The sequence below is a fragment of the Sylvia atricapilla genome, chromosome 4 (assembly GCF_009819655.1).
Source record: "Sylvia atricapilla isolate bSylAtr1 chromosome 4, bSylAtr1.pri, whole genome shotgun sequence".
Taxonomy (NCBI): Eukaryota; Metazoa; Chordata; class Aves; order Passeriformes; family Sylviidae; genus Sylvia; species Sylvia atricapilla.
The window spans coordinates 50,081,237-50,351,915 of NC_089143.1; the positions used below are offsets into that span (position 1 = coordinate 50,081,237).

The window sequence follows — 270,679 nt, forward strand, 5'->3', positions numbered from 1 at the left end:
GCTCTCTTCACAAGTAAATCAGCACTGTAGCTTCTTGGGATCCAGCCTGACTGGTCTAGAAATACCTGTCTCTTGAGCTCTGCCTTTTTTTGATTGGACAATGTGCTTGGCAGTCATCATTTCCATTTACAATAGCTCCCTGGGGACCAAGCACCATTAACATCCCTCTGTGGTTAGATTCCCAGAGCTCCTGTCTGTCAGTTTGGTTCCAGACACTTTGCAGTCACTTTTGCAGTTTTGTCAGGTGTGGCTCCCGAAGTCTCTCCACGTCTCCGCCCCTTTGCCTTTCCAGTCTCCAGCTACTAAGGAGTCTGGACTTCCGAATTAACTTTGCCATGCCCCATTAAACACAGTTATTTTATCAGTCTTGTAATGTTTCTACTGAAAGTCTGTTCACAGCTGATGCATAAGGATCTTTTCAGACACTTGCTGATTGTGTCCCAGTAGCTTTTGCCGATTTGTTTAAGTCTTAATAGTAAAGCCTGAATCTTGGGCCATGCAGATAGTGCAGGGCAGCTCAGGATTGCATCGGGACTGTGGGGCTGCAGAGCCTGTGCCCAAGCTGGGCTAGGGACCACAGCTTTCTCATGGAGCTGTCCCCTGCCACAGGAACTCTGGCAGGTGTGCCCCTGGCTATCTCTGTGTAAGGCATAAAGAGCATATGCTGTTCCTAATAGAGCGAGGAGCTTTTTGTACGCTAAGGAAAACGCAGATTTTGCAACCTCAGGGACTTGTCCAAAGTGTAAGGAAGAGACATAATTTGCACATTCATCCACATAATTGTGCAAAAATTTTCTACCTTCATGTACAATAATAGATACAGTAAAATTAAAGCTATTTAATGGCTTCTTTTGTAAGGTGCCATCTGCTTCAGTGCAGTATTTAACATTCAGGACTCTATTTATAAACAGGAAGAGGTGTAGACTTCAAAGCTGGATTTGCACATCCCAGCACTATGGCCACCTCACAAGCTATATATATATTTAACATGATACAGATCTACAGACCAAGCCTTGTATGTTTAGCTGAAGGAACAGAATGTGAAAGTGAAGGCTTATACACCCTCCTCCCCAAGCTTAAACTAGAAGCAATCAGTGGGCGATAATTCTTCTTATCATTCTATTTTCATTAAATAGTCACCAGCATGTGAAAGTATATTGAAGAAATAGGAATTGCGTAACTGCTTTGCTGTGATATGGATGTATTTATAAATAGACACTGCAAAAGAATCCCTATTATATTGATCTGGCAGTTTAGCTTTAGTCTTGCCACTAAAAATTGTTCTTTACTGGTCAAAATATAAAATCAGTTGTCCAGGACATGTTTGCACTATGGTCTTTGGATTTTATCCAGTTTCTGCCTAAACCAAGTAGCTGAAAGAGTGAAGGAACAGTCCAGAGAGATTTGTGGCTATCTGTCTGAGCTAAGCCATGAGGCAAAGCAAGCCAAGGTTTGCCTGTTTTCTACAGGAAGGCAAGAGAGGAGGCTAATACTCACCAGCTGAGTAGATTTGGGGTTATGTTATGTCTTTGTATTCTAATGATAAATTTTTCTGTGAAGAAAGGACCTTTAAAGAACACAGTCATGGTGTTTGCATTCCTACTTTGTGAAACAGCCTGCCAGGTGCATCAACATATTCACTGAAATAATTAGCAATTTCTGCAATTTTTTTGTAAACATGATGTCTCCTTTTTTTTTTTTTTTTTTTTTTTTTCCTAGAATAGCTTTGAAATGGGAAACACAGCTATGAATTTTTGTTTCAGCTATCACCCAGGGAAAAAATGAGTAACTTGTACAGGTATACCAAAAAAAGTTGAATTCTTTATAAATATGTTCTCATGGTTGCCAGGATTCTCATCTGCTAGCAGTTTTGCGTTCAACCTCTTTAGTCAGACAGAACTCCTGGATCACTGAAAGAGTGGTAAGCATTGGAACAGGCTCCTCGAGGAAGTTGTAGATTCACCATCCCTGGAAGTGTTAAAAAAATGAGTAAATGTGGCAGTTGGCAATATGGTTTAGTGGTCATGGTGGTATTCAGTCAAAGGTTGGATTTGATAATCTTGAAGATCTTTTCCAACCTTAATGATTCTGTGCTCCATTTTTAAAATTTAAGCTGTCTTTTATTACAAATTCAAATGGGTTGCAGATGTGAAAAAACCTCACCTTTTTGATACACCCACAAACAAACTGAAGATGAAATCTAAGTGCAAACAAACACAATACTTTCTGTGATAAAGAATATGAAAGAAAAATCGCCTGAACTGTAAATGGATTTATTTTCAGAACTTATGTTTGACATTCTTGGCTGAAAATGAAAAGTAAATTTGACATTCGCATTGAAAAGGTACATTTGCTTCCTGCCATGGCTGGCTTACACTGCCATCAACGTGAACTGCATTTTCCCTCGGGAGGCAATGGACAGTGCAGACCTTCTGCTACAAACCTGCCTTTAGTAGACCTATGAATCTGGGCCTTTATGTAGATTTGGGACAGGAAATGATGCAGAACTCCTTTGCCAAAATACTATATTTTAATGTGTCTTTCATCAAAAAACATTACAGAGACATTTAATCAAAAAGTTTGAAGGGGAAGGAGGAGTGGCTATAAACTTGCTCATGTATGTGTTTACTTTGAATGTCATTGGATTGCAAAACAGAGAAGAACAAATCTGTGTTCCCAGGAGTTCAAATGCTAAGTAATGATGAATTTAATTGTTAAGATGATGTAATCACTTTACATTGTGTGTATTCTGTCTGTCCTAACTGAATCATGATATTTGACCAGAAAGACCTTAAGCTGTAAAAGTGATTTTCTTGTAAATAAAGTATTTATCTTCAAGACAATTATGACATAATTAAAGAGTATAAAATTGTTGCTAAATGGAAAGAAAATTGCTGCCAAGCTAGGAAAATAGAAATACCTGAAACACTTCAGACTTACTTCCCATACATTTGACAGCACAGGTTATTTATTAATTTATCTTCTATTTTATATGCCTGAATTGTACATGTGCATATGTTTATAGATATGTAATAACCTGTATATGAAGAATGAAAGTTATTTATTGCCACTAAGATGAACATAAAGATGAGATCCCTGCTCAGTGACTCATAGGTCTTGTGCTGCAAGGTTTTGAATGCACAGAAGAGGTGGGGAATGTCTCCAAGTTCCTCCCATTGAATCAGTGGGAGGTAGAACCTTTTTTACTGCCTTGGAATCTGCTCAGGTTGTTGCAGATCCTAAAAGGAAAGACATTAGCATACCTTCAATTCCGCACGTGTACTAAGTCTGTAGACACACACTGGCTGAGGAACAAACCTTTCCACAGGTTTGGGGGTTTTTGTATGTCTGGTGATACACATCAGTGAGCCAAGGTAGGTGATTGATTGGATTACTACAGGTAATTTCTGAAGGAGATTTGAATCTGCTGAGTTAGAACTGGGCACAGAAGCTTTTCTGGAAAACATTCTCTGTACTAGACATAAACTGTGGGGAGGGTTAGAAATTCCCTTTTATTGAAAAATTTAAAAATCCTCAAAGAAATGTTAATTGCATTCAGATAAGAAATTTGGCCAAGAAGTGAGAAAGATTCATTGCAACTGAACAACTGTAAATGCAGAACTGATGGAAAGATTGCTCTTTCCATGCAAATATTTAGAAGATTGGTTTCAACAGTGGAAGTTACATTCAGGGTTAGTGTCTTTATCTGGGTACAAAAGAGAACATTTCAAAATACTTCAAAACCAAATCTATTCAGAATTATAATATTAAAAGCACAGGAAGTACATAATCAACTCAAGTTTCAGAGAATGATTAAATTTCAAATTACTACATTTTGGGAGGAATTTTTTTTTAGAGACATATCTCTGAAATTGACCATTGTGTAATGTTTTTTTGCCTGTATTAATAGCAAAATTCTAGATTATGTGAACAACAGTAAACAGGCTTGATTATTCAAATGGCCCAAAACTTTGGAGAAGATGGCATGCCTTAATTTTTTAAGTACTTGAGAGTCTAAGATTCTAGTGAAATTTTCTGAACTGCTGGAACATCCAATTAATAAAAAAATGGTCAAAAATTAAAGGGATTTTTTCTGCAACCTTACACTTGTGGGATACCTAAAACAAAATTGAAAACTGACATAAAGTACAAAAATACTAGAAATTGTCCACAATTCCTGCTAAGGCTTATGAATTACTATTGTTTAGTCATGATCCTGTTGTACTTAGATCTAAGCCTAAGATATCCACATGCATACATGTACCATGAATCATTTTGCTTGATTCAGCTCTTTTCAAATGCTGCATGAAATCATTTCTCCTCTCAGGAAAAACCTCTGACATCAGTAGAAAAGGAATTCACCCGCTCTCAGCTGCAAGAGGCATATACATGCAGGAATAAGTATCACACAGAGGTACATGACATACATGAGAAAGGTTTTGCCCAATGTTTGAATACTCAGTCTTTTCAAATCTTGGTACTTGATCATGAGGCAAATATTACAAAAGTTGTATAGTTGTAAATAATAATCAACTCAGTTCCACAGTGATGACACTTCAAGCATCTATATACAGAGAGCATGTATAATTTCTCTCCATCCTCACCTTCCTTGTATCCATAGGTATCCTTTTTTCAATTTTTGGCACTTGGATAGCTGGTAGTAATTTAAAATGAAAGACTAAGAGACTCTCATGTACAAAGAGACAATGAGTAAATATTTAAATGTGAACAATGAATATTTAAAAGTGGAACAATGATAATTCTGGCCATCTAAAATTTCTTGTGAAAAATGAAATCACTTGCTAATTCAGTCTGACATAACAGGCCAAATTTTACCTTTCTTATTTATCCTATATAGGTGGAATGTGAAGTTTGAGTAGCAAAAAATGGAGAAAGGATAAATCCTACATGAGATACGGTGCAGTCTTTACCCGAAAGAGATGGTTATGGGTCTTCTATGGAATAACATGGATTTATGAATGTTCAGTAGTTGTATTTCTAAACTAAATCATATGTTTAGAGACCATATAGTTAAATATTCAATTAGAATTTCTAAGAACCATATTAATTGATAAAAAAGTGTCCTTGGGACAGTATTATTTGCTTTACCATGTAATACATCCAGGTCTTGCTCATGGTTTGTTTCATCACTTGACAGTCACTATCCTGGGAGTGGACTGTAGCAGGTTCACATTTGCTCCCCACAACTCCCTGACAGGAGGCTGTAGCCAGGTGGGGGTCAGCATCTTCTCCCAGGCAACAGGTGACAGGATGAGAGGAAGTGGCCTCAAGCTGCACCAGGGGAGGTCCAGGTTGGACATCAGGAATATTTATTTCACTGAAAGGGTGGTCAGCATTGGAACATGTTGCCTGGGGAAGTGGTGGCGTCACCCTCCCTGGAAGTGTTGAAGATACACTTGGACAAGGAACTTAATTCTGTGGTTTAGCTGGGATGGTTCTATGATTTAGTTCAGTCAGAGGCTGGACTCCATGACTTTGGACGTATTTTCCAACCTTAATAAATGCTTAGTTTAGTTTTATAGCTGCACACTCTTTGATTTACAAGTGGTGAATCTCCACTGAAACCTCCGGATTGCTAAATTTATAATACCATCTGATCCTGACAGTTATTTTTTGCTAACACTGGCCCTCGGAGCCAGTCAGCCTCCCCTGTCCTATCCTTTCTGGCTGCCAAGTCCCCATTTTTTACTAAATGTTGACAAAACACTGGTGCTACTGAGTGTCTATTTAATTTTTGACTGATTTTCCTGCTGCATGAGATCACTGGCAACTGCTAGAACACATTCTTGCTTTCCCAAACTTTGTGTTTATTTCCCTGAAGATCTTGCCATCTGCTGTGCTCAGCTGCCCAAATAAGTAAAAATTTCCATGTCTTATATTTTTTTCCTGAAAATATTTTCTGTTCTCTCAATATTTCCAGTTTTCATCGGGTTCTTTATAATCAGTTCACCTCTAAATAACATGTACCATAACAGCCCATGTTACCAAAACCAGGAGTATTGATTTTGGCAGTAAGAAAGAGGTTACTGAAGCAACATTCAGTAAGTGGCATTCCAGATATTATCTAGAGGTCAGCCAACAGAACTGTGGACAAGAGATTCATATATGATGCTCTTCATGCAGTGTATATTTCTTTGGCCTTACTTAGCATTTACACCTCATTTGTTTTGACTTGCTTACTGCTGCCAACCCTGAGTGCTCAAAATCATGAAATTGGCTTGAAAATGATAATGCTTTAAGCAATAATACATTTAGAAGTTCTTAACCCAGAGTGCTTGTACTTTTAAGCATTCTGCTGTAGCTAGTGGGAAATGTGCTTTCTTGGGGGGAGGGCAGAAGTGACAGGAGATATTCACACAAAATATTGTGACCCCCTCTGAACTGAGAAAACAAAATATCCCACTTTTGAGAACTCCTTCATGCTGGCTGAGTGTCTGAGTTACTCTTGATTTATGCTACCATAAGTAAATCAGAATACTGCATAAATAAGTTATAAAATGTGTGCAACAAAAATACTGCATTTTTTTAGCTGTTAGAACTTACATGATCACAGCCCCTTCCTACTGGTTCCATATCATTTTTTTACTTTAAAAATCAAGTAAGGAAAAGCTTTTGGAGATGGAAAGTGCGATTACATAGAAAACTGAGGCAGTGGAGACATCTGTGCTGGTTAGTTCTCATGTTAATCTGTTTATGCCCATCATCTATTCCTTAATAACATCACAAGATTAGTCTGAGTATACCTCGGGTCAGCCTGAGCCACACTTAAAGTCTTTGCACTATCAAAATGGGAACTGAATGTGATTGAATGAAAATACTCTGTGCCTTTGCCTTGGCATGTGTTCAGAAATAGAAATGTGGCAAGGCAGGGGAAACAGACAAACAAACAGCCCAAATTCTGAATATCTTACAGTCAACTCTTTGAAAACTAGAACTGGGACACAAAGCAGGCATTTCTCGTGAATTTTAACTCTAAATCTATTTTGTCTATAGCTTCACCAAGCAAGACTTTCATGTTCTTATAGCCAGGTCCTGATGTATTTTTCTCTCTTTGGTGGTTTCTAGTGGGATACAAGTGGGAGGTTAAGGGAAAGAGCAGCAAGAAGAATGAATGAGTTTTGCTCCATGCAGATCCTGGGGACTCCCATAAAATCTAAAAAAAAAAAAACCAAAACCAGTGGAGGAGGATGTGGCTGGCTGCTGAAATGCTCTGTGGGCTACATCCTGTCTGTGGCTATGGCAGAACTTGCACACCATTTTGGTACAAACCAAAAGTGTGTGTGCTGGGTGCTGAGATGACCTGGCCACAGCAGCGTGTGCAGCTCATACAGAGGTTGTGCCTTGGCACTGCACCCTCCTGTCCACGTGCACACACTGAGCACACCTGGTTTGGAAATTGTCTGCTTTATACAAATGGAAAGCTCGTGTGAACCAGCATGATGTTGCAAGGATGAACTTCGCGAGGTGAAAGCTTTTCCTTTAAAACAATCTTGAATTTTCCTCTTACAGTGCAGCGTTTTTCTCCAGCTCTGTAAAACTTTTCTGAAATGTCTTTATATCATTTTGCGTAGTTCAGCAGAGTGCAAAATAACCTCTTGGTGTTTGCTTTAGTTCTGTCATATTCTGTTTACAAATTCAAAAGGACCTAACATAAATAGCTGTCAACACTTACATATTACTGTGATTCACTGACTTCACTACGAGAATTTTCCTATAGCAGCAGAAAGAGCATCAGTATAAAAATCTTATCTTGAAAGCCACTGCAGTTGTTCATCTCTCTTTCAGTGAGTGTGTGCACAGTGAATCTAATTATGCTACTTGAGATATAATTACACAGCTGCCAGAACAGGACATCAAAATGGTACCTCAGCAATAGTGTGTGGGCTTGAACAACTGAGAGTGAAGGGTTTGCTTTCTCCTGTATTGCTACAATACATATTGCTTTGATCATCTAGATTTAAAAACTCATATAAATGGGGGACAAGATGGAAAAAAAAAAAGAAATCAGTAAAATCAAAGGATGTATGCCTCTTCTTCTGTAATTTTCATTTATTGATAGGTCAATGTTTCCTAAAATTCTGCTGAATTTTTTGGTGGAGGTATCAGTCCTGACCAAATCCTACCCAGGACTTTTCAGGATGGAGGAGTTATGCTTTAAGGAAAGATCGTTTGGAGTCTGTTGTTTGTTATAGCTATTTAGTATCTAGCCAAAGACTAGGAAATCTTGCAGCACTGATAACTAGCTGCCTATCTGTGGTCCTGTGGCCTATGACATCTCAAATCTTTCATGTGGAAAGACATCAGCACACAGCAAACATCCCAGACTGGGATTTAAATCACGTCTGCTGTGCCATGGGAAAGGAGAAGCAGAGAGACTTGTTGAGCCGCTCTTACATAACCATGCGGTGGACAAATACGCATCTGGCATGTATTACATTTTGAAAAAGCACTGAGCTCCAGGCTCCTCAATTCTCAAAAGCAAAAATGTAGAAACACTGGAGCAGAGTTTGTATTGCAAAATGACGAACAATTATCTCAGTGCTACAGGAGGACTGTGCAGTGAGGACTGTCATGTCCCCGGCTAGTTCAGTTTTGTCTTACTGTCTGGAAATGCAGTGCTGGGGACCTCAGTTTGACATCTCACCTAAGAGGTCTGGTTTCTCAGAGATCACCATGGTACCTTCCTTCAGTGGCAGCCCAGGGTGCTCTGAATTGCACAAGGACTATCCCCAGCAGTAAAAATATACTGGGAGACATATTTAGCTCTTGTGGAAGATTGTGGAGCTTCACTGAAATAAATGGACTAATTGAGGAGTAAGGTAAAACCACTGACTTTAACGGCTTGAATGCTTCCTTTTTTTTTTTTTTTTTTTTTTTTTTTTTTTTTTTTTTTTTTTTTTTTTTCTGATAAAATTGTAAACAAGCTGCAATTTAGGGCAAAGTTCTGGCTAAAATATTCCATCTAGCTAGTCTGATCAGTGAAATGAAGGACATTTCACTGATGAAAGAAAATTCACAAATGAAGGACAAAATGAATAGCTGGATAAAGTTAAGCAAAGTCATGATGGACTATTACCAATAACTTGCACTAGAAAGATGTCCTAAGTGTCAGTGCCATGAAGCAGCCAAGAAAGAGACTTTGTCACTGAACTTCTAAGAAAAAGTGCTGTGCTTTCATGCATGGCATCTTTTACTTGCCTACAGATATTCAGTGCAGATATTTAGAAAAAATGTCTCACATAGTCACCAGGCTGAATTGATAAATTTACTGGCATAAAATGCCACAAAGAACTTCCTGAATTAATTGGAGGTGGCAGAGCATTCAGCATTCAAATACATGATTCCTAGGAATGAGAAGCTGCCATGGATTCTAGCTCTTTGGATAAAAGCCAAACTTTTATGCAAGCCAACAAGGCATGAGCTGTGCAAACTGCTTCACTGCATTCCTGCTGCCTGGTCTTGGTGACCAGTGCTCCGAGAGAAATCTCCATCAGTGGGGGCTGAAGCTTCTTTCTGGCAATGGCTGATGAGAGCAAAGTGGAGTTTTTCTCTTTATGCTCTGGGACAAGGATTTTGCTTCACAGAATACTAAGACTGATGGTACTGTAATTATACTCAGGTTTACTGTGGATTATACAAATTAAATAATGAAGACACCTAGGTGTCTCAGAAGAAACACAGACTGTGGTGCTTAGGAGTCTCAACAGCTTGGTGTTGGTCAATATAGGGTTAAGCAGTGCTTTCCTGAGCTGATACCCTTTCATTCTGTAGCTGTAGCTGGTTACTGTGTTATTTTTACTGGAATACAGTTCTTCATTTCCAGGCTATAAGAAAGAAGTGATTTTAAAAAATGGATACATAAACAAAAATTTGCAAATTCAGGGTTCACATTTAATTGGAATTTTTGTTTGGTTGCACTTGAAGCCACATTTTCTTCCTCTAGCATACATTCACAGTATGACTAGTGAAACCACAGAAAGCTAACTCTAATTTGAGTGCTTGACATTCTCAGCAAAAGTGAATTCATAAATTGTGTGCATTACTGGTATTTGTGCAAATTGGGTTTTACACTTGGATGTGTTCCTGAGTGTATTTCCTAATCACTAAAGCCCTCGGGACCATCTAGTCCAACCTACTTCATAGCAGGGCCAATTTCTACACTGAGTTTAGTATCTTGCAACTGAAGCAGGCAGCATCTTTTTATAGACGCCCTGATGTAATTTAAAAGCTCCAAGTGCCCCAGCATATTCCAGGGCAAGCAATCCTACAGGTTAATTACTCACTGTGTTAAAAATGTGTGTCTTGTTTCCAGTGTGAATTTTGCTGAGTTCAGCTTCCAAGATCTGCATGTTTGAATGTGAAATTTCTTGTTGTTTATTTCTTATAAAGCTTGCTGCACAAGGAAAGAAAATGATTCTATGCAATTGGTAAGTAGGATGGACAGAAGGGTATTAGTATTCTTTCTTCTTCATCCATTTGGAAAAGCTTAGGAGAAATTCAGTGTAATGTTTTTAGTGTTACTTCATACAAGCTTTCCTATATGCTCTTCATAGAATAGGATATATGAATGATATGAATGATACACAGAATATGAAGAACTTTGAGATGAAAGGCCAGTGTCTGCTCCTAATATGTCAGCAATTTCTTCTTCCTCAGTTTTGTGATAGTATTTATTTCATTGGCTTCCCTGATTAACTTCATCCATTGTTTCTGGATTATCTCTTCATCACCAATCTTCTGATTATTGCCAAGCCTTAGTAACTTCTGGAGTGACATTATACAGCTTGTCTGGGAAATCTCAATGCAGATGGAAGCTGGCTGCTATGTGTGTTACTGTTGGCAGTGACTATATATTTAGAGCACTATTAGCAATTTTTTTAAATATGAAACACTCAGATTTACTAAGCTCATCTCTATTTGTGAGTGACATTAGTCATTTACCCTAATTTATTTCAGTAGATAGTTCAAAGACAGTGGCCAGAGAAAACTTGAGGACATACAAAGTATACACTCTAAATGGGAGAAATTGGTTACCACTTAAAATAATGGAGTTTAAAATTAAGAATTGCCAGAATACTTTGGAAGGTGCTTCTGGACACTATGAGAGTATATACAGGGAGGCTGTGAAATGATTCCTTCCTGGAAAAGAATCACTGGAAAATGTCACATTCCTCCCTATCACTGCCCACCATGGGCTACTACAGAGCTAAGAAGATGAAGGGAAAAAGAGAGAGGGAGCAGGGGAGGGAAAGCAGGAACAGCAGCTTTAATGCAAAGGTTCTTCTAGAAGAATGTGTATGGTTATTGCAAGGCGCAATCTACATCCTTAAAGGGAAGCATGCTGTTATAAAACTTTTCTGAAATACTGTTCCAGCTACTTCCAAAATGAGGGAGGATGGGGAATAAAAATTCCAAAGTAAAAGAGAGAAAAGAAGGGAAAATAAAAGAGGAAAATTTTGAGGACATGGAAAAGGAAGGAGGTGAACCAATCGTTCCCCACTGCACATTCTCCATCTGAGCCCATGAATACGCAAGGAAATATCTGAACAAACATTATCACTGACACAGATTCCCTTCCACAGCATACTTGTGTTGCCATGCATATGAATAATTGCATTAGTGAGGCAGAAGGTCTGGTTCCCATATTTTACATGCATCTGTATTTTATCTGTGGCTATGCTTTGCACTCTAATTATATGGTGTTGGAAGCATCCATTTGTCTTTTTTCTTTCCAGTGAACAACACTTTTTTTCCCCAGCTGACCCAATGACTGAAAAAAATTGGAGCAAGAATAAAAAGTGACAGCTCAAGCTAAGTCTGGACAGGAAGGAGGCAAAAGAAAAGCATTTTAGTGTAGACAGAGTTCAGGTCATCTGCCATCTGCTAGACCTCATTTAATTGCATATCTGCAATTAAATCACTTTCCTCTGTCTCATCTCCCTTATCTTTCTCTTCCTGTAAGTTCCATGACTAAAGTAGGTAGATTCAGAGATGAAATGACATGACAGTCTTTCCCAGCTGGGGGGAACACGGCACAAGCACATGGTTCTAGTGCTCTCTGTGACTTTTGTGTTTGGCATGAGTCATGATGCCAGGGCTGCTCCCAGCCTTCAAGTATCCAGGGACCAATGTATTGTAACACCATCCAGATCTTTCCTGGTATAGTTGTCATCAGCCCTCTCCCAGCTGATATATTTAAGGGGAAAACTCCAGAGAATCTGGCAGAGTATGCATGTCCTGGGCTACTCAATTTTGCAAGCCTTAACAATGCTACTCTGAGGTCAGGACAAGCACTTGTCAAATTTTTAACCCAGAGCAAACCAATTTTTGCAGATATTAGATTAATTCATTACTGAGCAAAAGGCCAGCACTATAGTACTTAAATGTCATTTATGCCTTATCTGAAGATTTTAATGGGACTTATTTGGTATATGATCTTGGCCTGGCCTTGGCACAAGGGTTATTTTCACCCGAAATGAACTACTGAGGGGCTGACAACATCCTTTGGAAGACAACCAGCAAGAAGTCATTACTCTTGGGATAGCTGTGAACTCCAGAAGAGTTAGAGAAATATTTCCTTCTTAGGCAGAAAGCAGTGTCATATAAAGGAACGAACACAAGTACCGGGTTTATTGGCAAAGCTAAGACAGCAAGATTAACTGCAAAGTGTTTGTTTCCACTCAATAAGAAATGTTGTAATAGTTTTGAATAGTGTTAATATCTGCTCCTTGCCTTAAGTTTAAATTATTTTCACAAACTATTAAAGTCAAGATGATGAAATTGTCCCATCCTATAGAGCACATTTATTTACAGAATGGATGTGTTCTGTACCAATAAGAATCATAGAATCATTTAGGTTGTAAAAGACCTTTAAGGTCATCAAGTCCAACTGGTAACCCAGCACCACCAAGTCCATCACTAAACCACATCCCTAATGCCCCATTTAGAAGTCTTCTAAATTCCTCCAGGATTGGTGATTCCACTACTTCTGTGGGCAGCTTGTTCCAATATTTGACAACCCCAGCTCTTCACCTTGTTGACCCTCATACAGTTGGCCTCAGCCATTGATCCAACCTGTCCAGATCCCTCTGCAGAGGCTTCCTACCTCCAGCAGATCAACACTCCCACCATCATTAAGCTCTAGACAATCTAACCACTCTCTAACATACAGGGCTACCCCACCATCTCTCCTCTTGCCTATCCCTACACCCATATTGTAGTATCCTTTACAACATTCCAGCTGTGTGAATCAACCCACATTTCTGTCATGGTGGCAACTTACGTCATACTTTTCCTGCTGCACTTTGGTTTCCAGCTCCTCTTTTTGATTGCCTATGCCACGTACACTGGTGCAGATGCACTTTAGCTGAGCTATTGATCCTGCCACCTTTTAAGGGGTGAAGCCTTAATTCCTACATGATCATTCCCAGGCACTTCCGTTGTTTCTAACACATCAGTAACTCACATCTCTGCTGCTAAGGATACTTTAAAGGAAAATTTATTATCTGAGAAATTTCAAACTGTGTTCTCCAGTCCTGTGCATTTGATTGTCATCATCTAGAGCCAAAACAGCCTCTGGGTACCACTTTTTTAGCAATTCAGAAGATTTATGCATCTCTTGCTGTGCTGAATGCTATTCTTTGAGTAAGCACAGAGCACTGAAACTTTCTTTTAAGAAGCGAGGAAGGAGGAAAGATTAAAGGGGCTCATGTGCTTCTTACATAAAATTTGAGGAGCTGATGAAAAGCAATTTGATTAAAATATGATTGAAAGGATGTTCTCTGCCATGCCCGAGGCTGATGTTTTTCAATGATATAGGTGCATGGGGGAGAAAGGAAGAGATTGGTTATCAATATTTCTGGGTTTTTTTCCATGAGATTAATACCTAATCTTGCAAGCTGCCCTGCAGGAAAGCCTCACAGGACTAGTAGGGCACTGCTACAGTGACTGAGTCCCTTTGCTGCAGCTGGTTAAGACAGCAGCACTGAATTTGCATCCCTGGTTGTGAATGTTTGTAGTCAATTAGAAAGCCTGATTTCCCTTACTTTAGGGCTAGTCTACATCAACCTGGAAACATAAAATATATTTTAAGTGAGTTTAGTGTAACTTATAACCATTAAAAAGCAGCTTTGCATTGTACAGCAGTTTAAAGCCTTGGGGTAAGGGAGAATCTGTATTTCCAATGCATAAATTATGGTCAGTCTGAAAATTAATTGAAGTTGTTTTTTATATTTTGTTGTGCTACCACTAAGCCAACCTAAGTTATTTACAACTAATTCAATATTGCAGTTATATTAATTAAAGCTCCTTAAACTGCATGGTAATCTCTAGTTTTCAGTATTTTGTTTGGAAAATATCTGGGAATTTTACAAACATGCATTCAGAGATCAGATAATTCTATCCTTTTTTATCCATTCCAAAGTTCCTCAGAAAAGACATAGCACAGGAGGTCAGCTTGGAAAACACTTTCTAGTCCATTGTTCCTTTTCATATTCTCTATGCTTCTTTAAATAATACATCACAAGACACTTTATGTTCTGAGAGTTTTGGCAACTAAATCGAAGTTTTCAGTGTTTTGTGTTTTTTTTTTTTTTTTTTTTTTTTTTTTTTTTTTTTTTTTTTTTTTTTTTTTTTTTTGAGTATCAACTTATTGTGATTAATTATCTCACTCTCAGCACCAGTTATGGTCTGTTACCACTGAGCCCTCAGCTGGCACTGATGGCACTTGAATAAATCATTTACTCCAGGATGTGTTCCATGCACATTACCTTTAAAGTGGCAGGAATTTACTCTATACTGTTTTCAGGCCATAAGGGTAGTAAAACTAAATAATAAATTATGACATCTCTATGAAAACAAATAAGGCTTACTCTTGCAAAAGTAGTTACACACATTCCTCTTTGTTCTTGTGTCTCTGTCATCAGTATTACTCCTGAAAAAGGAGGCAGAAAAGCATCTTAGGTATTAAACACCCTGGGTATCATGTCTTATTCCAGGATCTGTTCAGCTGCTTCTGTCACTAGCAGTTTCCAATAACACACCAGAGGTAAATCAGCTATACATAGACACTTACAATACAAAATTAATATATATCTTGTTATTTTGTTGTTCCCATCTCCTTCAAATATTGTTTCTTTCTCTCAACAGGCATTGGTCTGTCATGATGTTTGCTATTGCAAGAACATCTTTAAAATGTAGTGAGATTTCCTCCTATTTCCATCTTAATTTATATTTTCTGGAAGATTTTAATATTCACTGGGATAACATCCTAAAGCTCCTTGAAAAATCTGTATTCTGTAGACTCCCATTAAAAGTGATGTCTAATTAACAACCAAAGCCTGCAGGATGAACTCCCTGGGAGCAAATGACTAATTCTTGATAGCAGGACTGTGTTTTTAAACTGTTGCCAACATCTTGAGAACAGTTCGATGCTGGAAGCTGCTCCCAAGGGTCCTTTCTTTCAGTTTCGCAACGTGTTGGCATTGGCAGAGGCTCGGGGACGGGCACACCAGTAGGGGGAGATGAGGGGATGTCTTTCCACTTCTGGGAACCTTGGCACTGTTGCCTGCCTTCAGATACAGCTTTTTGGTTTTTTCTACAGTAACATATTTTCACTGCACAAACTTGCAGCGCTTAATTAAAGCAATAATTTTAAACACATTTAGGCAAATCAGTGCAGTGTTCTACTGGACACATGAATTGAGTTAAACCTGCTGCTTGTACTAGTAAATTTATAGGGACAAGCTACTCCTGCAGATCAAGTTTTAAGTCAGTGAATGTTTAACCACACTGTTGGGCTTTGTCTGGGCTACTGGCCCTGCAGCTGGATGCAATAGGGCAACTGGGACTGTGGCCCAGCTGTGCAGGAGCTAAAGCTTGGCTAATTTCCTCTAATAGCAGATGTGTCAGGCAACTCCACCAGTTGTTCTTGGCAGTCTGCAGTGCCATTTGGCTGTAGTTTTGCTTCTGACTCCTTTGCCTTTCATTCTTGTTTGCTTAGTCTTGATTCCTGCTTCCTTTGTATTATGCTCCTATAGCTCACCTTGTCCCAGTCCTGACTTGACTTACAATAGGGACTCTGGTTTTCAAACACCTGGCTCTCTAACTTTCTGACTATGCTTTTCAATTTGAGATGGTTCTTTCCATCTCTGGTGTTTTGAGTTATTCTTATGCTGGCTTCACTCCTTTCCAAACTCAATTCTTATCTGGTCTTCACCTTTGGGCTTACTGGAGAAGTCCAATGAAAGAAAGTGCCTCTTAGGAAATCTGAAACAGTGGTGGAGGAAACTTGTGTTATGCTGCTTCTCAGCAGTATTGGAATGGGGACAGATATGGAAGTCCTTTGCATCATTTCTCTTGAGTCTACATGCTGTGGGGGATTACAGGCATCACTTTTGGATCAGTTTTGCACCAGAAGCATAAATCTCAATGCAAATATTAATTTTCAGCCTTAGATGACCACAGTTATGCTTCTTTTATATTGAAATCTGTTGTAAGCAGGCCAGTTTTGTTATGGGGTAAAACAATTTCCAGGGCTCAAGGTTATTTTCTCTCACTTGTGTTCTTGTCTTTTACTATTTGTTGACTTTTCAAATGTCAGTCAAGCTCTATATTACTGTTCATGGCACCAGTTGTTACTATTTTCCATGTTGATTCAGCATCTTGGAATTTGTACCTAACCTTTCTCTCTTCTGTATTCCAGATGCCATTGCCTGCATTTTATTGTAACACAATTCATTTTGGTATCATCTATTCCATGACTCTCTATAGAATTTTCTATTTAGCTTTGCTTTCTAAACCAGGCACAGTATCATTAATACACAGTGTGTATAAATTCTGCTAAAGGCTTCAGGACCAAATCCAGAACCTGCATAATTAGCCAAGCCAAAAGCCCAACAGATGTATGCTGGGAAAAACATGCAGTGCTTCAGAGAGGCTGACAATCAACAGGTTAAGTGCCCACAGTGGATACTTGAAGACCACATGTGAAGAAAGGATACATTTAGTGATGGGTTTTGACATCTGAATTTTGATGTGTCTGTGTTTTGCCATCTGAACTTTCCATCTCCTTGTAAACATAACCAAAAAGCATTTCAACGATACAAAGAATTTACTTGCTACAGGCCCTATCTTCCTTTTGTGTACTGAGGCAGAACAAGAGGGGAAAAACTATTGTCAAAAAAATCCTCAGACAGTGCCCCTTGATGGTCATCTAAATTGCTATGGGGTCCTTTGTCTAGGCTTGCTACAATGGGATGAATTTCCTCTCTTGGATATGATGGGAGCAAATGACATGTGGAGTACTGATAAATTATATTGATAAATCATATTATCTATCCAAAGGTAGTATATGACACTTGGTATCAAATTTATTTTAGTTAAATGTAGATGAATCTAGTGTTGATTTTTTTTAGCCTTCTGATGTTTGTATTTTTGTAGTGGAGTTTCTTACAGATTGTTATGTAAACAAAGTGATTGTTTTTCATACTTCTTTTGAGGAAGGACAACTGATAGACTTCTAGTTTGACCAGTGTGGTGGAAGAGGTGTCAACCTCATTGTCCAATCCCTGTTCATTGTCCAAAATCTATATAAATCTAAGTCGAAAAATAAACTTCTCTCTTTTTTGCCCTGGTGACCTGATGGTATGAGTGTAGTTCTTTTCATGTCCTCTAGCAACAATCTAGTTCTTTTGAAAGTTTTAGGTGCTTGCTGTCCCTGTTGTGAGTGTGAGCTGTAACTTTGAGTTCACTATGGAGCATCTCCTCAAGACACATTTCAACATAGACTAATATGTAGTGGTTTTAATCTTGTAGATGATGCTATAGAGGCTATGGTCTAGGATTCTCAACACAGATGTTGAGAATCCCCAGTAATTTTTATATTGCAAGGAAGTAAGCCAAAACAATGGCACGTCCCTCTTGAAAGAAAAAGCAGGAAAATTATTAGTTAAGGCAGTACCAATATCCAGACTAATCTTGTTGCATAAATTTTCCATGCAGCCGTCATAGTACTTAAGGGCCCTTGCTAATTCCCCTTTACTTTCAAGATACTGTCAAATTTAAATTTATTACATGTGAAGCCAGAACTTCCAGAGGCTAACAATAATGCAGGAAGGACAGACTCCCTGCAGCAAGAACAATCGTTTTCTAATAATAATGATTAAAATTTTAAACACTATGTCTTGCAACCAATATTTTAGAACAGCATCTTAATCGGTTGAGTCAGTGGGCAAAAGTATCACTACATGTATCACTACAAAAGTATCACTACCTTGCTGCTGAAATAGAGTCAAGACAACTTGGTTGCGAATTTTTCATGGGATCTATGATACAGTTTGAGATCCCTCAGTCTGTGTGTCTGGATTAAAATTACTGGCTTCTTATTGTATGGGCATTTATTCCTCCTTCCACGTCAGCTGGATGCTGCTACTTTCCAGAGCTGCTGTGTGCTTAAAAGAATTGTAATGTCTCAGCTAAAATGGAAAATAATTGTTCATCTGAGGCAAAGAGGTGGGTACTAACTTATTCCAGACTTGAAAAAATCTCTCCCCCAGCTCTCACAGAGCTTGTCCTCAAAATCAGTAATCAGGAGTGACTGCTCTTTGGAAGATCAGAGCTTCCAATGTATCATGCTGGGCTTCTATTCTACTAGGGGATGAAATGACTAACAATGCTACTAGGGATTACTGATGCAAGAGGTCAAGTGTGTTATAATTTTCCCAGAATCCACTGACTGTATTCTTTTCATTCAAAAATGTGATGTTCATATTCTCCTCCTGTTGTTAAATGAGAAAAAGGAATCTAATAGGACTCAGATCCTATGAAAAAGAAATCCTGTGACCAAGGAGTGTGAGAAAAACCTGAAGGGCCGCCTGTGTGGATGGATTTGAAGGACAGATTTAAGTCATAAGGAATGCCTATACAACCTTTACTACTATCACAAGTCTGAAACAGTATCTCTAGTTTGTTACCATTATCAGAGAACCAAGACCATGTTCAGTGATTTCTCGCTCTTCCTTTCCCTCCATCACAGCAAGGATATGGATTTTGCTACTGAAACAAGTTATGGAATTAAGATTTCACCAGACCACGACAGAGTAGTTATGAGGTCTTACACCTGTGATCTGAATCTTGGCAGTATTACACCTTGCAGAAGTGACACGATACATGCTATTTGGCTGTGGTACTGACCTTTGTCTTATGAAAGCTCATCTTAGTGCTCCTAAAGAAGAGATGATCTGAAATGGGGATTCTACCTTGTAAAGGAAGACTAAACACATTCAACAGATAAATAATCAAGACTCACCACAAGATAAAATGAAAGAACTTTGTGTAGCCTGGATGGCATATTATAATTGAAAACTAGAAGAAGAGGAAAATCATTAAAGAAAACTCCTATATAGCCTTCAGAATTAATACATTCATGCTGGAGTTGTGACACTGGATGCCCTTATATAAGCAGCAGCAACAATGATACTTTCTTGCTAAAAAATCAGAGCTGAAGTCTTGTCCTGTGATTAATGGGGGAGCAAAAGTAAACTTGAGAGACCCAGTGTTCCTGTTATTCCAGCCTATGAAGACAAATCCAGATGACTCATGCAAGCAGCCTGCAGTCACAGAAGAACGGATCCAAATTGGTCCTCCACACCTCATGAAGCTGAGGCCCACAACATGTAGGCAATACTGGCCATGCTGCATTCCTCATATGCTGCTTCTCCTTCCCTGTCCAAGCATCAAGTGCCGCTGGGCAGTGTTTCTCAGCAGTGGAGATGAAGATGTAAGGGTTTTTCTCTGTCCAGATTCTTCTGTGCACTTCATGCTTTGTGAAGTATCCATACCATATGGGGAGATGTCTGCTTACTTTTCATGGGCTTCAGGATTTTTCTGGGCATATATAAGACACCCCTGCTTGAGCCCTAGCTCTGTTTCACATTCTCTGGTTACCATTGCAATAGGGATCTCAGATGGCAACTTTATTACCCAGCTAGTCTGTGCTCCTGAGACAAGAGGATGGTCACAGCACATGGAGCTCACCACAGTTGTTGGAACAAGCTGAGAACTCATGCTGTTCTACTAAATGTCAGTCACATACAATGTCTTCCCATGCTCAGAGAAAATACCACAAGGACAGCCAAAAAAACGTCCCCTAAAAATGTCAGGCAAATCAAAGCAGAGAGTATGTGTCACAAGTGCCATTTTATATTCTTTGTAGCCTTCTAAAGCAATAGTATCTGCTAAGCAAGCAACTTGTACATCACCCCAGAGGGAAATGGGAAGCCAGGTTAGGTGTCTGTTGATTCTTGGCTGATCTACACAGAAGTTATTCAACAGCAATTCTGTAAACATCTCTCTTCCAGAACAGGTGTGCCCTATTTTCCTCTTTAATTAAAACTCACAGTGTTAAACTAAACCGGAACAGCTCACCCTTATTCTGGAAATTAGTCATGAAATTAGTCAGGAACAGCTCCTCCTGAACAACATGTATAAACAAGCCCGTAACAATATTTATGTTGTCTGGAATGGTGGAGGACACCTTCACAGATGTAAATTACTTTCCAATCCTCCTAGAAACATGAAGCAAGAGTTGCTGTCTTCCAGCTGGGGGCGGCGAACACTTCTCACCCATGTTTGGCCATTCCGTTCGTCCTTGCAGGCCCGTTTGAGGGGACGGTGGTGCCCCAGTATTGAGGCCGAGCCAGCCCATGCCCCAGGTTGGCGTGTGCCAGGTGCGCTGGGCAGGACGCACAGCTAGGGGCGATGGATGTATTTTTCCTTTTTCCGAGGGGATGGATCAGCAATCCCCCGGCTCCAGGATGCTATTTAGGAAGGTTCCCCGCTCGCCCAGGCCAGCCCCGGCTGCGCCGGTGCCGGTACCTGCGTGTCACCTCTGCGGGGCCGCCCCAGCTCGGAGCGGGCACCCCGCGGGCCAGGCGCTTGGAGCGGCCGGCGCTCCGCACCCGCGCGGGGTGGCCGGACACGCAGGCGCGGCCGCCGGGCGCGGTTCCCGGCGCGCAGCCGCCGCCCCTGTGAGCGGCAGGTAGCAGCCTCTCTCCCGCGGGCACAGGCGGGCCGTGCCGCGCTGGGCCGGGCCGGCTCGGATCCGGGCCGTGCGGCCGCCCGGCGGGGGCTGCGCGGCCCCGGCGCTCCGCGCGGGCGGGCGCACCTGGGCGGCGCGGCGCGGCGGGGCGGGGCGCTGGCAGTGAGTGGCAGCGCGGCGCGGGCCAATGGCGGCGCCCGGGAGCGGGAGCCGGGCGGGCGGGGCCGGGGGCGCGCGGGGGCTGCGCGGCGGAGCGTGTGCAGCGGCGCGCGGGGCCGCGGCCGGTGTCGGTGCGAGCCGGGAAGAGACCCTGCGGGGGGCGGCGGGGAAGACACGGATCCGGATCCCGATCCGGTGCGGCGGCGGCCGTGGTGGTGGCGGCGGCGGCGGCGGCGGCGGCGGGAGGAGCCGGAGCGGCGCGCCGTGGAGGAAGGAAGCGCGGGGCTGGCCGCTGCGTGTGCAACCTGGCTGTTCCTGCTGCCCGCGTCCACTCGCGGCTTTTCCTGCCGGCGCTGCCTGACAGCCGCCCGCCGCGGGTGTTGTCGCCGGGGTCTTTGGCGGGGGGGGGAAGAGCGAGCAGTCCTGCACAGCCCGGAGGCGTGATTGAAAGCGAGCAATAATTAACTGGAGGAGGACGGGGGTGGAGGAAGACGAAGGAGGAAGGCACCGCGCGGCAGAGCCCAGCCGAGCCAGCGAGCGGCGGCGGGACGCGGCAACTTCGGCCGCAGCGGAGGAGCCGGAGCCGTGACCGCAGCGGCCGCCTCAGCCCGCGCCTGCCCTGCCCGAGGGGGGAGAGCCTCGCCGCCTCCCCGGCCGCCGGACATGTCGGAGCATAAGGCCGTCGATCCCAAGTTATCGACGACGGACAGGGTGGTGAAAGGTGGGTGCTGCGCCCCCGCCGCCCTTTCGGCCGGGTCCTCCCGCCGGGCCCCCTGCTGGGGTCGCGTCCGTCCCCCGTTGCCCGCCCCGGGCAGGTAGCGCGGGGCTGCCGGCAGCGCGGCGGCTGGGAGGGGTGGGCTCGGCCCGGGGGCTCGCGCCGGGCCCCAGTGGAGGGTTTGCGGCTTCCCTCGCCTGCCTGCCCGGCGCTACATTGCAGCATTTCCCCCCCTTCCTCCCCCCGCCGCCTCCCCCCCTCCGCCTTGAAGGCGCTGCACAGGGCTGGCGTGAGAGAGAGGGGGAGCCCCAGCTTCCTCCCCCGCCTAGGTGCCTGGGGGAGAGGAGGGCAGGGCTCGGCCCCCTCCCCCAGCCCGCCTGCTCCTCTGGGCATCCCCCATTCCTCCTCCTCCTCCTGTGGACCGCGCTCCCCGGAGCACCCCCCCGCAGGCTGCGCCGCCGCTTGTCACTGCCGTTCTGCTCCCCGCATGCAGCAAGGATGCCTGGAAACCTCCCCGCGCCAGCAGCCGGGGCTCCGCTCCCGCACCGAGCGCCGCTGCCGGGGGACCGGTTGCGCCGCCCGGCTCCCCCGTGGCCGCTCCCGCAGGCCGCCCCCGCGGCACCGCGGCGGGGATGCCGGGCGAGGGGGAGCGCGCCGTGGGCGCGGGCCGCGGGCGTTGTGGGAGGCGGCGAAGGCTGCTTCCTTCTCCTTCTCCTCCTCCTCCTCCATCGCCGTCTCTTGCTGACGGCCCGGCCTGCTAGGATGTGAAGTTATCCAGCGGGCGTTCCGTGGCCGTGCTCCCGCGTGTGCGTGCAAATATGCGTGACGGTCCTCGGCACAAACACGTATGGGCTCCATGATTTTTTTCTCTGTTTCGGAGGCACGCGTGTGCTGCCAGCCTCGGCCGTATAAACAGATTAGTGTTTGGGTTAACAACACGTCGTGCCCCGCAGTACAGACCAAGGTTTTATTTACTGGGGTGATGCCTGATGTAAATTGCACATGTGCATTTCTCGGTGTGTAGGAAGTGCACGTGCATTTAGTGGTCTGGGGTTTTTTTTTGTTTGTTTGTTTTTTGTTTGTTTCTTTCCTTCCGCACTGGGCACACGGCCAAGTGTACCCAGCTCTGGTGTATTTCACCCAGTTACATTATAACCCGTATGCTACGGTGGACAGCACAGATCCTAGGTGCAGCATGCATGTGTCCGGATCCTGGGAAGCTAGAAATGGATATGGCCTTGAAATACGTACACTTCTGTATTTACATAAGTATATACCAGAATGAAACACTCAGTGTAAATATTATTTGGAAAGATGTGTTATTTATAGTTTTGTGTTTATATTTACATTTACCTTCTTATGCCTTTTTCCATTCTTACTTCGTTTTATGCCCCTCCAAAGGAAATTGTAATAGTCAGATAGTGTAAGAAACATAATTGCAAGAATTTTTAGAAAACCACTTGTAAATTCACCTTTACCTTGTAATATCTAGAATATTTACAATTTAAGTTTGTCTGTTACATCACACTTAAAGTAGGCTTTAAAGCCTGTGTTAAGCTGATACTTGTCTCCTGTAGAAACAGCAAATGGATATCCTATAAGGAGAACTTCATGATTTTCAGGTATCTCATTTTCTTTTTTAATTTCCTTAATCTGCTTGGTCCTAATACATTGTCAAATGGCCTGATCTTTGCTGTGGCCGAACTTCCTTTGGCTTAAGACAATGTTTGTCATGAATAGGAATTATTTCAGTGCTTTCAGCTCATCTAAATGTGATCTGTCAGGAATCACTCTTTGCATTTTTCATACGTGTGAATGTCTCAAGCATCTAAACCCACTATTTCTAAGGAAACTTAGCAGTATGTGTCATTAAATACTTTTATAATGCAACTCAGTGAGAAATCTACTTGGTTAAACTGAGCTCAGGTATTGAGCAAGAAGAACATAGATGCTGTTTGGGTGTCCATTGCCCCTGCTAACTGTTTGTCTCATAATGTCAGTGTTTTGGTGTAGACGTGAAGATCTGCTTAACTGGTTGAGGCCTCTATTAAATATTGAAATCCTTTTAAGGTCTTAAAATAGCATCTGAAGAGTGTAGTACACAGTAAACTGATTGTTAATAGGATTATTCTTTGCTGCATCATAGGCACTTCACACTGCCTTCGTATGGACATTAAGGAAATCAAGAAAACAACTGGTGGTAATAAAGGAAAGATCACTTTGTTGTTTCTGTTATATAGGATGTGATTTGTACCTTCTTGAGATGAACAACTGAAATGGGCTTTCAATGTTAAATTAATAAAGAATATTTAAATAAACAGGTACATTGTGAGCACCTGTATAGGTCGTTGAAGTCTTGTTATCTTAGAGAGAAAAAACAGATATTCTAACCCTGGTAAGGTGTAACTTGAGAAAGAAAGTTAAATTTTTTTTAAGTTAGAATATAATGTGAAACCTTGCTTGAAAAGGAAATGCCTTCAATGTGCATATCATCTCTGGATTAATTTTTTTTCCTTTGCTTGCCTGTGTGGGATTTTTTGATTTTATTATGTTTTGTTGATTTTTTTTTTTAACTCTCTCTATTGCTGGTGTGTGTGAAATGTTTCCTTCTAACAGTAACTCTGAGCTGGCTGGTGAAAAATCCTGGCTTGGCACTGTTACGTAACAGTGGGACGGGCTTGGGGGGATTACAGTTCCAGCAGCTTTGTGCAAATTGCTTGTGGCTGAGAGCTGCTTCTTCAGGGGGCTGCTGTGAGCTTGGTTTTGTTTTTTGCTTCTTGTGCTTGCAAAGCTCAAATAAACGGAGGAGTGGAGTGTTTCCATAGGCGAGGATTTCATCTCACACTCATTTTGCTTTGTTTTTTCAATTGTCTGAACTGTACTTAAACTGATTTGACTCAAAAATAAAACATGCTTTTGGGATGAGGGGAAAAGGCTTGGGAGCCCCTAATGTTTTTAATGTTCTGGTCTTCTGCCTTTGTTATGCAGATCATACACTGTCCTACAGTGAGCAGTGTAAAGATGAAATTCAAGCTTGTGTGTAATGTTAAGTTTCCAGAAGCAAATTAACTCCTGTTAAGATTGACAAAACCATCTGTTTTTGTTGAACTAAAGAAAAAAGTAAAATTAATCCAGAGAATGCAGTTATGGTTTATGGGATACTTTCAATTTACTCTGGTGCTCTCCTTGATCTGGTATGTATGTTGTGATGCAAATTACACAGTTCATCTTTATTCTCTGGATTTTGTCATGCTGTAGAAGAGCAACACTTTGGTCTGCCGACTGCAAATGTGATAAACTGTATGTTCAGGTGCATTTAGAAGTTTGTGGGATCAAGGCTCAGGACAACATCCTGTTGTTGCAGGAGGTGCTGACTTGATGTACTTATTAATTGAAATTCTTTGCCTTTTTGTTAGTGGTATGCTGCAGCTTTCCCTTGAACAGAGCTATCTTAAAAGTTCACGTCCTTCTTCAGAACTGAGGAAGCTCTTCCTTTTCCATGCTGCTTCTAACTCCTGAGACTTGCCAGCCAGGGTGTAGGCTTGGTTGTTCTTGTGAACGTAGGAATACTTGTCGAGGAAAAACTGGACTGAGGATAGTAGCTCATTCCACATGGCTCAGCTGCCTGATGTCAACAGCTTTTGCTCAGTAGTGACATTAGCAAGATTTGAACCCCACCCATCGGGAAGGAAAAGCCATGTATCATGTTACTTGACCTCCTCAACGTATTTAGTCTTGCATTAGTGCCTCTGAGGAATATAGCATTAAATCATAGTAATCCTAAATAAAATCTTTGAAAGTCAACTGGAGTAGTCATACAAAAAAGTGAAGTCAGAATTTCTTGGAAATCTTGCAGTTAGTTAGGTACAATCATCGTTTTGATTTTTTTTCTTGGCAGGTCACATGGTTGTATGCTTTTGTGGGGGTTTGGTGTGGGTGGTTTTTTTTTATAATTCTGTCTCAGCTGTTTAGAAAGGCTGTAGCATGGGTTGTGGTCCTTGGTGTTGGCAGTCTCCTTTCCTCTTGTGTGTTGTTGGGGAGGTTTACATGGTTATATCAGCGATTCACAACACACAATAAAATGAGACACCACTCTCTGCTGTCTCTGAATTTCAAACTGTGTCACTGTTAATGCTCTCCTAAAGTGCAGCTGACAGTTGTTGGTAATATAATATGAATGCCAGCTCACGATCGATATGCCGCCATCAGTGTTAATTTCAGATTTGTGAGAGGTAAAATTGCTGTCAATAATGCAAACTCTAAACTTCATTGCTAATTCCCATTAGTCCAGGGAGACTTCTGTGTATTCACTAAAGGCTTGTGCTCCAGGCTGGAATCCAGCATTGGTGAATTTCAGAAGCCTGCCTCTGTCTTCCTCTGAATTGAATTCAATTGTTCCAGTATAGATGTGTCCTGCAAGTGCTTCACCAGTTTTTGAGCAGTTGTGTTGACCTGAATATCTGTAATGTTGGTGGATTTAGTATATATTTTGGTGTAAATTTGAGCATTAATTATTTATGACACGGACAAGGGTTACTTAAATTGTTATAACAGTCTAATACAGTAGAGTAAAGGATGATATGCCTCTCTTTTGAGGTTGCTGAAAATGGTGTCTGCCTGATCCGTATGAGGAAAAGGAAGAAATTGCTTTGCAGCCATTCCTATTGGCATAGGAAAGCTGACTTCAGTTTACTTTTAATTAATTTATTGTTGTAGTACTTAGGAATCTACTGCTTGCTCTGAGGAAGACTGCATCTGGGTTCAAGGTGTATTATTAACTAGGGAATCCACCCATAGCTATGCCAGAAAGGTGGCACTGGTACAGCTGGGGATTGGTTACCTTCTCTTCCCTATCCACTTTTACCTTCATTTGAAGGAACAGCTGTACATCCGCCTCAGTTTTAGTAACTCCATAGTTGCAAATCTCCTGGTACCTTTATGAAACAAGCTGTGTGAAGGGCACCTAAGAGCCTCTCACCTAAGAAAACATTTGAATATACTTGGAGAGATATTATGGTTGTTTAGGAAAGAAAACTCGGTTGCTGTGTTGTGATTTTTATATGTGTAACTGATTTGTTCTTACTTCATGTTAAAACTAAGTTAACACTTGTAAAACCAATAGATTTTATCAACTGGATTACACTTAGGTGTTGCAGTCTTTGTATGTTTTACATTGTGTAAAGCTGTGTGTGTATGCTGTACTTGTGTAATGCTCATGAGGGATTATGAATGTGGTGCTGAGAAACTGAAACAAAACCAAAGTACAGTCTTTGATGACTATGTATAATAAAGCTGGTGATTTGTTTTGATTTATGAACTCACTGAGCCTCTTAGTCATTAAGATCATTTTGTAAATAAGCCCTTCAGTTAAACAAGTCCTTTGCTGTATAGGCATAGGGGGAAAATTGTGCACATGCTGAAGGGTGCCTTTCTTACAGAGTTACTGCTGCACTGCATGGGTGGGAGGCTTTTCTCATGCTCTGTATGATGAGAGTGGCTTGCTGAGTGTGCTGAGTTCTAGGAGTGATGGAAGCGAGGCACAAAATTGCCTTGTTTGTGTGTTAAGAACCTTTTGTATGTTTCTGAATTCCATGTCAGCTAAAGCTGCCTTCTGTTGCCTGCTCTTTTTGACTGAGCCTCGCTAGGGAGCTGCTGCTTTTAATACCACCATTGGTAATCTTGAAAGAGGAGTACATACTGGATGATATGAGCATTTAACTTAATTGGAAAATATGTGCCAGTTGAGGTCATTTTCTATAGGGAGATGTTGTGGAGAGCTGTTGTTTTCTCTCTGCTGTTCATAGCCAATTGAATGGTATTTACTTCCATCACATGTATCCCACTTGGAGATGATAGTTTTTGCATGGATATGCTTGCATTTCAATGCAGGTTGTGGCAGGAAGATCACATACAAAATATATTTATTTACCTTTGATTATATAACTTGATATGTGAAATTATCTTTTTGTAGTTCTAGGCTTCTCGAACTCAGCATAGTGTTTTCTGTCTGGTATTTCTAAAGGGATTTTCTATCAAAAGTAATTTTGGGTAATATCAGTAAATAAGAACCTGTAGCTTGGATATTCCTAACTCATGTTTCCTGTTTCTTTTTTGTTGTTGTTGTTGCTTCTGTTTTGCTGAGTGGCTCCTTCTCATAGTACAAAAGCGGGACTATAAGTTAAATTTGGTACACCATTAAGTGTGAATATTAATTTATCTTAGGCTTTTCAGTGATGTTGAAGCAGTATTATAGTGGGGATTAGTTTCTTTTTCATAGCTTCAAGGAATATGGAAAAAAGTACTTCCTTAAGAGTATTTTAAGATGGAGCGATACTGCTTAACACTTACTCTAAGCATGGCATAAAAGAAGCCACAAGTTTCTGAAGTAAAAGCCACTTCAAATCATCTTCATGAAAAGGTGCATTCTTATATTCTTTTGTATGTGGTTTCATGAATCAGATATAGGCTATGATTTCACAATAGTCCTTCAGCTGAACACTGAAATCATTTCCTCTTCCGATAATCATTTACCTTGACTTTCCCTCATAAAAGATCATTTTATGTCTAGTCAGTAATGGTGGAAAGTGTCATCAGTTTGGAAAACCATTATACTGCATGTGCAGCCTAAGTATGCGTGTGTGGCTCACTGAGTGGTCTGCCACTTGAGTTGTGGCTTGAGATGTGTAATTGCTGAAGGTGGTACTCCAGGTACATACTTACTGTTTTCCTATAGTTACTGAATAAAAGAAGAAACCAGAAATTGTATGTGGAAAACCAGGAAGACAATAAGTGCCATGATGGAAAATCATTCTTTTAAAGGTAAAAGTCTGAACTAATACCTACCCTATTTACTCTTCCCCCAGAAAGCTGCTGCTGTTGAAATAACACCTCCAGAGTAGTACATCCTTGACAGTCATCTACTTGTGTTTTAAACTGACTGATATCTCTGTTTTTAAGAGAGCTTAGGTATGATAATGTTGATACAGCAACATTGCTGTATGAGGAGAACATGACTGTCTTATTTAAGATTGATTTAGGATGTCAGCAGCATTTCCATCTAATTTCCAGGTGACACCATTTATGTTTGGAGCTGGAGGGGAAAAGAAGCAGAGTGGAAAGGCACCATGCATTAAAAATGGTGGTTTGAATTAGAAGTTAGTTCTTGTGTGTCTGGGGATGCATGTGTCTAAGGTGTAGATGGAGTCCTTTGACTTTAGGGTATTCAACCAGTTTTTGAAAACATTTCATTTGGAAATTGTCTATCACTCTGACTTTTTTCTACTTCTAATTAAAAGCTGTGCTCCACTTCTGTTGCACCTCTTTTTTCTTCTCAGCAAGTTGGGTTTTTAATGCTTTTTCCCTTTCATGCAAAATGCCCTTTCTTTTCCTGAATATTCCTGTCCTGAGTTTCTGCAAACTCTGTTTCCTTATTGCTCTTATGCTTATTTGCTTGTTGCTAAATATGATGAACAGTCTAAGTGCTGCCTGGTAGGTTTGGTGATTTGGGTGCATGTATTCAATGGAAGAGGTTCATAGAACTCTATGTCTTTCCTTTTGGTGCATCTGTAGGTGCCTGGGGGAGTATATTCTGCCTCTTCCCAGACTTGTGTTGTAACTCTGCAGCCAGTTGCTGACTGTAGCTTTCTTTTCAGTGAATAGCTCCACTGTCAGTGCGCTGCTCACGCTCTACCCAGCTTGTCACAGAAGGATGTCTCTATTCTGCAGCTCAGTTGCTGCTTGCAGGTTTCTTAGCAGTTTATGTTGAACACTCATAGTGTGACTGTTAGTTTCAACTTGTGTATTTTGCAAAAATAGCATGGACAGCGTGTTCTTGGGTAACTCGGAAGGGAGGTGGTATGGCCCCTCATGCTTTGGTGCTTTTATAATCAGATGTGGAAGTTAGTTAGCAATGAAAGATAAGACTTAAAGTTGGTAATACTGAGAAGAATCCTAAGGTTCACCAGAGATGAGTGAATTTTAAAATCCCCACCTTAAAATTTAGGTGTAGAAGGTGCAGAACCTAGTCTGTATGGAGACTGCACCAAACCTTTGTGGAAAAGAGGGAAAAACCATGCTAATAAAGTATTCTATAAAATCTTTGAAAAAAGGAGCAGCTATTTTTTCATCTTTCAGATAGGCATATCTGGGTTAATAAAATTAAGCTTTCAAAATTAAATAGTGCTGTAATGTGATTAAGCATGTACTGATGGAGACACGTATTGGTATAGCAGTATTCTATCCTATATTCTTTTTCTCCATCCAATCTTTTAGAGGCATTCAGCTTGGGCATTTTGTTGCATTGAATTGCTGTTGGCCAGAATCCTTTGAATTATCTTTGCTGTTGCACAATGTAACACTGATGGAAGGAGGAAAAAAACCCAAAATTGCTGTAGAGTGAATTCTGCTACAGTGTTTGTCTAATACTTCCTAATTGCGTAGACTTGATCTTTCTGCACAATGTTGCCATAAGAAAGGAAGTGCACTTTGAACTTCTGATTGGAATGGTGAAAATAACATGTATTAATAATGGCTTGTGCAGATGTGATGCTGCAGAGAGTCTTATAACAGTCACTCTGGGCATTGTTGAATAGGCTTAATTAATAGAATCGAAACTACAGAGTTTTGGCCCCATGTAGTGTGTGATTAGATTTTTATTTTTAATTTAGACTTTTGTGAGTGCCTTTGAAGGTAGGGTGTATGATTTTACTTTTTATTATTTTTTTAATTTGCTGATAGTGACAAATGAGTAACTGTGTGGCTGCATAAAGTTTTAGAGTTGTTAATGTTTTGAAGTAACCATCATTTGGAAAGAAATCCTTTGCAGGCTAGATAGATGTCCCAAAGTAAGGAAAAGAGGGTCAGCTTCTAACTTGTTATCTCTTGCTATGTTTGGTACACCTTTAGCAATTATTTCTTTCTTTGGATAAGGAAGCTTCATTGTCATAGGTTTTTTGTGGCAGCTGTGTTTCGTACTTGTTACAATGAGTCCCAGGCTGGTGACACAAAAATGGGTTGAAGCAGTCTATGTTTGGGTGGTCTTCTTTCTAAAGTATTTGGAATTTCTCTGGCATAGTTTTTGTGTCTTAAAATGGAGAAAGTGGTAAATTACTTCTAGTTTTTTCATGAGTTACTGATTTTCTTGATAACTATAGGGAAGATAAAAAGCAGTGCAGGATTGTAATTTCTTTCTGGTCTATAACTCTACATGGATGATTTTGGAGGGGAAGACACATGACTAGAGAGGAACCTGTACACTCTCATTTTCATGTGAAGTTACATGAAATCACTTGAAATAGTACTTTTCAGGTTCTGTGGAGATTTTTTTTGTGGGAATGCTTTCCCCTAGCTTTTTCTCCATGTATCAAGGAGTAATGCTCCATTAGAGAGAGTTGTATTTGAAAATTCTTTCTGCAATTCTCTCTTTCTATATATATATATGGGTTTTTCTATTTTTACCCTGTTCTTTGCATTTGTGTACTTGAGTCTCTACGAAAAAATCTGGTTTGGTTTATGTATAGTTCAGTCAACAAAACAATTAAAAGCTGCTAGATAGTGACACCTACCCTCTTCTTGGCCCGAGAGAAAAGATGTGTCATCATCGTCATCTTCGAGCTTGAGTCTTTTAGTCAGCACACCTCTTTTCAACAACAACAACAAAAAAATCCCAGGATTTATTCCTTGAATCATCTTTTTATTACTGGAAAAGACAATTTTGATAATTTAATACCTGTTATTTACCATGATTTTTCAAGTAGTTTAACATAATTGACAGTTTGAATAAAGAACCAATCATACAAATCCCTTCCTATCCCCCCAAAACACTCAACACCAGCCCATGAATAGAAATTAAAAAATAAAATCAAACAGGATTTAAATGATTTCTTAGTCTTTTTTCCATGATGCTTGCCAAGTTTCAGTTTGATGTAGATTACAATGGTCATACTGTGTTACAATCTTTAAAAAAGTGCAACTGGTCATTAGCTGCAATGACATGAACAGCTGTAGTATTTTATGACAACAGCTGGGAACAATCTAGTTCTCTTCAATAACTTTCTTTTGTTGTTTCTTTCATGCCATTTTAAAAATGAGAAAGCGAGATTATTGTATTTGTTCTCTATTTTACACCAGGGATTTCTTCATAGGCAGTGGTGGCAATTACGTATCAAAATACGACATTGCTGTTTGTGACTTGGAACATTTCCCTCTGCAGGACCTGTTTCATAACCCGCTGAAATCTGTGGGAGTTGGAGTCTTTCATTAACTTGAGTAAACTGTGAATCAAGTTGTCATCCTAGGATTTCTTATTTTGGCCTTCCTTTTTCAGTGCATGATTTCTCTTTGCTTTTACTACTTTGTTATATCAGATCTTTTACAGCATTAGCTCTTATTTTAAGAGCGAACTAAGCGTCTTTCTACTTTGCAGTGCTCATTTACCAAGTGAGGATTGTCTGCTTGTAGGTGGCTGGTTTGCCAAGAAAGTTTGCCTCGCTGTTGCTCTTTCTTCAGAATTGTAGTCTAAAATGTTTTGTGTGTCTGTATAAAGGTTGTTCTGTATTATTGGAAAAACAAGCAAAAGACTTTATGTAGACATTTTCTTTCTGTACCCCTTTACAAAGAAGTTTTCTTCAGTAATGAACACTTTAGGGTCACCTTAAAAAAAAATCTGTTAAACTTATTTTTTGGATGTAACAGAGTAACTCTTAAAATCAGGTGAGTAGTACTGAAGACATACATACCAGACAGGTGTGGGAGCATTATTGATTTCCCTGAGAAACCCGCTCTCCTGTGTCACCCAAATGGTGGTGGCTGTGATTACTAGAGGGGAGCCTAATGGCATAACACTGTGTATTGGGACAACAGATGGAGAGTTTGGCAACAAGAAATGAAGAGCTCAGTGAAATGTTACTAAGGGAATTTAAAACTAAGGTAGTTTAGAAATCTAAAGCAGAGAGCTGTTTTGTTACTGCTTTTCCTCAGAAGCCCTGTTGGCTCGGGTGAGTATCCTTGGAGGTGCTTGTGCAGCAGGGCAGGAAGCTGGATGGTAGCTTCTGGGGAACTTGACTCTCAATGAGCAGAGAACTGGCAAAGGCAGTTGGTGAAATTTTTAGTTAGTCATATACTCCGTGTGTATACACCTTAGTTTGGTTTAGATTATCAGAGAATTAACTTTCTGCATAGTTAAAAAAAAATGTTTGCTTAGATGAAGTGCTTATAGTTTCTGTTAAAATAACAACTTTTAATCTGTCCTTATGTTATCAGTAACAAGGAGGGGAAAATGATTTTAGGATGCTGTATTGGAGCATCCTGAGATAAGGTTACTTTTGGTAGCTGGAGGAAAGAAGTGAACTCAAAAAAAATCTCATACTTGTGCTACAAAAGGGGGTGAACCTGCACTCATTTCAGTTGAGAGATCAGTTTTAGTTTCTGGGCTGTTTACTACCTCATCAGATGTGGTTTGATTTGTTGCTTTGTTTTTTTCCTACCTCTATCATTTAATCTTCTGCTTTCCACTTCACTGGAGAAACATGATATCTGTAATTTTTATGAATGATGTGTTAAAGTACCTTTCTCAGTGAAAAAGCACAAGCTCTGACAGCTTCACAGAAGCCCAGAATAGTTAAGGCTGGGAGGGACCTCTGGAGATCATCTGTCCCAGCCCCAGCTCTCTCAGACTTTCATCACAGGAGAGATGCCTTGGTCCCCTAAGTTGTATTTGTGGCACTTTGTTGAGCTCTTAGTAATTGGTCTGTATCTCACAGTTTCTGTGTGACATGTGAAAGTATATGAAAGTTAGTTTATACATACAGAGTGCTTCTACATTAGGGAATAGCATACTTTTATCCTTTTAACGAGGATATTCCTTCCCTGGAGCTCTGAATCTCAGGTGACACTTTCCTCCCGTGTAAATACCATTTGTTTACCACAGAGAAGATGAGGGATATCACTGTAATTAACAGAAGCCTTAAATGCACGTGAATTTTTTGTACGCTATTAACCTCACATCTTGTATTCTATTGTAACAGACAATATTTTGCTGTAGGTTATTTGTATAACCTTGGCTAATCTCAGAAGTACTGGCCATCAGCAAGTAACTCTATCTGCAGATATCTTTTTGGTTATAATCCAGTTGCTATGGCTTTTGAAAGTGTGTTAGACTCTCTGCCTTCACCCCTTGATTTACAGAGATAGAGGTTTTTATGGGTTGTCTTAGAGAATTTGCCAAGAGCCTCCTGGACTGCATAAGGAGAATTGTTGCCAGTGGGTTGATAGAGGTGCATCCTCTCCTCAGCACTGGTGAGGCCCTACCTGAAGTGCTGAGTTCTGATCTCCCAGTATGAGAAAAAACATTGACATACTGGAACAAGTTCTGTGCTGGTGCACATACATGGCCCTGGGACTGCTGTAGCACCTTTCATTTGAGGAAATTTGAGAGAGCTGAGGCCACTGAGTGTGGTGAAGACAAGGCTCAGAGGAGCCTTATCTGGGTGTATAAAAGCTGGTTGTAGGAAATGGAGAAGGGGCAGCCAAGCTCTTGTCCGTAGTGCCCAGGTTCAGGGCAAGTGGTAACAGGCACTAATTGACAGCTCTCACAGTGAGTTTCTGCTTTTCAGACACTAGCACAGGTTGCCCAGAGATGTTGTGGAGTTCCATCCTTGGAGTCATTCAAAAGCCGTCTTGTTGACTCTTGATTGGCACTGTGAAGCTGGCTCTGGCTGGCCCTGCTCGAGCACAGGTGTTGGTTGGAGCAGCTGACCAGCAAAAATCCCCTTTCAACCTCAACCCTTCTGTGATCACCTTTTACTCAACTCTCTTAAATGGATAATTAAAACACTTGATCAATTTGGAGACCTTTTGACCAAGCATGAAATATAGAAATCTTCCTTAAAAATGCAAAGTTACGTTTGCTAATAAGGTGTTCTGCAGGAAGAATGCTTTGTGTGATTGAGAGTCCAACATATAAATAATTATCTTGGCATAGCAGCAAGATGTGTTGCATTGAGAAGATAAATATATATATATGTATATAAGAGTTAATGCATCCATGTGTAGCTAGTAGTGTTGCTGGCAAAATATTTGGATAGATCACTCTTGAGAAGTTTCAGAATCCCCTGAACACGTGCAGCTGGAGTTTGGTGTAGCCTGAAAGCAGGACAGATAGTATGACCACTGTACTTCATTTTGGGCAACTGTAAGAAAAAGGAAAGAAAGCTTTTATATAAATCTTCTGTAGCTACTGCCAGTGCTTCCAATATGACTATCAGAAAGGTCCATTTTCTAATTACTGGAAAGAAGTACTTATCTTTCCCTAGTCCTTAGTTCATCTGTTTTTTTCACAGTGGCATGACAATTGAAATTGAGGAATGGCAATTGTCTTTCAGTTTGACACTCTCTGGCCTATTTTTTCTTTGCTGCTTTCTCATGTTTGTTTCCTTATGAGGGTGAATGTTGCCCTTTAAACCTGACTAGGAAATACCTGAACCTTGCTTGTGTAAAACTAAAATCAAACCTGAGATAAGTGAATATTTTAGTGTGGGTAATAGAAAATGAAAATAAGCATCTGGAAAAGTTCGTAGTATGACAAAATTATGCTGACTGCTTCAGAAAAGTTAGTAGAGCAACCATACTAAAAGTTTTGAGCAAGTTCTGTAGGTGGCATTACCTTCATGGATAAGTAATCTGGATAATGGAGGTAATATTTTGTTTTGGAAGTGTAGTTTCCAGTGTTGCTCAGTTGACTAGGTACATTTGAGGAAAAAGATAGACAGATACTGTAATTTAAAGCATGAATTGTCTTGGTGTTGTATAAATCAAAACAGTAATTAAAATGCAGGGCAAACATCCCCATGAAAGAAGTCTAAATGCATTTACTGTCTTTGCAATACACTATAAGTGGGGAGAGGGCTTGCTAGTGTCTTTAACTTAATTTCATAATCTTCGATTTAATTATCTGTAGCAGTGTTAAAGATTTACCTCAAATACACTTAGGGAAAAAAAAAAAAAAAAAAAAAAAGAGAGAGAGAGTGAAGAAAAAAGTGTAATGATATCATGACCTGGAAAGATGCTCCTGGCAAATAAACTCAACAGAGGAGCTGAAGAGGTGCTTTAAATACATGTAAATGAAGAGCAGATGGGAAAGCCCAACAAGCTGCAGGTGCTGTTAATAGCATGTGTTCACTTACCTGATGCATGAATGGCTATTGCAGGGATATCTGTTTAGTTGTGCTGCAGGACATTTCTCTTGAAGTGGTTATGTCATCATCTCCTGCTCAGCTACAGCCACGCAAAGAGACAGCTTTTTTAGCACAGTGGGCATCTCTCATAGTTTTAAGTCACAAGAAGAAGCTGTTTCTATAGATCATATTAACGAGAAGCTCTTTGACTGTGTAGGAAAGGTTAATGTATAGCTATTAAAATGCCTTTATTTCTGATGGAAGATATGTGGTGCTGGAATTTGTTGTTGGGAATCTACTGTATCCTGATGCCTGTTAAGTTGAACAACATTAAAAGTGTGTGCCTTAACCTTATCCAAACAGATGATGCAAACTTCTTCTAATAAATAATCTTATCATCAAATACTAACAAATTGCTATTGCTAAGTTATAAGACTTCAGGCAAAAATGAAGTTTTAATATAACAGAACTGGCAAAACTAAACCCTAGTTCTATCGTGATTCTCAAAAAATAAAGTGCTGTGGGAGGGCAGTGGATTCTTACTGTGCCTTGGTGCAGGGCCAGAATTTCAACCCCCTTTGTCAAGGTTCAGCAGAAACATTTTGGCTTCAATAAATGCAGGTTTTATCTTTATTCAAAGATAACAACTGGTGGCAGTAATAATACTTTTTCTAATGAGCAGAGCAGTTGAATCAGTGGTGAGATTAGATTACCTGTCTAGCCAGAGAATGCTACAAAATCCTTTTCACAACTTTATTTTAACTACAAAGTGAATTATTTTTGTTTGATTTTATGTTAATCCACTACCATGGATTATTTGGTATAAACAGTTTTTTGAAAGTGTTTTTTTTTCCCTCCTGTGCATCAGTCTTCTAGAAAAACTAGCTTTTAAAAAATTACTAGAAGAGCATTTATAAACAATAATCTATAACCATGGGAATAATACATGGCGACTTTTTAACTGCTGAAGTTGTTGTTGAGAGCAGTGTGTTGGTGTTTTTTGTCCTTTTTGTTGATCCCCACCTATCACCTTTTGGACATGTAAAAGTCATATTTCTTGATGAGTACCTGCTGAGCTTTATCAGGTGTATTCTAGGTAAGATGAGTCTTCTGAAGATTTCGGTGTAGTAGGACGTAGGAAGGAGCAGGCTGGGTTAGCTCTGAAATATTCTGTGTTGTAGGAGGCTGGGAAAGCAACAGGCTGGATTTATTACCAGTTCAGTATACCACAACCATGAGAAAGGATGCTGCTTGAAGCTAGGGAAAACTCACAAGAGGACTTTGAATTAACTTTTGTTTTCTGTTTCAGCATCTATACATTTCAGTAATTCAAAGGAGAAATGAGTGTTAACCTTCAGCAGTGAGAACTGCTGAGTATGATAAATGGATAGTTAGTTACTTATTCATGATTGTGTATCTGCAGCACTGTATAGGTTTCTGTCACAGGTCTAGTTTCTCTTCAAAGAAACCAGCAGAACAAAAAAGGTCCATATAGGCAATGTGTTTGTACACAGTAGGACTGTAATATCCTACTATCCTATCCTAACATCTTCCTGAGATCAGCAGGTGCTCCCAAACTTTGCTGAGAACTGGAAATAGAAAAAGCCTGCATGTTTGCAATTGAGTGATAAGTACAAGGCATGCTGCTAGTTAGTTTCTGATAGAACAGCATCCCGTTTGTGTAAGTGTGACTGTTTCTGGTTCACTGACACTGCAGCAGGAGAGGAGTATGTGAACCTGAAGCACTCTGTTAGGGAAAGGTGAGTGTTAAAAGCTCTCTTCTTGAAACCTCACCAATTTCCTCTGAAGCGTTTAACTTCCCATTCAGGTAGGGAAATAGCTGTGGGTAGTTGTGTTGCCAGGCAGGTGTTGCAGAGGCAAAAGCATTAATACTTTGTGCTATGTACTGAAAATACTCTAAAGCTTTAGAAGACTTCTTGCCTGTTTTCAATCCTGTAAGAGCCTTAGGTCACAGGTTACTAACTCTTAATTCCTGAGTTAACCAAAATGAATGCCTTTTGATTATTAAAAAATTAGCCAAACCTAAGAAAAACAAACCCCTCTCCCCAAATCAACAAACACCTTAGAAAAAATCATCTGTATGTGACTTGTTTTTTTCCCTTCTTTCTCTTTATAGCCAAATTTTGAGTCTCCATTAAAAAAAGGATGTTTTCTTGCATTGGTGGGCTAACTGCTACCTGTATTTATATGGGCTGTTTAATGTCATGCCTTTCTCCGTACCAAGAAAATGGTGATGACTGGAATGCATGTCGTCAACTTCTGTAATCAGGGTACTTGAAATATTTACAATACCATGATTACAGTAAAGCTTCTTATGTACACACACACACACTGTAGCTGTCTTATATATTTTTGACTTTCAAGTTTAAGTCCTCATTTGTCTCCTAATCTCGTGTAGAGTTGATTTGTTTTTTATCTAAGGTGCTTGGCAAAAATGAATAAAATATGAACTACTTTATCTGCCATGTGAGATTTGCCATGTGGACACTTAGAAAATATCCTAGTGAAACAAAACAGGAGAAAAGAGCAAAGTTTAAAGCTTTTCACAGGCCAAAGCCAAACACTCCAATGTCTACTGAAGCTGCCAAATTCTGTTTGAGGGGGTTGTCTGTCAAGAGTCTGAAACCTTTTCATGGATCCAATGAATTGAATTGAGCAGCAGGCGAATAAATCCTGGAACAGATTTGCTGGCAGGGCCTCTGTTTGGAAGGACACCTCAAATGGCCAGGACCAACCTACAGAAAAATATCCATCCATTTTATTTTCTGTAGGTATGAGATGCAGAGGAGTTTCATGGGAAGAGCTGTTAGTCTGGTATGTTTTGTTTTTATTGTGTGCAAGAGCTGTGACCAGTTGGTGCCATGCTTGGCTAAAAAAGCTAGTTCTTTGTAGACACTACTCCTACTGCTTGTTTCAGATCCTCATAGTCTGTCCAATGGGAAAAAAAATAAGGTATCCCAGAATAATTACAGCTGTAGTATTTCCTGTCTGATGGGCACAGTTCACAGAAAACCTTCTAAAGCATGACTACAGACTCATTTAATTGAATCTCATATTGTAAACTGGACATACCTGGACTGAGTCCAGGGCATGAAACTGGAGAAGATTTGGTGGCACTAATAGATGATGTTCTCCTGTAACTGGATTGCCAGGCATCTGTTGCCTGTGCAGGAGGCTTGAGAGAATGTGCCCACCCAGTGGTAGTCAAAGAAACTTGGGTTACTCTTTGCTAGGGATCTAGTAGAATTTTTTATGCAGGTGCTTGAAGCTCCAAAATGAGGCTATTGAAAATGGTTTTGCTTTCCTGGCATGAGGGCAATAGCCACAGCAAGAGGTTATGGATTTTTTGCTTTAGTGCTAGTCTGAAACTGTGGAATAAAGTCCTTTTTCCTGCTAGGATGAAGGATGGTCCTAGATCTTATGCTCTGTGCACCTGTGTAAAACATTCATGTTTGACCTTGCCTTTTCCTTTTCTCATGCAGTCTATAGTCTGTTTAAACCTGGGTGGTTTCATCTAACTTGTACCAAAATTAAAGTGCATTTTTGTGGTGGTGGGTTTTTTGTTTGTTGGTAGGGTTTTTTTTTGTGTTTTGTTATTGTTATTGTGTTTTGTTTTGTTTTTGCCTGCCCCTCTTCCTAAGGAAAAGGAACGAGTTCAGGGCTCACACACACTGCAGATGCTGATTATTTTTTGTTTAATTCAATTCATATTCTTTGTGAAAAGAAGATCATGTAAGAACAAGAAGTGAAAAGAAATACTGTTAGAAAATCATGCTCTCATGTGTGGATGTATGGCCGTGTAGCTTTTGTCTTCCTTCAGAACTGAGGGTTTCTCTTTCATGCCTGGCTGACTGATGTGCCCTGCCCTGTTGGGCTGTGCAGTCTGTCTTCCCTAACAGGCTGTGACGAGTTTTTTTAATCTCTTTTTGAGAATTTCCGATTTTGCTGGCTTTTTTTTTTCTTTTTAGGTGTACAGTCCCCTCCCCTAAAGGTTGCCTTTTGTATGCTGATGTACATAAACTACCTCAAGGTTTTCTTAAAGAATAGTGGAAGCAAGCCCACTAGTCCTCCCAGGAGAAAAGTGCAGTGAGGTCAGTGGTATTCCTTTTACTTCCCTTTTGGTTTTGTTCACTCCTATGCCTTGTAAAACAGCCAGGAAGATTTGTCATGAATCATGTTTATTTCTTTTTGTGTGGAATATAATCCAATGTTGACTTTTATTTTCCTTACAATAAGTCTTCCAAAATCGCAGCAGCAGAGTCACAAATGGTATTTTATTCTTCTCATTTGGAGTCCCAATCTGTTACATCAATATTGCTCTCAAAATAGTGTCATTTGTGTTCACCTGTGTGGTGAAAGCATTGGATTTGACATGCATGTATGTGTGTTCTTCATGTACAGTTTTGTCTTTTTCTTAACTAAGAGTATATGTATTTCCTGCTACCTCCCCCAGGTGTAAGAAATATGATCTCCACAACTAGGATTCCGGAACAAGAGCAAGGTTTAATCTTTAAATAAGCATATGAATTGTTGCTGTGAAGCCTTGACTCCAAATATAGTCATTTGTTGTTGTATTTTCAGTAGCAAATCTTTCTCATCTTCTCTAGAGGAGTCACAGCTTCCCCTTTTTGTCTCTTTTTAAACTGGAATACTTGTTACCTTTTATTAATTTTACTTGAATTGTTATGGATGGAACGTAGTGGAGCTGCCTGCAGAATAATGCTCAGAAGTTTACAGTGAGAAAAGTTAAAGAGTCTGTTGCTTTTGTTTTTGATTTGTCTTCTCTCTGGTATAACTTCACTGAAATCCAGAGTCTCTCTGGCACTGGGAAGTGTGTGAAAGGCCAAAATGTCTCATTCAGACAATGACTCAGATGTGCAATCACTTAACTCTCCAAAGGCTTTGTTGTATCTTAAAACTGAGTGCACACCACTCTGGTATATCCTCAGACCTGAAGGATGTTCATGGGCACTGAGCCAAATAGAGATTATCCTGACCCTTAAAAACTGCTTGGATCCCAGTATAGTTTGCAGTAATTTGTTTTATATAGCAGTGATTAATTAAGACATACTCTCTGAAAAGCCTCTTAAAATTTTAGAAAGAAGAGGTTTTATTTTCTCTAATATAGAGAAACCTTCCTAAGTCAAAGTGATTATTCTTTAAGATCCGAATCTCCTGTGGTGTTTTTTTTCCTCCCAAGAAAATCTCTTTGGAATTGATAGAAGAGCTGTATATAGAAGATAAATTGCTTGCAACTTCTCAGAGAAAGTGCTGTAAAATATTGAAAGCATCATAAGTTTACAGCATTAGGGAGGGCAACTAAAGATAATTATTCATGTTTTTACCTTGATCAGAAAACAATTAAGAAAGTGGTTTTGCATTTCAAGTAGAAGTTGACATTGCTATTCACAAGGCTTATGACTTGTGCATTTAATGAAAAGAAGGACTGAGATTTGTCCTGTCTGTTACCAGAACAGTTCTGTGGGTTAGGGATGATGGCTTGCAGAAGGAGTGGTGGTGCTGTGTGGAGAGGAGACCCTGTCCCACTTTGTCTCTCCTTCCACTTTTATGGCATGCCTCTTGCCCTCCTCCCCCCATTTATTTTCTTTTTGCTGAACTGTGTCGATTTGTGACATAATCCCAAAGTCAGTGAAAACAAAGTGTATTGAAAAATTGGTGTTTGAGATCTGGTGACAGAAAGCTTTTGGAATAATACCCAATTTTAGCAAACACAGAATATAAGATCAAATATTATGTGAGAGACTACTTCCATTTTGGTCACTGCAAAAGAGGAGAAAATTATATTCTTATAACACTTTTCTAGCTGAGGTGGGCTGTCAGAAGAATCATCCTTATGGGGATATTTGCATACAGAAATAAAAAAGACGGGTTGTGTAGTTCTAAGTTGGGATTCCTTTAATATATATGTCACTTTTAAATTATTGTTGCTTTTTTACCAAAACAGACTTTCCATCTAAACTCAATTAGCTGGAAAGAAGCTGAAGGGGATATTTGTGGATGTTTATAGAACTTTTTCAGTATTTCATACTGAAACAGTATTCCTAAGTCTCTCCATACTGGACTGGACATGAGCATAAATGGATCACTCTCTTCAATCTTGTCTAATAAAGTACTTGCTTCAGCTGTACAGCGACTGTTTTGCTTTCAGTTTAACTAATGTAAGAGCCAGTGAAGGCTGTCAAGTGGTTGCATATCTGCAAGAAGCAGTGGTTTGGCTGCTGAGCATGCAGAGCAGTCACAAGGGCCTGTGGCTTAGCACAGCCCTTGTGGCTCACCTGGACTTGGTGCAAGAAAACCTCTCTGGGGAAGGGTGACAAACTAACGCTTGAGTTTATGCCTGAGCCAGCTAACTGAAGTGACAAGTGCAGCCATTTCTCTCCTCCTCCCCTCCTTTTTCTTTTATTTTTTTTTTTTTTTACTTGCTGATGCAGGTTTGCAGTATGGCTGAAAAACCAGTGACTCCACACATTGGCTGTGGTACTCTGTGCTAGCAGTCAGTCCTTTCTAAATGTATCAGATAAGCAAAACAGTTTATAGAGGGCTGAGTAAATTCACTCAAAGACTGGTAAATACTGTTTGCCTTATCTCTGTTAACCTAAACAGTTTCTGTAAATGGCTGCTGGTAAGTGATCTTCACTAAGTTCTATGAAAAGAAAGTATTTAGTTTTAGATTAGTTCAAGAGGCCAACAGGAGTTTACTTGTCTGTGATGGTAAGTTCCTAAATAAATCACAAAATCATATATGGGTGGTCTTGAGACAGGCTAATTAAATTTAGCAAGAATTTTAAATTCAAAGACCAGGTTTTCTCTTTTAGCTTTTCTGTTCTTAAAAGGTTAGGTTTTTTTTCCCTAGAATTATGTAATTTGGTATTTTACAAAAGTTATTACCAATACCTAAAAAATTTGTATGCACTCAGAATGATTAGAAGAACAATTTCAGTGTAGTGCTTTTGTAAACATGTACAAGAGGCTGGAGTTTGATACTTTGTTGTTTTGAAGAAGTGAAGTTATGCTAAAATGCTTTTTCCTGCTGATATCTCATTTTCTGTCCATAGTCAGTTGAAAGATAATTAAGAGGCATGGTATCCTGTCTGTGAGGGAGGTATAACCCTTGAAATTTTCTTGCAAAACCTAGGAGGTGACCTGTTTTCTCAGGGTCTTGCCTAAAGCCAAGTGCAAAATGCTGATTTAGTAACTTAATGATGTATTTTTGGTACTGGTTCCAGGTCTTATTCATCTTATGATGTTTTGCTGATTAATAAAGAAGTCGCAGTTCTTTTTAAACTTTGCCATCCTCTTGCTTTAACTTGGTGATATAAATTACTAGGAACTTCTCTGACATCCATTTTTTCATGATCTGTGAAATGCTTTTGGTTTTATAATTTATAAAAAAGTATGTTTTAAATGAATTCTGCTGCCATATTTCCTTCTGGGGGGGATGGAAGATGACTGCCCAGGGTTTCTGAACTACTGAATAGCAATAACCTCTGTTTGCCAAGGATGTCTTGGTTGTTGTTTCTCTCCGTGTGAGGGCAGGACTTGCTGCTCATGGCCTGGCTCCTTCTGTAGTCTTCCACCACCTAGACAGAGCAGCTTCAGCATTTCTGGTGCTGTTGCCATGATTCCCGTAACATAATACAGGTCAGGAGACTCACCTTATGTTAGGAAGGACTTGTGATCCTCTGCATGGTGTAGGATTCTTAAAAGCCTTTGTGCCAGTTTAAAATGTTCTTTTTGTAGAAGGAGGAAAGAGAGAAGCTGAGGGTCTTCTCCTTTTTGCTTCCCCATGTGAAGTTCATTAGCTGATTGCTAAAGCTTAGAATGATTTCATCTGAAATGCAAGGCACAAATCTAACTCTTTAACCAGCTAAACTAAATAACCTGCTAGAATAACTAAAGTCATAGTTAAATATCTATTCTAAAATGAAGAATCATAAGACCGTTTTGTAGAACATCTGATAGCACATCTGAAAATTGTAAAGTACAGCTATGGATGTGCTTGCCTCTTTTTGTTGACTTTTGCATATTTGAAAAACTGCAGTAACTTCTTTAAAAAGGCTTCATCAGGTTGAGCATCTCAGCTTTTTAAATGATGACGTGCACTATATGAACTATAATATTCTCCAAAGATGAAATGTAACAAAGAAGTCATGTGCATTTTTTAAAATCAACAAAGGAGGAAGTAGCTTTGCTATACTGCCTTTTAAATAGAATATTCTGTACATTTTGGATTCATAGAGAAATCTTTTTCTGGTACTGGAAACTCCTGAAGTGATGCAGAGCTGCCCTTGAGCTGGAACATATGTCCATGTTTAGGGACATTTCCTTGTGAATCTCATTACCAGTGTTGTTGTAGCAGAAATTTTCTCTAGCTCTAGATGTGTTCAGAGTGTAGGCTCTTGTGACTTTAAAATATAATCCTTACTGTTTATGAGTTCAACACTGAGGATGAGGCCTCTGTAAATAGATCCAGTTCCATATTTGTGGATGGGAACATGTGAGGTTTTATGGTGTTTATTTAATCCGATATCTTGAGACAAGTAGCTGCAGTGCCTCTAACATCACTCAAAGGGCTGCAAAATTGAATTAATCAGACACTTCTTTGACTGATATTTAGAAACTAATAGCAACCCTGTCACTGTCCATGGTCAGCTGAATTTCACCTAGCTGGAAATCTCAGTGCTATTCTCTGTTCATAGTAGAGAAAGCTGAACCACTGGCCAGACCTTTGCCCGTTGACTTTGTGCAATGATTTCCGCATTCCTTGGGGAAGGCTTTCCTGCTCACTGAGGGGTGAATTATTTGGGCCCTGTGTTTATAGGAGTCTTCTTAATCCTGGATATCCTGACTCAATGGTTAGAGCATGGAAGATTACAGATCTGGGCTTCCAGATTGATCTTTTTTGCATTCTCCTCTCTTCTTTGTGACCAAATAGTCCAGGCTGAACAGAAGTTACATTTGGCCTAAAGATTTGTGCCTCATTATGGTTGTCATTTTTTTTTCAATATAAAATCTTCATATCATTCGTATGTTGAAAATATAGCAAGGGAACTCCAAAGCAGAAGAATGAAACTCGCTAATCACAAAAGACCAACACTGTTTTCTGCTGGAATTATGATGCTGGGAAACCTCACAGTCTTTGTAGATAAGTTAGCAATGCTCTGCCAGCCAGGAGGGCCGCCCATATGCTGGGGTACGTCAGGTGCAACTTTGCTGGCCAGGCCAGGGAGGGGGTTGTCCTGCTCTGCTCTGCGATGGACTGGACTTACCTGGAGTCCTAGGGGCAGTTATGGGCACCGCAATATTAGAAAGACATTAAGGTATCAGAGAACATCCATAGGAGGGTAACGAGGCTGGTGAATGTCTGGAGGGGAAACCCTTTATGAGGAGCAACTGAGGTCACTTGGTTTTGTTCAGCCTAGAGGAGACCGAGGGGGGATCTCATTGCTGTCTTCAGCATTCTCACAAGGGAAAGCCAAGAGGCACGTACTAAGCTCTTCACTCTTGTGACTAGTGACAGGACCCAAGGGAATGTTAGGATATCAGGCAGAGGTTTTTCACCTTGCAGGTGGTTGGGCACTGGAACAGGCTGTCCAGGGAAGTGGTTGCTGCAGACAGCTTGTCTGAGTGCAAGGAGTGTTTGGACAATGCTCTTAAGCACATGATGTGATTATCTGGGTGTTCTGTGCCTAGCCAGGAGTTGGACTTGGTGATCCTGATGGGTCCCTTCCAACTTAGCATATTCTGTGATTTCAGTCACTGACTCTGTCCTTTAAAGTTCAGAAAAAATAATTACAGTACTTGAATGTCTACAGGTGAAGTAGGAATATGTTTCACATAATGTTCTAAAGTATGCCAGGTTTCCTGAGGGTAGCATATTAGCTGTTTTTTTCTGACATTATATGTATACATTTCTTGGAAAAAATGAATCTAATGGATAAAAGGTCTTACTCCTTATTTCTGTGTTGAATTGTTTAAAGGTCCATTGGAGTCTGCTAACTGCAAACCAGAAACAAATACATTTATCCCATGCTAATGTAGCATCAGTTATATGTACAACATACTGTAACCTTCCAAACTAGCATGAAAAGCACAAAACATTTCAAAGGCTGGAGGATGCATGGCAGGTATGGGATAGTGACCACCTTTCTCTGCATCCCTGTGCTTCCTGCCAGTCTGGCAGTGGGGTGTTAAGCTCCTCCAGGGTTGGTGCAATGGCTGTTGAGTACCATCCAGCTGCTCCCAGGCATCTCCCACCCTTCTCTGGACATCGTGCTCCGGTGCCTGGCCAGGTATTTGTGGTCATGAAGTCAGAAGACAGAAATATTTCCCACACCTGGGTTGCATAGGTGATGCCTCAGTAGATTTCCCAACTCGTTTTTCTTATAAGTGTAGAGGTATCTGCCTGGGTCACAGATTAGAAAGTACACTGTGTTTCTTGGTACATGGCTTCGTGTCTTCTCAAGATGTGGCTGTAATGATGGTAAAAGTTAGGGAGGGAGGGTTACTCCCATGCAGTGTAACGTAGCATATGGCTCACCAGCAGTGCCAGTAATGTCAGTGCCTTTTGCCTTGGGTATTTATGCCAGGAGGTGTCAAGCTGAAGGCTCTGTGCCCCAAGAGGGTGAGCAGCACAGTGACAGCAGTGTGTGGTTCTGCTGCAGCCCAGCAGAGCCTCTTGCTGGATATTTTCTTGAGGATATTTTCAGCTACTTGATCTGTTGAACATTTTGTCTGTCAGCCTTTCAGGTTAATGCAGGTGCTAACGTGCTCTCAGAGCAGTTTTGGATATTATTAGTTGCCTTTTCCTTGATAAATTTTTATTATTTGTGCTTCACAACTGGAGTGTAAAGCCCATGCTCTCCCTCAAGCCTGAGGGTGCCTTGGCATGAAGCGTGTAACATGAAAAACTTGACTTGATCCAAAAAAGTGGGGTTTCATTTCTTTTCCGATGGCTGTCTTGCTGCTCACTCTGTATAAGTGTTGTCTCTCACCTTAAAAGTAAAATAAATAAAATCTGAATAATTAATGCAATTAGTGGTTACAAAAAGAAAAACAGTGTTCTTGGAATTTTTGTGATTGCTGAGGTGGCTACTTATTAACAATTAAAATGAAGTTTCTAGAAACTGAGAATAGAAAATTTATTTAAACTTTAAGCATGCTTTTGTTAGACGTTTTTCTTTTTTTTGCAAGTCGACTTCCAAACCTTGTTAAACAGAACATAGTGATATGAAATAGAAACCATTGAAAAGGAAGACCAGTGTTCATGTGTTTCCTGTTTTATCATTATTTTGTGTTTAATTTGTCAGTGGCAAGATTCACATGACCTGAAACATCCTTTTGAAGCAAATTTGCCAACTTTTATGACTGTGTTTACTTGTTCTGCATTTTGAAGAACTCCTGAGTGCGTTCATGAAAATACTTTTATTGAGAAACGTGATATTGTGAATTATCGAATTGTGCTTTATTTTACCTCACTCACAGGAAATGAAGTATGGATGACCTTAATTTAGTTAGTTAGTAGTAGGTGATCCTTGTACTTTTTGGTATTTAACTTATAGAAAAACTATGTATGACTGAAGCATGAGAAATGTGCATTTCTCTTTTTGCATGAATAAATAAGGATTTAATTGCTCCCCTAAGGATCAGGATTTAGTTTATACATGTATGCCTCCTTTTAGAATGTAACAGATACATTACTGTTCTCTGTTGGTCAGTCTTGCGTGAAACAGGAAAAAGAAATGCAAAGCTTTTGCTTTTCTTCAAACTACAAAAACAGCACTGTATAAACGCTGTTAAAAACACTGATGTGACTTGTAGGTTAGATTTTCGATTTTGGGCAGTCTCCAAAACTACAGAGAAGGTTTAGTGGTGAGGTGGAAAAAGGAGGAGATGAATTGTGCCTGGATTAGTCCAAAGTAGTGGGATTGAGGCTTCCCAAGTCCACATACATATTTCAGTTACACCATGACCCTGTCTCGGGATGAGAAATGATGGCTAGTGTATTTTTCTCTATGCCAGGCTCTCTTCCGTTGTATTTTCTAGCAAGAGGAAGCTTGTGCGTGGTGTCTGGCAGGATGCCTGGGTGCTGTGCAGCCTTGGCCTGGCCAGAGCTGCAGGATCCTGGGTGGGCTGCAGAAGGCACCTGCAGCTGGGCTCCTCACAAGCTCTCCTGATTCAGGAAGAGGTGCTTGAGTGTGTACTATGTATAAAATTCAGGATGTGAGGGAATTCACAGATTTGGTTTTGAACTATGAGAAGGGATATTATTCATCATCTTCTTGTTTTAAACCCAGAAGCAAATCTAAGGGGTTGTAGAGTTAAGAAATGGTGCCAATAATGGGCATTTGAAGGAAGGACTGAACGTTTGTGTGCCAAACAGAGCAACAGGAAGATAAGCATAGCTCCTGAAAAGCCTGGCACTTCTCCTGCTGAAACGATCTGTATAATGTTTACAGTTGACTGCTGATGCTACAGAATTCTGATAGATTAAATTGCAGTTTGTTTATATGGATTTTTCTCCAAGGTTCTGTGATTTAAATTGAAGATGTAGGTCTTTAATTAAATAAAATTATTTTGGTCTCTGTTGACAAAGCTGAAGCTTGCATAGTTTTCTGGCTGAAGAATAGTTGCTCTTTTGGGACTTAAAACAGTAAGTGGTGTTTTTGTATACCTTTGCAAACATGAAATAGTTCCTCAGCCAAGTGAATCATCTTCTAATCTACATAGATGTGTTTCTGCTTTATTTGAAGTGCTTGGATCATTTAGTATACTTTTAATATCTGTGTCTTTTATGTGCTTGGGGAGGATGGGTGATTTTTGTTTTTTCCCCACTTAGGGGAGAGCACATGGTTTTGGAAGCGTTGTCTTATACATGAAAACTTGGCAAGGGTTCTCCAGCTCATGTAGCTAGATTTGTTCCTTAAAGAGTGGCTTCTTTTTTGATGTGTTTTTGGGTTCCTGCTTAATTACATACTTTTGGCAATGATAATGTTCTTTAGGACAGTAAATAGGTATATGATTGTAAAAATAGACCCTGTTCAAACTCTGACCACCAAACTAAATATTAGCGTTTAAACCTCCATCTACAAACTCTGAGAGGAGAGAAGCATTCACAGAAATGAGATGACATTAGCTTGGTTAAAGCAGATGCCAGAGAAATTATTTCTTTTGAATGCCTGGATGATGACAGGCAATGCTTCAGTCCACTGAGAAATCAGTCTGAAATGTTGAGCTAGGCACGGTTGTTTGCTCTCAGACTATTAAGTTAATTCCTGGAGGAGGGTGGCTTAAGTTGTTTACTAGTCGATATTCTCAGTATTCATCATCCATTTATCGCTGTCGAAGAGGATAATTTGAGTATTTTTGGAAGATGAAGCGGGAAGGGATTATGAACAGTTAGGAGGACAGATTTAGAATTTCATACGATGAATTGGAAAAATGGTTTGAAATCAGTGAGGTGAAATTTAATAAAGACAACTGTAAAGTGTTATGCTTAGGAGAAATCAAATGCACAGATATAAATGGGCTAGGCAGCGTACTGGCCAGGAAGGACCCAGGAATCATAGTGGCTTTGCAAACTGAACTTGTCAGGGGCGATGTGCATTACACTGAGATTTCATTAGGGCTGTATAAGTGATGAAACATGTCAGATAAATGGCAGAGGACATAATTATTCTTCTGTGCTTAGCAGTGTGCTTTTAGCCTCTGGTTTAGACTTAAAATTAAAGGAGGATGTAGTAGATAAAGGGGGCAGGGTCTCAATGGCACCAACAGGGTTTGGACACGAGGTTTGAAAAACTCAGGCTTTAGGGAATATGTGAAGGCTTTGAGGTTTTTTAGCCTAGAAAACAAAAAGGTTTGAGAATGTCTGAATCTTCAATGATACAAAAAGATGGTGTAAGAAGGGTACAGATCAATTATTCTGTATTCTTCATTTCTACCGAAGCTAAAATAAATTGTTAATTTGCTTTGGTGGAGATTTAGATTACGCAAGATTGAAATTTTCCAATTACAAATATGTTTCACAGTATGAAAAAAATACTCTAGAGACTTACAAGAGCTAGATGAAACATTGACATCATTGCAAAGATGCACAAATAAAAGCTGGCCTGAGTAGGGAACCCCCTTGGTCCCCTAGCCATGGTATGCAGCATGGAAATGAAGGTCATAGCTGGACTCTGAAAGCAACAGAGCAGCAAGTTAATGCTGCTGAGAGCCTGTCAGCTCAGCCTTAGAGCTGCACTGATGTAGCCAGGGATATCTGCTTCTGTTCATGTAGCTGCCTGCAATACTTCTGCAGAGAAATTACTCTGTGCGTGGTAGAGATGGTCTAAAGATGGCAGAGTGTGCAGAGGATGGTATTAGTCAGGGTTTCTCAGCTTTTTCTAGTCCATATCTAATTTTTACTATTGAAAATTCTTGGCTTATTATAGTGTGTGGTTCTTGGAGTGGGAAGGTTCTTCGTGCCTCACTTGTTCTCTGCAATGTTTCAAGGGTGAGTTACACCTCTCAAGTTGGGAAGAACAGGCTGGGATGATTGCCAGGGCTGTCACTATCCAGCTCAGAAGCAGGTAAAATAACAAAGCAGGCTGTAGTGTACACATCTGAGTCAACACAGGGTTAGCTGCTCAGCTGGGTACATTTGCCTACTGGAGGCTCTGTGCTACAGGAGCTGAATTGGTTCTTGTACCTGAGCTAATGCACTAAGTAGTGGCCTGGGAGTCTCTGCAGCAGTGACCTACCTGCGTGTCAGGCATGTTCCCTGAGCCCCGTGGTACAGGGAAGAGCAGTCTTTCCTCTGCCCTGTGTTTGGCAAGACTATTCATTTTGAGCCAGTCTGACCATGTTGACTACTGTGTTTGGAGAAGTATTAGGTTGTAGCTAAAGTCAGAATGCTTTTCTTTTCCTGTCCTGATGTATCCAACTGCACAGAGCACTGGACTTGGAGAAATGGTTTACTTGGCTTTTGATGTGACTTGTAGTAGCGGCCGATTGCACTGATGAGTGAGAGATCCTACAGATCCTTATGACTTTTTACTTTTTAAATATGGTATTTTGAAATCAGTGTCCTGACACTTGTACAAAAATGGAGGAATGAAGACCTTTTTTGGGGAAAAGAAGATTAATAGTTTTTATAGAAGGTATGGAGCTTCTAGTTAAAGGTATGCTTGAGATTGGCTTTTAAGCTCAGTGAAGTTGCTTTCAATTTAGGTGCTATTGTAAATGAGAAGAATGCTTATTTTGGTAAATTGAGAGGGGAAGTTTAATCTGAACCTTCTCTGAAATGAATTTATTCCTAGGAGGAGGGAAGTGCATAAAAGTTAAATTATGTTTATACTCAATCATTATACTCTGATTATGTAATTTGCAGGGGCTGAAATTTTAAAATTCTAATATTTGTGTAAGTTTGTCATTCTGTGAGTGATTGTCCCTGTGCTACAAACATGAATAACCCAAAACAAAACATTGACTTTCAATATTGAGACCATTTGCCATTTCATTCTCAGGGGAGTCAAGTTAAAGTGTTAGGTATGGAAGGGGACATGTTCTGGATAATTTACAGGAGATGACTATTTTATTTTAGGACAGTGTAATTTCTGTGCTGCTGCTGTTAATTCTTTACTCAGGTGCGTCTTGTGGAGAAGGGAGCATTTACTTTGGAAAACCTGTTCATTTGGCAGCTCGACCTGGTGGTATTCAGACTTCTGGCATGAAATTAGGACTAGTCTTAATCCCCACATTTTCTTTTTTTTAGGGCCTCTGTATCTCAGCTCCAGATATGAAATACAACACTTAATGTAGTTGCCTCTTCAGTGTGTTCCAGGAATTCACTGAAATTCCATTTCACTGCTCAGAGTGAAATTGATAATGTAAAGATTTACCTGGGTGGGCTTAGATCTTAGATCACTGTTTTGTGACAGTCATTGAGATGGAGATTAAATTATAAAATGCCAGTACTCTTCTAATGAGCTCTTTCAGTGCACTTTGTCAGCAGTGAGGCTGATTTCACTTGGACTGACGCCTTCATTTAGCAGCTTGTATTAGCCTAGTCCATTTTAATTTCATTTCCTTCCTTGCCAGAATACCTACAGAAGTTTCTCATTCAGTTTATCTCCAGTGGAAATAGCTTTGTTAATTAGCTCACATCACTGTGAGGGTTCCCTTTGCTTCTGGTCACTTTTTTTCTTCTTCACTGTGTGAAAGTATTAGCTTCACTGTTTGCCATAGTATAGTAATGTTTTTCCAAAAAAACTCAAATATTTAGACAGCTGTTTCCTTTAGTCAGTACAGCACTGAAGAGGATATTTTTACTACCCTGACACTGTGCTCTTAAGCTAACTCATTAATTCATTTGGCTTGTTTTGCCAATTCTTTGCTAAGACAATTGGTTTATGGTAGTCTGTTCTTATTTCTTTATGACGCTTTCTGCTCTCACAAGGTGCAGCAGGTATTTCATCAAGGTATTTGGCAGGTATAATATCAAGTGGTGTCAGAGATGAACTTGACTTCCCCAAAAACCTGAAGTAATAATTTAAGTGTTGTAAATTCAGACTTGAAAAATATTTTATTTGCATCTGATATAGGCCTGTTTCACTAAAATGAGACCACTTTCCTCTTGCCAGCCTAGGCAGATCTCTGCATGGGTTTCTGCACACCAACACTTGTGAAAATCCCACCAAACCACTCTGAACACTTCTCACCTTAGGTGAAAGGCATGTGTTACTTCGCATCTGATAGGCTTATATGTACCAGCAGTGCCTGCTACTTTCACAGGATGTAAATATACTACTTAAATGTCACATGCCTTGATACACTGACTTAAACTTCATGCTTGAGACACTGTGTTTTCAATGTATATCTGTGTATGTCTTACGAATCTGAAGCTTGCTGAAATTCTTTACGAGTGGTGTTTACTTTCAGTCCCTCTTTGAATATCAGATACTTAATGACAATCGGTAATCGTCAAAACAGTTGCATAGGAGCATGTAATTCTGTGTAGTTCTCTGCAGAATGTCTTTCAGGCTTTCTGAATTACTAAAACTTCATATATTTTGAGAGAAATTTTTCCATGTTTACAGTTTTATAGAGCTTTTGAAATACTCTTTAAGAGATGCAGAGCTAGTGGTTGATGTGTATGCCATGCTGGGAAAACAGTACAGCACTCACCTAAATAATACTTTTGAGTCTACAGCTTTGTGTTTCAAGGTTGTGAAGCATGGAGTGATGTTTCTCAGTATGCAATATCCCTGTTTGTTAGAGATTGTTCTGAGTAGCAGATTCGTATGACAGGAGTACATTTATGTGAATATAACTTTGCGTACGTTCGTATTGCTTCTATTTCTGGGACCATTTTAGGAGCAGTGGCAAATTTAGATGATGGATTTTGTAGAGTTATCACATGGCAAAGGTATTCTCCCAAAGGTTCTCTTCTTTTCATAAGAATTTTAAATATTGATGTTCTGAGGTGAAGAACAGTATCTTTTAAAATGTGGGGGGGTTGGGATTTTTTTTTTTTGGGTCTTCATCATTTCTTGTTTTCCTCCCAATTCCCTAGCTAACCTTGTTTTCACCAGATGGCTATTTATAGCCAGTATCTCTGTTACTGGGAGGACTGAGCTGGCAGGGCTTGAGGGGGATTCCAGGAGGTGACATCATCTCATCTGCACAGCAGTCTCTTGCTGGCATGGCAAGAAGGGAAAACCCCTTTACTATAGATGAGATGAGAGAGCTTGTAAAATGCCTTTTATAGAGAATATGTGCAAAGATGTAGTATCTTACCTGCTTCTCACTGCCTGAAGAAATAATGTCTTAAAACTCTTGTTGCAGGCTTGGTCTTGAATTTTTGAACTGTCCACCCACTCTTTTCTGTCCTGAAGACTTTTGTATTTCTTTCCAAGTGGAACTTAAAAGCTTTTTGAAGCGAACGGAAGAGAAAAGATATTCTAATTTCCCTGTTTTCCAAGTGGATGACACTTGAGAAGTTTCATTCTGACAATAAAAGTGCCTTCGTTGCAAGTATAGCAAAGGAGGGATATGTGTTTTATTGTGTCCTGGTCCTCTTGGATACTCAGCATCTCTCTTTTCGCATATCCAGTGATTAGACAGTATCATTACAGGAAGTGAGTGTATGTGAAGCCCATAGGTAGCTGTTTGCCACCTATTTTTTTTATATGAGGAAGACAAAGGCTTTCTATAGAGGGAAAAAGGAAATAAACATGTTTTCTTATTCATGGTTTGTAATAAAATATTTTTTTTGACAAGCGGTATGTATGGACGTCATTTTCAGGGAAAGTACTTGAGGAGGAAGGATAAGCCACCTTGTCCTGTTTTGCAGATAAGGATTTGGAGTGAACAAAACCATGGACATTTTGTTTTTTCAAAGAATGATTCTATCCCCCTAAATGGTGTGGGATACGGATTTCTGCATTTGATGTTTGCCTTCGTTGGAGCCCTGAGCCCAGGTAATGGAACTGACCACTCAGCAAAAGCAGCACTCAGGCACTCCTGAGTGATTTTTGATTTGCAGCGTGGCAGGACTGGAGCAGCAGTTGAGGAGTTACAGTTGGTCAAGTTCAGTATCCTCAATTCACTTGCCTGAGTGCCAGAACATTTGAATTCCAGTCTACCCTTCTGTTTGTTGTCCCACAATGGTCCAGCAATCTAAAGTTTAGGGTGGTGCTTGCTCTAGAGATATTGGTTATGGTAAATCAGGTTAGGGATAAAACTGTAGCTAAACCATGGAGACAACAAGATTTTTTTTAAAATAATGTACCCACGGTGACCTGTGCATTTCAGAAATGCAGGTGAGGAAAAAGTAGTTTGGGATAGGTGCTTTTTGAAAAACAAACTATTTGTTGTTCTGATTGATGTTATAATATTTATTGTTGCTGGCAGAATCAGAAGAGTATAGACATGTATAAAATAAGGAAGTATTTAGGCAGTTTACTTGAAATAGCAAGTATGACTTCCCTCCCCACTTCAGTTCTCTTTTGAGGCACAAAATAATCTAGAGGGAAAAAAAATTGTTATTAGGATGTGTTTTCAAATGTGAAAATACCAGGTATATTTTTGTTTGCTTTGAAATGATGTATTCTTGTATCTTGATTCTTGTGTAAAGCAGGTGGCTAAAGGTGGGTATGGGGAGAGATGGTCAACACTGCACCTGGAGCAGTCCTCCAGCTGCTGCCATTCCCTTACAAAATCAAAGGGGAAAGAGAGCAGATTTCTTGGCTGAAAAATACATGGGGGTTTTCTAAAGGCAATAAGATTTCAGTCTCAGCTGTCGAAAACTGATCCTGAGATAGGATTGATAATGTACTCTTGTGTGAGAAGCTTGAACCCCATCGCAGGTGACAGCTGACCTACTTAGTCCAGCCATGTGAAGAAGCAGTGGCCAGCCCTGGTGCCAAGAGGGACATACAGTCTTCCCATGGGGACCCTGCCCTGGCCATGTGCCCTACAAGAAATCATCTGTCTCCAGTGTAATTAGTGGCGGTGTTTAAACCAGCACGCTGGCAACAGCTCGGTGCTTTTAATAAAAGCCCGTACCCAAGGGAGGAGAGATAAATGGGACACAGTTCGCAAAACGCCTGTGTGGTTTAAGCTTGTGCAAAAGAAAGGTGTCTGCTGACTGAAAGTCGGTAGAATCTGCTGTGTAGATTATACCACTTAACACAGTAATTTGCATACCCTTTTTTAAAAAAAAAAAGGTATTTTTTAAATGTCAGAATAAAAAAGCCTCAGTTTTAAATTAATCACAATAAGATTTACTTGTGTAAGGTGAAGTCTATATTCAGACTCTTTTACTTCCAGTCATTATTAACACTTGTCTCTTAACTTGGTAGTTGCTTCAATGAATGTATTAATTCCCATAGATGTTAGCAGAGCTCTATCACTCTGAGATGCTAATTTATTTGTTTTCAGTATTGCAAGGGGAGGGAGGGAGAAGGACCAAGTCAACACAGCAGTGGGAGTTTCATTTATTGCTTCTTTTGTGCTGGACTTTAAAGTCAAGTGAAATTGTAAATGTATTGCATGCCTTGCACTCTCTTTGGCAGCCATCCTGAGGAGGGAAAACAATTAATTCCTCTTCATCTCACTGGGCCATGAGTGTGTGCTTGGAGCTGAGTGCTTTCTTCAGCCAGGGCCATTAGTCATACTGTGCAGCCCCGTCCTTTGCTCTTTGAGGAAACGGATATTTTTGTCAGCCTTAAAATAAAGGGAATAATGGGCCACGTACAGTGCAGCTTCTTAATTTTTTTTTTAGTTAGGCTTTTAGCCTATATCTTCAAGAAGACTTAAAGAGTGAAAGAGAGAAGAGACAAATGTAACTGCCCAAAGTACAGCTTTTATTGGTGTGAAGGCCAGCATTCCCCTGCTGGGACCTGAAAATGTGTGGAAACCAGGTAATTATGCTTTCTGACAAAACAAAGGTATCTCTTTATGCATCTGTCTATTTTAAAAATAGACCTTTAATGTATATATTCTATTAGATCTGAAATATTTATTTCTTTAAAGAACTGCTACTAGTGGCCCTTTAATCCTTGATAATTTTGTGGAGTCAAAATTTTGTGGGTTTGACCAACTTGAAAACAATGCAAGGCAGAAAACAAACATTGGTCTATTGGGAGATGGAAAACAAGAGGGCTAAATATTTTCAACATGCTTTAAAGGCAACTCTTCACTGTAGCTGCTTTGGTTAATGAAGGCGTTGTGTCATGGAAAGCAGCTCATATGGATGTTGAGATGCAAGCTGCTAGTCTGTACTCCTGAATTCATGGTATAACATACGAATTTATGACTATTCAAAATGCCAAGTAGTTTGGAGATAATACATAGGAGACCTAACGTTTCCACTTATTGAAGCAATGCTGTGGGGGATTTTGTGGTTTTCATTTGAGGTTTTTTGTATGTTTTGCTTTTTGGTTGTTTGGTTTCTTTGAGTGAAGTTACAAACCAGAATAAGACACATTTTACATCTACACCCTTTAGAATTAAGGGTGGATTTTCATTTCCATGTCAGTTTTGGTGTGAAAGTTCATCGTTTTCTTTTAACTTAAAACAAACCTCTATATGTTGTATCAAGGCATCAGGTTCTGATTTTGTGGAAGTCACCCAGAAGCTGTCATTTTTGTCCATGGAAGCTGAATACCATGTGTAATATCCAGTGTATGTATTTGTGGGAGCTATGGTGGGGAATCCTCAAATGACCAAGGCTGTCACACTCTCATCATTCACATCTCTAATACCCCAGTTCACTGTGACATTATGTAATGAGGGCTCTGCAGCTCTGAATTCAGTGTTTGCCTTCTCCAAATTCCTTGTACGTGGTGCAGCATTGAAAACCTGTAAGCGGTCAAATTACTATCTCCTGACATAATTTTTCAATCTCCTTCCCATCCTGTTTCTTGCAAAAGTAAGAGGTCTTTTCTCTGCAGAACTGTTTGTTTTGATTATGAAGTTGTATAATGTGGACACAGTAGTATGAAGTAAACTTTTAGCAATTGTTACTAACATGTCATCTGCAATCTGAAATACAGCAGTTAACTTCTGACCCTCAGGCATATTTGTACAGTTTAAATTTTTTTTGAGAGTCAAGCCTACTTTTAGCCAAATAGCTCTAGTTGAAGCCCTGTAGTCATTATCAAGGCACTTCTAGTTTTCCACATCCTGTAGTATTACATTAACCTTTCAGTTTGTGCTGAATGTTGAAAAACCCGCATAGAATTTCTTATAATTGATAGCCCACTCATTTTGGACCATCAGGAGTAGTCTTACCACCTTTCAGTAAGTATCTTACTGCAGTTCTGAGGATATTTCTGAAAATAAGCTCACTTGTAAATAACATTAATAAATAATTTTTAAAAGCATTTTAATTGCAACTAAGTTACCTCTATTAAGAATTATCACAGAATCATAAAATGGTTTAAGTTGGAAGGGACCTTAAAGATGATCTAGTTCCAACCCTTGTGCCATGGGCAGGGACACCCTCCACTAGACCACACTACTCAAATGCCCATCCAACACGGCCCTGAACACTGGCAGAAATGAGGCGTTCACAGCTTTTCTAGGCAACCTGTGACAGCATCCTAAAGAGTAGACCAATCAAAAATACTTGGTGAGTGTTTCCTCTGGTTGGGCAAAATTGAACTTTGAAGTGCAGACAAAATGAGACTGGGAGCATCTCTAACAGTACTAGTGCACGTAGCCCTTCAGACATCAGCTTTTGAGATTGTTGAGACACTTGACTTTATTGACAACACAATTATAGGGATTAAAATTGGAATTTCAGTACAACTATTTTGTATTGGAGGACTTGTAAATATAACACTCTTTACCTACATTAGTGAAGGTGGAAAAAAGCAAAACTGCTTTCTAGAATTTTTTCAAAGCAGGTTTCATTTCCTCAATGAGCAAGTGCTGTTTTTTCCCAAGTGTGTAATGGGAAAAGGGAGGTCGGAAAGCAGTGCTGCTGCTGCTGCCATTTGCAACAGCATCCTTGGAAAACCTGCACAGCTGCACTACCAGCTGCTAAAAATTGCCAAGGTGGGGAGAGAGGATATTCCTTACCTAGACAGGGACACAAACACTGTCTAACAGTGCCACCCAGTGATGTCTGCCATAACAGCACGGCAGAGCGAGGCGCTCCAAGTGCCCGTGGTGGGGCGGCCGGGGGTCCAAGCCCCACGGACACGAAGCACTCTGCCACACGCACCATCAGCTCTGCTCATGCTCAGGCAACCTTCTCGGCTCTGTGTTTGGAGTGGGGAACAACATGCATCTCCTTCCAGCTTGAGAGGGGCATCTTACTGAAGTGCAGATGTCTGGGATGAAGTGCTGAGCCTCAGGAGAGATGATTTGTGGGGTGTACCAAATGTATTGGGTTTAGCACACCTTGTTGGCCGTGTTAAACTCACAGTGCAGTTCTGTTGCTGTGAGTGTGGTAGGAGCTCACTGTGGCTCTTTGGCCTGTTTCTAGTCCATATGTACTAAGAACACTGTTGGAGAACAGCAAAATGCAAAAAGTTGCAAATCAACTTTTAAGTGCAGAGTCCAGAGCTGGAATTAGGCAGAACTGTAATTTTCAGCCTCTGGAAGGCACATGGAGAGGTGGAAAAGTGACTAAGCTCTGCACAAGGCAGACTTAATATTTTAAGACTGTAACAGCAGTGAACATTTTTTTAGGAAGGTAATAGATACAAATCAGACTTCGCACAATCGAGCCATTTGAATTCAAAACTGTAAGGGGAGATATTACATAAGTACCCAACACTCTGAACACCTCTCCCCTCCTCTTGTATATTTAAAAGACAAAACCCCACTTAATAGTGTGGTAGGAGTCTGAAACTAAAAAGAATGGCTTTTATTATTATTCAGCACTTCTTTAATATCAACCCAGATGGAGTTGATAAAAGCTACTTCAAGGCCACAGAAGATGAGCTACTGCGTTTTATGGCTTACACTTTTTAATTGTATCTGACCTCAAAACATTTTGGAACAAAATTGAAACATTCTGAGTTCTGATTATGATATTGGCTTACTATTCTGTATTCTTGAAAATATGAAATTAATGTGTTATTGCTTCAAAATGTAGAAGGCTTAAATGCATTTTGAAATCAAAAGTAGGCATTGAATGTTCATGCATTGTACTTCCCAGAAATAATTTGAAGAAAAGAGGGATGAAGTAGGTATTTACCTTTTTCCTGAAGTCAGTGCCACTTCATTTTTTTAATGTGAAATATGCAGAATATAAAAATACATGTAAAAATATTTCCCCAGTTCACAAAAATGATAGTCCTTTGTGCTGGAATGAAAAAGATACAAGTGATCTCCTTATAATCTGTTTTTTTTCAGAATAGTCTCTTACAGGATCAAATACTTAGAATTTACTTGATCTCATTGTCTGAGTACTGGTGCTTAGATTTCTTTTGGCATTTGTTCTAATATCTTGTATAACTAAAGTTAACCAAATTTTTCCCCCTTGGTTTCTTAATGTCACATTTGCAGTAACATGCTGTGCATGTACCAGGACATGAACGTGTGGGTGTTTTGATCTGTGTTCGTTCTTTACTCAGATAATTGTCAGCACTATTTAAGTATTTGCTTTCCTAGCTTAGATGTGCTTGTTCCTGTTGAGTTTGAAAAAAGTAGACTGATGCCATCTGTTAGTTTCAGACTTCTGTATAGTTTGACCTTTGTAATCCTTGTCATATGTAGCACAGAGCTGCCCTGCCTTGCTGGAAAGTATTTGACAAGGGAGACCTCTTCTCCTCCTTATCCCTTTAGAAACAAACCTTGATGATCTCATTATTTTGTGGGGTTTTGTTGTTATTGTATGTTTTGTGAAAACTTTTCCCACAGAAGAGACTTGATCAGTATATAGGCTTCAAAACTGTATCTGCTTACTGTTTGTGGCTGCATGCAGGCCATCATTTTGGTCTGCCATTTCTTTTAGTTCATAGAACTGTGCAAAATATGAGAACACAGAGGAAGCTTGTTCAGTTTGTTCTGCAGACATATGGTTTGTTTTCCTTTCTTAAACTGGTAAACCATTATCCTTTTAACCCTTAACCCAAAGCATGGAAAATCTTTTCTTATAAATTTGTGTGTAGTCTTTCTAGTGAAAGGGAAAGGAGAAAAAGGAACCAAAGGGAGACTAAGAGAATATGTGAATTGTAGACACAGAAATGCTCAATTCTGAATGATTTACATTTTCTCTCTTGCCATCTTATTAGGGGACTCACCTTAGTTTTATTGAAAGGTTCATCAACATTTCAGTGCAGAAAGTGAACTCTCAAATCACTGTGATGCAGTTTCAAATATATGCCACTATTAAAAATATAGTTAGAATTAATTCATGTATTTATGGTGATGATGTATTGCTAAGGAGAAGAAAACAAGAGGAAAGTCTAGCAAATGGAAAGTCTTAAGATGCCTGCATTTTCAAATAGGATGTATTAGGGAATTGGAAATGCTTAAACATGGGGAAAAGGAATGGCATGAATAGTCTTTAAATACTTAATACTAGTGTTACCTAAACCCAAGGTGTTCAGTGTGCTTCAAGATGTTGAATGAATCTTAGTGATAAAAAATTTAAGGTTGCTACAAAACAAAGCAAAACCCTCCTCCCTCCAACCCTAAATGAACTACTATCAGAGTAGTATGTTTTCTATCCAGTGCAAAGCTTTTTATCCTCCCAGGATAAATAGTAGAGCATTTGGTTTTGTTTATTAAGATTTTTAAGCTCACATCTGTTGAAATGTTCTCTATTTTCATAGTTAAGTGTGACAAAATGTATAATGGTGGAAGACGTTTGAAAATGTTAGACTTAAATACAAGTTGGAAGCAGTCAGTTTTATAAACAAATACCTGTATGAAAATGCTGGTCTTAAGATCATTAACTCTCCCTGCATCTGTGTTAAATTGTAGAAATAATTCATGTGATAAAATAAAAACAGGAATAATTGTCCTCTTATATTAGATGAGTTTTTTGAACTGGCAGTACCTAACACCTAGCAGGATTTCATAATGGAAACAATAGAAAGAGTATCTCTGAAGGTAATATATTATAAATAGAAAAAAAAAAATAAAGACAGTGGATAGAAAAAGTATTTTGGCTTTTTGAGCTAGAAGAGACTTGCTGGCTCAAAAAGCAAGTGTCTCACTCAACAAAATGGATTCCTTTATAGAAAGCACTCTAAGGAAAAGCTTACAGGACATAATATTATTTAAACCACATTGTAAAACTATCTATAATTTATTTGTACTTTTATACATAATATAAGAGTTCTTCTTTCAGTAAAACTGCATGTGAATAGTCTTCAGCCTTATATTTAGTGGAGAAGTTATTATACACTAGTACTTCCCTAAATATTTATTAAGTTTTGGATAAGAATGTTTTACATATGTATAAATACATCAAGTCATTGCTTGTGTATCCGCACTATGAAATTATTAAAATCACATATAGGAAATATTTACAAAATTAAATATAAAGGTAGTAACTATCAAGTAAAGCTGCTAGTGTCACAGCTGCCTAAGAGTGCCTGTGCTGGGCAGTATTGCTGCAGCCAGACTATGTGTATAAGTGTTGATTTCCGGCAAAGTTCCTTGCTCTAAAACTGAAGCCTCTGTCCTCTCCTTTCTCTTGTAGCAGTGCTGCCTTTAAATTTATTTTAAAAAAGTTTAAATGGGTTGGAAGGGACCTTGAAGATGATCTGGTTCCAAATCCCCTGTGTGCGCACTTTCAACTACAGCAAGTTGCTCAAAGCCCCATCCAGCCTGGCCTTGAACACCTCCGTGGATGGAACATCCACAACTTCCCTGAGTAACCTGTTCCAGTGCCTTACCAGCCTTATGGCTGTTAGGGCTCTTCCCTGTGTTTCTGCATATGTAAATCCTTGTTGATAATGAACAAGCAGGTGCTAGTCCTCTGGGAAGCTGTTTTTGTCAACTCTGGGGCTTGTTTGCAAAATCAGAGCACCGTATGCACAACACCAGTGATGAGATTAGCAGAGCAGTTAATGGCAGCTGATGGGGAGTCTGGAGGGATTCTTTTAAAATTGCAGAAAGGAGGAACTGCAGGACTGGGAAGAACATCTTCTGGAGCATTGAGTCCACTCATCTGTCGCTTCTAGCATTCTTGCAGACCTCTCCAGAAATGGTTCAGGTTCTGCTTTAACACTGTTGATTTCTGGATTCAAAGACTGTGCGAGACCTCTTTAGTGCTCATGTCTAGTAAACTTCTTACTGATGACTCGATTAATACCCACTTGTTCTCTGGTCAGTACTGTCCACTCACATTTCCTTTATTTCTCTCCAGCCCATATTTCTTCCCCTTTTCTTGGCTGGTGTAGGGACAACTGAGCCATCTTCTCCCTCTCTTCCTCCCCACCTTCATTTTTGCCTAGCCGAAGGAGGCAAACTCTTTTAGCTTCTCATAAAACAGACCCAGGGTTGCTGTTATCATCAGAGCCTTGCTCTGCTAACCCTGTAAGGTAGGAGTTTATTTCTTGATTGCAGGTCACCAGGGCTGTTTATGGTGTTCCCACCGATTGCTCACCACAGCCTTCCCAAATATAATATCTCAAATTTGCCTCATAAAGGTTGGAGTTGATTTTGGAGGTCTGTCCAACCTTAATAATTCTATTATGTTCCAGGGTTGTACACATTAGATAATTTGTGCTGTTTACTGCCTGTCTTTCCTCTCTCTTAAATGTATTTAGAAACTGAAAGGCTGAATGGATGTAGCTAACTTAATGAGGAATAACCTGATGCTGAGGGCCTGGAACCAAGGAATGTTTTGAAATTAGAAAGTTTAAGAAATAGAAATTATAGAACTTTGACTAATGAAATTAATAATTTTACTGAAGTCTGTCAAGAAGAAAGCAGAGGACCCTCAAACCTCTCCTAATAAATTGCTATCAGTGAGAAAAATAATTTTAAAAGTTACTGCCTGATATCTTTAAATTTGACTGTGCAAAACAGCTGAAATCATACCCTGTCAGGAGAGCGCTTTGAGTGATGCAATCAGCATTTTCTTTTTAAACTTCAATATTTCTCTAATATATCATTGATATTCACTTCAGGAAATCTTCTACTGAGACAGCATGAACTAAGTAGACTGCAGTGGAAACACAGCTTTAAAAATGGTCTTAGATGTGATACACCAAGTCTCTAAATGCAGTTACCAGATTGAGGGGAATAATCAACTGATTTTTACTGGGATAGAGTTAATTTTCTTTGGAGTAACTGGTATGAACCTGTTTTTGGGATTTGTGCTGGAAACAGTGTTGATAACACAGAGATGTTTTCATTATTGCTGAGCAGCACTGACAGAGAGTCTAAAGGCCTTTTCTGTGCCTCATCCCACCCCACCAGTGAGAAGACGAGGGGTGCACAAATAGGGAGACACAGCTGGGATGGGTGACCCCAACTGACCCAAGGGATATCCCACACCAAATTGCACATTGCTTAGCATATGCAATGGGGGCAAGAAGGAGGAAGGAGCAGATGATCGTAGTGATGGTGTTTGTGTTCCCAAACTGGCATTACTTGTAATAGAGCTGTGCTTTCCTGGGAAAGGCTGAATAGCTGCCTGGCTATGGGAAGTGGTGAATGAGTTCCTTGTTTTTCTTTTCTTGTGTTCATGACTTTTGACTTAGCAATTAAGCTATTCTTACAACAATCTGAGTTTTCTTACTTTACTCTTCCAATTCTCTTCCCTATCCTGACATGGGGGGAGTGAGTAAACCCCAGCTCTGTGGGGCTTAGCTGACAGCTAGGGTTAGACCATGGCAGTCTCCACCCAGGACTGAACTCAACACCTAATACCAACTGAGCCGACTTTTAAGTTGGCATTTGTGGCAGAAAGTGCAATTTTAGAAATACTAAAGCACTTCTGGGCTCATTTGACTTTAGCCTGTACTTTACTTCTTACAGAGAGATATTTTAAAAGTTGGGAAGAATTTAATGGTGGCATTTAAAAATTTAATATTTTGACATAAAACTTCCATTTATTAAACCTTTCATAGTTGAAACAAGGGAGTATTTATCCCAAATTAGGCTCCCTAAAGTCCTATTTGCCCTGTATCCTGTGTAACGGTCTCGCAGGGGGTAAGGTTCAGTGAAATGCTGGTGAACTGAAGTGCTGGCTTGATTGCTGCCATGATGCTTGCACAACCAGTTCTGAAGAATTTTACTGCTGCAAAAATGAGGAGGAGAAAGCAAGAAGACTGATGTTTGACATTTAATTAAAAAAAATTGTTTGCGATCTACAGAAGTAGTCTGTTTCTAGTATAATTACTCTTCAGTAATTATCTCTCAATCCATCACTAGCTTCTGGTCGTTGCGAAGAGGACAGAGTTTGCCATGTTTTCAGCTCATAGCCAGCTCTTGCTCTGTCCCCCAACATGCTCCAAGCTGGCTTCCCATCTTTGAGTCTCTTTTGTACCCCTGCATCCTGCACCCTGGCAGTTGTGATGTTTCCATGGATTGCTCTCCAGCTGGCTGAGGAGCGCTGAGCAGCAGGCAGGGGCAGCTGGCAGCCGGCATCCCGGGGAGCTCAGCTCCACCAGCACTACTCTCCCTGGCAGCCAGCCACAGTGAGCTGTTGTGCAGCAGCCTGGTGAGCTTTTGGACTTGGCACAGCTCAGCTGTGGGCTCAGGTAGCAGGGGAAACAGAGCAGAGCTTTCTGACCCCTTCTGAAACACCAAGCTCAGGTTACTGCTCGTAAGAGTTGAGCAAGAGCCTTTGCTGCATACACCTGAGTCAGCATCTTGGGAGGACTTGTTGCACCCTTTCCAGTTTTGTATCTTTTTGTTGTTCTTTCCCAGCTCTGTCAGAAGAGCGCAGTAAATGAGAGGCAGCTGAAGTAAGGCCATAGAGAAGAGGGTCTGGGAGCCCTGAGGAGGGAGGGTGGTGTTCTAATAGGAGCTGGTTCTTGCAGAAGCAGCATAGGAGATGTAGACTGGATGACAAGAGGGTAGTCTGCTATTAATGTAGTAACGCAAGGGACCCGTCAGGGTCATCTTATTCCTCATTTGCCCTTAATTAAATATTATTTGCTTAAATATGTAAGTAATAAAAGGTAAAAGATGTTACAAGCTGACTAAATTTTTTTCTCTGTCTAATGTTCTCTGTAGCCCTTTCTACAAGAGTCTTGCAGTTAAAATTTCTCTTTCTTACTGATAGATAGACTTTTTCTTGAATAGGACTTTGCGTAGCCTGCTGTGATTGTAGCATTCTAAAAAAGCTGGCATGCTTTTAGTATCTTTTTCATATTAAAATAGAAGATACATAGGTATTTCATGAGTGCAAATTGTGTTGCCCTTATGATGTTGCAAATTTATGATTGTGTTGGAGTGAGTGGGAACACGATTATTTGTTTACAGTCATACCAGGAAAGAAGTTAGGTCTTTGCTTCAACAGTATTGGTCCTTGTTTTTTAATCTTTAATTAATTCTGAATTTGACTAGATCTGCAAATAGCAGATGGTGAAGTACTGTCAAATTGCTGCTCATCATCTGAGTCTCACATACATGATTTGTAAGAATGGAAGTATAAAGAAAATGTATGAAACACCAGTACAGTGTTCCCCAGTAGCAGGAAGTTGCATTTATTTTTCTTTTGGCATTTAAGTTTAACAATGAGCAAGAGCTTAAATAAAGCATTTGCACAAAAGAAGACTTTAGTAATTGATTTTTGAGAAACAAGCAAAAAATAGGGCAGCTACTCCAAAACTTTGCATTGTACTAAGCCTAATTAATAAATTGTCTTTAGCTTTGTGATGTTCAAATGAAATGGAGAACTGCCTGCATATGAAGTATTTTGCTTGTTTCAGGTGCTGATAAATGATGCCTTCTGTTGCTTGCATGGCTGCTTCTGAACTCAGTCTGGGCTGTAGTAGTTGAACACAAAAAGGGGAAGAAGGGCTCATTAAGTGCACGAATTCTTATGGGAGGCTGGGGTGACTCTAATCTTAGCTAGTAGAAATACACACAATTTCTCCTGTCAGCTCTGAGGAAAGCTGGAAATGTAGACTGTTGTCTTGACAGCCTCTATAAAAACTCTGCCTGGTTGCCAAATATCTCTTACTACCTCTAAAAGAAAAATATATCAACACAGGTTTGAAAGTAAAGCTGAAATACTGAGAACTTGCTGCTTGTCTAGTCATGCATCTCCTGATTTAAAAATATTTCATATGCAAGGCTAGTTTTGTTTTGTTTTCAAGGCATTAGCCTATAAATTGTACAGTCCTCAACTTGGGCATTACACTTGCTGTAATTCAAATGTGAGGTTGCATCAGCAAGTCTTTTTAAAGCAGTTATTTGAAGGTTAAATGTAGGCTTGACTGTACTGCTCCTACAGTTCTTCACCATCCTCTTTCTGAGGACTTGTTTAGAGTCCCACAGCTGGGAGGTGTCTGTGTGAAAATCCATGAGGTGGGGTGGAAAGCTGCTTCTCTCTTAAAATTTATTTTGTTGTAGAAGCTTTTTATACCAAAAGAAATCAGCTCATATTTTTAACCTAGGAGCAAAGCCTTACAGCACTCAGCATTTAGTAAATGCACGATTGAGCAAAACATGTCTGTAAAAAAAAAAAAAAGCAGCAGACTTCAGAGACAGACTTAAGCAAGGGAGAAAGAAGAAAAAGAGTAGAGGTTTTTTTATCCATTATATGTACTTTTTGACAACATTTTATTCATGTTTTTTATGGCTTTTTAACTTTTCAATTTTATTCTAATTAAGTTTGCATTTAGAGTGTACCCATTACCTTGAAATTATATTTATCATACTGTCAGGGTTTTATAGTTACTTTTGCTGTCTAGTACAAGACATGGAAAACTACATCTTGAGTATATGGCTTGAAAATGAGGGCATTACTTTTACCTTCCTCACAGATCAGTCTGTCATGTCACTGGAAAAAATCTGTTCTCAGAAGAGCTAGTCACTCTGAGCAGTGTTCTAAAGCCTTGGGAGGGGAGAAGGGATTCCTGAAAGGGAAAAAGTAAAATATATTTTGCTGAGTATGGTTCAGGAGGTTGGTTAACTTGAATCGAATTAAACCTCAGAGCTCAGATGGTGTCAGCTGTGCTGGTGGGAGGCTGGTGGAAATCGACACTTTCTTCAGCTTGTAGGCATTATGCATGTGGGTAGTGTGGTTGCCATCTTCAAAAGAAATTCACAGAAAGATCCATAGATAGGAGGAAAAAAGGCTTCTCATTTCTCCTTACTGTCACGCAAGTGTTCAAATCAAATGGGTGGACAGTCCAGCTTTTGCATTTAGAGGTGTACCTGTACTCATGTCACATTGTCTGTAGCCAGAGGATAGACTGGGCCTAGTGGGGTTTTGTTTTTCTTTGACTTGCTCTGCTGACTCAAATCTTTTAACTGGCTTGACTGTGGAAAATATATGATGGTAGCTCCTTAGCAGAGAGGAGAGGTGATTTTATGAGGGATGTGTAAAGACTGGGGTCTGGATTCATTTTGCCTTTTGTCTCTACCTTAGTTAATTGCCTTCATCTCCTTTTCTAGGCTGTGGAGAGCAACATGCTGGTGCGGAAAACATTGAACTATTTAAGATTCATACTGTAGAAAGAGCTCAATTGTGCTGTCAAAATTCTGGTAGAGGGAGTCTAAAGATACTGGGTTAGTCATGCACATTGTTGGCAGTTGTGTGTTAGGAATGAGATTTGCCTGGATGGTCTTGCAGTCGAAGTCTCTGCTCTGGAACATGTTCCACTTTAGGACACTGTCTCAGCGTTTATTGCGTCAATGGAAAATTCAAAGAGACTTGAAAAGATATTTAATATAGTTCTGTCTGTCATGGTCACCCAGATGGTTTTGTGATCTGGATTATGGTTTTCTTGGATTCTCACACAAAATGCAGAGTAGGCAAAGAAAGAGTGTATGGCAAAGTGGTGAAATTTGCTTGCTCTCATAGAGCAGCTTCATCTCTGAGTCAGAAAAAATTTAGAGCATGTGACAGGCCTCTGACTGAACAAACTTCTAGATTGATCTAACAAAGCTTAAAGAAACAGGTTGGTCTGACTTTGATGTTCAGTATATTAGGTCATCTCTGAAAGTCTAAATATGACTTAACTATAATTTTGTATCTGGGTCAGGCAAAGCTAGAGGAGTTCTTCATCCTAGTTTTAGTATACTGAATGTAAAGAGATCTTCAGTAAAATAAGGAAGGTCCAACATTTTGAGAAAAAACCCTGAGTGCATCCCTCTACTCTTTTCTCAGTAAAAGAACTCAGACCAAACCCTTACTTCCTCTGCATTTTACTTGGAAATGAACATATCTGGTATGTTCATCTGAGTTTCAGCTGCTTTCTCCTGAGTGCTGTGAAAAGATGGTTATGCTGCTTATGCTAATCTATAGATTAGATGCATAATTTCCTGTATTTTGTCTCCAAACACAGAAAACAGACAGCTTTAGCTACTGTTAGACATAAACCCAAACTGGAAACCTGCATTTGCAAGAAAGTCATGGGGACAGCAACAAGCTAAACAGATTTGCAGTGACGAAAGCATGTTGAAACCAGTGTACAACTGTAGTTTTAAAACCCTGACATTTAATTTCTGTTTTGTAAATCCCTGTTCTCAGTGAGGGATAACAAGATATTTAAGAGATAGAAAGACATTTTGCTGTAGATTCAGGCATAGTTGGGGTTTGGGCTAAAACCTCATTTTCTGTTATCTTGCCTTTCATCCCAGTCCCAAAAAATCTGACAAGGAAAAAAAAAAGTCAAAAAAATATGACTGGAATGAACACTATGTTAGATAAAATATTTTTGTTTGTGCCTTTGTGATTTGTTGCACGATCTAAACCTAATTTTAAATGCTAATGTTTGGCAAGAGTTCCTGATGGAAGTGGGTTGTCCTAATCCCTTGTAAGTGGGAATGTGATAGAAGTACCTGGGAGTGGAGGAGAATGCCTGGCAAGATCAAACCCTCATGCCAGGGTACAGAAGGTAGCAAACAGCTCTGTCTGAACAGCAGAGTTGCATAAGGACCTGAAGGTTATCGACTTATTTTTCTCTTTATCCCTTGGTTTGAAACCAGTGACTCTTACTCCAATATAGTCTTACAGTGGCAGGAGAGGATGGGTAGTAGTAGGTTATTGCTTTTCCTGTTACCTTTTAAATTTGCCGTCCTGTGTTTGTAACCCTACTGGGTTGCACACAGTGGCTTTATCTTGGCAGCTGCTTTGTTTGCTGTAAAGCAGATAAAAAGCTGTGTAATCTATGCAATTGGCACTTGGAGGAGATTTTTAAAGTAGATTTGAAGTAGCTGCCAGAGGTCCCCCAGACAGCTTGTTCTCTCATTCCCTGGCTGCAGCGTTGAGAGGGGCAGGTGAACACACCATTCCTCAGTATGGATTTCTCGTGGTGGCCAAGTGAAGGGCATGTGCAGGGACTTATTTTTTTGATTGGTTATGAGGGACAGTAATGCCAGTGCTCAAAGGAATGAAGTTTGTCATGGCTTCTTGCAGCGTCTATTCCATTTAAAGAGAATTTTATGTATATGGGTAGGAATATTAAATATGATTGGTTATGATAGTTGCTGAAAAACAAAGATTTTGGAGGGACTGACTGTGTAAAGGCTAAGTATTCAAGTGATAAAGCTCTTCTGTCTTGTATGTGCATGTTTGTAACCCAGTTTTGTGATTACAAATCAACAGTGTCGAAGAGGGGTTTTGGAAGACCACATTTTACTCTCGTGATAATTCCTAGAAATTAGGGCAGTAGGGAATATAGCTCTTTGAAATGGTTCAATACATCTTTTCCTTCTCACTCTAACTGACTGCAAGGATACGTTGAAACAGAGTGAGAAATACTGACTGGCCACCGCCTTCTGGAGGCAGCAGTATCATACCTGAAACCTGTCATTACCTATTTTTAATTTCCAAGAACATGCTTGTTAGTTTTTTCTTTCAGAAATAATCATCCCCTCACTTCATTCTTCTGTAGGTATATTTAAGTTAAAGTGTCTCTCTCTTTGAATTGATTCCTTCCTCAGTCACGCTGAGTGTGCCCTGTGTAGTTTGGTTTTTGATACCAACCTAGGGGTTTTGGTCCCCTTGGTACAAGAGCATGGTAAGGAGAGTTTGTAGAGTCTCCATCCTTGGAGATGCTCAGCACTCAATTATCCACACAGTCCTCAGAACTTTTCCCACCTGTGAGACTCTAAAGATATAAATGATAAATAAGGCAAGATTAATGAAAATGTTAAGAGACTAAAGTTCAAAATCAGAGTAGTACAGGTTTCTGCTTTAGATTAAGTTGTTCAGTCACATTTATCAATTAATGCTCTTGTGCAGGTTTTTCTGCAGTCTCTTTATTTGGAGTGACAGTAGACTGGAGCACAGGCTACTGCCTTTTCTTGTTTTCTTTCCTCCTGTTTGACCTCCTTGTGTCCTCCACTGCAGTCCCCCTTAGCTGATTCTCCTCTCACTATTGGACTGAAGGGACAGGTGGGTGTTGCTAGGGCTGTTTCAATCCACGTGCAAGCAAACAGACATCACTGGGTCAGAAGCATTGTACTTTGAGTGAATGGAGAGAGAATTGTGCAGGCATTGCGCCTCTGATAAGCCAAGGTCTGGATACCCTGTGCTGCTCATGTCCTTCGTACTGCGTGCTTACAGTTCTCAGATGTCTTCTCCCTTCCTCCCAGTACTGAAGTGCTGAAAATATTCTGCCTATGAAGATGCATTGTCAGTGAAAGACTGTAAAAATGTGGTGTGAAGAGATTTTTAAGGATACCATGATAAGCACGTTTCAATGGGTTGAAAAGTCATTAAAATAAGTATTTTGGCAACCAAGTGTTTTATGCAGGCCTCGGAAATGCTCCTGAGTATGAGTCTGAAACACAATTAGTTGAACGAAAAAAGGGCACACAGAGGTGTAGGACCACTCCTGTCTTTTGTATTTAAGGAGGCAGGGGGGGAGAAGGAACAATAAGTTACCTGTGTGAAGAAGTTAGACCAAAACCAATGTACAGTTCAGAGTTAGAAGAGGAAAAGCAGTCTTCCTCAAAACCATTCTTTGAATTTCTAATTGAGGTCTTGCACTGTCTCTCTTGCATTCTAGTACAAGCAGTAGTGTCTGTTAAAATTTGAAAAGGCAGATGAAACTGAAAAACCACTAAGAAAATCACAGAAGTAAGAGATGTTTTTAGGAAATACTTCATTAACTACTTGTTACTTAGAGTGGCTGCTCATGTTTGCCTGTACCTTCTATCCCACATTACCATTATCTTCCTCTTTAAGTATTTCTGGAAATCTCTGCTAATGAATGATGCTAAATGGCTAAAATACAGGGAGATGGTAGTATGAGTAGAGGTTAATTTCATGTTTCAGTCTTCAAATCAGTTTCTAGCTGTGAGACATGGTAAGCCATAGTGAGTTGGACCCCAGCCCTCATATGCTGGCCTCTCATATTTTCTTCTGAAATGTTTGTGTATTGTGAAGAGACAGCAAGAACAGTTGGGATTCTTCACTGTACAGGACAAAAATCACTCCCTTGATTTCCCCCTCATGCAGATACTTGACAAGGTATTTACTTACGTGCTCAAAATTTGCCTTTTCTCAGTTCATCTGCGACCTGTTTTCCTCCTGGCTTGGCTGCTATAGCATGTAATATGCACCTTTTGCTGTTGTGCTTCAGGTAAGCCTTTTACTTCTCTGCAAATTGTCACTTCCCATATGGTTTTTATAATTAGAGCCTAAACTAATTTAGTTTCTACTTGCTCTTTATTATGTTAAAAATTATCAGTTGCTGAAGCCAATGGGCACAGAGGTAAATCCATTATTATTTTTAACTAGGGTATTGTATGAAACTAAGATAAACTGTCTGGAAGTTTTATTCCTGAATTCTGTGGCTGTCAATTTCATCTTCCATCTGTTAGGTCTTAGGCATTAATCTGAGCTTTGGCCATGTGCTTCAAGTTTATGAGAATTCCTCCTTTTTTAATCTTCAGTAACTGAATTGCAGGCTTCTCACTGTCTCCTTAGTAGGTATAAGCTGCTAAGTTAGATTTCTTTACAAGTGTAAGCATTCAACTGTTTCACTACTTTTCCTCTCTCCTCTTACCTACTACCTTGCTTAAATGTGTGAAGTCTTACCAAGTCTGCATTCTGTATTTTGTTAACCTTGTTGTTAGCTCTTCAGAATAAATCCCTGTGGTTCGGCAGCCATCAGGAGAGGGGGCATACCCGATTGTTAGTTTATCTTGCAGTGAAACTGCTGTAGCAGAATGGACTCGAAATTTTATAAAATAGGATGTTAGCAAAAGCCAAAATGGGTGTTGTAAATGTGGAAAAAGTTTTTTGTTTACTGAAATGGCATTTAAATGAGCTTACTCTAGTTTTCTAAGTAGCATGGTGCAGTACTTATCCTGAAGTTGGAGTTACTTATTTTACATTCCTTTTGAGCCAAGTCCCTGATGCTAGATCAAGCTGTCATTCTTAATGGACTCAAGCACAAATAAAATAAGGACAGTGCTATGTGTTGTAACAGTGTGAAACTGGAATCAGGTCTGGTACTGCAAGAGTCATCATAATGGCACATAGCTCATTCCTGCACAAGGCTGCATCATCTCAGGATAATGATCTCTGCAATGAGACTAAGTGTTTCTGAGAGAGACTGCCAAAAATGAAGAGTATGAGTAAGGCAGTGGGGTGTTTTTCCCCTGCAGAAAAGCACAGTGTTCTGTAGCCCTAAATGTCAAATTAAACAGTAACTTTCAAATACAAATAAATTTTGAAATAGGCAGTATCAACTGTGGAAAGCTGGAAACATTGTAATAACATACTGGAAAAAATGAGATTTCTACTCCCTGTTGTGTTGGCTGTATAAATGATTTGGAAGAGCAGGTGAACAGTGAGGTAATGAAGTACTAATTCATTCAGGGTAGTTAAAGGCCAGCTCTAAAGAACTGTGCAACACTCTTGCAGTCTTGCTTAACTAAGCCACAAAATTGTAAATGAGGTTTGATGTAGATAAATGTGAGTGCGCCCATGGGAATGGGAAGCGCAAGAAAATGACAATTCTGTCATGCTAGGTTCTGAACGGGTGTATCTCTTGTATTTCCAGGAGCATCTTCCCATGGGTCACCCTGATGCTCAGTAGGCCTAAGTAGTGCTCAGCAAACAGAATGGCAGGTGTCACTAGGGGAAAGACAAAGGACAAGTCCCAAAACATCGCTGTACAGTGTGCACCTATGTCTCACGTGTTTAGAGCAGCTCTGGATTACCAAACAGTGTAGTTAAACTATAAGACTGTTCTGAATACTGTGGTGAACTGTGAGGAAAGTTTGCTAGAGTTCAAAATGTGAAACTGGGAGAAATCGATAGCAAATACAAAAAAATGTACTTGGCGTAGAAAATTCCCCAACTCCAAATTTATCTGTTCTTCTGTTTTTAAAAGTAGGAATTAATCCTAATCCACCAAAAAGCTTGGCTGTATTATGATGATGATTCTTGTTTATATAAACGTAGTGAGATGTTAGATGTTTGTTTTGAAATGTTAGAACACGAAGAACCAACCCCCTCCAAAAAAAAAAAAGCAAACCTCAAACAAACCTCATCCAAAACCTAACTATTCTCCTGCCATGAGAACTATCAAGTCCTACAGGCTGACATGGAATATTACAAATATTAGTTCTTAAGAAGAGAAATATTCTAATTGACACTCCTTACATTAAAGGGGAAGAAATCATTGAGAATTTTCTTGGTGGGGCCTGTGAGGGTGAATGTTGCCTGGCTCTGTGGCAAACTTTGGAGGGCTGAGCTGATGCAATCTACCAGATGATGGGGTTTTTTTTCAATTCTGTAAATGAGTAAGCCGTTCCTTGGGCCCAAGCCTTCATAAAAGGAATTAAGGAAAGGAAAAAACCATCAGTAGTAAAAAGGCAAAGGCAGACAATACAGCCTCCTCTTTGAATGAAAGCTTTGTCTGTGCATCATGAATAAAGTTATTTTTATGGATTTCCTCAGTATTTGTTTGTTGTCTTTACTGCTTCAGGAGAAGTTATTTGTTGTTTCTCGTTGTGGTTTTAAATTTTTTTTTCTATTTTTAATTAATTATACCAGCCTGTTATTCAGAGTAACATCCCTGTTCTGTCCTTGCCTCGTAGATGCATTTATTATGTGCTTGTGATTTGCCATTAGGGTTTTTCAAATTTGTGCTTCTGAACACTGGGAGGCCAAGACTGTCTTTCAAATACTGTATTTGAAATGTCATTTCTCAAGTAACCAGGTAGAGTTAAACGATACAAATGGCAGACTTCATAGTGATGAAGAAAGAATATGGAATGCAGTGTGATTGGTGGTTCATTCTGAATTCTAGAGGAGAGGGTTTTAAGCTGTTTCTATTAACATATATGAGTATATATTTTGCTTTTTGACAATCATTGTTTTCCCTGTGGTAAGATTTTTGCAATAAATAAATCTTCAGTGTACTTCTGTCTTGTATTCTGCTGGAATATGTAAGAAGTTCAGCTAAGTGAGTTAAATATTTCATGCAATGCAGCTCTTCCACACCCATTGAAAAGTGATGCTTTATTCCTTGTTTAGAGATGTGGTTCCTTGCACAGAGAAGCAGCCCTTCTGTGCTAAAAACTCTGTGAGTTAAATCTAACTCATTTTGAAGTTGCTGTATTTGAGCATTGTTGGAGTTGTGATTTCACAATGTTGATCTCATTATTGAGTCTGAAATTCCTAAGAGAAGAGCAAATTTGGAAGCAGTCCAACCTGCATCCCAAAAGTTTCAGGGTGAAATTACCTCAGCTTTAGCTTGAAGGAAGAGGGACTGCTATGGAAACTAGATCAGTTCTTTTTTGCAGGATCTCTGCCAAGGCCCTTCATTTGTAGAGGAAGGCATAATATGTTTTATCTATGTTGTCTCAATATAAAAAAAAAAAAATCACAGTCCCTCATATGGAAAAGATGGATACACAGTATTTTCTTTCCATTCTCTTGTGAACCTCAGAGAACCCATTCATCATCCTCTGCCTTGCGTTTGCTGTGAAGAACAACATTTTTTTCTTGCTTGCTGGATTAGCCCAAACAATTCTTTTTTTTCCCTCTTGAAAGCTTCATACATAGCTTCTAGTCAGGAAACATTTTGGGATTCCATTTGGGAAGTTTTAAGCTTGGGGTGAATGGGGAATAGACAAACAAGTTAGCTCACTTGACATCTGCTTCTAAAGTTGATGTACATAAATGTGTCAAAATTATTTTGGCTGCCTGCAGAAGAGGGAAATACTAAGATCATAAATTCAGTAGTGTTTTGTTCATCCTGTTGGCCAGGGTAGCTGATTCAACTGATGGTTGGTGGTTAACAGTTTGTGAATTTGGATTAATGGATTTCCTGTGTATCTGCCCCTAACTATAAACAGGGTAGATTCTGACAGTGATACCAAGTATGAATGTAGGACTGGAGTAATTTAGAAATCACTTTTTTTGTAAGACTGAGATTCTAGTAAGTAGGTGGGGTTTTTCTCCTAAAGGAGTTAAATCAGAAGCAATTAAGTTTGATTGTAAACATTTAAATGTATTTATTTTATTTAAATGTATTTAATTTAAATGTATTTAAATTAAAGAATTTATCCTTCTGAGTTTGCTAATGCATACTCATTTTAATATTTAAATATCTTTAAATTATTAGAGCCTGAATATGGGGTTTAAGATCTTCAGATAATGAAAAAAGACTGGATATCCATGTACTGTGTTTCTTTAAAGTCTCCCACAAAACACAACTATTAAATAGGTTTGAGTTTGAACTCAGTGGCCTTAAAAGTCTGGTAACTGCCTATGTGCAGCCGAATCTCTTGTTTTTCAGATTTTCTCCACAGGCTTTCAGTAAGATTAGATCTGTACCAGATAACATCAGGGCAGGGGTCTTGAGATGATGCACATTTTGCATCTGATGCACGTCTGATGGTACCTAAAGTAGAAAATAGAAAGAATACAAGAGCCAAAAACTAATAATGCTAAAAATTAATGTGTTTATTTAACTTCTAAGGTTTAATTGGGACATGCTATACTGAACTAACATGGGGAAGGTTGAAAACTATAACATTATGTTCATGTAAGGGAGAAAGGGGATAGATTTTTTAGACCAAGATTTCTCCTTTATGGATGACATTACAATTAACTCAGCAATCTTTGAGGTTATTGTTGCTCTAATCTTTAAACCAGGAAAAACGTGGAAGTTGTTCTGTGACAACATGATTGACAGTGATGAAATTTGAGAAACTGGAGTCAGAACTTTCTGACTTACTTGCATCTGGACAAGGCATGGCTTCTTTGGCGCTTTGGGAAATTCCCAGCGGCAGTTTTGGACTTGGTTAATGCATGTTCAAGAAATTAGGCACAAAGGATTTTGTTTCTCTTGTGATAAATCCTACTTCGTAAACATTAGTATCTTTATGCTCTTAATGTTAAGATAATATTAATTTTAGAAAAGCCTTTGTGTCATACAAATATAATATATAATACATTTGTACTTGCTTTTCACTTACATGCAGGATTTGCTACTCTTTATCAAATTGCAAAGCAATTTGAGACTGCTTGATTCTGCAGAAAATGATTCAGTTGAAGTGCACTTAATTTAATCTCCTCTGTTTCACTGAGTATTTGATAAAAGATAATTGAAAAGTCTTCAACTTGTGCTCAGAAAGTTTAGTTAAATCAGGCTTTGGTTTGCTCTTTTTTTCCTGCACCCTCTTAAAGGTCAGCAAATCTTACTTGTAGTGTGAATTATGCTGGAAAGTAAGCCATTTATGGACTCAGTTCAGAACTGATGGCACACTCAGTTAAACATGCATCTAAAATGCATTTGCTGCATTAATCTCTGTCTAACAGTGGGAAAACAGTGAATTGGTAATACAAGGAAGGTATTGCTGGCTGCCAGGTGGTTAATAGCTGATTCATTTTCTGATGAATTCTAGATTTTTTTTTTAACAAATGTCTTTTAATTCATTTGTAAAAGTAACTCAGAGAGGTTGGAAGGAACATATGAAAGGTTGGGATTGGTTTTGCTGCAAATTCAATAAACAGTAATTTGCTTGAAGGCAAAACTGGTGCTGGTTCTGACTTAACAGTTATCATCCCAATCATTACCATCATCTTGGCGGTAGAAAGAGTGAAAAGGGTAGCTCTTGTCTTACTTGCACGTTCACAGTTGGGTTTTTTTTGTTTTGCTTTGTTTTTCCTCAGGGCTTCTTTTAGTGACTCTAATTCACTGTAGGATGTTCTATGTTTTTTTCCCTAGAAGACAATAGTAGAAATACTAATCTACCTTCAACAGAGCAAATTTCTTCCCTTTTGTTCACTGCTATTTTTACTGGGAAGTAACCTCACTCTTGTCTAACAAAATGATGATAATTTTACTAAAGACTAGACTATGCTTTAAAGCTATTCAGGAATGCAAAAGGTCTCTCTCAAAAAAAAGATTAGGTATGGTTTGAACGGAACAGTCAGAGATTAACAAAATTTGAAGAAGCTAGATAAGGGAAAGAAAAAAACATTTAAGCAAATAATGACTGTAATTAAATCTATAATTTTGTAGTTTAAATGAAATCTAATTTTTTGCCAGTTGAGGTGAAACATATTCTTCCCAGATAGGAAAAAAAAATTCCAAACCAACAACAACAGCAAAACCACCACACCAACAACTTTTTCTTTCACAGAGTCCAACAGATTAGGTGGCCACCAGTGGGTGGTAAGGGGATGCATGGAACTAGCTACACACAATCCTAGCTACTTTCTTTTATAGTAATTTTGATGTTTTAGTATATGGGGAAGGGAGGAAGCAGAGTAAGAGAGGTAGATTTTGCAGTCTTTTTAGATTATTATTACTAGAAAAGTGTAAAGTGAATGGCAAAAGATAGGCTTTGCTCTGTATTAGAACTGGAACTTGATTAATGGGCTGGGGACATTTTGATTTTGGTTTCAAATAGCCTGTTTTTTTGTTCTGACATTTACTGCATAGTCTTCAAGGAGCTGGTTTTAACAAGTATAGAAAAATGGTTTTGTGTATCTGGTCATAACAGGCTTTAGGGAAAAAACTGCCTTTTTTTCAGTGCAGAGGTGATTATTGATCCCTGTTGACTAATTATAAATTTATTTATCCTTAAACTATTTTCTTTTTATACTGGAATACTTTATCTTTTTTGTGATGTTCATACAATAGATTAAATATGCAACACTTCAGCTGCATTTACAAGGAAGTACTGTAGGCCATTCTGGAAAGCTGCAGTTAAGTCAGGAAAAACAGAGATTTCACTGCGCTTAGTATCTGTTTTATCACAAATATTAAAAAAGCTATAAAAAAGTGTGGAAGCAAGTTTAAATATTGTTCCAGCTCTCCAGTGGTATTCCTGAGGAGCAATTAGCAGAATGGGAGGGCTGGGAACTGCTACCATCTCACTAATTGGTTCTGTGCTGGAAAACTTATTAAAATAATACATTATTAAGTTGGAAGCAAAGACATTCTGTATGGTTTTTTTTATTGTGTTTTGAAGATCTTCATAACAGGGCAGATGTTTTATACCTGATAAACAGTTAGTCCTTAGGGTAGGGAGGAGACAACCATCTCTCCCTCAGTGGGCCCTTACCTGTAAAGTCTGCCTGGGTTTGTTTGTGGAACACGGAGGGATTTTATAGGACTCATCTCCCTCAAGTTGTCTAGTGATAAAAGATACCATTTCAGTACTTCAAGCTTGGAGCTGGCTGCTCCATAGAACACGAGAGACTCCTGTGTTCTCCTCTCAGAGCAATATTGCTTTGGGAGATAATGGCTTTGCTGAAGATAACTGTGAACTGAGGCAATGCTGCCGTAGTGATTTTGGGTCCAGGTGAATGTAGCCTGTACTGAGGAGATTCTTCTGGTATATGTAGAAGGGAATACAGCTGACCTCCCCCTAATAAGTAACAGCTGTGTTAATTACCCAATACAGCCTTGCCCTTGATGAGTAACAGCTATAGCCAATGAGGATGAGTGAGATAAAAGAGGGGCTGAGCTGGTGAGGGGAGGAGCATCGTGGAGGAGGAACCTTGAGGAGCATGAAGGAGAGAATCACTGCTGTGAGGTCAGTCTGGATCTGCAGTCAGAGCCTATTGTTGGAACCTACAGTCATAGTCTAGCCTGACTCTGCATTCAGAGTCTGCAAACCAGTACCTGCAGTCAGAGTTTAGTAGGAAATAACCAACAGTCAGAGGCTGCAAGGGAAACCTACAGCAGGAGCTTGCTGCAGCCAGAGTTAGTGAATACAAGGAGTTAAGATGACTAAGCCACGAAGAAGATTAAACCAGGACCCTTTTATGCTGTGTTTAACAAGAAGTTTGTGCCTCGGTTCATTTTTACCCTCTGATAAGAGGGATGCTGTAACAGAATACACTTCAGGTATATTACAATATATAGGAAGGTTCTGAGGATCCAAATTCTTGAGGAACTCACAGCCCTGAAATGCATTTCTTTTTAATTATTCTCTCAAAAATGTCTCACATGAAATAGGTGTGGTTGTGTGGTTTTGGGGGTTTGTGCTTGTATTTGTATTGATCAAGAGTTAGTATAGTTTAGAAGCCTTTGCAGCTACTCTTTGTGTTTGCTAAATGATTCTTGAGGCTTTTGGGAGCTTGTGGGTTAGTGTCCATTACCTTTCGAGTTCAAATGGAATTTTGTGTGAAGTGGTGAGACTTTTAAGACACATGCCCAAACTTCTACAAAACTAGTTTAATTTCTTAGAGCACCACTGTCAGAAGTGACCAGTTGTTCACATTAGTGTAGTGTAATGTTACCTGTCAGCAAACCCCGAGAAGCATTTTAACTTTTTCAGCTGTATTTTTTTTGTGTGTGAAAAGGAAATACAAGTCAGTATATCCTCTGATACTTTTTCTAGTTTTCTGTAGCTTTAATAGATAAAGTCTGTAATCTGTAGAGTTTTCTCTTGTGTGCACACAAATACAGGCTGGCGAGTATTTAAGTTCATTCCAGTTTCTGTAATCGTAATTCACTTCTTTATTATTAAACATGTAACAGTGTGTAACAAGGGTGTCAGCAGTCTGTCTTGATACCACCATGGTGTGTATTATTTCCTTGATAGATTATCTGTTAAATACAAAACATATCAGAGAGTTTTGTTTAGAATAATTATGTGTAGGTAAGTGTTACAAATGTTACAAATGCTTCATGTCTGTGTGCTGCCTCTGTACAAGTACTGATGCTTTTGCTGCATATAATTCAGGGTAGCAAGTTAGAAATCACTTCAGGAAGTGTAATCACTGTAATTTTTGCAATTATTTTTAATGGTGCAGAGCTGAATGTATTTGAAAAAACCCTCCACAAACCCACAAAACCTCTTGATATAGGAAGTTTGTAAGGCACATTGCTCAGTCTGGGATACTTCTGCAGATTGTAAAGGCTCTTCCTTTTGTTACTCCTGGTCCCCAGAGTAACTGTTGCCTTGGTCACAACATACGCAGAGCAGTGACATTGGCTGTGCAAATCCCCAAGTACCTTTCAGGTCACTAAGGCATGGATTTTGACTCAGCCTTTTACAAGTTGAGCTTACAACCCAGTGAGGCCCTGCCAGGGGTTTTGAATGTATGCTGCATTAGAAATTTGCCTTTAAAACAGAATGCAAGAGGAGACAGTTCTGAACTGCTAAATATTCCTAAATTTTGAATGCCTTGTGAATTATCCATTTTTTTACATTGGTATTGTTGCTTCATTTGATTTTGCAGGCCAGCAGTACACTAGAGGTCTTGGAGATGATTTTGTGTAGAAGTCTGTGAGAAGTAATTTTATTGATCATAATTTCCTTAGGAAACATTCAAACTGTTACATAAAACTACAGAAGAGTTCAGCAAACAGGAGAAAGTCTTGTGTGTGTGCTTACAGATCTGCTTCGGGTAATGTGCTCCCAAAATATTTTTTGGTTCTCTCTGCTTGTTTAGGGTATAAGGTGTTCTTTTCCCTGAGTGTCTCTGACCTTCCTGTAACCTCTCCTGCAATAATGGGATGTCTGCACGAAGCAAGTACCGGTGAATTCTCTGTCCTTGTACCCCATCATTTGGTTCATGGAATACACCTTTTATCTCCAGGTCTTTATTAGATACTTAGTGCAAGCCAAATGCTCAGCATGAGAAGTAACTGTGCTCTTAGAAAGATGCTGCTTTGATTTGCAAGTAGCAGGAACTGGACCTTTGAATCTATTTGAAGGAAACAACCCTGTGTTCCACTTAAGTCAGAACTGTTTTCCTTGGTCAGGATGATGGACTGAAATGAAGTAATGCATGGAACAGAACAGATCATTGCAGCACTGAGTAAGAAAAGTCAAGCAGCTTTGTGGATTGCACATCGTGTGTTGTAGATGCTGGATGGCTTTTTGATGCTAGGTTGTGATTATGGCATATTTCTCCAGGTTCTGCTTTCCTTCATTGTAGTAGTATATAATAATGTAGCAGGTTAGCTATATTAGTATTATCAGTAATGTTGATATAATGATATATCACACAGGTAAAGTCCTGTTTTTGCTAAGGTAATTTAATAAAAAAAAATCTGATCAATCTTACAAGTAGGCTCATCTCTTGATAATACAATGAGTTAATGGACTTGAGAGATTAAGAACCAGTAAAATGCGTAGGCTGTGTCTTGTCATTTGTAATCCATTGGTGAATGGACTTGTTTATATATTTCCATGATAAATACCATCTGAGGCTTCTCCTCTGGCTGATGGTCCTTAGCTTCACGTATAAACAGAAATCTGAGAACCTTGAGTTATTTTCTAGGGCATTTGAATACTGTTTTCTGCTTTTGCTTTTATGGTTCCTTATGTGAAAACTATCTGGGTTTCTTTGCCCAAACATTCATTATTAATATTAATCTCTATTGCCATCAATACTGCCATGTTGCAGCAAAAACATGCAGAGTTGTCCCTCTGTTGTTCTTCCTCCTTAATCTTGTAGCCATACCTTCATCTCAGGCTCGATAGAACTTGAGTTCACCGAGGAGTAAGAGTTCTTACCTCTGTAAAGGTGCAGTAATACTCCATTATTTCTTCCTGGAGGAAAAAGAGTGTCTTCAGCTTGTCTCAAGAAGTTAACTGCTTAATGTAATAGAAGAATTCAGACTCCTTAGTACTGGAGAAAATTTACTCGTGCAGTAGGGAAATGTTGCCATCAAAATTCTGACCGTGCAACATGGGGCCATTTTTACATCTAGGGAACCAGTGAATGTCAAATGTGGAAGTGGTCTTTGTAGCCAAAGGCATGAAATCAGTTTCCCTGATGCCTGCATCTGCCTAGGCTGCAGCATCACATTTCCTTTCTTGCTGTCTCATCCAGGGATTTTGAGTCATCCATGGAAAAATATTTTGGTCTTGGTCAAGGTAGGGGAAGATGGTATTTTGAGCCAAGGTCTCCCAGCCAGCACTTCACCGGATAAATGACTGATTAAAATCTGTTTTGATCTTGATTTGAAATAATAGTGACCTGTTCTGCACTAAAGGATTTAAGACCCAAGATGTGATTGAAAGTGCCTGATGCCACCTCACCGTTAGCAAATAAGAGAGTCCCATTTTCCTGGTGTCTCTCTGGTAACTGTGCTCCTTCCATGACTATTTTTGGGGGGGAGAGTGTACTGGGAGTCCTGTTGTGCTGTGCTGGTCTTCAGAGAGGCATCACACAGAGTCACCATGACCAACACACGATGGTGCGTGACAGAACTGAGTACCCCAGTGCTGAGCTGTTTCTATGTGTTCTGTATGTTTAGTTACTGGCAAAAAAATTAATTGCTTTTACACAACAGATCTGGGAATAAAGCACAGGTGTTTGATTCTCTTACTGCTTCATTAAGCTGTTTTTTTTAAACTCCAATGTTCTGCTTAAGAACAGGATGTTTCAGAGAGTATGAGCAAAATGGTAAATTTAGACAGATATATTTTTATCTAACATTTATTAAGCAGCAATTGAGATTTGAGGGAAGATATGGTTTACAAAAGATAAAAAAGCATCTATTATAAATAAAAGGAGGCTTTGGGTTAAATATCCTTTTAAATACAGGACTAGAAGCTTTTACTGAGAGCTTTGAAACTATTGCTGCCATGTGTACCCAGAAAAAAACCAAAACAAAACAGTTTAAAAAAAGAAGTGCCTATCAAACTACGTAATGTTCCAGTCAACAAAAACTTGCCTTTTAAAAATGTTAATTTTTTTTCTTACAAATTCTGGTTGTGTTACTTTTAGAATAAAAACAACTTTTTGCAGAAGTCCGGGTTAGTTGATGGAAATAAATGTGCTTTGATGATGAGTCCAAGGCAGAAGTTCCATGTGGACGTTCCATGATACAAGTGCTGGTAGAGGCAAGCCATGTAAACCAAACAAAAATACCAGGGCTGATTCACAGCCACGTTGCTTGAGATTAATGTCAGTGTCACTGGGTTTGGTGAGTTTTATTATAGACATTTAGACCCAGTTTCAAAGCTTAGTGTGATCTGTTAATGCTGGATTAGGAGGGACATTTGTTTATTGGCATTACAGCAAAGCACAGTGGTGAATGTGGTCCATAATCTTTAGTATTGATCTGTGTGAACTCTAATAACATCGTAGGAAAATTAGTCCTTTGAGCGTGTTGGAAGAAGAACAAGTTGTATATGAAACTATTCATAAGAGTCTCATGGAAGAGTTTGAATTCCTTTCATCAGGAGAGAAAGGCACCATTGCTAACAGGGCCTGTGGAGGGCTTACTTTGCCTTCTGCTCATGCCCCTTCTGTAAATAAATGCTTGAATTCCCCTATTAAATGTTCTAGTTTGAACTGGGGTATTAGTTTGGACTGGTAAGCAGTATCTCTGGTATCAGGCAAGAAGAAACAAATTGTACTAAGCATTTGCTGAGTTTCAGAAGAGAAACCAGCCATTTCAACTGTTTGAGTATAGCGAAGACTGAGGTAGATATTTTGTTTGTTAATTTACAGTATGACACTGTGTAACATGAAGTGTATGTCCCTAAATCCTAATGCAGACAAAGCCAAAGCTTGCTGTGAGGACTAGTTGGTATCTAGAGATTAAACTGCATAGGGTAAAAAAATGACTAGTACCTCTTTGTTGCTGTTTTTCCAGGTATATGACTGGACCCCTAAATAAGAAGGGGCTGTTATTGGATCAATAATACTTGTGGCCTAGTACAAATTAGCTTTATTATATAATCAAGTGCAGATTTTTTTATGCCTGTGTGTTTCCTGTCTACTGATTATGGCTGAACAAGCAGAAATCAGTTTTAGTGGAATTCTGAAATGGTGTTTTTCACACTGGTGTGTGCAGAGCGTGGCCACTTCCTTGTACACCATAAACCAGTGTGAGTCAGTATAGATTGACTCATCCAGAAGTATGCTGATTTAAAACTTCTGTCAAAGGCTAGAATGCTACTATAACAAGCAAAGCTCTTTGGGATTTAAAAAAAAAATCCCAAAATTCAAACAAAACCTGAAACAAACAAAACACCCACACATCAAATGCTGTTTCTAACTTCATAAGGTTAATTTGGCTCCAGCTACACTTGGTTCTTACACATGCTTATATTTGTAAGGCTTATTCCTTAGAACTGTCTGACTGATTTATGAAGTGCTGGTGTATATCTGCTACTTACTGCATGCCTCATGATCAGCAAAATAATAAACCAGGTTAATATTTGCAGGTGAACGTGTCTTTTTGATTTAGTTCAAAGGGCATAGTTCAGGCATTAATGCTTTAAATGTTTTTCACATCCTGGTATTTATTTACTTAGGTAAGGTGTTTGAGTTTTTTATTTGTTTGTTTTCCCAAAACTTTGCTTTTTAAAAAAAAAAATCAAATAGAATAAAACTTAACGTTGCTATTTGCAAGTCCTTTGGTCAGCATTCAACAGCTTGGAACCTGGAAGAGACAGGCAGTAAACTACCTTGGTCTGTTTGCATCCCTGCCCCCTTGTCTTTGTCCTTAGGCTGCACATTCTTTGGGAAAGTTATCAATTGCTAGGTGCCAAATAGCCCTAAATTTGAAATATGAGATGTCTTTTTCAAATGATTTCAGTGATGCTAGCAGGGATTTTCATTTTTTTCTGCCCAGTAAACTTTCTTGCAGCAGCAAGAGATGTACTGGTGTTTCTTGTTCCAGGAATCAACCTCTGCAGGCTGACATTTAAGCAGAGCAATTTCTGTAATGTGGCATTTAAGGAGTGTTAGGAAACAGAGTATCTCCAAATATAGGCTGCTGCTTTACTTGCACTTATTCACCTCCTGTTTTAGGAGTTGAAAGCCAGGCTGGATAGGGCTCTGAGCAACCTGGTCTAGTGGAAGGTGTCCGTGCCCATGGCAGAGGGGTTGGAACTTGATGCAGTTTAAGGTCCTTTCTGACCCAAACTATTCTATGGGTTTATGACTTGTTTTAACAAATATGTCTGGCAAGTGCCAGATTGTGGTCAATTTTTGGAAGCTATTTCTTCCTTGTATTTTAACCTGTGTTGCCCTGGTAGAACAGCTTTGGAAAGGAAATGGTGTTTGTTTCCCTGCCCTTTCGCATGTCACTAGAAACTTTGGGTTAGTCCTCAAAGTTAAGCTGATTTCTGGCCAAATTTGATAAAGGTGCCTAATTATGCTCCGAAGGTTGGAGAGGCTATTCAGTTTGTAGGTGAGGAATTATTTACAGTCCCTCTTTTAGCTACCTTTGCCATATAGGAGACTAAAATTTGGTAGTCTCAACTGACTAAATTTGAACCAAAAAATCAGAAGAAAGTGGTGCCATAAATTTGGATTGACACATGAAGGTTTTCCAGGTCCTAGAATTGATTGTTTGGGTTTTTTTTTTCTCTGTAGATTGAAATAAGTTCACGTGCAATCACTTCCTAATTGCCTCCAATTAAGAACAATAGTGAAGCTTTACTGTAGAAAAGAAATTATCCATCACTGAAGTATTTTGGGATATGGAGGACTGTGCCTGATTCCTTATCTAAGTCTTGGAAGACCTTTGGTATTTTCCATTGTTACAGGGTTCTTTTTCCCCTGACTGTTTTCTCCAAATGAATTGTTCCCCTAAAGGAATTTAAACTCTGGGTAATTATTGTTCTCTATTCCAAAGGCTAATAAAAACAAAGCTCAACAGTATTGAGTTCGAGGCCTATGGAAAAACTTGGGTGTAACAAAGTAGAAAAACAAACTTTTCTGATGAGGCCAGGAAGTTATGATCACATTTTCCAGTTTTTACTGTATGTGTTGGTCCTAACTGGGAATGTTTCCTGTTGAACTGAATTTTTCCTCTCTACTTTATGTTGTAGTTGATTTTTTTAATCCATGAACTGTGGACAGGAGTGGATCATAAATGTCAAAGGTACTTGCATATGATCTCAAGCACAAGGAAGGAATACTCTTTTGTAATGTTATAGGGATGTGTGTTTGTGCTCCTTAAGACTGATAGGATTTGTTTGTTTATCCCAGTAGTTGGCCAGAAGATACTTTGGGAATGCTGCCAGTGTATAACCACATACAGTACAATTTTATATTTCATACAGACCCATTTCTTTGAATTAGAAGGCTTTCCTTTCATGCAGTTTTTTAATTGTGTGCCGCCTTCCCTTTGCCTTTCCAGCCTGTACCTCCTCCTGGGGTCTCAGGGCTGCTATGCTTTCTGATGTGTCTGTTGCCTGAAAATGTTCTGGAAGAGTTGTGATGTCATTTTTTTCTCCGACTTTTTCTGAAAAACTGAAAACCATTTTTATTGCTAATTGCTTGATCATGATTGAAAATTAAAGTTAGATTTGGCTTGTTACAGACATGTACATTTTTCTGTGTTGCTGTTATCAATGCTGCAATTTATTACAAAAGTGTCCAGAGTGGTTGAGATGAGTACATGTCAATCAATTCACCAGTCAAGAGTCAAACCACCAATGGAATCTTGTGTGTTTATCCAGGCCTTGGTGGTTTTTATGACTATTCTTTGTTTGAGACCAGAGTAAGAATAATAGGCCACTGCTCTAACCTCTTGGAAGAACCTCTTTGTGTAAATTCTTTTTAGGGTTTTAAAGCTTCCTGTGCTGAATGTAAAGAAAATCAAACCCCAAAGTAGTAGATGTCATTTTTAATGGATTTTTTTAAAGTGACTTTTAGGTGATACAACTACTTATGGTGGTTCTTTCCAAGTATAATTTGACCTGAGTTTATGAGGAGATTGGTTATACTCTTTAAAAGGGTTGAAGAAAAGCGTTGTTATATACCTTCCTTATTGTTAGGTACTGTGTATTCTGGAGGAGGCCAGAAATGCCTTGAAAGAGCCATAGCAATTCCTAAGTGATGGGAAGTGGTAGCCTTTCATCCTGTAAGAACACCTGGCATCCAGGCAGGGGCAACCCATCATATTTCAGCTTGGTAATTAGACAGAAATGGCAGGATTTCATCCCCCTTCTGTGGTTCCAAGTTAATGGTATCTTTTATTGTCCTTCCTCTCTGCTGTGCCACTTGTGTGTTTGCTAAAAGATCCCTGTATGTTCATTAAAATGGCAGAGGCAGTTGAGAGGAAATCATCCTGTCATAAACTTACCCTTATGGTTGAGATGTAGTGATACAGCTCGTGGCACAAGTGCAGGTAAGTCCCAACTACACAGCTAGTCAGAGGCAGCCTGTGAAGTAACAAGGTGCACAGAGGTGAGACTTCATCCTTCCCTTTTATGTTTGAGGCTCAAATCCTGTAAGGGTATTTTGCTTCCTAAGGTATCATGGAATTATGCTGCATCAGGACTGGTTGTAGTGTGCTGGAAATGGGTTGTCTTAGAGTGGGACATTTCACTGGAGGAGTGAAGGCGGAGTGAAGCCTACTGATTAGAAGGCCACAGTCTTAGTGCCTGGCAACAATATGGCAATATGTTGGGATCACTACATGGTTGGCATAGCCCTTCCTTTTACAAACACTGTCCTATCACAGCTTTTGTCCAAAGTTAGGCATGCTTCTCTGAAGCCATTCTGTCTTTGCTGTTATGTTCCCCAGTTATGACTGACGTGTCAGAATATATTAAAAAGAGTCACCGGAGCTGGGGTATTTGACAAAGCGTCTTTTGTTAGTTTTTAAAATTCTTACAGTTTCAGCTTTTGTATATCAGAAATAATGCTAGCATGGCTCATCTCAGTCTTGTGAGAAGCAGTTTCCTTGCCAACCTGTAGTACCTTCTGTTTTTTCTAGGCCACAGGTGTTATTGCCTCATGTCAAGTGGCCTGTTTTCCATGTTGTTAGTTGAGATATCTGTGAAAGGAGCTTCTTTCTCTAAATTTGGTATATGTGGACTTTGTTGAGGTATGACTCTCTTGTCTGCTCCCAATTCAGTTCACATCCAGGTGCTGTTACTCAAAGGTGTCTTCATGCAACATTTTTTGATGGACTGTTTCTTTATGCAGCATTGACTGGCTTGCCCAGTGAAAACTTCAGCTTTCTGCGAAGCAAAGTGCCTTACTCATGAGTGATGTTAATTTAATTACCTCTTTTAGCAAATATGGTTGTGAGCACTTCTGATTACATTGCAAGGACTTGTTGGCAATGAAGAATAATTCATGCTAAATTTCTATAGGAATCCTCATAGCTGCTTCTTATTTTATACTGTAGATTTGTTTTCCAGATTCTAATTTCCAACACTTTCACCATCTGGTGAGCAGATTTAGTAAAAACAGTCCTCAAATACGTCATGTCTTAAAATAGCAGGTGAAAGCTTGATCTTTTAGAGAGAGATTGCCAATTCCAGTGCCTACTCTAATGACAGTAGCTAATGTAAAATGAAACCTGGTAGTTTTTGTTAGAAAACATCAGAACATGTGTTCCACTTTTAGCTCCACTGAGATGATTTCGGTTTGGCTCTTTTGCTGTCATATAAATAGTTGGATTTTATTTTTTTTATCAGGTGTAGACGTATCTTCTTGCCAAGTACACAGAAAGCTAATAAGAACTTGTACATGTTATGAATGCTGTAGTAGAAAATTTTATATGGAAAAGAAATTTTGTCTTCTGAAAAACTCACCCTTCTGTATGGTACTCCTAAAAAATACTTGCTATGGAATCAATGTGCAGATGAAAAAAGAGATTGCAGTGATTCAGTATGTTTGAATGGTTGAACCTCTCTCCAGAAAACTTGAGTATGGAGATGAAAGCATTATCCATGTGGTGCCTGAGGAAATCTGTCAAAGGGGGATGTTTGTCACATGAGAACTCCATGTCTTGCATGGCTGAGCATCTTTGGCAGTGCCCTTTCCTTTTTCCACTGCTTTGGTCAGCCCTGCACTGCCTGGGGGTTTCACTCTGTTCCCCTTTAGCAGCTGTAGATGGTGGTGAATCATCATCTTGTTTCAGTCTGTCACCTGAATTAAGCGGAGTTCTTGGAAAAAAAAAATAGAAATTCCTCATTCTTTCCCCTTAGGTTTATAGAAACCAAGTAAGTCAGAAGTTCATAGGCAACTGTACAGAAACTAGGTAATGTTAAACCAATGTCTTTAGGTTGAAGAGGTGATCTTTGGCTGCTTGTTTGTGTTGCCACATAGGTTTTGTCAGACCCAGTATGGTGCAGAAATGCAGAACTCTGATTAAATAGTAAAAACTCCAGTATGGGTGTTAGTGGTCAGCAGGAATGCTCAAGATTATGCTCTATGTTCAAACACATTTTAAAATGGGTGTAGATTTTCAAAGTTGGACTGCAGAACCTGTTAGTTAACTATTTAAAATGTTCCTGTCTTTAAAAAATACAGTTTTGTTGGGGTGTGAGATGGTTTTTATCATAGTTTTAGGAAACTTATGCATACTGAGTCTGAAGGTTATGAAGAAATAGATGTAAAAAACCCAAAGCTGCAGAGTGACCTTTTTAAATTTTTTTGCACCTGTGGCATAAGTGTCAATGTGTTTAATAACTTGCACTCCAGGCACTGCTGTAGTGCAAATGTTTCTCAAAATGGAGATGTGTGAATTGCAATCAGACAAATGCATTGCATTGGGTTGTTGCAAGAGCAGTTAGCAGTTATTGGTGTGATTTCCTTACAAGTAAAAAGACAAACGTTTATTTGTCATAAAAGTATGGCGTGCTATAAGCATGGTTATGTATAGGCATACAGCATAAGTTATATAAAATTCTAGGACAAGCATGGCAGGGGGAGTTAATTTGGGAACCTGAATATTGATGAAAGAGAGTTTTTCTTATGGACAGCCTCCTCTGAGAGTATTAATTTAGTGTACAGCTTAATTTTAAAATGAATAATATATAAACAAAATAATGGTTGCTTTGCCACATGCTGTATTTTATTTATGCGTGCACACATGGTCCACTCTAATTGAGCAGAGCTCTTTATGGTTTATTTATTTGTTCCAGAGCGGCTGCTTAATATTTGAGAGAAACAGTAATGATGTTTGACCTTTGCAGTGGCTGTGTTAGCGATGAGATGGGTTTTGCAGAAGCCTGCAAGAACAGTAAAAGAACAGGTTGATCTTTTCCTCCATTTGCTGGAACATGCTCAAGAGACCTGAAAGCACAAGTGGAAAAATCCCCACTAGTAAGTGGTTAAAGAGTATTTCCTTGTGTTTTCAGATCTCAGGAGAATGTTACTGACAGGCTGAGGTCAGGGTTTTAAAACTTTGTTTCTTTGTATTTTGTTGTGGTCCATATTTTTTGATCAAACCACCAGGGTAGTATTTCACTTGGTGAATTATTTGTTTGTTTTTTATGCCGATATAAAGAAAGTAATGGAAATAAGATGGACGCCAGTACAGATTTTAAGTTTTACGGAGTATGATTAGGCATGCACAAGCCCTGTGTGGTGATCTTGTAGTGAGATTTGTCATTAAACTTGTAAAATTATGTCTTAGATGTCAACGCATGTTTTATTGCCTTTTTATGGCCTTTACTTAATACAGATTCCTGCCTGTTTTTACAAAAACGTCACCTGGACCTGTGCCGTGGTGAGGAGCTCAATGCTGGCATTTCAGTCACTCACTCCTTCCTCTTCCTGCCTTTCCCTGGTGACCTCCTCTCCCAGTTCCAGTTTTTCCTTGTTGTGTATTCTGTGTGCACAGCTGGTGTCTGATGAGATTCCAGGGTTTATTTTTGATAAGAGTCAAGTTTATGGCATTTGTTGTTATTTACTTATACAGGCTAATACCATAGGTTTAAAAAAGCAGAAAAAGAAAAAAAGGAATGGAGAAACAGATGGATACCTGTGTATTCAGATGGTAACATTCCTCTCTATAAAGCAATGGAAGTTAAATGTTTGTTGTATTTATAAAAGGGTTTTGGTTGACACAGGCATTTGTGGTGTTATTAGTAAAAATTATGTTTAACTGACTTCTGCATGAACATGACCATTTCTTACGTTGTTCTTCTGTGGAAGCTCGGTGTATGTGTACATTGAAAGTTAATGTCCTCATAATAGAAGATGCAATTTGTGGTCTGTTCAGTCACTCATGTTTTTGCTAATTAGTCGTGAATCATCTCCTATTGGAACAGTATCTTTTTTCTTTAATTAGGTATGGGTATATCTTTGTTAGAGCTCTGCATGCAGAACTCTGACAGTGCTGTAGCATATATCCTTTTTTTTCTGTATCAGAAGGTTTTATGTCATAGCTTTTGTTTGCTGTTGTCCTTGCATCTGTGTTTGGCTCTGTCTTTATAAATGTAAAAATCTCAGCATACAAGCATATATGGCGGTTACCTCAAAGTGGTCGTGCACTGCATAGGTTTGTGCATGATCATGCCTTTAGGGGGGAACAGTGGCTGTTGTCTTGCTAAGGAGTGCAAGTTAATGGTATGTGCTTATTCTGGCCAAAGTGATTGCAGATATATACTAACTTTTCCCTTTCCTCCTTTTTCCGTGCTGGAAATGCAGGGTCATTAGGACTCTGTAGCCTTCCAGGATTTTTTTTTTTTTTTTTATTGTAAAGAGAGGATGGAGGCTTGGAGAACTTCTGAGCTGTCACTCACCTTCATTTTTTTAAAGAAAAGATTATTCTGTTTCTAGGTTGTGTAAAAAATTGCTTATTTCATAAATTTTCACCTTCTCTCCTTTTTGCCCCATGTTTTAGTCTGAGAGCAGTCAGGCTTCAGTGTATTTCAGACACCCACATTCATAAGGCCTCACCAGATTATTTCAGTGAATGGACTGCTAGAGCAGTAAAAAAGAGGAAGAAAAAAGATTGAGATGGGGAGGGGCATTTTCTGAAGCTGCTTGTGTTGGAAGATATCAGTGGAAGATAACTGCATAAAGTGAAAATTTTTATTTTCTGCACTGTTACTTCTGGTAGTATAAGAGAAGAGTGCTTGGTTTGAACTTTATATGATGAGCGTGAGTTATGGGTTTTTGAAGTCTGCTGATGGTGAAATTAGAAGAAAACCTAAGTTAACAGCTATATTGATTTGCTGTGTTAGGGTTTCAAGTCTTGTGATGGGGCAAAGCTGCCAGTAAGACATTCCAGAGGGGACAAGACCCTCTGGCAGGGACAGAGTTGCACTACAGATGTGACCAGCTGAAACAGGCCCTGCAGCCACCTCCTGTCTCTGCGTGGAGCTCTGTAACCACCTGACCCTCTTGTAGCATCCTTGTGGCAAGGATCAGGATAATTACCCTGTGGCTGGTGAGGCAGGCAGTGCCTAATGCCACTCCAACTGAACTGCAAGGGAAAGGGGGTTAAGCTGGGATAATGTTCCAGCCTCATCCTGGCAAGTGACAGCATCACCTCTGAGCCTTCTTGCTCTAGCTGGCTCCAGAAGAGCAGGAACATACAAGTTTATGCCTCTGACCTTATGTGAAGAGAGTTGCTGGTTGCTGCCATGTTGCCAGGACAACCTTCGTATTTATCCATTTATTTCCAACTTCAGTCTGATAACATCCTCTGCCCTGTCTGTGCTGGAATGGTCTATTCACCACTGGTACATTTCACATGTACCTGTGTAGCGATTACTTGTACAGGAAAAACATCCTAAATCTCTCTACCCAAAGTCATTAGAGAGAGCTCTGTCTTGGATTTAATATTTTAATTGGAATGTATCTATGCATGTCCACAGACAGATATTAAATATTGCACTTGTTTGTGCATTTTATGCTGTTAATGGAAGGGATGTCAATGTTCTCTAGCTCTATCAGAGCAGTTTGAACTCTATTGCCTCCTTTGCCTGATATTCTCATGTCTTTTGCAGGACTTGCTTGAATGTATCTACCTGTATTTATGGCCGAAATACTCCTCTCAATCCTTTTATAAGCACAAATTACTTCTTGCATATCTGAATAATATATCTTGCAGAATACATGCTCTTTAATGGTATCTTTGGGAATCTATGTACAATTTAAACCACAAATTGTAAGAGGCAGTAAAGAATCTTTGGTAACTTGTTTTGCAGTAGAGGTGTGTTTTGAAATGTGTCAGTAATAAAAGCTTTTCTGTAAAGAATGACCACTTTTTTTTTTTTTTTTTCCCCGTCTAGCTGTCCCATTTCCTCCAAGTCACCGTCTCACAGCTAAGGAAGTGTTTGATAATGATGGAAAACCTCGTGTGGATATCTTAAAGGCACACCTTATGAAAGAAGGGAGACTGGAAGAGAGTGTTGCTTTGAGAATAATAACAGAGGGAGCTTCGATTCTCCGCCAGGAAAAAAATTTGCTGGACATAGATGCACCTGTCACAGGTTAGTGTGGAGTTATGGTGATGGAGAGGAATGGTTGCTGGCTGGGACATGTTTGGTAATCCATTAATATATGGGGCTTCCTAAGGCACTGAAAGGCAGCTTGAAAATCACTTGTTCTCTCCAGTACTTGATTTGCTCTTTGTCTGCTGTTGCTGGATAATGGAGGCCAAGCAGCTTGTAACTTAAAAGACAGGATTATATCTTCTGAGCCCTTTTTGTTTCTAAGGCTGAGAACATTTTGGAGTTAGAACTACTTTCTGAAACTTGAAAAGTTAGCTGCCCTTTTGCACCAGATCTTAATTCCATAATTTTATAGATGTTATTTATCCTAGGACTGTTCAGACATACAGGCAGCATTGGGATCTGGATGTCATGAAGTTCAACAAGGCTAAGTGTAAGGACCTGTACACAGCTTGGGGCAATCCTAAGTACAAATAAAGGCTGGGCAAAAAATGGACTGAGAGCAGAGATGATGAGAAGGACTTGGGAATGTTGGTGAATGAGAAGCTCAACATATCTTGGCAATGTACACTTGCAGCCTAGAATGCCACCTGTCCCCAGGGCTGCATCAAAAGCAGCATGGGCAGCTGAGCAAGGGGAAGGGATTCTGCCCCTCAGCACTGGTGAGACCCCACCTGGACTGCTGCATCCAGCTCCGTGGCTCCTGACATAAGAAGCCCAGGAACCTGTTGGAGCAAGGCTGGAGGAGGTCCCATGAAGATGCTCGGGGTGCTGGAGTGCTTCTCCTCTGCTGACAGGCTGGGAGAGCTGGGGGCTGTTCAGCCTGGAGAAGAAAAGGCCTTGGCAAGACAATGCAGCACCTTCAGTACCTGAAGGGGGCCGACAGGAAAGTGAAAGAGGGAATTCTTACAAAAGCATGCAGTGACAAGGCAAGGGGGAATGTCCTCAAACTGATAGATGGTGAGTTTAGATGAGATACAAGGAAGAAATTCTTCACTCGAAGGGTGGTGAGGCACAGGTTGCCCAGAGAAGTTGTGGATGCTCCATCTCTGGAAGTGTTCAAAGCCAGGTTGGACGGTGCTTTGAGCAATCTGGTCCAGTGGGACTTGCCCTGCCCATGATAGAGGGGTTGGAGCTAGATGATATTTAAGGCCTCTTGCAACCCAAACCATTTTGTGATTCTATGAGGGAATGATGGTGTCAGATTTAGTGGGAATTTTAATTAGATGTTAAGGAAAATAAGAAGTGCAGAAAAAAATTAGCAATTTCTGTTGCCTGGGGGATTAATGAATTGTGCTGGTTGCAGAACCCATCCTGCCCTTGACTATCAAACACTACCACCCACTCATTAATCCTCAGGAAATGCCTTATTTTTGAATTTCCTTCTCTAATTGTCTCCTGCCTCTGCCTGCATTCTGAATGTATTAATGCATTTGCTTGCTCTAATATGTCCCCTCCCATATTTTGTTGTTGCTATTGAGTATGAATGCATTTTTGACAACTAATTGATCTTTGGCATAGAAAGTTAGCTGGGAGGAAAAAGATAGCTAATTCCAGCCAGTTTAAACTATGAAGCCAAAGTAAAAAACTTGGTTTAAGAAGTCAGATCCTTTTGTCACGTTTGCTTCTCTAGAGCCCTGATAAAAGTACAAGAAATAGTCATTAGCTGTAGAGGAAGGGTTACCAGTTTTTATTAGCCAGTACTGGTAGCAGTCACCAAAAACTACACAGAAATAATAAACCCTTCATTTTCAGGAAACCTTCTCTGAAACTGAGTGTAGTGTCTGGACTAAAATGATACACAATTTATTAAAGCTTGTAATTTTAAAAATGACATCTAACTAGAGGATTGTAGCTTGACCTGGAGAGGTAATGTGTATCATTTTTTATATAATAATTAGCTTGTCATGCTGCTGTACAGTTCTGATGGAAAAGATGTCAATCATGTTGCAGCTCATGAATGAATAAAGAAAACAGAATGAATAAAAGGACCCTTAGTTTATGAAGAATAAAGTTCTACAGATATTTTTTGACACTTCAGGATAAAAGGAAAAAGTTACAGAAGTACAGGAGCCTTGTCCATAACTGAGTGGCAGACACACAGAAAATGCTATCTTTTATGGAATTTTTTTTTTTTTTTTTTTTTTTTTTTAGTATGATTTTTACTTTTTCTTTATCCATTGAGAGATGTAGACTGTAAGAGGACAGCTCTGGTGCGTTGTGTCCCAGCTGATCTCCATAAGCCTGTGTTTAATGTTCTCTCTCTCTTTCTCTTTAATTTTTCTATTAAAATTTTATTTCTTAAATTCATTTGAAGGTGTTGGAATTGTTCTGATTTATATTTTGGGGATTAATCTCCTGAAGCTTATGCCATTCTATAACACTGGTATAATGTAAGTCTTTGATCCTATTTTCAGTTAAGCCTGCACCTTGCTTTGTTCCTGCTTTTGAAATTATTCTCACGCAGTGATTATGATACTGCCGCATTCTTCAGAGTGGCTGGTAGCTACTTTCTTTTAAGCCAGCGTAGGAAAGCTGGGCTCCTGATGTGAGTATGCAGGGTAGCTGAGAAGTGCTAATCTTCTGTATGAACAAACATGAAAGCTGTGGTTATGAAAGTGATCATCAAAAAGAAGGAAGAACTTAAATTGTCAGGGGGAGGTTGAGAAAGCTTGTGAGGCATGTTGTTGTGAGCCTGACAATTTTCTTTGTATGAGTAGTATGACAGCAGGTGACTGGATAAAGAGAATATCAATTGACTGATGATGTAGTGGAAGTGCCAGGTATACAGGCAGTCAGGAAATAACTATGCAGCAGAGGAAAGCTTTTTTTTTTTTTCCAAAAAAAAAATGCCCAAAACCCCAAAAAACCCCCAAACAAATTAGGAAGAACAAATGAAACCACTGATAGAGAAGATAAGAAAATAAATTTTAGGTTTCATACAAGAGAAAGCAGCCTTGTTGAAGAATGACAGTCATAAACCCCTCTAATACAGGATTCTGTGTGGGTGAGGCATTCATCTTTTAGAAACATATTCCTGTCATTGGTTTATAAGATGGTGATCATCAAAAAGAAGAAAAATGGAAGAGTTTAACTCTAGAAGTAATAGCATTGTGGATTATTAGAGTGATGTACTTGATAAATGTTAAATAGTACGAAAAATCCATTCTGAAAGCCTTGTGCAGCTATCCAATTATTTGAAATTTCACTTTTGTTTATTATAAGGGGTGATAAAATTGTCCTCAGAAGAAGTATTGGAGTTCTGAGTACAGTTATGTGCAATGAAATGGGTACATAGAAACCTGAATTTGAGCAAGAAAATTATAATTGGCTGCGAGTCATGCAAAGAACCTTAATGTGAAATGCACAATCAATTAATTTCCATTTATGTATAAAACTTTGTGTCTGTGGTTAGCTGGAACCATCAATGTGATTGTCATTTGAATTAATACATTTTATTTTCAAATTTGGCAAGGTTATAAGCCTTTTGAAGTATTCCTGATGAACCCATTTTTGAGGGTAGCTCAAATTCTCATCGTTTGCTCCACGTGCACACGTATGCACAGTTCACTGCAGGTCTGGCTTACAGACATGGTGAGCTGTTCCTGCACTTACACTGGGCTGTTGCTCACTGAGTAGGAATATGACCAGAGCCCAAAATAAGAGACTCCAAGTGCTCTGCTCTCGGTACTGTTCTTGCATCTGTGAAGTGTTGAGGCAATGTTGTCTTGACTGACTTAATCTGTAACCTCCTCGCTTGGAGAAATGTGAACTTCTTTTGAAGCTTGCATGTTCAGTGAGGTTGATCTACCACTAGACTACAGGTTTTCAGTGGAAGGATGTATTTATGGCAGCATTAGAATTTCTAGACCTGTGTTTTGTTCATAACAGTGTAATGACACATGGAGATATTGGCTCATTTTTAATGTTTGAGTGGGGTTTTTTTTTCTTAGAAGGCTAAGGAAGTATATCTCTAAATAACTCTGATGGCAATATTTACTGAAGTCACACTCCAAACTACACTTGAGAATGCCAGATCTATGATTGACTGGGTGGCCTTATTACAGAGGTTCATTACTATACAGAGTGATTTTGGGCAAGTGCTATACACTGCCCTTTCTTGGCAGGATGATGGACTGCATGGTTTTATGGGCTCTCGCTTCCAAATCTAAAATACACTGCTTGGGAACTGACCATTCTTAACTGCATGCCAAGCATGTGTCTCTTTGGCTTCAGTGCATGGTGACTTTTTCTTTATACTTTAATGTATACCTCCTTAAATGGCATGCACAACTACAGGAAAGACCTAGAACTACAGAGTGATGTATTTATCTAATAGCTATCATTGAACACCTTTTCTTGTAATTCTCAATTATTTTCCTTGAGGGTACTGTTAGATGTACAGATACCGAATTTAAATAGCGTGGTACCTCTTGCACATATGACTACACAAGTAAATAAACTTGTAAAATGTATAGTGGTGCTTTAAGATAAGACTTTTGTCCTTGTTGATATCTATTTTAAAAGTAATTAATGTGTGCTTTTTTTCTTGTCACATTTGACATATCTCATTTTTAGTACTCAGTCTGCAGTCCTTTTAGCTATTTCTGCCCATCAGTAGTAGCAAGAGTATCCTCCAGTAAACTAGGAACATGAAAACCAAACTCATGTACATCTTTATGAAACTCTGCTTTTCAGTATGTGTACTGAAATATAATGTGTGAGTATTACTGAGGCAGTTGTCTATGTACAGATATTCTCAACTCTGTTTGTGTGACTGCTCCTGCAGCAGTGTCCATGACAGTGGCTTCTGGCTTGGTGGCTTTAGCCAGGCTATGTGCAGACACAGGGCCCAGCATCTGTTACTCCTTCATTTAGAAAAAATGGAAAATAGGTAAAAAAATGACATGTATTTTTGTTCTAAACCTTCACATGCTTCGTTGAGCAAGTCCTGACTCTGTGCCAGCCTGTGTGCAAAGCTTTCTGAACTGCCAGGTGCATGTGGCTTGGTAGGTGAAGAGATGAGAGCATTGGGGAAGACAGAATAAAAGCTTATTTTTGTAGTGTAGGAAGTGTCTCAGTCTTTGCACAACTCCTTGGCTGTACTGTTTTCATACTAGTCCTGATTTTTGCAGCTCCCCTGTTTATGGCTGTGGTAGGTGCAAGGAAACCACTGTTGTTTGCAGAGCCTTCCTTGCTATTCTTTTTGCATCACATAATGGAAAGGTAGGGTGTTTGTATCCAGTGGGTTTGGAAGTACTAGCCTTATGCAGGCTAAGGGGAAATACACCCACTTGCACTATTACTGCCATGTATTTGGGTAAAAAATTCCATGGCTTGATTGATGCCGTTGGCATTGTGGAGATCCAGCTTAAATACTTGAATTGCTGGTAATCTTTCTGTCTTTGTGAACACACTGAGTTTTTGCAATTCAGACTCCAAATTAATGAGAGGGAAGCAGTTGCTTGCCTTTATGGACAAGCCTGTGTGGGAACAGCTAGGACAACTTGGGTGACCTTTGGAAACTTTTGTGTGGTACAGGTCCATAAAAACTAGAGGGAAAGCCCTTTCCTGCCAGCATGTGCCTTTATGATCTCTGAGGCTTCCAGATATTCTTTGGGTACATTATTCCATGGAATGTTAGTATCCTGAATTTAGGGCCTGAATGTTCCACATATTTTTTTTCCTTTGCCCAATTTCTCTCATTTGGTAGCATGAAATAACATTAGTACATTGCTAGTGCTGTGCAAGCTAAAACTTTGTAAAAAGCAAGAATTTCTAGCTAAAGTGGTCAATATTGAGTTAATAAAAGTATTTATGACGGCATCATGGTAAAAGAGAATATTATTTAAAATTACATTGAATTGTACTATGCATGTGAATGATCTGATTCAATTTGAGTGTCAAGGTAAACCAGTTCTTTCTCACTTTTACCTTTGAAGCTGTTTAAGATAAAATTTCAGTATTAAAAATAAGCAAGGTTACTTATTAGAGACCTACAAATATTGTTAGATTCTATCCATATTTGCACAGCAGAGTTTGTTTGAAATTAACAGTTCAGTAAAAGTAATTATAGTTAAAATTTCTTTATTTCACACTTAGGGTTAAACCCTATGTACTGTGATCACTGTTGAAGAAACTATTGCATTCCCAGGACATATATAACTAAAATATGTAAATATGTGCCATGATAAAAATCACATACGTGATCAAATTGTAAAGGGTTTATGAATGGCTGGTGTCTTCAGACACACAGGTCTTAAAGCTTAATTGTTGGTTTGAAGTCTAGATGCCTGCAACTTCTGAGGATAAGAATTACACTTTTCCCTTCTTTGCCATAAGACATTCAGTGTAGTTATCTTTTAAAAGCATCTTTAATTTTGTTTGTGGTACTAAGAGTGAGCATGTGATGGGATCTGCTCTCAGAATGGGATGCTGATTACAGTACAACACCTTTTTCTCTGTCTTGGAGATAGAAGAGAGTTGCAAATGTTCCTGGTATAACTATATCAGTTTGCGTTGGTGTGTCACCAGTGACACCTGAGACATGGACATATTTCTGCAAATTATCTCACTCTCAGATTTAGTGGCCTGAAGCTAATTCTCCATCATAGGGAAGTTAGCTTTGCCTGGTTTAAAGTAAAACTTTGACTTGTTTCTTTCTTAATATCCATTCACAATCTTGTTTGCATAGAGGAGATTTCAACAGAACAGGTTGGAACTGGGAAGTGGAGGAAAGGGAAAGTATTAATAGCACCACCTACTCTTGTATCCATCTTGAAAACAAATGGCAGTCCAGTTGTTTTTATATGTTTTTACTATATAAGGAAGATACGCTTTCTCAAATTAATTAGACTTTATGAAGAAATGTTTGCCATAATTTCCTGAAATGTTAGGTATCTCCTTTTCTCAATATACCATAAACACAGTTTGCTGTTGTAACAATTATTTTCCATTACGTTATCATTGTTGAATCTCATTAAACTATAGAAAACCTGCATTTAAACTTGTTATAAATAATTTACCATATAAACATACTGTTGAACAGCTAAAGTGAACTTGATTGGATCCTTTATTTGGGTTGCTGATTAAAACTGACACTACTCCAGCTATTTTGCATGCTTTATTGAGAACTCATAATACATCCAATCACTTGTGGCTTAAAATCTGGGACTTCTGTAAGAAGGCGAAGATGTAAGATTGTATATATTCAGATTTTTTAATCTGTTCCTTCCCTAAGTGCTTCTGTTGGTTCCAGGTATGGATTGAAATATGTCTGCCTGCATCCCTGGTAGAACAAAGCAATTGTGTCTTGTAGCTTAATTGAGCTCCTTCAGCCATTAACATCTGACATTTTGGCAGACCTGATGTTTTCTAGTAGCAGATGCTTAAATCTATCATTATTGCTGAGACAGTGAATACTACTGACAGCAGTCTTTACAACTACTTTGGGTGTTCATACAAATCTGTAAGATCTATCTGTGGTTCACTTTATCTGGTGCAAAAAACTACAGTCAGATAAGCCAAACTGAAATTGTGGAATCTGAGATTCCCTTCAGATATAGAGCTTAATTTGATGCTGTGAAATGGAAGATCAAATATATTTTGGGTTTCAAGTCAGCCCAGAAATTGCATTGATTAAAAAAATAACCACCAGCAAAAAATATGAAAACAACTGCTTGCAAATACCTAAGCCTTTAGGACTTTGTTCTTGCCATCTTTTATTTAGCGTGTGGGTGGTTCATCATGTAAATACTGACAGCACAGTATAGCACATTAACATTTCTTCCAGGACTATTCCAAGCAGACAGAGTACATTACAGCAGTGCTGTTTATTATAGATTCTCAAATATTTTTCTGAAACTTGTAAATCAGGGGTTTTACTTGCTTTGCAGCTTTGTAGTCAGTGGCACAGCTTGAGTTAGAGCTGGGTCTTTGACACTTGGGTTCTTTTTTGAAAATAACCATGATGTTTGTACTGTGTAATCCTCATTAAGAAGAAAGAACCTTTGTTCTTGCCTTTTGTGTTCTCTTAGCTTGCCCAGTTACTCCTCCTTTTGATTCTCACCTCGGGTAATTTAACTCCGTCTTAGGTCGTAGTCTATATTAGTAAGGGATGTGGGAATGCAGTGGGATCACTGCTGAAATCACAGCCACCCATGTTCCTCCTTCCATGCATTTTGGATGGAGGAGCTACTGAAATGAGTAAGAACTAGAAGGAGTTAGAGGGAAATTCCAACCTATGTTTGCCTTCTCCCATGGAAAATAAAAAAATACACCAGTCACAGGTGAACGAACCAGAGTTGCCCATTTTGTTTGAATGTGGAATAATTATAGAGTCATGATTTATATGTGTATGAGGCTGAAAGGGGAATTGATTTGGTCTTAATCACACTGTACCTGCAACAGCTGTAGAATGGATGCAGTGAAGAAATCAAGAGGAGTCGGAGGAGTGTGAGGGGGTGGACTAATAGCAAGTCAAACAGCATTCTGTGTCAGCTGATTGTTGCCATTGGAGGTAACACTGTGTTCATCTGACTTGGGAATTGCTGTGCAGAGATGTGCCTCTGTTCAGAGTCTGGTTGTGCATTTGGAGCTAACACCAGCTGTCTCTTTCTTTCATCTGTGCCCTATTTTTGTGTGTCTAACCTTTCACCAAAACCTGCTGAGAAGCACTGACAAGTGCAAAGGAGATAACTAATAGGTTCCTTCTTAAAGCAATACTATAAAAATACCTGTCATCACTTAGGGGATAAATCAGAGAACATTAGATGCTGGAAATTATACTTGTAGGACATTATTCTGGGGTGGGTGGTGGTTCTACTTCTTCCTACCTTTACATGCTTTTGCATTAGCATTTTAATTACTCTAAGAAATACTACAAGAGCTGAGGCATATGCTTTCTCTAGTTGGTTTTCTGCATTTATCTGGAGAAAGTATTTCTGGAATAATTTCCAGGTGTATATAATATCCTCTGTGAAGATACTGCTCTTTTAAATGAAAAAGAAAGCTGCTATAGTTCAAAACATTTTAATTAATATTTTAAAAATAATATTTTAAAATATTTTTACAGCCTAAAAAAGTCCACGATCTCCAAGTAAGTGTACCCATTAGGAAGATCAGTTTTGCTGAACAAGAATATCTTTTCAATCTGCAGTTGATTTCAGAAAGTCTTAGGAAGTATCACTGGGGATTCTGGCAGTAGTGTACATGATTTGTACTGGTAGTATGTCAAGCCATAACATTTTCTTTTGACGTGAGGGTCTTTATGTGCATCTTTCAGGGCATTAAAACATTGAATGGTGAGTTTCAAATTATTCCTTGGTGTTCTCTCTGCGTTGACTGTGTTTGCTGTTGCTTCTCTCTTTTCTTAGCTTTGGGCATCTAAATATAGTTGAATTTCATGTATTAATACCACTTGGGGTGCTAATTGCATTATGATAAAATGTTCTTGATAAGTGAGGAGGGTCTGTCTTCTCATCTGCTAAAGAAGATTCATCGCAAATTGAATGTTCAACAGGAGCCTATGTCCTATGACATTTTGTCTTTCCCATTCTTTATTGCATATTGAGCTTAGCAGTTGTGTTGAACCTTGTGGATTACTTGGCTTAAGTAGGTGTTGTTCCTTCCTGTGAGGTTTTCATAGATCCAGCTTATATCATCTTTAAAACAGGCAACCCAAGGGCGAATTGCAAAGAACTAAGCTCCATTTTCAGAGCCTTGTGTGAGTCAAAACCAGCCATGGTGCTCAGCACAAGGGAAGGCTCTGTGGAGAATCCTTCTTACTTGTTAGGTGTTACCAGCATTGCTGCTTTCAGATGGTATTTCTGAAAGTTGCCATGTTGAATTTTACCTTTACGAGTGGAAAACACCACAAAAGTATTGCTTCAATCAGAATAGGCTGAATTTAGACGTCAAAAGGAAGGGCTTATGAGAGTTCATTACAGGAGTTTATTCATCCATTCTTCTGAATAGTCAAGGAGATGATAAAATGCAGTGAACTGTGTCAGATTTATTCTTTATTAGCCTGTATTGAGTAAGAAAGAACACTTAAAAGTATAATTTAATAAAACCTGAAGAAAACAACACATAACACATTTCAGTTAATTTTTCATGCGTTTTCTCTGTTGTATTTGGTGCTCCCTGTACAGACAGGTCAAGAGCTTAGTGTGGCGACAGGGGTTGGGGACATTGCTGGTGGCCATAGAAATGAATCCTGTGGCTTCAGATGTTGACAAAGTGGCAGAACACTTTCATTTGCTTTCTGCTTGGCTTGGTTCCTGTCACAGGCAGTAGTGGGAGTTGTCTAGAGCAATAAATTATGAAAGCTAATGTAGCTTCTTTGTTCCACTTCATTTCCTTTGCTTCTCATCAGACTTTAAGAGGGAGGGGGAAAAAAACCTAGCCTCACTGCAGGGTACACAACTGCAAGTATAGAGGAAGACCTAAGAGCTGTTTGTGACATCATCCTGCGTACATAAAACTAGGTTATTTTTTTCCCCAATCTAGAAAACTTCAGTTGCAGGGGTAAAACTCCTTTGAAGAGAAAATCATGTTTAGATTTTAAAAAAATAAGAAAATATTTGTCTCTAAAAGGCAGTTAATTAGCAATGCTTATGGTAGGAGATAGCAAAAAATTGTACTTGAAAGGAGAAGAGCATGGTAAGAGTGTTGAGGTGATACTCAGTTGCTCTCTAAGTACAGTAAAGCAAGAATTGTTATAGATTTGGGTATGGTTTGTGTGCTGTATTTGTTACTATAATGATTGATAGCAGCAGATTAAGAATATGCCTGTAGTCTACTGTTTCTTGTAGAATTACTTGGAGTTCGGGGTGTTTTTTTGTTTGTTTTATTTTTCATTAAGATATCTGCTAAGGGAAATAGACTCTCATTATAGTAGCAAAACCTGAAATTTCCAAATAAATCTAGAAGTTAGTTATGGCCAAAACCACCTCTTAACACAGGACCGGTATCAAATGTAATTAAATCCTGTGCTAATCATTTGACCCTCTTTGAAAATCCAGTGCATTGCACCTAGTAAACTTCGAGAGACATCATTAGGGAGATGTGTGGGGAGAAGACATCAAGCATGGTACAGAATACTGCTATGGCTCCCAGAATCCTTGTTGAGGGAATAAATGTATCCTCAATAAAATGATGATTTTAGCAATGAAAAATTACTTTCAGATCATTGATGCCAATTTAGGTCTTCACTAGTGCTTCTGCTTTTTCTAGTCTAGAGGCTTCAGAATATCAAGGCTCTTCTCAAATGCAGGATCGCCTTGAAGGCATGATCTTAAAATGTAACTGGTTGAAGATGCCATCTGGGGGCATGTATTTGGTGTGTCTGGCTACTTCCTGATGCACCTGCCATCAAGGCCATATATTCTTCACTATGTGTGAGAGGAAGACTAACCACTGTGAAAAAGCCAGAAGATGAAGGTCTCCAGCTGTTGCTAGAGGAACAGGCTGGAAGATGACCACAACTGTGGGAGAGCAGATAAGTATAAGCAATTAGTGCAAGTCAGCCTTGTACTTTAAAGTCTTACTTTCTAAATAAGCTTTTGGGAAAAAAAAATCAGATTTTCTTAACTGGGGAGGAAGTGAAGAATAAACTGGGTTTCTCTTGGATTGAGGCAGCAATGAAATGATGAAGATCTGATGCCTTTGCTTGCTGCAAATTTTTGTGCTAGAAGGAAATGTGTTTCAACTGCGTAAACAAAGCTTGGGTGTGTGTGTTCAAAAATGTCACAGTCTGTATATTCTTTTATCTTTAAGAATAACCGGAAAATGAATATCACCTTTCCAACTTTTCAGTGAAGCATTTTTCTTTGAAGAGAGCTTTTCAGGTCTAACATTAATTGAATGGGGAAATGTTAAAACTTTATAGGAGTAGCTGTTTTTCACTGTGCTGTTGAAGTGAAGTTACTCACTTTAGCTGGTTTAAACAAAATCAAAGCATTAGCCTGCCAAAAGACATCTATCTTCTCATAACATTTGCAGGTTCTTTGGTGCTTAATTCATCACACTCTTTCCCTAGGCACCAGTGACCTACTCTGCAGACTGCAGCTTTTTTCCTCATAGGTTTCATTCAGTTATGAAAATAATGTTATTTTTGTTTTGTTCTTCCCACATTAAGCCCCCTTCTTAAAATAATTTAGGTTGATCAGTACCTTTGAAAATCACATTGTGCTGCCTCTTGTTCAAGGCAGGGCCCGGTTCAAAGGTAGATCAGAGTAAATTCTGCCACTTCTTTTCTTAATTAATCCATCTTCTTCTTTCCAACTTACACGCATTCGTCCTTCCCTCGTAACATGATGTTCCTGAACAGGCCTTCTACTATTCCAACTGTGTTCTGAGGGAGGTTAACTCCTCACAAAAGCTATCATATCCTTCAAGCATCACAACTATCCCTCATGATTATGTATCTTACTGTCTGTCCCTGTTTTATCAATTATCCATATTGTCTGTTTTGCTCCAAGAACCCGTGTGACTCATCTGAGCTCAGACTGTTTCATTCTAAGCCTCTGAAACATTTCTTTGACTCTTCATAGGACTGTATGCAGTTCCTTTTACCTTTTAGTATTTGGTTCAACTCCTGTTAGTATATTGAGATATGAGGGTATAAAAAAGGACTTCCCCAAAGTATCTTATTCACAGAAAAGCATGGAGAAAGGTATTTCAGCTGGAAGAGTGTATTTCTAGTTGCAGCAATTGAATTCATATTGACAAGAATTTTATGGAAAATACAGATGCGGATCGTTAAATTTTTTTATTTGGTGTCTGTTCTCCTGCATTTTTCATTTTTGCTTGTGATTTAAAGACCTTTTCCAGTAAACAAGTATTTCTATCTAGAGTGTGTATCGTTTGTGATCTCAAAGCACAGTTTTTACAGCTGATAAATGTGTTGTGTGGGGGCTATATCAGTTCTGAAGCTCTGGTGTATTCGCGTGCATGGGGGCAAAGTGTAGTTAACCGCATTAAACTGAATAACACACAGCCTCCCCATTGTTTCTCTTTATGGATGTAATTAGATGCTGAGAGAACTATAGCAGGAAGTAGGAACAGTTTCCTCCTGCCACCCCTCAAACAGGTTTTTAGTTCCAATTAAAATAAATTACATTTTCAGCCAGGAGAGATTACTCACATGATATCTATGTCGTTTATAAACAGGCATGGAAAGCCTGTTGTAGAAGTAAATATTAGAACGGAGAAAGAAAAGGAGAATAATTCAGAAAACTTAACCAATAAGAAATCAAAAGCTGATCAAATCAAAAGAGCAAAGTTTCATAGTTTTAAGTATTTTTTAAAATCCTTTTTTTTACGAGACTTCTTACAGAAGTAGTAACTTTCTGCCCAACTCCTTCAAATTTTGATCCATCAGATGTTCCCAGTGTGCATTCCTCACTGCTGACAATAGAACTTATAAAACAAACAAAAGAAAGCTCTTCATTATGATGCAGTTAAGTGGAAGGATAGGGTTTTTTAATCATTATTTTTGCTGAAATCCCATGTATGTTATGTCAAAATAAAGCAGTTGTTTGGTTTTAAAAGAACCAGTAAGAAATGAGAAAAAACACTGCATAGTGAAAATCGTGTGGAAAAGGAAAACCCTAGTGTTTTCAGCTATGAAAAGGTTTTAAAACTAAGACTATATTTTCATTCTTAATAAACTATGTAAGGGAATCTGGCAATTCTCTTACTAAATGTTGTCTAGTATATGAGCCTTTTATCCTCTTCCTGAGGATAAAAGGATGGGTGAGGTGGTCCAAGAAGATTGAGAGATGAGGGATTTTTAGTTCTCTATTATCGTCATACAGTTCCAGTGACTTGTGAAGCTTTTGATAGACATCATGATAAATGATGGCTGTCATTTTAGCTTAATCATGCAGAAAATGTTAATGCAATCATAGGAAAAAAAATCCTGTTTCCTGTCCTTTCTTTAATTATTTTGACTGTTTAGGAAGGTTTAAATATCGCTGTGAAAAAATAATTAGTATATTGATAACACTGGTTTCCACATGTGGAAATTCTTAATTTCCATGGCTCCTTGACCTGGGTCTCCATGGTACTTGCTGTGTACATTATTTCAATACATTAATCACACTGAGGGGGATGTGATGTGGGGAAAATTACTAGATCAAGCAGAAGGGAGCAAGTATATATTTTAAATACCATGCAGGTGTATATTTTTCAGTAGTTTTTTACTCTGCAGATGCAGTCAAGCTATGTGAGTGTGTCTAGAGGAGGATTTTGACAATGCTAATGCTTAATGGTCTTTTATTGTTATCCCTCCACGCTTTTTTCTCCATTGCGTAAATGCTCTTTTGAAGCACTTCATGCAACGCATTTTTGAGTCCAAATTCAGTAGCCTTTGATACTGTTTGCAGGATAGAGACTCCATCCTCCAAACCATAATGTGATCTATAGCCTGACAAGTACAGTAATTCAATGGTTATGGCTGGGAGACTGTGTCTTGATTTTAGATACAGAAAAGAAAAAAAAAAACCACAACACTGCAGTTTTTGGATAGAAAAAGCAGAGAGAGAAACTAGCTGATCAATACATGCAAGACATTGGGGTCTGGAGCAACCTCACCTTTCTGTGGGTTTTCAGTATAGCTTATTTTGTGATGTTTAATATAAAGATGATAATGAGTTTTGGACTGAAAATCTGAGCTGCATTTGGAAGATTTGATAGCAGTTCGTGGCTCTGCAAATGTGTGGTAAACTTTCAAAAAAAAGCATTGCAATGACAATTCAATTGGAAAATTAACAGCACAATGTGGAAAATAGCTCATTCTCCTCCCACTTCTTCCCCATCCTTTCATCTACCAGAGTAGTCTAATTCCTGGCAATCTTCTTATTTTCTCTGCAATTTTCCAGTGTCCTTGATGATATCGGAAAAAGTACAAGTCTTAATTGCTTCCTTTTTTGAGATGTATGAAGAGATTTCTCTTCATACTTTTGTGTTACATGCTGATGCTTTTTTGGGGTTTAAAGCTAAAATGCTGAGACAGTTTTGTAAAACTGGCTGTAGTAGTAAATTCAGCTCATTACATAAGGATTTTAGAGCATATTCTCGTACTGTCACTGCTGTTAGTTTGCCAGCCACATAACTGCAAATACCTTGTTTGGTCTGATGCAATCAGAGTTACTATACCATTATACATATTGTTGGTTGATAAGAGCAAACTAACACCTGCAGATGTTTCCTCATCTGAGTAGAGCTGGGCATGTAGCTCCTCCATTTTCCATTCACCTCCTGAAATGCCGAGCCAGTGTAAGTGACCTTTGAATCCAGTGTGGCTGTTGACCTCTTGAATAGCATTTGTGGCCACCTGGGCTGGGAGCTGTCCTGTGGCAGCAGCCTGAACTGCCCACTGGCTGTCCTGGTCCTCTGGGCTGGGGATCTCCCCTGGACCCACCTTGTGTTCAGCTCTTCTAGCTTGCTAAGACCACTGGAGTGTAAATTGGTAGAAGTCATGTAATTCAATGTAGTGCATGGCTTTTTGATGGTTTAGTATGCTTAAGCAGTTCATTTCACTCAAGGATGTCTTGAGACCAGGAGCTGGAGTAAGGGAGCAAGGGGACCTGCAATGGACAGGAGCATTATTGGCTGCTGCTGCCACAGACCCCAAGGCTGAAATGACATTTTCTTATTAGGGAAGTTGAAGGTACTCTGTCATTTCTTTGAAATTAAGTATTTATCTCAGTGCTTGAGAGAGAATACCTGGTAGTTTCAATACTTTGGCTGTGCGTAATTTAAAGGTAATGCTTTTTATAATAATACCTTTAAATAAAAGGTAATGCTTTTTAAGTTTTCCTATGTTATGATAGTGAAATTATAGTAGTGCAACATTTCTTGGAAAGAAATTAGCTATAATCCTTAAATTGCTACTAAATGGAAAATCTGCTGATGTTTTTTTGAATATTTGCAGAATAATACTAAACTCGATATTTGAGTCATCCTGTGTCAAATGAACTGTGATGCTTTTGTCATCAGGAAATTCAGTACAGCATGACACTTCTTCACTATGATTTCTTTCTGGTAAATATACCAAAATTGTACTTGTGAATTATGCTCAAAACATGAAAAGATTGAATATGCTTTCATGGAAATAATTCTCTGAAGAACCAGTATAAGGGAGGAGCTGTTCACTTCGAGGCTTAAAGAAAGTCAAATGGGGGCGGGGTGGTGGTGTATATGAATACAGACAATACAAAGTTTACACAGTTTGAGTTGGGTTTCATGCACTTGTCTGTACATGTGCACACATACTGCACTCTGTCTTGGTGAAGCATCAGACAATGTATATATTTGACATTTAAGAGTTGTTTGAAATGGATCTGTTAGAGTGGGTCCAGAGGAGGGCATGAAGGTGCTCAGAGTGCTGGAGCACTTTTGCAGACAGGCTGAGAGAGCTGAGGCTGTTCAGCCCAGGAGAAGAGAAGGCTCTGAGGAGACCTTACAGCACCCTCCAGTATCTGAAGGGGGCTTATAAAAAGGAGGGAGGAGTTTTCATATTGGCATGTTAGGATAAGGAGCAATGATTTTTTTTAACTGCAAGAGGGAAGGTTTAGATTAGTTATTAGGAAGAAATTCTTTACTCAGAGGATGGTGAGGCACTAGAACAGGCTGCCCAGAGAAGTTGTGGATGTCCCATCTAGTGGGGGCTCTCCCTCCCCATGGTTCGGGGACTGGAATCATGTGATTCTTCAAGTCCCTTCCAATCCTAGTCATTCTGTGAGTCCGTGACTCTATATTTGTGATGTTTATAGAAAATAAGTTAACACTTTTCTTCAAAAGAAACAACATTGCATGTGCCAGTTCTCAAAATTATGGTGTGGATTGCAATAGCGTTTGTTACTTGTATACTAAATACTAGCTGATTATATATTAGAGGCATCTCTTGATGAGGCATGCCCATATTTTGCTGCAGTTTTCCCAGCATTTTGAATAGCACCCTTGCATGTTTTATTTTGTAATATTCCGAGCAATATCAGTTTAAAAAGTAATTTTTGCTGTCTTAGGATCCCTTTGTTCGTTTTTCTCCTTCTCAAAGATTATGAAGACACTTTGTTTCTGGTGATAAAGGATATGCTTGCTCTAGGTTGTATTATCTTTATCATAGATTTAGAGAATTGTTTAGGTTGGAAGATACCTCTAAGATCATTGAGTTCAACCAGTAACCCAGCAATACTGTGTTCTAATGCTAAACCATGTCCTCAAGTGCCACATCCACACGTTTTTTGAACATTCCAAGAGATGGTGATCACAACCTGCATAGCCTGCTTTCACAAGGTCTCCTCTGAGCCTCCTTTTCTCCAGGTTAAACCATTCCAGCTCCCCCAGCTGCTTCTCATTAGATATACTTCCTAGACCCTTCACCAGCTTGGTTGCCCTTCTCTGGACACACTCCAGCACTTCAATGTCTTTCTTGTAGGGAGGGCTGCAAAACTGAACACAGGATTTGAGGGGTGGCCTCCCCAGTGCCAAGTACAGGGGGATGATCCCTTCCCTGGCCCTGCTGGCCACACTGTTGTTCATACAGGCCAATATACCCTTACCTTGCCACCTAACCTCATCTAAGGAATGCCAACAGGTATTTAACTTTGTATTTGTTTCTGGTGGGAAAGCCTTATGCTGTGTTTCTGATCTAGGATGTGGAGACTTGGAGTGGGTTTTTTTTGTTTTGTTTTGTTTTGTTTTGTTTTGTTTTGTTTTTTCTCCTTGATGTTATCTCCTCTCTCTGTCTTCTCCTTTTGCAGAATCATAGGCAGTTACTGAGGTGTTCCCAGTCTTCCTGGAATGGGCACTCAGCATAATGTCTGTTTCTATTTCATGTCTGAGTAAAGACTGTTTAAATACCTGGACTGAGAACTACTTAACTCTGTTTAAATTTGTGTATTACATCCCACTTTCTTTCACCAGAACCTTTTGCTGACAGTATGGTGAGATGAGGAAAGTTAAACTTCTCTTTCTGGGGAGAACTTGACACACATTCTTCCAGGTGTTCTCTTAGGTTAGAAAACAGTGTCTCTCAGACAGGAAAATCTAAATCACTCAGAAATATCTGTTTCTTTAAACATCATGCAACATGTTTTTGGAGCAATTTGTGTTGTATTAAGTCATCTCATATTGAAAGCAGAACAGCACTTTGCCTGGTCAAAAGCCCCATGCAAATTCTCATCCAGTTGTCGTCGTCTTCATCAAAGCTAAAAGCAACCAACCTTTTGTTCACATCATCTCTCCGCTTCCTCAATGTATCTGGACTTGGTTCTTCTCATGTTTCTCTTTGCTGTCTCTGGAGCTCTCTTCCTCTCTTGGTCACTTCCTTTCCTCAGAAACATGTGGAATCTGTGCAAGTTTTCACTTCATCTCAGCTGCCCTTTGAATGCTTTGTCTATGGACTGATAGACAACAATGCAGAACTTAGTCTGAAAGTTTTTTAGATTGGTGAAACTGAGTTGCAGATTTTTGATACCAGTGTGCCAGCATCAGCTGTTGTGGTCCATGTGTGAGGTTTAAAACATCGGAGCCCCCATAGAGAAGGTGGAGATCTTTCACCTGCAAAGCTCACAGGAGCAAGGCAGTAGGTCATACCCTGCCCCAGAAAGTCAGATCTACTCTTTAAAAGCTGGGGGAATGTTTTTGGGGGCAAGGTGCTCCAAAGACAGATGGCTAATACGCCCTTTCACTGGATGTAGGCAGGTGCCTTTTGAAGCCTCAAGGCACATGGCACCTCTCAACTGCTGGAGAAAAGTTCCTGCCTGTGGTGGCAGCTAGTTACATCTGCAGCAATGCAAAGTCAGTTTTGACTACTTTTTTTTTTTTTTTTTTTTTTTTTAATAGATTTTGCAAAGGTTCATTACAAATGAGTTGAAAGGACTTGAAAAGAAAAGAAACCTCTTTTTAATTCTGCCTTTAATCCAGGTCACTTCAGAGGCTCACAGTGAATCTCACAGAACTGCCTCAGTACCTGTTGAATTTTCATCTCCATGAAGGAAACACAAAGTTTCAGCTTAACAAGCTGTTTAAATTTACTCCCAGGTGTGAGGAAATATGAAGATGCATTACTTAATCTCGAGTATGTTTGTTAAAAATTTTTAGTAAATTCTGTAGAAAGATACAACATTTAAAAAAAAAAAAAAAAAAGGCTGGCAAAATCATAATGTAGAGTGCCTGCCTCTTCCCTCCAGGAAAATGGAGCCTGCTTTAGATGTCTCTGAATTAGGAATAATTAGAGGTCTTTGTGGGTTTGAGGGTCTTTTTTTTTAAGTTCAATTAAAATACTTCTGTTTACAAAGGACCTTAAATTTACTGCAGTTTTCATCTCAGACTTTTTTTATAACTTGTGCAGTTTTGGAATTAAATAGGTAAACTGCATTAGCTCCTGGCTGGATTTTTGAAACTTTTAGGCTTTTTTTTTTTTTTTTTTTACCTTGTGTTCCATAGTATGAAATACGGTTTTCTGCATTTGATAATGCTAATGGTAGTACTGCAGCAAGTGCTGAAATAATCCTGTGTAGTGATTTTAGACACTATTAGTTTATCCATGATAGACTTCAGTACCAGATGTGACACCACAAAGGCACCTAGTATAATATTTTATTTAAAGGGATGTTAAATGTATTTTCTCCTCTGGAATTAGATGTTAAAAGACTGTATTTCCCTCTTGGAAGCTGGGCTATTCTGTTCTTCTGTCTGAGGAAAAATGAACTTCTAATCCACTTACTGAGGTTGATTTTTCAAATAAGAATGAATGCTCTCGTTCTCCAAGGAAATGTAAAGCTTGGCCTCCTGCTTAATGGATGGCTGCTGTTAGTCCTGAGCAATGAGTGTTGCTGTAGTTAATATTTCATAACTAGGCAGAGTTTGCTGGAGAGTTTTAATGTAGTGCTCTGGTCTTGGGAACAGCTTAAGGGCTCTGTACCCATGTGAACTCTGACAGGGAGCACAAATTACTCTGTGTCACTGCTGATGTTTGCAGAGTTTTCACCTGTGCTTTTATTTGTTTATCAGCATTTTATTCCAAATATTTTTCTGTCAAACATCTTTTAGGTGTCTCCTAATTTTGTAATAGCATACACACAAATAAAGTCAAAGTAAGTGTTCTTTAAGTTGCTTCTGTCCCAAGGTACAGTAGCAGTACAACCTTCCTCCTTGGTGTTTCTAGAACTCAGAGAAAGTTATGCTGAGTACTGTTAATTCTTTTATTCCATGAGGTGGCTGTGGTATGTGGCAGAAAATATCATAGAGACATTGGTGTTAACACTGTTTTGGTTCCTATAATAGTAGCAACTTTTTCTTGAATGTAATGTGCCTTTCCAGTCCTTATTTTGTTTGTTAGCTCACTATATGCTGCCTGGCCAGACTGATAGCTCTTGGCAAATGTTTGCTGTTCTTAGCATAAGCAGCTCATAGGCAGCCAGTAATTCTTTTGCTTTACCACAGTATCCTCTGTAGAGATGACCACTTGTATTGGTCCCTAACACAATTTCAGGTGGCTGTATCACTGAGCATCTTTCCTGTAATGATATTTTTGTCACTGGATTGTCTGTCAAAGGAGAAGAAAACAGATATTTCTCTTAGGCTAAGTTGAGCCTGTGGTTTCTGTGAGTTCCAGTTGTAGGGGGAACAGAGGCTGAACACTGTTGTGGTTGTGTCACTGCATATTAATGCAGCTGTTTCTGAGGAAGGGCAGAATATAGGTGCATAGTAATCACTGGGAAAATTAATGTTTGGTTAATAAACTGAACTTCAAGTTCTCTAAGGCAAGCTAAAAAAAGCAAAACCTTATTTTCTTTGTGAGTTGACCCAAGAAGAATTTGTCAACCTGTTAATTCCTTAGTCTAAACATACCTGGTGATACTGCTCTTTGACATGTTGCTCTTCTCCTTTAACGCTGGGGTCAAGCACAGTCAGAGGTTGTAAATGCTGTTCAGAACAGATGAACCCTCAGGGGTATTTAACCTCTAGTTTTTATTAAGCTTCCTCTTGTATGTGTTCATCTCTCCCCCCTCCCACTAGTTCTGTTCATTTAGGCTGCTTTTTCTTGCCAGTAGAGATGAGTAAGAGCTAAAGACCGACCCAGTTCAAATACTGTGATGGAAATGAAAAGGAACGTGTACATCTGGGAACAGCAGGACGTGTTTCTCTTTAGCATGGCTAGATACATTGCTCCAGTCTTTGTGCTGAAGACTTAAAACTCCTCATATGTTAAAAAACCTGGAAAATTAGGTGGTAATTTGTATACTCTTGAAGCATGTGGAGCTTTGAGGCTTTATTCTTTGAAAACGTATGTTAATTTGGTGCTTGTTGAAAGGTTATGTGAGGAGCTGGGGCACATGTAGTACTCTGTGAAGGCAAAGGAATATGATGAAATATGTAGTTTACTTATTTACTGTTCAAAGGAACACAATGTCAAACAAAGAATACAAATTACAATGGTAGCATTCCAGAAAACAGAAGATTTTGGGGGTTAAAAAGGTAAATTGAAATGGATTATGAACTTGCAGGAAACATCCCAGCAAATGGTAGGATATGAAAACTGAGTTAATTTCCTTGTACTCTATTTTATTTATTCCACCCTGAGAATTTGTGTATAGTGATGTGTGCAGTGGATTGTCTGTAGCCAAAGGCTTTTAGAAAGTAGTCTACGAGGTCTGTCTCATCCTACTGAAATGGATAAGGATTTACAAGGGACAGAATCAGACAGATGTTAAAAGGTTTTGAAAAGCTCCCCATTCATACATGCTGACAAGATTAAAGAGGCACTTCACAGCTCAGAGCATAATTTTTATATGCAGTTTATGCTTCTCCACTGGAAAAAAAAGTTCCCTTTTTAATTCCTTCTCTTTAATACAAATATTTTGTTTGCTTGTTTAGACGCTATTGACTATACCTTAGGAATTCTAAATTAATTTAGAGTGTTCATGTGTATATTTTCTGTCTGCTCCAATGAGAAGTTAGTGGTGCTGATTTGAAAAGATCCATCAAATTTCTGCAGAAGTTTGAAGCGCTGTAGAAAAATAAATTAAATCAAAATAAAAAAACCCCAAGAACTCCTTCATTACTAAACACCGTAGTAACAAGAAAGTGTATATGTAATGTATTAAAAACACAGTGTGTATTTGTTCTACAGGTGCATCCTAAATGAATAGAAGTACTGTGCAGAAGTACTTTTTTTTTTTTTTGTCTTAAATTTTTAATGAAGTTGCTTCCACTCAGGTGGTCAGCATCTAAAACCTGTAGACCAGATGGTTCTCTCCAGGAGAGTGAAATGCAGAATTGCAGAGTGCAATCTAATGGTGCCAGATCATGCAGGACAATCTGCTGCCTGAGCTTGCCTTAAAAGCAGAAAAGGAATAACCCAGAATTAACAGATGAAAAATGGTCACAGGCCAAACTGGGGTAGAACATAATTTACTGGATTATTTCTTGGGGAATGCAAAGACACACTTGAATAGCAGCCGGTGAGAATGAATTTTAAATATATAATTGTGCTTGAGGCTAATTTGCTGCTTTTACCCATTGAGTTGCTAAACGGTACAGTGGGGAAGAACTGCTTTTAAAATCCATGCCCCCTATTCTGTGATAAACCCATAAATATGTGGCTTGCTGAGCATCAGCTAGTATATGTAGGAGTACCTCCTTTCCTGATCTTAGAGCAAACCCTGTGAATCTGTGTTTTTTGCTTTCTTCTCTTCCTTGAAGGGAGAATCCAGTCATTTTCTGAAGTCAGATGTTCATTTATGTGAGGGATTTCTTTCCTGTCATTTCTGTTGTGATCTAAACTGCTGAATTTCCTGCACATAATGTAACTGTGCCTTGTATTAAAATGGTGGTTGCTTCTTTCTCAGTGTGGGAGCATCTTTTCCTTAAGCCTTTGAGAAAATTTCCCTTCTCTTTAGCAGACATATGAGTATAACTTGAAAGCCTCTGCGTAAGAAATTCAGGCTTGCTTGCATAAGCTGCTGCTTTCATCTCCTTCAGCACATCTGCATCAGGCTTCCCCTCGGGGGCTTACAGTGTCCTGTCTGAGAGGAGGGATGGGTTTGCATCTCAGAGAATAGGCTACAAATGCAGGCAAGCGTTAATTTAATATTTCTGTAGCAAGTAGCTGAGTTTGGTGGAAGTCTGGCAGCAGATGGACACTCAACTAGGAGTGAAAGCAAGAAGGAATGTGGCTTACACCATCCCTGGCTAGAGAGAAATTTATTGATGAAAATTAAGATTAATGGTTATTCTGTCCTAAAATTTAAGATGAGTGGGGTGACTTTCGTTTTGAATTCATTCTCTTGGCAGCAATAAAATTCTGGTGTATAACTAAGTGCTTTGATCTATGCAGTTCTCCTTTTCAAGCAGCTGATGGTGAAAAAGACTATAATTAATCTAAAAGTATGTGTTGCCTTCTACTTGAGGCATTTTTTAATATTCTGCTTTTATGTGTCCTTTTGTTCATGTATATATAAGACTGTCAGAAAGAAATCTGAGTTTTTATTGTCTTGTTTAGAATAAGACTTTTTCATTTTCCTGTACTGAAACAGTTGAGAGAGCAGGTACCAGTATATATTTTCTTCCAGGATTGAACGTGGGGCCCTGTGTGCTATACACTGGTGGGATACATGGGATTGTTCTCAAAGCTTTGCTGATGGTGACCTGTTTATCTGGCTGTAGGTGACTCTGGCAAAAGACAAGTGGTTGTGTGGCTAAATGCAGCGTTGAAACACAAGCATCTCCCTTGGAGGCTTTTGGTGCATGCACTGGGGTGGGGTGATGGGTTTCTCCTTTTCAACAAACCTTCCTCTTTGGCACTGGGGCTCTGCAGTGCCCAGCCTCTGGCTGTGTGTGAAGGGCAGGGCTTGGGATGATGCGTGGGCTCATTTTATCTTTATATCCCACTGCAGAGGAAGGTTGTTGCTAGGTGTTTGTGTGTCACTGTGTCAGCAAGATAGCTGAAATGGGGGTGAGGCAGCAGGGGTTACTGACCCTGACGTGAGGAGTACACAGCACTGACATGGTGCAGTGAATTCAGAGGAGGAGACTCCTGATGGTCATAAAATGTATCACAGAATCTCTTCTAAGAATCAAATTTGGTCATGTATTTAGTACCACCTGAATTTACTATAATATTGAATTATTTTAATATCTGTCGACGGAGGGTTTGTTATTGTAAATTATTATTTAATAAAAGAAGTAGTGAGCCATACTAATCAGATTGCAGTAGGATTATGCCAAGCTCTCTGCAGTCATCTAGTAAAGGACAATTTCTGCTTCACAAATCAATCTCTTCCACTAAGTTCTGTTCCCTCTGTTGTTGTAGGCTGGGGCAGGGGGGTCCCTTTTACTTTTCCACTTTTTGGTGCTAAGTAATCAGAATAAGAATTTGAGCTAAACAGCATTTGGAGCAAAACACTTTCTGTACGACTTTACTTGTCAAATTTTGGTGCAGCTGCCAACATTCTCACACTAATACAGCAAAATGCCAGCTACTAAGAAGAAAATTAATACTATCCCAGCTAAAACCAGGACAAAGAGTTATGCAATTTTTTCAGGTTCGGCTGTGAGACTCTGTGATGTAATCTGTGATGCTGCCCATGTCACAGAAGAAGAAACTCTGCTTTAGGATCATTACATGAAAGAGAAGAATAAATCTGCAGTAGTATAAAGCCAGCAAAAAGACCTATCTAGCATATATGTAATGGCTTAATTTAATGTTTTCTAGAAAATCTGTTTTAAGCACCTTTGCCATGATTTTTGCAAATTTTTGATTTAGAAATATTTCTACTGTCTCAATCAGATTTTAGATCTAGAGTTTCAATACAGGCAGTATCATGAAAATGATGTCAAGATTATAGTATATGGACCTTATGACCATTTTGGCTCTACAGGTGTGTAAGGCAGCTTTGCAAGGTTGGCTGGTATAGCTGGTACAGCCACAGAAGGTTGAAGAACTGGATATGGAGATTACAGAGATCTTAAAAAAGGAATTAAAAGGAGAAATGAGTTCTAGCTCTTTATCTCCAGACACCTACCACAGTTGGAAGCTACTGGAATGACTGACAGTGCATAATTGAGTCTCACAGTTTTAATGTGCATCTACAAGCAAGCTGTTTTTTTTTTCATGAGGCCATTACTGAACTTGACTCCAGATACATTACATTTCTGTGGGGTCATTGAGCATCTGCAAACAAGGCTGAGAGGAATCAAGGAATTTTGAAGAAAGGGACTATTGTGGAAACTAACAATCATCTGTCTCAACAAAATGCATACATATGAAAGTGACCTGAGGGATTTCTGAATGTGTTGGAAAGAAATAAATTTGCTCTTCTTGGAATATTATTTTACATCACTCTTATCCTAATTGCTAGTGCATACTGTGTTATTACATTTGGATATGTACACCAAATATTTATGACTAGTCTCTTGAAACTGAAAACAATTAAACATGCTGTTCTTGGAAAAATATCTAAGAATCATACAAGCAGTTGATTGGTCATTGTTAGCACATTCTTTGAGGAGCACAACTTAGATCCTCGGTGTCTAGTTCAGGTTTCAGGGGGTGCCCCAGAATATCAGTAGCATGTTGCTAAGAGCAGGATGCCCATTATCTGGTACAGATAGAGGTGAGGGGGTTTTCATATAGGCATGATACCTACTGAAATCATGGAGAAATAAAATGGTTTGGGTCAGAAAGGACCTTAAAGATCATGAGCAGGGACACCTTCCACACTAGACAGTGTTACTCAAACACCAGCAGCAGAATCCCTTGTCTGTGACTTGACCTGTGTGGAAGGGCCAGTATGCCCTTCTGCACATTCCCCAGCTAGGTCTAGGCAAACATTGGGATTTAAAATAGCATTGTGGTAGCTATGGGAAGTGTTTGGATTTTTGACAAGAATATGGCAATGCCTTTGTACTAAACAGTATAGAGCTGGTGCCTCTTGTAAGTTTTTGTATTTAGTGCAAACTTCTTTCTAGAAGGGTTAAACTGCTTCTAAACTGTGAGCTCAGTGGTGTGGGTGGGTGGCCCATGCTGTTTATTGCTGCAGAGAGATTGTCTGTGCTGTGGGATGGTTTTCATGCAGAGTGAGGGTGAAGACAGAGTTTGAAATTCTGTGCCTGGGTGTCAATGTTCAGAAAAACAAAGCAGCCTGTAATTCCTCACTGGAGTCACTTATGGAGGTGCCTGATTCAGGATACGTAGCTGCTGCTTTTGTCAAATAGGCAACAGATCATTGCTGGTGAGCAGTATTCTCCCTTGCCAGGGGAGGTACTTGGATGCTGTGCCAAGTTTGCCCTGTTTCTGTGTGGTGGCTGTGTCCTGCCAGACAGCTGATGTGCTGCTGGTAGGGAATCACAGAATCATAGAATATGCTGAGTTGGAAGGGACCTTCAAGGATTATCAAGTGCAGCTTCTGGCCCTGCACAGGACCATCCTCAAGAGTTATACCATGTGCCTGAGAGCACTGTCTAAATGTTTATTGAACTCTATCAGGCTGGTGCTGTGCCCACTGCCCTGGGGAGCCTGTTCCACTGCCCAAATGCCTCTGGGTGAAAAACCTTTTTCTAATATCCAACCCAAACCTCCCCTGACACAATTTTAGGCCTGGCTGGAGATGCTGTGCCTGATGCAGCCCAGGATATGGTTGGCCTTCTTGGCTGCAAAGGCACTGCTCATTCATAGTCAGCTTTAAGCTAAGCAGGACCCTCAGGTCCCTTTCCACAGCACTGCTTTCCAGCATCTCATTCCTCAGTCTGTACATCCAGAGTTGCCCCATCCCAGTGCAGAGTCCAGCACTTTCCCTGGTTGAACCTCATATGAACTTGACCAACACCTTTGGCAGGAATGTAAGCAGCAATGTCTCTTGTCTGAAGTTGCACCAAACAGAAATAAGGTTAAAAGGGTCAACCTGCTGTTGAGAGTTGTAGTCATCCTGAGCCAAGCCTCTCCCATGTGATACATGCTGATTGAGAGGAGCAGAGTATGTGTCAAACCTGGGATGATCTAGTGCACATGGGTTACAAACATTTGGGATGGCAAGGTACTTTTCTCTGCAGATATTAAGAGAGACCAGGGGACTGCAGCAGTGTGCAATACCACCTTGAAGGGTATTTGGAAGAAGGATGTGGCTTTTGCCATCCATTTGGACTTTTGCCAGCTGAACTTTGGTCACCCTAATGAACCATGGGCTGATGAACCATATGCAACCAACCAGTTGCAGGCCTTTGTATAGGAGCTTTGCCCTACTGTTTGAGAGGGTGCTGTCAGTACATCTTTGAAACCTTGCTGGTCTTCAAGGTCCAATTAATTTTTGTGTGCTTGAGGTAAAGCAAGCTTGTTAGTCTTTTCTGAGAGCAGGCATCTGGCAGGCAGATAAGAAAAAATAGGAGCTTCTTTACACTGCTTCATTGTAGGTGCTGTGGTTCACTGGAATTAATATGTGCTGCTAAAGTTTTCCTGGGACTTGCTTTGATTTTTATTACTTTTACCTGTATTTATGGTAGTCAGTCTGTAGTACCACAGCTAGTAAAGCTTTTTATTGGGCCAAAGCTGTGTTGGCAGTACTGTGCTGTTTCCGAAACAAAGGGAGTGATGGTCAGTAGTTAGAAGGCTTGTGACTGCCAGTTGTTATGCATCTGAGATGTCACAGCTGTACTATGATTGTAGACCAAATGGGCAAAATTTTAGGCATTTCTAAGAGCATCCCACTCTCATGTTGCCACAGAATGTCTGATGTTGGAAAGGACCTCTGAAGATTACCTGGGCCAGCCCCCCTAGTGATTTAGGCTTGCTGGTGTAGATGTTTTTTAATGATAACATTAGGAGATTAACCATGTGTGTATCTCTTGAATAGCTGTGTGAACTACAGGTTTCTTACCCACAGTTTCAGAACTGATACGATGCTATGTCTTTACAGACCTTTCCTTATGTTATGTTCTTGTTTCAGCATTGAGGGGAGGGTAACGCAGCAATTTTGCACTGACAGTTGTATTGTCTGCTTTCAGTGAATGTTGTTGTGTGATCTCAGTTTTCTGTTGTTTGGCCATAGGTGGCATCTTAATTAAGGACAAGATGCTGAGGACAATGTTGATCACAGATTTCAGAGTTACGGATAAAAGGTGTGGAAGTATGAGTTTGGCCATCAGGGTGGTCTGTTACAAAGCTGGCTGCAACATTCTTGCTAAGTATGGAATGATTGCCCTTGCAGCAGGTACTGGGGGCTAACAGAGAGGTTCATCAGAAAGGAGAGGGAAGTCAGGCAGGAAAAGTGAGCAGGCATAGTGGCTGATAGATTACATTTTGCAGAGTTATCTGCTTTGTTCTCTCCATATGCAAGTGCAGCTGCTGGTCTGGGTGCAGGTGTTGGAGATGGGAGACAGCTCTGAGGAAGCACAACAGCAACAGAAAAAACTACTCGGTACATCCTTCTGAGCTGGAGCTTAGTACTAGGCATAACAATTCCTTCCAGGAGAGTATCATAGGATACCATAATTTAGGGTGATGATACTCCCTTTGTAATATTGCAGTCAATTTTTTCTAGGCCTACATGAGAGCTTTGGTGTAGACTGAGCATCTAGGAAGTTGAGTCATCACTGAGGTCACTGGCCTTGTGGCTCTCACCAAAATTCTGCCAACCTTGAAATGGTAAAATGAGGTGCCCTGAGCCCTGTTGAAGGAAATGCCACTTTCCAGAAGGCTTAGAGCTTCGTCAGGAGGCAAATTGTATATAATATTTTCATTATTATCTTGGCATAAGAGAGTAGGCATGTGCTAATAAATTCTGCTGAGGACACTCTGTGGGAGGCACTGTAAAATAGAGGACTGGAAATAAAGGAAGAACTGGAATACATTAAAGGTTGCGGTAGTAAAAATGGGATAAAGTCCTTTTGTTCATGAAGGTGAGTGTTTCTGTTGTTAGCATCGTGCTCATTAGCTTGTCTGTGAACGAGAAAGGCCTGATTTTCACAGTTAATGGCAGAATGGTTGTAAGTGTGAAAAAGATAAATTTTGTCTTGTCTGAGAAGACATTTCTAATAAACACAGACAAGTGTTGCGCTGATTTTCATCCATGTGTGGTTAGAAGCCCTGGTTAAACTTTTTCTGGAATAGTGAACTTAATTCTGATCGTATTCAAGTTGAAATTGATCAAAAAACAAGTACAGATGAAGTGCTCCAAGGATGAAGGCTGCAGAGGCAGTAGAATAGTGCATACTGAAGAGAAAAATCCAGAGGAACAGTGATTTATTTTCTTTAAAAGCCAGTGGTGGTACAAAAATAGGTGGTCACCTATTAATAATGATAAAAGGTCAGCTTAGAATTGGAAATAAAGTTCCCTGTCTATGATGAGAGGCACAGTTGACTGAATTGTTCTCAGCTGCATGCATGATATCTTCCCATAGTGTAATATCACTGGAAAGTCTTTAGATAGCCCTGAAGGCTTCAGAAAGTAACATTAGGGCAGAAATAGCCACATGATTTTTTTTTTTAATTGACACATGAGCCAAAATTCTTGCTGGTTTCTGATGGAACTGTATGCAGATTCTGAAAAAGTAATTCAAAAGCCTCTTCAAAGCATCTCTGAAACAGCTCTAGAGTATGGTGAGAAAAGGGCCTGTTGGAGAACAACAAATCTTGAAAGTAAATTCGCTCCAGTATATTGAAAAATTAGGAGCACAAGTCTGTTTTTGTAAAGTTTTCCAGTTGTAGGTGCTGGTGGGAGTTGGTGCTTCTACCTGATTTACAAGGTTTCACTGGAGATGGAGCAGAATTAAGAAAACAGAAGAGTCCAAGAGCTATTGATTTAATTCAGTAGGATTTCCATTTCAAAACTCGTGGCAAACTTTGGGGGTTGAACTTTTACTGTGTGGAAAGCTGTAGTTGAAGCTGTTGGAGGTATACTAAAAGACTAGGTCAGTTGCATTATTTTTATTTACTCTTGTCTCTTGGCAATACATATCCAGTGAAGGAACAGTAGTGCTTTGTCAGCGGAAAATGAGAGGAGCCTGAACATCGTGTAAGTCACTGATATTTGGCTCTTGCAACATGACTGAGTGGGCCAGGTAACTGAAGTGGGCACTCTGCAAATTGGGCACATGGGTAGTAGTGCTGGCAGCCAAACCTCTATTCCATCACTTAAGAGTATTGGGCATGCTGGGAAGAGGAGGCTGGGCTTGGGGGCAAATAGGAGACCCTGTGGGGAATGTCCATCTGTTCTTCATGCTGATGAGGTTACATGCCTGTGATTTCTTGGCTGGAGAAACTTGACTTAATAAATAAATCTTAAAAAAGCTTCTGTGACTAATAACAACAATTTGTGCCAGAAGAGGATGCTATTAATTTGGTAGTTAAAAAAAAAAAAAAAAAAAGTCTTCGCTGTGGATCATTCAGTATCAAAGTGAATTTTTTTTTCCCCATTAAGATATTTTAACACTTTGGTATCTTATTCAAACTAGTAATCGCATGTTTTGAGTATGCTAGTGCATGTGTTCTTACAGCTGCTGTTCCCATGTGGGAAAAGTAGTGCCATTAACCCAGTCTCCCACTGGGGTTACAAACCTTGCTATTATGTGTTGGGAGAATGAATTGCAAGGAGCTTATTTGAAGGAGATAGAGATTCATTTCTGCAAGTGAATTGTGCTCTTGTTTTACTGTATCACTATGAGTCAGAAAGATGCAGCCTTGTCAAAGGTGGAAAGGCAGTCAGCTTTCCCATGAAGTAAATGGGAAATTTACCCCTGAAGTAAATTACAGTTCTGATATATAATTTAAGTCAGTTCAGTAAGGGAAAAACAGAGGACAAATTCCAGTATAAGATTGCTTACTATGAAGTAACAGTGATTATGAGTAATTAAGAGTAGTAAGAAGATGGGTACTGATATTTTTGAAGCATTTTTATTAGTTTTTGAGGTTTTCAAAGTCATTGCATTTTTCTAGGCTCTGTCTTGAATGTTATTTTCTCCTCTTCTGGCTGTTAGTATCATAAAGTCATGGGCGCTTTCTTTACACTAACAGTATGGAAGAAGAAATGTTTTCTTTGGTGCTTAGATTGGTTTTTTTGGTCCTTTACAGTAGCCTGCCTAGTCCTCTGTTAGGAGTCATTAGGCAACATGTTGTCTTTTGTGACTTTCTTTGAATCTTATAGCTTTTGTTTTGGAAAGCCAGCCAAGTCCTCTTATGAGTCAAAGCAGAAGTTAATGCATAAAGGTGTAAGTTAAGTCTGAAGTGAAAAAGATATTTCTGAAATTCCTTTACACTTCTAGGCATATATAGTTAGGAAATATCATCAGGTGAGGAGTAGGTCTTTTTATTTATAACTCTTGTTTTTTGTTTTTTTAATGTTGGACTTTAGATTAGTATATAATAATTTGGTTTATGTTGTGTTTTGGCTTGATCCTGATAATGGAGAAATGTCAGTATTTGTTGCATCTGGTGAGTTAATAATTTTCTTTCCTGAGGAAGTACATGAGGAGTACTCTTGAAGAATAAACTCTACTGCAGCATACCATACAGTTTTTGTACTTCTATGTAAGTGCAATGAAATGAACGCCTCCAGTAACATGTGGAGGCATTTAATTATCAGAACAATTTGTTATTATTATTTGATTTGCTGTTAAGGAAAGTAGCAAGGAAAAAAAGCCAAAACCCTCCTGGGAACCCAAAAGCTTTTTAGATGTGTTTTGTGGTTGTTTCATGCTTGTTAAGTCCAGGATTTGGTTTCAAAACCCTTTTAATAGAAATGCTAATGGGATTCTTCTCCATTTTAGAGTGTGCAATAAGAGATTTTTTTTTTTGTAGGAGAGCAACGTGAGCTGCACAGAGCAACATACCATTCAGTAACACTGTCCAGATTTCCACAGAGCTGGTGTTACCAGGGTAGTATTTCATAAGACTAGGGGGAATGATTCCTCTCCAGTCATTGCTTATATGCTTATTGGAGGCTTGTCAGTTTGCTGGCAGTCTGCTCTGGACTGTTTGCTTAAACTTGTGTGTGTTCTTTAATACCAAGCGTAGGGACAGGCGAAACCAAAACATCCCCACCACCACACACTTGAGATAGGTGCCTCCCTCAGTGTACACTTCCCACCTGGAAACCTTTTTCTTCTTACCTGAGGTTGCAGTGATCTGCTGCAGGAACCCAGGAGTCATTGGCCAAATAGGTTAGTACAGACACCTGCACTGGTTTGCAGAGTTTGGAGCTTCAGGTGGGCATATTTACCTTGCTTTGGGGGGAGATCCCCTATTCCTGCTAGCCAACTGCTGTAATCTTTAATATGCCTTTGATCCATTCATGGATTAGAGCATCTGAGAGGCACTGACAGGACAAAGGAGATGGGAGCAGGAGGTGCATGTTACCTCCTGTGAACTCCCTATTCAGTTGTACAGTCTCTTGGTCTGTCTTCAGTTTGTGACAGCACATCTTGGTTAGTACTTAATCCTGTGTGGGTTATGCCACTGATGATGTTTAATCTTTACTTTATGGAAGTAAAATTTTGCCATATGGGTCTTTCATTTCCTTTATTTCAAATCTATAAAATGATGTTTCTTCTAGTATCACAGGTCCTTCTGGGGGTTTTAGTCATAGCCACTGTAATTGTTACTAGTCTAAGTTAAATATAATGCTGTTCTAAAGTTATTGTGCTATGCAGTAAATTGTATTTTGAGCTTCAGCTTTCTGAGAAAAAGTTGCCTTTAGCTTGGAGTAAGTGGATTTTTTTTCTCCTCCTTTTGTTGTCACCCTGCCAGAGGTAAACCCTTGAGATGAACAGCTGAGGTGCAGGAAAATCATCTAATGACCCTTCTTGGTAATTAGTTGTAAAAATAGATAGTACTCAGGATGTTTTCCTTAATTCTTGTTCATGCCAAGGCATCTTGCAAACAGGTTTTGTTTAGATTTAGTAATTTCTGGTTTACATTGTTTATTTTCAACTGGGAATGCTGTAAATCCTTTTCTGATAATGAGTCTATCCGATGCATTCCCATGCTGTATTAACATCAGGCATGCCCTCTCTAAACCTAATACAGCAGGAACTTCTTCCCCTGGAGGTGCAGAGAATCAGAATTAGGTTTGAATGGAAAAATCAAATAAAGCTGATTTGAGAGGAAAAAGAATTTGCATGAGTTTCTGAAGTGAGGGCTGAGTGTATTGTGCTGTAGGCTGTACAGCTGCTCCATTTGGTGTAAATGGGGCTCCTCAGTGTAGCACGATACCTGCCTCTGCATTATACGGATGCTGCCCTTCACAATCCTTAAAAATGAATTTGATGTGCTCCCAGCAGATACTGCCTTACTTCACTGCAGAATACTCACCTGATGTTTGGCAGCCATTTTGCATTGTGGGTATTATGCATTGATTAACAGCGCAAAGTCTTTCTGAAGAAGTATTTTTATTTTTTTAAACAAGAAAAAACAAGATGTAGATAGACATGGAAAGGAATGGATGCTGTGACCATCAGATGTTTTTCAGCAGTTCCTGAGTCTACTGGCCATTCATTCTGGTGCTTGCTCAGCACAAGGCAGGATGACCTGGCTGCACACCAGTCATTGCAGTGCCACCATGAATGTGTCACCTGCGATGCTGCGGTGTAAGTCCAGTGCAAGGGATGCTTCCTTCATGATGAGGAGACCTTGATGCTGACTCTTAAACAGATGCTTGATTCATACCAAACCAGAGTCAGAGCTGATGCAGCTTTTCATGATAGATAAAATACAAAAATTACAGGACTTAGCAGAGTTTAAAGGCTTGGAGAGAGTATTAAGTTTCAATGCTCTTTTGCAGCCTCATATGCATTTTTTCTGTGTTGGAAACCTGCTGGTTTTCACCCTTTTTTCCTGATGGTTTGCACTGAAAACAGCATACTTCTCTTTTTGTTTTGTTTTCTGTTGAAATAAGTATCTGTCTAATAATACAGCAGCAATGAGGGAGAATTTTTGTCTGGGATGCAAAATTTGTATATGACTCACGTACATGGGCAGCTTTAGACTGATGATTACAGAGAACCCATTTTCTGTAAAAAATGCCTTAAACTAAGCATGAAACTTGATTCTGACTTTGAATATACACTGCTTTTGTTTACTCATTCCTTTCAGCATGGCAGATTTTTTGCTGGCTTACATAATTGAAAAAATAAAATACAGTGGTAGATTATTAGATGACAGCTGTTGTCTCAAAATTCTATTCACGATTTTTTTTTTCTTTTCACATCTGTACTTCATTTATTCTTGGCTCTTCAATTGAGTGTGAACTTGTTCTGCCATTGAGACTGGGAATCAATTTTGTGTGTCACAGATTTTGATGCAGTCCCAGTTGTCAGGACAAGCAAGAGCCTAGAAAACTCTGCTCCCTTCCTTCTCTGCTGCTATAGCTCTGCTGTCTTTGTCCTGACATATTGCAAAAAAGGGTGAAATGAAGCACAAAGGGAAGATCAAAGCTAAAGTAGGAAATCACAGTTGTAAGGGATAAATTCGAAACAATTTTAACACTGTGTCTATACTTCATTTCAAAAATTTATAGATATATTTGCATGATCATATTTTTTCCCTTAGTGCTGCTCTTTATGTAATTTCTTGCAAAGTCTTCGTTTGTCACACTGAACCACTCACTGTCTCCCTTCCTAAACAGTCAGGCCAACAAAAGACAGCTAAACCAGGATTAAATCAATATATTTTCCCCCTGTTTGTATTTATGCACCCTTTTTATCCTGTAATGATTACCTAATCCAGGTAGCAGAAACAAATGTTTTTACTTGTGTTATTTAATATATGTTTTGCTGAGGATACACATGGTCTTTGAAGAAAAATACAGCCTTTTTTGTTTCCTCCTGAATACAGAAAATTACCATTATTTTTTGTGGAGTGATCACTTTATGAAGGGAGTTTGAAGAACAGGTAAAGTGACCACTTGCAGCTTAGAAATTTTTCCTCCTACACCTTGTGCTTTCCTCTTCTCTTGACATTCCTTTTCTCTAGTTTGAGGAACGTATTCATCAGCAATTGCAAAATGTGAATTTTCAGTTTCTAGAAGTTTAGTGAACCAATGTATTTTAAAACCAACATATGCTTTTAATATTAAGTAGCTTTCTGTTTTTAGAAATGCTAACAAAATGAGTTAGGGATGGCTAGCAGCTCAAAAACTGCACCATCCAATAATGAGCATTAGAGTACTGTAGGTAAGAATTATAAAACCAAAGTGAAAGTATAAGGAATAGAAATGGCCTTTTAATTTACCAAATAAACTTTAACTGTTGCCATTCACAACAGAGAAATGTCTCCTCATTGTCCAGCACTAAAGTAGCAAAAGAGACAGGTGCTGATTCTTCTAATAATTTTTTGATTTGACAGAAAAGCCAGGTTTTGCAGCTTACCACTTACTTGCATTGTTGCTAATTGAGTTTTAAATGTTGCACTCTGTTTCCTGCTGTAATGATGATTTATATCTTTCGAGTTAATGAGCTTAGATAATTAGAGTGTCCATGTTCAAGGGCTGCCTTGAAAATGACAGCAGTGCTGCAGTCCGCTGAAAAATGATCTTCAGTGATGGTTCTTTACCCTTTTACTTAAAAAGGAACTTCACAGAATACTGTTCTTGTAGTTGGGAAATAAAAACCTCTGTTAAAGACAGAACCTCAGTATAGAAAAGCATTTTGGCTAGTCAGGTGTGAAATAATCCCACCAATCGTTATTATGAGTGATCTACAGAAAGATGACAGGATTAGTCCAGTTCTCAATGATGCTATCTTGTAATGCCTTTCCAAGGGTATGAGATTTTTGGCATATTTCACAATATCATGTTCTGTGCCCAAAAGAACAGTATAATTAAAGCAAAACAAGAAAGGCAATTATATTTACTAACTTTGAGTACCAAACCCACACAAAAAAACAAGCTCTAAGTGTTTATTTAGGTATTTTTGTTCTATTTTGCAAGCATTTCTGGAGGTGTTTTTTTCTGAGACACTAGTTTGTAAGTAAGGTCTATGTGACGGAATATTAAGAATCATTGCTCCAATGAAATCACATCTGATCCTTATTGCTATCCATGCTGCTACTGATGGCTTGCTAAGAATGTGCAGTTTAAATAGCATTAAATAAGTTTTTATGTGATTTTGTTGTTGGGTTTTGTTTTTTTTTTTAGGATGTTTTAGCAGAGGTACGAATACATGTAGTAGAATTTTGTTGTAACAATTTTAAAAGGAAAAAAAAGGAGAAAACTGCTTTCTGGATCTGCAAGATTTGTTCCTGGTGCAGAAGCCTTGATAGGTTATAGAATTCTGATGTGGCTTTGTTCTTTCAATTCCCTTATTGCTGTTGTTTGTTTCTGAGAGTAAGTCAATGAGAGGGGCTCAAAGAAAGTCCGAAGTCCTTTCCTGCTGAAGCTTAGGACTGGAAATTGTTCCTTGCACAGCTTGCAAGGGACAGCTCACATACTTCCAGAATTGGAGGAGGATCTTCTAGACCCTGCCCAGATCCTGGAATCACTTGTAGCTGTGTACCGGTCAGTCCTCAATGGAAGAGATGACTGTTGTCCACTGTTGATGGAAATAATGCTGTCCATGGCAAGTTTCTAATCCTTGATCTTCTAAGAGAAATCGTCAAAACATTTCCAGTGTTTTAGGTCTTTTCTATGTGGTCCAGTTTCAGTGAGCCTTTAATCAAAGCTGGAAAAGTATTTGAAATTAGCAAAGATGACTTTTTTTTTCATGTATTTAATTCTTAAAATAGTATTTTAGGCTTTTACAATTCTTAAACAAAGGACTAACATATATATGTGTGTTCTTTGGTGGAAAACCTCATGTATTTCCTAGATGTATGTGCATTCTTTTGTGGTTAGAGAATTAGTTTTGGGGGGTGGTTAATTTATTTTTTATTTTAGAATTGTTGTCCAAGACACCCTGAAAAAGGAAGAAAAATGGGTTGAAAGCCTGTTCTTTTCTACTTACATTATTTCATAGCACATTCATCAGCTCTAATTCCTGTGATGCATAGATATCCCTGTTTTGCTTGGTCACCAAAAAAATGCACACACAATAGTCATCTTCTGTGGGTGATGATCTTCTAAAACCTGATTGCCTTACTTGTGTGTTTTCTGAAGATAAGGTCCTGTCCGCACTGACTCATAGTTTTTTTTTGTCACAATGATGTGTCTTCTTTTTATTTATAAAAAGCTTCTGTTGATTTGCTGCTTTTTTTTCTTTTGGTCTCATGCTTTTCAGCTTTCTAGCAGTCTACTTATAGTAGACAGACTTTTGAAGGTCTTTATTGGAATTTCTTTACCAAGTTCAGTAGTAAATATTTACCAAGTTCAGTAGTATATATTTCAACTTGAAATATAGATACACAAGAATATTATATGAAATTTTCAATTAATATATGGGTTATAAAACTTCTGGACTACATGAAAACTTTTGGATGCAATAAATACAGGTTTATGATCCAATAGGGTTGAGGGTTTTTTGTAACTTAGCCAGATACAAGACTCTAAAAAAGCGGCTGCCAAGCAATTTCTAGTTTCAGTGAAGCACAGGCAAGCTCTAACAAACATACGAATACATTAGAATTTTATTATTTCTGTGTGCCTGAGAGGTTTCTGCCTTTAGGTCACTTCAAATAAACAGGTTATTGCAGTCCAAAAGAGACAGAAGCAGCCTGGAAAGTCCATGAAGTGCAAAGAACTTTTTATTTTTGTTAGTACATGTTTTTCATTTGACAGTATCAAATCCATGAACGAATGGATTGTTTCCCTAAAATTGCTGGACTGTTGAGAGCCAAATTTGACCAATCAGCTGTGCAAACTATTACAAGGGAGACATAGCAGCAGCAATCTGTGCTTCATAAAGGAATGCATAAAGAGGTAAAGGATTTGGTTTCATTAAGTCAAGGCAGTATGTTCTTGGGAATAAAGCTTCTTGCCTGTTTGTAAGCAAGGAATAGAATAGCTAGAAATATGCATAAAAATAATATAAATGCCATCAATGTAGAAGATACCAGGTTCACTCTTCTTCTGTAAAATAGACAGTTAATCTACTCATTAGAGAAAGCAAAGGGAATTAGACATTAATAAAGAAATGAATGAATAGGAAATCAGAGTGGACTCATTAGTGTAGTGAATTGGAGTTACAATTTCTTTCAAAGTGCTGGAGTCCAAACTTCATCTGACAATTTGTGGATGGCAGTAAGCAACAGTGTAAAATTTAGGCATCTGTAAGTATCAATGGGCCCATACAGCCTTATAAATCCAGGGTAGATGCAGACATGATTGCTTGAAAACACAATGGTATCTTGTGTGCTCGCTGTTTTCCTCACCAATTACAGGAGTTTTGCTCCAAGAGAATTAGTAACACTGCTGGGTTTACTGCATTTGCCTTGACTGTGTGGGGAAGTTGACTCTCTTCATCTGGCATTTGGGTTTTGAGGGTTTTTTATTTTTTTGTAATAGCAGCTTTTGTTTTAGTGAATATTCGGCTTCCCATGATGTTTTACCATTTTGGTTGATGATTTAATTGTTCTAGTGAAGTACTCTGGTCAGAGAGACTCCTGGAGTTGCCTTGATAGGGGTCTGTGGTTTTGAGCAGTTCCTTGGGTTTGACTCTGCTTTGTTAAACAGAAGGACATACTGCAGAGATCAGCTTGTCACCAGCCCTCATGGGATGGAACCTCACAGCCTGTAAGAGGTGGTGAAAAGTGACATTTGTCTCTGAAGTTTAGTGGTTATGGGGAGTCACAAACACCACATGGATTAATAATTAACACACTAGGTGAAGAATTATAAGTAAAAAAGATACTCTTACTGTGAGCATTTCCAACTGATGGCTTTTGTCAAATCATTTTTCTCCGGGAATGTTTTCATGGCCCTTGTTTCTTACACTTGCAAGCTGAATTTAAAGCTGCAGGAACTGCATGCTAAAGAAAGATGGGGAAGATAAATGCAATTTTTTAATATCACGTAAAGGATTTTTTCTTTTTTTCAGGAGAAAAGTAAACTAATATATGGCTGGTTTGGGGATTAGTATTGTAGTTTATTATTGTTGGAAAGAACATTTTCTGTAATGATTTAAACTGATTATGTATTTGATCTTAGCCAAAAGCAGACAATGTTCTTTCTGAAAAATGAGTCATTCTAGAGAGCAAGAGAGTTAAAGAAGAAAGTTGTTCTGAAATAAGGGCTTAACTTCTTCAATCCCTGCATGAGCAGTGTGTTGTGTTAAACAAAAAAGAAATGACTGTTACCCAGCTTGCATGGAATGGGAACAGAGAAATGCTCATTTCTTACTGCCCCATTCAAGCATTATTTTGCTGTGTGCTCTGATGGGATTGTGTTACATGTAATTTGTATTATCTGTTTGACTAGAGCTAATTCAAGCAGCAGAGACCTTTATCCTGTAAATGCAAAGTATAAGGTGTGGAGATCCTTGGCTGGAGATACCAAATTCATATACGCTTCATTCACCAATCAAATACCAATGAAATCTTGTTTGACTGATAAGTATTTAATATGTTGCCTATCTCCCCTTGAAATGTCTGGTCTGTAATCATTAAAAATGTATTTACCAACTCTGTATTAGAAGCCTGAAAGGATGTCATGTCTGAGATTACTACAGGTAGACTACAGAAGAGTGCCATAAATGCCAATTCAGTGTAACAGAATTTTTCGTCTGTTCTTTTCACATTTTCTTCCGTTTTTTTCATACTTTCTTTGCAAGTTGGTGGCCTTTTATTCTTACCTCTGTTTTGGAATAGCAGTACTCTCTTACCTCCCAGAATAACTTACTGCATGTGATGTGATTGGTGGCTGTCTGCTAAAATAATTCTTCTTTCCTCTCACTCCTTAAAACTCCAAAGTTTTAAAACAACTTTCTGGGTTTTTTTCCTTCTTCGGCCAGACATTAGGAAAACAATTCTTAATATAGCCCCTCTCTACGAGGGCCTGGTTAGCTTGCTTACAGAGCATAGAGCAAGAGCTGGCCCAAATCTGCCTGGCTGCTACCCCTAGTGCTGTCTTGAGTCCTTTCTAGCTTGCTTACACTCATTATGTGCCTAATAACAAGGTTATACAAAGAAACATAATTAAAGCTATTCAGTTCATCAACATGACTTCTGTGTGTTTATTTTAATAATCATCATTAAGTGATAACAATCTGTTTATGGAGCTAGGTATTCTTAAAGATGCCTTTTAATCCCATCCATTCTAAGATTCATGTTGATTTAGAATCAGCATATGGATTTAACCATCTACCTAGGTTTATGTTTTCACCGTGGGGAAATCAATGTGGTCAACCTCTCCTTGCACTGGCTCTCCAAATTATCCTGTGAGCTTTTACCAGGACAAAAAATTACTTTGGAGAGCTTTCTCTTGAAAGCACTTATCTCAGAGGTTAAGCATTTTTCACCAGAATTAGATTTGCATAAGACTTTGGTTATGTAATTTAGATTTTATAATTTCAAAAAGTAATTTTCTGTGTCTTAAACTAAAACTGGAGAAACTTGCACATTGCTTGCTTTCCTTTAAGTCATACCCATATGCTATCACATGAACACTCGTGGTACAGAAGGCTGGATTACAGTATTGGCTCAAGCCCCCTAAGATGGGTAGAAAAACTGGGATTAAAAGCTCAGTTAAGTCTTTGCTGCTTGTTCTTTTCACTCATTTAGCCCAAATGCTGCACTTCACTGAATTTCTTTAAGCTAGTTGTGCTGGCTCTTCCAACTCAGGATGCATACAAGCATCTATGTGGATACTGATGGCTGCTAATTAAGAGCACAGGAATTTGAGAAATATTATTTTCATTTTCCCTTCTGTTTCTGGGCAGTATGGAGTGCTACAGATACAAAGGTAACAAATAAATGCAATTTTTTGTGGTGAGCAAATGTTTGTTTTCCACTGATAAGACAAATTGTTGCACTGAAGGAAGGAGAATGTAATACTGTGGCTTCTGATTTTTAATAAAACCCTTAGTAGGAGTGGGATGAAGCATAAAGTAGGGCTATGATGGCACAGGATGGGGAAACTGTGACAGCAAATGTTATCTCCAGGTAAAAATGGAAAAACCTGTATTACCAGCCAACGTGAAGGTTTTCTGGTTGGGTTTTTAGGTACTAGACATTCATATACCAAAGCTTGACATGCTGCTCCCTGTAAAATCTTGTACGTTGTTGGGTACTTGGAAGGTGATTGGATTGCAGTCTGTGAATGTTAATACTGCTCTAAAATGCTGTAGTAAGAGGAGCAGACAAGGATACTATCCATCAAGCCCCTGTAAATAACTGAGGCGTTTTTGGGGCTTTATGTAACTATCACTGTATCCACGTGAAACTAGTGCCTGTGTTTGAACTTTACAGGAGTTGGGATTAGTGCTGCTGGGAGGAATACTGGTTGTAGAGAAACCTGTTCCTAAGAGTTGAACTAAATCATCAGCAAAAAAAACCTATCCTGTCATTTGAGCTTTTCCTCTTCAGAAGTCCTTTTCTCATTTTGCCTTGTTTCACCTTCCCTAAACTCATTTGGAGCATTGTGTTTAAAGTCAGGCTGTGTCTGCTTCTTCTGCATGATCTTCCTTCCTCCTTGGAAGGGCAGTCTGCTTCTGGTGTGTTGAATTGGATGCAGCAATATAAGGCTATCCCAGCCTTCCTGCTGACAGAACCTGTGACCTTAAAAACTGTTAAAATTCCTTGGGCATTTGTTTTTCACATCTGTAAAACTGAGGATAAGAGAATTTTCCCATTGCTATAAATAACCTTGATCTCAGGATATGAGCTGGAAATCCTGACCTAAACACCAATGAAGCACTTTCCTCACAAGTAATCCTTCTGATGGGGGTTTTTTGTGGAATATTCATTGCTCCCTGATCCTAAGGGTGCATTAGCAGGAGATAATGACAGTATACTTGCTTTTATATTTGCTGAGGAGGATGCTCAGGGGCAGTGCTAACCTTGGGAGGGTGGCAGGGAAAGAGCCAGTTGTTATTCTGATGCATATGGGAATGAATGCTGATTTAGTCCTGTCACGTTTTTTCTCCCTCTGTGACTTAATTCAGCACCTTCTGGTATGTGTGATGAAAGCACCTACCTCTGCTGATCTTGGAAAAGAAGATCTGTAAGATATTCACTAGATCACCATTCCCCTTCTACTACCACTCCATTATGTGGCTTTGATCTGGAATTGAAAATTTTCATTTGGCACCTCACTGCTGTGATACCAACTTACTCTTCTGAAAATTTCAGCTGGGGCAGGGGCATGGAGAGAAAGGATTTTTCTCTGCCAGTGTAGGTTTTACAGCATTTGGTAAAGCCTGTTTCCTGAGACTTGTTTCTGGTATTTCCTGTATACACAGAGGCACTCCTCTGCTCCCTAAGGCTATGTACCTGGTTTTTATTTTGTTTTGAGACACTGCAGATAATACTGTCACGAAAATAGTATTATAGAGCTATTTTAAAAATCTTTGTGCTGAAGATATTTTTCTAGGCTTAACGTTTTGAAGGGCTTCTGCCCTTCTGCATGAGTTAGAGTTTGGGGGTTTTTTTCTTCCTCCTTCACCAGAGAATATTAATGACTTGTCCTGAAGGTCTTTTCTGATGTGGTGTTTTCCCTTCTTTCCTCTTTTCCATTCTGCCTCTTCAAATCAAGTGTCATTAATTTGTTCTAGCCTTTAGGGGATGGTGGGAGAAAACTAACTCCTATTAGAAGGAGCGAGCGTGGGTGATCTTTACAGACACTAGAGCTGCAAGTGTTGGCAGAGCAGAACACAGTAGAGTGTCCTCATGTGTTGCACAGAAAACAGATTTTCCCAAGATGCTCTTTGCCTTTTTTTCTCTATGCAAAGAAGGAAAGTTGTCAGTGAAATAACACTGGCAAATGTGGCCTTGATGCTTCATTTGTGTACCTGTACCAACAATGGTTTCTGGATTTATCTTTGGTTAACCAGGTCTCTTTATGAAAATACGCAATTGCAGATTTTTGTTAATGCCAGTTCACTCTGGTAGTATAAACTCTTCAATTTGCATACAGTGATTGAAGGGAAAAGATAGATGAAAGCCTATTATAATCATGTTAGATAACCAGATATGAATATGAATGAGATCATGCTTCTTTTGGAAATAGAGCTGTGTTGTTCAATAGACTTAGTATAACAAACATTTATATTAAAGCCCATTATGTTGACTCTCGTACTTGTTTTCTTAGGACAAGTTACTTAGCTGTCTATATGATTCTGACCTTAATTTCAGTAAGTAATGAAGTCTGCAAGCTCTTTAAACAGCTCACCAACAGGAACAGAACTGCATGGCAATGAAACAATGTATGTAACTTAACCACGAACTTTGTGTCTCCAGCTGCCCTTTAGTGAGCAGATGTAAATAAAAATTTCTGGAGTTTCTTCTTTTATTTTATACTTCTTCCCGATTGTTCTCCAGGAAGTATGGAAGAAAATTGCTCTTTCTTTAGTGATTAAAAAAAGTATGCAATAAAACGGGCATTCTGAACATTTCATATTGCTGTGGTAATATATAACGTTCCTCAAATACACGCTTGCACACAAACCTCATTCAAGCTGTAAGATTGTGTAATCGAAGACGTGTGACCCTTATATGTAACGTTGTTAATAAATTTTGGGGAAAGTCAGAGCCTTCTGGTTAATAGTCGAACCCTTCAAATACAATGCAGTAGTTGTTCTTGAAGCACATGAGAATTTCATGCATATAGCTCTTGTAGTTGTTTTCCCTCATATTCATGAGTTTTCTGAGGAAGCCCAGTCTTTGATGACTCAGCTACAGAAGTTGGTATAGTTGATTTTGCTTTGCCTTTGTGTTTTCACTGTAAGTACTCTTTTCCACTTGGCTTCTTCACTTAGCCTTCTGTAACTTTTTATTCTTTCAAGCTATTTGCCCTGAGAAACTTTTAGGACATATTTCTCATTGGACATGCAGCCTCTTTACCATTTTATTATGTAGATCTGTACAAATGACCAGCCACGAGTCTGCTCAGACACGTGTGGGTTTACATGGTGCAGTGTTTCTTTGTCAGTAAGGCTTTGTAAGTACCAGGTGCCTTTGAAAAGCAGTAAGCTCTTGGAAGCTTGTGCTCGCTAATGGAATGGTAAGCAGCTAAATGCTTCCAAAACATTGTACAAAGCAGCCTCCTTTGGGATTTGCAGTCTGCATTCTGCAGTGTAATTCAATAGGGTGTTTTCCTCCCTTAGGTTTTTTTAGTATTGTGTGCTGCTTTGCTCAAGCACAGTCTCCTGGAACTCGGTGCAAAAACATCCCTAGCTCAGTGAATGTAAAGAACAAGTTGTCAAGTGGTGGATATTTTTCCCTATTATGCCAGTGGTTTAAAAGATACCTTTGCTTGATTCTTGCTAATTGTCATACATGTATGAGTTTGCAAATGTTGCTTCTGGAGCTGGTGATACAGTGTTAAGTATCTGCTCCTAATACATGATGGGATTTGAAGACAGGAATATAATTTTGTAGTACATGGAATGAAAATTCACTTGAAAAAGTAATTGTGTTTTACTATCAGCCTATAATGTTACACTAATTAAGTATGTACCGAATAAATGAGAAAATAAGTGCAGCATATCCAAACTGTTGCAAATAGAAAAATTTTGAATTGACAGTGTTTAATGTGGTGTGAATATAAATTTTGTTCTTAATGTCCATTTGGAGTGGAAAACCATACAGAATAATCTTTGGACTGAGTTTGTACATAGTGAAGAGCATTTCGCTATCTGAAGGAAGGTGTGTGAAGAGCATTCACAGGCTTTTTACATGTGCCAGTAGACATTGCACTCTAAATCACTGTTATACCACTTTGTCACCTATAAATAAACTGGCAAATGCACTGCTCAGCTTTGAATTTCCTTCATTGCTAGTATCACTTGAAATCAGTGGTTCCTGTTTCAGTATTGCTTGTTCCTTTGACATAAAGGAAAATCCTTGCAGTGAAGCTATCAGAAACATAATTTAATTTGTATTAGGTTGACAAAAACATTTGTCCTGTCTCTCCCCATGTCCAATTTCTATTTTTAAAATAAAATGGTATTTTATTGACAGTTAAATTGGAAAAAATCTGCTGCTATAGGTTGAAGTTGTGCAGTGGATCAAAGTACCTATCATAACAAGTAGAAAAAGCTGCTCTTCTAGAAAAATGATTTCTCAGGAATTGCCAGGGCAGTCCTGTGAACTTGAATCTTGTGAAGGGACCAGTGTCTTCCTTGAAAACTTTTTCAATAGAGATAAATTTCTAAGGAGTCTACAAACAACTAGCGTTTCTCAAACTTTCTGATTGTACCAACAATTAATTTGTTGGAGATCAGGATATTAGTTTCAAATAACTTAAAAATTTCTTTACATTTTCTAGTGTGTTACGCAGTTCTGGAGCTTGCTGCCCAGAGAGATTAGGTAGGATGTTGACAGGCAGTGACAAATTCTTAAGCAGCAAATTTGATGCCTGAAGTGATCCCTGGAAATAGTGAGTAGAAAAAGTTTTGTTGTTGTCCAACTGGCAGTTCTAGAATACAAAGGAAGCTAAAAAAAAAAACCACAGGGTAAATTAAGCAATGCTGTCTTCTTAGGGGAGAAAAAATTGCTGTTAGATTACTTTGTTATTATAAATTATTAAATGTACAAAGGCCATGACTTGATGGCACTTTCGGGAAATCAGTGATTCTGGAAAGTATGTGAATTCCTCCTCTGGATTTTTTGTTTTAATGTGAACACAGCTGCTTTTAATGTTAATCCTGCATGCATAAAAACCATGTTTTACGTTCCCTGTATTCATAGTTTAAATCCATAAATATGTTGATCCTGGAGATCTTCATTAAAAATTGAATTTCCTGCTTTACTGTGCTGGGGATTTTTTTTGTTGTTATTTGATGAAAAAATGTTCATACCTCTTTGCATGTGTTGTTTAATAGTAAGAGCTTCAGTTCCAAAAGAGAGCCTGCACTGGTGTAATGAAACAGAATGTGTCTGGCAAAATTAACAGGAACAACAGATTCAGTGCTGATGCTTGTAAGATAGTAAACCTGAATATGTAATAACTAGTGTGCTTTTAATTTTTTTTTCCTGTAGCAAGAAGGACGAAGGTAGTGGACTTAGCAGTGTAAAGTGGGTGTGGAACTTCTCTTGTGTGCCCTTGGTGTGACGGTGCCGCAAGTTCGTTCTTAGTTCTGCACCATGACATGAAGACTATGGCAGGGTTGTTGGCTAGTGGATGTTTCTGCCTTTATGAATAGAAATATGATGCTGGATCTCTTTTGCCCCCACCTAATGAAAGATAAAGCATTGATCCGGCTGCCTGGGAAATCTTGCAGATCTGAGATTCGTAGGAATTTAGAGTTGGAAAAGAAAGGTGCAGAACTATAGCTTTAGAAGCAGTGGCAATTCTTTTTAAATGCTAAATGGAGCATAGTACTGTATGCATGCAAAATTCCCCCTTTAATTCATTTGTAAATCAGGCTATTCATCTGAATATGAATATATGGGTTTTACATTGTTAGGACATTTCAAGCCTATACTTGCAAACCTGGAAAGTGTAAAGTCTGTAAGCCATTCCATCCTATTCCAGGCAAAATACTAATTGGATTTCACTGTATGTAACATTGTAGTTTTCCAGTAGAAACTCTGGGATTTGACGATAATAAATTAAATATCAATGCCTACTCTTTGAGCATCTTCCTCCCTCTGCTTTTACCTGCTGATTTTAAACTTTTCTTTTGGAGCTACTTCAATTGACAAGGTTAATTCTGAGTGCTGGACATTTCAGCTTTCCGTCTTCGGGGGGGTGGTTTTGTTTTTCCTGGATACATTTCAGCATCTATTGCTCTGTATTAAAGAAGTAGGCAGTTCTGTGCACAGAGCCTAGAATATCCATCAAGTACCCATTTTTGAGACTTTTGCAACTTGTGGGATTGCAGAGCTTTGCACTTTTTATTTCTGTCCTGTTCACTAATTTGCGCACTGCTTTTCTGACTTGTGACAAGTTCAGCAACATGCAGCTCCTTGCAGAAAGCTTTCTAACCTTTCTGGTTTCTCTGTAATCGGCCCATTGTATTTTACCTGTTCACACATCCACATGCCAAAAGAAAAAAAAAAATCTAGTTTCTTTGTGTTTTAAGTCAAAGTAAAAAAGTTAAATTCATTTTAAAATCTTTCAGTCTTGTTCAACTTCAGGTTTTTGCAGTTGGAGCAAATGGGGGCGGGCGATAATTGGTAGAGCTGTACAGTTATGTAACTAAAAGCTTTTCTGCTGCAAGTTAGGAGAGCAGATTGCCTGGCCATCAAATTGCGACACGTGTTTTGAATCTTCCCACAGTGTCCATGCAGAGGAGTACAGTCAAGAAGTGTGTATTGATTGGTAGATTAATGTGTTCAAATAAAGATGTTGCCAAAAAATATCCTTTGGGGTACAAATATTTTATTTTTTTAGAGAAACAGTGGTGGTGTTATACCACTTGGGGATTTAAATACTATTTATTTTGCATAATTGATAGCAGATATTCTTAGGTTGCAGTTGTAGCTGTTGATGGCTTTTAGCATGAAAGTTGCCATCTAAAACTCACAGTGGGGAATCAACTTGTAAAAAGATTATACAGTGTATATCACAGTGGTGATAAGATAAAGATGCTATTTTATGGGGTAAATATCATGTTGCTATCACAGAAGAATGGCCAGCTAGCCAGGAATCATGAATTGTGTCACCAATTTCACATAAATATTCATGAAAGCAGTGACTGAGGTATCAGTGGGTTTTTTCTGTACCCAGAGGGTGGGTGGGTGGTTTGGTTTGATTGGGCTTTTGTATTTAGTTTTTTTTGATGGAATGACACTTTATGGATCTTAGTGTATACATTCAGGGAAAAGTGACACAAGTATAAAACTAAAATGTGAACTGGACCGAGATGAAAGACATTAACATATGAACACTTTGCACTGTGAGTTTGTTGGATTTGATATTGCAGCTGTTGTATATAGTCCTTTTGTATCTATGTGGATAGAGTTGGTTGGTTGGTTTTGACAGACCAGTTTAAACTGACCTGAGTACCAGTCAGGGCTTTTAACATCATCTTGGTTAAGGATCATTGCTATAAAAACCTCAGGTTTGACCTTAAATGGGATGGGGGGGGAGGAGAAGTTTCCTTTTGAGTAGGAGAAACAAAGCAGGTTTTGAGACTGCACTCTTAGGCATCCATGGGGTTCTCCAGAAGCGTTGCCTGCCTTCCTGCAGATGCTTGAAATCACCCACCAGGGAGTTTGCAGTTTCACAGGAGAGCAAACTCTTGCCCCCAAGGCACGGACAGAGGCATCCCAGCCTAGCCCAGGCTGCATGTCACTTGTGCTTGGTCTGTCACGTTTATTTTGGCTGCTCTTTCTAGGGAAACAGCCTCTTAGATTGACTTGCAATGAACCTGAACAAATCATAGTTGTGGGAGGTTAAATAAAGGGGTAGAGGTTGAAGTGTGAAACACCAGTGTCCTCTTGTGTAAGGTGTGGTTTGGGAAAGGTGGCAGGATGTTTTTCCCTTTGGAAAGCAGAAGTCAGAAATGTGTCAGTATAAGCAGTCAGGTGTGCTTTGCATTTTATGGAAAGCCTATTGCTGTTTGGGTTTAAGACTAGGAAGAATAGAGGAGTAATTTTAAAAGAAAGAGTAACCTTTCTTGAACATATTTCTTTTTTCAGGGCAACTTTGGTTTGTCTTACTGTGTTGCCAGTATTGTGTGCTCTGGTGGCAGTTCCAGGAATGGACAGATATCTATAAAAATAATTATGGATCAGATTTACCTGATGACTGTTCTTTAGTTACTTGGTAGCCTTTTGCACACACATATATGGATGTATATCATAGAAAACAGCTTCTGCTGAGCAACTGCTGTTTAACTAGTGAATGATCCAGAAAATTGTCATAACACGCCTCATGAAACAGTGACTTTGGACTTTGCGTACCTAAGATGATTTTTGTGTAGTGAATCTAAATATTGCTCTTCTTCTGTTCTAGTTTGTGGAGACATCCATGGTCAGTTCTTTGACTTGATGAAACTGTTTGAAGTGGGAGGTTCTCCTGCCAACACGCGGTACCTCTTCCTGGGGGACTACGTGGACAGAGGGTACTTCAGCATTGAAGTAAGTTTCTAATTTCTGGGTTTGGGTGAAAGACTGTTACAGCATATTATGTATATTTACCATCGTATCTTCTTCAGGAATACTGAGGCTCTTCATAAATAGCATGTACATGTTGCTGGTGGTGTTTTTATAAAGGTTCCTTGAAATCCAGCCAAATCCCACTGTTTCTGTGCTGGAGAGCTGACACAGAATGCTGCCAGCTCATGGCCACCTAAATATGACACAGAAGGCGGCATGCTCTGCAGCTTGCAAAAGCTGCATAACCTGAGTAGACGTGAGCTATTCAAAAAGAGACATAACAGAAAAACTTAACCCACGACCCATAGTTTAGTTTGACTTTTAGGTTTGTTTGATCTGAGTTTCCTGGATGTGAAATTTTAGGAGAATGGAAGGGCTAGATGAGAGGTAAACGGGACAAAAAGCCAGCACACAGCATGCTGTGCTGGAGAGAATGAATAAGTTCTGTTTAGATGTATCATGCAGGAGTGCATGATCTCCAGCTTTTGATGCAGCACATGAATCCACAGAGAAGTGGTGCATGAGTGCTCTGTTAGTAGTGCTGAGACCTGGTGTAGTCTCTCCAGGTCAGGCCATAGAGCGTGGAGGTCAAATGACACCTTTAGCTGGTTTGTGAAAGAAAGACCTTCTATCCAACCTGCCAGCTTTTACTAGAAGTGAGTCAAATACCAAGTCCAAATCCTCTTTTCCAGTGCTTATAAAACAAACTCAGTATTTTCTTCTATCCTGTGTTATTGCTTGATTTTACAAACTGACAAGATGAAGTGCACAACTATTGAATAAAACCTAATGTGGATTTGTTTGTCCGGGTTATATCTGGTCTAGTCATTGAACAGTCCGTCAGAAACCCTTGCTGAACTCTTGATCTACAGCTTGACTGTTTCTGTGAAAAGTTCAGATTTTAACTCCCTCTGAGTCAGGGCAAAATGCCCGTTACTTGTTGGAAGCAATAAAAGTCCTATGATACACATCTGTGTGTCTGTGACTACTACTAGATTAGAGGGCATCCCGTGAGAACACATCCACTGCTGTTTCATTCTACATCCCACAAAGCACACTGTTGCCATATACTTATATACAAGTATATAAGGCCAAGCAGCTGAGTTATTTATGTGTTTGCAAAACAGATCAGTGTATTATCTTGCCAGTGTTATGTTTAAAGTAACAAGTTTCTGAAAAATTAGATTCAATAAAACTGCTTTTGCTTTATTAGTTCATTTTAAAACTTCATTTCAAGTGTTAACAGAATCTTTTGGCACATTTTATGAATAGAAATATGCTATTCCAAGTACAGATGCTCTAAAAACTTAAATATTGCAAGGTTCTTTCACCCACATGCTAAAAATCAATATAGTCAGGATTTAGTCTCATACTGAAGTCAGCACTTTGATCAAGCACTTTTTTGAGCTTGAGTTCATGATTTTCTTGAAACTGATCCACAGTGAGCTATGAGCTAAATCACTGCTGTGGATTACCATGCTAGATTGCTTGGGGAAGATTGGGAAGGAGGAGCAGGAAGAGCTTCACACACTTAAACCACTGTGCAGCTCTGTTTTGAACTACCATTTTTGAGTTGTAATAATCTCATTCATATCTCCTATAGTCTTATGATTGAGACAAGATGTATCTGGAAGAGGAAAGTTTTGTCTTCACTTCTATATACATAAATTTTTAATAGAAGAAACAGAACAAGTGGATTTGCTACAGCTTTCAAGTGCTTCTCTGACAGTTTACCTAAATCTGGTCCAGGGCTCTTACCAATTAAAGAAATAGCAAGCCATATAAAACAAAGGAAATAGCCTATGTGTAGGCAATAATCCCCTTAAAATCTCTCATTTACCAACCTGTGCATACATACTTAGCAAATTGTATTCTGAATTCAGTTATTCCGTTCAGGAACAGTGCTTTTTCACTGGAAGCAGTATTGGCTTCCGCCAGCACCAAGGAAGTATCTCAGCTGTCACTTATATTGTTTCTTCTGTACATTAGGTTCTCAAATCACTACCTTTTTTTTTGGTCACATAACTGATTTTCCTCACCTGTCACCTTGATTAAAGAATGTCTTTGAAAGGAAAGGCAAGTTTCTGTTTCATAAGTGTATTTGGATGTAGAGCTGTGCATTCAGGCACAAACTCAGCACAATAAGTAGTGACAAGAAAGGAAAATTGTGAAGAATGCAACTTGGCATTTAGAGGGGGAGGATGTTTTTGGTGGAGAAGGGGACCTAAGTACATAGATCAGGCACCAGCTCTTGTCAGTTCTTTGTGCTGGGGAAGTCATGCTGGTAAACAACCCTAGACTCAGTTCATGTTTGTACCATGCCAATCACGTACTGATCTTTCTTCCGTATATCTGCTGGCTCCTCTTTCTGCTATGGAGACAGGAGACTATTGCAGTTCTGGGGTCTTTCCAGAAGAATTAAGTAGCTGGTCCAAGGTACTAATCATGAGTAATACAGGCTTTAAAAAAATTCCCCTTGATTGCTGTGTGATCTCTAGTGTAAAAGTGACACCATTGAGCTTAGACCGAGCTGAGTTCTGATAGTGGGCGAGATAATCCTTCTCTGTGGGCTGCAAAGCATTTGGGATTCTTCTGGATGAAAGGTACTACATAATGCAAGCTATTATCATTAAGAACAGAGAAAAAATTGCATAAGGTAGGTGGAAGGCATTTGATAATTCAGAGGGAAAAAGAGAAAAGTATTTGTATAAGGCACTCAGCAGAAATGTTAGTCCTTGCCCTATGGAGCTTTTCATCCAAGGGCTCAATTCTGCATGTGCATGCTCCATTTTTACCAGAGCTAGCTTCACTGCTTGAAGGGGGTTGCATGTTTTGTGTCTTTTATGTTAGTTCTCAGCAATGAGTCAAAGGATGAGAGACTGATAGAAAAGTTACAACAGGTAAAATTAAAAAATGTCAAGTTGTAGATAGAATAAGATGAGGTTTCTTGAAACAGAAGGAATCTTTATTCCATATCTACATTCTCTTTTCCATTTGACCTTTTGGCAGAGCCAGGGCATTTCTTCACTTAAAATAACAAATATCTGCAATTTAATACAATGTATTTGTTTCCTTGGCTATATAACTGATAACATTTCCCTCTTGTGCTTGTGCACTGTTCCAGGGGTTTGACTCCAGAGTAGAAGAAACCCCTTGGTTTTCACATTCAAGTAAGTTTTATGGTCATGGAGAGTAGAAACCCAAGTGATCAAAACAGAGGGCTATTTTTAAATCTAAAGAATAGTTAGAGCCTAAGTGGTTCTGCAGGAATAGGTTGTAAGGGAGAATGACTAATCTCTCTACCTGAGTCTGAAAACCCTTTTGAAAAGCAGACAAATGCTGTGCAGTGTAGGGAGGAGTGTACTTACAGACTGTTTTTCATCAGTCTTAGGAAAATTACAGAGTAAAAACCAAGTATAATGCATTAATAATAACGATACGTAAACCAACTGTTGGAATTATTTTCTTGCTCAATTCCACGTAACAGCATACTGTCTTATATATCACTTGACCATTATAGTAGTGACGTACATAGTGATAATTTTTGGTCAAGGAAAGAGTTAAAATACAGAGAATCGAACCAATGTTCCAAACTAACAAAACCGGAGTTATGTTTTAAGGTTCAGAACTTGCATACATTTCCCCTCCTGAATGCACAGACTGAAATTTCAGGAGGTGAAACTGGTTTTATTTCCAGCAAGAACAAAATGAGATGTTTGGAGTGAAGCTGGAATTTGACCGCTAGACCTTGTGCCAATTAAAAAAAGCATCTGGCGCTTGAGATGCTTCGAAATGGAGTGAACTGTAGGAAATTAAATGGTCTCTCCCAAGAAAATAATTACACATAAATAAATTCACGTTAGTAAACTGTGGGTGTAGTTAATGCTGGTGAAGTTGTGTGTTTATTATCTATCAAGTCTCTGAAATTTTGAGTACTTCATTGGAAGAATGAACACCTTTCAGCATCCTCTATTACTGTAGTGTGTCAATGTTTTCCAGTAAACAGCTTGATTTAAAATAATTTGGCTGGTCAGAAATACTTCACCAGTGAAGTTAATAGTTTTTTCAGTCCTCTTAGAGCAAAGAAAATTGTAGGACTTCAGTTGTCCGGAATTTTCTTGCCCTTTCCTTCTGTAGACTGGTAGCAAATCATCTTTCTTCATAGCAACCATTTGCATCTTGTGATATCTCATTTTTGTATGGCAGTGCTCCTCAGAGCTGTGACTATTCAGTAACTCAGCAAATTCAGATTATTTTTATATATATTGGATTCCCAGACTGGAACATCTGTCTGTGTCAGGGCCGTCCTTGCAGCTTGACTGGTCCTGTGCCAGCTGTTCCCAGTGTGAGGCCCCAGCATGCCAAGAACCCCTTTTGGCTGCAGGGGAAGAACATGTGATGGCACCATTTCTCCTGCATTGATGCCATCTCTCGGTGGGACCCATCTTCTTAGAGAAAGCTGTGGACTTGACACAAGGTCCCAAAAAGGAGAGTTAGAAGCTACCACTTGAATACCTGTTTAGAAAGTACCAGCTATAAGAATTAGAGGAACATTTACAAAAAATAATTTCCTAGTCACTTTTTGGTTGAAAAAGATGTACTTTTTTTTGGATATTTTTTATATTTTCAGATATTCTTTTTAAAGGCTGAAATGGGAGTAATGTGGTCTAAACATTAACAAACAGTATATTGCAATTTTGCTGAAATCCTACTTGTAGTGAAGACAATATGACTTTTCCTTTATTTGCGGTAGTGTTCAGAATTTTCTTTGTGCTCAAGGGATAGTAGTTCAGAAATGGCATTAAGTTGTGTCTCCTGGGTATTCTGGTTACAGCTGCAATGTATCTTTATTTGTCTCAGAAATCATGCCATAATAAGTAGTCATCCCAGTAGCGTGAATGCAGATATGTGTCTAAAAAGGTACATAGTTTCTATTGGGATAGTTACTCCATTTTAGGAAGCTATATCTGTACTAGATATTGTCAGTGCACCTTAAGTAACACAATTTTGGTATTTAGGTGAGGTGTGTGATAGAGAGTGCAGGAGCTATGCCAGTTCCACAGGTCACAGAGCATCCAGTAGAGACTTTAGCAATGTGTGGCTCAAATTATCCTTTCGAGTATGAGTTACCTCACACTTATTCACGCTTTATTTCATCTGCTGGAGAAGTGCCCAGTGCTGGCAGTCATATGGAGGGGAGTTCATCTTTTGCAGCCAATGCAAAGCCACACAACTGGCAGTGAGCACTGGGGTGCTGTGGTTGTACTCAAGTGGGCCATGGTGATGATTTTTCAAGGCTCCTTCTTTTAATCACGTAACTTGCGATGCATAGAAGAGGTGTGGGGCCTTTGGTTTTCCTTTCCGGGATGGGCTGAGATGTGGAATTGTGCGAATGCTCAAATTCAGCATGCAATAGTCGAGTTAAATCCCAAGGCTGTTTTGAAAATGTGGGCCACAGTGTTTAGTTGCACAGACCATTTTTTTCTGAGGCTGCCAGAACCTCAGCAGGAAAACAGCTTGACTATGGGAGCTGGGAGGTGGACAGATTACCTCTTTGCTACAAACTTAACATATCTCCTATTTCAGCAGCTGAAAGACACTAAACAAGTGAGAGTGGTTTGAGTTAAGATCCATAACTTCTTTTATATATCTAGATAGATAGATCTTGATCTCTCTCTATTTTTTTTGATAGGTTGAAATGAAACATGGAAAAATACCTTACGGATGTCTAGATCACAAGATCCCTGCTGTAGATTTTGCATAGAGTCACAGCAGAGCTTATGTTTAGAATGTTCTTAATGAAAAAGTTAAAGGAAGAAATGTATTTTAGAATTTTATGACAGGGAAACAATACGAAATACTTGAAACCTTTAGGCTCAGCCTTTCAACTAGGGCAGTTTATCATGATCTTTTGACTTCAGTAAGAATTATGATATGTGAAGCACAAGTAGGAAAAAATCAAAACGAGAATGTTTGCTCATGATTTGTTGTTTGAACGTGAGAGGTTTTTGTATGTAAATTACTGTAAGTTGAAAAGCCTTGAAAATCGTTGCCTTCATATTTGTTCTTTAATTTGCATGGAAAAAAAAATCTAATTAGTTCTTATTTACTATTGCAAGATTACTTCACTGAACTGCAGAAAGGAAAAGGGAGAAACTTAGAGGAATCATCTAAACAATGTTGCCGGAGCTTTAGGAGAATGAAGAACTTAGTTATGAGTGCAATGTAAACCACTTTTTTGGGTTTTTTTAGTACGCCATTTCATCTAATCACAAATTGTGCTTTTCTAAAGGTGTTTTGGCAGGATGAGAAGCTCTAAGGTAACTTGGATATGACTCTAAAGGCTGGAGCTTTTCTTGTGTGGATGGGGGTGTCACTTTAAACTTCTAGTCTCACAACATTTACACCAATTTTTTGCATGTCACTAAGTTTTAAGTGGAAGGTTCTGGAAATTCAAAATTCTTGGATGAGTGAAGGAGTCATCATCAAAGAGAGAATTGTTCTGGTGATGTGGACAAGTTCAGGTTTCTTGCCTCATTGGAGAGAAACCCTCAAACCCAAGTCAGCTGGAGAGTTGAGAGAGGCAGAAGACTTTCTCCAGGCACACCCTTTGTGGTTGTTTTGGGCCACAACAGATTCTTGGGACCTAACACCATAATTCCATGCTGGATTATGTTAGCGTGATTTCCCTGGCATTCTGACATCTCTTCTCTCTTCCTGCAGTGGCAGTAGTGCCAAGGAGGCGGAAGAGTTGGCATGAGCTGGAGGCTTTCCTTGTGTTTCCAAAGGAGAGAATTAGTTTTATAGTTCCTTGAGTATACTGCCTGTATTTTTGCTGTTTTCCTCTGTCTGTAGACCCTCTAAGTAGAAGAATAGAAATTACAGATAACAGACAGAGCCTTCAGATGTTTACATGTAATAAATTCAGGGCAACAAGTAGTAGTATAAAACTGCTGCTGCTGTGTGGTTATCTTTGAATAGTGTGAGCACAAATATTAAACTGTTGAATCCCTTCTGCTTTTCCTTTTTTTCTTATAAATTTACTGTGTAGCAAACAAGGAAGCTGAAATCTGCATGTTGCGATGATTAAAGTTATTATCCAGCTCTTTTTCAAGACACTCTGGGTTGTAGAATGGAATTCACACTGTAATGTAAAAGTATTTCATTGACAGCAATGCTGATACTGGTCTAATCTGAAACCATAGAGTACATTCTAAATTTCCAATGTATTGATTATTAAGTTTAATGAATTTTTTCCCCAGTGGAAGAAAAAGAGTGTTAGGAAGTAGTTGGAAATGAAAATAGGGTTTCTTTGACACCTTTTGTTTCTTGTGCAGCATTTCTGCAGTTCAGGGTTATCTAAGCAAGGAAAGGTTGGAGTAAAAAACCATTCAGACAGTTTTTCTAGCTTTCTAGTTTTTCAGAGGACATTGTGGTCTATACAGTGTCCTTGCAGGCAGTGGGCTCATCTCATGGGATTAGTGAGTCCTACTTCCATCAGCTTTCTTGGAGCTGTGAGTTTGTTTTCAAAACAAATATTTTTAATTGAGTGGTTTAGAGAGGTCTGAGCAGAGCTTAGCCTCTCCAGGTCTTTTATTTTACCTTTAAAAATCATGTCTAGAAGAAATGTCATCTCAAATAGAAATCTTTAGTAAAGAGAAAAGGCATTATAGAAGCTTTGTAGTAACTTCATTTAATGCAAGAGCTTTGCAGATGGATCTTTTTACCCCAGTTCTGTGTAGAGAGCAATGTTAAGTGAAAAATGAACAAACTTTCATGTAGAAACTGTGTCATTCTGAAAGCTGAGGTATTTCCTGAAGTGTGAGTTAAATTGTTCTGAGGCAAATTTTCCTTAAGCCAGGAAATGCATGTCTTCCGGTGAAATTGTTTCCATGGAAGGTTTCTGCCTAACCTTGCAGGTGGAGAGCGAGCACTTCATTCTGGGGATACACAGCAGTTGTGTGGGAGCTGGGGCTGCTGAAGGTAGCACACAGCTGACCAGGGAGGTGCCACACAGCAAAAAGTGTAAAACTCTATCAGAATATACCATGTATCAGGACGAGGTTCAGCCAGTCAGGCTGAAGTGCAGAGAAGTATTTGAATGTAGTATATGAAGAATTAAGTTAATCAGTTCAAAATAATAGCTTTGCTCAGGTTACTTTTACTTTTTCTGCCTTTTTTTTTTTTGTTTTGTTTTGGTTTGGGGTTGTTTTTTTTGTTTTTTTGTTTTTTTCTGGGGAGGGGAATGTACATTTTTCTGTCATTAATTATGAATTCTGTTTTTCTTTCTTGTTCTGATTTGCAGTGTGTGCTGTACTTGTGGGCCTTGAAAATCCTTTACCCCAAAACACTGTTTTTACTTCGTGGGAATCATGAATGTAGACATTTAACAGAGTATTTCACATTTAAGCAAGAATGTAAGTTTATCTTACCTTTCTCCTCTTAACTCCATTTTCAGCAGCTAGTTTGTTATTTTGCAAATATTTGATACTGGTTTACTATTAGTACATTTTCGTGTACTTTTCATGTTAACTGCCATTGATTTTTAAATTGTAGTCCCTGTTCCCTGAGAGGGCAGTCATCTCTCAGTGGTGTGGAATGGAAGGGCTTAGACCTCCCAACATTTGAGCTTGCCAGCCTGGTGTGGGAGCATCCTGGGGCGGCTGTGCATCCATCTGGGCCTGGATGCTCTTGGTAAATGTGTACTGCTGCTGATGCTTTTTGCAGCAGCTGAGGGCTTGCTGCCCCACACAGCAGCCTGGCAGGCAAAACCTGCTGCCACACCAGCCCTGGCACCTGTGACAGGCTCCTGACTGCTAGTTAAGGAGGGCCTCATTTCATAGAGCAGGAAAGAAATACAGGGATTTTTTATTTTGGTTTTCTTTCTCCTTTAGGTATAGCATTTTTATATTTATCCTGTGTGTAGGCTTAAACTTTTCAATATGCTTTTTTAATATGAATTCCTTTCTGTGTTGCAAGAAAGGATGCAGTGACACATAAAAGCTCATTAGATGTAGACCTTTACCTGCACAATGAAGCTTTTTTTTCCATGTGACACTGTAAGATGAAACTATTGCCATAAGTGTGTGTTTCCATTTTACACTGGGGAAAAAGGAAATGTTAATTGGCTCAAAGGCTTCATGGTTTACTGAGTTTAATATGCATATTGGTAAATTAACATTTCAGCTTCATTGTACCACCTCGTTCATTTCATAATGGCATTTCTGTAGTTAATTAATTATAAGGGACTGGGCTAAAGTTCTATTTTCATGGAGAGTATATTGAGTGATAATGATGATAACCATTCAGCAGATGTTTTATGGCTTGCTCTACAGATTTCATACCAAGTAGAAATGGTAGACTGCAATGCTATATTCAATTTATTTATTTACAGTTTTTTAGAAAAAAGATGGTAAAATTTTATTAATTTCCCCTCAGAACAGGAAGATTTTTTTCCCAGCAGTGGATTCCTGAAGATATTTTTGTATGAAGCAAAATTTTGGGTACGGTCCTCAATACCAGATAGAATAGTGAGAGAAAAAGTTTGAGATATTAAGCATTTTCCTTTTTTCCTCTTAAATATTGATGCCACTTTCTGTTACCATCTTAATTTTTAAAAGGTAAAATCAAATATTCAGAACGTGTATATGATGCCTGCATGGATGCCTTTGACTGCCTTCCCTTGGCTGCTCTGATGAACCAACAATTCCTGTGTGTACATGGTGGCTTGTCTCCAGAGATCAACACCTTGGATGACATCAGAAAAGTAAGTCTTTGAGATATTACCTATTAGCACAATGCAAACACCAGCTGACAACTCTTTGTGCCTTGTTAAGTGGTCTATTCTTCCGTGGAGAAGATACAAAAGAGCTCTAGAGGAACCTCACAATACAGAAAGACGTAATGAAAAAGGTTCATATGATTGCAGTGAATATAGTTGGTAGTTTCTTTTAAATAGTCAAGAGCTTCATTCTCAATAAGTCCTGCTGTATTTTTAATGGCTCTGCATTTGAGTGCCCAGCAGGTTGTCTAATCGAGGCTTAATAAGTTCATGCTTGTCGTACTCTTATGTTCTGAAAAATTTCTCAGAAATCTCATGGAAGTTCAGAGAACAATGTCCAACAGCTTCTTCACATAATCCAGTGTTACTGCATGTTATCAAGGATGAATTTTTTTATTCACGTTTTGTAGAAGAGAGCTCAGTTAATATTTCTAAGAAGAGTTGTTTAAACCATTCATTCTTAGTGTTCCCAGAAAAAGAAAATAATTTCATTTTGCTGTTTGACTTGCAAACATGGATATATATTTCTGATCTTTCAAGTTAGTAAAAGGTAATTTATATTCTGAGGTTAATTTGTAGTCTACTAAGAAATTAATATAGTTAAAAATCCCAAATTGAGCCAGTAATTACATGTTTTGGTTTAAAAGCAATTAGCTTAAGATATTAACTCCACTTAAAAAATTACTGAATGCAAAGTTTTGTTTTTGAGGGAAAGGTTCACTATCTCAGTAAACAGAAATACTTTGCATAAAAATTAGCTGGCTCTGCAGCAGCATAATGGCAGAGTAAAGTTGTTAAGCTCTCAGATTCTAGATTAGGTTCATTAACACCTTCCCTTCCCCCTGCCCAACCCAGCAGACTTATTTATCTTTGGCAATCAGCAGAAATTGGTTTTGCATATTTATGAATTTTTGTTTAATTTAAACGAATTGTAATTACATAAACATTAATTGGAGAGGGCTGAAATAAGAAGTGTAGATATGCTGTGAATATGTCAAGAGCACAAAGGTAAAATTGAAGAGGTCCCTTATTAAAACTTTATGAGTGTTGAAAACTTACAAAACCAATTTGTTCTTTTTTTTTTGTTCTTTTTTTTTTTTTTTTTTTTTTGAGGGGAGAAGATATCTACTAGCTACTGAATCATTGTTTGATCTTTCTGGTCAAAATAGAGAATATTTCAGACTGCAAGTCTTATTCACACACTGTCTTAACAGGGCTGTTCTTATATGAAAGAATTCTTGAGATAACACATGGTATTTTTATATTAAAGAATTCTTGAAGGAGAACACTGATTTTTATTATTCTGTTATTTTACTATATTTGATCTTGCTTGTGGCATGATTCTATGTCATTTGAAATTTTAAATACCCATAATAAGACCAGAAAGAGAAGTTTTTAGTTTCTTAATTAGGGTTGAGGTTATGGGAGCAGCAGGAATGTCAGGCCAAGATGCTGTAATGCAGAGATATTGCCTTGATATTTAGAGACAGTTTTTTTGTGAAAATGTAGAAAAATCTAAATGGGAACTTGCTTTGAAATAATTACTGTATTTTCTTGAGGTGCCCCACTTACATAAATGGAATGCTCTAAGGTTTCAAAAATCATGAAATACAGAAATACTATATTCTCCCTTGTCCACTGGAATGCTTGAAAAAAAGAGTAAAAAAGGCAAAAAAAAGCAAACAAAAAATTCATAGATTCAGAATTGGAATCCACTGTATGTCTTAATTTTCAGTTATATCTGTTCCTTTTATCCCCTGTCAATGTTTGCAAGGAGCATTTTGCTGCTACTCAAACTCCATTGCTTTAAAGCTGAAGAGCCCATTGCTATGAGTCTCTTGTTCACCTGCTCATGGGTTGAAATACTGTAATTTTGCTTCAATGTTTCTGTGATACATAGTTGAAAGAAGTTAGTATTTCTTTGTCTCCTATTTTTCTTAGTTAGATCGATTCAAGGAACCACCTGCATATGGACCTATGTGTGACATCCTGTGGTCAGACCCTTTGGAGGACTTTGGAAACGAGAAGACTCAGGAACACTTTACTCACAACACAGTCAGGGGGTGCTCGTACTTCTACAGGTGATTATTAGTACTTTGAATAGATTTCTGTTGGTGAACTGGTTCTGGTTTTGCAGTATAAATGTTTGCTTGAACTTTGTGTCACTGCTTAGGTAATTAGGCTTTTTTTTTTTTTTTCTGCAGGCTAGCCTTGTTTTCAGAAAAAATCATGCTTGCTTTATTTGAATCTCTTCTCTTATTCCACACTGGGAAAACTAAATCACTTAATTTCATTCACAAAAGCCTGTGTATTTTGCTTATTTCTGTTCTTGTAAGTTAGAGAATGAATGTGTGACTTTTAAAAAAGGGGTACATAACTGCATTTCTAGTTAGAAAATTAAAACTTAATTTCTGATGAAAGATGCCAGCATTGGAAAACTGATTACCTATTGTTCTGCAGGGTAAATAAAAAGTGTGATTTCCCCAAAAAAGGTACTTTTTTTTCTGTCAGTTTGATTAAAAAAAATTAATAATTCTTAAGAAGTTCAGTATTTGAAGAGCATTTGTTTAGTGGGACTTAGCAATATCTGAAATGCAGACAAGTGCCTGTAATATTCTTCCAGAAACATGTATCTGCCTTCTTCTGACAGTGTGGGGATTTCCAGGAATTTGGGCGCTTTTTTTTTAATTATGGTATTTATGAACAATATACAAGGACACCAGAGTAGCAAAACTAACAAGGGAGGAGGTTAAATTGCAAAATGAGCAATGTATTCAGTGAAATATTAATTTAAAAATTCCATTTTTGTTCAGGAGAAATGTGAAGATGCTGTTGAAATGTTAAGAGGTTGTTGAACTTTTTGAAGTGAAGCAGTTCTGCTTCAGCCCATGCTAGTTACACACAAATATAGGTTTTCTCAGCAAACTCAGAAGAAGGGAGGAATCCAGCTCTTTCACTTTTCTTAGAAAATCTTGCCTTGAACACTGTCTGTAGGTGTTTAGTAACATATCAAAAGTAAATCTATGGCTTCCACCAGCAACCAGGTGACAGAGCCGCTGGATTCAACCTCCTTGTCCAGTGACATTATCAGGAAGGTAGCAGAAGTTTGCTGTTCAGAAGTGAGATTTCCTGCTCCCTTCTTGGAGCTGTGGTTGCTGCAGGGTGGGGCCAGCTGAGAGCAGAGCAGTTTGCTCTGCAGCCTGGGCTGCTGGCACCTGCCTCCGGTGGGGACGGCCGATGGCTGCGCTGGGGTCTGTGACATCTGGGAGGTGCTCACTAGATGTGTTTGGGCACATCATGAAAGGGATGGCAGACTGCTGCAAGCAACTGATCAGTGCAGAAATAAGCTGGTGGGTAAAATTGTTGCTCATCCTCTGAGCAGCAGCAAATGCTGGAGTGTACCTGAGACTCCCAGGCACTGCACACATGGGGAGTAATAGTGTTTTCTCCTCATGAGTAGCCTGGCAGACATGGCTTGTCCTTAAAAACTGAGCTCCTTATATACTGGAAAAACTTCTAGATTTTAGGTTGGGTTGGTTTTTTTTCAGAGGTCTGCTCCATACAGTTGCCATAAGATTTCTTTAATATATATATCAGTTTCTTCCAAGAAATGTTTCAGACCTAGTCTGTGTCCTGATGCATATTCAGAAAAGTGCATGTTTTAGGAGAAGAGGAAATACTCAGAAGACAGCTAATTATCAGGTCATGTGTGAGGGACATGTTAATGATTCAGTTAGAAGGCTCGCTTGGAGTCACGTTATCTGAGATTATATAAAGGCAAGCCTTCCTTTTAAAAAGAAGTACCTGGTTGCCCTGGAAGATGACTAATTGCTTGCCTAATGATAATACCTGGTGTAAAATGTATCCATCAGTGTGGAATGTCTAATTTTCCTTGCCTTTTCTAGTTATTTTCTGAGTAAAGGAACAAATTACCCCAAACAGGCAGCTCAGCTTGTAAAGTAAGGACTGCATTATTCAGTCCTCCTTCAAAAATGCCTCTTAATAGAATGATTGTGTTTATTCTGCACTGAATAAGATTTCTTAAGTTTCTTCAGTCATTTCCAGGAAGGGAAGTGAAAAGATAGCGATGAAGGTCAGGAAGATTTCAGTGAAAGGATTTCTAGATTAAGATCAATTGCAGGAAATATTTGTAATAAATAACTTTTATTTATCAGAGATATTCATTATAATGATGAGTTGCAAGTTACTTTGCTCTGACTTTGTTATTTCCTACTACAAAAATGCTGTGAGGAAAATAACAGTAGTGTGGCTTTCTGACTGTGCATGCACCATATTAACTGGACCTTCCATCTCAGAAGTGCATGAAATCCTCTGTATTCAGCCAAAAGCCATTTGTGAAATGTTGGGCTGTTTCTGTGAGAAAGTTTGAAGACTGTAGCTTACAGTAGTCTGGCAAGCTTCTCACTGCGTCTCTTACATGATCACTCTCATACAGCCTATTGAATTTCAAACTGATCCAGCATTTCTTCAAGAAACGTCCTTTTATGTAAGAATTCTTGAAACTGCTGTGGCTAGTTGTAAAATGTCAGATCTTGAAACCATAGGCATAACCTGTCATTTGGAGATGTAAAGAATAGTCAGCCTGATTTTTAGAAGTGCTCTGAGTCAACAGTTAATGCACACCTTTAGCATCCAGCAGTGTTTTGTCCTGTGGATTCTCAAAACAGCACAATGCCAAAGTGAAATGTTAACTGTGGAATATCAGGAATTAATAAAAATATATTAAAATTAATGAAAATATATTAAAGTTTCTCTTAAAGAGAACAAAAGGTGATAGATTTCCCTAATCTGAAGTTTGAAATTGTATGTCCTTTGTAGTTGTGGTCATGTTTGATGCAATTTTGTCAAAAAGTAGAAATAATGGAGTGCTGTTTCTTTAAATTGTTCTTTTATTATGAGTTAAGCTTTTCTTTCTTCCATACCCAAAATAATGTTATGTTCAGAGTATATTATAAACAAGAGGGAAGTAATTTGTCCCAGAGTGATATTAGACCCACAGGCACACAGTTTTTCAGCTGATCCAGCCAGTAAAGATGTTTTCCTGTTTACCAGATTATCTAGTTCTTGCCTTGAATTTTTCTAGCAAATATTTATTTGTATTTAGCAATTTGTATGGATCTTGCCAATGACCCTTTGCACTTCTTTCATAAACTGGTGGTACAGTAACTCAGGCATTTTTATAAGAAACAAGTTGGACACTGGGGAAGAACTTATTCACTGAAGGGGTGGTCAGGCATTGGAATGACTGCCCAGAGGGGTGGTGGAATCACTCCCTGGAGGTGTTCAAGAGACATTTGCCAGTCTTGAATAGCAGTGAAATGATTCAACCTTACAGATAGTCTGGGGTGGAGTAATAATTTTGACCCTAAACTCATGATTTCAGTGGTGCGCTTGACATGCAAGATAAATTCATCAATATGCAAAGATTAAAGAAATGTCTGCTGAAAGCATTTGAAGACTTTAGTGTGTTTCAGCTCAGGGTGGGAGGCATAGCTGTATGGGGTTTTTTCTAATTTTTTTTTTTTTTAGTAATAGCATTTTAAACAGATTTTTGCCCACTTTTCTACTCCTCTTTCTCCCAGGCCAGAAGCTTTTTGCTGCCCTCATATGGTCTGCCCAGATGTACTGGTAAAATTGCTTGTGTGCTCCATCAGGCCTGGGAAAGCATCCAGTTTTAAAAGAATGACTCTGCAAAAAAAGATGTGTTTGTTTGTTCTAATCCCATGCAGTTCCCTGTTCCACTTCCAGTGCAGCTCTGCAGACAGCACAGCTAACAGCAAGCAAAAGCTGGTGGAGAGGGATGTTCTGAGAGTTGCTTAGGACAGCACAGCAGCAAAAGCATTTACCTTTGGAGACTCAAGTGCAAGGCCAATGGATTTTGCAGGAAACTATTTTATATGTGCATGTAATGTTACAGAAGCTTTTGGACTAAATTTGAATATTCTCTTTTGAAAGAAATGCTTGTGCCTCTCTTTTAATGGCATGATGGGGGACATGAAAAAAATTATGTTAATTCCATCTATTTTTTTTTTTCCGGTTATTGATGGAAAACCAGTTTGAAAACATTTGCCGTTTTGGTTCATGTTAGCAAAGAATTGCATGTCTTTTAAAACTGCCCAGAAGTAATCAGCGGTCATGCAAAAGAGACCTCAGAAGTAGTAAACTATGCATGAGGCACGTTAATGAAAGAAGATGCCCAAGTAGGGAATATCACAGTCAAGTACTCCATAGGGAATAACATCTCTCTAGCTTAGCAGAGGGCTGTTTTGTTTTCTCTGTGAGTCACCGCTCCTCCGTGATTCAGCATGATACATGAAGGCAGGAGGCTGGGTCACTCTGGAAAAGCCTGTTGCGTGGGGGATTTCTGTTTGTTTGTTTTCCCTCTTGGCCAACTGCTTTATTTCTGGCTCATCTGAATTACAGTCTGGACTCTGCAAAGCAGGGTAAGGAGGAGAGTGTTTCTGGAGGGGTAGCGCTCCAAAAAACTAGTAGGGAATTTGTTTGCAAGTGCATCGTTTTAATAATAAAGATTAGTAAAAAGATTTCCAAGCAGAAGTAATTTCTGTAAAAGTTTGTTTTGGTAACTTTTGGCATAATGTCTGTTTTGTTGGCTCTTTGTAGGGCTTCTTATTTTTACCTGCTTTTTAGGACATGTATTTTTTTGTTAAGGAATACTGTTTAATCTAAAGCAAACAGATACTAAAGAAATGCTGGATACCATATGTAATAGCTGCAAATGATGGAAAGTGTGCTTCTCCCCCAGCCTCTACTTCAACAAGAAGCTCAAGAAAAATGCCTGCAAGTTGCTTTGCCATTTTCAAAATAAATACCCACATAGGCCACTTGTGGGTTGTGGTGGTCTGGGTAATAGGGCAGCTGGCACATTGAAGGTCCTATGCTATTCACTTGTGAGAAGAGAAGGCAGGCAGGTTCTTTTTTTGTAAATTTGCATGGAGCACTGCATGGCATGTCTGCCTTTGTAGGTGTGGCCCCTGTAGAATCAGCCAAATTTTGCTAGCAGAGGTCTTATTTTCCACAGATTTATGAAGAACAAGATAATTAAGCAATAAAAAAACCGCCACCACTTTTGTACTTGAAATGGAAAGAAGAACCCATCATATCTATTTAGGAGCATTTTTTACCTCTTCATTGTATCTTCTTTAAAAGCAGTACTTAACACTGGATGAAAAGAATACTATGGAGGGAAAAAATGTAATAGCCTAGACATTTTGAACAGCTGCACTGATAATGAACATAATCAACTGTCTCTCAGATTTTCCTGATAGATCTCAGTTTTCAGAAGTTAATGTAAAAATTTCTAAACAAAATGTACCATAAGTCTACATTTAGTCACAATTAATTGTGAAAAGAAATGTATGCAAATCATTTCTCATTTGCCGGTGGTTTGAATGGCAGCCTGTCAGCATTTGAGATCACTGCAGTTGCCAAAACGATACCCCACGTAATTTGGGAATTTAAATTGTTTTATAATGGCAATCTTTTTAGGCAATGCCAAATACCAGACCTGCATCTGAGAATTCATGTGCTAGGTGGCTCAAGTCCAGAAACAGCAATATAGCATTCCACTGGGTTTGTAGCTTCTAGCTACAAATGACATTTCACCCTCAAAATACCCAGGAAGGTTTGGAAGCAAGTAGTATAATTTCTCTTGGATAAACTAAAGGAAGATAATGCATTAGACTGGGGGAAGGGGTGTGTAAGTTTTCATCTTTTTCATGTATGAAATTAGAAACTGATGGAGCTGTTAACTAATTGCAAGTGGGCTCTTAAGGTGGTCCATTAAATCATGCCTGGGACAGCAGTTTTTTGTATAAAGTATAGTTGAGATTTTTTTTTTTTTTTAATCTTGCTCAGTATGTTTAGCACAGATATATTCAGTGAGCACATTTTTGGAGTTTCAGAAGTCACAGGATTTTAAGGGGAAAGATAATTTGTTCATCAAGGAGATAAAGTTCAGGAAGGTAAACATACTCAGTTTGAAGATTGATTTGCCTTTCTTCTTTCTGTCTTTCCCTCTCTTTCCGCTTAACCACCCTATTTTCTGGTGTCCACAAGCAGCCAGTGCATACGGTAGTCAGTGAGTGAAGTTTTCTGTTATGTGCAATGGTTGTATTACCTTTTGCTCTTTTGGAATACATTAAATCTTAGAATAATAAAAGAAAGTACCTTTTTTTTCTCACAAGCCATAAGCTAATTGTTGTTATGTAATGAATTGCAGTTTCTAGCATTCCTTACCAAGCAGTTATGGGATGGGATTAAAAAAGACTGCTGGTGATGTTGTTCTCTACTGAAATCTGCCTGCAGAGCAGATGCTGATTTCATGAACGATGCATGTTTTATGACACATTTTTTGAAAGCTAGAGCTCTGTGTGCTGCTTCTGATAATGGCATAACAGGTGCTATTACTTTTTTTCCAACAGTTACCCTGCTGTATGTGAATTCCTACAGCACAATAACTTGTTATCCATACTTCGAGCTCATGAAGCCCAGGACGCTGGGTAAGTATGTGTGGGGAGGGGGCAATAATAATGCTTATGTATAATGGCCTGCCATTCCCAAATAGAGCACAGAAAGATGAATGAAGAGCAGATGAATGACAGTGAACTGGAAAATATAAGTTGCATCAGTTCTCACTTTTTACTAATGCTACAAAAATACACACTGGCATTATAATGTCTTTTACATGATTATTAGTGAGTTACAAGGTTTAATGAATCATTATATATGCCATTTACTTAGCCTTAGTGATTTAAGTGATACAAAATGACCGAATTTTTTTGATTCCAGACAGTGCCAGACATGGAAAGAAAAACAAATTCATTTCAGAAAAAGGTTTGCAAATACACCAGAGTCTTTTGACGCACTGGTTGCTATGATGCCAGAGAAGTGGTTTAGCTCATAAAGGCCAGAACTGCCATCTTTTAGGACTTTGTCAGATACCTCAAACTTTTGGGACTACTGGTTTTATACTTCATTAAAAAAAAATTGTAGAACTCATTAGGCACATAAATTTTTCTGCAGGAGTACTGTTAATGAATTCAGGAAGTCTAGGCCACTGTATGCAAAACCATTCCAGGTGGTGCTGATGGTTCCCCATGAAACTATTGTCATTATAAAGGTAGAATTTCTTGTGCTGCTTTAAAAAATTACTTTAAAAAATCTTCTCATTTAAAATGTACCATGCTTATGAGATATTAATGAAGCATTGGGATCTGAATAAATAGCTTTGCATATCATGCATAATTTATTATTATTGTGTTTGTTTGGAGGTAGAAACTTTACCCAACTTGAATAGCAATAAAAGATAAATTAGCGGCATTGCCGAAATAAGGTCAATATTCACTATGCATATAAAAAGCTATTTTGAATGTTTGAATTGTCATGACTTCAAAATGGTAATGCAATTAAAAGCGAACTACTACTATGCTAGAAATACCTAGCATGAGATACACAAGGGTAATGAAATTTCATTTCTCTTGTTTTGCTTTCCAATAAAGGGTGAAAAAAAATTTGTGGAAGAGATTGCATTGAAACTATACAGCAGTTTCAGTGCAAAATTCTTAGGTTTCTTATAGACGAGACTAAAGAGCAGTGTTTGGTGTACTTGTGTCCCAGTACTGTTTGGTTGCTTTCTTTCCAACAACTTGCAGGTTTAATGCTTGACTGATTATTTGTTAGTCCAATAAGCCTTTTAATTTTCATGAGGCAGTAAAGTTAGGTAGCAAAAACATGCAGACACTGACAGACTGGTGAATAGAGTGGATAAGATTAGACATAGCACTGAAGGGATCAGATGCCCTGTTTCCCCTTCCCTTCTCCCACCTTCCATGTTCCCTGGCCTTGCCATTGCTTCCATGCCTGAGAGGGCAGGCAGCAAGAGGGTCGTGGAGGACACACACTTCCCTTCTGAAGGCAGGACCCTGCCAAGGCATCTGCTGATGGTTGCTTCATTTCACCCGCAGTCCCGCAGAGGGAAAGTCTGGGAATGTCCTGGGCACAACAAAACCCACCTCTGGCTCACTGAATTTCAGAGACACAACTTTCAAGCATGGAGCCCTGGTCATGTCAAATGGTTCAAATGAGAAAGTCTGCAGGAAATACTTCTTTCCTGTGGCTTTTAAATAGCTCGTAGGCGTGTTTTTCGGTCTTGGCATTTGTTAACAGTGAGAGCACTAATGTACTAGGTGTTTTTTGCACTGTATGTAGTCAGTGACAAATATACATTCAACACTGGGTAGTAATTGGTATCTTCTCTTTCTTCTTAGGTATCGTATGTACAGGAAAAGCCAAACAACAGGCTTCCCTTCACTAATTACAATTTTTTCAGCACCAAACTATCTAGATGTATACAATAACAAAGGTAAGAATTCAATTCCTGTTAATGTACGGTAGACCATACTTCTGTTTACTCAAATATATTAATGCCTTTTCATTCCTTTATTTATCAGTTTGTGCCCATTCCACTTATTATATAATACAAACCTAATTAAAATCGTTACAGGCAGATGTATGCTTTGAACATAACTGTGTATTTTAATACGCCTTAGGATATTTCTGTATTTTGACTGCAAGTTATTAAGTAAATGTTACATGGGAAGCAAAACTTAAAACAGCTCTATTAACTAAGAGAAGTGTACTAAGAAATGCTCTGGGTGAGATGTTTAGAGCCCAGTGTTCCTTATAATTAATTAGCTGTTCCTTGCTTCTTTCCAATAAAATTATTGGAGTTGGTATGTGGAAACTGTTTAGCCAGTTAAACCTCGACAGATCATGAGTGGATAAAGCGTAAGATGGATGCCTGAGTTCCTCTCCATTTTGTATTTTTTAATCCTTGGCCACTGAAGTGTAGAAAATGAAATATAAATAGTCAAAAAAAAAAAAGCTTACTACAGAAGTAAGAGTCACTAGTCACTGTATAAAGGCTCCACTGAATACAAGTCTTTGCAGCTTCTCTGAATTTATTCATTTAATGCATTTCTAGAAATCCATAAAGAACTGGAAAAAAGAATCATGTTTCTAAAAATAAAGTTTTCTAATAAACCTGTCCTCCTATATCTTGAAATGAGCAGTATTGTTTATTTTCTCCTAGTCCTCATATGATAAAATTATTTTGTTCTTCTGTGAACAAAGTAAAATAATTTTCAATTATATTCTTGAAAGTTGCTCCCTTGCAAAGAGATCAGCTTCTCTTGAGAAGGGATATTTTTAATCTGGATGCTTGTTTGCAGAGGAAGCAAGCAATTCTTAATTTTAAACTTGGAAAAGAAAGCTTCTTGGGGCATCATTTTGCATTATAAAATTTATAATGTAAAAGCTTTTATGAACCGTATGCAAGGGAAGGAAACACTTCACTGGTAGAAAACGAGGCTTCATTTTCTCAATATGCTTCAGTACGTTAACTTGTGGAAAATTTAGTATGTTACTCTGCAAAACCATGCAAGCAGAACTGTCAGTAGCTACTTTTGTAAAAGTTAATGATGTAGGGACTCTGTTGGCAACCTAAGAAGTGCAGGATGAAATAAGGAATGTGTTCATTTTCTTGGTAGGGTCATTGCCATTGGTGGAGAAGTGTGTTTACTCTCCCGGTTGGCTGCTTTGGGTCAAAGGCTGAGTGATCACAAGTCCATAAAAGGAAGGTGGTAGAAAGTGTTCACCTTTTGTTTCTTAGGCATGGAAATGGTTCTGCGCAATGAAGGCAATGGGTGAATTATGTGCAACTTTGTCTTGAAGGCAAATGTTAAATGGAAAGCAATAATTTACAATGTTCAAAACCTTGAATTTGAAACCAGAGTTTGAGTGGTAATGAGAAGTGCCTCTCTATTATCTCCATTTCCAAAGAGAGGGTCATTTCCCTTGTTCCAGGGTGTTCCACTGTAGAAGGCAGGTCTTACAGGTGGTGGAAAGCCTATTTTGATGGAAAGCTGTACACCATTTGCTGAGAGGTGCTGGTTATTTGTGGCCACAGCTGGAGTTGGTGTGCACTGCTGGCGATACCTGCTCAGAGTGAGCTCAGGCAAATCAGCACTGATGGGACATCAGCAGCAGTGTGCCACTGCTTAATATATGACTTGCTGTAAATTCAGAGGCTGACCTTTAGCAACTTTGTAATGGATCTCCATTGAGTTTATCTGCCTCCTATTCTCTCATTAGAAGTTTTGACGCATTATTTCACGTGACTGATTGCACTGGCTCTTGGCATTTAAAGTACATCATGCATAGTTTCTCATGCTGCGTTGCTCATACATCTTTATCTGGGTAGTCTCTGGATGCTTGCTTCCCTCTTCAAGGAAAAAACCCACTATCATATAGAGTGAGTCCAAAACATGGCTTCTTGTGGGCTTCCTTGGTTTGCAGCAAATTAATTAACTGAGGGCACAGTTTCTGATTTCAGGGAAGAAAAGGAAAAGGAAGGTATTTCCATCTAGAGGTGTTTTCAGGGCAGTTGCTCTAGCAGACTTATGCACTGGTGCAGAACCTGATTGATTTTTACAGGTCATTTGGAGGTTTGGTTACTGTCAGTCCTTGGAGAAGGAGTTCCTCTCCTACTAGTAAGTGCCTTCCTGTCTAGTATGCCTTCTCAGTGTTCCTCTGGTTGTCAGCCAACAAAGTCACCCTGAATAAATTCCTGAGAGGCTCCAGCACATGAAATGGATCATTTTTACATGCACTATTGTCTCTATTGTCTTTTATTTTTTTATATATATATATTTTTTTTTTTTTCAAAAGCTCCAGGAGGCTAAGAATGCTCATTTTCTACCCCAAGTTGATAGTTCGTACCCCTATTAAAGCAGATGTAGCTTCTTGAGCTTCTTCAAAGCACTTCAGGAGTAGACCTGTTTGCCAACTTTATCCAGGGGCTCCTTCAGTCCCTGCTGGAGAGCAGCCATGGGATCGGATCTGGGGTCAGATATGTCCTCAAACAGCAGTGAGGAGGCAACGATCTCAGTACAAAAGGTTTGACAGGAGCAGCTGCAGATAAGCTACCCAAACAATCGCATGTTCAGTGTATCTGCTGTTAATAATGCTGCCATGGAGCCTCTGCATGGGCTGTCTCACAGTGCTGACCCACCATGGGAGCCTCTTCTGGCTTTGTGCTGCTGGATTCTGGCACCAAAGGGAGTTTTCTGTGTCTCTCTGGTTCCTGGCTGTTGCCTCGTGCAGTGCAGTGTGTGTTACTCGTGCACCACGTGGCTGCGGGTCCTGTCACAGCCCCAGGCCACACACGCAGAGCTTCGGGTGCCAAAGTGAGGTTTTTCAATTAGGAGGCTCCTGTCAGGGCTTCCTTCTGTAGTTAATGGAGACAGGAGAGAGGCTTTCAGGGGATGATTCGGAGACTCAGAAACTGCCTCAATATTGGGAGCCTCCTTTTTCCATTATTATCCTCCATTACTGTTATTAATTCCTTCCACATTCATTACAATGGAGAATATTGGCAAAGAGAAGGAATTTTTATATGTTTTTTGGCAATGTCTAGGCTACTGTTCAGTGTCTCCGTAGTTTTCTCAAACATTTCTACTTTCATTTATTTTATTAAAAGGCATAAAGATACTTTAAGATTATTATTAATACTTGTTATAAGAAACACCAGTGCATTGGTGATTCTTTTAGGACTACTGCTTCTGGAGGGAAAGCTTGTGCAAGAAGAGAAGTGTTAATTGAATTGTGGTGTAGTTACCCGTGACTTCAGGGCCTCAGAGATTATCTGTGCTGATCAAGAAACTCTGAGAAAGTTGTGTATGTACAAATTTACCCCTGGATTCTGAGATACTCATAACTAGGATAAATCCTCAATAACAACAGAATAAGAGGGTGCCAAAAGATACCTTGTGCTGTGATCTGGCCCTGTATCATGTCTAAACTTTCATTCCTGTATTCGGTATTTCTTAATGCCTTAATTAGGGCTTGCTAATTGCTGTAATGCTGTTTATGCACACCCCCCAAAAAATTTTAAAAAATCAAGTGGGAGATTCTACAGAGGCAGAAAAGTTACTTGTAAAATGCTGGTAATATTGGCTTTTTCATGTCTGGTTGTCGCTTCAGTAAGTGTGTGCTTTTTGGCTGAGTGAGCCATTTTAACTTGCTATTTAAAGACAGACTGTTAAGACAGACTGTTATCTTTTGAACACTTTTAAAAGACTAGGTTTTGTAATGGAGGGACAACCACCAGAGAATCCAGAGTTATCAAAAAAATCCCCAGCGTGAAGTTTTTTCCAACGTGCTGCAACATACCTGTGTTGTTTCTGAAAGGAAAAGCAGGAAAAGAAAGTATGCAGGAGAGTTTGGGATAATAGAAAAATGAAAACCATCTGTAAATCTGTACACCTGTTAATGTACATAAGAAATATGTTAGTGAAGTGTGTGTAAAGTATCAGCATGAAGTGTACCATGGATACACATGAAGAAATGTACCTGATCCAGATAATGGGAAAATTATTTTCACCTGGAAAAAGAGTAGTATACCTGGAAGACAGGGATGAACTGAGAGAAATATTAGCACTTTGAGGGGAAGAAAAGAAATGTAACCTCTGTTTGCCCTATCAGTTTCTTTAATGCCTTATCTCCGCTGCTGTAATGAGTTCTTGTCACAGAAACAAAAGATTTTAGAGAAGAGTTGTCAGGGTATCTATCTCATTGCTGATGCAGAGAAGTTTGCCAAAAGTGATTTTTGCAGTCTATTGATAAAATCTTTAATGTTACTCCGCTGTTTCTTTGCAAGATGCAGTTGCACATGTAAAATAAAAATCTTCAAAACTTTATAAGGAAAGATGTTTCCTAGATGTTACCTGCAATTATCTTCACTTCTGTATTGGATTATTTAGACAATTGCTTTGTATAGTAAATAATTTTTGTCCTTTGATAATATTCAAACTCCTTGAGCATTTTACTATCCCTTATCCCTGACCTGACTTGGGCAGAAAATGCTGTGGTTACTTAGCAACTCTTCTTGAGAAGGCACTGTTCCCAGTTGCACAGTTAATGCTGAAGTTAATTTGGCATTAAATCAGAAATTGAAATTCTTTCTTAGGTTAGAAGAATCTGAGGGATTTTTCACTGATTCGTTTTCTAAATGCAGGATGAGTTTTCTGAAAGAAAATTACAAGAAAATCAGTTAAATTGTTTGCTAAAAATATTTTTAGGTTGTTCATCTAACAATATTCTGGGCTAGTATTTCTACTAAGCTCCTTTTTTTTTTCCTCTGATTATTTTTTACTGATGGAAATGTTATTGATTAATTTACACTGAAAAATGATTCATCAGCTCATAAAGCAGGATATGTAATGTCTTTGAGTAATTCTGAACGATCTGTCACACAGTTTAATGTTGTTCACATTGCTTCAGGCCTTAACCTACCTCCAAATATATAATCTTTGAAAGCGCCATTTGAGATGCCAGAAGGTCTGAGACATCCACTCAGATCTGACAGGTGTGACACAGTTGTTCCAAACTAACCCTGGAAAGATTAGAAGGGCTGTCTCCATTTCTAGGCAAAGAAGGGAGGTTTTTTACCTGCACAGTTTCCAACACCCATATTTCAAGCCCTAGGGCAGCTATGTTAAATGCCTCAAGCTAAACCGTACAAATGCCCTTTGCCTGCTGCATTAATGTTTCATTTCACCCTGATGTGATTTCAGCATCCAGTATCTCAGTTTACTATCATTGGGAAGAAGTGTAATGTCATTTGGGCTATCTGCACATCTTCACTTTACAAAACACTAGCTTTAAAAACTTACTTACAACAGCAAGTATCAAAATTAGGTTACAATGTGTATGTCTGTTAAGAATAATAAAGTAAGATTCTCGCTCTGGTTGGAGATTATGGATGATAATGGCTGGTGGCTTGGTCTGCTAGCATCTGTCTGAGTATATGTTTGGAAAGAAAAGTATTGAGGTTGCAGCTGGGAATAATAGGCAAATGTTGGAGAGAATCAGGTTTTCCTCTCTGATGGGTTTTATAACCAAAGGAACCCATCCCACTTCTGTCTCCTCCATCAGTGACTGTGTGACCTCCACTCTTAAAACCTTCCAAAGCTGTGTAGTCTTTCAGGGCTGCTGGTTCTCCTTTACCACCTTAGGCATCAAGCTAATGTGGACTAGGGAATAAAGCAGAGGTGAAACCCCCAATCTTTTTCTGAGCCAACAGAGAGGAAAAATAAAGCTGTGACCAAAAGAAAGCACAGGGGCAGATAAGCTTGAGAAAACTCCTGCTGTTATCTGAGAAGCATTTTCTACTTGGTTCAGAGGAGGTTTTCCTCTTTTGACTACTAAATAGTGATCAGAACTGTACAATCATAACAAGAGCTGACTTGCTTAATGTTAAATATCATCTTCATTACTTACCTAATAAAAATACTTTGTGTGCATTGTGCTTGTAAATTACAGATTTTTAATTTTAAATGCCAAAAAGTATTTGTGATACTGGTAACTGCCCTACTTTATTTTATTAAGAGGGAAGTTATTTTACGAGACCTCTCTGTTATTACCCTGCTTTATTGGATAAAGTTATTTTGAAGTAATTTGTTGAGGATATATACAGGTCATTTACAGGGAAGAATTTTTTAAAGTACTGTTATCAGAACTTTGTTTTGTAAGATATTCAGGTATATAAATAAGGTGGTGTGAGGATATTTTTATTATAGTAATCTTAATTTATCTTCCCTTAGAAGAAGACCCAGCTAAAGCCATTTTTATTTAATTTTACATTTTGCAACTGTTCTGCATACAATTCAGGCTTTTTCAGAGGCTAGTTTTAAAAGTTCCATGTAAAAATGATTTTTTATTCAAATTTTACAGAATTTAGAAATAGACTTAATAGATAAATTGAAGAAGTAGTGGGGAGGGGAGCTACCTCAGCTCACTAAGATGATAAATTTGAAGTTTTAGTCCTTCTAAATGAATCTTTGCAACCATTAAATGGTCCTTTTTGTGTGGTTTTGACTCATTTTTTCTGTAAAGCCACAAACTATTTATTTTTTATTATGCAATTGTGTCACTTTAATAGAAGAAGAATGAATTTCTATCTGCTGCATGTGATTTCAGCCAAAAACTGTTGGAAATATTCAGAGCATTGACACTACTTTTCTCATTTTTGCTAATAGCAGTATTAAGCCATTATTTTCTTCTACTGGGCAGCAGAATGACTGTCAGTTGTCAGATGGGGATGGGCAAGAGTCAAATGTGGTTTATTTAAATGGAGGGTGTCTGCTTGGCAAAAGTTCATTATTGCTAGCAAGCTATTTTCTGTGCCTGACAGTGAGTATGTTTCAGAATCTCCCAGGTCATTCTGGACTCTGTCATTGACCACAGAATGGAAGACATTTAACATCCTATTAAATATCTGTGAAGCAACAGCCTAGTGCATAAAATACGTTCTTCTTTGACTGACACACAGTCAATGAAAAGAGAGAAATAATCAGAAGAAATTGTTCAGCCCCTTCAGCCAACACTGCATTTCCTACAATGCTGTCTCACATTGCAGTTGTGCAACTTTATTGCTGGTTATTAAGTCATAACCAGTCCCTGGAACTATATTCCTCCCTGGGGAGCCAGAATTGGGAAGGCAGGAGGAAAGGGGAAAGCATAGAATGGTACACCTTCTTCTTGGGTTGACTATTTTTGTTGCTTGTGTTGATTAAATATCCTGCATGCAGTCTCCTGTGAGTACATAGTTTAAATAATTTCATGTCTTTAAGTCACTTTGATAATCTCAAAATTACCTTTTCGGATTACGATTTCAGATATGAGCCTAAAGTCCAATAAGAAAAGTTAACACTGAACTTGGTGCAGTGCTTTAAAAAGTGGATGTGGCATAAATCTCTGTATTTCTGACTATGAACAGACGTAGTCTGTGTATTGATAAGAATGATGAGCATGTTAAATGGTGCAAGACAAATTGTATTGGTATTGATTCATGTTATAGGGAGCACAGTCTTGCGTGCCTGGAGTTTGCATAATGTGAGAAGCAAGTGTCATCTCTTATATAATACTGTGAAGGAAATATATTGAAAATGTCCATCAGAGGAGCAGCATTCAGGCTCTGAGTCATAAATGTTTTTTTCTGTTAACTCCAAAGCATGGTTGTGAGGAGCTCAGATAACTGTGTGAAATGGGGGTACTCTGAGTACTCTGCTTCATTCCTCACTGGTGGTGAATCCCAGAGCTCACGTTCTTGGCTACTCAGAGATATTAATTCACTTACCAGCCCATCTTACTGGCAGGGAAAGCTGTTGACACTGCTTTCAGACTAAAAATGGATTTCCACTTCAGTGAGGCTTTATGCTACTGTAACTAGCATTCAGGTGGTGCCACTGGATCAAGTGGGTGGAAGCCGGTCAGCAGCTCTGTGGGCTATGCATGCTGTTATTGTTCCTGTCTGGTAGCTAGTCACACACATGGCTGATGTCTTTTTTATTTGATTTCTTTCTCACTTCTAGCTGCAGTATTGAAATACGAGAACAATGTTATGAATATCAGGCAGTTCAACTGCTCCCCTCATCCGTACTGGCTTCCAAACTTCATGGATGTGTTTACCTGGTCCTTGCCGTTTGTTGGGGAGAAGGGTATGTATGTAAATCGCTTCTGTTCATACAAATGGCAAACTTGATTCTTAGTTACTGTGCATGTGGCCTCATTTATTTTAAAGGGCAAAAATAATTTGAAGACAGATGTCTTGCTTTTGAGGACAAGGTTCTAGAAATGGACTTGACAGGGGCAAGCAATTACCAGTGGTTAATCACACGTCTCATTTTTTTTTATAATTTCCATTCCTTCCAGGTGATGATGCCATTATCTTTCTGCTGCAGAGGTAGATTTTATGGCATTGCAGGCCAGAGGTGCATTCATTAAAAAAAATCTGTTTTATTTTTCTATTATGAGCTCTGGAACATTCCCTTGGATATTGCTTACTGCTGAACAGACATCTCAACACTTTCACTACATGGGGTTCCATCTTTATTCACATTACCTTTATACATGGGTTGCTTTTTCATTAGCAAATACAGAGCTGGTGATATTAAGATATTAAGACCTAGTCTTGGCTGACTGTTCCTGGAGAGGGCAGAGGGATGCCAGTTGGAAGGAAAACCTGTTCCTGAGCCCCTTCTCTGCACAGGACCTGCGATGCCTCATCATTGGCAAGAAGAGTCTAAAGAAGACAAATGATATTTTATTGAAACCTAATGCTCTTGATGTTGCCTAAATGCAGCTTCACGCTGTGAATGGCAAGCACACAAAAGGCACGAAAACACTTTGGCCTAGCATATTAAATGAATACAGAATACAAACTGCCTAAACCCCAAGTCATTTATTCAGTGCCCGAGATGAAGCTTCCTTTGATCCATCCATTATAGAGTATTGCTGCAACAGCAATTACTGCCAGAAAGCTCTAATAAACTCTTAAAAGCTGCTTGGAATAACAGTTCTCTCTTGATAGGCAACTGGAAATACAGCCAGCTGTGTCTCGTACCTGCAGTCATGACCAGCTTTGTTTTGAGCTACTCTTTTGTTTGAGGAAAGCTGCTGGTGAGACGCCTGAGGTCTCTGTGAACAAAGCAGAGAGACAATGAAGCAGGGATTAACAAAGAATAGGCAGCTGTTTGCACTAATGGAGACATTACATAATCCTCACTGACGCGTGTTGTGGAGCAGATAAAGCGCTTTCATTTTCTTTGGTGGTAAACTCAGCCAGGCTGTTTTTAAGTTGGGCGTGTTCTCCACACACGTTGCAGTCCTGTAAGATGTTCTGTAAGGACACTTTTTTAGAGACTTCCCATCAGCAGGCTACTCAGGTCAGAATTGTTGTGGTTCTGAGACCATGGTGTTCCTCACTCTTCTTAACATCTTGGGGGTGGTTTTTTCCTCTTTCATGTGTTCCAGTGGTCACACTTAGCAATTTCTTGGAAATTCTAGAGCCCAAAGAAGTGAAATCAGTATTTGCCTTTCTATGCAAAACAATATTCAAGGATGTAAGAGTTGGTGTTCTACACAACTTGTTATTTATTTGCTTTTTCTTTAATATAGATTTTTTTCCTCTCAAAGGCCAACCAAGGTAGGAAGCTGTTAGCTTCAATGGCTGTTGTTAATGTGGAAAGTCTTTCCACTAATGCTGTCAGAGGAAAACATTAAATGCTTCACTAAAGTAGGAAAAAATCTGGCTTTGTCCCACCCTTCTAATTTTCCAAGCCTTCATAATAGCCAGAGAAGAGAAACTTAATAACTACTTGACTAAAATGTTTAAAGTTTCAACCTCTATAGCTAGTACATGGCTAGACAAGCCTGGTAACACTTTTAATGTTGCTTACTACATGTAGGTGTAGTGAATTTTTTCTTAATCTGCTAATTGATTCACATTTTACTTCATAACTTTGGCTTTTTTGTTTTCTAAGTTGCATTTCCTTGGTTTTGATTTTATCTGGGGTTGTTGTTTTCACTGTTCTTACTCTGTATACTCTCTGGTTAGTGTCTCACAGTTGTCTCCCTGGAAAGAAATGAGACCTAAGTAGGGACAGCCTGTGGCTGACCCTTTTGTGCCCAAGGTACAAAGTAAGCAAGCTGAATATAGTCTGGATTCGCTAATAATGATGTATCTATTGAATTTAGAATAGTTCCACCTCTAAGGAATGTACACTGTCTAGTATATTTGTCCTGGAATTCAAAGGACACCGAGGATGTCTTACAAAGGTTAATGTTTTGTTGTACTGGAGGTAGTGTCCAAAACCTGGGTAAATAAAGAAATCCTCTATGATCCCTCTTGTTATACCTTTTCCCACTGGAATGTTGATCACATTCCCTGAGTTGGGAAATCAAATCCTATTGCAATTTAGGAGCAAGAGGAGAGGGGTCAGTTTGCTATCCAAGTTGAGTGAAAGGCAAAAAATGTGTTGAGGGGGAGAAAACAGATGTTACCTGCATTACTGACAGTTGCAAAAATAAGAGATCATTAGCAGATTTTTCTTTTTTAAGTCTGTTTGTTAAATTCATTGTATTTGGAAAACTATTTGTGGAAACTTGTACTTTTAATTAGGTACACAGGACACTTTCTGCTTCTATTACTACAGATCGTATTTAAAAAATGGGTGCCGTTATTGTGCTGAATTTTTATTCACACTACTACAGCTAGAACTGGCTCTCTGACAGACAAGGAAAGCTTAATATCAACATTTTGTTTTCCATTTCAGTGACAGAGATGCTGGTAAACGTCCTGAACATCTGCTCAGATGATGAACTGGGAACAGAGGAAGATGGATTTGATGGTAAGAGCCTCTACCCCTGATTGAGATTGTTTGCCTTGGAATTACTCTAAAAGTTTATTTACTAACCGTGAAATAATTTTCTGAGTCCCAGTTGAGTTCTATGCCACTGAAAGCAACTGTTGTGCTAGACTCCAATGGATTTGGTTCCCATATGCTTCAGAAAGAATTAATGGATCTGCCCTGTTCTAACCCTTTTCTTCATCTCAGTCTTACAGTTAAAAAAATCTGCATTTCCCTCCATGAAATCTTGGGTTGCATTGTCACGAAGGGGTCAGATGATTTCATGCAAAAGGTGACAGGTATTCTCATAGTGAGTTTAATTATGTCAGTGCCTGTAATGAAGAAAACTTCCTGCAGAGCTCCTTCCCAAAATGTTGGTACTGTAACTTTGGAAGACCTGTACTTGAGGTATTTCTTTAGCCACTTCTTTTGATGCACTTGAGGGTCTAAAAGGCTTTAAAGAACAATAGAATCATTAAAAATAAGCATGTAAACACAGAAAATGTTCTAACCTAACATTTCTGCCAAGAGAGAAGTGGTCAGTTCTGTTATCTTTTGGGCTGAAGTTTATATGATTATTAGTTGCCTTGTACCTGTTGCTTTGACTGTAAATGGCACTTTCTCTCTTACAACTTGTAGATTCTTAAAAGTCAATTCGTTTTATTAGACATAATTTTCTGTTAGGCTGTGCAAGAAGAAATAGCAGCTCTCCAAAATGTCCCTCCTCAATTGAGAAAAGCCGAAAAAACCCCTGTGCATCCCTGACATTCTTACTCTGAATGCTTTCACTGTTTAAAAGAAAGCTATGGAAAGCAATAATAGATAACTTATCTAATAAAAATAAATCTATGAAAAGAACAGAAATACTAAAAAAATAATTTTAAAAAAGAAGAGCCTGGAAAAATCTAGCACTACTGAATATTATCAAGACATTTTTAGGCAGAATAAATGACCAAGGAGAACGGAGAACATAAAAGTAAGAAAAATATTTAATGAAGCTGTAATTAATAATTAAGATTCACTTTCAAAGTATTTATTTTTAATCTTTGGAACAGGAAGCTAGGTCACAGGTTTTGCAAAATCTTTCTTTTGTGATGGAGAAGATTGGTATTGATGATAGTGCTTTGATTTTATTCTGAAAAACCAGATGGAATTCCCTGTTCTGCATCGGCCACAGAGTGTGGACATGAACAATTATCTTGCAGGACTTGGGACAAAGGCTGAATTATTGAAACCAGTAATCAGTGAAGAGAAGAAAACACCTGTTTGAATATTGTGCCCGTTTTTTTCCTCATGAAATTTAAATAAGTCACTACTATGTAATTAAAATAGTGTGTGAAATTGTATGGAGGCATATGATGAGTAAAAACTGTGTCAAGTTAAATACAGTAGCAACAAACCATGTGCTTGAAATCCTTGGCTCAAGAAAGCTCTTAAGCGCAGGCTGAAATCCCACTGATTGCAATGCCAAAGCAAAGACTTTATGGGAAAGATTTTTAAATTAATTCAGCTTTGGCCTAATACTTCCTTTTAAAGTTGTACTGTAAGCTTCCATTGGGCACAGACAGGCCAATGCCTGGACTCCTTTTCTAAAACTTTGGAGTGTCATCATTCCCATCCCTAAGTTACAGTTCAGGAGCATGTTTTCAAAAGCTGAATCAAAAATAGGGTCTTGGGGAACAGCAGCCCTCTCCAGCTGTAGGAGGTTTATGTATCTACTGTGTTTTTTTCTGAGAGGAGAGTGAACTCCAATCCTGCCTCGCTGGGAGTTTGGCCGTGGCAGTGCTCCAGACCTGGAGTTTGCAGCATTGCAGGTGTCTAAGCAGGGGAGACAGGCTGAAATCTTCTGGGCTCGCATGTGTGTGCACTGCATAACAATATCTAACAGCAGTAAAGTTTCCAGTTCAGGAGCAACTAAACCATTCCTACTACTGTAACACTAATACTGTTACCTAAATCTGCTCTCAGTTTTTTCTGTATGAATGATTTCTCTGTGTAAAACGTTATGGTAAGGAAGATATTAGAAATGTAGTTGTCTTTAGCATGTGTAGCTAAAAATACAGAGGTGACATATGTTCATGTCTGCTTTCCAGGTAGTCAGTCCCCTTAGAGCTGTAAAATGGGCTCTGGGGCAGTGTTGCTGCAGCTTGCTGTGGGCTCACACTTACACCTGCAGCTCACTGGACATGTTAGGCTCATGTGGATCATACACGTGGAAGAGACTGAAGGATTCAGATGTAGCAGTAAATTTGAGGTTGATTTAAATAGAAGCTGATATCTGTAATGGTTTCTCACTGGTTTCTAACTTCTTATCTGTACAGCAAACAAAAATCCTCTTCCAAGTTGAGTTCCCTCTCTTTATTTTTTTTTTTTTTCCTGAAAGCCTTGCCTTTTGGGAGAGAGAAGTACAAGATGTGTTTCTTTCATATTCTCAGTGAAACAGACCAGAATGATTACCAGTTCAATCAAAACTGTTTCTTGTAAGGACTGTCTACTGACAGCCTGGTAGTGGCTCACTATTCTTCAGCTTCTTTGGAGGACTAATGCTGTTTATCTGCTGACATTTTTTTAGCATTATTTCCCATAGAAGGAAATGCCTGATATCTGCAACAGCAGATGCATTTTGTTTTATGGAATGATTCTTAAAAATCATTGCTATTTCTAGATCATCAACAGTTTTCAGGGCTCGCTGCTGATTTCCTTTCTCTCCTTGCAGTTTGAACATGCCCTGACCTGGGTTCCCACATGTAGTGAGAATGGTCCATCACTATGGTTTGCACTGATCATTCATTTGTTACCTTCTTTTACACTTTCTTGCCTTCTGTCTTCCCTTCCTTCCTTCAAAACAAAGCCCCATCAGTAATGCCTGACTTCACTGCATGGTGTTATTGTGAGCCCTTTTTTATTTATTATTATTTTTAGTTCTGAGTCATGTATATTGCATCTAGCTGTGAACAGGATGCTCAACAGCATGTCTTCCTTTTTTTTTTTTTTTTCCCTCCCTGCCCCCTCACCATTTTTTCCCCCCATAAGGAAACACATCATGGGGTTCTGATCAATTCGTTGTAGGCAGTTTCTGTGTAAGCTTACTGTGAAAAAAGCCTAAATATCATAATGCCCTTTATCCCATATGTCCCTGTTGGCCTGTATTGGCCTTTTGGTTTCACTCACTTTAAAAATGAGAGAACATGATAGGTCAAGTTTCCTTATCTCTGATAGTTTCCTCTTGCTGTACTTTCTCTTTCCTGTTTGCTGTGGTGGTTGCAATATAATCTGATCCAGAAAAAAAATGTCTTGGGCAAATGTTAGTTCATGTGCTGTATGTTTGTGCATCAAACATATCACTTAGCAACAGGAGCTGCAAATGCCTCTACCTAGCCAGCATACAGTTGAAGTTCTGTTTTGTTTTAATTAGTAACATTTCTGGCCTCATGCATTTGATTGAATAAACTAAACTGCTAATTAAAAGGGTACAATAATGCAATAAACAGTTTGACACAAATGCACTGCTTGCTGTGTACGCATCCTTATCACGATTTGGCATGAAGACATGCCAAAATTACCTGCGTTGTTTTTTTTATTGCCTTCAACATTGTAGCTCTCGGCCTTCTCACAGAAAAGCCACTGTCAGAGGCATTAGTTACAGCATTTATTCCTTCATTGGGAAACAGCTTCCCAATACAGTGCTGTAGTTCCAGCCTAAAACCCAAGTCAAATGTCTCCTACCAATCATAACCTGGTTCTGCTGTGAACAGTAGTATGTGACATTTGCCACATCTCACAACAGCAAACTGTGCCTGCAGCTAGCTCAGCAGCAACTAACAGAGACTGATGGAGCAAAAGCAAGGGCCTTGTCCTTAGGTCTGTTACTTATCAATGCCTTGATGCAGATGTTCATGGTACTGCCTGACTGGAGTGCATTAGCTTGCCAATGAGTTGATTTTTAGCTGGGAGAGAAATTCAGGGGTTTTCCCAGTGGTTTGTATTTGTTTTTCCTCCAAACCAGAAAGGCTGGACTGCAATGCATACTTAATTTCTGTGAGTTGGTGGCAGAGTGGCATTTTAATGTGATTTTTGTATATATTCTTCACTCTCTGATTTGGCCAGATGTGGGTGTTTCCATGCCCAAAGCATTTTTCCTGTGAGCCGTATTACAGCACATCCGTGTGCTCTGCCTCTGGACCAGGCTAGCAGCATGTGCTGGATGACCAGTGTCCCCAGAACACGTGGCATGTTGCAGTTGTGCCTGGGCACGAAGTGCTGCACTTTTCTTGCCCTCAAACAGTTGATTTAAAAATGCAGTGCCTTGCATGGTGGTGGCATTTGAATTTGCTCCCTGAGAGCTGCTGGAGCATTTGGACAAGCGCAGGTGTGCAGTGGGGCACAGGTGCTGGTAGGAGCAGCAGACATGGCTATGACAGTAAGCTACTCTGTGAGGTACCACATGTAAATAAACTGGAGGAATTCATTTGGTCCTTTTAACAAAAGGCACACCCCATATGGCCAGGGTGGGGCTGTTTTTGAGAAGTGATTAAGCCTTATCAAAGCAACAGCAATAATGTAGGAGAAAGTCTGTGTTCAAGAGGTGGTAACACCACTGTTGGTCTCCTGCCCGCATGTTGATTTCCTGCAAAACCTACTAACAAGGCTTTAAGCCGAAAAGGTTTCTTTTTTTTTTTTTTTTTTTTTTTTTCCCTATCATTTTCAATCTGTTTCTTTCCTTTTGGATGTTCTCTGCTTAATTTGTTTCTTTTCTGTTTTTCAGACTTTACTTAAACATTACATTTCCATTGATGTTGTCAAATGTTCTTTATTTTTTATTTTCATTCTACAAACATCACTGATATTTTTCTTTCCCCCTCTTTGGAATTCATAAGAAGATCCCATTTATGCACAGAAGAAAGGTATTCAATAAGTTGGAAGGTTGAAGTTTTATTAATTTGCCTAATGCTTAACTACATAATATATATTGGGATACCAGTGAGAGATTTGAGGTTGACTTTTTTAGCAAAACCAACACTTTTTAGCACATTTTTCAGCACTGTTTTAAATCTGTTCGGTCCTACATCTCAGAGTATTGTCAGCATTTAGTCTTTTATTTCCTTGTTGTGCTTCTTAATCTGAACGTTTCCATTACATTTCCTATAAATCCTTCATATTCAGCTTGCAGATTCTGTTTTGATGCCAATCTGAAATCCAGTAGAACTTGTTAAATTACTGAAGTAAGATCCAAAGCTTTTATTTTACCCCCCAAAATAATTTTTACACTTCAATTTTAAACTTTTTTAATGTTCCTTCATTCAAAAAGGGCTTGCTTAGATACTGGAAGATCTTTTAAATATATTTTCTAGCCTAAATGAGTCTGTGATTCCAAGAAAGGAAGGTCAAATCTTAGGAGGATATCAGGCAATGTTTGCAAGGGCTAAAATCAACCCTTTTACCTACAGCCAGTTCTCAGGTTTTGACCCATTTACTTTCACATAGATGTGTGCTTAAGTGTAATTCAAGTAATTCATCAGCATTTGCACTAGTAGTGAACTTCAAAATATTAAACTAGACACACATGGAATGTGAGTCTAAGATTTATTTATGAACAGTTAAGAAATCCACATACTGTGAGGTTAGTGGTATTTAGTCAAAACTAACAGAGCAATGAAACATTGTGAATATCAGGTGCATTGTTTAGAAAATGATGTTAATGAAGACAGAGAGGATAAACAAAATTATTACTAATATTTACTAAACATACGTAATTTTCATAGATTAGGTGCATTAGGAAATTCAGTGGAGACCAAAATACATCTTTTAAGTATATTATTTTAGTAACTTATGTGTATCAATGAGATACAAAATACTCCCTTTGAGCTTGTTGTGTTTTATGATCAGGGTTTGTTTTTTCTATTCTTATTTTGTATTTAAGTGTAGGACACTATATTTCACCTCAGTCATAAATTATATTTCCAGTTTTCAGTTCTCCAGTACTCTAGACTGTAGTCATAGTTCTGTTCAACTTTTTGAATATCCTTCTAAGATACCAGAACAGTGTGGACTTGTAATAAACAAGTAGGGAGTGTGATCTTAGGGGGAAGGAAGGAAGACAAATCGTGCTTAAGTGTTTTCAGGATAGGAAAGGCTGAAAACCATGTCCTGTCTATCTTGAGGATACAGTTCTGTGAGATCATAGTAACTGAGGCAGGAAGGTACTGCCTTCTATTCGTGGAGAACCCAGCTGAATCACTGCTGTTTTACTTAATTTTTTCAATAAGCTGTTTACAGTATATTACATTACTTCAGTTACAGCTGAATTACAGCTGTTTTTCTCTTTCTTTATTGTCTAGAATTAGACATTTATGCCCAAGTGTTCCTATTTTTTTTAACTTTATATGTTTTAATATTTGCTTTATATTTTTATCTTGATGTGTGGGAGATTTGAAAGGGATCATTCTGAGTATCTTTTAAGGAGAAAGCTAACTTTGTTTCCACTCCAAATCAGGACAGTACAGTGGTATCACATTATATGAGGTCCCACATTTTACAATACACCATCACCTTTCCTGGTTTTGGTTGATAAACACACAGATATCATTCCCCTTAATCTGTGGGCTATCCCAAAAAAAGTTGATTGAATTTATTAATTCCATGACCTTGAGCTCCTGTTGTAAGAGTTTTTCAGGACAGGAAAGATGGTGTGGTGTCGTGAGGTGTTGGACTGTTGCACTCTGAAGCCAGTTCTGATTCCCCTTGTCTAGTTTCATCGAAGTGTATTTTTCACTAATGTTCTCTTCCTCATTTTTGCCCCTTTCTGCTGATCTGACTTCCCTGATGGGCCCTACAAAATGGATCAATTTGCTAGGATTTGAAAACAGAAATTTTCATTTTTGCCCTTGAATTCTGGAGTAACATGGAAGTGTTACTGTGATGTGGTGTCTGAACAAGCAGGAGTTGCATCCAGACAAGTCAAGGTTCTGTCCTTCAGAAACCTTTAGGAGAAATCCTTGTGATGTGTGTGGTGATGATTGTGATCATTAATGAAACTGGTTTACTGAGTATAACAGAACATTTTCTTGGGGGCATGGGGGGATCCTTTGTAATAAGTACTGTTTGCTTTTTCCATTCAGGTGGTTCTCTTGCATGGACAGATTTTGATGATATCCAAGTAACAAGTACACCTCAAACTCAGCCTGTTCATGCTCAACTGTAGTCTGTGTTGCACTATACTATTTTTTTTAAGGCAGAGTATTCTGCAAGCTCACAAATTTCAAAGCAGTTGTAATTTTGAGCAGGCCATAGCAGTGATTAGAAGGAAGTTGTTCTATGGAACTCTCTTAGCCACTGCCAGCCCAAACAATCCCTACCATCTCATGCTCATTTCCAGGACTCTGCCCTTAGGGTTTATTATCTCTTAAATAATTTTTAACTAGGAATGACAAAAATAGTGTTTACAGTTTTGACTACAAATGTGGCTTAGTTTGACGAACTGTAGCATTTATATGATGTTTCTTGTATTTAGTGATGAATTGTTTACAAATCCCTACAACTGTTTTTAATGTCTTTTCCATAGGAGCAACAGCTGCTGCTCGAAAGGAGGTTATAAGGAACAAGATACGAGCAATAGGAAAAATGGCTAGAGTTTTCTCAGTGTTAAGGTAAGGTTTTATGCTGGTTTAGTTTTTTTTAGTGTTGAAGTATATCTTTGGATGGTTCATTAGAGCTCTTGACTTCTAATCAAACAGCAAATTTGCTGTTTTAGTATACCACCCAACTGAGTTCTACTGCAGCCTTTTAGGGATTGTTTTACTTATACAATGCTGCTATTTATTTTGGCTCTGAATAGTCTTCCTCAGGGCTTTTGCTGAATATAAAACAGACAAACAAAAGACATCAGCAAAAAAAAAAAAATTCCAATTACCATTTTTAAAGACTTTTGTTCACCGGGTGTACTAATTAACTTCTAGCCACTGTGAGGAAAGCATTAAATGTGGGAAAGGGGTATGTTGTACATCACCTCTCATTAAAAAAGAAGTCAGCTGTCACACTTTGTCACCCACAGATGTTGCCACAGCCACCAGTAAAAATGACTGAAGACAAAAGCATTAGGGTTATTTACCTAGAAATCCAGGAAATGGTTGTGCAGGCAACAACAGCTTGTTCCTTTGGGCTGAACTCCCCCAAACCATGAACATGAGTAACTAATTGCTACCCAATGTTTAGAACTCTCCATGTGATGTCTCTGAGCAGAAGAGAAAACATGCTGTACTGTGCTGAAGTCTAAATATAGAAAATACAGTTCTCCCTCTCCTTCCTGAGTGATTTTTTTCCTCAGGAAGCTGTATGTTGGTCTGCTGTAGTCAATTGATGCCTATTATGCTTAGTGAAAAATCAAGGGAGTTCTAAAACGTTTACTGTTATGATTACATGATTGATATAAGAAGAATAAATAAAATAGTTACTTGAAGAAGGTACTATTTAATTCCAGTGGAAACTGTCCAACTTGCTTGCTTTGAATGCAGCATGCCAGCATTGGCAAGGTTCTCTGTAGGGCTTTGCATGGGCACAGCAGCTTACCCACGCCTTGCAGATGGCAGCAGCATAGCTTTAAATAGCAAACTGAGATAGAGGGCTTTGTACCTGGGGTTCCCAAAGTGTTACAAGTGACTTCCTGGTGTTGCATGAGCTACTTAAAAGTGGTGTCCATTAGGAAAAAAAAAAAAAAAAAAAAAAAAAACAGGTTGACATCTTGCCTTTTCCCTGAACAAGATGGGGGAGCAATCGAATGTTTCCACCTGCTCCTCTGTATCAAGTCTGGCAGAGAGCCTGGAGGTGGCTGTTACCAGCTTCATTGAACAGCACAGCTATTTTTCTCTAATGATACTTGAGCAAACAAAGTTTGGGAAACTTGACTTACTCCCATAACCTTGAACCACAGCTTCTGGGTTGACTGTATTCCGTTGTGAACCATCTTTTTAAATACAGGATTAATTCACAAGAATTGTGAACTTTAATAAGCAGAAGGATCTGAAATTGGATGATCAGCTCATATATTTGGGGTTTTACAACTTGCAAGTAATTAACATCAGCCACGTGTAAGACTTTTTCAAAGGGATCTGTAGGGCAGAAGCTTTTCAATGGTTTCAAAGATGGAAGAGGGATACAGAATATTTCCTGCATGTGCTTTGTCTACAATGATATGCGCAAGATTCATATTTTGAGTCTACTGCAGCCAAAACCAGCACAGCCTTTTACAGCTCTTGATTATTGATGGTCCTGAGACTTTTGCAGGAAAGACTGAAGATGAAGAGTAGATTTGTTCTCCCCTAGCTTTAACCAGCAGATATAGCACATCCTCACTATGATCCAAGGCATATTCAGCAAATAAACAGGTACCTGCAATACGTGTTTTTGGTGCCCAGTCGTTCAGGGGGATGAGTGGCATTTCAACACAGACACCACTGGGAATGCCTGTTCTTTTTTTCTGAGAAACACTGATTGTCCTCAGCTAGATGGCAGGCTGCTAGACAGCAAAAATTGCACAAGGTAATCTTGCAAACACTACTCCTATAGAAAAGCCTGGGATATTTTTTGTGTCTTGCCAGTATAATCCATATAAGACACAAGTGTGAGGTAATTGTGTGTAACCCTAAGACAACGGCAGCAGCGCCATCATATATACCAACCTGTTCTGGAAACCTTTTAAGTTCCTGTTTGAGTCGTTGTGTTTTATGAAGTTTATTTCACTAATTCTTGAAAAGAAAGCTTTCCGAATGATTATCACCTAATCTGACCATCTGCAAAGTACTTAATCATCTCTTCTTTGGGCTGGAGTGGTCCCTTTCCTCAAAGATGTAACTTGAATTTAAAGCTGAAATAATTTCAGTGTAAAAAGTTAGATACCAATATAGTGTTGTATTGAGTTTCAAATGTTATAAATGACCTTTGATGAAAATAGGTATTGTACAAAGATTTGCTTTAGCTAAATGGAAGACTTCATGATTCCTTGTCATTGCCTCTCTGACTTTGTTTCTCAAGTCTGACTTTTCTTATGGTATATTTAGACTGGAGAGAGGTAAATTAAACACTTAATCAGTCTATTATCATTTTTTTGAAATAGAAATAAATTACATCAAATAGAAATTAAGGAACACTGAAGGCTAAAACATCTCAATATTTTTGACACACATCATTCTTGTGCATATGCAATTTAAAGATAATAAAAATACAGTTGGTAAACTTATTCTATGAGAGTGAAGCTAAAAGTGCCATTGCAGTTTAACTTTAAAAAAAAAAAAATGTAATGCACAGAATAAATGAGAGAAAGCAAAAGCTTTGCTGTGTAATTGTTGATGATAAAAATACTGTGGTAATTCTGAAAAATTTTTGTTCTTGCATTAATTCTAATTGTTTGGAAAACTTGCAAGCAAAATGGTCACAATTTGATTTTGACTCTTACATAATGAAAAGTGAGTGCAAGCAGAATTATTTTCAAACTAAAAATAGAACTTGAAGACTGTATGTAGTAAGTAAACAAGGGTTGTTTAAAATACGTGAGTCATTCAGTGCATATAGGTCCAAAGAAAATTGTAAGTTGTTGAATTGCTGAGAGACAGTTTTTATAGACAAAACCACATTATCCTCAAGTGAATGTGGAACTAAATTTTCTTTGTATTTGCTTCCTCCAGCTTAATGTCATTATATACTTCAAAGTAAAGCACTTCAAAATAGGTTTCTATTAAGGAATTTGGGTCAGTTTTGCTGCTGAGAAAGTATGTCATCACAGGCAGCATTACAGTCCTTGTAGAAAGCTTTACTTTAAGACTTCTCTGGACAGAGCTGTTGTATTCCTCTTGCCATGTATTTAAAAACTCTCTATATTTACAGACCAGCAACATGTATTTCAGTTTCCTAAAACAGTATTCTTGAATCCATATTATTTTTAGCATACAAAAGTATTAAGGACAGTACTAGCAAGGATGGAAGTGCTTATTAATTTTAATGAGCTTTTAGCTGCCTTTCTTTAAGTGGCTGGAGATCATCAATAAATAATGTACCTGCCTGCTGGTGTAGACAAGAGCAGACTAACAGTTTAAGTTGATTTTGGACCACACTGTGTAAAATGCCTAAATGCATTTTTGACAATATCTGATCCTTCTGGTCCTCCCCCTCTCAGATTTGGGTTTACAGGCATGTTGTTCCATAGGTGCAGGTTGCAATGTTAACTACAGTAGGAGTTGCATATAGTGTGATGCAAAGGTTGACTATGTACACAGCAGTGAAGGGGTCTTTACTGATGCTGATGTTATCACCAAATTCAATGTCTTGGCAAGGACATCGGAGATGACAAGATTATTGCAGGGCATGCCTAGCTTAAAATGTCTAAAACATATCCTGTGTTTTTAGAATAGATACTTACTTCTGGTGGTTTTATTTTTCATTTCTTTTTTAACTTTTGCAGAGAAGAGAGTGAGAGTGTGCTGACGCTGAAAGGTTTGACTCCAACAGGAATGCTGCCCAGTGGTGTGCTCTCTGGAGGAAAACAAACACTGCAAAGCGGTAAGCCTGTTTGCCTGTGTGTCTTGTCCTGTGTAAAAAAGACAATTGGTTTTCAACTGCAGAACCTAAGAAAAGTAACCACAGCTGTCTCAGGAAAAACAAAAACAAAGGAGAGAAAAAACCTAGGCAGTTTGTTGTGCTGGAGCATTTGTGAGCAGTTCATGTAAGGCCACTTTTCAGAACTTACTATATACCATCAATTTTCAGAGAAAAGGGGGGAGGGGGGAGCCCCTGAAAATCAACTGTTCAGAATGGTAGCTCAGGATTGTATGTGAAGTGCACTTTTTCCACAGTTTGGAGTATCTTTTGGGTTTGTTTTTTTTAAGAGCAGCCCTTGATACATGGAGTACTGAAGGTTCGACTTAGCTAATGACACTCAAACTCTTATTTTATCTGATTTGTTCTTCCTCATAGAGAACCACCAATGGAAAATAGCTCTAGAATTAAATTTGCATTCCTAGAAATTCTAGGTGACAACATGAGAAAATTCCACTCTGATTTAAGTCCAAGTGAAGGGAGGCTCTTACAAACACCTTGTTTGCCTTGTACACAAACGCAGTACAGATTGTCAGTTTTATACCAAGTGCTTCTTGTTACAGGAAATTGGTAAGTCTATAGTAGGGCTGCCTTTGTTTCCTTTTGGAATAAGGAGTGCAAAGTGTTTAATTTATTACTGGAAGCTCTCCTTTTTTTTCCCCCATGTGTACTGCTGTAGAGATTATTGCAGGCACACATAAAGGTCTCTCATTTTTTGAGGTTCTGTTGACAGTAGATATAAGAAGTAGAAATGCTTTATAACCTTGACACAGTCTCAGCCTCTTCTTTTCCTGTTTCCTTCCTGGAGCATTCTTTCTCTGTATTTTTCCCTTTACTGTCTCTTTTATCTAGAAGATTCAGGTATACGGTGGTAAACCTCCTTTTTCCCCTCTTTTCCCTTCTCTTTTTTCTTGTTGATGACTTGTGTGTTATGGACATAGTAACGTTCTGCTTTGAAAATGCTGCAATATGATTTCACAGGAGGCCTTTATTAATGGGTTTGTGGTCTTCACCTAGGCTTTTCTCCACACAGTCACTTTACATTTGTAAGAAAAATTGGTCCAAGGAAACTGCTGTTGTTGCCCTGGCAAAATATTAGAAATAGAAATGAATTTGAGAAAATTGCCGAACATTCTTGCTACAATGGCTAAAAGGAAAATCTCCTCATACTGCAGTATTCTGGCTCAGTAAAACATTACTATACACAAGCTTCTGCATTAGTTAACACATAGTACCCCATTCACCAAATATTCTGAAGTTCATATAGTTTCTGTTAAGCACACGTATGTATTAACAGAAAATATGAGTAGTATGTTCTGTTGTGGAAGTATACATTTTAGTCGTCATTTTTTCTAATGTTTCAGTGCTGGTTTGGATCTGGTTATTTATTTTAATTTCTCATCCTAGTTATCATGTTTCCTTTTCATTTAAGTTTGCGTTGGTTTTGTTCCTTGTTTTTTGGCCATCTCTCTTGCTCTGCTGCTTGAGACGCATAGGCTCACCTTGGTGCACGAGGGTTAAATCCTCTCATTTCCCCATGCAGCAAGATAATAGTATAGATATTTTAGAATATCTCTTAATCCATATTTAACATCCTAAATGGAAAAAAAAAAAAAAAAGTTTGGATTTTAAGTGGGGGAAAACAAGACAAAAAAGAAAGGACTTCCTAAAAACTTGACGACTTGAGCTATTCTTCTAGAGAATAGTTTCTAGAGAACCAGAGAAATTTCTGAAAATCAAAATTTCTTTTAAAATATTTGCTATATTGGATTACATTTAATGATTTGCATCAGCTTCTAAATCTCTGACTGTAAAAAAGAAATGCATACCAAGGCTGATGGGTAAAATTTAAATGAAATATGTGTTTAAGAACAATTAATGGTTTCACAACAGTGGTAGCATGGTATTCTTTACAGTGCATCAATCTCCCAGTTACAAGCTCTGCTCTCTCTGACCAGGCTTTGCAACTTTGGAGGTCCAACAGCCAATCTTACATCTGCATCTATTGATTTAAATAAAATATTAGCAAAATGTTGTTTTTCAGAGGCTGGGTTGATGAAAATAAAGTTTACAGATGGAGCAGACTGGGCAAGGTTGCAAGCAAAGGCAAAGCTTTCTGAGCATCCCATGCTGTGGGGATGTTTCTTTTAGTCAAGGGAGAGAAAAAATAATTCTGTAAAGTTGTATTTAGAATTCCTTTGCCTTGTACTGGCATCAGTACCTTTTAGGCTGATGTTCTAAGTTGTATGAATTTTGTGCGATGGCTTTATGCCAGTTTTTGTTCTCTTTTGACAGGGCAAGTCAAACTGCTCTTACTGAGAGCTGGGACAATTACATAATGACCTTTTCAGGTCAGATGTGCAATATGGAAGACATTTACAGTTTTAGTCCTTTTGAGTCAAAAGAAAACTTCTTAAATGTGTCCTTAAAAACTTGTAGTTTGTGAAACTCTGCTTTAAAACAAACTCTAGCTTAATTCAATCTGCAAATTACTGTTTTTGTGTAAACATTTCTCTGTGTGTCTGTTTTGCCAAAATCCAGCACTTACAGTAACATTAGTGTTTTAGCTCCTTTGCTATTCACTGACTTGTTCTTAGAGTTGAAATCCTCTGCTCATTTTTTCTCATTCGTTTTGCTACCCCTTTCTTCTCTTCAGCTACTGTTGAGGCTATTGAGGCTGATGAAGGTAAATTGGCCAGTCCCCTTTCTGTTGGTGCCACAACAGATAAGGGCTCTGCTGGGTGTATTCATTTTGCTGTAGCTTGTACAGATTGTGTGGGTGTTGGGCTAACAATTGTTGCTCGGTATTAACCAAAATGTAATTGCTTTAAAGGGGAAAGTGTTTTTTTGGTTTTTCTTTCTGTTGCTACTGTTGAGGTTTTTTTCTCTGTGTAAGTTACAAACACACTGGAGTTGCTGTATGTTGAACTAAGCACTGAGTAATGCGACAGGAGGAGATCAGGGAACTTGGATTTCATGGGACAACTTGGCAGCAGCTCACAAATGCTTTGTGACACATAGCTCAAAAGCTGTGTGCTGGAGGCTGGCTCAAACTATCCTCAGCAATTTCTGGTCAAGGAAAACACTTAGCTTTTTATATATTCTCTCCTTTTGTTATTACTTCTTTTCCCTTTTTCTTTATTTATGCTTCAGTTTGTTTCCTTTCTTTTAGGTCACTAATAAAAAAATTTTATTGGTCTTTTGTTATAGTACAGCATGTTTCTGTTTCCCTTTAAAAGTAAAACAACATGGAGACATTTGTCTGCAAGATGTCTGCTTCTTTTGGTAGTGGCAGTTTACACACTGGATATTTACATTAGAGCAACCATTAACACAAGGCACCATTTTAGCTGCATATGAAGTGACTGGCTGCCTTAGAAGATTTCTGAACGTTCAGTATTGAAAACTGGTGTTTTGTAGACAGACCTCTTAATTTAACCCTTAACAGTTTTTAACACTTCAGTTAAAATCTAAGTAACCATGTATTGCAATGCAGATGTACAATATTTGTTCAGTGTTATAAAGTTTTGGAAGAAGAATTTTCAGAATTCCCCTTTAAAACAAAATTCTTCAGTTGTATTTTGTTCTTGCCCCTCTCAAATTTTCTGTGGGTATTTTTTTTTTTTAGTTATTAAAAAAAAAATCTGGTGATTGTTGTCCTTTGGTAAGATGTGCCCTTTTGGCCAGTTGAATTTGTTTTTGAATTCTGTCAAGCAGTGAATAAAATTACAGAACAAACAAGTAAGAGAAAATACAACTGCTTTCTAAATAGCAGTGAGTAAGCTGCTATTTATGTTGGAATTATCTATTCCTATCAGCAATCTCTAATCTTCAATGTGCATTCTTGTTGACAGTTTGGCTGTTTTCTGTGATTTTCTGTGACTATGTGTTGTGTTTTAGTAGACTCTCAATGTAACCTGCTAATATTTGTTGTCTGACCAGCAACTACAGCAGAGCACCTTCCTTAGTATTACAGGCAATAATGTGTCTACTGGAAATGCAATCCCTTAACGTGTCCCTTAACGTGTTAAGGGGTGCCAGCAATATGCACCCCTCAAGCTGATTCTTGATTTGCCATCCTTGCTAGTTACACACCGTCACCATAGTCACAACTACTGCTCTACACAGGTGAAGCTTCTGATGGAGGAGAAGTTTCACCCTTTTCCAGTTGTCCTTCAGGGCCCCATAACACCAACTGGGCTCTGCTGCTGGCAAGCTCCAGGACACAGCAACTGCTTCAGCTTCAATGCAGCCATCCATTAAACTATTGCTTTAAGGGATTGGCATGGGTGCTTGTTAGACATCTTCATTTTCTGGTAGAAGGTAAATAAAAAGCTGACCCAAAAGGCAAACCTTAAGAAAATTCACTGTACGACCTGTTCTGTTTTCACTGCTCCGTCCCTGCTCACTTGACTTATCACCATTATGTTGTTGTATTTCTGAGTTGAAATATAATACATGTTAAAAATCATGCACTTCACAAAGTTCCAATGTAACATTTGTGAAACTGGCTAAAGAACTAAATCCTGAAGCAAACAGGATCTATCAATTTTCACAGGAAAGGTTGGCACAAACAGCATAAAAATGCCTTTTCTCACTCCCCACTAAATACAAGGAGTGGTAGCTTGGTACCAGGGATGTTCTGGGGTTTGGGGTGTGTTAGCTTTTTGTTTTTAACAGAAATTACCAGCTTATCCAGAATCGGAACTGCATATTGGAAGGAGAGTACTTGGGGGTAAGGAGAAGAGTAAAGGGGAGAAGGAATACTGAATTCAATCTCTGGAACTCCCCTACTGTTTTCTCCCCAGGGAGTTTGCAGTTTCCTGGTACTAACACACCATTTCTGCTCTATAGTGTGTTATGATCGAGGCCTAGCAGAAATTCCATTTCTGGAAGTGCAGTGCATTGATTTGGTACAGATATGAGAAAAAACACACAGAAGGCTGTGACCTGCTGTTTGCCTACAGTGGTTTTTTTCTCTTTTGCTTTAAATCTAAATATCTTCAACAGTTCAATAAGAGAGAGAATAAAATTAAATAAAAATCACAGTCTGTGAGTACATTCCTGGAAGCTGGTGGCTTCCTTCTGAGGTTGGTGTGGCCTCACTAATGTCACTGCTGAAAGGCATCAGTTGGAACTTTGGTCCTTCTTCAGTGCATTTCCTAAGCTGAACTGTATAGCTGTTCCAAAATGACGATATTCCTGAGCTGTGTTGCACAGTGTTCCTGCTGTTTGACTCAAGCTGCTTTCTAGAAGTTCAGGGTTGTATCAGGGAGGATAATTGCCCCAATCAAAAGCAGCTCACCTGTGTTTAGAACAGAAGGGAACTACTTTTAGGGTCACCACAGATCTTCCCTAGCTTTCATGTATGTCCCACAAAGTGGCCTCACCATGTCATCACCATCTGGAAGTAGCCAGCACTTTTTGCATGATCTTTGAAGGTCAGGTGGGGGTTTTGCCTCATGAAGGGCATTAGGGCAGGGCACGGTGTCCTTATGGCTGGAAGTGATGACAGCAAATGCCAACTCACCAGTTCATGGCTGTGTCTTCAGCATAATTCCAAAGTGCAATCTATAGTTTCATGTCAGCGTCTTGGTGTTCTAAGCTGAGCCACAGGGGACAACAAGATACTGGAAGTTGACTGTGTTGAAAACAATAGTTGTGTTGGAAGGGATGGTGGTGAGCCTCCAGCTCTTTCTGAGTGTGGTAAGGAGTTGGTGGTGGTGTCAGATCTTCTCATTGCCACCTTTCCAAAGAAGGACTCTCGCACTTGTTGCTGAATTGGGGGGAAACCTGCTGAGAGTTTTATCTTGCTAATTTTATTTTTCAATAATCCTTTATTTAGCTATCAAAGGATTTTCACCCCAGCATAAGATCACTAGCTTCGAAGAGGCCAAAGGCTTAGATCGAATTAATGAGCGAATGCCTCCGCGCAGAGACGTGCCATCCGATGCCAACCTTAACTCCATCAACAAGGCAATCTCCACAGAGACTAATGGCACGGACAGCAACGGCAGTAATAGCAGCAATATCCAGTGACCACTGTCCGGGAGGGGGGTTGAGCTGCAGGGCGCGATGGGGTTGCTGCACGTCAGCAGTGGGATGTTCTTGCCTCTGATAATAGCTTACTTGCTCTGGGGGCCAGGTGTTGGATTCAGTTTACAATAATCATCAACAAAGAGATCGTCAACTTTAATTTTGGTGGGAGGGCGGGTGGGGGAGAGACACCTCCTTTGGATATGCCTTTAAATGCTTGTAGAAAAATGAAAGCTCATGCTGGTATATATTGCAAAGTTAGGGGAATGAACATGTTTTCCTACTACATTGGGAACGTCTAGCTATGTTACTGAAAGGCCTTTTATTATGTTACTGGACATGAAAACTTTGTTTAATTTCTTACTAACTATTGTACGTTTACAGTTGCAGCACTCAACATCTACAACATCGAAACATTTTTAACAAAATGTACAAACTAAATAAGGACTATTTATTGATAATGTTTTGCTACTCTTGTCAGACAATGGCTATGAAATAAATTAGGCACTCTTTAAAAATATAGAGAAAAAAAGAAAAAAAAAAGTTGGATATTTGTTTAAAATGCCAAAAAAAAAAAGAGAGAGAGAGTGAGAGAGAGCGAGCGAGAGCGACAGTTTAATTTTGTACAGATTATGCTTACCTCAGGTTTCTTTAGTGTGCTTCAATGCCCTTCTTTAAATATAACACTTACCTTACTAATTTGGCAGCAATTATCTTTTTCTTTGTTAAAAAAAAGAAACTGGAATAATAACATTTATCTTTTTTTGCTGTTTATATTTAGGGGAATTTGGTTTGGGAGGTTTTCTGGGGTTTTTTTGGTAAAACAAGTCTTGGTTGTGGCTTGCTGAATTTAAATATTTATGAGTGGTGCATTTTTAAGTATAGTGAACAAGACACCATATTAAGTGCAGTGAAAAGCATCTATATTCTGTAAAAATCTGCCTATGCATGTTTTTTAAGAAAAAATGGCTGTATAGGCCTGTATGGGACTGTAATGCGCTTAGTGGTCTGACTTATACTGGAAATGTATGTATACTGGCGTACTTTATATTCTCTAAAAAGAAAATGCTTAATGCCTTTGAAATTTTGTAATCAAAAAAAAAGCTTTGAAAAATCTAAGGGGGGAGAGTATTCTTAAAGTTTTTAACATAAGCTTGTCAGTGCACATATAGATGGGTAGCATGTTTAGCAAACCTTGTGAAATTTAAATAAGTTTGTAGTTACATGTGAAATTCTAAATGCATGATAACTGTTAATGTCATAATGGTTTAGTCATTTTGTTCTGTTTTGTCATGTGCCACAAAATGTGTAATTTTTTCACTTTTTTCCCTTTGTATATCAGTTACGGGTTTCAACTGGCTCATTCTAAAAAAGAAAAGGAAACAAAACAAACAGTCCATTGATATTTTTTAACAATTGTATAAGTGCCCAAGTAATTCACTACAGCCTACAGCCTTGCCTTTGTAATTTGACTTCGAAATGTTGGCAATCAAAGCATGCACTTGTAACAATGAAAGAAGCATTTTATATTACTACTCAATAAAAATGTGCATGAACTTAAGCATTCATCCCTTTCTTGCTGTCTCACTGGCAGAAGCGTGCAGGCACCACATGTGTGTGCTTCTCGGTCTCTTTTGCTTTGGACAGGAGAAGACCTCTGGTGTAAGAGATGAGTGATTGTTTCACAATTCAAGGTCAGTTCTTTACTGAGAAACAAACCTGTGTATTATCCAGCTGTTCTGGGTTACTGAATGTCTGCAGACTTCCCCCAAAGTCTGGTTAGAATTTTGGGTTTTCACAGAAATGAGTAGGATGTAACCCACAAGTAGAATGCACAAGAAACAAAGCACTCTGTGCTTTCCCCTTATCTGGAGTGTTTGAAAAGGTCAACGAGTATCATTTACAATGATTACAATTTTATTTAAATGCTCTCTCTTTTAGTCAGAGAAGAACTGTCAAAGCTCTGCCTTCTCACTTTCTCCCTAACTGTGCTCAGCATCCTTCCCAAGTCCATCATCCTGCGAAGAACTGACGGTGCAATGATGTGGGTATTGCCTTAGTCCTCCTTTCAGGTACCATTATTAAATATAGGCTCAATGCCTGATTTCTTATGTGTTTTTCCCACTTTAGCTCTTGATAATTTTGACAAAATATGACAGGTGGCAAAAATAAAGAGATTTCGTAATATCTGGGACTATTTCAGGTGTAATTTTTCATTTCAGACTGTGTAGAGGTACAGCACAGAGACGTAGCGTCTGTGTGTTCATCTGCTGGGTGGAGCTGTTTGTCCCTGGGTTCACGGGCACGGTGTGTGCAGAAGGGAGCAGTGACAGTGACCGCTTTGATGCCCGCCGAGCCCTGTGTGCGTGCCCACTGCACACCACAGGTTACCTGAGGTAAGTTCCTCTGTGGAGACGCCCTGTGCCTCACGTGGCAGCACTGCTGGGCAGCACAGCAGCCTCTGCTGTCTGCTTTGATTTCACTTGGGCCCTGGCAGCTCCACCAGCCACTCTGACAGTAAGAAAGAAGGTTTTCTGCTCAGCAGTGACTTTGCACAGGCTTCTCAGTTGGAAGATGTAACCCAAAAGATCTGTGCTACAAATCAGAGGTGGGGTTGGAAGTGTCTGTTGTAGTTGCTGAAGAGTTTTACATAAGCAAGTCAGCCTAAGATGAGTGATCCACCAGGGAATGTACAAAGTGTCTGGTCACAAAGGAGATTTTGGAACTTTTTGCATCTCAGAAGTATGAAGTGTCTGAGGCATGCAAAATAAGTGTTCTATGTATCCAGGTAGTATGGCCTGGCTCCTTCTTGAAGCAAGCCCTGCTGTCCTACTGTGGGACAGTTTCTAGATGGCTCCAAGGGACAGTCCAAGCTATACTCAAATGTTCCTTGAAGGACCAAAAACAATTTCCAAAGCTTGTCTTGTTTCAGGGCATCCAATCTCTTCCAGCTTTCCTTCTTTTTTCCTAATGCAGAAGAAACTGTGGATAAATTTGAAGAAGAACCCTGCTGTCACTGAAGGCTGAGTTTTGGATTCTGTGGCCTCACCAGTGCCGTGTCATGCTCTGGACGGTGTCTCCTTCTTACCAAATACTCCACCTTATTTCCAAAACCATCATTGGTTCCTACTTGAGAGATTTACTGTATTTTTTAACCACTTGAATTTTGCTGTGTGAGGTAGTGTTTGATACATGTTTTATATTTTACGCACTGTCATAATTTTGCTTTTCAATAGCTATTAAGCATGAAGTGCATTAGCTCTTAGTGTATATTTTCTGCAGAAGACAACATTCAAATTTTGTCTGTGTTTCCCTCCAAAACAGCAGTAGATTTAACCCTGCTTAAGCTTGTGCCAGTGTTGCCAGCTGTTGGGTACAGGTAGGAGTTCTTTCAGCATTTTCCTCTTCTGAGGCCTTAGAGTAGTTCTGGTCTCTCTCTTCCCTAGCTTTAGTTTTTAGTGAAGTGGCATCCAGAGTGTAAACTAATGAACATTTGTGGACGTTTTCTGGGCACAAGCTGAATTAACAATTTTAGTCCTTAGAAATCAGTTTCCCTTCTTTTTTCAAGATACTGTTCCTCACATTAGTCAGACTGATGAGTCTTCCCACTTCTTTGACTAAGAGAGGGATGTGAGAATCAGTTATTCCAAATGTTAAAAAAACACAAGCACCAAAACAACCATTTGAAAAATAGTTTTCTGTTTGCTTTCTTAGTTGCTTTCGGAGTGATGTTTAATCCCCTTAAAAGTGGCCATTTTGGGTGTGCAAAAGGATGAGCTTTCTTGTCTTCAATGATTTAGGAAAAAATATATTTACATTCACATTTTCATATGTAAATGTTCATACTTATAGGCACTTTCATGGCAGTAAAAAGAGATGAGCTGATGGAGCTAGAGGTGGGTGTCTTGCTGAGCTGACTTTGCAGTATCAGGCCTGCTAAAGTTTATAAAATAAAAGTTTTGTGAGGCCCTGGTTTTTTTAAAATATTTTTTAAAATAACTTGAGAGTAGTTTCAGCTTTATGTGCAGCACCAGGTTTCATTAGGCTGACAGATAGCTGTGTGCTCTGGGCAGTATTCTGCCAGTGATTGCAAAGGCAAGGGCTGCCTTGGCTCTGTCATCCCTGTCAGAAGCTTGTTTTAGGTAAAGTAACTTGGCAAAGAATGTGCTAAAGGACTGATTTAGCTGCCAGTGGGAAGCCTGCAGGCATGGTGATAGACATGACAGTGTCTGCTCCTTGGTGAAGCCCCACTTGTGGCCATCACTAGTTGCTCTGGGATTCCCCACAGCCCCCCTTCCCTTTTGGGCAAAGCCTGGCTGGAAGTTTGGGTCTGGACACCCAGCTAGGCAATTCTTACAGCAGCAAGACTTGAGCAAGAGGTGGTTGTTTCATATTTTAGCTTTTGCATTCCTGAGGCAGTTGATGCCGATGACCATGCTGTGATTGAGCAAGCCCATTGCACTCAACATTTGGCTATTCAATAATCTCTTTTGCTTTAAATGAGCAGTTGAACACTGTGACCTGGGCTAATTTCCCAGTGTTCTATGCCAGAGGAGACTGGCATAGAACATAGCTGCTGTTATGTTTCAGCATTGAGAGTCACTGAGGCCAGCAGGCATTGCGGAGTTCAGCTCCTGCAACCTCCCCAATGGCTCACACAGGATCAGCTGGGGCACGTTGAATCAGGCCTGTCTCCAGTCAGGTCTTGAGTATTTGCAAGGATGAAGACTGCAACCTCTCTGGGCAAGCTGTCCCAGTGCTTGAGAGCTCTTAGAGTAAAAGAGATTTTTTCTTACATTAAAAAATTTGCTGTATTTCAGTTTGTGTCCAATGGCTTTTGTCCTGTTTCCAGGCCTCACCAAGAAGAGCTCGGCTCTTTCCTTTTACTCCCCCATGGAGTATTTATACACCTCTTCTCCAGGCTGAGAAGTCCCTGCTCTCTCCATCTCTTCAGGTCTTCCAGTCCTTTAATCGCCTTTGTGGTCCTTTGTTGAACTCACTCCATTAGTTCCATGTCTGTCTTGTGCTGGGGAGCCCTGACCTGAATATGGCTCTCCAGGTGTGTCTCCCCAGTGGAGAGTGAGGGGGTGGAAAGACTTGACCTGGTTGCCCATATGTGCCATTAAATTTCTACAACATATGCCAGTAATTTAAGACAAGTGAAGACATTCTGGCATTGTAAGTTGAAGAGATGGAAGCCATACCTCAGAAAGTGGAGGAAGCAGAGGGGCATTGCAAGTGCAGAGCTGAGATGTACTAAGATACAGATCCAAGAAGAGAAAATGGACGTCGTGCCAGACTGAGGGTACAGTGAAAAACTGGAATAATAGTTGTTTGCCAGGTTTGGTAATAAATTTGATTGCCAGGTTATTCCAGGTAAGTATCAGTTGCAAGAGGGAAGACCCTCTTCACTCTTTGTCCACTACTGTGTTCTACCTCCTGGTGATCCTTTAGGAGGTGAAGTCATCACGAAAAAGATCTCACCAAATTTGTAGAGGGGAATAGTCCCCTCCTGCATTCAGCAAGCAAGTGGCTGTAGTCCTGAAGCATGTGATGTGTACAAAGTCATTATCATGTTGCAGATCTGCATGTTGTCCAGACATCACATAAATGAGAGATCTCGTGCCTCCCTGGGGAAGAAGTAACCTTCTGACAAGGTTGCCTGAGGAGGTAATTTGTTTATCTGTCACTTGGTGGCTTATTGTTTTCAGTACATATTTAATAAGCTTTGTACTCAGACTGCATTTTTCTAAGAAGAAAGAGCACTCTGAAAGGAATATGGATCTGACATCCGGCTGAACTTACATAAAGCTGCAGAGCTGATGGACTGAGAAGGCCCTGCAGCCATGGACCAAAGTGCCAGAGAAAGGAAAAGAATGAGTAGAGGAACTGCGAGGAGAGATCGTTTTATTTATTACATTTCCTTTTCAAGGTAGCTAGGGGAAGAGACGGTGGTAGCAGTGCTACACTGTGAGTCTGAGATGACAAGATAAGGAAGCTGTACCAAGCTCCGAGGGCTTTGGGTACCCCATAACAGAAACTAGGCTGATAAAATTCACCTTAGACTAGATGTGCACTTAAAAATTATAGTGGAGTTCAGGTGTTGACCTGAAGGCAGTCATGTGGAAAAGGCAGGCAATGGCATGGGAGTAACGTTTCAGAGGGCATACCCATGATAAAGAATGAGCTGGGATTCAGAGCTCTGGCAGAGGAAGAAGCACAGGTTGTGGGATAGAGTGATACATTCATTACATGCTGAAGAGTTGAATCAGTTCAGCCTTAGTGCAAGGATGCCTATTACTAAGGAGTTTGGACCTTGTACGAGGGAGTTGTCATGAAGTCAGCTGGGATGACTGGGCTTCTCTGCAGGATAAGCGGGCAGGAATTATGAAGACCTTAAATCTCAACTAGCCTTGTAAGGCAGGGCTTGCAACTAACCATCTCAGAGAAAAATAAAAAGCTAACAAAGAATGGAAAAATGACCTGTTAGCCAAGTAAGTTGGACATGGCCAGTAAAGTCTAGGAATACAGTGAAAACCAGCATGAGTGCAGGTTATCTTTGCTGGTCATGGTTGACAAGCAGCAGAAAACTTTTCCAGACACTTGAATAGAAAAAGCAAGGTTAAATAAGTGGGAAATGATGCAATGAGGATAAGGGAGAGGTCTAAAGTATTGCCTAAAGGACTGTGGAAGGAAAGCCAAGAATGAGATTTAGGGTATGGAAAAAAGGACTACAGGAATTGAGACAGAAGCGAGTTAAGAGTTGAAAGCACTTATTCCAGGAAATTGCAAAAGTTTCTTTCCTAGTCACAACATAAAATACCGCATTTATTTGCTCATCAGATAGAAATGCTCTTTAACAGCTCTCTGAATGGATGGTATGTTTTGAAAATGTACTTGGAGAATATGTAAATACAGAAATTTATATAAATCAGCAGCAACCATAGGGTGATTGGTCTGAGCATAATCATATGCAAGGGTTTAGATCTTGAAGGAACGACTGACCACAGTGTGTGTGAGGAGGCTGTTTGCTGCAGTACTGTGGCAAACAAACACAACTTATGAATGTTAGGAACACATACATGAAAGCTGAAGTGGAAAGGAGTCAGATGGAAGGAAGGTCACAACTGTCGATACTGGAGAGGAAGTTACGGATACCGAAAAGGTTCCTCAGATGTAGCAGATAGAAATTTAGCAAAGCAAGAAATGCTTGTGGCATTGTAAGTTGTTTCATGCTTCCCTTTTTTTGTATCTGCCTCTCTGTCCACTTTCAGCTTTCCTCGGGAGACTGGGATTACTGAGCGGCATCAGTATTCCTAGGAGCGATTGCTGCTGGAGGGAAGTTCTTCCACGTGTTGCTCTTCCTGTTCCTTATTTTCTTCCCCTCTTGTCCCTTTTTCTTTTCTCTCTCTTGTTGTTTCTTTCACAGCCACCATTTTGCCCCTGGTTCCTTTTCCCAGATGCCCTGGGGCACTGCCACTGCCTGCATGCTGGGCTCAAGCTTTTTGTTCATATTAACAGAATCAGGACTGCTCATTGGGAATAGGTGATGTTAGGAAAACACAGATATTTGTGGGAAAAGAGTTGACTGGACAGGAGAAGATAATGTTTCTCTTAGCAGATGGGGAAATAATAACAAACTTATAGATACATTGTGAAAAGTGCTGACATTGCTGCAGAAGTAGGTTGGCTTTAGTAGGTGATAGTACTGATCTTTGCTGAGGAGCTGGTGGGGAAAACAAGCAGAGGGTCAGCTCTGGGTAGGGGGAGAAAGGGGGCTTCTGGCCTTTTCTGCCTCTGTGGCTATTTTAGTTATAATGAAGAAAAAAAAATAATGGTTTTGCCTTCACTATCTCCCAGCAAAGTCTGTCTTGGCCCTTTCACCCCTACAGCTTTTTCTTGAAAGGAGTGATTCATGCGTGTGCTTGCATATGGAAATAGATTTGCAAGACTTGCCAAACAACGCACCTCCTAAGAGCACAGCTGGGTGCTGACACCGCAGTGTTTCCCTCAGTCCAGAAAGTTAAATCCAGAAATAACCTTCCATCTCTAAAAGCTCGATGAGTCACGCAGGCTTTGGGGGGGTGCAGGGATTCCCGTCCCCAGAAAGCCCCGCTGCTGCTGCTGCCAGGGAGCTCAGGGAGAGATCACTGCCAGGGAAAGCAGCTCCTGGCAGGGGCTGCACCAGGAGATGCCATCCAGCCCACCAAGTCAGAGTAAATTGTTTTGGTGGGCGCCAAGAGCTTTACACCTGAAGAGGTGTGAAAGCAGGCATGCCCTGGCCCAGGCTCCGTGGGGATGTGTGTCTGCAGCTTCCCAATGGGGAATGGGGGGAGTGATGTCAGTACTGGTGGTCCTGGTTCACCCAGTTTCCCAGCCACAGTTCCCACTGTGGTTTGGCTGGCAGCTCCTAAATGACATGTTTTCTGTTAAAACCACCAAAGCCATCATGTGGCTTCTCTGAAACTCAAGGGTTCATCCAACAAATGAGCGCCTCTGGGGTGGTCTTCTACAATGACTGAGAATATGTGCTATGACATCTACCAGAATCTAATTCCAACCTCCCCCCACCACCATGGCAGAGGGAGTTGGAACTATTGAGCTCCCTTCTAACCCAGGCCATTCTATGATTCTATGATCTACAGTGATTATTCTGTTAAGATACAGATAGCCACTAAGATAAAGATATCCATGCACTAGTTAGAGAATGGAGAGTTTCTCTGCACTGCCTGGAATTTCTTGCTGGGTTGGTCTTTGGCATCTTTGCTCCAATGCCAGTCCAAGAGTATGAAGATTTAAGTAAAACTATCAATAGAAATACTTTACTTTCTCCACTTACTGTGGATTGTGCTTTTATTATTGTTTTTTAACACAGTTAACCCAAGTTCACCTTTGTCTATAGTGCATCAAAATTACTCCTATCTCCTCACAGCTTCATCAGTAGTGTGAATGTAGCATCAGCACAAGCTCTGCCTCCAAGAAGTTACATACATAGATGCATGTGTATATATATATATGTATGTTTGTTAGCTGCAGGTGTTATGGGGAGAGAATATGATCTTTTTTCAGCATTTAGCTTGTCTCAGTATCACACAGTTATCAAAAGACAAGATGTAAAAGTCAGATATTGCCATGTCTGCCTTTCTCTCTCGCCTTGCTGTGTCAGCATGTGTAATCTGAGAAACCCTTCCTCTGGGTTTCTTTGCTGCCCTTTCCTAGAAAGACCAAGGGACTTTCTAGTCCCTCTCTGGCGAAGATGAAGCACAGAGATGACCCAGTGATGCTTAAAGCCCCTCAGCTTGTATGGCCAATAGCACCAGCACCAAGAACACTTGCAGCCCGTCCGCCAAAGGGGGCTGGGGCTGGGAACTGCAGTTCTCTAAGCCAGAATTTCTCAGGAATCAGAGCACAACCCAGCCAACAGCAATTTAGAGCTGAAAAGTGTATGTGTGGGTAACATTATTGTTACTTTTCCTACTGTTGCTGGCCTGGCAGCCTTGCCTGCCCTTAACTGCACTTCCTTCAGGTGGAGCAGGAGGCCAGAGATGACCCCATAAGGTGAGGATGTGCTGCAGAGGAGCCAAAGGCAGCAGCTCAGAGTCGGGAGCTGGCCTGCTCAGAGCACGCTGCATGTGTTTGCAGAAAACTTGAGCCTGTGGGAGCTTGGGGGCTGCAAGGTCAGTCACTGGGATTCACATCAGGATGACAAGAGCACACGTGTTATGGCAAAAATATTCTGTGCAGTTCAGCAAACTTTGCCAGAGCATTCTCAGGAGAAGAGAGCAATACAGTGTAGAGCAGCGGGACAAATAGATATCTGGGCTACTTAGAGCTGGAAGGGAGTTTTGGGTAATATTATTAACAGTGTAAATTTTTTAGTGAAGCTTTTGGAGGAATATCTTTGTATCTAATGGAATAACTGTCATTATTTCCTGGCTCTGAAATATTTCCAGTCTCCTGCAGTATCACATGTACTGGAGAGGTCTCAGGGTTTGCCGGTTTGCAAGGGCAGTGAAAGGCCAAGGCTCAGGGAATGGAAGGAAATAAGAGGAATGAGAGAAAATACGATTTTAATAGCAGAAAATGCATTTTTTTTCCAAAACTCCTGTTTTTCTTTTTATAAAGATTAATTAAGGATAAAAATTCCTGAAATATACATCATTTAAAAGATATCAGCTGGGAATGAAGCTTTAGCAAAATTGTCAAAAGACTAAACACATCATTTATCTCTGCAACACAGCTGAGGTGCAACAAAAAATGCATTCTGCTGAGCACTGAAAATTAAATTAAGTCATGCTTGTGTGAGCATTTGCACATCACTGGAATAAAACCCTGGGGTTTTGTGATTGGCTTGGGTACTAAAGTCTTTGAGATGTCTGTTGTAGGATGGGCTTGCCTGGTTACAGGCAGGCTGCTGCTCCATCAGTGGATCACAGTGAATACATCCATAGTGGCTGCTGAGAATTGAGAGATGCAATGCCTTGGAAATCATCATCCCTGGAAGGGCTCAAAAGCCGTGTGAATGTGGCACTTAGGGATGTGGTTTAGGGATGAACACAGTGGTGCTCGGTTAGCAATGAGACTCAATGATCTTAGAACTCTTTTCCAACCTTAATAATTCCTGCTGATCACCCAGACTTCCAGGCCATTGGTGAGGACCTTATCCTCCTCAAAAGCTGCCACCATGCCTAGTGATGTGCAGGGTGGTCGGTGGCTGCCTGATGTCTTCCACAGCCTTCTCCTGGAGCTGCAGTTTCAGAGAGTGTAGCTCAGAACAACAAAGGTTTGCAAGGTACATCCTTCAAAGGGGTCCTTATGGAACCTTCCCTGAATTGAATTGCACCTCCTGGGAAAAAAGGAACTGTAATTCTTTTCTCTTTTTTCCTTTTTTCAGGACAGGCAGTTCACAGCAGAAACACTCGGAGAGGCCAGGCTGTGGGTGGGCAGCGGGGCCCGGCTGCAGGGTGAGCAGTGCCGGCACAGCCCCGGAGAGGAGCTGGCAGTGCCCTCAGCCCTGCCATGCGAGGTCCTCAGCCTGGGCAGCCATCCCTACGCTTAAGAGAAACCAGTTGCCATGGTGACAGCAGGGTTTACTAAATACGGCCTCCGATGCCCAAAATCTCGTGGGTGGTAACAGCTGAGGTGTGCGCAGGGTCCCTGCCGGCGCCAGAGACCTGCTGGCGTGGCTCACCACAGAGGAAAGTGTTTGCACTGGTGAGTGAACGAAGTCCCTGCTCTGGTGGTGCTGTTGACTGTGGATTGCTGATTTTTATCTTCCACGAGTGCTCCCCAGATGGTGCAGACTGGCTTGGGGACCCTGTGCTGCGGCTGATAAGAGGCTGCAGTAGGTTTATCTTCGTGCATGGGGGACCTGCAGCCTTTTCACTCCTTGACATGGCAGGGTTCCTTGCTTCAAGTGACATAGCTATTTCCGTGCTTATCTGTACAGGGCTGCATGGAGGGAGGGTGAGATTACACCTGATACAATTATCAGTCTTGTAATTACATGCAGCAGCCCCAGACACCCTCTTGGGTTTACGATATGAATCTAGTAAGACTCAGGCTGGGGAGTATTCCAGGCTGAGGAAAACTGTTTGCCAGACCTTTTCCTGCAGCTTTCTGCGAGAGCTGTGGTGTGGAGTGCAGCAGTGTGTGAAGCTGGAGGGCTGGTCGTGCGTGTGTCCATCCGGCTCTGCTCAGCAGTGTCCCACTGAGGAAAGGCAGGAGGTTCACATGCTGGCAGTCCCCATGATGCTTATCCCTCCCAGGCGTGGGGGTGGCATTTGCTTGCAGGAGGTGAGAGCTTTTCTATGCTGTCTGCCCATCTGTACAGCTCTCACGCTGAGCTGGGGGTTGTTGGAGCAGTAGGACATGAGTCCAACAGGGCTCCCAGCTCCCTGCGACAGCCTGAGCAGCTTCTGGGCTCTCCTCCCAACAGATTTCAGTGCAAGGCTCCCCACAGTGTAGGGTCCAGCCCCCACTGATGAAAAGCTCTGCTCAGGTTTTGGAGCCAGCAAGGCAGCCCAGCAGGAGCCACACACTCATCTTTGCAAGCGGTGGGAGATGCACGTGGGATGAGATGGAGCTGGAGCATATAGGGAAGAGATGCAAGGTGAGGATCCCCCTATGACTCGTGGCATGCGAAGGAGGAGAAAGGAATACATCAGAGGTTACAGATCCTGCTTGAGCTGTCCCCTAGAGCTTCCCCAGCTTCTTGGAGCAGCCAAAACCTTTCTAAGACACATTTCCTGAAAAAAGACAAATAGCTCATTCTTGAGTTATGAAGCATTGGGAGAAAAAGGACAAGGAGTGAGAAATATGATGCTGCAAAACTTCCAGAAGCCATTGCAGCTGATACATAACAAACCTAGAAGCAAAGGCAGAGAGGGAGGGAAAGAATACTGTAAGGCAGCCCTGCAGTGAACAGCTGCTTGCTAGAAAAGCAGAGAGAGAGGAAAGGAGGGCCAGGCACACCTGTCTGGCAGATGAAAAACACGAGTACATAGAGGTGAGCAACAGGAATTACTGAGATGCTATAAAGGCCATTGGAGGCAGCCACCCTCAGCAAATGCCCCAGTACAGGACCAGTGGCTTCTGTGCTGGGTCTGGTCTCTAGGCTGGTCCAAGGCACTCAGCCAAGTGTGGGGCACATGGGGCTGGGGCCAAGCTGTAGCTGGTAGCATCCAAGAGGGCAGAGAAGAATTTCGTGGGAATCAGGGAGGGAGCCTGGAGGATGGGAATCACACATCACCCTTGTTTCCATTTCACAATGGAGGCGAGGAGGTGTCTTTTGGAGGTTGGAGGTGGTTGTACTTTTTAAATCGTGAGTGAAATGTGAAACATAAAATTGTTCCTGGTCCTACACCCTCAGAATGATTTATGTTGGTATTTAATCCTGCTTGTGTTCCCCTACCCACCATGCCCTTGTTTTTCTTTGCACTTTTGGGAAAGCAGCACACTGCCAATTACAGCCCAGGGCTGTTTGGACATGGAGGAGAGAGGCAAAGAGAAATAAATAAGTAAATGAAAAGTCCCATCACGAATGCATAAATGCACGAATATGGGTCCCACTCTTTGCAAAGCCCACAGTTGTATTCCAGGAAGACTGCAAGTTACTGGCAGCAATTTGTTGGAGTCTGGCTGGCTCGGGGTTGGACTGGTGGCAACATTTGGTCTTCACAATTTGCACTGCTGAGACAAGATAAAATGTGTCAGGGTCTTGTTTGGGCCAGGGTGGTGCGTCTGCCCCAGCCCTGCAGGGCCAGAAGGATTTTTTTTGGGCTGCTGCTGGTTGCAGGGTAGGATAGGTGGCTGCTAGGGGATGCTTAGGGAAGCTGGGCAGTGCTGCACACTGGCAGGGATGTTTGCTTTTATGGCAAGAATATCTCAAGGGCTTACGTTGAAACTTGCAGGTTCTCCTTGCATCCATGTGCTGTTGGAATGCACAGTTGTATCCTTCATTAAAAACAAATGTGAAGGCACCTGCCCTGCCTCTGGGCAGGGACACAAGCCTTGATAACAGGAGTGTGAGGAGTGAGGGAGGTAGCAGTGGCGGGCACACGCATCCCCAGGATGCTCCTTTTGCTTCCTCCCCACAAACTCCTGGTGTCTTGGCTAGTGGGGCTGGCAAGAGGGATCTGTCAGTGAATGCAGGTAGGGGCTGCTGCTGCCCACATGGTTCCCACTGCTAGTCAATTAATTAATAAAGCTTTCTGGCACATTATCAGATCCACAATTCAGTCATTCTAGGCTCCCTGCGGCAAGTCATCCGTGACTGTTTTTATTCACTTTTCTTTCTGGCTGCAGGTCCCTCAGCAGGCTGTCTCAGGCCAGTGAAAAATCAGGCAAGCTGTTCTCAAAATGGGGATGATGAGTGTTTACCCTGCTCAATGCTCTGTTTTGCAAGTTTGGCTGAACTCTCTGCATCATTTCCTTGAGCCCATCACCTTGGCATGGTTCAGAGTAGTTGTGCAGTGGCCAGCTGCCAGCAGGGTTTTCCCTCCTTGGATGGGGTTCTTTTGCTTTGTTTCAGGTTTTGGCAGGGGGGAGGGATTTGGGGGCTTTTGATTGATTTGCACAAGGTCACATGGGCACAAGTGGCTGGTAGATGAGGGGAGAACACACATTCCTGAGGCACTTTCTGTGGGACAGCGTCTGCTTTCTTCCCTCTGTCAAGAAACAAGAGTTCTGGGGATAATGGAGCTTTTCCCACACAAACCTTCCCCCATGCCTGGTAGTTCATGTAGAAAAAGTCCATTTCTTTGGCAAGGAGCTGTGCAAAAGCTATAGTCCTTGGGGAGGTGCTGGTGATGTCCATTTCTGCCTCTGTGCCAGCTCCAGTGGCAGTCTGGGAGCTGATAGCTGACTGGTCCCAGTGCCTCTGATGCCCCCTGAAACCTGACAGCTCCTAATGAATGAAATACGCATAGAGGTAAAAAGCCCTCATCCTGCTTTTGAAAATTGAGGTATTTCTCTTTTTTTTTCATCTTCAGAAGACACAGCACTGGGAAGTATTACATTATTGCTCCTCTGTTGCCTCAAGTTTGCCTGCTTTTCACTGTTTGCATTTTTTCTCACACAGCTTCAAGTAAACTATGTATATTTTTAGATTTGTTTACATGCTTCTCCTCTGGGAGGAGAAAGATGATTGATGGTGATGTTCATCAACGAGGCTGAAGAGATGTGTGTACCTGTGTAGCCAATCTTGGCCTGCTTGTAAAACTGTATATAGACAGAGTCAGAAAAAATAAAGGAGGGAGCTTTCCTGCTTGACCTCCTGCTGCCTGCTTCATTATTTTGTGTCCCTAACAGTGACACTTCTTCATCAGCCTTTGTTTTTTCAGAGAACAAAAGTTTTGGAAGAGAGAAATGGAAGCCAGTATTTGTATTTTTCAGTGTGAGACCTAAGAGTCCAAATCCCTCCAACCTTTGACATGTACAGTTATTCTTTCTGCATCATAAAATCTTGGAGGGCTGAAACTACCAATGCTTATGATCATTAGTGTTATTACTTGTCTTCCATTAGATATTAAAAATGCACTCAAGGCTCACACTTCTGCAGTGTCTGACACCAAAAAAAGCTGCTTTTTTGCTTTCCAGGCTCTGCTTTTTTTCCATTGGAGTTGCCCTCACCTCAGCTGTGCCACTACAGGACCTGGTTTGAAGAGTTTCCCTTCAGTCACATGCATTGCAAACCCCTCTCATTGCAAACCCCATTGCAAATCTCCTCTCATCCTCATCCTCCTGTCACTGGTTTTCTGGTCCCACAGGTTTCACTGTGCAGGACAGACAGCGCATACACACCCAGAAGTGTGATCTGAGAATTTCCAAGCAGTTAAATCATCATTGATTTACCTTCAAAAGAAAATTAATGTGATTTAAAATGAAACAAATTTGCCTTGAAACCAGCAGATTTATGTTCTAGGGCATATGAAGAAATTCGAGAATTGCATGGAAAAAAAAAAGACAACAAAAACCAAAAACCCCTACTGCAAGCAGTATTAGCTGCCAAAGCCATAATTGTGCAAAGCTGGAAATCCCTTGCTCAGCTGAACGTAGCACACTGGTATAGCATCTTAAGTGAATTAGCTGGCATTGGAAACTAGCATTTCTTATAAATAATAAACCAAATGTTTTTTTCAAGTCATCCTGACAGTTTTCTCGGAAATCTGAAAATACAATACTTATGTTAACCAGCTGTGTCATCTGGATCAGCACTTCAGTTTTTCAATGGGAATTATAAAAGGTAACATCTGTAAAGCAGCACAATTCATATAGATTATGAAATACTGCCTCTAATAGCAGAAATACATCAGCTATGAAGTGATAATTTAAACATCATTACCCCTGTAATTTATTAATATGTTCATATCACAGAGTAATTTATGCAGTTATTTTGTCACTTTTCTTGTTGTTTGGCTTTTATTTTTACATGTTAATCTTCTGTGCATGGACAGGCTACTTGCCTGCCTGCCCAAAAGCTGGGGCACTCGTGCATGCTGTGGGTGTGACTCCCTGGTCTGTGCTTTGGGATGATCCCAGTTGCTCCTGTAGGCTTGGGTGCGTTCATAAATGTTAAGATCAGACAAAAAAGGAGGCAAGGCAAGTGTGATCATTGTGTTTACTGAGGGAAGGCTGTTTGGTTATCTTGTTCTTCTGAGTGTTTTTAGGCTGTGAAGAGTGAGGCTGTTTTATCAGCATGACCTTTCTTAAGGGAGATTTTTCTACTTCTACCACTCGGACCCTTGGTACCCTCAGATCCTTTCTGCAGTCACTGGGGCTTTCAAATTTTGCCACACTGGGTAGTGACAAATTGCCCTAAACCCCTTCCTTGTCTCAGACTTACAAATCCCAGAGAAGGGCCTCTGTGATGAACGCTGCTGGTGTTTATTTCCCCTTCTCTCTCTGGTAGAACTGTTCTCCAGGACATGCCCATCCTGAGTAACTCCAAAAACCCATCTCTCATGTCTGTGTGTCTCAAACCTCAGATAACAGGACTGTAGAAGTAAGCACAGAGGAAAATTGTAAAAAAGGCCCACAGTGTGGCTTAGTTGGGTCTTCTGATGTCTTGTTTTCTCATCAAGAGCAGTCCCATGGCCAGATGAAGAAGTCCCAGGGTGATATGTGACTGTGGTTTCCAGAGCCTGACTAGAACTGGTGAGGTTCAGGCACTGAAATCCCTTTTAAATCTTGAGATTGGAAAATGGCCATGGAAAGGGAGGCCCCAGAGCAAAGCATCAGGGTTATCCTGTGCAGGGTAGTGACGATAGCTGTTAGTAACCATGGAAGATTTAAATTTAATTCCATACCCACATACATTGTCACCACTCAAATTAGAACAGCTATCCCACAGCGACATGAGAAATCACAGGGCTTTGAAAATACACGGTAATTAAAACTATTAGAAAAATTAAACATTTTTATACCCTCGTTTTCCCAGTTCCCCAGTGGGATTGTGGTACTGGTAATTTAGGATTGGGGGGAGGGAGAGGAGAAGAAGATGCCCATATCTTGGAAAGTTAATTTGGGTCTGAAGTGAAGAAATCCATCCTGTGCTACAAAAATTATCAGCAACTGCAGCTGAAGGAAGCAGAAACCACTCTATCCCACTTGTCATACAATTGTCCATATGGAAACACTTATTTGAGGAGGAGTAATTGAGAGCCTTAATATGAAAATCATTTCAGATTTGCCTCTGAACCAAAAGGTCTTTCTCCTTCAAGGAGAAAATTTTGCGTTAAATATTAACGAAAGAACGAGAGCGGTTTCTGCTGAACATTCCTGGTGTGCCTGTGGAGCCATCAGGAAAAGGTTCACAGGAGGTTGCAGTTGTGGGAGGCTGCGTGCCCAGAGCAGGGCACTCCCAGCCTCATGGAAGGCAACTGGACCCTGGCAGGGCTGAGATGGCAGCCACAGTGTCAGCCTGGCTCAAATAATTTGAAAATGAAAAACCGGTTTCCAGAGCACAGACTGAAAGAAAAGCCATTCCCCCCTTAGGAAGCTTGCAGTTAATACAAAGCATTTTGGGGTTGAGCTCTTTGCTGAAAACCTCTGCGTGCCCATGATTTTGCACAGGGCCGCTGCAGCGTTGTCAGGATTCAGTCTTCTCCCTTCCTCCTTTTCCCACTTTGACAAAGAGGCCATTGTAAATAATTTAAGTTTGTAAATTGTCCGAGTCAGCGGCTACCCTTTTAAGATAGAGTCTTTAAGTGCACTAATGTAATTTATACAGTAGTTTGAAGTCGAGGATTACAGACAGCAGATAAAATTTATTTTAGGGTGTTTCTGGTTAGAGTAGCCTGGTTATTGGAGAAAATTTTTAAAAAGCATGTTTCCATCTCTGCCTAGTTTTAGGAATGGCTGGATCTAGATTCAGCCCATCTTCCTCTCCTCATGCTTTTTGGCTATAAAATTCTCCCTGTGAAAGGGTGTTGCCCTGGCTCACGGGTGCTGGAATACTGTCCTAGATGGTCCCACCACTTTCCCCCTTTACCCTTAAACTAAGCATTGGAAGAGAGGATGATGAGCTCGAAAAAAATGAAGGGCAAAAATTCAAGCGCACCGGCTGTCTAATGCCTGGCACAGAGACAGGCTTCCATGTATTTAGAGCAAAGAATACAAGCAAGTATTTATTTATTGATTGAGAAACGGTGCAGTGTCTCTCTGACTCGCTATCGGTTTCCAAATCTGATTTAAATAAACTCTTCCAGTGCATAAATCCAGGCAAAATGTCATTCACCATATGTTTATTACTAAAACTTGGCGCTTGCTTGCATCAAAGTAGTTTTCACACGCAGGCTGTTTGTTACAAAACCTCAGTGAGGCAGGTATAATTAGCACTAGCGCTTGAGGGGGAAAACTGGGGCTGAGAGCAGAGAAAATCATTTCCTTGCTGCTGCAGAGGGAGTCGGCGTTGGGATTTGGCTTAGAAACAGCCTCTCCTACCTTCCCATTTTCTTCATGCAGATGACTAGATTTGCATCTTTTATTAATTTATAACAGTTGGACAAATTTTACCTTGCTCATTTCTTAAAGAAAGAGCTTAAAATGCTTGTCAGACTAGCTTGGAAATATCCAAAAATATGGGCTTCCTACCTGAGTGGCCACAACTACCTCGCAAGAAAGAGGTGTGATTAGTTGCTGTATGCCATTTTGCATACAATAAATGCTTATCAAGTGCAACACAAAACACTCTCTGAATACATCATTTATATGGGCTTTATAAATGATCCACTCTCATAAAGCTGGCATAACTCATTCTGATGCAGCCACGCAAAGAGCCTCACAAAAATAAGTAGCTACAGGAAGATTGTTTCATATGAAACTCCTCCGACCTTTACATATCACCACTAGGATTATTATCAAGTGCTCAGAGATGTTGGAGTTCCAAATGAAGTTTTTGAGCTCTAAGGAAGCAAAAATTACAGATATTTTCCCTTTCTTTTCACTTTAGTGTTCATATGGGAGCAAACAAAATTGTAGGCTGATTTTCGATATTTTCTTTTTTGCAAAACAGACTTATGGAAAGATTATTCTTGTCCAGGTATCCTCTTTTAGGTAAAATCCTGATAAATATGAATCCTAACCCTAACTGTTTAGGGGCACTTAAGCTATAAAGTGAGAGAATGTTCTCCTGCTGCACATACTGTAGGTGTCCTTCCACATGTGCTCAAGGAATTAGAGCTCCTTGTTTGTGGCTTCAGAAGAGGCACCTGTGTGGTGCAGTGCCTACCTTGCAATATACTTTATGTCTTTCAGAGTTCCCATTGTGTATTGGCTGCTCCTGATGAATCTAGCGGGGTGGCTTTTTGGGTCTTGCTCAGATAGAGGAAAGGTATTGCAGCCCAGGGTGAAGTGGTAGCAATTGCAAGTGCAGAAGGATGGTGCAGTTGGTGTGAAATGTATGATGTACACGATGTCACTCAGGCATTTCCCCGAGTCTTAGTGCTGTATCAAAGTTAAATTAATCTAGTTCCTGTTCCCAAGAAGAACTGGAAGCTGGGAAGTTTTCAGTAAATTTTAAGGAATATTACACATGATGCTACTGTAATTGGGTTGTAGACCATACTATTTTAAAAGCCCTTATGTTACTACTTCACAAAAACATTTTTAGTGCATCCAAAGAGCGACTTGTGCCTTTACAGAAAGGACATTACCTGTCTTGTTTTCATCATTGTTCAAAAAAAAAAAAAGAAAAAACAACAACAAAAAAACCCAAAAAAAACAAAAAAACCACCTAGATAAATTGTATTTTTAAAGGGTTTGTTTCCCTCCTTTTACATATGTCCTCTGGGGCTTTTTCTGCAGCCTAGAAATGAACCTGCTGGTAGGGCTAAAAACCAAACAGCATGTCAGGCTTACGTGGCAAATGGCTCTGGTGCTTTTAAGCTTAGCCCATTGCCAACTCCGGTTTCCACACAGCACCTGCTGGGCTCGGTTATCTTTGCTTTTGGCTGATACTGCAGTCACATGGGGAAGAGCCTGGAGGCAGCCCATGAAGTGCAGGGTAAACACCCCAAATAGTCCAACAGGCGGAAGGTGGGCACAGAGTGTGGGTTATGGATGGGTGTGCAGCTGGGCTCTGCTGGCAGGCAGGCACAGCGCTGGCTGGGCAGGTGCTGCCCCTCTGATACACTTCTGCAGGGGCAGCTGAGATTATTCATCAACCCCATTCCCTGCTCTCCAGCTTCTCTGCTGCTGTTTTGTTTTGTCATGGGGGCTTTCTTTCCTCTGAGGTGTTGAGAGTGGCAAAGCTTTCGCTGGTCCATTAGCGCTGCCACGGGTGAGTGGTTAGGAGGTTAGAAAGAACGGAGTGCAGGGGGAGCACCTGGAGTGCAGGTTGTGCTCTCAGCAAGAGGGCAGGTAATGGAAGAACAGAGGGAAAAGATCATTAGCCACCTTCCTCTGCTCGGGGTGGGGGGAAAGGGCTGCTCCTGCTTCACCTGCACAGCCGCCTCTGGCTGAGCTGCCTTGATATCTTCAGCAGGAGCAGCCTGTGGAGGGCACAGCTCCAGTGGGTTGGCAGGGTGGTTTGTACCCTCCTGCACACAGCTGTGGCACAAGGCCCAGCTCCCACCCATCACCACTCTCCCCATGTGCAGTAAGGATGGGGAAGTGGGAAAGAGAAAACACAAGAACCTCCAAAATTTTGACAGAGGTATTAGTTTAAATATTGTATCTTTTAGAATCGCTTTAAAAATTACAGCTCAGAAATGAACCACAGACTAAAACCCTGATGCAGAAAACAATTATCTCCCCACATCAGCCCACTGGGACTATTACAGAAGATGGGTTGATTTCAGAACGGCACTCTATGGAAATTAGACTTTATAAAGTCTCAAAGGGAAGGAATCAAAAGATGTGGAAAATGGTTTTTAAAAGTGTGTCTTGTGATAAGAACTGGAAATTTTGGAGCAAGGCAATTGATTTTTCTTGAGAAATTGGTTACTATTTTGGTTGAGGAAACTGAAATTGAGGAGAGGGTGCCAGAATCTGCCAGCATGGGTGAGACTGCAGTGTGCCATATCTTGTATATCTTTCTTTTCCTGGCTGCTGTCAGCATGGCTGAGATGATAGGTCATCCTCACTTGGCCTTTTGGCTGGCTATTTTCACTTCTTGGAAGTTCTGTTTTGGTTATTCATCAAGATACAGGGAAGGGGAGGAGTTAAGAAAATCCTACCACCTTAGGACAACTTTTCCCTAAGCAACAAAGTTGTTTAGAAAGGAAAAGAAAATAAGCCCATGTTAGATGATGCACTGAAATGCAAATAGCTGTTGACTCAAACGTGCAGGGATGAAATAACAAATTTTACATCAGCAGAGTCAGATAAAAGAAGGTTGCAAACAAAATAAAACAGGGTTGGGCAGGGGCAGGATAAAGGCCTTGAAAATGGTCAGAGAAGGTGCAATGCTCCCCCCTCTCCCCCAAGTAAGCTATGCTGGAAAAATGGCTGAGGAAAAGGCTAAGGTACTCAAGAACATTTTGTCCCAGTCTTCAATGGCAGCCTCTCTTCCCACACCTCTGGAGCGGATGGACAGCAGGATGGGGACTAGGGAGCAAAGTCCCTCCCATGGTAAGTAGAGAGATCTGGTTCATGACAGTCTGAGAAACCTGAATGTACTTAAATCTAGGGGGTCCGATGAGATGAATCCCAGAGTCCTGAGGGAATTGGCTGATGTAGTTGCCAAGTCACTCTCCATGATATTTGAAAAGTCGTAGCAGTCAGGTTAAGTCCCAGTTGACTGGAAAAAGGGAAGCATTGTACCCATCTTTAAAAAGGGTTGAAAAGAGGAGTCTGAGAACTACTGGCCTGTCAGCCTCACCTCTGTGTCTGGAGAGATCATGGAACAGAACCTTCCAGAAGGCATGCTAAAGCAAGTGGAAAACAGGGAGGTGATTTGGGACAGCCAGCACAACTTCACCAAGGGAAAGTCCTGGGCTGGCCTGACCAACCCAGTGGCCTTCTATGATGGGGTGACTGCATCAGTGGACAAGGCAAGGGTTGCAGATGCCAATTATCTGGGCTTTTGTAAAGCTTTTGAAAGGGTCTCCCACAACATCCTTCTCTCTCTAAATTGGATATGTGGACTGTTAGATGGATATGAAAGTAGCTGGATGGTCACATCTGAAGGGTAGTGGTCAATGGTTCTGAGTGGTCAGTGGATGTCAGTCTGCTGTCTGTATTGGGACCAGTGTTACTTAATATCTTCATTAATGGCATAGACAGGGGGATTGAGTGCACCCTCAGCATATCTGCAGATGACACCAGGCTGAGTGGTGCTGCTGACACCCCTCAAGGATGGGGTTCCATGCAGAGGGACCTGGACAAGCTGGAGATGTGGGCCCCTGGAAATCTCATGAGACTTAACAAGACCAAGTGTGAGGTGCTGCACCTGGGTCAGAGCAACCTCTGGTATCAACACAGGCTGGGGATGGACAGATCAAGAGCAGCCCTGCAGAGAAGGAATTGGGGGTGCTAGTGGGTTAGAGGATGAGTGGATCACAAGATAAGTGGAGGAGGTCTTTTTACAGGAGCCTGTGGTGACAGGATAAGGGTGAATGGATTCAAACTAGAAGAGAGTAGGTTTAGATCAGGCATAAGAAAAACATACTTTACTGTGAGTGTGGTGGGGCACTGGAAGAGGCTGCCCAGAGATGCTGTGGATGCCCCATCCCTGGCAGTGTTCAAGCCAGGCTGGATGGAGCTCTCAGCAACCTTGTCCAGTGAAAAGTGTCACTACCCATGGCAAAGGAGTTGAAATTGGATGACCTTTAAGGTCCCTGTCAACCCAAACCATTCTATGATTCTATGAAAATAAGGTTTCACAACAGCCCTGTAGTAGGCATATCTGAATGGAGATGATGGCAAACTGAATGGGGTTAATTAGGAAGGTAATTTTGCAGACAATTACATTATTTGTTTGAAATGCTGGATACAACGCATTTAAGCTTATTTCAGTTGCCATAACAACCCGATACAAGCATCATATAATCTTTTATCACATTATCTTGGATATGATTACATTATTTTACAACTTTGGTTGCTAGGAGAGCACAGTACCTTCCTGCATGCTCCAAACAATTCTCACTTTGCAGAGACATCAGCTTCTGGCAGCTGGCCTCTGAGAGAGCTTATAGAATCATTAGCAAGGCAAGAAACTCAGTTATACGTGTAGGCGTGAGTTGCACTGGGAAAACTCTCTGCAAGAAGATGGATGGGATTTTCTCCTGCCATGGGGCTGGCAGGGGAGGCTCTTTTTGAAGCACTGGGAACCAAGGAGGCAGAAGTCTGGGGGGGAGCAGCCTCGGAGGGAGCTTCGTTTAAGAGTTATCTTAAGCTGGTGAGCTGATGAGCTTCCTGTGCTCTTGTTTTGATGAGTTTGTATTATAGAGTACAAGTTGCATCTCATGCTATCAGTTTCCTTTGATGAAAAGGCCAATAAATGTGTAGTTATACCTCCCCAGTTGCTTCTGATATGACAGCAGAAGCCAACTCCCTACCAGCAATGCTACTCTACCTCTGACAGACCTGGAAGTTTTGCAGATTCTGGAGTTTTCCCCCTTATTAGGTCTCTGTGTGGGTGGTGGTTACAAGAGGTAATATGGAGGTCTGAAATTAATAGGAACAGCAGAAGAACATGAGAAGAGCACTGAAATATTTTTAAAATATGGTTAAAATCTAGTTACCAGGAGCAGAACTTTTATTTTCTTATCTCTTTTAGATTTATTTATGATTACAGAAGCTCTCTGGCAAGACTTTGTCCTTAAACCACACTTAATAGCAAGAAAGGGAAAAGTAAGTTGAGGTTTTCTTTTTCCCCTTCAGTCTCCCTCCGTCCTGTGCCTTAAGCTGAGATTGCAATTGAAATGAAGCCCCAGCTGCTCAAGACACAAAACAGAAATTCACAAGGCGGCCTAAATATCAGTCTCATCTTGTTTTCCTTTAGCCTTCTGTCTTGAGAGTTACAGCAGCTGGGCAATGCAGGCAGCAGAGTGAGGACAGGGATTTGAATAACAGCACACATGTCTTACAAAGAAAACATGGAAAACATCATGTTCACTGGTCCTTGTGACAGCTTCCCCTCCCAGAGGTGTGAAGGGCAGAGATTTTGGGCACAGACCTGCAGGAAGAAGGGTTTGATCTCCCAGACCACAGTGTGCTTGACAAAGCTGCCAAACTGACACTTCTCAGCAGCATGGGACCCTCCTCCCTCCGCATGGAAATGTCAGGCTTGGCACCTGCAGGGTACCTTGCTGCTTTGGAATGAGGGCACGGCTCTCCAAAATCTCACAATGACCCAGTCCTCAATTAACAGCATGGCTTTGTGGGTCTCTGACACTATTCTTAAAGCTCCTGTGGGCTGCTGCAGCCTACAAGCCAAGGATCATTTCTGCTTTGCAAGACTCAAAGGAGAGGAAGGGAAAAAAGCTGGGAAGGGAAAGCTATGGTTTCATTATTCCATGCTAGCAGGATAACAGAATACATTTCCTTTATTACTAAAATGTGTCATTTGAGAAAAGATCCTGCTGTCTGATCAAGCTCTCCATTAGTTATTTTTGCATGTGCATGCACAAATCCAGCAGCTAAGCCTAGAGCACTGCTGTATATTGGAAACCAGAAAATGCTGCAGGGTGTTTCGAAAGAATAGCAATTTGGAGGTTGTGGGTGGTTTGTGGGTGTAATCAAAAAGGCTGCATACCGAGGCATCTGAATTAGGCTTCTCTTTAGACTGCTTACAGCCTCTATCAAGATTGTTAAGAACCTCATTCTGCCACTCTTTCCCTCACCTAGCAGAATTTTCTCCTGTGAGCGATTTTATTGGCGTACCACCCGTGGTATGAAGGGGCCTAGCACAGAAGCTGAGCTCCAGTGTGGCTGAACACAAGTGGAAAAACACTGAGCTTCACCATCCTTACCACTGCTCCCCACATTTTAGCAACTGCTGAGAGCTGAGATCAGCTGGTGAGCAAACCACGGTGCACTGGTGACACACTGTGTGTGTCACCCCTCCCTGATCAGCATCCCGGAGGCTGCAAGGCCACCACAGTCAGCATCAACGGAGGGTGAAAACCACGCAGCTGCCTCCTGCTCTTCTGACCTGTGTCACCCTCTGCCCACCCTGCCACAGCAGTGGCTCCATGTCCTGCTGCCTCAGCAGGCTTCCCCCACTCCCACCCGTGCTGATCTGCCACAGCCAACACCATTTCAAGATCCTTATAGCTCTTCTCTTCCTGGCTGATTTTGTTGTTGTTGTTTTATATTCAGTGTTTTCCTGACTGTTGTATTTTCTTGCAGAAATCCCCTCCTCTTCCCCCTGAGGATCCTTGCTCTTGCTTGTCTTGAAGGGGCCCAGTGGAATGTCACCTGAATATCTCGCACCTCAGGGAGGCTTATGCCCTGTGGGCAGCCCACACCACAGGCAGCTGACTCCAGCTTTGCCTAATCTGGTTGATCAGTCACTGTGGAGGTAAAAAGGCCCGGTCTTTAGTCTCTCTGCAGCTGAAGTTTCTCCTGGCTTTTACATGTGCTAAGAGCACGCTTTCTGGCCTGCACACTCCCACTAGGCACCTGTGAGTGCAAGAGCACGTCTGGCAAGTTCCCCCGGACATTTATGGCCCTCATTTTGCTAATGGAAAGTTAATCATTGGTTTGAAACTGTGCAAAAACGTTAAGGGAAAAAAAAAAAAATCACAAGATCACAGGAAGAACTCCAATGTGTTTCCTAGTATGTCCCTTCCATTTGCCTCCACAGGTCACAGCTCTAAATACCTTGGGGAGAAATGTGTCTGAGCATTTCAACACCTGGCAAATATTAACTACCTCAGAGCAGGCTCAGACAAGCAGGCCGGGGGAATGCTGAGGTCTGTGGAAATAGCCACTTGCAAATTTTGTCCCTCATTTCAGTATTTTTCTGAATGATCACCACGGGACAAAGTAAAGCCTCAAAGCACTCACAATATTCAAAGATCCTTCAGTGCTTAAAAAATATTAGTTCAATAAGTTTTTGATACCCTTCCAAGGTAATTATGCCATTTCTGTCTCTTCCTGCTTTTAGAAATAGAAAAATAAGTTATTCTCAGAGAATAACGCAGAGTGAAACTCACTAAAACCAGCTTGTGATGTCCTGATAGTTCTTTGCAGATCTTCTCACTGCTACCCAGCACTCCTGACCTGTGGTGCAGAGGAGCCCACCTGTGTCCTCTAGCTAAGAAAGGTAGAGACCCTGCTAGATGAGCTCTTTTTTTTGTAAAACAGGGTTGGGAGGCGAGAGGGAGGAAGTCTGTGTTCAATAATGCTAAGCAGTTCTCTTTCTGAAATCTACTTTTTCTTCTTAGAAGTGGTATTGAATTGACTGCCCATTGGAAGCAAACAGTAACATGAACAGCAACCCATGTATGAGGAAGCTGAACAGATAGGATTTCTTATAGGTATGCTCTTTCTTATTTCCTAACATTCATTGCTGTCCTTCCCGGGGAATTGTGGATAGTGGGCTGGATGGACTTCATCAATATGTATTAATTTTAGTCACCTATTTAATCAAAGGATATATGAAAAAAAAAATCTGCAAAGTCTTGAAATGTCCTTCTTGGTGGACTGGGGGGATTAGCCCTGTGAACCACACCTGATAATACTTCTCCATCAATAAATAGCAAAGTCTCTCAGCATGGCACAAAAGAGGGTGCAATGTCTTCTAAAACAGGAATGATATACAGCTGGTTAAAAACACATATGGCAGAGAGAAAAATAAAATTCTGCTGGTTATGCAGAACTAGCAAGCAGAGAATGTGGAAGTGCTTACATGCCTGTTGGTAATTTTTTTTTTTTTGGTGAGGTTAGGGTGGTTTTTGGATGTTTTTTAGAGAATTTAGTCTGGCCACCCATAGAGAACAAACTTGAGCCCTGGTGGACGGGTGTGTTTGCCTGGCAGCAATGCAGCTGTGCTCTTTAAGGAGCAGCATCCCATAGAAACATAGCCCACAAAGCAAAACAGGCTGGCCTTTTCCTTTCCTCAGACTCGAACCACTTGAACAAACTGTTGGGGGGGGAAACTACAGAAAGAAGAATGTGCACCCGAGACAGGATATTGCACACCTGGATCCATGGGCTGGCAGATATCCCAGACTCTGCTCCTGCCCACAGGATTTTTGTAGTCATGTCCCTACCCACAGCTCCCCTCGGTACATGTCCAGTGAGATGTTTGTCAGGGAAATAGCACAGCTGTGGTGGCCTTGACAGCTGTCCCTCCCTCAAGCAGCCAGTGTTCTCTCTGCAGCAACGTGCATGGTGGAAGACTGGCTTTGGCATGTTTGCATTTTAGTTCACTTGCTTTACTGATTTAGTATAAATTACCATGATTTCTAGCAAACCTGGATGCTTATAAAATTAATGAGGCAAGAGAAGAGCACTATAGGTAAATGCCAGGGAACAACCCATATTTCTGTCCTTTATGGCTGTATTTTTCTCTGTGTTCTGAAAGCTCCCATTGAGGTACAAACTTCTTCATGCTGTAAAAATTTTAAGACCTTAATAAAAATAAGATTGAATACAATGGCCAAGAACTAGACACTTAAACAACACTTAAATACACTGAAACCAGGCACCAACTCACAAAAGAGTAATTATACTCCTTGTACTGCTGTGCTCCTTTCTCTCTGGTGAGTCACACAAGGTGGCATGAGAGCAATCATCTTACTCAGTGGCTGGATTTCATGGCAACCCTCCTAGACAGAAGGGGAGATGGATTGATAGATTGTTTCAAAGGAAGGATTAATGGGAAGCTTGTCCCTGAGAAGGCTTTATTTGCTGCTCAGCATCAGGGACTGTCACTGCTGTAGTCACTGGTGACTATCCCAAGGCATGCTGGTGTGGCTGGGGGTGGGCACACAACCTGTGTCCTGAGCTAATGGAAGTGGAGCCAACTGCAATTCAAAAGCTGTATTATCTTGGGTCCTAGCCCCATGCAGTACCTGATCTCTTGGCCAGTGGTTTTTCAGTACCACAACCGGCTTCCTCAAGTGGTCAGAGGGTTTGTGCCTTAGTGTTCTGCACATCTTCACAACAGTTGCTCCTGGACCGCTTCAGTGTCTTTGTGTGACTCCTCATTTCTGTTGTTCAGGCACTGATGAAGGCAGATGTCTACAGTCCCACCTGCCTGTACAGAACAGTGGTAAATACCTGCTGGTCCATTCCTTTTGGTAGCAGCCTACTCCTGCAAGGGAGCAAGCTAACCAGCATTGACTGCATAATGTACTCTTTCCATAGGTCACAAGCTACTCTTTCAAGGGGGTTTTTGTCTTAGACTCAAAGAATAAGTCAGTAGATTTTCCCTCACCTGTATGATCAGCACAAAGTCACAATCATGAGTTCAGAAGTAATTTCTCTCACTGACACACACCAAAATCTACAAGTGGAACAAATGCCTGACACCATCTCATACAAAGTTCCTGAGAAGTAGGCAGCTCAGATATGCTGGCCCTGGGTGTGACCAGCCAAGAAAGTACCTCACCCTGGGAAAATACTTCCTGGATTATAACTTTATCTTATATGTTTTTCTAGCTGCTGTGATGATGGATGAAGCTTCTGTCCTTCATGTGCTGTGACTGCCACCTCCAACATAACAGTGTGGGGCATCAGGTAGGTCCTCTCAAATCCTTTTCCATCCAAAGGAACTGAGAAAAGAGATGCAGCTGATTGTAACTGAGATATGGTAAGAGGCTACTGATCTGAGAGGGCTGCAGCATCTGGCAGAGATCAGTGGGGAACACAGCTGTTGTACAAGAGACCCCAAATTATGTGGATGCCTGAGATAAAACTCTGGTGGTCTTAGAGCTGTGGTTTCCAGCCAAGAATTTTGCCTCACCCAAGGCAGCCCTTCATTCTTTTCTTCAGTGTTGGCAAAACAACCTCTTGGATCACATAAGGCTTGGGTCTAAAGAAACTTGCTTTGGACAAACCACAGCTGTGTTTCAATGTTGCTGTGCATTTGGTGCACCTACCTCTGAATTTAAGTTGCTCTCATCTCATAATTGCATCCCAGAGGAAATGACATGCATACTGCAGACAAACACAAGAGTAGAATTGCGCTTCCAGGTCTGCCATATGCTCTGGCAAGAAGAGGTCTCTGTGGATGCTCAGTCACTCCCAGAGCTTAAACTGTCCCTCTAATCTGGTCACAGTCCTTCTGCTTGAAGATCCCAGACAGTATTTCTGGCCCATGCCAGGCAGGTGCTTTAGATTAAGACTAGATAGTTACACTCCACAGGTGTATGAGCTGCTTAAATAGCTTCAGAGGTTTGTTACAGACTTTTTACTAACACCTGATTTGCTGCCTGGATTCAGTCAGATGTTTGCCAGTGTGGGTGGTGGTCCTGGATTCTGGGCCCTTGGATTTAGACAATGACTGGAGATGTTCAACTTTTCTAGTGCATGTGTGTCCAGGTGCCTATCTGAAGCAGAAAACAATTAATTGCTCAGCTAGGGAGGCTTTAATTGCTGTGTTGTTACAGCTACAGCTGATTAGTTGAGGCTGTAAGCAAACCATGCCACAGCACCTTCCACCCCCAAGATGGTTCGTGGTGTCCATGTGGATTGCTACAGCACAGAAACCTTTGCCATGGCACAAGATCCACTGAAAGTACAGGTAAGATGGAAGGGGAGTGAGTGCCCCTCCAGGCTTGCTGCCCTGGCTTTGGCAAGAGGTGTTTAGGCAGCCAGAAGAAGCTTGAGCTGCAGTGGAATGAGCTGCAGGGGTGGCTGCTGAGCCTCTCTACCACAGTCTAGAGGACATATCTCATGTGCTATTCTTTTTAGTGTTGTGCTTTAAAGATGCTTCAGGTACTGAGCTCTGGGGACCTCCGTGCTGTTGGAAAGTTGTGCTCGCTTGTGGAGGTATCAGATTTGCTCTGGGAGGACAGCAGCACAGGGCTTGCCGCTTGCTCAGCCTCGCAGCCCCAGCCATCCTCTGTCTGCGAAATAACCTGCAAGTGCTCCCTCTGGCATGTTCCCTTTCTCCCCTGCGGTGCCACAGTGCAGAGCTGTAGCAAGCAGTGTGTATCTGAAGTGTTCACTTTGTCCTAATGGTTTCTTAATCTTGAGCAGGAGGGGAGCAGGGGTGGTGTGCTGACACTGTATGAGCAGCAGACAGCTCTGTCCTCAATACCTCAAGGTACTCTAAATTTATGCTGATAAAGCTGGCAGCCTATGCTAATCCTCAAGTAAATGCATGAAAACTGATTAATAAAACAAAGCTTCAAGCTCCAGTGGCTCCTGCATTCAGGTCACCGACCCTATTTTAAGAAACAGGCTTTTGTGCTTGTCCGTAGCTCCCATTCCTAGGATGGGAAGGCAGAAGTGACAGCTAGGGTCACATGCTGGTGTCTGGTGTGGCATGGCTTCGTGGAGGTGGTTCCTCCCTGGAGAGAAAAGAATTGTCATTACAATACTCTTTTTTACTAAATCCTTCTCCTAGTCCTATGAAATGTTGTTTCCTGATGTTTTGAACTAATGTTCTTATTATTTAGTAGTGACAAAAGAATATATTTTGTTTCCAGGAGAGCAAAAGCCTTATTTTCTAACTGTGTTTATCTCACTTGGAAGTTTACTCTGAATGCAATGCTATTAAGACTGCATAAATTTAATCCAGGAGTGGTTTATGACATGCTTAAAGTGTATCTCTAATTTGTTTATCGTGGTGCATTGGGCAGGAGGTAAAATGCATATTACTTCTTCTGGACACAATTTGAGTGCTTAGCAATATCCAATTCAGCCAAAGCTAAAGAAATATTTCAGTTCAAGAAGGCTCTGACTTAAGGAACTGCCCTCAGGGGGGTAATAGGAGCATTTCCATTGATGCTTTCAGGGTGTCTGATTTGAGGAGCAGGGGCAGCAGTGCCTCGCTGCTGCCACTGTGGTCTCTTGCCTGCAGAACAGCCAGGAAATAATAAATAGCTGTAGATTTGCTGTATTTCAAGGCCAGAACATTTGTCACATACCCCTTAAGAACTAACCTCATGGTTGACTGCTTTGCCGTGATTAAGCTGCAAAGAATTTAGAGATTCCCACCAATCTCAGTGCCGGGATTTGTCTTTATCCTTAAAGAGGGCTTTTATTATTATCAAGTTCTTTGGCAGGACAAATTTGGTCAGAAGATTACAGATTGCCATCTCATCCCAAACAATCCAAGCTTGTAACCCATCACATGGACTCCCTCCATCTGCCCTTTGGGACTCACTCAGAGCCAACTGGAGCTTGCCAGCAGGCATGACACAGGGAACTCTCCATGGATTAAACACAGAAATTTGCTGGCCAGAGCTTATATCAGCTGAAGGCTGAGCTTGCCTTAGTGAGCTTTTGTATCAGCAGAGATCCCTACTTTTATGAAGTGTTTAAAGGCACACATTACTCCTGAGCATGGGAATTCACAGCCATTTTCTTCAGCCTTTGCAGGGAACTATAAGCTGCAATTTGGATTTTCTGCAAAGCCCTCTGAGTACAAAGCCTTGCACCAGTGGCTAATGTTTGCTCCTGCTGCAGACTGAATGGTACATTTGTAGGCAACAGGGGCACAGAAAGCATTCATCTCCTAGGCATTTTATAGATGCTGCTTAGCATTCCAGGTTCTGACTTCCAAGTGCATTCTTTCTTCAGTGCGACATTTGTGACAGAAAATTAGATTTCACTGAAGTATGAGGGGTTCAAAACACTCATTGCTCCAATCTCACTTGAAAAACAGATCTCTCTCTCAGCCCCTAATGTATTAATATCCTTCCCCTGTCACTTCCCTCAGGTTCAGCTACAATAAGAAGGAAATTCAGTGGAAGTTGCAAGTACCAGATCACGTTTGGCTAGAGATGCTCCATGATTTGTTGCCTAGTTGCATTTAACCAGCATTTTTCAGAGACTCACAGACTGGGTTTTTCCCCCTCTACCTTCTCTCACCGAAGTTAAATTAAGTTAATTCCAGGACTGGATGAACCTTCTGTGTTTGCTTAGTCTAGTTTTGACAGGGAAGTCTAAGTCAAAATAAAGCTGTGCTGGTCCTGAGCTTGAACCAAGGAAGCTGAGAGGCCTAAGGGCTCTGTGGAAGGGAGAGACCACATCTCCATCCATCGTGGCATAGAGCTCATCCCTCACTCTCCCTGGGTCCTGGAGATTTCAATCTGTGCTGCTTTTCATGGGGACCAGCATGCAGTCCCTTGAGGAAGCTGTGGTGCAACTCATATTGCTCTGTTAGAAGTAAAATCTAAATTAAGGTGGTGGAGGTGGTGGGTTTCCAGCCGAGGAGAGGAACAGAAAGACTTGCCTCCAAGAGGAACATAACCAGCCGGGCTCTGTAGAAGGATTTTAGGACTTGCTAGACATTTCTTTTTTAAATCTACAAAATCTGAAAAGCAAATTAATGGGCTCTTTGAGTCATTCTGTGAAACCCATAAAAAGCTGTGAAATTTCACTCAACAGCTAAACTTCTGTGTAGATTGTTTGGGCTATTTTTCCCCCGTAGAGAGGGGAAAAGCGAGAGCAGGAAGTTACCAACTGGGAAGGACTAATGCCAAAATAGACCCTATGCCAGAATTGAATTTCATTTCTCTCCAACATTTCAGAGGAAAACCTATGAATAGCTTTAGTCCCAGAAGGCTTAAGTGGGGGGGGGGCATTTGTGATTCAGCAGTTTTGCACTGGACAGCTACGTGGAATGGCTGAAGTCATTTTACAAAGCTGACCCTTGGCGAGGGGGGAATAATGACAAGGATATATGGGTGTGACAAGGCATACATGTGTGCTGCATCCTCTGGAAAAATCAGGGCAGTGAAAACAGGTGCTTTGTGTAAAGGACAATGAGCATGGGTTGTCTCTGTTTTATGCTGCTTTAGATCAAATCAGCACTGTATCATTTTGGGTTTTTTATCAGATCAAAATTTTGAGCACTATATCCCATCAATCATTTTACTCACATACCAAAATTTTTGCTAGAATGAGAGTAATGAGACCTAGTACTGCACCCTGGTGAAAGATGTCCGTGTGTTTTCTTGGGATACTGGAGCACAAACAAGGGCTAGCCCCTGATCCTCCGATGGTTCATTATGGCCTCTCTGCCTCCATGTCCTTCTTTTCTTTCAGGAAATCCAGCTTATCTGAGGGTCACTCAAGCATCTGCAGGTAGAACTCTCACAGCTGACAACCTTCCTCCATTTAGTCAATTTTTTTGCTTTCCCTAGGCCCTTCCATATTAAATTCACTGCATGGCCAAAGAAACTTCATGTTCTTCAGAAACACACAGTGTGATTTTTTATGGTCTAGCATTAACAGAAAGCCTGTACTCTTTAAAACATCCTGAGGGGGCTAGATGCTGTTGCATGGGAGATCTGTATTGCTCAGGCTCCAAAACTTCCCAATCCTGGATCTACACATTTTTTGAGGAAATGCAACTGTCTTCAGAAAGGAAAGGATTTTCTTCTACTGAAGGACCAAGTAATATCTTCTGTGCTCAGGGCAAATTTCTCCTCTCAGATCAGCATGACAGATTGTATCTTGGGTTGGGAGCAGCTCAGACATATGCAGAATGGGATGGGGAGCTGTTTTCCATGCAGTGCATCTGTAACCCTACGAGGCTGGTGTTAGTCTGGCAAACCAGTAGTCATCCCCTTGAAGTTTAAGCTGAATAAGAAATCAGCAGCTCTAGTCATTATTTGAAATTCTTGAACAGGCAAGATTATTCTGATATTTCAACCTCCACACCTCCAAATTCAATCCCCCAGGATTTCTGATACTCGTTATGTCCTTCACTGATGGAACACACCAAGCAGACAAAGCCCGGCATTCTGTTGTGACCTTGTCACAGCAATCCAAGATGAAACAAGATCTGTTCCAGGCTTTTACATAAGTAAAATTCAATTTTAGTTTTTTAAAAATAGCAAGGATTGGAGAATCCTCTGTTCTTTTTCCTCTTTCTTTCTCGTCCCATTACACTCATTATTCTGCTTTCCTGCATGACATCTGTAGGAGTCCAGCTACTGTCCCAGGGACACAGCAAATCTTTCCTGCCATGATACAGAAACATGGTGTTGGGGGATTCTTTAAGCCAGATGGAATTGGCTCAGTTTTAAATAAGTCTGAGGAATAATGCTGCTCAGTTAACACAGAAAAACTTTTGTCCTTTGCTATCAGTGTCTTCGTCCCTTTCTATATGTCATTATAGCATTTCTGTGCTATATGTAAAGGCTTACCTTTACACGCAGAAAAAACATTCTTCAGGTAAAAAAACTTATTGTATTCCACTTGTATCCTTCAGCTTACTCCAATTAAAAGTATTAAAGTCATTAGCATTACATACTGATGTGGTGTTTAGGCAGACTGAAATGCCATCTGAGTGTAGGTAAGCGAGCCCGGTTCACTGACAATCACATTGGTGGCTGCTGAGAACCTGAGGTTGGAGGATACTTTGCCCCCAACACTCAGTCCTTCTGCAGGTCCCCTTATGCTGATGGAGGACAGAAAGCAAAAGGATTTCTGTGTTTAGTAGAATAAGAACCTGCAGTTCAGGGGTTGTGCCTTTGGCCCAAGGTTTTACCAGAACCTGTAGCAGATTTCCCTTGAGCACCTTCTGTTTCTCTGCCCCTACTGTGCTCCTCTCCCAGGGGTGGGGGAAGAAAATGTTCTGACTTTTCAGACAGTGAAAACTCAGTGTGAAACCACTGATCACTGCTCTGCATCACTGTGAGACTGTGAACCAGGGTGGCTAAAGGGTGGTCACACAGCTTGGTCTCCTGCCTTCCCTGCACGAAAAATAATTCTTGCTGGGATGCATCTGAGGGTGGGAATACCTTTAAGCCTTGCATCTAAATCTTTCAGACTTTGACTTTAATCACTCCTCCAATAGGCTGAGCAGGAAGTTAAAACAGCTGGAGCCACAATTTCAGGGTATTCCTGAAGGTTATTCGTCTTTTGCAGGGTTTTTTAAACGGTATATATATATCCTGTGAAAATTCAAAAACCTTGCCATAGTGTCTGTTATACACAAGGGAAAACACTTTTCTTTCCCCCCGCCAAAAGCCCATCTGAGCCTTAAATCAGAGCAAGCATTGTGACATGTTTACATTTGGGGGGGTAATGTGGTGGTGGTGGAGGAAGCATAATTAATGCAAGAGAAGATTATCTTGGCACTGCTCTCTTCTGCTGGGAAACAGCACCTGAAAAGCCCTGGAGCCACTCCTATGCAGGAGAAGAGATGCCATGCTGAGGAGCTATGACTTGTGGGGAAACAAGTCCGAGAGAGAAGGCTTCAAATCACCCTGAGTTTGAATCTGGTGTTAAGAAAAACAAAAGCAGCCTCAGGTATTTCTGATAAAAAAGAATGGAAATGTAGTTATAGGGAAGGTGGGAGCTGAGGGAGATGAGAGCTATGAAATGCATTTATTTCAATCTTGTGAAGTACCACAGCATATTGAAGCACTTCAGTGAAAATCAGGAGAGATGGATTTTGACACAAATGTGTCTTCTAAATCAGCTAGATGCACATCTCCCTGCCAAGATTATGCATAGGTGAACTTTGAAAAGTGCTAGCCTCATCAAAATGAAAAAACAGATCTCTTCTTCCTATCTCCAGACAAGCTAAGCTCTGAAGGAAAGTATATAGTTTGCTGCAGGAATATGAACTTCGATGAGCATATAGGTTATAGATGGACCTCTGGAGATCAGCTACTGATTTTTATTTTTTTTTTCCTGAGAGTCTGAGTAGCTTTACAAGGAAAATGTAATTTCGTGTTACTGAAATAAAATCAATTTCTTATTTCTTCCTACTTCACATAGACCCTAACTTTACCAGCTACTGTTGCAAAAAATAACTGGAGTGTTCATAACAGAATTTAAATGGAATATGAGGTCCTATAATCCATCAGCACACTCAGATTTTCTTGCACACAGTGCAGGAGCATTATTTGGAGTAGAGGCAGAACCTCTCTTTTAACACTGCCAGGATCCATTGTGCTGTTGTAAGCTAAATTATCTTAAACAAGCTACAGGGGTCCTACTGGCATCAGGAAAACTTTCAGGTTTTTATCTTTTCCCCTCCAGTTTTCCAAGTGGGTATTTTCTGTGGAGTCACTACCAAACATAAGCCACAACCACACTGGTCAAAATGCTGTTGTGCTGCTCGAGCAGCAGAGAGCTGCATAAATGATGTGGAGGAAGATTAGGGAGGAACTGAGGAAGTGGAAACCAAATCATCAGGGGCTTGAACACCATCTACAGTTACTCTGGTCTGATAGGATTGCCACGTAGATGAATAGAAACCATGGTCTGTCTTTGCCTTTCTGTATTGCTTTGTGATGCTGCCAAGATCTGTATTCATCCATGCATCCAACATTTACTTTTACTCTTTGGATGTTTCTGTGGATGAATTATAATAGAAAGAGATAAATTATGGACTAGAATATTTTCTTTTAAACTTAGACCTCAGATTGATGAAAGAATATATTTGAAAATTACGTAAGTAGATTTTGAGTCGGCAAAATACCTTATTTTGCCATGATAAAGATGTGTAACACTTCCCAAATACTTAATTTTGATTCAAAACTCACAAAATTGTGCTCTGGTGTGGTGCAGATGAAGGTTAGTAAGATTATCTTCTCTGATGTTCACACCAGGAGTGGACCCCTAAGTAGCTAATGTTTACATGAACACGCCCTCTTCTTGGCTCGCTGTTGCCCACTGAGCATGCTCCAATCTCTAGTGTACCTATTTCCAGCCAAGACTGCACCCTAAGTCCAAAATTTAGGAAACTTCAGGCTCTTTTACCAAACCTAAAGAAAAGCCACGTTAGTTGTTGGTACCAGTGACCCTGTACTTCCTCAAGACTGTGCCTGGGTGCCATGATCCATCACCCCTGTCTTTGCTGACGCCCATGGTAAAATAGAAAAACATTTTTCTGTTGACTTCAGTGAGGCAAGGAGTGGGCCCAGCTTCATTCACGCCCACACTCTATGTTTAATTAGAAACTATTTTCCTCTAAGAGCAGGCATTTGAATTTCTTGAGATGTTGCAAAGAGCTTGAAGTAGGAGCTGCAGAGAAGTGGGGGTGTTTCATGTAGGAGGAGGCAAATAACTGTTGGAGAAAAAAAAATAATTAGGGTCTTGGATCAGTGTAGTTTTGTAATGTTCCATAATTAAAGGCTGTTTGCATGTTCTTCATGCAACAGAAGAAGTGTTTTCCATCCCTTTCAGTATAAATTTGACCATTATCTGGCTAAATCTATTTTCTAAGCAGAGTCAATGTGGGCTAGGATTGCCCCTCAGCAGGAAAGGTGCCACAGCCATGAGGAAAGACCATCTTGAGCCAAAACTCACTTTTCTTTAGATGTCCTTTCCTAGCCTGCCAGGACATTTTTCTATTGTATGCCTTCAGTCCTGTCCCAAAGGGTAATAGTTATTTATTAGTGTTGTAAAGAGAAGGTTTGTGCTTGACTGAGTTCCCAGAGGCTGTGCCCACAGCCTCCCTACTGCTTGACCATCAGGATTTGGGAAGGAGCCATTAACCATTTGCCTTGTGTGTGCAGTTATATATGGAACTACTGCAGGTTACAGCTCCTGTGTGACAGCTTAATGGCAGTAGTAAAACACAGCTGAAGTCAGAGATTTCACCAGAGTTGTTCTAATTTGCACCCTAAAGACATCCTTGGAAGTTTGCATTTGTAAATACCTTCGTGGCTTGCACAATGTGCAAAATGCAAAACTGAGGCTTGAAAGTCGATCTCTGACCACAGGGAGATAATAAAAATACCTCCCTCACTATGGCCAGAAATATACAATCCCTACAATGGGGAGGTTGCAACTGACACGACCTTTGAGACCAAAGCCTTTGAAAGCAGATAGTAATATTCAGAGAAGTGCAAACATGGTGTGAAGTGTCTCCAAGGCTACTCCTTTCCTTGGGATGTCTAAAGCAGAAGTTGCCTTTGGCCTTCCAATGAATCCGTTTAACCCACTGTGTCCATCTCAGCTGGTGGAACACAGGAGGGATCGTGAGTGCTGACCAAGTACGAGCACTGCTTTCAGTTAAAGGTGTGAGTGGGGCTTGCTGGGAGTCAATTGCAATTTCAAGCCTTCTTATTAGGCTCTTCAAAGCAGATAAAGACAGGCAGGCATGTGTGAGGAACCATCCCATGGAGACAAGCTGGACTGACAGTTGTTTCTGAAACCTGGTGATAGGAGTGGCAGGAGGTTCTGGTTTTCCTGGTTCTGGAGCTGCTCAGAGATGCTGTCTGATGGCAGTGCTGGGGAACCCAGGGGGGTGATGATAAGAGGGAGATGTGCAGTGACTCTCTGAAGCACTCCAATGCCCCCTGCTTTATTGGATCCTGGCACAGCCCTTCCTTCTGCTGCTTAATTCATTCTGATTACTTGATAGCTGACTAAAATTGAGTAAAACTGTCACTACCAGCAGTGAAAATTAAGATGTGGCTGTGCTACTTGTGTTCATTTTCCTTTCAGTTTGGAGGATAATGTGGTGCTGAGGTACAGTGGTGCTGTGCCTGTACTGCAGCCTCCCTGTTTTGCTCTGGGCGTCCCTTGGCTCCTCTCAGCCAAGCAAGGAGGAGGAGGAGGCACTGGTGGTGCAGCACAAGGAATTACCCTCCGAGCATCTATCTTCAGAGGGACACGATGTTTGAACAAGCTGCTGTAGGCAGTGCACTGTGTGCAGCTCGTAAAGTGGAAAATTTCTGCTTCACACTGCAGGGTGGGGGCTACCTTAGAAGAGATGATGGTGTTGTTTAGCCTCAGCATGCCGGCTGTGAGTTTTTTTTGTAAGAGGAAGCAGGGAGTGGGACGTCACTGAGGATATCGGGGAGGGTTTAAGGAGCATGTGTATTCCATGGGAATGGCCAATACAACAAAAAAATCCTTATTGGAGGGACTGGGAGCCAGTGCCACCTCACTCTGCCGTTTGCCATCTATTTAACCCTCTTGCACTTGATATTACTGCTCTGGTTATGAGAAATTGTTAATCTGCTACTGGATATTTTAATAGCTGAGTAGCCCCTGTTAGGCTCAGTGCAGTCCTGTCATTTGCTTCTAAATACTGTTCATTAGCAATTTCACATCGACATGTAGCTCTTCCACAGTCAAACGTTTACAAAGGAAGAGTTTTGATTTTGTAGAAAGGAAAATGCAAATTAAACTTTTCATCTGCTGTAGGGTTAGCACTGACTGAAATTTCATGTTTGTGGCATAGAAACAAAATCTGATTGCAGATTTTTGCCCAGGTGTACTGTAATCATTGATGATTACTTTGGGGCACTAGATTCTGACAATCACTGTTTTTCTGTATCAGTGGGTAAGTGAATTATGTTTGCTACAAATAGTAGCAAACTGACTTTTAGGGAAGTAACCTTTAAATGAGTAGATTTTTAGTGCCATTTTCTAGCTGAAAAAAGGGACTAGGGTACAAGTTAACTTTGGCTTTTTCACTTGCCCCTAATGTTTTCTTCTGCCTTGACCCAGAACTGTTCTTTTCCTCCCAATGATTTATTATATTGTATTTTTTAAATTATGTTTTTGTGTAATTACTACTTGAGAAAGGGCCCTATCCCTCTATTACAGGGCTTCTTACACAAGGGGAAACAAAGCATAATTGCAGCTTAAATACGTGATCATATTATAATAAGGATTTTATAATCAGGAACCCATTATAGATAGAGGTGGAGTTTTATCAAGATACAGTAAAGAATGTCCTGGTTTCAAAAAGAGCTTAAAAAGCAGTATTAAGGTGATCTGCTAGAATTTTATTTTGGATAATACTAATTTCCAATACCCCACAGCCAAGATCTACAGCTCTTTTCCTTTTCCTTAAAGGCTGTAGCAGTGAGTTATGTGTCTGTCCTCTGTAGTGGCAGGCTGTGATTAAAGGGAGCTGGATTTCCTCCTCACACAACTGAGAGACCAGAAAAAAAGCCAAGCTTCTCACATGGAGCAATCTGATTTCTTGCTGTGCAGCACATTCATGACTAAGTAACCATTCCTGCTGATGCTGCAGTCCCAGGGGAAACCCAAAATTAAACTCCAGCCAGCAATCAATGTAGCTAATTTTCTTTTTACTGGTTTGGGGTTTTTTTCCCTTTTGTGCAGTGGAAACAAATAATTGGATGCCATGGACAGCAGCTTGATCCAAGAGCTATATTCTTTTCCTCCCAATAAAGATAACAGTGAATCCCCTCCTTTTTAAAAAATCTTTTATTGAGCTGCTCAGTGGGAAGTTCTGAATCCTTCATGCAGTATTAGGGAATTTATTCTAGTGGAAAATCTCCCATTCCTAAGGACCAGAAGAGTAGCATTAAAAATCACTAAGGCAGTGCTGTTTACTCAAGACAATGAGTGTAGTCAAGTTTTACCTGCTCCTGCTGATGAGCAAATTCATGCAGAGAAGATAAGGGGCCTGTCTAGGGAGTCCTCAGTGGGAAGCAAAGCCCCATGGACAACTAATTTCCCAAAAAGTTCTGTTGCTCTCTGAAGATATAAATAAACAGAGAGAAGTTCCTCATTCTGGTGAGGTTTATTTTATTTTGTTACAGATACTTGCTATGAAAATCTTGATTCAAAGGTTTAGTGCTATTCTAGACAAGGGGAAAACTTCATGAATGCTTCTAAATTGACTCAACATTTGGTTAAAGCCAGCCTGTCAACCAACAACCTGCCAATCTTTGAAAGGTCATTATCAAGTAATTCTTAAACTGATTTATGGCCTTGGCTCCTCCAGTGCTTGGAGAACTGGAAAATTCAAAACTTGAAGCTGCTGCTGAATCAAGCCTGCTGAGTTACTGAACTTTGAGGAATATGGCAGTGGAGACTATATTGTCTTCTCACTTGAGGAGTTAGGAAGGGGATTTCGTAACAAAGGTCAAAATTACAAGTAGGAGTTTAAAATTAGGCATGAAAATGCAAATATATTATAAAAATGCAAAATTTGAGATAATAACCTGAGTGTAGGTTGGACAGATTCTTCAATCTAAAAAACCTGAACATTTTTAGACTGCTAGAGGTCCTTCAAAATAAAATATCTGAAAAGATAGTGGAAAAACTGAGGATAGGTTAAGAAAGGAGGGTGGCAGTAAAGCTCAGAGAAAAAGGCCATTTAAGCGGCATTTATGTTTTTTTATCAGATAAGGTACAGACGATTAACGAGAAGAAAACTACTCCCTTTATATGATTTTTCCAAACTTGAAAAACAGAGATGAACATGATTCTTGTTCCACCCAAGTAGCAGAGAACAGACTCCAGCCAGCTGTCCCAGCTGAGGAATCCAAGAGTATTGTTTCCAAAAAGAAAATGAGAAAGGATGTCTGTGGCATTACAGGAAAGTTGTATCTGGCAGTTAATTCTTACAAATATGGCTCAAAAGTTGTTTTCCATAGGACAATATCCCAGACATGAGAATTTCAAATCTATTTTTATTTAAGAGGCAGTGAACTGGTCTGTTTGTGGGGGTCTGTAAAATCTTCTGTCTGTCAGAAGGTAGGTCTGATGACAGAACACCAGGACAGTATTCATATAGGATGTGGATAATTAGAAGTGCAAATGGGAGGGTATCCTGTGTCTTGGGTGAGTGCCCTTCCAACTGGCAATTGCCACCTCTGTGCTTTGCCTTTCACCTTCTTGAATGTCATATAATTTCTGTTCTAGACTTGAGCAGTGTTGCCAGTGAATTTCATCAAAACCAACATGCTACTGCAAAAAGGGTCAGTTTTGACTTGTAACGCTTTTTTTTTGATGAAAAAATTTTGACAGAAAATTCTCAAACTGGCTCTTATCTCAAATGTCAGTATCATTCTTTCTGTAAAGGAAAAGCTTTGTGGAAGCAGGATTAAGTTTTTGTTTTACCTATTTCCTCCAGATATGCATTCCCAGAAACAGATCTCTTCAAACAAAAGTGCTGATTCTGAACTAACACAAACTTTATCCTACATTTTTATGGCTACCTTGTTTTGGAAACACACAGCAGCTGCTGGTAGTGATACATTAAAATTCAGACTTTGGCACAGCTGAACTTTGAATTTAAAGTCTGAACCACACTAAGGTAAAACTAAGAAACAGAAGTGCTTCAGGACAAATCTCTTGTATTCCTCTAGACACAGAGAAGGCGAGGAAGTGAGCAACCCTGTACCCTCTCCCAGCTGGTACCCTCATATACTCTTCACATGCAGCAGCAGGTAAAGAGGATGTTTGCAGATGAGTCACATGGATCAGGGTCGCTGTGGGTAAATTCTCAAATGAGAGTTTGATCAGGGTTTCAAGACACACGCACAAAGAAAGCTGCCTGGTCATCCAGGCTTTGCTGGGTCAAATAGAAAATGTTTATTGCAAGACTCAGGCATGTGGAAACGGCAAGTGAATGTCTTCAGTTGGTTCTCCTGTTTTCTTCTCCTCCTCCTTTGATGGCTGGCTTGTCAACAAACTCACTTGAGCCAAGTGCTTTTCATTTGAAAAGTGACTTTTTACAATGATTTTGACTTGTAAGGAATAGGATAAGACTTGAGCCTACAGACCTCTAAAAAGTAAATTTCTCTCATAAAATATCTTTTATTCTGGCAAAGAGCCCTTAATTGCTAGTGAAAACAAACCTGAGAGTGTTTCCTGTACAAATGCTATGCTTTAGGGAGAGCCTTGGTATGCAAACACTGTCATTTAGGTCTGTAATGATAGTGAGCTACTGAGGGGAAAGGTGGACAAAAGAAGATTTTATTGAAGACAGCCATAAATATTGCTCTGCATGGCTATCACAGGGGGAAACCTGAATGATTTTCCCACTGAGTACTATAGCATCAGGTGATAGAGCACAGGAAGTAGATCTCCATGCAGTACTTAGGTTGAAAACCCACCATGGCTTTTGGCAGATTTTCATGTTTAACATAAAAAACCCCAAACAACACATGGCCTTAATGTTTGTAATTTAGAGCAAAATCTAGACAACAACAGCCCTAGCAGTTTCACCAGTTCAAAGGGCAGTGCTCAGCTCAGGGACACTGCTGCAGGTGCACTCCCAGATATGAAGGTGCCAGTTGTATTTTAGGAACAGCTTGGGCAGAAATGGGAACCTGTTGTTGCAATCAGCATAGGTCTGTCAGTGAATGCTGAAGTTCTGCGTGACAAAACACAATGATTTAGTCACGTATCCTCTTTCTGCTCCATCCTCAGCAATGAATCTGTCCTTAAGAGTGGTGTGTCAGTTTAGCATCCAGTGAATAGGGTTTGATGAGTTTGGGTTTTTAGAATTTGTAATGTGGAGAGCAGAAATATAAAGCTTGGTAAATATTTAAAAATTAAAATGTACTGGCGAATGTTCAATTTCTTTGAATTATGAAATGTATCAGTCAGCAGGGTATACAACCAGTTGTTTAAACTTACATTTTATGAGGGGCGGAAATACAGACTGGAAGAGGAGGAGAATAGATTAAAGAACATTTAGATAAGATGAATGTACTCCAGTCAGCAGGACCTGATGAAATTCACCCCTGAGAACTTAAAGGTGCTGTCTGAAGCAATCACTGAGCCATTAGTGATTATCTTTAAGAACTCACAGAGGAGAGAGGAGGTCCCTGAAGACAAGAGAAGGGCAAACACAGTGTATTATATTTTAAAGAGGGAAAAGGAGGACCCAGGGAATTACAGACCTGACAATCTAACTTAAGTCCTTGAAAGATTCAGGAACAAATCATTAAACAATCAATTCTGATGTAGCCAGCTGATACAGGAAAACATACACTTGTCAAGAACATTTGATGTCAAATCAATCTAATTTCCTTCTCTGTCACAGTAGCATGTCTATGAATAAAGAGGAAGCAGCAAATGCACTGGTGCTTGGTTTTTAGTAACACTTTTTGACATATATGACAGACTAAAGAATATGGTATAGATATAATTACAAGGGATTAGATGCAGAGCCCGTTGAAAAATAGCTCCTCAGAAATAGCTATCACGGGATCACTGTCAGGGAAGATATTTCAAGAAGGTCATTCAGCAGTTTCCTTATACTTAGTTCTTTTAAATAGTTTTTGTTATTGACAACTGAACAACAAGCAAACAAAGTCAATCTGTGGATGTCAAAATTAGGAGGTGATAGAAGTCCTAGGAGGTCAGGATCTGAATTTGAAATTATCTCCACAACTTGGAGAAACTTCTCCCAGATATTTAAATTAAATTCCTTCAGGAACGGTCCAATGTTCTGTCATCAGGAAAGAGAGATGTAGATTCTTAGGGGTGAGTGAAAGGTGGGGAAATAACCAGGCAGCAGCATATTTGTAGAAGACTTGAATATTGAAGGGAATCACGAATTAAATGTTCTGGGTTATGGTTCAGGATCATCATCCTCAAGATACAAGCAATATTTGTTTTTATATATTTATATATCAATATATAATATTTATCACCCTGCAGGTGAAGAGAAGGACAAAAAAATCCAGATAAATCAGACAGAACACAGGGCATGGAGAAGCACAAAATGTCAAGAGATGCCAAGGGAATTTGGTTTGTTCGCTCTAGAAAAGGGAAGGCTGACAGTAACATGGCAGCAGATGTCCAGTGTAGAGGTGGGAGCTGTGAAGGAAAGAGTGAGCAATTGTTCTCTTTGGTTGTGGAGAGGACAGCAAGTAAAAATTGTCTAGATTTACCAGTTGATGTCAGGGTGAGAGGGGCTGCTGCAGTCATGCAAGGATGCTCCTTGCTGCTGTTTTTTTCTTTTCCTTAGGACAAGTCCGACAGTCACTGTTGGGAACTCCTGGCTTTGTGTCCGTGTGGGGAACTCATGCCATGCAGTTTTTCCTACAGCTGCACATTTCTACTCAGAAAAAAAAAAAGGTAAAAATGTTTTTATCTCTCCAGTTACCATTTAAATGTTGCTTTGACTATATGCCAGAAATTGTTTGATTTGATGGTCTTGCATTGCTCACCATGAAAATGTCAACATTTATTCCCCATTACCATCCTCTGTATTGAAGATACTGCCATATTTTAGTTTGTAATAAGCCAGCTGGTCCATTACACATACCCTCTTTGTGAACATCAATTACTGCCTGCTTTAGACTCTCCTTCCTTCTCCATGGCAGCATCACCCCAAGCCTTATTTCGTGGAAGATAAGAGACAAAACAGGCTTATATAAATATTAATTGACAATGTTGTGAAAGAGATTATCTGAGAATCTGTCCCTTGGAGAGAGCAGCAGAGCAAGCTGTTGCACTAAAAACATCTTAATGCAGCTCTCCAGCAGAACAGACACCCCTAATGCCACCACCTATTGCAACCCAGACAGTCCCTTCTTTAAATGATATATAGGCTGTGAGAAGTCCTTGATTATAGGGTACACGAGCAATAACCCCACAGTTAATGCTGCTAGTTTGTTACAGTGGCAAACACCCTCAGATTTGCTTTCAGCTATTAATTAACCAACCAGTCATTAACTGCTGCTAACAATTGATTTACAGGGAATTATTGCTTAAATAGCAGGAGGTATTTAAGAGGAAAATAAATTAAAACAAAGAACTGTTAGATCCTTGGGCACAAAAAGGACTCCTTGTAATATAGAGTATGGCTGCTACAGCACTGTAATTACAGAGTGATAAACAGTGATTGGGAAGTGTGTTCCTTTCCAGAGACAATGACATTATGTCTCCTGGAAAGAGCCCTTTTGTCTACACTAATTGAATGATCTGAAATGAATGATGTTATCAGAAACCTAACTGAGGCAACTAATGTTATATTTATGGGTTATCAAAAATGTTTAATCACAGCTGCGGTCTCTCTGAGATGTGTCATGGACACTGCAGCATCCAAAAATATGATTGAGGGCCGGTGTGGCACATTATCTTAATTAGAAAAGAGAATTACAAGTTCTTCCATTGGTTCTGCCTCCCTCCTCACTGGCAGAACAAATGAGACCTGTTAACCTAGGCACAAGAAAACACTGCCGCCTGATGACATTTTTTCCTCTCCGTGGACAGGGAATGAACAAGTGGTTGCATAATTTTTTTCCTAGGAAATAGCGACCCTATTCAATTTATGGAGCTTGTGACACGTGAAACTCCACTCACGACTCCTGCTGTTGATTTTGCCCGTGTTTGTGCAGCCAAGGTCAGCGTTTGGGTTCACTAAGCAGGTACTGCCGAGCAGTTCATGGTGCATTTGCCCTTTCCTGGACAAGTTAAACCGTATTTCACTGCCCTCTCCTGGAGTGAGAGACTGCCTGCTCTGCTGCCTTCTAGGCCTTTTTGGTACCCCAGCACCAGCAATAATGTGTTAAGCACCGGGGGCACATGGAGAGAGCTCTGCTTTTTCAGACCTGAGGCTGTGATTTCTCTTGCTCCGAGGCTCTGAGCTAGACAGATGGGAAAGGGATGGGAAGTATTGCTGAGAGAATAGATCCTATGCTTCAACTTTTGGGAATGTTTGCTTTCATTGGATATATGTTTCCCTTTCACCTGCATTTTTGGGGGTTGGTTTCTTGTAAATAGGCTGGTAAAAGTGTGACCTGTCCCATGAGGGCACTGAGGAATAATGCTGAAGGTGTTTTGCTTGAGGATTAGGTTACTGAAGACTATAGGAGCTAAGGAAAAATCTGACTTGCTGTGGTAACAAAAGGCACATCTTGGTCATTTTTGGAAAGCAAATTGGCAAAGCCCTGAGTAGAATCCTGTTCTGCTGTCTCCTGCCAGCAACTGTATCCTAACCTGCAGTCTTGTCTCTCTCACTTTCCTTTGCCTGGGTAAATCAGTGGAAATTCTATACATAATATGTGGGGACATGGAATCTCCGCAGGTTTCAAATCTTCAGTCAAAATCTCAGGTTTTGTATCCAAGGTCCATAAATGCTGTAGGAATTATTTCCTCAGTCCTGAAATGAATGCAGACATTTCTGAATAAAACTTTAAACTCATGAGCTTTCTCTTGTTCAGCTTCAGCTGGTTTGATGAGCACATATATACATATCTTTTTTGGGTTTAGCTTTGTTATGGATATCCCAGAAAAGAAAATCCATGGTAACCTCTTGCCTTTGACAGCTCCCCTGCCCTTTCATTCAGTACATATAGCTACCAAAGTATTTAACTTTTTGATTGCCTGTAGGATACATAGCTGTTTATAAAAGGCTGTAGAGAACAACAAATATTAGGCAGGAAGAGAGGGTTGGGATATTTTGTGTTTCTTCATCCTGCCATTCCTGAGTGGCTGGATCTCAGTATGTTTCTGTACCAGGAGGTGGCACTGATAATTGCAGGGATCTGCAGCAGACCCAAACAGAAAACCAGCTGGTAAAACCTCTCTGTTGATACAAAGTATGACTACAGTTGTGTAAATCTTCAAAAAGGATGTGCATACATGTGTGTTTTAGTTTTATTTAGCTGCCTGTAGAGGAATGGGAGACAGCCTGTCTCTAGCCAAAATTCCTAATTCAGTCTCAAAATGGCAGTGCAGGAGTTTTATGAGTTGTCATAGGATGTGCAAAAATGAGTAGCTGCAGGCAAGGAGAGTATCAGTAGCAGGGTTCCCTAATGCATTTATAGTATTTCAAAACATCATCAAACTGTTATCCAGACAGACACATTTATTCCTTCCAAAATACGCCTGAGAAAGTTCTGGTGCTCCTGGGGGTGGCAGATGTAGTACTGGCATGGTTTTGGGGCTGAAAACTCTTCTGTGATGATTGTAGAACTAGAGCAACCTAAATACCTTCAGGCACTGCAGTGCATGGCTCCTAGATATCTGGGACAGGGTTTTTGTCTTGCTATGAATAAACAGATATCAGAGTAGAGAATCCTACTCAAGGTACTTCTCAGACTTTGATCATGAATGTTGATATTCTGTAAGATATCAGGAGGCATCCTGTTTAAAAATTAGAATATTATTTTTAAATTCTAATATATGTGAGCAAGGAAAGGAACAAATTGGAGAATTTAGGTAAGTGAAAAATCAGATATCAACATGCCAGAGTTTTGGTTCTGATTGAAAATTTTAGAGTAACACTGTGCAGAGTAGTCCTTGGGGAAAACGAATGTTTGGTTTTAATATTTATTATCACTCTTCTTCCATGATGTCTTCTCAGGACTGGGAGGAGCAGCAGCAGCTGCCCAGCTCTCCTGAGAATGCAGCTTTTCTCCCCTGAGTATGTCAGAAAGCAGAGAGGGCTTTTCTTGTCTTGGAAAATATGAAGAAGGCTTGTGGTAACTCTTGCTTGAAGGAACTTTGGATACACTAGAAGTGTGTCATTCAAATCTCCTGTCAGCCCAAGAAATTTTAAAGCCACATTTGCAGCCTCCAAAGAGTTTTGTAATTGTAAAGCTGTAAGCATGAAAAAGGGATGTCTTCCTCAAAATTCACTCTGGAGCTTCCCTATTTAGTTTCCTAAGCCTGATGGAGGCATAAGCACGAGGTGCTAAAATACAGCAGCTGTGTTCATGCCCAGATGGGAACCTCTCCTTGTGCAAGGCTTGCTTCCCGTTCTTGGCTCAGTTCGGGCAGAGTTAACTGGGCGCCTCAAGCACAGCCCTCTGAAGGCTTGCCCTGGCATGCCTGAGGAGTAAGATGTAGCAGGAAAACTAAGTAAGTTGTGCTCTGTTGGAGGACTCAATGTTTTTAGACAGTTGATAGGACTGATTTTGGTGGGATATAAAGCCCAGCTCCTCTCATTAGGCAGCCTATCCAACTCAAGGTGCAAATTTCCTCAGGCCCTGGAGCAAGCAGACTCTCTGTTTCCAATTTTAGCTGTATGTGAGTATGGAGGAACCAATAAAGCTAATAAAACAATGATTGATTTAGTTCCTCTAGTGATGGTTGCCTCTGATTGTATCATCAGCACCTCTCTAAACAGTTACCATAGTAATGACAAATCTATGTAAGGATTTAGAGATTTTTAGGGACAACAAATGCATAATCTAGTCCAAGAAAGAAGTGATTAGGAGGAGATCTTACTGGATAACTTCTCTGGATGGTGTTTCTCTGTGCACCTCAGGACATAGCCACAGTCCCTATCCATTTGCACACCTGTTCTTTGCTCTTATATCTACATCTCCCAAGATCAATAGAGGTTGTTTATTGAACAAATTTGTTTCCTTCTTTAACTAGGTTTAGGCAAACCCAGAAGAAAATGCCTTGCCTAAACATCACAGTTCACTTTTTATGCTGTAGGAATCATCCTGACATTTATTTAATGTCAACTCTTTTTTTTCTTACATTTGATCAATATTAATTGGTCTCTAGTGGTCTTGGTTCAACTTAATGAAGTATTGCATGTTTGAAACAGCCATATAGCTGATGAAGTAGCTATGGTACCCCCTTTGTTGGGTTTTTTTCCCTGTTGTTATCTAATTAATGCTTTTTTTTTCTTTTCCCTAATTTCATCTCTCCTTTGGAATACAAATTCAAGGGAGTTAATACAGGGAGAATGTTTCCATTGCTCTGATGTTGAACTAAAGTATTGGAAAAGCTGCTAAAATCCATGCCAGAGCATTAGTGCAGCATTTGAAGTGAGCTTATTTTATGTTCTCTCCAGTCAAATGGAGGGTTTTTGGTGACTATTAGAGAATTTAGGTCAACCTACAGTAAAAAGAGGCTCTGAATAGAGCCTATGAGCAATTTTAAGACCCTGATTAGTTTGTGGGTTTCAGGTACTTGAATGCGCTTTGTGTGAAGTGTTACCTGCAGTCATGGATAATTCACAGACTGGTCATTATGTTATCCCTTTTCCTTTTTAAGTTTGAAACACAGAAAAGCATATTTTCACCCTCTCAGTTTTTCTTAAAGGCTTGATGTGTCATTAATTCCCTCTTTAAGAGTCCAAATAAATGTTTCAAGGGTTGAGTGTGAGCAGGAAAGGTCTGCAGCAGGGCCTATGAGCAGCTCTGAAATTGCCTACAAAGATTTTCCTTGCTCCAAGCTATGCAAAATATTTGACCAGAGGAAAAGGCTGACATTTGGATTAAGAATTGTTGAACACTGAGTGGTTTTGAGACTGAAGATCTGGCAGCAAATAAGGTGAACCAAAGTGTAGCTTATCTGTTTGGCTGGATTTCCAGGGCTAACAAGTCCCCTATCCAGGAAGTGTACAGATTCCCGAGGAAGGAGTGGGGATGGAAAAATATTTTTTCACTGAGGGTACTTTTACAGGTGCTCCCTCTTTTGACAATTATTCCCAAGCAGCTTCTTTCCTTTCACTGTGTGCAAGGCTCACCTGGACCTGGGTGTCAGAAATTTGCACTTGAAGGACCATTTCTTGATATATCAGGGCAGGGAGCTTCACACTAGCCTTGAGACTGGTCTGTAGCTGTCTGGACCTTTAATCCAGCACGTCTCACCAGAAGTTAATTCTGTTTCATCCACAGGGTTTTTGATCAAGTTGATTTAATCCACAATATTTAAGGTATTGACAAATAGTAAAGAATAACAGCAAAGCACTCTGAAAGCAAGACTGAAAGCCTGAAAAGGAGAAGAGTCTGGGGTGACCTTATGGTGTCCTTTCAGGGGGGCTACAGGAAAGCTTGAGAAGGACAAGGGATAATGGATTCAAACTGAGAGAATAGGTCCAGATTACACATTAGGAAGAAATACTTTTCTGCAAGGGTGATGAGGCACTGACACAGGTCGCCCAGAGCAGTCAGTTGTAGGTGCCCCATCCCTGGAAATGTTCATTGCCACGTGGGATGGGGCTTGGAGCAGTCTGTTCCAGTGCAAGGTGTCCCTGTCCATGGCAGGGGGGTGGGAACTGGGTGGTCTTTAACGTCCCTTCCAACCCAAACCATTCTATGGTTCCGTGAAAGAGGAAATCTTTCACTCAGCTGGTTTTATCTGAAGCATCTGATGTTATTTCTGCTGAAGTGGAACTCCTCAATGAAGAAAACATTTCTTTGAAAAGGAAAAGGAGCATCACAAGGTGTGAAAGGCAGCTTGCATTTGGTAACTATGTTGGAAGGAGCCTATAGATGCAAAATACTGGTCTCTATAAACTCTTTATAGAAAATTGTTCCTTCATTTCCTGAGGGTAAAATGAAAGGCAGAGAGGAATTCAGCTGAAGAGGGTTTAATAGACTTTAAAATATTGGTAGAAATGATTTAAACCTTTCAGTCTTATGCTCTGATGTTTCATTTCTGTACACAAAAAATATCTTTCTTAGGGAATAATAACTTGATTTCTATAGCTTATTTCCACAAGGGCTGAGCAGGTTTGTGACTAATTCAGTTTAAATGGCTCCAAGACCACTGAAGGAATGAGGAGAAACACCTCTCACATCTTGCTCTATATCTGAAACTCCTTTTCACATACAGGAATATCTCCTTGGAGAATTAACACTGGCTGTTAAATGCACAGAGGGAAGAGAGACCTTTTAAACACAATGTTCACATCTTTGTGCAGATCCTTTTCTCAAGACGTTTTGGCCTTGAGTGCAGGAAGCTTCTCCTGTCACTTCATGAGCAAGCTTGAAGTCCACCTAAATGCAAATGTGCCCCAGGAATGAAATAAAAAATAAAAATATGCAAGTGACCGGATCCTGATGCAGGACGGATCCAGCACTGGGACTTGTCTGAAATCGCTCTGCTTTGCTCTAAGACAGTAGCCTGAGTTTCTGGATGGACCCAGGGAAACTTGAAAGGCATTGTTTAGAAGGGCTGCTGGCTTTTCCTACAGTTCATCACAGATCTTGTTAGGAAATGAAGGAGAGGAAACTGGACAACTGCACTGCTTAGCCATGAGGAAATGCACAATGAGTGTGATGAAGCCAGCAGCTGCAGGACAATGGGAACAGGCTGGGGCTATTTTTGTTAGATGTGAACAATCAATTGAACATGTGAGACCTTATCATCCTCCCTTCTCGCCTTCTCCCCCCACTTTCTTCAACACTGGAAATTTTCCCAAAGAGAAACAGCTTTCCTTTTCTCTTAGCAGAGTTGATTACTGTAATAATTTTCTCTTTCATCTCAGTGCAGGTTTCTTTTGGAAGCCTTTGATGGCTTCCTCTGGGCACAGTTATTGTCTTGCTGTCGCTGAGTGACTTGCAACTTGGTCATACCCAGCATTGTGAAACCGGGTAGAGCATTTATCAGTATTTACAAGTGGGTAAGGGTCCCCTCACTTCTCACTTGCTGGATGTTGAGACTGGAAGCATTTCTCCTAGAGTTATCTTCAGGGCAGAAATCTGAATTTGAACTGGGCATAGCTTTCTCAGATGGAAAACAAACAGCAAGTGTTTCCATTCTATCAGATGTAATGAGAAAAAATACATAATTAAGATGGTAATCAGTGCTCCAATAGCTGAATTCTCTGTTATTTTTATGACTCTTTTCTCAGAACAGTCCTTTTAAATGTCACAGCAATATTAGCTCCAACTTACAAATGGAAAAATAGAAGGGCATAAACACATGATATATGGTGTTAAGTGAAAAAGGAAAGAAAAGACATATTTTTTGCTCTCTCTAAACAGAATTGCCTTCTTACTTTATATTCAGATATAAGTGTATAACCATCACAGTACAGTTATGTCTAATTTATATCATTACAATGTTCTATGTAGCAATACCAGATATAGTACCCTAGATTCTCATACTTCATAAATGTGAAGGGGAATATTAATTTGTAAATGAGCTTTTCCAACATCTTGTGATATTTCAAGCATGCGCTGAAGCATGTTTGTTATTAATTTTTTTAATCTTCAGTTCTTCACTGTGTAAGTCCTTCTCCCTGAATTGAGCAGCCTATTAGTCACAGAGGATCAATACTTTTTAGACTTCTATCTATTATCTTGGTATAACTGAGATCTGGCCAGAACTTGGTACCACAGTTCTTGCTACTACTTAAATTTCATTATAATGATATGTTTACATCGGTAACAGTTTGATCAAAATTGGATGTGTTTATAACACTTACCACAGTTTAGATTAACAGCTTACTTCCACTTTGCTACAAGGAAACTGCTAAATTGACTGTAATTCCTAATCAATATAGGTATAATTCTTAGAATTTAAATAGGTTTTAAAGTGTTGCTCATGCTGCTAAAGGTGACATGGATGTCCTGCAATTTATCATCCAGCTACTGCAAAATCCATTCCCAGTCAATTGTTTCATCCTAATTCCCGTTACCAAACCCAGCAAGATTTAATTGCTAGCTTTTCTTTCTTTTTCCAATTCCCCGTGCCTTTCCTTCACCTAGGCTTGGTTTAATGAGGAGCAATGTTATATCCTGAAAGAATCTCAAAATATCCAATGACTCAATCCATCATCATTATAACACATCCATGCCTACTGCAGAGGAGATGCTGCTGGTGGGTACAGCAGTCTGATTCCTTCTTTAACCCCTAAGGATCACAGACTTTCTCTTATCATCCCATCAGAGTGATAACTCAGGGCAATAACTCCTCACTTCACTATATTTGTCCAAATAAGCTTCTCTGTTCCCAATTTGTGTCTACCAGTTCACCAATATTTTTCTCAAAACCAAGCTCAATTTCACTGGGAAGATCTGCAGCTCAAACTCAGCTCAGTACTTAGAATGAAGATCACAGACTTCTCAGAGTAGAGAAGTTGATGGTCTGCATCTTGAATGATCATTCTTTGTCAATGTTTGACTGCGTTTCATGGGAGGACCCAAGTGTGTTTCTAAGGGTGCCTCAGGCACACACTGCTCACATATTAGAGGGCACCAGTCCCTACTCAGTATATCCCTCTTTGCTCTCTTGTGGGAAGAAAACTCACCCACCTGGTTCCAGGACATTTTTGGGACAGGTCGCTCATAAAAACTGCCAGGCACCTTCTGGGCATACAGTGGGACTTGGCCACTGATCAGCCCAAATGCACCCAAAAGAGATTTGACCAACTTCTCTCTCTCTCTCACAAACCCTCCCTTGTTGCCTTCACAACCATCATGTGAGAGAGAGTTTTGGACTTGCATGTTTGAGCAAAACCTTGGATAAACACTGTTCCATTGATCAGAGGGAAGATGGCATCCTGAGGGGGACTATAACTATAGGCTTGTCAAAAGCTCTCACTGATAGTAAGTGCCTAATTCCTATTAATTTAATTTCTCTTTCTGCTCATCTCGAGTGATGGAAGCCTAAAAGAAGGTATTGGGTCAAACCCTACCAGAGATACTTTCTTTCTGGATGTAGCTCTATTGGACAAAACTGATATAAATACTAGAGAATAAGAGCTTCCAGACAAGTAAACCATGTCTAAGTGTTATAGCACTATGCTTTTTATTTCTTGCCTTTTTTATCTCCTGACTGACTCTTTCTGAACAGAATAAGATTCAGAAAAGCCTTTTAACAGCTTACATACTTCCATAACTTGATTTCCCTGGTTTCCTGATGAAAAAAAAAAAAAAAAAAAAAAAAAGCTTCAAAACCTCTTCTCTGAAGTAGCTGGAACTCAACTTACCTCTTGCCCCTGTGGCCCTTCCCTGGAAAGACTGCCACCCTCTGACTTTGGTTCTGAATTCTACAGGGAAATGCTCACAAAGCTTATTTTTGATGTCATTGGAGATGGACAATATTTTTAATCTAAATCTCACAAGTGAGTCTGAGTTCAGTGAACCTGGGATCTGTTTCCACTCTCTCAGATGTACCGAATAAAAAGCAGTTTCTTAGCCAACTCTGAATACACTAGGCTCTCCATTTTATTGGAGTAGGCAAGACTGATGGGCCCCCAGCTATGTGACTATCTCCAAACCTGCTTCAGGAGCTCCACTGTGAGCAGATGGGTCCCTTCACAAGCACCCACCTCTCTCCACTGCTCACTGCTTTCGCAGGCATGGACTGTGTGGGTGTAAACGGTGCTCAGCCTGGGCTGTCTGGATCCTGTCCCATCAGGACAGGAAAGCAGCTTTCCTGTATCCAACAATGGAAAAAATCTTTCCCACTTCCAGACCTTCTGCCTAAGATTGTCAGAAGTCCTAAATGTGACTCCTTTTCCCAGTGAAGAAGTTTGACAGGTTAGCAATGGCAGGTTGTTAATACTTAGATGACTTCAAGTACAATATCAGTTTTGTTGCCTGTCTTGAGGTTTGTCTAGATGAGTCGTTTTATTAGATAGCAGATGGTTTGGAAATTGTTTGCAGTGACAGGGCTGAGTAGAATTTGAATTCTCTGTTCCTAGATCAGAAGGAATGGGGTTGGGAAAGTGGAGAGCAAAACTCCCACGTTTCCCATTCAGATTGAAAAATGCATAGAGATATTGATTTAGTTATAGGTATATGCATGTACATTATTGAGGGAAATGAGGTTCACTCTGTTTATCGTGGATCCTTAAGCAATTCTGATCACAGGACAAATTTCCTTAGTACACCCTTAGTGCCAATATTGGTATAGTGAATTTACAATCTTTGAGAGTTCTTCACTTTGAGTCATTCTTCACCTTTCTCCTTTGCCCTTCTCTGTCTTTCTCAGTCCCCATTCCACCCCTCTCTGCCTATTTCCTCTGCCCTTCATTCTTCTCTGTTTCTCCTCTTTTTCTTCTCCCTCCTTTCTCTGTCTGCCTCCTGTCTCTGCCCTTTTTCAGCCTTCTCTGACCTTCTCTTTTTTCCTGATGCTTTGTCTTTCTTCCTCCTTCATCTCCACCCCTCTTTTCTGCTGCTCTGTTCCATCTGCCCAGCTCTCTCTGGCCTTCTCTGACATTCTTTGAACTTCTCTGACCTTCTCTTCACTTCTGTTGTTTTCTCTACCCTTCTTTAACCTCTGCCCATCTCCACTCTTTTCTGCTTTTCTGCAATTATTCTGTTCCTTTTTCACCCTTGTTTCCCAATGTTTTGCCCTTCTTTGCTGTTCTCTGCAGCATTCACCTGAGATCTGCCCTGTTCTGCATTTTTTTTTTTACATTCTTTGATATTATTACCTTTCTTTCTCCCTTTTGCACACCTTTCAGCCCCTTGGCCACTGCCTGTCCATCTCTACACACTGCTCTCATCCCTTTTTTTCTCTTCTCTGTTCTTCTTCATCTCTTCTACACTGCTCCTCCCCATGTTATAAAACTATAACTATAGGACATACCTCAACTCCCTTTCCCTGCTTTTCTGCCATCTCCTCTCCTGTTCCCCTGCCTTCCTGGGTCCCATTCCACCCCTTTCTTACCCTTTTCACCTGCCTGTGTCATCAGGATACCTGGAGTTAACACTGTTTGTTTATTTATTTAGTGCTATTCCCTAGGAGAAGTAAATGTATTTTTCTGTTAACTTGAAGTTAATGCTTGATGATAGCTGCACATCACCATAGAAACCAGGACAGGTTCTTCTGTAAGTCAAAGGTTAATTTATAATTATTTTTAAAATCATCTTGCTCAGATGCATCTGTGAAGATAGGACTTGTCCAAAATCATCTTCCTTACCAAATAATCTATCTTTCCTTTCTAGCTTTTCCAAAAATACATTAACGCAGCTCCTGTTTGCTTAAGGCAGAGTCTCCATAAGGTGTTATACAAGATAACTGTCTGGTTCTGAGTGTTTGTAGCTATGTTTGCAATTGACAGAGTTACTGACAGCCCCAGCTCTCTGTGGGATGGCTGTGGACCAGAGCACAGATGACTCATTGTGTATGATGTTGTTTCACACCAAAGTGTTTGCTCTGTATACTGAACATGTGTGCGAGTCAATAGCAAGAAGTTTGAGAACAAACACAGCTTAGATGGAAATAAATTCACATTGACTGAAATCATTATGCCCAAGTCAGAAACAACAATATCAACGTCTTTTCAAATGAGAAGTTTTACTTGGGATGGTTCTTGTGTCTTCTACCAATGTTTGAGGGTCAGGCAGTGTGAAAAGAGGTCTTGGCATTTCCTTGCAGCAAAAGTTTTCATTCCAGAGATGGGGAGAAGGGACTTTGGGTCACTGTTCAGATTTCCCCCATGCAGCAGCAACACCCAATAATTGGGTGCTATTTTTCCCTTGGAAATGCAGACTTTTGCCAAAACCGTTTTTCTCCCCCACCTGTCTCCCCAGCTGCCTTTTCAGAGTTCAGCAGATATCTGAATAATGGGTTTTTTATTGGGAGCTATTTACTTACCTGGTTGCCAATTAACCCTCCCCTAGAGCCCTTGCACATCTATAAGGCATAGTTAAAGTCCTTTTGATCTGGCGATGCTGTTAATGTCCTCCTAGGAACAGCCTCAGTCTCAGGCTGGCTCAGTCACATGGATGTGTCCCCTCAGCTGCCTCCTTTCTCCCCAGCTGAACTAATAAAAATCTCTGAGAACAGCACATTACCTCAGTCCCTCAGAATGCTTGACTGTACCTCTGGGCCACATCTTCTTTTATTAAAAAGATCCTCTGCAATGTATGTTGGAAGATTTCCAATGTGCAGAACACAACGCACATATAAAGGTGATCTCCTACTGTAGTGCCCCCTTTATGAAGATGTGGTAAGGGCACAGAAATAATCCTCATATCTGGTTAGCAAATAACAAATTGCTTTTGTGCTAGTGAGGGAGATTAAACTGTAATTTACTTATAAAATCAGGTTTCTCATGGAGTATGAGTATAAACCCATAAAGACTTCAGGAATTTTTACTGGGCTTTGAATTGTGTCCATAAGAACTTGTTGAAGGTGACAGACTGGTTCAGACAGTGCTGTCTCATGGGGATCACTAGGATGAGTCACCCTTACTTATGTGGAGGCTTCTATATGTGATAATGTGCTCAGGGAACTGGGGAGCAAAGGAAATCCTCTCAGTCATTCCCCCAAAGTCTCTGGCAATGTCCCTTCTGCAAAGTATTTCCACACCCTAGACCTGCTCTTGCAGTCTGTGTGTTTCTGGAGCCCAGTAGCCAATGAAGCCAAGATGTTCACATCCTCAAGGAGTGTCCTGAGACATGGCTGAGCTTCGTCAGCTGCAAGGCTCCAGATGTGGCCAGGCTGGGATAGACAGGGAATTCCCATTTTCTTATACTACAGACAAGCCACAAGGCTGCAGTACCATCCCTTTCTTTTTCTATGCTTGCAGAGGCTGAGCTGCAACAATGTCAGTTCTACCCTAGGCGAGAAGCCACCTCCTGGGACCAGCCTGAGGGACAAATCCAACCTTGAAAAACAGCCAGCAGGATGACATGCAGATCAAAGGGGTATTGCAGAGCTCAGCTGCAAGAGATTCCTTAGAGACTTTTTAAAGCATTTTAGCTCACCCATAACTTCCTTGAAATGGAGCACAGGTTTTCTCTGGAAGAGAAAGAAAAGCAGAGTTTGGTACATTCTCTGAAATGCACAGGCACCTGAGGAGTATTGCCATCTTCTGTACCTGTTTGCTCAGTGACTGTGCTGTTTGCAGAGGTTTATTATTCCTGTTGTACCTTTAGTAAAATCTCTGAGGCTGGAAAAACTCTGTTTTGATGACATTTAAACATTCTAAGTGTCATCACAAAATTTTTAAATTTTGTGTGTGTATGTATCCAATGTCCCACAAAGTGTGGACAACGTGTACGGGTGTGAAAGAATTTTCCCAAGAGCAAGAGGTAGAGTAGTTATTTCAGTTTTTCATGTGCCTTGGTAAATTTGTTTTAAATGAGAAAAAGAATGGGGTGTTTTGTTTTGTTTTGTTCTCTTTTTTTTCCAGCTTCCATGCTCTAGTTTGATTTATCAGTCCGACAATGGACATAAACAGTGTAAGTGCATGAGAGTATCTGCATGCCAGTGCAGGTTTCCAAAAGTGTACAAGCTACAGTGAGCCATCCTATTTTGCAGTTAAATTCCATGTCTCTGATGGATTTCCCCACACTGTTGCTAGGAGATGAAGGTAATGCCTAACAAAGGATATATTGACAAAAAAAATTCCAGAACAAATCTATCTTGTTATGGTAAATAGAGACTCACATAAAATGGATATTGCTGGATTTATTTCCCTAGTGGTGGCACCGGCAAAACTGCATACATCAAGTGAAGGTGAAATTTCCCCATCACAAATGCTGTTTTGTTTTCTTTTGTTGACATAAGGACTTTCAGTGTGTTTGATGCCGAAAGCGCTGTTGCCTTCCAGTGTGTTTTGTTGCTAGGCTAATAGGATGAACACATCCTACATTAGTGATTTTCCTTCTTCCCTTCTCTGCTACTTCTCCCTTTCAGGAAGAAATCATAGTGGTTCCCTTCTTTTCATTACTCTTCTGAGAAACACGGACTCCTTCTTTTAAAGCAGGGAAGAAGTGTGCATGACTTGGGACAAGTTGAGATTTGGCAAAGAAGCAGCTAAATGCAATGGAAAAGCAGGTCAGCCTCTTGCTTTATAGCTCCAGGCATATTTACATTAAAACAAAACAAAACACAAAGTTAAATGGAAATCTAATAAAGAGAGAGTGCTAGTTTCAGGGTAGGAAAGGAGTCAGGGAGAAAGACAATCCCCTTCATTCTCCTATATGGATCATTGCACAGAGGGAATAGAGAATCTGAACTTTTTTGAGTTACTGTGCCCCTGACTCCACAACTGTGCAAATATTGGGCTGGTTTCATCTTGGGTGTGAACGTGCTCACACAGGCAGGGCCGTCTGCACAGACCAGTGGCACACATGGCCTCCTCCATTCACAAATGAATAGTGTGGAAGGGAATGAAGGCAGAAATTGTCACTTCTTATCATCTCACTCCTTGGCTGCTCCCCTCTTGGGATGCGTGTTTGCCTTCTGCCTCGCAGGGCACAGCGAAGGTGAACCCACTGGCTGGCCAGAAAAATGCAAGTGGGAAAGGAGGTGACACATCATGCCTGGAATCTCCTGGTACCATCACGGGCCATTCCTTGTTCCGAGGGGAGAGAGAGAAATGCTGTTTCAGTGGTATTGATGAGAAAGCCTTCAAGAAGCATTCCTTCCACAACAGTTCTGATCATCTGCATCGACTTTTGTAGCACTGGTAATCACAAACAAAAGTTGCGCCAAGTCAGAAATCTGCATTAAATTTGTTGATTTGCTTGCACGGGTATTAGCTAGACGTGAATGCACTGAGATGTTATCTCTATTTGTTTTGATGGGCAGGGGAGAGGGGACAGCTGCAAAGGGCCTTGCAGCTCCTACTGTTACTGCACTTATCCGGTTTTGTGCTATAATATCCTGTTTTTAGGATGCTTACATTTTAGCCAAGCATTAACCATTTAGGACGAGACTGACCATGCTGGGATGGTGCAGGCCTGCACCTGTGAAGTAGAAGTTAAAAGAAAAAAGTGATGTAATTTTCTTCCAGATTAAAGCCAAGTGAGGGGGCGGGGGACAGTATTTTATTCTATATTAAAAGATCACTGTAATTTCTTTGCTTTGAGATTTGGCATGGTGATAGCCGTTAGGTGAAAAGGCTGTTTGCTGAACATATGGCAAACCAAGCACATTTAGCCAAAGTAAAAAAATAGTAATAAGCCCTTAAAGCACAAGCAGAGCACACTTGTATTCAGCAGAGACTTGGTCCTCAAGACTGCACTGCTTAAGGATTTGCTCCTGATTTATGTGTCTTGTGGGTTTCCCCCAACTTACAGCGCTGCAGAGTGTGGATCCTCTCCCCACAAACCTGTCTGCTGAGCCTGGAGCGCAGTGTAGGAGGCACATCTCGGTTATGTGCAGAGATACAGCTGGAGAGTGGAAAATAGAGCAGAACTGGGAGCTTGGGTATTTACTGGACTTCAACAAATTGTCTTCAGCAAGCTTGAATCAGCTTTCAGTAAGTTGATCAAATGTGACTGAACTCTGTGGCCTCTTAACTATGAGTTAAGCGTATTTTTGTTCCACTAAGTGTTTTTTGAGAAAAGTATTTTCTGGCATGTCCCCATTATTATAGGGATTGCCATTACCCACACATTTATTTAGCTCGTGCACTGGCAAATTAAAATGGAAAAAGCCTTTTCACAGAAGCTGCAAATAGAAGAAAATCTTAGCTCTATGCAAAATTCTATTTCTTCTGTGGTCCTGCCCTTACAAGGAGCAACCATAACTTTTCCCATCCCTCCAAATTAGATATTTTTCAGTACTTGAACATAATATTCATCTGCCTTGAGTGGCTCCTGACTTTGTAAAGAGCAGATGGCCTGTGATACAGCAGGCTGCTGCACTGAGTGTCTCAAAGCTCACAGGAGTGACTTTAACCTCTTTAGTTTCTCCTACGTTCCTAACACTGCTCTTCCAACATCTTAGTTTATTAAGTGTGCCTTGGGCTGTAGTCTTGTCTCCTTTTCTTCTATTTCCCTCTCTCTTCTGCTCACCTGTGACGAGTGTTATTAATTCAAATATATTTCAGATACCTCTATTCACTGAAACCATATATATGTACTATAGGACTCTTTAGAGAAATGGCTGAAACTGGCTTCTGTTTTGCGCTCTGCTCACAGAGAGCTGGTATGAAGTTTTCTGTGGTCTGTTCAGCTGTGTAGACACAAGATAGGATTCCATAAGTTTTATGGAATATGTAAAGTATAAGACAGGAAAATTCTGGAAACATAAGCAAAAGTTTATAATTATCTGTAGACTGTGAAATACCAGATTATTTCCTGATTATGAGCATATACACATTGTATGATGGTCTTCATACAAATGATATTGAACTCTTAAAAAACCATTGCAATGTCCCACAAAGAATTTTTTTGGAAAAAAAGAAAACTCTGTTAAGGTAACTTAAGCTGCACCAAGGGAAATACAGTTTGGATATTAGGGAAAAAAAAAATTAGGGTAAGGGTGATAAAGTACTGGAATCATCTGATCAGGGAGACGGTGGAGTCACTATCCCTGGATGTGTTTAAAAAAAGATTGTATGTGGCACTCGGTGCCGTGGTTTAGTTGAGGTCTTATGGCATGGGTTGGACTCAATGATCTTGAAGGTCTCTTCCAACCTGTGTTTCTGTGATTTGTTTTCCCTAACAGACAGTATGAGTTAATTGCATTGAAAGGAAATTCTTTTCTAGTGTTCCTGCTTCACTCTGTGTGTGAGACCAAAATGTTAATAATGGTTAATGACTCAAAACAGTCAGCCATTTGTGGAGGCAAGTATTTGACTCGTGTACACTGACCTGAGACGAAGCTGTCATGTCTTAGAAAGGGTCATAAACCATCAAAGACTCCCAAAGTGCCCACAGACTCCTTTCTGGGGCCTTTCATCCCCACCCCTGATGAATCTGGACTGCAACCATCATCTTAACCAACAGCTCATCACAGGATCCATGTGTGGTGACATCTTTCTACTCTTATCCTTTCTTTCTCTTTCTTTCCTTTTTTTACATATTTTCTTATTGTTTTTATGCTTTTATATTGCTGTATTCCTACAGTTAATAACCAAAAGAGCTACATATCTCCTTTCCATTGCAATCAAATTTTTCTAAAATAAACCCTACATATACATATTTATGAACATTGGTCATTCAGTGTTGTTTCAGTCTAATCCACCCCAAGGGATCTATTAAGGAGAACCTGAGTTACCCTCACTTCAGGGTCAGGTCATAACACTAAGATACAAGTTCTTTTCGAAGAAAAATTTATTTATGAGGCAGTAATTAGTTATTAATGCTTCATTGCAGTTACCTCAGTCAATCTATTAGCATTAACTTCATCGTATGTGAAATCTGCCCTGTTTTTCAAAGCACAAAGTCTAAAGACTAAACTCTAAAAGATCCTTTTGAAAGAAATATTGGTTGTGTTCAGACATCAAAAAAGTCTCTTTATTGTTTCCTCTTCTACATTCCGAATTTCTTAGAAACTGCAATTGTACAGTCTTTATTTAATGTAAAAAGAAATTTCTAATAGTAGAACCTTAATGAAGACCTTCCAAGAGAAGGATACAAAGTTAACGAGATTGTGGGAATATACATTCCAAGTAGATGGAATGGGATGTCAAATGTAATTCTGGAATTTCTTTGACAACTAAGAAAGATAACCAAAACCTTAGCAAAACTTTTAATTCTTACTGGGACATAACTGTGATAGTGCTTTTGTGGTCTCATTCCAAATGGGGCTTTATAATTAATTGCAAACTCATGAAAATTGTAATATTTACTATTATTATTATTATCTTTCTTTCTGCCTTGCATTTATGTCCCAATGATGTGGTTTTCTTTCCATACAACTGCTCTTTAACTCATGAAATATACAGGATAAAATCCTGTTTGGATCCAAGTGTGGCATGCAATGTAGTTGAGAGTGCTTTGTAGTTACAGAGCAATGTAGTTACAGTGCTTTTAATTAGACTACAGCTATTTTGCATATCAAATATATCTGTTCAAATTTCAGCAGGAGTTGATGTAATTTAGATACAAAGACTGTAAAGACACATGGAGGCCTCTGTGTGTAAAGATACCGCCTAAATGCAAACCACTGTGCTTTGATACCAAGCACAGGAGGTTTGATCAATGGGGGGGACTGGGAAGCACCAGCAGCTCTCAGTGGAGATGAAGCCACTTGGATCCTCACTGAGGGGGAAGCATCTCTTCTCCTTTCCTCCCCAGGATTTTGCTCAGGGCACTAGGCTCAGGTTCCTCAGATCTGTGAGCAGTCTGGCACGAAGGACCCAAGGGACAATCTAGTGATTTTTTTAAAATTAAATTTCTACCTATGTTCCTCTCTTTATTTCACATGCAGACTTTGCTGTAATAGAAAGCAAACTGGGTTTCTAGCACACATCCGAGTCCAGCCTTGGACATGTCACTTAATGGGCCCCTGCACAAAGCCCCTGCACAAAGCCCCTGCTGCTGCAGCTGTGTGGCAAACTATTAATGTTTACAGAATTATTAACATGAGAAGTTTTATTTCTCATTTGCTATTTCCTTGCCAGGTTATCAAGTGCAAAGACAAAAGATCTGTGGACCACACTGTTTTTAAACCTGTGAAAACTCAGAGGAGGAAAACATATACACGATTCCAGGTGCACACTTCAGTAGAGCAACGTTAAGGGAGAAGGTTTTTCTTTCTCACTTGCTTTTCAGTTTCTTTAATTTTTCTAAGTAGTTTAATTAGTTCAGGTGATTTAATTAACAATTGTACTGCTGGGTTTGCTTGAAAAGGTTTGGCAGAATCACCACTTCCTTTTGGATCAAACTAACAATATAAGGATGGTTATGCAACAGGGAACTAAGAGCAGTAGGTTCACAGAAAATGGAGCCTGGAATCAGTCTGGTCACCAGAGCTGCTGGCTTTGGCTCCCTTCACATTGCACGGGAGAAGGCAACATGCAGTTTAAAAAAAACGAAGAGGGTTTTCAGGTATAGGCAAGGAATGTTTGGGGGGGTTATTTTGTTTTGAGGTTTGTTTTGTTTTGTTTTTATGTTACATCCACTTCAGAAGGCCTCATCGTGGGGCTCGGTGCCCAGCGCCGGCTGCCCGCCGGGGCGAGCAGAAGCAGCCCGGCTGGAATCCCGGCTGGAATGCCGGCTGGAATGCCGGCTGAATGCTGGTGCCACCTGGTGAGGGCCGGGGAAGCGGCAGGGATGTTCCTGCGGGCAGCACTCTGGGCTGCCGGCTGCCGTGAGGAGCCAGGAGCATCCCCCTTGGCTTGGCCGCCACCCTGTGTCCCCCCGGGGCGGTCGCTCCCGTCCTCCCGGCCCCACAGGGACCGCGGGAGCGGCCCCACACTCGGGGCCCTGGGGGCAGGCAGCGAGGCCTGGGCACCACTGTTCGGAGTGCTTCGGCACTTAGTGGTGTTTATTAACAGGCGTCCTTCCCGACAATGTGGTTATTTTGTGGTTTCCCGAGGAGAGAGGCTGAAGGCGCTGCCCGGTGGAATGCCGACTCCCACGGAGCAGGGCCTGGGCTCAGGTCACCCACACCTGGCAGCGAGAGCAGAGGTCTCAGAGACATGAAGTCCTGAAGAATTCAATGAAAACTGGCGTCTGGAGAGGGGAGGAAGACCCCAAGTCTCTTTCCTGCCTCTGGTCAGGAAAATGGACACTGCTGGCCTGTGCTTTGCCTTCCCCGTTGCCTGGCCAGGGTGAGTGAATGTTTGGAAGCTGGGCTGAGGAGAGGTGCCAAGGCAGAGAGAAGGTAGTGCTGGTACGAGGGATATATGCTGGGAGCATGTGGAGAGGGGTCGGAATAGGGAAAATCAGAGTGTTTTAAGAGTGGGGGAAAGGAGAAAGAGGAGCGGCTCAAGCTCCTGGAAGACCAGGCTTTGCTAACACATCTCACAGTGTGATGTCTTGGCTTCTCAGACCTACACCGTCCTCCCCTCTTGCTTGCCTAAACTGAGCATGGCTAAATTCCTGCAGCTGTAAACATGTGATTATTACTTAAGCTCCTTTTCTTCTTGACCTCTGCTTATCTCCTCTCTGAAACTTTACTGGTGTATCCACATTACAGGTTTTTGTTTGTTTGTTCTTAAGAATTATCTTTATCATCCAGACAATTTGGGACATACCGGGAAGGCAGGGAGCGGCATTCTTTTATTTTGCTGACAGTTGTCATGATGGGTGGTGAGAGCAGAGTTTCCATCCACTGTGTGGATAGGTTAGTTATCTGAATGTGACGTGACCTTCAGATTAGGTAATCATGGGCTGCTGCTTTTATCAGATCTGCCAAGAAAAAAGATTGCTTCCTTCAAAACCAAATTAGAATTCATGATTTTTCCCAAGGAAAAATCATATTTTTGAGGTGTATAGGGAGATGGGGGTTATCTTGTGACCAAAATCCTTCTCTTGTATGTATGAAGGAAGCAGAGTAAAATATGACCTTGACTTTTCTTAACGATGTTCTGCACATGTAATGCTGTGCAAGACAGTGGTTCCTGGGATCCTGGAGCTTTAGATAATGTAGGCACAGGCTTGTATTTCATTTGATTTTTAATCCACTGGGCAGTATTACAAAAGGAAAATATTTATTCCACAAAATAACCAAAGACCTGCTGTTATTCAGGGATTATTGCAATTCATTCATATGCAAAGAAAATATGCCAATAGTTGCTCTTCAGTGTTTTTTGCAACAACAGTCTGAAGTCTGTTATGTTTTGGGCCTAAGCTTCCTCCCTTCTGTATTGAACGTTTTGGTGTAAGGTTTACCAAAAAATAAGAGCTTAGTCAGTTTGTCTGATCACTGAAGTCCCTTGCAGATATGGTTCTAACTGTAACAGGGTTTTCTTTGGGGAGTACATGTGAACTGCTGCCAAATACTGTATTTACATCAGGAAGTGAGGTTTCCGCCACTGGAAACATGCGCTGCCAAGTACAGCATTCCTAAGTAAATATGGAAGCACAGATCATTGTTTGTGATCCACCTCTTCACCCATCTCAACCTCTGTACCCTGATGTCCAAAAGCAAAAGGGAGTTTTAAAAGTACACAAGACCACTTTTCTCCACATTTGTCTTAGGCCCTTACCATAATTCTTGTGAAATCAGTGGATGGAGATGCTACCCCTCTGTGGCAGGAGCCCCTTCCAGAAACTTCATTTTCCTGATTTGGAAATTGGGTGCAATTTAGCACCAGTCTCAGAGTGACTGACCTGAACGAGAAGCAATTTTCATGTTATCCTAATTCCTCCAATTTGAGGCAGGCCAGGGCTGGCCACCTGAAAATTCTCACTGTCATAGTTTTTTTTGGTCTGAATTTTTATGAAAGGCAAACTGTGACAAAATTACTTGCAATTTTTACATACATCTGTGTGTGTATGCAGTGTAAAGAACCTTATATTAATAAGATTATTATTAATTTGATATAACCCAAAACAAAGGAGTGCTTAACTGACTTAGCACTTGTGACCTCAGACACACAGAAGGCTGAATCCCTTTCCAACGGAGAGGTCACCACTTGTGATGGAGGGTCACACCTCCGGCTGCTGTTAGGAGCACGAAAGGACGAAGCAGGCCAGCAGGAGGTCAAGCAGGAAAGCTTCTACTTTATTTTTCTGACTCCATATTATATACAGTTTTACAGACAGGCCAAGATTGGCTACACAGGCAGCCACCTCTTCGACCTCGTTGGTGAACATCACCATCGATCATCATTCTCCTTCTAGAGAGGAAGAATGTAAACAATTCTAATAATATATATAGTTTATTTGAAGCTGCATGAGAACAAAATGCAAACAGTGAAAAGCAAGCAAACTTGAGACAACAAGCACTCAACTCAGTTCTTGCCCGTGTAGAAACTCCCACTTGCTTTGCTTGCGTGAAGAATGAGGAAAAAAAAAAAAAAAAAAAAAAAAAAAAAAGCTGTGGAAGGTAACATACCTCTGGTTAAACAAATAATAGCTTCACTGACCAAATGTCCAATCTGAGACTATATAGTCTAGATTTATTCAGGCATTGGTCCATCTGCCTCAATTGCCATAAGCACTGTCATTTAAATATAGAAGCTTAGCATAAACAAGCCTATTGGTTATATACAGGATAATGATTAGACCCGTGTGGGTGCTGTGGGATGCATTTGCTTTACTGATTCAGATGTACCTGTTCCTGGTTATACCTGCCAAGGAGTCCTGTGTTAAAATCTGGTAGAAAGAAAGAGGCATTTTTATATCCAGGTGTTTTCTCTTTGCTGTTCTGGCCCATGAGGGCTGTGGGCATTCGGCATGGTGCAGGATAATGTCAGAATCACTCCTGCTACTACCAGCCAGCTCTGAAAGAAGGAAACTGTGTTACTGCCAGATTTGCTTGCTTTTCCCACTGTGATATGCGCCCAGCACAGCTCGACTGCTCTAAAAGGTCTGGGACATTATTTCAGTTTCTATCAGTCTCTCACAATTGCTAGCTAACGTCATTTGTTTGTTTGAGGAGATAGAGCATTGTGGCTGCTATGTTGTTTGTATCCTATTCAGGGATGTTGCAGAATGTCTTTAAACAAAAAGCATTGATACTTTGTTTTTAAGTTCTTTGGGCAAATTAATCTGTTGTAAGTTTAAACCTTGGGCTCACCAATGCTGCTCTTGCATCCACACACTCTTATGTTTCTGTAAAAAGTGTTTTTCATCCTATGCCTATTTTAACATGTTTAAATAGCAGTGTTTCTATTATATATTTATTGCACCTAAACACGTATATACATAAATATGTAAAGCTATTAAGGCCCTTCTCCTATGGGGACTGTTACAGTCTGCTTTTCAGTAGACATTTAATACATTTTAAAGGTCCAATTAACTGGCTTTAACAGTCCTGGATCTCCACGATGCAGTTATGCCACACTTTCTGTGCAAAGGTTTGTGAGAATAGCTATTGCTGCATTGTGTGACTTGTTAAGTGTGGTTGAGTGTGGTGGGAGCCAGGGAGGCTGCATTTTGATCATTACATTTAATAGTGTCTGCTTTTTTTTTCTGGTAGAGCTCAGATACATGCAGTCCCTTCTACTATACATCATGTACCACTGTAGTCTGAGCTTTGGCTAAACATGTTTAAATCTCCAGTCTGTGCTAAATGACAGGATGAAGAATGGTGTTTTTCTGTCTCTCCTAGGAGGAAAGCATATCAAAAGTATTACTTGTGGTGGCAGCATGCTTACTACAGACACTACCTTAGAAATGACTTGAGATAATTATTTACTGTGATTTATACTTGTATGACTGGAAAGAAAGAAAATCAATTAGTGCTGGCCATTACATAGCCCTGAGCTAGTAATATATAGGCAACAGATCCTATCTGTTCTTTGGGGATTGCCAATTACCTAGTTTAGACAATACTAATAGTATTAGTATTTGGAACACAATTCTGTTAAGAAAATTCCTTCAGGACAGCTCGGCACCTCTAACTTTGGAATTGGAAGGGTTGCAACGAGTGAATGAAAAAGAATGAAGCTTAACTAGCATTTTAACTAAAAAATATTGCTTTTGAAACTGAAAAAAAATGACAATATTTTGTATTTAAAAATTAATGTAATTAAAATAAATTAACATTATTACAACAATGATGCACATCCTCTCTACATGAGTTGTAACATCCTGAACCACTTTCAGTGAGAGAAGACAGCTAGGTTTGAACATTAGTGAGAACTAAAGTGTCTCACAACTTGCGCCTGTAGGAATAGACAGTTTTGCTACTGGTTTGTTGAACAAGTATTCAGAGGCTGATTGTGTCAGCCTGAAATAAGAACAGAGCAAGGCATTCCTTCCCAGCCAGGAATTGCAACACATGAAGTTATGCAGTTCAGCTGGGTTTGTGTGCCCCCTTCAACAGCTCCAAGAGTATTGTCTTAAACCCTGCTGCTCTGCTGCATCTTTGTTGGGCAGCAAAGTCAATTGTGAATCTTAACAGTGGCTCCAGTGTCCTGTGGTTCATGTGTAAAATCCAAGGGAAAATGGTTCTTCCTTGTGTTCTACCCTCCTGTTCAGGCCAGGGCTATAGCTACTCTTTAACTTTCACAGCCATAAAAATTCCCTCTTGTGTAGAGCTAATTCAGTATCCAGGGTATTGATTTGGAGGAAAATATGGAGAAATAATGCTTGGCAGTTTTGTGTGATCTGAAATCCACAGAATTACAGAAGACCAGAAGCACCACTCGTGTATCCTGGCTTAGCAGTTCCTATCTTCCATCATTCTTGACACCTCTTTTTGCAGAACATTATGCCAAATATTTTTTTCTCATTCACACTTTGATTGCTCTGTCTAAAGAACCTTGAAGAGGTACAGAGAGAAAAATCACTTTATCAGTTTTATTTTGAAAGCTTTGGAAGGAAAAGCAGGGCAAATTCCTGAGAGCCTGCAGAAATTCAAGGCTAAAGAGCAGAGAGGCCATGGAGGAAACCTCAGAGTTACAAACCTGTGTCTGATTCAGCTTGCAGGGATCTGAATGGAAATGATTTTACTGATTTTGCTGGGAGTTGAGCCAAGTCCTTTTACAAGATAGAGTGGCATTATGCCACTGCAGACGGGGCCATAGGACTCTGAAATTGAATATACAGAACTTTGATATAGGGAAAAGTCTGGACAAGAATAGGCGATTAAATCCTGTTCAGGAGAGGGAAAATAGAGCAGTTGAATCATTCTTGCAATGCGAATAGAGGATGTAGGAACCTAATGGCAGCTCTAGCTTCCATTAAAATCCACAGCTGTTTTGAGAGCCATGGCTCTCAATAGGGCAGTGTTACAGCCCCTAGAGATCAGGTTTTTCCCCTTTCCACATTACTGAGAAAACTCCAATTGACTTCATAAAGTGTGGAATTATGCCACTCTGTTTGTGACCCGTAAATTATGTTTGGTCTGTTTGTTTTGTGCAAAACTTGCTACAAGAAAAGAGTCAAGATACATGAGGAATGACAAGTTGAAACATCAGTTCAGTGAAACTCTGGGGCTGCTTTTTAGCATTTTATGTTAAAACTTCCTTTTGAAATAGTCTCACTTGAAGATAAAAAGAAGACTAAGGGGTGGCCTTTTTGACAGGGATTTCCTTCTCAAGTCAATTGGATTTTCACAGTGGCAGGTCAGGGAAATGCTTTATAGAAAGAACATAACCTAAATCAAAGCCCACTTGCAACCACTAGTCCATTGGAAATCCTTCCCCAATGTCAATTCCTAATGGAAAAAAAAATTAAGGAAGGTTAGAATTTCTATAAATTTTCTATGGTTGACTGCAGTGATACATCTAATTACTGCTATTAGTCTGACCAGTAATAAAAACTGAAACCTTAGTGTACAAAAAGCTTGATAAAAGTTTTTCCAGCCACCTTGAAAGGCTCTTGACGTTCTTTGAAGTTGTCATATAAATAATAACTTCATTATTATTTATAGGATATTATGAACAATAACTTCATTATTATTAACTTTGTTAATAACTTCAATGAAGTTATCCTGTAAATAATCAAGAAATTCACAAAACACAGGTGAAAACACTGTTTAATTCCCTGCACACAGCTGGACTATACAGCAGCCATTCAGCTGGGACATAAGGATCCTGGTGTGTTTCATGGTCACGAAATAGGCAAACATCTTTGTCTGTTTTTTGGGGTGTTTTTTATGAAGCATTGGGGTACAGTTGAAGAAATCAGTTTATTGCAATACCTTTCCAGGACACTTTGGAACACTGCTTCCTTTATACCCCTGCAAGCATCACAAGCTCATTTAAACCATGCACACGTTTGAGACCCCCTGGATTCAGTTATTTATATTTCTATTTTTAGTTTGAAGAAGAAATCAGGACTCAAGAGCTAATACTTGTTCATAGTAACATCCTACCAGATATCGCTGATCTCACTGAAATAGCCAGGTCTCTGTGGGAGGGTTTTACCATGTTTATTTGAGTTAGTGCAGCAAAGAGATGCCTTGGAGAAATCCTGTAGGGCAACTGGGGTAAGAAAACACCTTCACATCTACTTAAAATTTATGGTTTTGTATTTTACAGCTTGCCTTTGTGGGAGATAGTCTGAGCTGGTAATCAATTCCCTTGTTTCTCAGGCACACAGAATGGAGAGCTCTATCAGGCCACAAAAGCAACACAAGGCTGGCGGCCACAGGCATGTTTGCCTGCTGCAGGGTTTACTGCAGGGGTCTGCAGAGTAACCCTGGAAGTGAGAATCGTTCCTCAGAGAGCCCAGTGGGTCACCTGGCAGCACTGGGGGTGTTTGTGGGACAGTGCTGGGGCTGCCACTGCTCTCCCTAGGAAGGCGAGTGAGGAGCTGGTGGGTCTCTCTTGCACTGGGCATTACTTACTGCAGCATCACACTTGTTACTGCGCAGACTTGTCTAGTGAAACAGTAGCTGGGGATGGAAGGAAGGAAGTCAATGAATCACCAGGAATCTGTGCACAGCCCTTCCTGCTTTCTTTTGAGAGATTTTGGTTAGACTTTGAGTAGTGATAGAGCTGAAAACACATAAGGCTCTGTTAATTACTGTGGGGCTATGCTTTAAGCAAATCATAGGGGGGATATTTTCATGATTGTAATAATGTTTGCTCTTATAGCTTCATTTGCTGCCATATTGAACCACTCTTCAATCACAACCAAATCAGACATATTAGGAAAGAATCCAATTCTTATTTAGTCACTGCAGATGTCTACCACAAAATGGTTCTTATCAGTTTACTAACTTTATTTTACCAGCAAGAATGGTGAAAATAAAGCTAAGATTCGGCCATTGCTGAATTAATAACCTGAGTCCTGCACACATGGCAATGCTCCAAGTGGAAGCCCTTGAAAATTGGTCTGCAAAGTTTCTTAATGTTGTACTTGAGCACAAGTGTGCACTAAAATCCTTGAAGCAACTGTGCCTGGGTGAGCTCTTGAAAGTACAGCTTCAACAGAGCACTGCAATTGTTCAGTTCATGTTATCTCCCACTGTCAGAGAATCGTAGAGTGGTTTGGGTTAAAAGTGATCTCAAAGATCATCCAGCTCCACCAACCCATCCCCATGGGCAGGGACACCTTGCACTAGACCAGGTTGCTCAAAACTCCATTCAACCTGGCCTTAAACCCCTTCCAGGGATGGGGCATCCAAAACTGTTTTGGGCAATCTGTTCCAGTGTCTCACCACCCTCACAGTAAAGAACGTTTTCCTAATATAAAATTTAAACCTACCCTCTTTCACTTTAAAGCCATCCCACCTTATCCTATCCATCCTTATTTAGTTTTTCACCCTGCTTTCTGCCCTTTTTCAGAGGGTAAGCAGTTCTAGAAGAAAAACCCAAAGTCATTCTACAAAGCTGGAGATCCTGTAAAAGGATCTCCTGCAGAAATGTTTTCTCCTTTTATCTGAGGAATATTTAAAGGTTTAAACTCATCAAATTCACATGAGTTGGCTTTCTCATCTTTGTTTTCTCAGTCCTGTCAGTAAAAACATTTGCCACCTTGCTCTACACACTGATTAGGGTGGCGAAAATTTTAACAAAGCTTTTTCTTTGTGCTATTTTTAGTGCCTCTTTGGATTAATTCCCTACTTGTATATGACCAGACAACACTATAATCTTACAGTCTGCGTTGCAGTCCTGCAGAGGATGACTTTTGTGAATTCATCTTTCGCTAAATTCAATTAAGGAATTCAGAAAGATTTTTACTCTGTGTAAAATTATTCAAATGTACTCAAAAAAAAAAAAAAAATCCAGACAGAAAATGTGTAGTATGTGCACTCTGAGGATGTCAGAGACAAAAACTGCCCTGGTCTGTAAGGAATAAATTAAGACAAATCAGTGCAAGGTGTTCTGAGGATAACCAAAGGAATATAAAAGGGCTGTACTTATTAAAATAAAAATCAGTTTCTAAAAGGAGTTAGTAAAATGGTTACAGTTTTGTGTATAGGCAAGGCATGACAAAATAAGAGCATAATAACATTTTTATTTGAAAAGAGGACTTTCTAGGAATAGAGCAACACATTTGGTTTTGATTTGTGCTTCTGGTTTGGCTTTAGCTTCTGCTTAAGTTTAACCTTGGTTTTGATTTCAAGCATACTCTGGAGTTATGCTTTTTGAGTTCTGGAGGGTCTTGACAAGGAATACAGAACCTCTTTAAAAGTAGCCAATCAAAATAGCTTGGTTTTGGTTTTTTTTCTTCCAATTCCCTGTAGAGCGTCCTGTTACCAGTTGCATAGTAGAGGCAAATTCATTTCTCCAGCAGAAAAAGGCAGGTTATTTCAGTTGGAGTGTAGGAGGTCCCTGGGACCTCAGGAGGACTCTTGTCTTGCAGAAGGTGGGAATGGTGCCACTGCATGGGCTGAAAGCTACGTGAGAGCTTGTGTAGCCCTGCTGGAGCCCTGGCAGACAGATAAGCCATGAGTGCCTTTTGCACAGACAACGAGGAAAGGAAGGAAGCAACTGGGGCAAATGCAGCAAGACCTGAGACCACTTCGCAAGAGACCAGAAAGGAAAGGAAGCAAGGCTGTGGTGCCAGAGTTGTGCTGGTGCTCAGTGTTCCTCCAGGGGCCCTGTCATCATTCTGCTCATCCACCTACAGAATATATGGCAATGGTGACATTTGGGGTTGTATCTAAAGTGAAAGTAGAAAATTAGAGCCCTTCTGATTTTGTGTCTGACCTGAAAGCGAAACTCTAATAGTAACTGAAGATCCTGGTGCTCTTATTTTAGAAGCCAGAATTAGGTTCCTAAACCTGACATTTATGTGCCTAAATGAGCTACTTTCCCAGAACTTGCCAGGCAATTACCAGTACCAAAGATCAAGCTACTAATCCTAGTGGCTAAGAAGGATTTAGGAGCCTCACATTAGACACTCATTTTTGGAACAAGCTGACGCTGAGTTTTAGCTCATTCCTGATTTATGTATTTTTATTTCTGTGAAGTTTCTTTCCAAATAGAAGAAATTCCTTGTAATGTGTTGTGTTAATAGATAGTGTTGGCAATCCATTTGCCCAAACCTATCCCAAAGACCATCACTGAATATTACAGGAGTTCAGATTTACTGACTGAAGTGTGCCAGCAGTTCTCCCTGCTTTACAGACCAAGGAAATGCATTTGGCAGAAAGTGAAAACTGCGTTAAACTGGAGGAGGATGTTAGCAGTAAAGTAGCCCCAGCTTTTCCACATCTGATATAATTCTCCATAGTAACTTAAGTAGGAATATCAGCCAGCTGCAGAAGTGTGAGCTCTATCTTCAGTTTTTCTCCCTGGCCAATTATTTTTCATATTTTCATGGTCTCCAAGAAGATGATTTGGCTTGCTTAGTTGGAGACCTTAGTTGTGTCACTCTGCCAGGCAGTCATATGGCCAGAACCCACTCCAGCTGAGTATGAACTGTATTGCCTGTTGTACAAACATGGAAAAATATTGCTTCTTTTCAATGCAGGTACAAAGGAGAGAAGAATGTATAAGGTGCAACAGAGGGGGGAAAAGCCAACAGAAGTAGTATTTGTTACAGGGAAATGGAAAGCATGTCAAAACTGTTGAAAACATTTTGTGAAGCAAAGTGTTAGAAGTTTTTCAAAAGTCAAAGCAAAAAAAAAAAAGAGGTGTTCAGCCAAACTTTTAGCTCCATGTTGTTATGGGAGGTATAGAAACCAGAAGAACTGGCCACCTTAGAGTGCTTTATTTATTACCATGACAAGTCTGTATGGAAGGAGGTTTATTTGGTAACAGCTGGACACTCAGGTATCTGCAGGTCACATTAGCAAGGTCATGTGTGGTTGTGAGAGAGAGCTGATTCCTGCACAAGGAGCAGCTGAGTTGCAGAAGGGCAATATCAGGTACTTTATTGATGTATAGATCACATCTGCCTCACCTTTCAGAGTGAATGTGGTGTATGCTTCTCGTTTCCTGCCCTGATACTTAGAGTTACATGTGCTTGCTTGTTTTCATGCCCATTGAATGTCCCAGGGTAATGGCTCATCGAGTTCACAACTAACTCAGCCCTAGATCTGATGTGATAGAAAATTCCTGTTGTTATAGAAAATTCCTATTGTTGTTGGTATTGTTTCTAACTTGTAGGTTCCGTTCTGTCACATAAACTGGGCTAATGCCCAATGGAAATAAAGATTATCCCTATTCCATATAGTCCCCACCCTGAGTGAGGCCAACATAGTAATGTGTGTGGGAAAGCAATATGAGACTGGAGTATTCCAGAGATTTGCAGAAAATAAAAATATAGGGCTGCTATTTGCATGACACTGTTCCTTCTCCAGGGCCTGTTTCTATGAACACTTGAATGTATAACTTTCAGTATTAAGATGTTCAGCTGAATTTAATGGGAATAATGATTCCACATTCAAAATACGGATTTGTTAACCTGTTCATTAAAGTAAATATTGAATAGGTAAGAGCAGAATTTTCCAAAGTTATCAGACCTATTTCAGCTCGCTGAAATTGTTGAAAGGTTGGTTCTGGATTTTTTTCATTGATTTCACTGGGAGTACAGTTAGACTGGTTTGGAAGGACCTGATGAATCTTACTAGTAACTTTATCTAGAGAGCAGATCTAGCCTGACTTGAGCACAGACCTGGTCTGGTTGGACACCACGAAACATTATTTTCAGTTAAATTCCTCAGCAGCTACTGCTATTTACTCTCCAAAACATGCATTGAAAGTATATGTATCACCAGCTGTGAAGATGATAAAATAAACAATTCTTTGCCAAACAGATCTTTTAACAAAATTTGGAAAATCTCACTAAATTTTAAACTTGATAAATGGTATTCCATCAGCTCTACTGTTTGAAAGATTTGTGGAAAAAATCCATTTTAGAAGAGGGAATAAAATAAAAGTATGGCTTGAAAGAAGCATATTTCTAATGCAGTTGCAGGAGTTGTCAGCAACCAGCAAACTAGCCTGGATGAAGACACCTCCCAGACATTGTTGCTCTTGAAGAATTTTGTGAACACAAACTTCACTGTTATTTTATGGAGGGTGGCTCAGTGACTCACCCCAGGGCCTTCCAGTCAAACAACAGGATCCCAGGGAAATAAAAGTACTTCTAACACCAATTGCTACCAAGAGACTGAAGTGCAGCAGCTCTCCTTTCCCCTTCCCCCTCCAAAAAACCCCAACCCAAACAAAAGGAAAGTATGATTTCTATAAAGATGTACTCAGTCAAAGTAGGGAAACCACAGGTGGGGGCTGGCTGTGGCTGCAGGGAAGTTTTGCTCCTCTTGCCCCTTGGTGTTCTGCCGGAGCAGCTCTAATGTCTAGATACTGCTTCTCTAACATGTGTACTTTCCAATGCTTTTTTGTGCTTTCAAGTACTGAGCTGATCCAGTCCTAGTTACAAGCTGATCCAAGTATCGGGTCATATAGTGATTTCCAGCAGCTATAAGCTAGGTTGAAACAGTCTCTTCTCATAAAGTTCTATTGTGTAGCAAGGATGACAGAAAAGGGTTATACCAATCAAACGAAATAAAAATCTTAGGTGTCCTCAAGGAGTACTGAAAAAGTGCCAATACTCTACAGTTCTCGTAATGCAAATGAAGGTACTCTGCAAAAGTGAACTTTCTGTCAGTACAGTAATACGCCTGCAGAGGAGGAGTTCTCTACAGTCATTGTATCCACTTCAGGAAATGTGACAATACAGGATGTCATGTCACAGGTCTAGGCTGTTTCTACCCATCTTTTGCTACTACATGGATTTGACAGGCCACGTGGAGGAATTTACAACTAGGGCAGCCATAGGTAGACTTTGCACTTTGTCTTGGTATTCTGATGGACCAACCCCCAGGATCCCCAGCTATGGTCTGCTCATGGAGCCTGAAAATGGCTCTGCATATCTGTGGGTGATGACAGAAATTAGATAAGTAGTGGATTCATAAATTGCTGCATGATACATTTTCCAGACTGAAATTCTACCTCAAGACTCTCAGAATAGCAAGGGCTCTACAGAAATACAAGTCAGATTTCTGCTTCAAACCGTGGTGCTTAAGCTCAGGTAGACACTTAAACTCTTTTTATGTACTCCCAGTGATGGCAATTCTCCGTCTTCAGCCAAACTATTCAGACAGTAGAAAGGCAGATGAAAACAATATGCCGTCCTTTTATTGAGTGCTTACTTCCTTCATTAACGTGATGAGGGTACTCAGACTGAAATGGTAGTTGTGTGAATAGCGCTGTGGCAGCCTTGACATTGTTCCTCCTTTCTTTGCCCATCCCTCAAGGAACAAAAATAACTGGTCTGCAGAATTAATTATTGTCCACCTGCTACTCCCAGTACTAAACAAAAAAGAAAGCTAAGTATTAACTTCGGTGTCTAAAGTGCTGAACTTCTGAGAGTAGCTCCTGTTGATTTACCTGAATTCACTGGGGTTTTGCATTCTAGATGAGCCATAGGAATTAACAGTCTCCTAATCTAATCCAGCTGTAAAGGAAAATAAATTATCTTAACCTGCTGGAGCCTAACACATAGGTTGTATGTGGTCTGGTGATTTATGGAGAGATGAAGGAGAGAAACAATTTCAAAGTGTTCTTTGCCTAGTCATCTTCCTATAGTACTACAAACTAATTTGTATAGGTCTTGTCTATAAATCAGCACTTCTTAAAGTTCAGTAGTGAATGGGTGTTGTTGCTGCAAAGACCCATGGTGGAAATGTCCCTGAGCATAGTTCCAGAACTCCAAATATCTGACAATGTATACCATAAAGTCCATTTAAAAAGGTGATTGGAGTAATATGTAGTGGTTTATTAAGAGCTTTTTGTTACTACAGGCAGTTTTCATTGCTCTTGGACAGCCTGAAGTGCAGTATGTGGAAGCACAGAATGCTGGTGGTTCATTTCTTTCTGTTGTTTGGTGTGGGGTTTTTTTCCCTTAAAAAGGTTGTAGTCTTACCCCACGTGTCTAGAAGAAAAGTTTAGATGAATGTAATGTTGTTAGATGAGTGTAGATGAATGTCAGTCGGTGCATTCCTGATGACAAACTGCCCAGCAATATAAAAGATTGCCAAAAGCATGGATATGTGGAATATTTTTGTGTGTTTTCCAGCTATTTGTGGATGATCTAAAATACCTGCTTCTAGCAGGTGCCCAACATGCTTTTATTTTCAGTTGGCTACTTACTGCCTAACTCCTACATCCTGTGCAAAGCATTTATTCCCATCTGGATTGCTGAATAAATTGGAAACTAGAAATGCAGAGAACAGGAAAGTGTTTGATATCTGTGAAGGGGCAGATATGCAGTCTTCTAGGAAGCTGGAATGCTGGGGGTATATTTTGGCACAGGGATTTTACCTACTTTTCTTGGCAACGTTGTTTCCTTATCAGACCAGACATGCATTGTATTTTGCATGTGTCACAAAGTGCTTGCCAGCAGGACTCACTCCGATAGCGACAACAGGAAGTCTGAAATACA

General features: G+C 40.0%; 1 protein-coding gene across 1 annotated transcript; it reads left to right on the plus strand.

The window, feature by feature from the left end:
- The first annotated feature begins 21,348 nt into the window (after nucleotides 1–21,348).
- On the plus strand, nucleotides 21,349–193,674 carry PPP3CA (protein phosphatase 3 catalytic subunit alpha). The gene is made up of 13 exons (XM_066317874.1): nucleotides 21,349–21,938; nucleotides 94,127–94,327; nucleotides 143,281–143,405; nucleotides 151,729–151,840; nucleotides 153,044–153,189; nucleotides 155,146–155,285; nucleotides 161,667–161,744; nucleotides 163,512–163,606; nucleotides 171,678–171,803; nucleotides 174,420–174,494; nucleotides 182,056–182,140; nucleotides 185,944–186,041; nucleotides 191,923–193,674. The coding sequence occupies exons 1-13, from the start codon at nucleotides 21,881–21,883 to the stop codon at nucleotides 192,114–192,116; spliced, it is 1,533 nt and encodes a 510-aa protein (XP_066173971.1). The 5' UTR covers nucleotides 21,349–21,880; the 3' UTR covers nucleotides 192,117–193,674.
- The last annotated feature ends 77,005 nt before the right edge of the window (nucleotides 193,675–270,679 follow it).

Bases quoted from the DNA above. Each gene is read 5' to 3' on its own strand.
- PPP3CA (XM_066317874.1), top strand. From the start codon at position 21,881: ATGTCGGAGCATAAGGCCGTCGATCCCAAGTTATCGACGACGGACAGG. The intron at 153,190-155,145 runs GTAAGTCTTTGA...TATTTTTCTTAG, and splicing joins CCTTGGATGACATCAGAAAA to TTAGATCGATTCAAGGAACC. The intron at 186,042-191,922 runs GTAAGCCTGTTT...TCCTTTATTTAG, and splicing joins AAAACAAACACTGCAAAGCG to CTATCAAAGGATTTTCACCC.